Below are 288358 nucleotides of genomic sequence, written 5' to 3' on the forward strand. Positions count from 1 at the left end.
CCACTTATGCTTGAAGAAGGTTTCCTAGGCTGCAGATAGATAGAATGTGTATAATCTGTAGATCCAATAGCTGCCTCCTTTCCCCAATAGGCACTGGATGGATTCAGAGACTCAAAAAGGCAATGGGAAGAAAAAAGTTTTGAGAACCAGTTAGAGTATTAGGGGAGCAATCCTAAGCACATCTACTCAGAAGAATATCCCATTTTATTCAGTGGGGCTTGCTCCCTGGAAAGCATTCTGTGGGTTGCAGCCTAATAGTGCCATCCTAAACAGAGCTACTCAGAATCTTCAGGTTTATTAGGAAATTCTTCTTAGGATGACACATAGCCTTCTAAATCCATTGATTAATGGGCTTAGACTGGAGACATTCTGCATAGGATTGCACTGCAGGTTGTTCTTCTTTCTTAATTCTGTTTTTCAGCCAGCTCATTCATGCAAACTACTATGTGTTTTTATATGTGGAGACAAAGACAAGAGACAATATCTGTTTCAGATCTAAATTCCTTCATGCAGCTGTGTTCCTGGAACCTTTTGGAATGCCCCATGAGAAACTGTTTTCGAGTGTTTGAACAAACCCAGAGACTGTAGTACAATGAAGAAGCAATTATATATGCATTAATTGTACATCGGAAGGAATGATACTGACGTAAGCCATGTTAATGAGCCAGCTGCTATTGAGACAGGAGGTTCCATGGTACAGAGAGCTTTCTGAATCCTATCTAATGCAGAGCCATGTAAAATCCCAACTTCTTCCCTCTCTCCCACAGCAGAAGTTGTTCAAATGAAAGCCTCCTCACTCAAATATGTTAAATACATACATCTCTTATGACTTTCTTGTATGTATGCAATAGCAAAGGCCTGAATTAGTAGCTTCTCCACTCACAGAAGTTGCTGTCAGAATGTATTAATTGCTGTATAAACAATGCTTTGAACAGAAACAAACTTTAATACATATATTAAACCTTTACCAGGAAGATGAGAATATTCCAAAACCGAGATTATTAGAAATGTTATATTTAAATGAGTTGCTAAGGGTGTCACTTTTCCTCCTAATTAAGAATCTTTCCATCAAGTGGGAATGAGTACTCAAATACTGACCTGTATGCATAGTAAATGCGTAGTAAATGCGTAGTAAACGAGTAAGAAGTTGATCCAATGGACATTATTTTTTACAGTCTGAGTAACTATGTCAAAAAATTATAATGGTGTATAATAGCAGCTCTGAGCCCAGCCTTTGGCTGGGGAGGGCAGAGTATAAATTATTTATTTATGTATGTATTTATTTATTAGACTTATAACCAGCCCTCCCCAGCAAGCTGGCTCAGGGCAGGTAACATCATTTTAAAAACACAACAACATGCAATATAAATATACAGTAAAATCCATAATAAAACCCAAATACAATTCTAAAAACCTAGCATGATGGCGCACAAGTCTAAAAAGCTGTAGGGACCGTACAGGTGGCAACCCTTAAATAAAATAAATAAAATAATAAACTGTTGCACCAGCATAATCAAAAATCTGTTGTGTTATGCAAGTTTCTTCCATAGCAGACTAGATCTGCAACTATTCCTTGACTGGAATTTTGGTAGCCAGAAAGCTAACCAACAGTGTTCTGCTTCAGCCTTGAGGACTCTCTCATTAAGTGCTGAATGCTCTCAATGACAAGTGAGGCAGAGCTGGAAAGAACCAGACTGATCAGTTATTTTAGGTTTGTGTTACTGTGGTTTCCTTGTGCAACAAAAAGAGGGATGAACATCCTGTTTTGTTATAGGCTTATACACACACACACACGTGTGTGAGTGAAGTGCTGTTAAGTTGCAGCCGACTTATGACAACACAGTAAGTTTTCAAGGCAAGAGACTAACAGAAGTGGTTTGCCATTGCCTTCCTCTGCATAGTGACCCTGGTATTCCTTGATTGGTCTCCCATCCAACTACTAACCAGGGCCGGCACTGCTTAGTTTCTGAGATCTGTCAAGATCAGGTAATCTGGGCCATCCAGGTCAGGACACATACACACAGGTTCAGGTTCAGTTTACTGCATATGGCCAAAGGCCATTACAAGAGATGTGTGTGTGTGTGTGTGTGTGTGTGTGTGTGTATCTGTACTCTGGACAAGAGGCCACAGTTAGAACAGAATATGGAGAAACGGAATGGTTTCCAATTGGCAAAGGTGTCAGACAAGGATGTATTTTATCTCCCTATCTCTTCAATCTATATGCAGAACATATAATTAGGAAAGCTGGATTCGATTTAGATGAAGGTGGAGTGAAAATTGGAGGGAGGAACATTAATAATTTGAGATATGCTGATGACACTACAGTATTGGCATAAAATAGTGAAGATTTGAAACGACTACTGCTGAAAGTTAAAAGAGAAAGTGCCAAAGCAGGACTACAGCTGAACATCAAGAAAACAAAAGTAATGACTACAGGAGAATTACACAACTTTAAGGTTGACAATGAGGAAATTGAAATTGTTCAAGACTTTCTATTCCTTAGCTCCACCATCAACCAAAAGGGAGACTGCAGCCAAGAAATCAGAAAGAGATTGAGACTGGGAAGGGCAGCCATGAAGGAGCTAGAAAAGATTTTGAAGTGTAAGGATGTGTCACTGGCCACCAAGACTAGATTAATTCATGCCATCGTATTCCCTATTACTATGTATGGGTGTGAAAGCTGGATAGTGAAGAAAGCTGATAGGAAGAAAATAGATTCCTTTGAAATCTGGTGTTGGAGGAGAGTGTTACGGATTCCGTGGACTGCCAAAAGAACAAATCAGTGGGTTATAGATCAAATCAAGCCTGAACTGACCCTTGAAGCTAAAATGACTAAACTGAGGCTATCGTATTTTGGTCACATCATGAGACGACAAGAGTCACTGGAAAAGACAGTCATGCTAGGAAAAGTTGAGGGCAGCAGGAAAAGAGGAAGACCCAACAAGAGATGGATTGACTCAATAAAGGAAGCCACAGCCCTCAAGTTGCAAGATCTGAGCAAGGCTGTCAAAGATAGAACATTTTGGAGGACATTCATTTATAGGGTCGCCATGAGTTGGAAGCGACTTGACGGCACTTCACACACACACACACACACACACACACACACACACACACACAATCAATAAAAGTTAGACTTAGTAACAAATTAAAACTTGTGGGATGCATTACTCTAACCCATTGGAATTTATCTTAAAAGTGAACAAAGAACATTGTTAAAAGTTTGACATTCAGGAGTCTAGAATTTAAAAACATAAAATAAACATCATACCCACTCAGAACCTGGTGGCATAGCTGTGAAATTAAAGAAACCCTAATACTGAAATCTCAAGCCTATTACAATTTGGTCCCAATTTTTAAGCGACTGTCTACATAAAGTTCACATTTGTGGATAGGAGATCCCGCTTCACACCAACCTCTTGTGAACAGAATTAACAGTTCTGTTCTGTTACATTTTAGTACTTTGGGCCAACCTGGCCCAGATTTTCTTTGCAGCTAAAACAAAGAGGGCAACATTATAAGAGGCTACAGGCTCTGTATCTGCGAAGAGAAATAAGACTTTCTCCGTCACAATACATTGGACCAGATTGGCCAGAATTATCTCTAAAAACATTTGCCTTGGTGCAAAGTATAGTGGACAAGCCAACAAATAATGTTGAGTATAGCGTTGAGTATACCATCCTTCAAGCATAGCCATTTGTATGGTTTGAAAATGAATAGATGTGAAGGCTGTTCGTAAATTTAAAAATGTGATCTTAGACAAGTATTGTGACCTAGAATGATCTACTTTAATTAATTTGAACTAAAATGAAAATGTAGAGGCTAGTATGAGTTGCCTATCAAGTTCTGCTTCATGTCTATATATCTGCGCCCTACAGTTGAAGTCAGCCTGGGAAATCTCATGAACAGTATCTGGTAGATTGTATAATTGAAGGATTTTATTATTTTTGGTTGACCACGCAGGGTCTTTTAGTCTTATAGACACACACACATAACCAGAGCAATAAAATCACAGGTTTAAGGAGAGAATCCCTTTATAGAAGAGAATCTAATAAGAACATCTAATAATGCTGGTACCCAGCATGGTCCCTCTGCATGGGAACTCCTTGCTGCAGAATAGCTTTTACTTAGGCACATGCCACACAAAAGTCAGAATGTAATCTATAGGTGATTTTTTTACCCAATCCAAACAGGGAGATCTGTGTAAACAGTTCCTGTGGGTGCACATTATAATTGCCATGTAGGCCATAACGAATTTAAAGGATAGCTCTGATACCACCATCACCACCCCATTCTGGATGATGAAACTAGCAAGGAAGCACAATAAAGGCAGCATCAGGAGTTTACTGTTTACCAAAATATTGTTCTCCAGTGCCATGAAATGTCAACATACCATTCCTAGTCAAGCATCCTGCTTTAATTGCCCTTTCGGATGAGATTGATCACCAGCAGCCTTCATAAAATATGCAAATACCATGTAATTTAAATGCAAAGTGCCATTAAACAAAATGTGAAGATAAGTGCAATCAAGTCACAATTAGATTTTAAGAGAATGTATCACACTTACTCCATACATATGATTAGTTTCTAAACCAGAGTACAGCAAGTATTTTTAAGCCAACATCATAACTTGTGGATTTTCTTTTATTGAATGATCAGTTGGTCCTCTTACTGCCCAGTAATCATTCAAATATATTTTAACATGCTTATGACAAAATGTTGGCTAAATGTAGTCCTCTGAAGTATTCAAAATTATGACAATAATTTTTACTTAGACTTTTTGTTGTAGTAGTACCTAGATCTAAAGGCAGAATTAATCAGAAGCAAAGTCTTAGTAGTAGCAGAGCTAAATCTTGCTTACCCACCATAAGGAGAATTTCTACTACTTCACAATGTGTACATTATTTAATATCAATGACAATGTTACTGGACTTTCTGTTTTGTTTGTCATTACTACATTAGTATAAGTTTATTGGTTATATCTCTTTGCATGGACTTTGTAAAAGGCTTTGTATAGTATATCAGGTATATTTCCATTTTCATAGAGTCATAGAATTACCGTAAGATTCTTGTCTTTGGTATGTAAAATACTGTAACTATCAAGCAATGTTACCTTTGTCCTTGATTTTGTGGAAGAAGTTTAGAAATGTGAATGAAGAACTGTACAGAAAATAGCCTTATAGCACAGAGTGGTAAGCTGCCGTACTGCAGTCAAAGCTCTGCTCATGACCCAAGTTCGATCCTGGTGGAAGTAGGTTTCAGGTAACTGGCTCAAGGTTGACTTAGCCGTCCATCCTTCCAAGGTTGGTAAAATGAGTACCCAGCTTGATGGGGGTAAAGTGTAGATGACTGAGGAAGGCAATGGCAAACCACCCCACAAACATAGTCTGCCTAGTAAACGTCATGATGTGACATCACCTGATAGGTCAGAAATGACCTGGTGTTGTAGTACCATAGGGGACTACCTTTACCTTTAAAGGAAGGGTACACAAAACAGGTACCACATGGAGCTTGATTTAAATCTCTGAATGTGGTGGCTGGCTCATAAATCAAGTTGGTTATGTTTTACATCATATAAACAATTTTCTCCATGCCATCACTAATGACCATGAAAAGGGTCTACAGCTGCACATATCAAATTATCTATCTGTAAGGTGGGCATGTTGTGACAGAACCCAAGTGAAGTGATTTGAAATGGTTTCCATATGTAAGCCATAAATGTGCACACTGTGCCATATTCACTACATCGCTTCCTGTTTTTAGAGAGACCTGATGTAAAATATAAGGCCTCTAAGTGGTAATGTCAGAAAATTAGAGGAAAAAGAAAGGTACTGATTTTCCCCACCCAATGGTTCTCTCCCACCTCAGCCCAGTTCTTTTTTATGCTCCCCATTCCCTCTCCATTCCCTCCAGTGGGATTTGCCACTGGATTAGCTTCCCTTTCCTCACCTCCTTCTTTTCATTGTTGCCAGTTGTTTGAGTGCCATCTTGTGTTGCTCTCCTACTACTGAATTATGACTTTTTCCTACCCCCATATCTATATGTAGGCAGACATCAGTATTGCCCAACATCTTTTTTTAAGTCAGATGTTCTGCAACTCTGGAAGTTTAACAGAGTTAACAGAAGCCTGAATCACAAATGTGGCTAGCCCCATGTTGCATTGGAGCCAAGTCTTGGCTATGAGAATGCTCCTGTGAATGGAATTATTTATACCAACCCTGGACCAGTATTTTGGAGGGGCAATGTGGGCTGAAAATCACAGTCTGGGGCAGATATATTTTAGTCCATTGAATCACCCCAGTGGGTCCAAACAATAGGGAATTGTTGCTTCAGGTATTGAAATGTGTGCAATGAGACGAGGATACTAGGCAATATAAAATTGTATAATATATAATCCAGAGGGTCTTATTTAGTGCATATATTTCACTCTTCCATTTGTCCTATCTAATTTTCCTTCTACGGTTTCTCTGTCCCTCTAAGGGTAACAGATTCTGAAATTTTCCACTTAGCATAGCGGTTACTAATATTTTATGAAGGCAATTCCAGATGGGTAGCTGAGTTAGTCTGCAGGAGCAAAAAAAAAAAGTGTTCAGTGGCACCTTAATAACTAACAAAATTTATTTCAGCCTAAGTTTTCATGAGTCATAGCTCACTTAATCAGACACACTGGAGTGTTCATCCATTAGGCTGAAGTTTTTATATTGACAACAGAAAGGCAGGTGGTGGTGAAGAGAGAGAGGAGTTACAAGGAGAAGCCAATTTAAAACAAAAACCAATGAAGAGAGTAATCAGTTCACTGTGATTGAGTGTAGACCACTCCCAATTGTTGTTGTTACTATAGGAAATTACAGAAGTGTAGCTGAACAAATTGGCATCTGTAAGGGATGGGGCATGCAAGACATTAATACCTATAGTGAGTGAGGAATCTCAGATCCCTGTTAAGGCTAGGAAGGGATAAATACTTTTGAACTTGTTAATGAATTCTAATTTAACGATTCCCTTTGGATTCTCAGAAGTTCTTTTGTAGGACAATAGTGACTTTCAAATCAGCTACAAAATGCCCCGGAAGATTGAAAAGCTCGTTGAGTGGCTTCTGGATATAGATATTTTAAATGTCAGATTTATGTACATTTATTATTTTGTGCATGGGATGGTCTTTTGTCCAATATAGAGAGCAGACTGACATTGATGAAACATGATTGCATATACTATTGCATATACTATATTGGGATGAGTGGGTGAATAAATCTAAGATGCTATTAATTGATGTTATTCAGTCTTGTGAATGTGTTGCTTCAGTCTATATCAGGTTGGCACCTAGATTTTTTGCAGGGTCTACTTCCACCACTTTTGCCCTTGGCCAAACAAGAGCATCAATTGATTTAAACTAAGGAACAATCCAGAAGTAAAATGCCATTCCATTTTAGAAATGCTTACCTGACAATTCCTGACAGCTTCAGGGTACTGGAGATTATTCCAGATAGGAAAAAAAGGCACTTCCAATTCTCACTAATTTTAGGCATGTATGGGAACCTGTGTTTAAAAATATTTGACTTAGGCAAAAAGAACAGTAATTACATTTTACAACTTTAGAAAACTTCCCCTTCCTTCTAGTGATCAAAACGTGTGTGTTCGTGTGTGTGTGTGTGTGTGTGTGTAAGAGAGAGAGGGCAATTATTAATGTCTTTGAATAAATTGGGAATTTGTTCCAATTGAATTTCACCCAATAATTACTATTACAATCCCACGAATTCCACTTGAGTAATCTCATCACCATGAGAGTAGTGGTTAAGAGAGGTGGACTCTAATCTGGAGAGCTGGGTTTGATTCCCCACTTCTCCACCTGAAGCTTGCTGGGTGACCTTGTGCTAGTCACAGTTCTCTCAAAACTCTCTCAGCCCACCCAGAGGCAGACAATGGCAAACCACCTCCGAATGTCTCTTGTCTTGAAAACCCTATGGGGTCACCATAAGCAAGCTGTGCTTTGGCAGCACACTCACACACACACAAACTCATCACCCCTTTACATCATGCTTAGCCCTCTCAGTTAACATCTACACTATTATATGAAGTTTCTGAAATCCATAGGGATTCTTTAACAAGGAAATGCTTATAATGGGGAACCTTAAGGAATTTTTGGATTTTGAAATGTGACATGTCTTCTGCCAGAGCTCTGCCAAGATTATCCATTTAAATTTAGGGATCTATTACAGAGATTAATTACTTTACGGAGGCAGCATGGGTTATAAAATACTCCTTCGTTTCCAGTTTTGAAACTATATATCGTAAAGCTGCTGAGAACCTGGAAAACAGTCTTTCCATAAAACACTGAATCTATGCCCCTCTTTCACCTGTATTTAATTGTTAAAGGAATTATTCCAAGTAGTACTGAATTATTGATCATGCAATTTATTCTGGTAAATTCCACCTTGTGTGACTCTTTGAAGGTGCAGTTCACAATGAAAACATTTTTTTAACTTCATTGAACTCTGGATCAAGCCTCAAGGCCTATGAAATTAAGTGTGCCATGGTCCTAAATTAAAACCAAAAAAATCAAAAGAACTTCCAAGAAACAAACCTAGGAAACACACCAAAAATATGATTTAATTGTAATGAACATAATCCTGCCAAAGTCAGACACATATAAATATTGTTAATTCCAGTGTCAGAGTTAAACATATGCCTTTTATTGAAATCAGTTTGCAGTAAAAGTCATTCTACTTGGCCAGATTATGCCCAAAAATAATACAATGCCCAAATAAACAGTACAATTTCTTCTAGAAAAACATTACTTTCTGATCCATATTCTTACATTTTCATTTAGGCTTGAAAAACCACAGCTCTGAAAACATGCATCGGCGGCATACCACCCTCCGGGAGAAAGGAAGGAGGCAGGCTACCCGAGGCCCAGCGTACATGTTCAATGAAAAGGGTACCAGCTTGACGCCAGAAGAAGAACGTTTTTTAGATTCAGCAGAATATGGCAACATCCCTGTGGTGCGGAAAATGCTGGAGGAATCCAAAACGTTGAACTTTAATTGTGTCGATTACATGGGACAAAATGCCCTGCAACTCGCAGTGGGCAACGAACATCTGGAAGTAACAGAACTTCTTCTGAAGAAGGATAATCTGGCTCGTGTGGGGGATGCACTCTTGTTAGCCATCAGCAAAGGGTATGTGCGCATTGTGGAAGCCATCTTGAGCCATCCAGCCTTTGCACAAGGACAGCGCCTCACTCTCAGTCCTCTTGAGCAAGAGCTCCGAGACGATGATTTCTACGCTTATGATGAAGATGGAACACGCTTCTCCCATGACATTACTCCTATCATACTTGCGGCCCATTGCCAGGAATATGAAATTGTTCACATCTTGCTGCTGAAAGGGGCACGGATAGAAAGGCCCCACGACTACTTCTGTAAGTGCAATGAGTGCATTGAGAAGCAGAGGAAGGATTCCTTCAGTCATTCCCGATCAAGAATGAATGCCTACAAAGGATTAGCAAGTGCCGCTTATTTGTCTCTTTCTAGTGAAGACCCGGTTCTTACCGCTTTAGAGCTAAGCAACGAGCTCGCAAGGTTAGCCAACATTGAGACAGAATTTAAGGTAACACAAAATTATTATCTTTTTTTATTTTTTTCCCTTCTGTTGAACCTGTTAATGGTATGATACCATGTATTTTGTATGGGAAATCTACTAGCATTTTTAGGGTTCAAGGGAAAACTTCAGAAAACCAATAATGAAAGAACATAGCAGCAATTAGTTTGATTTCTGTCCAGTATTATATTATGATGGCTATACATTAGGAGTTAAAGATGAATTATTTTGATGTTCCACAATGGAAAAACAAACAAACATGATTCTCTTTGACTAGATATTACAGTCTAATATAGTTTCACATTGTAACTAAATCCTGAAAAGGTGAGTTTTCATATATCAATTTATTTTATTTGTGAGGCTCATGATGGGCATCAACTCAAGCTTTACTGAAATGTCACTGAGGTTATCAGTGCTTTCTTTAAGAAGGACAGAACACTAGATGGACACACATTTTGTTTGCTCACCTGTTCTAGAAACCATAGTTTGGTGCTTAATCTCCAGCCATTTACTTACTCCACCTCCAAACTTATATTTTTTTAAATGTTGAATTAGTAGCTCTTTGCAAGTTCAGCAACATTTTGGTGCTGTCGATTTCCAAGACTCTGGTCAGTTTGGCCATCAAGGGCCTTCTGGATTCACTGCTAGAACTAGACTTTCAGGATATGGCAATATGTAAGAATGCTTTTCAGCAATGCTCAAGAGGCTCTGTCATTTTTGGTTGGACTCAAACTGTGTGTATGACATGTTTGTTTCCGCATGGTCCCCCTTCACTCTCCAATATCTGTGATATTGTAATGGCTGTTTTGGAGAGTCATGATCACAGAAATTGTAGCAAAATCATATCCTTGGAGTAGCAGTTCCTAATGTGCAATATGTTTACTTGGGAACAGTTAGGAGAAAGCAAACAGCTTGAAGGGCTGTCATATAGAGGATGGTGCTGAGTTGTTTTCTGTTGCTCCAGAAGGTCAGACCCAAATGAACGGGTTGAAATTAAATAAAAAGAGTTTCCGTCTAGTCATTAGGAAGAATTTTCTAACAGAGCGGTTCCTCAGTGGAACAGGCTTCCTCAAGAGGAGGTAAGCTCTCCTTCCCTGGAGGTTTGTAAGAAGAGGCTAGATGGCCATCCGTCAGCAATGCTGATTCTATGACCTTAGGCAGATCATGAGAGGGAGGGCACCTGGCCCATCTTCTGGGCATGAAGTATGGGTCACTGGGGGTGGGGGGGAGGTAGTTTGGAATTTCTTGCATTGTGCAAGGGGTTGGACTAGATGACCCTGGTGCTTCCTTCTGTCATAGCTTTTGTAGAAATTACCAGTATGGCTGTTGCATTTGTATGGATAGCAAACTAATTTTATGGATCAGACTGAGTTTCTTCATAAGTTTATATCAGTAAAGGAAGGTTGCAGGCTCTGCACAGGAATTTAAAGTGCTTGGTCCTATGAATTACTACTGTGTTACATAAAACTGGACCATGCAAAGAACAGCCAAAGAGACCTAACTGGAAATGTTTGAGGATGGCGTATGGATTCCTAGTATCTTTGATATGACAAAAATACTTGAATATTTGGTACTGAATTGAAGGATAATGAATATGAATATTGTAGTGTTTAAAGGAAGAGTTGCATGTCTATTAATGCACATATATCACGGAGTTTTATTTACTTTAAAAAGAAAACAAAGGTAAGGTATAGTGAATGCAAAGAACAGTTTAGTGTAACAAAATTATAACCAAAGGCAAAATGTCTCAGTCCTGTTCACAAGACAATTGTGAGGAATGCTATGGTGTCAGCCAGTTACATCAATTGAAGCGATTTTATTCAAGTGGCATTGAAATAAACAAACCAAAGAAGTGGTCCATGCATGTGACACTGATGTTCACAAATTTAAGAAAGCCACCACCCACCTAATATAATGGGTGATGCCCCCACCCCTGCCTTAGTAAGAGAATCATTCCTTGTAAAACAGCCACAGGTTTCTTTGCCTGTTCCAAAGCAATGCATTAAAGACTAACAGTGCATTCCTAGGGAGAGTTACTCCAGTCTGAGCCCATTGAAATGAATTGTGGATGAATCACATAGTAAGGAGAGTTACTCCAGTCTAAGCCTATTCATTTCTCCTTAGGATTGCACTGTAAATCACAGGGCTATTTTGAGATAGCTATTCTCAGTGATCTCAAATCTCTATAGGTTACAGACCTCTGACTGAAGAGGACAGAAGTTTATTTAGTCCAGATGTCAAGTGTCTCCCACCCTAAAACCACTCACATTTATCTTTTAAGATTTTTATTTAAAATCAGTCAAATTGTCCTTGAAATGAGAAAATATGTTAGAATCATGATACAAAATATACTTGCATATGTGAATGAAATCTGAAACAGCAATACGTATATATCATCCCTTCTCCAATCTATTTTAAGATTAAAAGGTAACATACAATTTCTGAGATTCTCACCAAAGTGCTTTCAGAAAGGGTAGACAGTCTCAAGCAACCTACATCTGAGAGATGAATGGGTATTTTGGATGTGGTTGTCTTATATAGGCTCAGTTATGTGAAAGCCACATGACCATGCCAAAATCTTCCAATTTGTCACTTCGTATGGTATAAGGTGAGCACTTCTCTGAGCTTAGAAGAAATTTCCCACAGAAATATCTGAATCAAAACTGTGAACTATTAGGTCGACTTGTTCAGATATTTTTCCAGGCATCTGCCCATCTATTCAAAGTATCTCTTCCCAAAGATGGGACAGTGAGTATATAGCTGAGAAAGTAAAACTTGTACATGTTTTTGCAAATTTGGAAATGAAAGCAAACTGTCAGGCTTGCATTCGATTAACCAATACCACTAACAGTCAAGGGTCTGCGACACCAGTCTGTAGAACTTTGCAATGCACATCGGTGCACTTCACCAATATCCACAGCTATGACCACCATAAGAATGTGGAGCTTGCAGAGTAAAATCAAAATAATTTGAACAGATGATGCAGATGTTGATTTATATTGTAGCATCTGGATGCATGACATTTTATGTAGTAAGATAAGCAAATACAAGTTCCCTACTGCCAAAGAACATTCAGTCTTAAGTCTGGACAGTGACGGAGACCAGAGAAAGGTGAAGTCAACATCCTTAACTACCATTAAAGCTTGTTTTGTGGTGATACCTACTGGTACCGGCACCTTTTGGGTTGGTTCTTGCAGGTACTGATAGAGGAATTGGTGCCAATCACCATGACCTTATATATAAGTACTGGCACATTTTTTAAAAAAACAAAGTGCCACCTACCAAACTAGAGAACTCTTGAGTTTAAAAATGAGACATGGCTGAAATTTACTGTAGAAGAAGGGTCAAGAGAAGGAACAATTTCATGTTGGACTACACATAAAATATATGAAATGTAGATGAAGTGAGAGGCACTTTTGGATCATAGGATTCCCTCCACTTTGTTTTTGAAAAGAAATAAGAGAAAACCCAACATATCTAAGGCATGATGCAACAGTACTTAAGAATGGTGCTTAAGTGCATGAGATTTAAATGTGTTTATCACTCCTCTGTTTTTATGCATAACAGTGTAGTGCTTTTCAAGTTAGACATGTATTAAATGCCAAGTCCTGACCTGGATGGCCCAAACTAGCCCAATTTCATTGGATCTAGGAAGTTTAAACATGGTCAGCCTTGTTTAGTACTTGCATGGGAGACCACCAAGGAAGTCCAGGGTTGCTATGCAGAGGCAGGCAATGGCAATCCACCTCTGTTGGTCTCTTGCCTTGAAACCCCCAGGGGGATGCCATAAATTGGCTGTGACTTAACAGCATTGCACTGCCATTAAACGCTAAAGTTTATTTCTTGCCTTACATTCTTATGTATAAATCCAAGTTTCAATCTGAATGCTAAATTTGACCCTTTTATTTGCACATATATTTTTTCTACCTGTAGCTTTCAAAGAGCACATGTGACTTCATTTCAACCTAGCTTCATCGCTAGGCTTTTATTTTTTAAAGCTGAGGGTTGTACCTGTGTGCTACTGAGGATAAAACTACACATGACAGCCAAAGGGATATGTTGTAATCCAAAAGATATTTGTTGTTTTGGTTTAGAAAATAACTCTGGGAGGCTGTGATTCGTACAGGAGAGTGGATATTTAAGAACCACTTACTAGCCATGGTGACTAAGCTGTTTGGGGGTTAGTCTTGAATATGGAATCAGCATTAGGGGAAAGGTTTACATGTCTTCTCTGACAATAAAATGTGTTCTCCATAACCAGTGTTTAAAACAAAGGCTGCAGTCTCATCCATTTGTACATAACATGTAATTTGCACATAACTTGTTTGTGTATTTTCTAAGGGTCAGCTATGACAGTACACTCAACAGCAAAATATGTTGTCTAATGACAAAAGCAGTGTAATATGGAAGCCACAAATTCACACAAGATGGCAGCTCCCTACCTTCAGAAGGAAAACTTGTTATAAGAGATTTTTATTTTACTGTAATCTTTCGTGACTTCACATGTCCCAAGATACATTGCTTATACCAGTTATCAGAAATTAGATCCTCATACATTAGACCGCATGATCAGCAGTACCTGCCTCTGCTGTGCTCACCAGGGCGTATGTGATTTTTTTAAAAGCAGGATTTGATCTGGGTTGATAATAATGCTATATTTATTATAAGGAATAAATCAGTGCCTTAGCAAATGTCCCAACTTGTTTTGCAATTTATCTCTGACAGCTTTTTAAACTTGCTCTCACTGAAATCTCCTGAAATTTATTCTCTGCATATTAAATGTTTACCTTTCCAGAACTACTGGGAAATGACTCTGAGAAAAGAACAACTGAGTATTTCATGTTGTCAGCAAAACGAATTGATTTATTTAGGTCTCTGTGACTTCAGTACCCAGAGAAAAAAGTCATGCATCAATATTGGGGGGAAACATCACCAATGTAACTTCAGCTTTCTCTTAAAAACAATTCCAAAAACATACAAAAGAATTAATTGAAATAAAATGCACCACCCTGAAATACATTCATATTTCTTCCTTTCTCCAGAGGTACAAGCACAGTTTTAAAGGGATTGGAAACCATTTAGAAAATAGATGAATTTTGGCAATAAAGATTGGAGTTGCAAGAAGTGTTCATGGGCTATTTATACATGGTGAACATACAAAGTGCTAATGGGTAAAATATCAGTGAAACAAAGTCTGCAATAGAAATCCTTTTCAAATCCACAGCTATTGAATGTCTGGTCACGTTTCCAATTCTGAGAGCAGGTGCTAATCCTGGTCAATATTTAACAGCAGAAATCCAATCTTAAATATCAGTATCTACTGCTAGAAACTGGCAACTGACCCATCATAGGAATGGAGGGCATCAAAGCAGAAAAGAAACTGTAGCATATGGGTGCAATAATATGGGAGCTGAAAGGATATACCTACCCTGTCACAGAAATTGGATGTGATTCATCCATAATTCTTTTCAAGGATCTTACAACTGACATTTGCAAATGTAATCAGGGGAAAAAAACTGCGGCTGCTGTTCTTTATGACTAGGAATGTCTCTTTGGGACTGAGGGACTGTGATGTTGGCAAAAGATTGTATAGAACAGTATAGTTGGATATATTTCTCAAGTTTGAAGCTGAGAGGTTCCAATGGGCAGTTTGTTTGAGGGAGAGTGATATTCCCATTGCCCCAGTACCCAATAAAGACATGAGACCACAGCCTGGGTTTAACTGGTTTATTTAAAACAGCTGATCTAGGTCATCAATTAACTAGGATAATATTTAATTGAGGGCAAGCTGTGCTAGGCCTTTTGTTTTGGCAAATAGACCCTGGCTACAAACTTGGCCTGCAGCTGCCGTCTACCTTGTTTGTCATTGGCAGCACATACTGTGTGAAGGCATCCCCAGCCCCAGCCCCATTCCCTGATGCACCATGAAGCCATTACCAGGTTTGGAAAGATGTTGCTGAGCACCAAAAGTGCTTCTTCACACACTCCATCCTGCCATAAAGCAAGCAATGGTCTGTTCAGAATATGCCCTCCATCATGCCCAATGGCTCAGGGTGCTTATCGCTATTCCCTACCTATCAATAAGCAACTTACTCTATCCCTGCCAAACTAGTTATGGCCTAAACAGTCAATGGCCGAGCCTAGTTAAGCTATTAGTAACTGCCCAACCTGAACATCATGAAGCAGGCAACAACAAAAAAGCCTCTTGCAAAAGCCAGTCAAGGGAGAAACCCAAAAATTCCTGCTTTGCCCCAGTGGTGACCAGAAAGTCCCACGATATTCAAAAGAGGGAGGGAGGATTGGCAACCAAAGCTTCTCCTTCCAGCCTTCCCATTGGATGGCAGCTTTTGACTTGTAGCCAATCCGACCTCATGTTTTATTCAAATTGGTCTAGGGCAAATGTCTCTTTTGAGTAGTTGCAGCTCAATGAACAGTAGCTCAAGGAACAAGGCAAGGCATTTGGTGGCACAAGGAGTACAAGGAGAACTTTGAGGCAGATTTGTTTGGGTGGGTGATCAGTTTTAGAGAGCAGCAGGCAAGCTGAGGAGAGCAGACTGCAAGGGAAAATTAGTCCCAGCTGAGTAGTCATTGTGAAGAAAAAAGTTGGCAAAATCTCACACCCGGCCCTTCAGGACACATGCATGCAATGCTAGTGGCTGTAACTTGTGGTCAATCAGGAAAGCCCAGGGCCTCTGTCTCCCCTTTTCCCCTAAGGAACACAGCTCTCACTGTGCCCTTATTAGGAAAATGTTGGCTGCTTTGTAAAGGTGAAACCAGAAGAGTCAGAGAGAGGCAATGACAAAAGATGCAGGAAAAAAAAAGAAAAAAATCATGTTTTTTTCTTTCATTAGAGGCTGATTGGATGGGGAATTTGTTTCATTTCATATTAGTTATGATAATTATGAAATATCCCATTTTAGTAATTGTGGTCATTATTAACTAAAGAAATGCATGAGTCTAATGTGAGGATTGCAAGTCTTATGTCCATTGTGCAGACTGAGGGCTGAGTCACACTTTGCAAAGTCCATGTAGTGGACACATGGCTCATGCATGCACCTGGAGTTCTGTGCTAGAAACTCAATTCCAGGCACTTGCAGGCTCAGTTCAGATTACGGCTGTAGAGCACAAGATTAAAGGGCTTTAGCCTTCCCCCTGCACTGTTTTTCTGACCTGAAATGGCCCTGGAGAGCTGCTATTTGCTCCACTAGGAACCTTACATGAGGCCATTTGTACATGTAAGTGTATTGTGCACACCTGGGAATTGAGCTGCTGGGAACTGAGGGGGCATGTGGACAAAAGCATAGACCACATCTTTCTGTTTTCTAGGCAAGCATTGCTTCTCAAAACACAGCCTGAGAAAATTCTGGCAAGGGCAAAGGGTCAGGTACAGGTTTTTTCCCCCTTTGAGCCTTCCTTAACAGTTTGGGAGAGTTAACAGGAGATGAAAAGCAACTGGCAGGTAACAAAACAATTAATGTGCAGGATTTGCATAATTAGAAAACAGTTTGCATAATATGCAAATTAGGCTACCTAGAGTTGGGGAACTTGAATATGGCATCCTGTGTGTGTGTGTGTGGTATCCCAGAATGATAAATCAAATTGAACTTTAGATTTCATAATTTGCAACCATGTGTGTGTATTCCAGTGCTCCAAGTACCTTATATACTATGTGTGACTACTAATATCTCAGCTCCTCCCAAGAGAAAACATAGAATTTCTAATATGCAACCAGGATTCTTCAAACTATTGTCTCTAGAGAGTCTTATGTATGCAGTTTAGTGGAGCAGAAAAGCTACATTTCTGCCAGACTTCCTTGTGCTATAATATCAATGATCATAGTCTTTGCCCACTAGTACTTTCAACTACCCCCTAAACCCCAACTTCTATTAAATGTGTGGTAAGAACCTAGATCCTTTGTGATCCTGCATGTGTGTGTGTGTGTGGGGGGGGAAGAATTCTGTTGACCTCTTGTGAATATGAATACTGCTATAGGGATATGCCAGCATGTTATCCCGGTGGCAAAATGTCATTTGTGCTTTAATGTAATGAAATAATTTCGTAATCTTGGAAGGAGTTAATTTCTCTAAAGAGCATTCCCTTCACCTTTGAACTCCCTATCAAGCTCACAGAGAGTCTGTTTTAACATCAAACAAAATAATTGTATAATGATGTGGTGAGATTTCCATCTGCCGGTTCAAAAATGCAAGTAAACACACTCTCAAAGTTGTTAAGGTCACAACTGATAAAGTGCTGTTTCCGCACACATCCCATTCAAATTAATTAAGTTTCGGTTTTAGATAGATTGAACCCCAGATATAAACTCAGAAATGTTTAATTATTTTGACCTGTGTGTCATAACAACATCATTTGCAGTTTACAACAACTGTTAAATAACAAGTTTAAATTCTACAGTGGCTCATTAAATATGCAGAGATTGTACTGTGCAGAAGTTTAACTAAGGTTAAAATGCACCTTGTTCTATTTAAATCAAGAGCAGCAAAATCTCACCCAGAATGAGAAAAGAAAAATTCCATTCTCAGGTTCACCTTTTTTTGTTTTTATATTCATCAAGCAGTATTGCTGAAAATATTTCTTGCATGAATAAGTTGATTACATTTCCTATAATAGCTTGGACTGAAAGCTAGAACTTGATCCCGTGAAAGAGATATAAAATGTCACCTTCACATGAAGGAATATGCAGATTTCTTTTTATGGTTGCCATCTGCACGCAAACAGGTGACTCATTTCTTAGATTAGGAAATGAAATAAGACCCGTAAATATAAAAATGGCTGGAATCACATTGATCTCTTCAAATGATCGTATGTTTACTAAACAATTTGACGACAGTGCCCTTGTGAATAATCTGCCATGCAACACATCAGACTTTAATTCTGCTAAATGAAATCCCTGAAATAAACCACAGTAGGTCCAACATGTTGAATCTTGCACTGTTCTTAACGCTTCAGCTGCTTGTGTGCCTTTTCCTCTGTGTTACTTTCTTCATACTGAATACCAGGCCTTGTGTTCTCTCCAAACCTCATTTACTCCATATTTTTCAAGGTCATGCTGAGTCTTTGTGAAAAAGGGAGCATCATCCAAATCTTCCCCTTTAGTAATCTAAGCAAATCAAATAAAAAAAAACACAAACACACGAAGAGGAACAGGATACAGTTTCACCAGTCAGAAATGTTATTATATAATTTTGAGTCACATTAATATGTGTTATGCCACCACCCACGTCTGTGGACTGCAGTCCACATGGGTTGTAAACACCACCATGAGAATCACCATCAGTTAACCAGGGCCTGTAAATACCTCAGGCACTCCCAAATCCATTATAGGTTTTTGGATTGTACTTTTCTTCTAAGCTGTATTTTGGTTGGACCATGCAAAGTATTAGGAAACTTCACACAGATATCCTTTTAAAATTGTGGAAATGTGACCTCATAAGTACGCTCTCTCTTTCTTAGGCAAAATATGTTGGTCAAAGAAACCAAAGACTTGGCTTTTCTGTTACCCAAAACCAGCAGTCCCATAAGGACATACAAAACATCCTTGCCTATAAGGGTTTTTGCCATACATTGTAGTTAGGGTTGCCAACCTCCAGGTATTAGCTGGAGATCTCCTGCTATTATAACTGATCTCCAGCCGATAGAGATCAGTTCACCTGGAGAAAATGGCTGCTTTGGCAATTGGACTCTATGGCATTGAAGTCCCTCCCCTCCTTAAACCCCGCCCTCCTCAGGCTCCATCCCAAAAACCTCCCACCAATGGCGAAGAGGGACCTGGGAACCCTAACTTTAGTACACGGAACAATCCAGCTCAAGAGGAGGCATGCACATTCATGGCTGTTCCTCCCATTCAAACAAGATCGCTTGCCACAGCATGCTCTGGATTCTGAACAGCGTATCTGACTTTGTCTTTATCATAGTATCTGGCAGAGTCTTCACGGATAACAACATTCATGATGGAATTTATGGAGATTTGGCTTATCAAATTCCTTCTCTCTTCACTTTGCATACGCTTGAGCTTTTACTGTGCATTCTCGCTTTGTTGAGCTTGATACTTGATCTTAAAGATGTGTTCCACTCACAACACAATTTAGTTTATTACACTCAAACTGCTGTGCTTCTTGAGGAGTACTCTGTTCACATACTGGAGAAAAAGCTATCAAACTAAAAGTTAATGCACACTGGAAATTTCAAAACATGTGCATCCAGGGTCTTAAATGCTTCTTTAACTGCGCGGTTGATTGTGCATGAGCTATCTTTTTAATATTATTTGTTTAGATAGCAAATGATCTCACAAGATATAGCAAAGTATGTAAGCAATAACTCATGAAAAAGTTAATATATAACCTATATTATATAGGCTAGGGATAACAATGGTCTCCAGTACAACAGTATGTGGCAGTTCCACTCTGTACTTTATACAGGCCACATACAAAGAGTGTGAAACAAATCTGGGCACAAGCAAATATGGTAGAAAAGCCCAAGAGGTTCCTGGCACTAGATCCTGTAGACTATTTATGTATTTATTTCATTTTTTTCTGACAGAGTATTAGGAAACATTATGCAGCTGAAAAAGGAGATTCTGGGTAGGATTGCCAGGTCCCTCTTCGCCACCGGTGAGAGGTTTTTGGGGCAGAGGAATGACCTGGAAGATGAAAATGTTCTCCCACTGGTTTTTGAATGTTGTGGTTTTTAATGTTGGATTTATGCCCATTTATTCTTTTGCGTATATCTGTCTGATAGAGAGAGTGGAAGGGCACTGCTAACATTTGATGGTATATATAACGTTGGAAGGTGAACAAGTGAATGAACCTGAGATGGTATGGCTGTTGATGTTAGGTCTGGTGATTGTGTTGTCAGAGTGAATATGGGGACAGAGTTGGCATCTTGGTTTGTTTCAGTCCTAGAGTCCATGTCAGGAAGGGCATTGTTGTGGGTGAGAAGTTGTTTAAGGTTAAGGAGGCTGTCCATGGGCAAGAAAAGGTTTGCCTTCCAATGCCTGTGACAGGCCAAAGAAATCTAGATGCATGTTGAGAGGAATACCAGTAGCAGTATGATCAGTAGCAGCTCAGTCAGTAATTGTTGTTCCAGAACATTTTAGTTTACTGTAATAAAAGTAAAAACCAGGCAAATTTTTAAAAAACTGAAATAAATACAGTTTTCCAAGTGCATTTTTTCAGTTCTTCTAGTTTGATTGCTTTAGGGAAACATCCATGCAGCCAAGTTAAACAAGACATTGATCTACACTACTGAATGGTGCCAAGGGAGTTGCTCAGATGGACTTAAACAGTTTTTCATTTATGCTTCTCCGACAGGCAGCTAAGCTAATGCCATCGTGCTAGAGTCCTCATGGATAGCAGAACACAGATGAGCGGGTTTGCGAACCTGTGTGAGCTGTAGAGATTCTAATAGCACTCTCCATAGAAATGTGGAAGAGTCAGGCATTGTGCAAAATTATGTCAGAGCCAATTAATGCATTAGGGATTTAGAAGAACCAGAGGCTTAATTTCTCAGTCTAGCTCTCCTTGAGATGCAAACAAAAGATCTCACTTTTTACTCTAATTAATTTATCAGGAGTGATCTGGAATAACTATTACCACCCTTGATTATATTTATAATCACACTCACTAATGTGGATTAAAATCCTCTCTCCGTGCATAAACATCCATTGAGAGAATAGGTTTATAGCACTCCAGAGAATTGGAATAAAAGTTCAAGTCTACCATAACAAGCTTCGGTGAAGTAATGCAAAGGCAAAGGAGCTTTGTATTCAACAAGAGCCGGTCTGCTAGCAGTTTTCTTTGTGCCAAAACTATATCCAGGTACAGGATGAATCCATACCTGATTTTCCCTATGTCACTAGTTTGCAAGCCACTATGGGTTCCATCCCTAATGGGCTGCCATGAACTATCATAGGTACATATAGATATAATAAAATAAATGAACTGCATGCTGGCTTATATCTGACATGTTGAGTGTGAGTTTCAAAGGTACTGAAATTAAAGAAGAATGCCAATCTTTCAATTGCCCATAATTTTTATATGGATAAATAGGTTTCACATTGCAGCTCTGATTCTTAAAGCTGTCAACTCATCATTTTGTTTGGCCTTCCACTGAAAGATTACTTCAGGGTTCTGTGCCTATTTCTTATTTTCATATAATTTTTTTAAAAAAAATATATGACTTGTGTGACCATTTGAAAGCATTGGCCAGCTGGCATTTTTGCATTTATGAGGATTTATGTTAGGAAATCTTATAAGGCTCAACAATCACCATATTTGATAGCCAAAGCAATATTCATTGTTCAAACTGGTTGCAATTTAAGGAAAACAGGCTTTACTGAAAATAATGACGATATTAGTATTTACATTACAACAAATAATATATCTATTTTCAATGTGGCCCATATGTGTCTACTAAAATCCAGAGACTGGGCCCATGGAGAGATGAGACAGACTGAGCATATGGAGAGACTACACAGATCTTTCTACAAAAACTCTAAAACATTGGGAGGTTAACCCACCCCCAATGATAGAAACAGTGCCTATTGCTTTAAGAAATGAATGCCCTCAGTGACCATTGCTAGGCAACCACAACAGTATTACCAGCATTCAATCCTTAGACCTCTGAGGGAGGACTCACAAGAGCCAGGCCTGGCAGCAACCATGGGAAATTTGCTAGTAGGACTGTGCATATCAATATGCCAAATGAAAAAAAAAAACCCCAAAAAATACATTTTTGGTATTTTTAGTGGCAAAAATGGAGGCCAAAAAAAGCGGACCTGAATTATTCTGCATTATTTGGGCACTTCCGCCCCGCAGCCATTTCCCACCCCCTCATTCCCCCTCCCCCTGAATACTGAGGGTGAGGAGTAATAAAGGTATTTTGGCTGGTGGGTCGGAAGGAGAGAGGAAGCAGGGAAAAGGGAGAGGCTATGGGGCTTTCAGGGAAGGAAAAGCAGAGATTGTTAGGGAGGGGGAAATCAGATGCCCTCCACAAGTTCTTGCAGGTCCCTTTATGGTATTTACATATTTTACATTAATGTAATTGGATCTTATGAACAAGTAACTCTGAGGGCTGTTGGCCATAGACAACACACCTTTCCTATGCATTTGGTTGCTCATCCAGCGTCTGTAGGAATAAGCAGTATTGCATGTACAAAGGAACTCACATGGATTCTCAGATCAACTTCGATCAGCAAAAAGATTTCTTGTGGATTGTCCAGTTGCTTTCTCAAGTCCTGCATTGTATAAACAATAATAGCATTAGGACCAGCAGCCCACAAATGAATATATTCATAATTAACGTAAAAAGGTAAAGGTCCCCTGTGCAAGCACCGGGTCATTCCTGATCCATGGGGTGACGTCACATCCCGACGTTTTCTAGGCAGACTTTGTTTTATGGGGTGGTTTGCCAGTGCCTTCCCCAGTCATCTTCCCTTTACCCCCAGCAAGCTGGGTACTCATTTCACCGACCTCGGAAGGATGGAAGGTTGAATCAACTTTGAGCCGGCTACCTGAAACCAACTTCCTTTGGGATTGAACTCAGGTCGTGAGCAGAGCTTTTGACTGCAGTACTGCAGCTTAACACTCTGCGCCACGGGGCTCCATATTCATAATTAAAATTCTAAAAAGTAGTGCATTCAGTGGTTACTTTTTATATCTAATAAACTATAGCAAAGCCATCCATACTGAACACTCATAATTTTTTTTCTGAAGCAAAACCTTTTCTTCTTTTAACATACCTACCAATTACACAAGCCCCTTCTTTTCAACAATAGTTACTCTGTGTGTAGAACTGGTGGTCCATTGGACATGGATATATGTGCTCCTGATGAATAATCACACAGGTTCCCACTCTTGTCTTCTCTGCCATTTAGTCAGCTGTTAAATAGGCAATTAAGACATGCTACATAATCAGCTATCAGTGGTAGGCCAGAGGAACCAGATGCTTTACTCCACCTTTCATTTCCTTAAATTCCTAACACGCTGCTCAAAGACTGATAGGGTACTAACTATGGGGACCAAGAAATAGTCACATTGTGACAGCAGGTATTAAAATTTGGCTTTTGCATTGTAATTCTGGTAATTATTAAACATATAATCATTTTTATGCATCCTCTTTATGCATCCTCTGCACTAAATAGTTATAAACTGCAAGTAATGTTATGTATAGAGTCCAGTCTTTAACATCTATGCACAAACACATCCTATTGCTCTGTATTTTGGTATCAAAGTCTCCAGATGCATCTGTCTTGGTTCTGAACTAATGTTTTAAGGCTATGGTTGGGCTGAAGAAGCTGAAGTTGAATCTAGATAAGGCACAGATGATGGTAATAGGGAAGGGTGATGCTCTTGAGAGACTAGATCCACTTGTCCATGATGGAGTATATTGACTTTTGAAGAAGAGGTTAAGAGCTTGGGAGTGCTCATGGCCTCAGTTTTGCTGTTTGAAAAGCAGGTTGGCACAGTAGCCAAGAGCACCTATCAGCTGCAATGCCAACTCTTTCCTTTCTTAGACTCAGCCAATCTTTTAGCATCAGTGATGGAACTCCACTCATGGAACAGTTGGTTCTCTCTGACTGATGCAGACAATGGCTTGGCTCCTATACCTTTTCTCTGTGTGTGCTTCTCCCAGGTGCATTGCCAGGCACATTTGTCTTCTGCTAGGCACTTAGCAGCTCATTAAAAGACAATGGTCTAGCAAAGTGGAAGTACCTGTAGCTACGGGAAGCATGCCAGCGTCAGAGGACAGTTTCTACAGTGCCTGGAAAGAAACATGCACAGAAGAAAGATATAGGATCCAAGCCAGCTATTGGTATTGTGAGGACCAGCACTTGTCCGTTCTTGCTAATGAAATCAGTAAGTAAGGAATCCTTTGTCCAGGGTTATTTCCTTAGTAGATGGTATTTTTCGAAACCTTCTAAAAGAGAAAATAACTACATTGTTCTTGAAGAAACCTTGGCCATCTGTAGGCCTGTTTCCCATTTACTCTTTTGTGTAGTTGGTAGCAGAGTAACTAGATGAATTTCTAGATCTGTGTTGGCAAACCTATGGCACGCGTGCCAACTCCGGCACGCGTAGCCCTCTCTGCCGGCACGTGCTGCTCAGCTGGGCGGCGGGGGCTGGAGTGGTTCAAAGCCCCCGCCGCCTTCCCTGCACTCCCCACCGCCCAGCTGGCAGATCTGGAAGTCCGACTCCAGGAAGGGGTGGCGAGGGGAGGGGCGTGCACCGAGCTAGCAAGGAGGCAGCATGGACGGGGGTGGACGGGGGCGCTGCTCTCAGACGCCGGCCGCTGCTTCCTTGGGCCTCTCTGTTTGGCCCTGCTGGTGCGGCCGAAGCCGGTGGCCACCCTCGCCGCCTCTTAAGCCCCTTCCTTGATGGGCCGTCCCCTGCCCAAGCGCCCTGCGGGGCCGGGGCCGGAGCCGGCCGCTCCCTCCCCTGCCTCGTGGCACAGCGCCTCCAGGACAGTGTGGCGCGGGGCTGGGGAGCCAGGAGCGGGAAAGGGCATCGGCCTTGCCTCCTCCTTGGTGGCCAGCGTGGACCAGATCCGGGCGGGTGGCTCTTCCTGGACTCCCTCCTTGGCACGGCAAGCGGGGCCGGGGAGGCTCTGCAAAGTCCAGCTCTCCTTAGGGACTGGGGGGGGGGAGAAGGACTTTCTTCGAGCTGGCCAAGGGAGGAAGAAGAGGAGGAGGAGGGTCGGGGTTACAGAAAAGGGGGCTTGGGGTTCAGGCCTGCCTTCTTTGGACCTCCCAGGGGCTCCGTGGGACGTGCGAGCGGCCCAAGCAGGTTCCAGCGGCCCTGCCCCGCCCCCGCTGGCTCCACCACCGCATGTCTGGGGAGCGGGAAGCAGAGATGGCCACCCCGCCAGCACAGGAGCCTCCCCGAGAGGAAGCGGGGGGGGGGTGCGTGCACGCCGGAATGGAGCGGAGGGGCGGGGGGAGAGATCTTATGCTGGGCTGTGTGTGCGTGTGTGTGTGTGTGTGAGAGAGAGAGAGAGAGAAAGCAGGAAGGCTTTTCTGTCTCTGGCCATTCAAGCATGGGAGGTTTTGCTTTGGATTTGCCACTCTGTAGATGCACATTTTCCCCATCCAAATTCTCAAAACTAATCAGTAAGTCCCCATGCAGAGTTTTGAGAATCCGGATGGGGAAAATGTGCATCTGGAGAGTGGCAAATCCAAGGCAAAACCTCCCATGCATAAATGGCCTCTTTCTTTCTCTGTCTCCCTCTGTCCTTTTCTTTACCTACTTTTCTTTCTCTCCCTCGCTCCATTTCTTTCTCCCTTTCTCTCTCTTTTTCTTTCTTTCTCTCCCTCCCTTCCTTCCCTTACCCCCTCCCTTCCCTTCTTTCCTTCCTGCCTTCCTTCCTTCCTTCTTTCCCTCCAGCGGCTTCTCCGGCGCTCTCTGGGTCTGTGCGGGTGGAGGGGCGTGCAGTTTGGCAATTGCACTTTGGCAATTGGACTCTATGGCACTGAAGTCCTTCCCCAAACCCCGCCCTCCTCAGGCGCCACCCCAAAAACCTTCCACTCATGGCAAAGAGGAACTTGGCAACCCTAGCCTCTCCCTCTGGGCCCCCTCTGGGGGTGGTATTCAGGTTAAATTGTCACATTGGCACTCGGCGATAAATAAGTGGGTTTTCAGTTGCAGTTTGGGCACTCGGTCTCTAAAAGGTTCGCCATCACTGTTCTAGATGAATAATCTTCGCTTGAACTGTTCCACAATATGGCTTCAGACCTGCTTTGCCACTGAGACAAAATGAAATGAAACTACTTCACCACAAGGAAATAAAGCTTCACCATCACAGCTACTGTACAGTCACAAAGTTGTGCAGCAGATGTCAACTTAAATAGTGCTGAGACAATGACATCTGAAGATTAATTTATGATTGACTGCAGCTGTTGAACATGGTACATTCATCTTGCAAAAATGTTCACAGCATCCCTAGTTATCTTTGATATATATATCAACATTCCCCACCTTCAGCTTCCAGAACAAGAATTATCTTACAAACGTGAAAACTGGATTACTGGCCCCATCATCATTTCCCACTGGAAATATAATTTGTCCCACAGAAAACATAGAAACTGGCAGGAACTAATTTCATCCTCCTTTATTAACCGCACAATGGAAATGTAAGAGAGATGAATAATTTGCAGGAAAATGAATCCTGCATATTTATTTATTTTTCACAAGAAAGTGGATTTGATTGAAGCCAAGATACTTCCATGTATTATTCAGCAAATAGGCTATTTGACATGGTGTAAAACATTTTCTGCAGTAATTGATTCCCTGTGTGCTTTTTTTGTGGTATTTATCTCACTGGTCAAATGCTGTCTAGGGGGACAAACATTTTAACTGTCTAATATAATGGTGTATTTTGTTGGCTGATTTAAGTTGGCCGCATCTTCACTGTTGTAATTTAACTACTTGGGGATTTGCTTACAGCTGATCTAGCAATACCTGTTTTTATAAATAGAATATAAGTGTTCACTCCATCACATGGAACAAAGCTCTAACGATTCTCTCCATACACATTTAAAAAGTAGTTTCTAAATCCCAGATCTTTATGCATGGTTAAATGCTTTTTCTGATATAGAAATTTAGGGGTTTGTTAGAAGCAGAATTTGAGATGTTATGAAAATAAGCAACTGCCTTCTACTAAATCAGGCCATTCGTCCATCTAGCCCACACTGCCTCTGCTGGCTGGCAGCAGTTCTCCAAGGTCTCAGGCAGGAATCTCTCCTATCTCTGCTACCTGAAACCCTTTTAACTAGGTTGAATTGGAACTGATCAGCATGCAAGACATGTTCGCTGCACTGAGTAATAGCAGAGGTATGTTGCAGGACTTTTTTTCTTCCACCAAGATTTGGGCCAGGTGAATTATTAAGCCAAGAATGAGATCATAAATCTGGCCTTTTGCAGAGTTAGTTCTGCCTCTGTCTTGACATTTTTCTTCACCAATTCATACTCATCTTCTACTTTCTCCCAGGATGGTTTCTACTGCATTTCCAGTTCAAAAGAAGAATATTCAACCCTACCTTCTATAAATGCTTGTGCTTTTGTGGCAACTATTTTGGTACTTTCATTCCTGGCACTGCAATAGCAATGCAGAATGACTGAAACTTTCTGTTCACAAGAACACTTTGAAAAATGCTGATCAATTGGAAAACTTCAATTGAAGACCCCCCAGAGTGATTGAGAAATGGAACCAAACACTTGATGGAATAGGGGTTGGGGAATCTCCTCGAAGGTACTATATTTCTAATTTTTGAAAGAGTTGCTATTTTGCATGGAACATAGGGACATTCAGGTGTACAATTCATTGTCCCCAGAGGAAGCTGCACCCAGACTCCAGTTCCTTCAATATAAAAAAAGTGATCAAGAGCATAAAGTGGAAATGAAAGAAAACAGGGAGTTGCAAAGGAAGTCCATACTTACCCAACCAAATAACATCAATGTGAGGATGAGGGGCATTTAAGGAAAAAGCAAAAATCAGTACTAGGTTGTTCATCATTTTATATCATGAATCACAGTTTTAAGCATCAGATAAAACTAGCTGTATGATGAAGTAATGGTTCAATGGAAAATGCATTCCACACGTAACCCATGCTTATATGGAGTCAGAACGCCTTCCCGAAGTCAATAAAATGTCAGTAATGGAAATGTCAATTGGGGTTGTTCTGTTTGGCCGGATCGTGAGCAAATCAGATAGTAAGCTACCAGAATAATTGTGAGATCTTAAGGCCTCCAACCAGTCTTGAATGCTGGCAACAATTTTGTTCAGATTTGGACATTACGTAGCATTCAGGCTGATTTTTGATTAATTATTTTCCAACTGCATATTAATAGCACTTTTGCAGGGGAAAATAAAAAGGCAGCGAGGAGAGCTTAACCCTTCCCCTTCTTGCTGATAATCTGTCACAACTATATCCTCTCCATTGCTATCTAAGTTGACAATGAAAATAGATCAACTTAAATTCCATTACAAACCTAGTGAAGAAGTTGTGTCTATGGAATCAGGGGCATTTCAAATGTTCATTTTTCCTGGCAGTGGAATAGCAGCCTTTGGAGACCACTTTAAAATTGACCAGGTCAATTCCTTTAGCTGGGAAGCAGGAGGATGATTTTGGCAGTGGCTTCTTTGTATATGAGGGGTGGAGTGGATCAAGTTTCCAGATGGCCTTTATCTTAAATTCCATCTTTCTAAACTAGGCTATTGGTGTTTCATAGCTGTATAGGGAGTCTACATTGCTCAGGTTAAATAATATGGCACCACCCAGAAATTATTTCAGCCTGCCACACCAAAGTCCTTCTCACCCTCTACAGAGGACAGCAGCTATTTGTAAGTGTAGTTGAAAGCCAGTTGAGTAGTGTTTAGTTTATACATGGACCTACATATAAGCTATTACAACCCCAGAGTATCCCCAAGAAGAAAAATTTCTAACAATTTTTCAGAGAACTATTTCCAGTAGGGCTGCAAACCTCCAGATACTAGCTGGAGATCTCCTGCTATTACAACTGATCTCCAGCCAATAGAGATTAGTTCACCTGGAGAAAATGGCCACTTTGGCAATTGGACTCTATGGTTTTGAAGTCCCTCCTCCCCAAACTCCACATGCACTAAATGTCCCCACGTACAGCCACCTGACAGGTCAAATGCTTCCCCAGCACTGTTTTAGAGCAGGAAAATAAGGGGGGGGGAACCCCTTCTACCACCCCACACTGATGTCCCAACCAGAATTTGGCCCCAGAAGTATCTCTAAACTGTGTTCTCATGGAGAACTCCCAGCTATTGTATGGCTGCAAGTCCCAGTGGCAATCATGAGGCAGACATAACATATACTTTAGCCTTTAGAAGAATATACCTTGGCTTAGGATTGCGCTGTTACCATGTCCCAATGTCCTCACCCAGTTTGTAGAGTCCAGTCAACCCTCCTAGGTCCAGAATACCAGTGTCTAAGAATAAGCTGCCCTTCACCCTGTATTATGACATTGTTGCCAGACGAGGGCTGGTGCAGCTTATAAATTAAACTGATAGAAAGGATTCTATAGTTATCGTATGTCTAAGAAGATCTGTTAACTACCACTATATTCAAAGGTAAGTAGAACAAGGACTCAACCATGTACGGGAAATGCTTATTAAAAAGCAAATGCCATATTTCTGAAATTTATCCCCAAACAAGCTTGAACCACACAAATCAACTTGATATTTGAATAGATTTTTCCAGGTTAAAAAAAGAGCTGTTTGTGTCTAAGCCTAGAAACTGTCTCTCAAAGAAATATGTTACAACAGAAAGGTGTTTCAGAAAAGCAATTGCTCAGTTTTTATAATGGGCATTTCTCTTTTAGTGTAGAAATACTGCCCTTTTTATTTCCTGGAGAGGGACATATTGGGCCAAATAGATTGGCCAGGCATAGCAATTGATTGCTGGCTGCTCTCTGTGCAACTTTTCTGTGTACTTGGATGACTAGTGATTTTCTACCTGCTCTCCAATTTGCTATACTGCTCCCTCCAAGTCGCAACATCCCTTTTTACACTTGTGTTTGAATAAGGCTTTCTCATGTGATTGTATTTTAATGCTGCTGAGGCATAACAGGAGCCAATTTCATTTCACTAGTGAACCTAGCAGCCACAGGCCATTACATCTGCTTCATTGGAAGCCTGGAGATGCTTTGGGATGCTGGGTTATCTAGCAGACAGATGGTTCCATCTAATGCAGGACTGAGGGAGAGAAGATCTCTTTGACTCTGTTCCTACAATTGCTCAGGAAAAAAAAGCAATATTTCATTGAATGAAGTACTCTGTATGAGAAGTTCCTGGAGTTTTTTTGGTTTGTTTATTTGGTGTTTTTTTGCCATCTTCTGTGCATGTAGGAGTCACTGGGGCTGTGTGGGGGGGAGGTCATTGTGAATTTCCTGCATTGTGCAGTGGGTTGGACTAGATGACCCCGGTGGTCCCTTGCAACTCTATGATTCTATGATTCTAAGTTGATCCAGGCAGGGGAAAGTGTGTGCCTGTGTGATGGGGTGTGGGTGGGATGGACTGTATAAAACCGTATATAATTTATGTGGTTTAGGGAAGAGTGTAGAGCTGAGTAACACATGGATGTAACTTGCATGGTTTCGCATCGCTTTGTTCTGCTTGATGATGTCCTTGAAGATGGTACAGAAAGTACAGGTGAGGCAGGTCATCTGGATCAGGTCAACCAGTGCTCTGCACTGCTTACTATTGTCTACTAGATACAAATCATGGTGTTGGCTTTGATCCATAAAGCTCTAAATGGATTGGACTAAATGTAATTCCGTAGCTACCATATCCCTTATGCCATGCTGCAGTCAACCTGGGGCACTGTCTTAACAAATTCAGATTCCAGATTCAGACAGAAAGGATGCACACACTGGCATTCTCGGGCTTCTCTCCATGCCCTTGAAGATCTATTAGAGCCAAAATCCAAGTTTGCTCAAGAAGGGAGGGGGAGATGAATTTCTAATATCCAGCCTATAAAGAAATAATATAATGCAAGTATATAATAGATGTGCCATTGCAAACTAATGGGTTAAGCTATGGCAGAATATTGTAGGCACCGCCATAAGGAATAGTCCTTGATTAATGGGTAGAACTTTAGAAGGATTATCAAGAACACATCAACCTTTAATGGAAACTCATGCAATTCATATATACTCTATCAGAGATGTTCAGATTGTATTGTTTAGACAACTACTTAAATCAGAAATTTAATCATCATTTTAATCAGAATGCAACAAGATGAGCACATACCTCTTTGCTCAGTTCCTCACAACAATGTGCATGTATTCTATTCCCCCTCTTTCCCAGACTGATGTCCTTCTGTCAGTAAGATGTCACTGATTTCCTCCAGAGATCCTTTCTCAACAGAACTGTGCTAGAGGCAGAGCAGACAAACAATATGTTAAGGAAATGCTCCCAGAGCTATCCTGCCCATGCAGGACAGATGGAAGAATACTTCACAAGGGCCTTAGGGAAGAGTGCTCAGCTGCAGCCTTTCTTGAAAATGTAGAGGTGAGCTTCACATGATTCCCTATGTGCTTGCTGCCAGACGCCAGCAAAATGCACAAGGCACAGGGAGGTGGCCCATTTCTTCCACCTGGATGGAGGCACTACCCTCTGCTAAGATGTAGATGACTTCATTGTTAGGTGTACAGCTGATCTACTAACTGGCTCTCAAAGTGAATCGAGGATCCTGGCAGGTGAGCTTCTTTGCAAACAAAAATATGTTTGGGGGACTTTGATGAAGTTGGTCATACAATCTCAATGTGTCATTAAGGTACTTCACTTAAATGATCAATCTCAGTTGAATGTTCTACTGTTAATGTAGACTTAGAAGGGACCCATTGGTCTTAGACTCCATTTTCCACTTCTGAAAGTCATTCCCAACAGATGCTTTTGGTGTTTTCATAAACAAAAACATTAAGAAAAGAGATTAAACTACCACCTTAGGAACTGCATTTCTCGTACAATTGGAAGGATTTCCCAGCATGTAACATATTGCCCATACATCTAGAAGCTCAATGCTGAGCATGAACAATGTGCAAAATGATTTAGTTTTTTGTTCCTTGTCTTCATTTGGTGGCTTGATTCATTTCTCGGATTCATTTCAAGTATTAGCTTCATTTGGTGCCTGATTCAGGCAGTTGCTTCATTTCACTTTTGAGTCATATTTTAATTCTTACCCACTGATTTCAAAAAGCAAATTTCAATTCACTGTACCTTTTTATTTCTTGTCAGAATCAGATGAAAGCCCTCCAGGAGGGACCAGTGTCTGGTACACTTTATCCAAACATGTGGTTGAATTTGATAATTTAAAAGGGTTTCTGCAGGGCCTGCTGTATATTTGCATGACTCTCGCAGGGAACGTAGAGTTGAACCTAAGCAAGATTCCCTGCAAAATTTGAGAAAGACAGGTGGAGTGATTCCCAAGGAAATCACTATTTATTGTGTAATAATACTGTATATTGAGGTTTTAAGACCTGATTTAAAATTAAAGTAACCTAGACACAGAAACAGACAATTTTGAACAACTAAATGTGAAATGATTTATGGATCTATTGAACACACCAACAGCTCCTGCAAACATTTGTTCCAGGGGAGAACTCTCCAGGGCCTAGAAAATAGTTTAAGATCTATATATGTTTTCATACTTCAATACTTCCTTACCATGAATCACTGATTGGAAGAGGAAGCAAAGGAAGAACCAACTAGCAGCCTTCAAACAGCTACTATGAGCCTGATTGGCAACTCACTGCTTTCAATTATATTTTCCCTTGCTTGGTAACTGTTTGGAAACGACATTCCTTATAAGGAAGAAAAGTTTATAGGCAGTTGGACAGGCGATGTAGGCGATGTGTTTATTCATGTCGTAGTCACAGACCTTAACAATCCAGCTACACCCTAAAAAAATGAAAAACTCAATAACATCTACTGCTACACATCAAAATAAAATAACAAGTAGTTTCCCCTGCCATTAAAACCATTTACCGGCATGTTATAAACCATGTCATGCCATAATTAACCTATATCAGGTTTACTGAAAACTTTTCCTTAATTTAAGAGCTGTGATGAAAAAAGAGGCCACTCTCTGTGTGATAGATGAATTTACATCTGCCAATAAGAATCTTACTCGCGCTTCTTCTGAAACCAGCACCTGTGGTATCCACGGAGTTAGTTAAACAGGCAAAGAGAACCAAGTAAAGCAGCCAGCTATTTAGGGTACATCAAAGGGTTTGAGGTGGCTTTACTTCAATGAGAGGCAGAGGCTAATCGGGTGAACTGGATTTGTTTCCTCACTTCTACACATGAAGCCAGCTGGGTCACCTGGTCCAGTCACACTCTCTCAGCCTCACCTACCTCATGGGGTGTCTGTTGTGGGGAGGGGAAGGGAAGGTGATTGTCAGCCAGTTTGATTATTCCTTAAGTGGTAGAGAAAGTTGGCATATAAAAACAAACTCTTCTTCTTCTTCATTAACAGTGCATTCCTAAGGAGATAATTCACAGTGGGTAGCCGTGTTAGTCTGTCTGCAGTAGTAGAAAAGCGCAAGAGTCCAGTAGCACCTTAAAGACTAACAAAAATATTTTCTGGTAGGGTATGAGCTTTCGTCAGCCACAGCTCACATCTTCATATACCTACCAGAAAATATTTTTGTTAGTCTTTAAGGTGCTACTGGACTCTTGCCCTTCTTCCTAAGGAGAGTTATTCCAGTCTAAGTCCATTCATTTCAATGGGCTTAGACTGGAGTAACTCTCCCTAGGAATGCACTATAAGAGTTCAAAAATAAACACACACACTCCTCTGTAGGACCCATGTCATGGACCATTTGGTATTAAGAAAAATAGCCAGCTTCTAGAATGTAATGCAGCACAGAGAAATATACACCCGTGCGGTTTGGAATCCCATTACAATTGCTGCCAAGTGTGTCATTTGTCTCTGTTGCAGCCTCAGGCAGGAATTGGACTTGTTTCAGGATTGAGAAATGTAATTATAGCTATTGTTCACTCCTGAATATTTACTTTTCTATGAGAGGTAGTGATTGTATTCTAGAAATGCAGCTTGTTAGCATGGCATATGAAGGAAGATGTTTACTCCTTTATTTACTTGTTTTTAAAAACATTTATTTATTTAAGGTTATTTTGGAGATCCATTATGGTGCAGTGGTTAGTATTAGATTAGGACAGGGGAGATTCCAGTTAAAATGCTCACTTAGCAAGAAACATATTGGGTGACCTTGGTCCAGTCATTTTATCTCTCAGCCTAACCTAACTCACAGATTGTTCTGAAGATAAAATGGAGGGAAGGAAAACCTTGTACACCTGTCTGAGCTCCTTGGAGCCAGACAGGATACAAATGCACTAAATCAATCAGCTGTGCAGTCCCTTACAGAATCTTCTTGAACTCTGCTCAATGATGCCAAAAAGTGTTACTAGAATTGAACTGTAAATTATCTGTGTTCTGCCCACCATGAGTAACAAAGATGATTTACAATAACTTTAAATCAATAAAATTGCATAATATAATGCTGTTAAAATATGAAAAGAAAGGAATCCTTAAAACAGCAACCTAGTCACATCAGTAAGCACAGTAAACAGCAATTCATTAAAAAGGGGAACAAAATCATAATGTCATTCTAAGGTCTTCACAACATCTTTCATTTGTTCTGGAACACCTAAATATATGGTGTGAGCATCACCTCATGGAGAAAGGAGTTTCATGGCCTAGGAGCAGCTGCTGAAGAGGTGCATTTGTAAGCCTCTGCCAACCTAGGGCACTTTCACACAGCCCAAATAATGCACTTTCGATCTATTTTCAGAGCACCTTAATGATCATTTGCAAGTGGATTTTGCCAGTTCACACAGTAAAATCCACCTTCAACATGCATTCAAAGTGGATTGAAAGTGCATTATTTGGGCTGTGTGAAAGTGCCCCTAATTTCAGATAATGAATTCCTCCAGGATGACCCCATTCATTGATCTTCAGGCTTGATAGGGTTGATGTGGTGGAGGCAGTTCTTCAGGTACTTTGAACACAAGCCATTTAGGAGCAGGACCCTTTCTTTCATTCAACTGAGAAAAAAAATGTCTTAAGGCAACTGATATTTCAAAAGCATGTTGCAACGCAAAATAGAAAGCTGTTGCAAGGGGGAAAAATGTCCCACTAGTGCATACCAAAGATCTTGCTTACAGGGTTGCCAGCCCCCCAGTAAGGTGGGGGATTCCCCCACAATTCCCATTTCCCATTGCCACCGCAAGCAGCGATTAGAGAAATGTATAAAAATGGCTGTTGGGCCAACAGTGTAACATAACTTCTAGGAATAAATGGAAGTCACATAACACCTCTCTAGGATTTGCTGGTGATTCCTAGATAGGACGACATCACTTCTGGGGGAAACTTAAAAGTAATGTCAGTCCTGTCTAGTACTTGCCTGATACTCCATAGTTTTACCATAGAGTTGCAAAGCCAAAACAGAAGGGGGAAGAAAAACATCAACCCAGAAACACCAGTTAACCATGAAGGTTCAAACTCAACTTTCTTACCTTTACCATAGAGTTTCCAGCAATTACTGGAGAGATGTGACATCAATTCCAGGTTTTTCTCTGGAAATGAAATCATGCTGCCACCAGCAGCTACCCCACCCCCAGTCTCCCACTATTTTCCAGGTTGTGACTGGCAACCCTAATTGCACCTAAATAGGGTTTCTTGCTATTGTGACTTGAGTATGCTGCCCTTCTTACTCATGGTTAGAGGCCTATGGGTGCACTATACATAAGTGAGTGGTGAAACAATCATATGCAGGAGTAGGGCTGTCAATTCGGTTCGGCCCGAACTGAAAATCAGCCGAATTTCCCTTGATTCGGCGGTTTTTAGTTCGGGAGGAACCAAACTCAAAACTGGCGGGCAACCGGGGGGGCCGAATTCAGCGAGTTCGGGAGTTCGCGAATAAATTCGGCCAATTCGGGGCCGTCAGTAAGCAGCATAACCTTCAGTAAGCAGCATTCTCCTCCCCCGGCCAATCGGTGGCCAAGCTGGGTCTTCTTCTGGCCAATCAGTCAGGATTGAGTACTGGAGGAATCAGCTGATGTGCGGCCGGCCGGGGAAAGAGAGAGAGAGAGGGAAATCCTCATGTGTGTGTGAGGGGGTGCTTGTGCACATTCGCTCCTTTCCGTGGCTGCAGGGGGCGCATGTTTTGGAGTACAGACCCCAAACTTTCAGGGGATATTCAGACAAGTTTTCTTAAGAGACCACCCAAGTTTTGTAAACATTGGGTCAGAGGGTCCCGAGATATGGGCTCCCACCCTTTTTCTTTCCATGGCTGCAGAGGGCGCATTTTTGGGTGTGCCGACCCCAAACTTTCAGCGGAGCATCATACAAGGCTTCTTAAGATACCCCCCAAGTTTTGTAAACATTGGGTCAGGGGGTCCCGAGATATGGGCTCCACCCCTTTTTCCTCTCCCCCTTTTCCATTTTCGTGGCTGCAGGGGCGTTTTTGGGGGGTGCAGCCCCCAAACTTTTATCATAGCTTCAGACAATTCCTCTTAAGAGACCACCCAAGTTTTGTAAAGATGGGTTCAGTGGGGGCTGAAATATCGGCTCCCCCTCTTTTCTCTTTCCGTGGCTGCAGGGGGCACATTTTTGGGTGTGCCGACCCCAAACTTTCAGCGGAGCTTCAGACAAGGCTTTTTAAGAGACCACCCAAGTTTTGTAAACATTGGGTCAGGGCCCCCCGAGATATGGGCTTTCCCCTTTTCCCTATTGGGATGAATGGATCACCCTCGAGAGATGCATACATATGGATCTTATATTGGATACAAATGGAATCATATTGGATTACCCAGCCTCCCAGCCCCTCCTGCTGGAACAGAAGACAGCCACAGTAAGACCCCTTTGGGGGCTTTAATCTATAATTTTTCTTTTCTGTGTGTGTGTGGGGGGGGAGCAGAGTCTGTGTGTGGGGGGGGAGGGAGCAGTTTCTGTGGGTGGGGGGGGGAAGCCAAAGGGGGCTTTTGCCGGTTCTGCCTGGGGTGTGTGTTCCCCCTCCAGTCTCTCTCTCCCTGGTTTGAGGGGGGGCTTCATTTTTATTCTTCAGGTTTTTCCTCATTCATAAGATCAGTTAGGTTATTTTGATGCTTGCTCAAAACTGGTTATCAAATGGTGACTTAAAGAATGCATCTGCCTGGTCCCAAGTCCAATGCAAAAGGAGAAATTCCACCCCCTCCTGCTCATTATGCATAGCTAGCTGCCTCTGTCCCTTTCCATGGTATGCAAACTCCCAGGTGTCAGGTGTTGCTTTGCACTATTGCAAAGGTGTTGCATTGCGTGCTTGTGTTGCTTTGCAGTTGTATTGTTTTGCAAAATTCTTCACACCTGCCCCGCCCTTTGCATGTTTGCAAAGGCGTTGCTTTTCAGTTGTGTTGCTTTGCAAAGTTCTTAGCACCTGCCCCGCCCTTGCTCTCATCAGCTGTTTGTCGGGGCTGGAAGCTTTGTGCGTGGGCGGCAAGCTCTGCTGAGAGATGCACATTAAGGGTGGGGGGGACCCCTTTCAGGGCCCATATCTCAGCCCCCCCCCCCGACCCAATCTTTACAAAACTTGGGGAGTCTTTCAATATACGTCCTTTGAAGCTCTGCTGAAAGTTTGGGACCTCTAAGCCCAAAAATGCCCCCCCCCCAGAGCTGCGGAAATGCGCGATTGTGTTTTTAATGGCTTTATTCGGCCGATTTTTTTTTCCGAACTTTGAATTCCCGCCGAATTGAACGGATCCGAAGTGGGGGAGTTCGGACTTCGGCACGTACCGAACCCACAAGGGCCAAATTCGGCCAAATCCGAACTGTACCGAATTTTTTTTTTTGACAGCCCTATGCAGGAGATCTGTATGCAAACAGAACATACTAGGAGCTCTAGACTATGGGGTACAGAGTCATTTTACCAGATGTTCACTCAAATTGAATGGAATCCTTGCTGTTTTTATGCATATATTTATCACTATGCATATTACTGCATATTCTTCTGTTTCTTGCAAATGTCTCAAAAAGTCATGAGACTTTCAGAGCAATCTTAAGGAGGGTGGTAGAGGCAAACCTTGGGACAGCACAACCTGGCCACCTCCTGATCAGTTTGCTGTGCGGTGGTGAGCAAGACAATAAGAAAATCCCCCAAGCCCTGTGAAACTGCGCTTTGCATTTTCACGGGGCTACGCCACCATTTGTGCTGGTGTAACTCAACACCGACAAAAGGGGGCGTTCCCAGCGCGAAAGGGCTCAGGGAGCTGACCAAAGTCAGCCCCGCCCCCAGGAATGCCCCCCTTGATGCTGGTGCAAGCCAGAGTTGGACATATGCTTCTGCCAAGACTGCAGCGGCGCCCATGTGTGGCGCTGCTGCACGGCTCCACAGCATTGGCATAAGTGGCCATTTAGCCAGTGTAAAAGCTAGCCTGATCTCGTCAGATCACAGAAGCTAAGCATGGTCAACCCTGGTTAGTATTTGAATGGGAGACCACCAAGGAATACCAGGGTTGCTGTGCAGAGGAAGGCACTGGCAAACCACCTCTGTTAGTCTCTTGCCATGAAAACCCCCAAAAAGGTCGCCATAAGTTGGCTGCGACTTGACAGCACTTTACACACACACACAAGTGGCACTTATGCATCTAAACCCATCCCCCCCCCACACACACACAGGATTGCACTGTTTACTTGCTATTTCTCCCTGGTATTCCTTTTTTTTTTTTAACCTGGGAAGTTTTTGCTCTAAACAGATATAGTAAAGATGCAGATAACTGCATTTTGACTTTAAAAAGTCTTCTGCAATATTCAGGAATATAATTAAAGGTTGAATTATGGAAAGCAAGAAAATAATGGATTTCTTTATCTGTTACTGGTGTTCAACCTGAGATTAGTGATCTATTTCCTACACTAGGCAAAGACATTCTCCTGGGCATTTGGTAATTAGGTAGTTTTGTTACCATTTCTGCTGTTTTAAATGGCTTTCTAAAACATAAACTGCTCTTTTAAATTGTTTTTACTGTTAATTGATGCCAATGTAATTTTGTTGTTTAATTACAATTTTGAGTTTTATGAATTTTTGTAAGCCAGACAGAGTTTAGGGTAAGGGCAAGGTAAAAATAAATTACACAAATAATAAATACCATATAGTGCAATTTTAATAAGGCCTGGGAACTGCCTTTGCCTGCCTTCCTCTTACAAAAGAGGAAGATGCTAGCTGGTAGAAATGGGCATGATGGTAGACTGGGCTGCCATCCAAACCAAGTGCTGTGAGCAAGTATGCTTATGTATGCTTGTTCTGCCCTGAAAGTGGCACTTGCCATTTGGATCAGCCTACCCATCCATCCTGGACACCTCAGGGCAGAACAGCAATTTCTGGGCCCTTTCAAATTGGCTTTGGAAAGGGTTCTTTTTCACATGCTTCACACTGTCATTTGTGTGTGTCTGTGTGATAAAATAGACCTAGTCTAATTTCAGCCCTAGACCGGTAGGCTGAAATTGTATGGGTTTCAATTAGGTTAGGAACATTTGGTCAGCACCTTGAGAAAACTGATGATGGTTGAATGCCAGTGTTAACAAAAATGATCAGTGCTTTCCCAGTGCTGTTGATCTCTTGCAGACTTGGGTGCTTTCCAACCATATGGCAACCTGTAGTCAAAATAAATAAGTGATGGGAAATTTCCAGTACCCAGTAAACTGAATCAGGCATATTTCATCCTAGGGTGTTCAGTAAATATTTAGAAGTACTTGGAATGATGTTTGCTTTTGGAAAACTGGTGATGGGATCAAGGATTTAATTTTATACAAACATTCACTGATTACTTTCTACTTATTTGGTGTTTTCATGAGTTTACTAGTGTTGATATGAAATGTTGCAAAAATTTCAAAATGGGATGAATTTTCAACTTGGGTGTGCAAAAACCTGAGTGCACATGTGTTGTCATATACTGATTTCCTGTGCCTTCCCCCTCCCCCACATCCCTTGCTGCCCTGTTCCCTTCCAGTCTACTATTGTTCACATCTTTTATACATATCATATTTCATATAGAGTGACATATAGATGTCAGGGGTCTCCCTTGTCTCTTAGGGTTCTGCTCAGATGAATGCAAAGCTGTGACAGTGGAGGATACTGGGAGAGGCAAACTTGCAGATTTATAGGCCCCACAAAACAAAGGACTTTATAGGTGATAACAGCACCTTGGCCCTGACCTGGATAGCCCAGGCTACCCAATCTTGCCAGATTTCAGAAGTTAAGCTGGGTCAGCCCTGGTCAGTATTTGGATGAGAGGTCTAGAAATACCAGGGTAGCTACGTAGAGGTAGGCAATGGCAAACCACTTCTAAACATGTTGTGCCTTGAAAAAACCCCACTGGGTTGCCATAGGTCAGTAGCAACTTGATAGCAAAACAATATCAACAACAAAACAGCACCTTGAACTGAACTGGGAAACTTAACAGATACTCCATGGAGTAGCTGCAAAACATAAAGTTGCCAGGTCCCTCTTCACTACGGGTGGGAGGTTCTTGGGGGCAGAGCCTGAGGAGGGTGGAGTTTGGGGAAAGGCGGGACTTCAATGCCATAGAGTCCAACTGCCAAAGCGTGCATTTTCTCCAGGTGAACTGATCTCTATCGGCTAGATAGAGCAGATGTCATAGCAGAAGGTCTCCAGCTAGTACCTGGATGTTGGCAACCCTAGCAAAACCAGAATATTATGCTCACTCTGCATTGGTCCTGATAGTAATTGAGCTGCACCAGCTTCAATGGTAAGTAAACTTCAGGGAATAAAATAGGACTACTTGCTCTCTGAATTTCCTTACAGGACAATAACATGTAGTGTGTATTACAATAATGTGGCTTCAAGTTTATTGTGGCATGGATTGCTGCCACTAGTTAACCCAATGTATCACCAGAAAAAAGCAAACACACCTGAATGTGAAGTACTGCTATGTCTTTGCCGCAATATCACAGAAGAAAGCAGCTGTCAAGAAGAAAGGTGTCAATTTTCATGACCTGTTCCCCATGACAGACTTTCATTGCATTTGCACATTTCATTCTTAAACAGGTATTCTTTCGTTAATTACCCAAGATACCTTGATTGTTCTCATTGAATTTCTTATAAAAATATTAAGTAGGGATGTGACTTCGGTTCCTTCTGAATCAAGAAACAGCGTGTGGCTCGAACAGCTGTAACACCACTACAGGGTTCATTTAGAACATAATCAGCGGGTAATTACAAGGTACTCAACTCAATTGCAATGAATGGCAAGTGCCAGTCGCTTTTTCAAAACAGCAAAATTAGACATTTTTATCTGCTCATGCCAAAGAGGGTCAAAAGGGAGCAGGGAATAATGTGGGGGAAAAGAGACTTATTATGCTTGAGTTTTGTAAATTGTAACTTTCACAAGAAAACAGTATTATGAGTAGGTTGAATTTTTAAGGTTCCACATTGGCAGAAATATTTACCAGAGTGGAATTTATAATGTCAAAAGGTATGGTTTTTCCAAAGCTTTATTTCTGGAATGCGTGCACAAACAAAAAGTTAAAATAATTCCTTTCCAAACTAACCCCACCTTGGCAGGCACAAAGACAAAATATAAAATTTGGGGAGGATTTAGGAATTTTATTGTAGTCCAAGCCAACTAGGCTTCTCTCTACTTTCTCTTTATATCTTGGTAAATTTTTCTTCTTCTGGTTCTGTTCATGTCTCTTTCTTTCTCTGCCATCTTTTTGTCCTCTCCCTTGATTAGGCTTACCAGGCTGTCAAAACGGGGTGGTGGCGATATTTGTTGCCATGTGATGACATCACGTCTAGCACAACCTAGAACAGCGGTGGCGAACCTATGGCACACGTGCCAGAGGGGGCACGCAGAGCCCTCTCTGTGGGCACGCGCCGTCGCCCCAGCACATCTAGAGAGTTGCAAATCCAAGGCAAAACCTCCCTTGCGTTTTGGCTATTTGGTCCCTCCCCTCGCCGGCTGGCCACGCTAAGACCCCGCGGGATCCGCCCTGTCTCCCGACTTCCTTTCCCCCCTGCTTCCCAGAGCCTCCTGATGGGCCTCCGAGCTGCCGAGCGGCTCCAGAGCAGCAGCAGCAGGCAGTGGCGGGGCGGGCATGGAGCAGCGAAGCTGGGGGCTGCTGCTGCTGCTGGCCACCCTGGCCGGTGCACAGTACGAGAATTACAGCTTCTGCGGCTTCCCGGCAGCCGAGCTGCTGCCGCTGCAGCTGGCTTACACCTATGCGCTGGAGCAGTACGAGTGCGAGGGCTGTAAGGAAAGCATCCGCGCCCTGGAGGCCAGCCTGTGCCTCCATCGCCTGCTGTGCGACAGCGAGGCACACTGCCACCAGGAGTGCCGGGAGAGCCCTGGCTCGGGGAGCTGGCCTTTGGAGAGCCGGGGCCCTGCACTGCGCCAGACGAGGGGCTTGCTGAGATGGAGCTCTTTGGGCATGTCCTGTGGCGTGCCTCCTGCCTGCGGTGCTGCAAGCGCAGCCTGTCTGTCTTCCAGCTCCACTACCTGCTGGCCAAGACCCTGCGCGACTTCCAGTGAGGCACCCCTTACCTGTACCTGCACTACGCACTCTTTCCAAACCCCACCCTCCTCAGGCTCCATCCCCAAAATCTCCAGGTAATTCCCAACCCGGAGCTGGCAACCCTACCACCAAGTGATATGTTGCATCAGTATAGCAATGGCTTCCTCCAATAAATGGAGTGCAACAGACAGATATGTGAAGAAAGGGGGCAGAGGGAAGCTTGGAGACTCAGATATTCATTATTATTTTAAGTTTTTAAGCATTACAAGTTCTCCAAGCAGCATGAGGGCCTCTTTTGCAGTCCCACCCTCCAGGGATCATGTGTGCATAACAGTCATGTAGCAAAAGCTAGCTGCCTTTTGGTGGGCTGTTGAATGTATGCGAAACAACCATCCTTGTAGAAGCAAATCTCCCCCTTGCTTATTTGCACGTGCCTTGCTTATCCATGCTACAGTAACCTACACGTTTGATTGTTATAAACTCCTCATAGAGCTGCCCTTGAAAATGTTTTGAAAACTTCAACTGGTGCAGAATGCAGCAGCCCATTTAATATCTGGCCTGGCCATAGGGAATGCATTTAGCCTACTTTGCTTTCTCTTCACTGGTTACACATTTGTTTCCAGATCCAGTTCAAAGTGCTGCTAAGGTTGCCAACCTCCAGCTGGTGGCTGGAGGTCTCCCAAAATTACAACTGGTCTCCAGGTTACAGAGATCAGCTCCCCTGGAGAAAATGGTTGCTTTAGAAGGTGAATTCTATGGCATTATAATCCACTGAGGCCCCTCTTATTGTGCTATCTGATAGGACTGGATTTTCCTTGATGGTTTGGGAATGGTGTTTTATAGTCCACAAGCACTGGACATTCTGTGTAATTGCTTTATGGGGTTAGCCTACCAGGTGACAAGTCTGTCTTTGGCACGGTTTCACAACTAATGGCTAGGTCTTGAGTTTTTATGAGCAGCCTACACTCCCAGTCATGGAGCTCGATGCATGCTTTTACCAGATCTTTTCTCCCAAGGTGTTTTTTCTGCCCAGCCCGCCCTTAATTATAAAGCAGCTTCATGTGTTCAACTCTGCAAGGTTTTTATGCTCACAGTGAATCGGATCCAACCCCATACCTTTCCTTCCACCCACATGGCTTTGTCATTTAAAATGTCCTCATGCAGTAAAGGCTGTGTCATGCAGGAGCAGCTGCCACCATGCTGGAAGTAAATGGAAAAAAGGGTGCTTTCTCTACCCGAAAAACGATTGTAGTAGAATTTCAAAGGATCTGTTGTGTATTATAGAACAGTACCTCCCCATTTCATTGCATTTTTAAATTTTTAAAATTTTATCCATTTTTGTATTCAAGATATGAAGAGAAATGCGATTTGACTCATTGTTGGATGTAGACACATATGTGTAAACGGTCAGTGAGAAGAAGCAAGGAAATGCTGGTATTCCAGAAAGCACCATCCAACAGGGCAATGGTTGGCAGAATCACTGCACACATTCCTCTTTGGTGGCGAGGTCGATGCTTCCCTGTCACTTCCAATTTTTTTGCAGATTCACTCTCTCCCCTACTTCCCCCTGCCCTTTCTCATGCTTTATAGAATAGAAACAGGCACAGGATGGAATTCAGGGGAATAATGACCCTCCCACATTGTAGCCAAATGTGGTTAATTTTCCAATTTTCCAATTCATGTTTGTTAAAATAACTTTATTGAAGAATGAGGCATGTTTAGTTTGGACTATGACATGTTACTTTTTGCATGTGCACCCTTACTGTATGCTAGCTGTAGCTCCATAGAACTACTAAAGTGCAGTTTACTAGTATATTCTAGTATATATATTCTAGTTTACTAGTATATTCTAAAGCTACTTTCAGTGCTATTTTAAGCAGAGTTATACCTTTCTCATTCTCCTCATAGAGGAGAGTGTTACGGATACCGTGGACTGCCCAAAAAACCAAATTGGTGGGTTATAGATCAAATCAAGCCTGAACTGACCCTAGAAGCTAAAATGACTAAACTGAGGCTGTCGTATTTTGGTCACATTATTAGAAGGCAAGAGTCCCTAGAAAAGACGGTCATGCTAGGAAAAGTTGAAGGCAGCAGAAAAAGAGAAAGACCCAATAAGAGATGGATTGACTCAATAAAGGAAGCCACAGTCCTCAGTTTGCAAGATCTGAACAAGGCTGTTAAGGATAGGACGTTTTGGAGGACATAGGGTTGCCATGAGTCGGACGTTACTTGATAGCACTTAACACACACATACCCTTCTCAACCCATTGAAGTCAATGGGCTTAGGAGGGTGTTACTCTACTTAGGAAGGCATTGTTTGTATGTATTCTAGCTGACTGTTCAAAGAATTCTAAGAAGATATTGAAGCCAGAAGACCCCTTTATTCAAGTTATCTAAGAAAATTTTAACACTTGAGGATGTGAACTTGTAAAGAAAACTTAGCATTTGTAAGCCACCATGAGCAGGGAAGAGGTGGCATAAAAATATCCCAGATAAGTAAATAAGGGCACATAGTTTACAGATGGCAACACATTATTTAGAGGCTAGATTTTTTTCCCCTTCAGTATATTTATTATGGAAAGGCTATAATTTGGAAAAATAAATTAAAAAAATTAGCCAAACATTTTAGGACTGTTGAATCACTCTTTTCCTGTAGCATCAAGCACTTCTTATCTTCTAATAAACACGCCAGTGGGAAATATGCAAAAAAAAAAAAAAAGTCAACAGAAGTTGATTAACTAGAAAAAAGCCTTTTAATCCCCAAACCCTGAATGACCGTATTTCTATCAAATTTCATCTCTAAACTGAACTTGTTTGGCATACACAATTTTGTGTGCTTTCTGTCCTGCAGCTTAAACGGCAGCCATTTCATTCCTCAGTTTATAAGAACCCACTGAAACCACGGAAGTTCTAGTCAATCCATGAATGCATTAAATTCTTTGCCAGCCTTTATTCTTCTAACTATATGCAAATCCTATTAAGTAAGTGTATCAAGCATAAGGAAGTTATATAACTCTGTTGCAAAATTCAGCTGTCCAAGCGTTCACTGGAATGGACTGCTAGAAGTTATAATGCCAATTTTTCAGCGTCTTCACTGACTTGTACTTTGTTCGCAGGCCCAATTCAAAGTGCTGACTTTAACCTTCAGAGTCTTGAGCAGTATAGATCTAGAATACATTAACGATTGCCTTTTCCTTTTGTTTATATCATCAAAGTACAACCCATTTTCAGTAATACCATCAATCTAAAAGATAGCCCATGCAGAGAGAGACAGAGAATAAAAACTGAAAATAAAAAGTATAATTTTCTGTATTAAGCCTTATGCTACAACAAGATCACCTTTTCCTATCTGAACCTGTCTGCGTATTCAGATCTTCTTAATGCATGCCTCCCACCATCTGAGTTGCTGTGGGGACAACCCTGGGCCTTCTTAGAGCTGTGTCAGAGTTGCTGACTCCATCACTCTTCCCTTTCATGGTTCACCTTCAGGAGACAGGATGCATTTATTTCCATTTGGAGGGCATTTTATCAATTTTTCTATGTTTTTATCTGAAACTGTGATTTGTATCTGAACATGAGGAGCATTCAAAATCTTGGCTTTCAAAAGGCAGGATATAAATATCTCGTAAATAAACAAACAAGTCTCCTACCTCTGGAAGAAGGAAAGACTGAACAGACTGACTGGAATCAATAGCCTCTGAAAGTGTGCCAGTTGTCGACTCTTTCAGAGACTTGGGAAGACTTCCATAGACATGGGAAAAGTACAAAGTAAAGCAGCTCATCACTTCATCAACAGACAGGTTTAGCTGTCTTAGGTTTTGGTTGATTGCTTAATTATGTGAGCCAGTGAATTTAATTAACTCATCAAAGCTAATTTGAAAAGATCTCTTGAGGCCGAGAGAGCTTATATTGTGACTACCATTTGTATTTGCTAGTTTGGGACCATTTATCGGGGTTTTGTCATTGCAGTCACATTAGGTGCAATCTTATTTGAATGCCATTGTGTTTACTCAGTCTCTGCTATGAGGCTATTCGCTACAATGTGCAGAAGTGATTTGTAAGGGATGAGGCTGCTGAAGGGGGAACCTAAGAACAGGCCCCTGAACTTGCCTCAGGGGCAAGTTCTAGAGGATCTCCCATTGCAGATTCTTCAGGGGCAAGTTCTGGAGCAGATGGGTCGGGGGCATTTGCCCTGGAGGGGTCTTCCAGAGTTTCCTGCTCTCCCCCAGACCATGTCTCTGGCTCCTCTGGAATCCAGAGCTGGATCATGACACACTCAGAGGATTGATAGAACACAACTTGCAGAGCTCAGAAGCCTGGCTTGTGCACCTCACATTCTCTCTGGTACCAACTGCCTCCATCACCATGGACATCTCAAGAGAAGGGGCCAACAGCTAGAGGAGGGGCAGCCTGAGCAGCAGACCCTTGCCCAATGTCTTCCTAGGCAGGCAACAGAATTAATCCAAGGCACAGACAGACCAGAGCAGCAAGAGGCACACCAGCTATCCAAACAATCTCACCCTGAAATGGAGTCAAGTTATATCTAGGCCTGCTTTTTATCATCTTTGTCCATGCTCATTATGATTGGGCAGAGAGTCCTAGTAACTCCATTTGCCTAGGAAAGCTACTTCACTCCCTCTCCATCCTGTTGAATGGGAAAAAAATGTAAAATGGGAGAAAACAGGCCTGGTATGCTTAACATTCCAGCTCCAGATATTCTTAAATATTCCTGAATACTTCTGGAAATATTCAGGACCAAGATACTGGTATTGTTGAGAATCTTGAATTTATTCTGGCTATGGGAATAAACTCAGAAAATACAGATGAGGTATTCTTTGGGTATATATATTTGGCCCAGAAATATCTGAACACACATCTTTACCTTTGTCTGAATGTATTTATCATAGTTCGGGGCAACTAACAAGCATGGATTTGGTTTGCTTTCCATTGTCCTCCCATTCCTTGCCCATTTCATTTCAAATCACCAGAGTATTATGCAATGAAATAGTAGCTCACAGGATCAAGTTCTTAGTTGTCAGGTACACTTTTAATAGGTTCGGTCCCTCTATCTTTAATAGTCTCAAGGTAGCTGTTAATCCATTTTTTTCACCCCTCAAAATGGTGCTGGTTTTCAGGGTCTCTGTGGACATCAGGTTCTACATACGTTTTCTTTATCCTTTGTCTCCAACGATGAATGTTTTTAATGCAGCATGAAGGCAATCTATAATTTCACATAGAGAAGATGACTTTGTCAGAATTTCAGGCTTAATTCGCATGAAATGATAAAATGATAAAAATAGCTGTTGGGTTGTACCATTCCTAGCTGCAGGGAGCACAAGGTTAAATACTTCTGCACATCCTGTCGTTCAACCTGGCCTTTTCCTGCTGTGCTAGTTTTCTAATGATTTTTAAAATATATTTTCCCTTGATTTGCATTTGGTCATGCAGTTCTTTCACCTGAAGTCTTAAGTGCTAAAGGCCAGGAACAGAAAAACTAAACTTGTTCGCTTAAATATCATTTATTTATTTATTCAGTTTTTTTTTCAAAATTGATTTTCATTTATTTATTTAGTTACTTATTCTATACTGCTTTCCTACCCAAATAGGCATCAAAATGTCCTGCCCAAGGCATCAAAATCTTAAAACAATAGAACATTTCAACATTAAAACATCAATTAAAACAGCATTTAAAATATGTCTATATGAAATATTTAAACAATTCAATAAAATATATAAACCACAAAACAACACAACAAAGAAGGAGGGCCCATAATAGTTAGTGGAGGAATGCCAAACATTTTTTTTTTTAAAAGTCTTCACCTGCTGGCAGAAGACAACAATAAAGGGAGACCAAAAACAAAATCTCCCTGGGGAGGAAGTTCCAAAGCTTTGGCACCATGAATGAGAAAGCCTTTTCTCAGGTTGCCACACATCTAGCTTCAGAACTCCTGCATTTTTAGGGTTGCCAGGTCCCCCTTCACTACTGGCGGGAGGTTTGGGGGACGGAGCCTGAGGAGGGTGGGGTTTGGGGAGGGGAGGGATTTCAATGCCATAGAGTCCAATTGCCAGAGCGGCCATTTTCTTCAAGTGAACTGATTTCTATCGGCTGGAGATCAGTTGTAATAGCAGGAGATCTCCAGCTATTACCTGGAGGTTGGCAACCCTATGCATTTTTAATAGCTCTATATCTAGCAGTTCAATATGTGAAGTTTTACATCATATGAACTGGAGATGGAATAATGGGGAAACTTTCGTATAGGAAAAATCTGTTTGTCAAACTGCTGTTAAAGTCCCAGTAGCCCTGCCAGCAGAAACAAAAAAAGGGTTAGCAGAAAGTTCATTCCTATGTTGCCCCTCTCATTCCTGGTCTTTTTAATTGTGTAAATATCAATATGTTTTGACACAGGCCTTCAAATGTTAGATGTGAAACCAAGTCACGTCCCGATACTATGCTCAAACAATATTTGTTTCTCTCTGTTCCATTAGAATGATTACAGGAAGTTATCTATGCAATGCAAGGACTTTGTGGTGGGTGTGCTGGATCTCTGCAGGGACACCGAAGAGGTGGAGGCAATTCTGAATGGAGATGTGAACATTCAAGCATGGCCCGAGCAGCACCGCCCAAGTTTGAGCAGAATCAAGTTGGCCATTAAATATGAGGTCAAAAAGGTAAGGGCATGTCTTGGTCTGTTTTGCCCTATTTTTTCTTTAATGGATGTAAATTGATACCCACAGAAATCAGCCAGTCTTTTTGAAAGCTCTCAGGTCTGCTTTGCTTTGTGTGGTGTGCTTGGCCAGAGCAGGGCCAGAGCTCAGCAGCAGAGCACTAGCTTCGACTGTGACAGCCTTGGGATTCGATTCGTCTCCAGCTGAAAAAGTATCTTAGGTGGCAGAACTGAAAAAAACTGTTCCTTCAAACCCTCGAGCTTTTGCTAGTCACAGTCAGATAGTAGCAGGCCAGAGAGTATAAGGCAGCTTCTTGTGTTCTTCAAGCGATTTTTCTATGGACTGCAATTCAGAGCTTAGAAAGTAAAATTGAAATGGCATCAGCAGTGAATGACATGAAGCTGCCTTATACTGAATCAGGCCCTTGGCCCATCAAGTCAGTATTGTATACTCAAACTGGTAGCGGCTCTCCATGGTCTCAAACACATCACCTACCTGCCTAGTCCCTTCAACTGGAGATTCCGGGGATTGAACCTGGGACCTTCTGGATGCCAAGCAGATGCTCTACCACTGAGCTACAGCCCCTCCCCTAACAAGTTGTCGTAGCAGGGAAGCAGATTGTAGGAGTGCCTCTGAATGCTGCATTATGGACCTGGAAAGGCCAGATCAGAATCAGGTGTTCATAGCATGCCGAGTCTCTTTTTATGGAATCACCGTTATTGTCTTCTTCAGTCCTAACTACACATTATGTTTTCCCATGGTTTGAGCCTGGGCTCCCCACTCTGACTTTCACTCTAACATCAGCTGAGTCAGATCACGACTGTGGCACATGGGCAGAAAATGTCTCAGGGTACTATTTACTTAACGCTGGGTTGCCCTTGATCGACAGGGATGCCAATCTCCACGTACTAGCTGGAGATCTCCTGCTATTACAACTGATCTCCAGCCGATAGAGATCAGTTCACCTGGAGAAAATGGCCACTGGCAGTTGGACTCTATGGCACTGAAGTCCCTCTCCTCCCTAAACCCTGCCCTCCTCTTCCCAAACCCTGCCCTCCTCAGGCTCCGCCCCAAAAATCTCCATGTATTTCCCAACCTGGAGCTGGCAACCCTACTGATGGAGTGGACATAGGTTTCCCCAGTAGGGAAGCATTTATTCACTAAGGGCAAAAACACATGGTTGCTTTATCCTCCTTTAATCTCTGATTCAGCCAGGATCGAACGCATGCGTTTCGCCTAATGTGCGTTCGATCCTGGCTAAAACAGGGATTAAAGGAGGATAAAGCGACCATGCATTTTCGCCTTAAGGCTGGCTGGCTTATGTCAGAAATGGCCAACTGATGATCCATTGCTAGGTCACACACCTGAAACACTTCTGGTCCCTTGGTGGTCCTACCAGATTTTAACTAAGGTACTTAAAAAAGTTACCTAAAACAAGAAAACTGTTAGACTGTAAGGAATTAGAAATATTCTATAACTGCGCATTTCTCCTGGGCTTGGCATGTAACATTTAAATGATACGTAAATCTTCATATTTGCATATAATGCTATGCACAAGTGCCTTCGTTCCTTAAATAGAATCCTTTCTTGCTGGATGTCAGCAGTTTTGCTATAGAGCTTAGCTAGTTGTAACAAGATCCATTTAAGCAACAAAATACCTTTCTGGTCCTTGGAAAATGGAGTGGTCACTAAGCATGCAGCAGTTGCCCATCTCTGCCGTTAGCCAAGACTTTGCAAATAATTATTTGTCTGACAGTGAAGGTTTCTAATGTCAGCCAAGAGAAAAAGAGAGAGGGAAAACTGCAAATAAAAGTGTCTCAGAAAAGGAAAATAATAGACCATTAAGGCAAGGGAAATCGCTTTGCTTTAGTAGCTCATGTTAAGCTGTTCTGTATTGTGGGCATGTGTTATGCAAATGAATCGTGTGTTTTTTTCTGGGTTCAGATTAATGATTTGTACAATGTACTGTGATGGAAATTGGGCTACTGTAAGTGGGCTGTAGGAGCATTCCAAATTTTGTAGCTAACATCTGTTCTGTCCTTTCCCTCCAACTCCCACCACCTGCTTAGTTCTGCCTCTCAACAGCTGTGGTCAGAGACGGTCTCTTCCTGTTATCAAAGCAGTTAGTTCAAACTGTAGTGCCGCATGACCCTCCATCTTAATTCTCTGAGATCCTGACATTATCTACTCTTTCTGTTGCTGGATGGAGGGGCTATTACTTTTCAGTACAGGGAGGGAGAATGGAACGTGGAAACTGGGGGCTCCCACTTTGACGTGCTAACGTCAAAGTGTAAGATTTGCAAAATTAGCAAATGCTCAGATTTCTGCTGGAAATTTCAGCTTCACTAATGCTTCGAAGTTTCCCTGTACGGAGACTCCTTGGTATGTATTGAAACAATTCTCAGCTTTGCTCATGAAACCTAGGTGGGTGTGTTTTTTCCTGGAAGCAATTGCTTCAGTGAGAATATGGGAAATTTTCCCCATGTTTGACTTGGAATATCTGAAAGGAGGGAGTGGGTAGTAGAATTTTGCATTTGTGCATTTTGGGGGTTGTTCTGTGCTTTTTGAAGGTCTGCCAAGCAAAGTACCGTGTCTGGTTCCCCTCACCAAATATTTCAGTCTGACACTTTTAATGGTCCGATCACACACATTGTAAATCCTACCCAGTAAAAGAATGCAGTGAGAGACGGAGAGTGGGCAGTGGGTTGAGAAAGGGGGGGTCTAGACATTCAGTGTTTCTTCTTAGCCTTCGAAATAATAAAGCAAAAATAGTGCTGTCTGATAAGAGCAGGTAAGACAGAAATCCTTAAAAGTTGTTTTGATCCACCCCTTATCAAAACATGTATATGGATAACAAAATACTAGCAGAAAACATTTCTTGACTTTTGATTCCTTTGAGAAACCAACTGAACACTCCAAGATTTAGCTTGGTTTAGGGGTTTTAACTATATGGATATTAGGGGCACCCTGTGTAATTTATATTAGAACCACTTTATAGTCCCACACTGCGTTTCTAACTCTCAAACTGTGTAGGGTTGCCAAGTCTGGCTTGGGAAAATCCTGGAGATTTTGGAGCAGTGCTTGGGGAGGGAGGAGCTTGGATCTGATGTAACATTCTGTGATGTCACAAGCAGGTCAAAGGTTGGCTCCCCAACTCTTATCCTTCCTGTGAGGCCCTTTGCTCCCACTAAAATTCAAATTTTTAATTTAAATTTCCTTCCTCATTCCCTTGACTTTTCCGCTGATGTTACATCACTCATAGGTTTTGGTATTGCATGGCTGGTTGCTCTGCCTAATGAGCAGTGGAGATAGGGTTGCCAACCTCCAGGTACTAGCTGGAGATCTCCCGCTATTACAACAGAGATCAGTTCACCTGGAGAAAATGGCCACTTTGGCAATTCGAGCCTGTGGCATTGAAGTCCTTCCCCTCTCGAACCCTGTCCTCCTCAGGCTCCACCCCCAAAATCTCCAGGTATTTCCCAACCTGGAGCTGGCAACCCTAAGTGGAGATGACAGCTGGCTTTAGACAGCAAAGTTCACAACTCTGAGACAGTCTCTTAACAATGGTGACTGAGAGAAGCAAACAAAGCTGGATTAAATCATTCAGATAAGTAACTTGCACAACAGTACATCAGCCCAAATTAGGGTTGCCAACTGCCAGGTAGTAGCAGGAGATCTCCCGCTAATTCAACTGATTTCCAGCCGATAGAGATCAGATCACCTGGAGAAAAATGGCTGCTTGGCAATTGAACTCTATGGCATTGAAGTCCCTCCCCTCCCTAAACCCTGCCCTCCTCAGGCTCTGCCCCAAAAATAACCCACCGGTGGCGAAGAAGGACCTGGCAAACCTAGCCCAAATGGGTCCTCACTGTGCATAATTACCTGGCACTTTCGTATTGTGCTTCTCCTGGTAGAAAACTTCAAAATTCTCTGCATTACTCAAGAGGATAATCATTGATGGCTTTAAATAAAACAATGATATTGAGGCCCTCTTGCCACCAAAATATTGGTAGGCTGCTTACCAAAAGAAGGCAACTATTTGCATTGCAGAGAGTAGGGCTATATTTGAACAGGCATTCTTCAGGAAAATTTTGATAATGTGGTAAGGATCGTTAATAGGACAGAGAAGTGTGGGATCAGTAGGTAGTTCATACGCTCTTTAATTAGGTTTTGGAAGCATGTTTTGTTGTTTTGTGCTCTCTCACTCAGGGCAATTTCAAGGGTTTTTTTCACCCAAAGCAAAGTACAGTTTCCCACAAACCAACACCCATCAGTTTCTAAAGAGTACAACACAGATTTATGTAAAATAACCTACAATTTCATGAGAAAGATTCAAGTCCAGTAGCACCTTAAAGACCAACCAGATTTCCAGGGTATAAGCTTCTGAAAGTCAAAGCTCGCTTAGTCAAATGCAAAACTGAAACTACAATTTTGCCCTTAGTTTAATTTCTGCAGCACTAAATGTATAATAATTATTATGTATGCGTAGGTTACACATGAGGCCGGAGACAGAGTTCCGACAGTAACCACTTTATTCAGATAACAGGGAAGACAGAACAAGCTTAACTGCAAAATACCCCGACTTATAAACAGTTCCCAACCACCCAAAGCCACCCACCCCCAGTCCGTGGTTGGATGGCCAAAGTCCACCATCCAGTAGGAGAAACAGACAACGGAGCCTGGAGCAGAGCCTCAAGCTCAACAAAGTTCAGCACAGCTGAGTTCAACAGTTCTGGAAAAAGATTAAGCACTGGTACTAAATTAGTCAAGCTGTGGAAAAGAATAGTACTAAGCTCTCACAATTTTTATAAACAACGTATATTAATTATGTGAAAAAGTGAAAGGTGCAAACACACATCAAAATTCACTGGTTACAGACTCACAGTCAAACAACACAAAATGAAACCTATACAAAGTAGCTCCAATACTTAGCTACAAATAACTTTGGTAAGCAATTTTTTAACCGGACCCTCAAATGTCCTTATAAACTTGTGTCCTTATAAACTTCATAGGATGTTACATGGACGTGAGAAGGAATGGACGTGAGAAGAATGGATTGGAATGCCGTCCGGATGTACTTTGCGTTTTCACTGCCGCATGGGCAGCTTCATCAGCCGTCTGCTTTTTAGAGCCAAAGCTCCTGTAAGGGGCTATCAATTACACTCCAAAGGACATGCGGAATTTTTTTCCCGTGCCGCACGTTCTCGGGGCCCTCAGAGAAACAAACGATAGTTGTTAACCTATCTTCTAGGATCTTAACTGTTGCTGAGCTTGGTGTTCTAAATCTAGGCTTAGGTTTTGTACCTACTCCATCTTATTTGTCTTTCCAGATGAAAATAGACTTGTTTAAACTGACTAGGAATATTAAATTACGTGACTACTTCAAAGATCAACCTATTGCTTCCAGATTGGACCATTTCCCCTTTAAGAGGAAATCAACCTCAAATCATTTGATCAAGACCTTTCAGTATTTAGTGAATAGGGACGTTGAGAAGCTTGAAAAACAAAGGTGGAAAATTCCTTTTAACATCTCTTTAGAACAACAAAATATTATTAATGATCTTTCCAACAATAATTCTCTAGTGATTCGGCAGGCGTACAAGGGTGGAGCGATTGCCGTAATGGATGCCATGAAATACAATTCAGAGAATCTCAGACAGCTCTCTGATTCTCAGTTCTATAAAAAGTTACCAGGAAATCCAATAAATAGAATATCCAAGATCATTAGAACAGTTCTTGTAGCAGAAGGTCTTTCCCTTGGTTATATTGATGACAGGAAAGGCGTTTCATTTATTTATTTAAATCTTATTTTCCTTTTGGTTTGAATAATGAGTTAGATTTATCTTGCTTTCTGTAATAACCTGGGAGACGTAGTCACAGCTGTTTCAAATGTCTTCAGTAGAAGCATGATAGTTCAGTAGCAGTAGAGAATAAATTAACTACACCTGGGGCTTTGGCTACACGCAGCTTAGAACGGGGCAGTCTTGCAGGCGCACGGAGAAAATATTTGTTTGGTGAACATAACTTTTTCCCTAAAGGTATGTTTTTTCAATTGCTGTAGAAAAATCAAGAAATTGTATTCTTTGTGAGTAATAATGAGACCTTATAGTAGAAAAATAGCACTTTATTGTTGCTTACAGGAGCTTTGGCTCTGAAAAGCGGACGGCTGATGAAGCTGCCCACGCGGCAGTGAAAACGCGAAGTACATCCGGACGGCATTCCAATCCATTTTTCTCGCGTCCATTCCTTCTCACGTCCATGTGACATCCTATGAAGTTTATAGGGACACAAGTTTATAAGGACATTTGAGGGTCCGGTTAAAAAATTGCTTACCAAAGTTATTTGTAGCTAAGTATTGGAGCTACTTTGTATAGGTTTCATTTTGTGTTGTTTGACTGTGAGTCTGTAACCAGTGAATTTTGATGTGTGTTTGCACCTTTCACTTTTTCACATAATTAATATATGTTGTTTATAAAAATTGTGAGAGCTTAGTACTATTCTTTTCAACAGAGTTCAACAGTTCAGCAGTTCAATAGTTCAATAGTTCAGCATAGCCCTTGCACCAACTAAATACATTTCAATAATTATTAATTTATTGCAAGAAATCATAATTTCAGAATACATTTTATTGTGTGTAACAGTTGCTTTGCCTCCTCAACGACTAACAGATTAGCAGTGCCATCCTAAAAACACTTTTCAGGGAGTAAGCCTCATTAAATAGCATTTTGAGTAGACCTGCATGGGGTTGCTCTCTTATTGTAGCACAGATAATTGCTGAATGAATAATTGCTGAATTAGAATGTGACAATAGATTTAATTGAATTAACTTGGCTTTAGGAGACATCTGTGGCTTCTGTGAACCTTTTGTACTTTTGAGTCTTGCATAAAAATGTCACAAATTATACTTCTTGTATGTCATGGCTTTTTATTCTCCCTGTTCACATTTTTTCCATGTGTATAACAATATAAAGGATTCACTTTATGGCTCAGATGAAATAGGCTGTAGCCATTAAGGTTGTGCTACAATCAATCATTAATTTATAATGTGGTGCAAGACTCCTTTTTGGTTTTGCTACAATAGACAAACTACCTCTCTACGATTTGTCTGTAGAAGAGATGACTTCATCTGTGCCGAAACTAATCAGAGCTAAACCCAAGAGTTTGTTTTCAAACACTTGGACTGAATTCTGGATGAAAACAGGGGGGTGGGAAACCTCAGTATATACAAAACTAATTTTCCCTCACCAATGATAAAATGCAGTCTCTGCACATGGACTAATTTAGGTACAGGTTGCCTCTGGGCACAGATTTAGGCAAGGTTTTTTCAAATAAAAGGGCTGAGCCCACTACTTCCAGTAATTTTCTCTCTTCCCACTGCTGATGACTTTCAGTCACTTAAATAACAAGGATGTGTTTCTAAAAACAACCTTCCAAATTGGTGTAAAAAGATAACATTTTAAATGTCAGTTTTGATGATTTATCAATAGACTGTGTAAAGACGTTTGGAGGGAAAAGCAGTTTGATTGCTCAAAACACTCCTCTCCTCCATTCTCCGTCCCTAGAAGCGCCCGTTGTAGTCCCTGGCTAGCTTTTTCAGTCTGAGTGGATGATACCCAGATCAGTCCCTGTACTGGGTCTGTCATGTCAGAATACCCCTTTGCATGTGTACAGACCGGGCACAAGTACTGGGGGGCAACTGGAACTGTTCCAATCAAATGTATGCATGATACCCAGAACTCATCCAGTGGTTCTGAAATACAAGGGAGGAAACCTACAAGTGACTTTACTACTCTAGCATGTTGAAGATAAAATAATTAAAGTCTAAGAAAAGAGTGAAACAAAATATAATAAAATCATATCCTTCCTGTAGGGTTGCCAACCTCCAGGTGAAGCCTGGAGTTCTCTTAGAATTACAACTGATCTCCAGGTGACAGAGATCAGTTCCTCTGGACAAAATGGCTGCTTTGGAGAGATAACTCTATGGAATTATACTCCATTGAGGTCCCGCCCCTCCCCATACCCCTCCTTCCCCAGGTTTCACCCCCCAAAATCTCCACGTATTTCCCAACCCAGAGTTGGCAACCCTATCTGTCTGTCATGAAGAGGAGGTGTCCAGTATATCTTGGTGTTCTGTAGGAAGTGGAAGACAGTGAGAGAACTATCTACAGAGTGTGCCCTTCTTATGCACATTAATGTATCTGGGTGCCTATGAGGAAAGTGACTATCCAGCACTTTGAATCCTTATTGTAATTAGCAAACTGTATGCTTGCTCTTGATCAGATGCCTGTGTAGTAGGACGCCTGTTGGTGCTAATTTTGGGGAGAGGATGGTGGCTACCCAGGCCTGAATAATATATAAGAAATATATGCTGGGTAGGTGTCACTATTGAAGCAGGGTGACTGATTGTGTCTAAAGGGTGATCAAATTGATTTTCCAGAGTTACAGATGGCATTGGCCTGAGATTGCATACAGGGAATTCCCAATATCCTTGGTTGTTTTCCTAGTCAAACCTTGGTCGTATGTTTTGGGCAAAGTAGTTAGCTCTACATCAGCAGATGTGTTGAGCAATATTTTCCAAGTTGTTTATGGCTGTGCTGCTTGAATGTGTTATCAATGAGGCTTTGATCAATAGACTAGTTTTATGGCTAGAGCAGAGGCCTCTTGTCCCTTGCAGCTGGCAATCAGAGGCCAGAGTTTATAGGTGCTTATCCCTGAACTACAGCTTATTCCTGAACTCCTAACTTCATAAGGCTGAGAGATTAGGGAAAGCCCACCGGTACCTATATGGGCCCTGTATTAGCCCAATGATCATTTATGGGTGGGCAGGCACCCATACTGGTTTTTACTGGGGACTACTGAGCTAGGTAACAGCATTTATTTTGTATTTTAACACTGTAGCTGAAAGGAAGGAAGTCAGCAAATTCATCTAAAAGAATTTATTGAATGCCAGTTTCTTTGCATGCTTCTGTAACTTGTGTGATAAGCAATAATAACTCAAGCAATTTTGCCCCTTTTGCTAACAGCAAAATGGGGGAGGGGATGGTCCAGCTGCTGAGCTATCGGGGACTGATATTTTGTCTGACAGACCTTTTTACCTTTGTACCATAACCAAGGGCCTGACTGCTACCAGCCCCCTTGCACCTCAGCACCGTGCCGCCCAGAGACAACCCCCTTGTGAGGACACCCATGTCCCCCCTCAGGTAGGGTACAACCTGGAAGTGGTAATGGGTAGCTCTAGGAATTGCAAGAAACTCTATGGTAAAACTCTGTATGAGTTGGATGGGTGACTGATGATCCAGAAAGTTGCAGGAGCTAGGCTTGAATGGGTGAGGTGGTAACCCCATGGCAGAGTGGCAGGATATACATCAGTCACTACAGCCAGCCCATACTTCTCCAGTAATGTCATCCTCCCAAATCTTCTCCCTATTGCATCACCACCTGCACAGATGCCACAGCCATAGACAACAATGACAAATAGCATGGTGGGCATATGGCTGCTATAGCCATGCCTGTGGAACAGCAGCAGTTTGTGTTTCTCCCATCAGCATGGAGGGGGGCTCTGTTTGCTGGATACTCCTTCAGGGCACCATCCTACTGACTCTTCCCCTTCCCCTGTGTGGAGCTACAATTCTCCTTGTCTTCCATGAATGCTGTTGCATAGGGCTCCTATCTTGCAAGGTATTAGGTGTGATGGGTGTTTCACTAGACACAGCTGCTATTTACCCCACAGCCTAGCTGTGGTCAGTCCCCTGCCTGGGAGGTAGGGGGCACCTTGGCAAGGAACTATACTGACAGCCTGATATGGGGCCGCCAACCCCCCAACCCCCATCATAGGCAGACTCCCAAGTAGACTTTCCTAGGCATATGCCCCATTCCATGTCATGGGGTGTATGGGTGGGCAGTCTGCCTCAGGTTGCACCCATATGCACACACTGTTAGCCTCAGCTGTGGAAGTACACAATGTTAAGGTAGCACATAGGGTAGGTGTGAAGGGGAATGTAAGCATACGGGCTGCCTAAACTCCCAGACTGGACATGGCAACCCGATATGCAGGCACACGACTACTGTTCCAGCTGCGCGCCCACCGCAAACGCCTACTGGGATGGCCACAGTGCGCTCCGTTGAAACTGACACGGCTGCTCCTGTGCTCTCCGTGCAGCTGGCAGCTAGGAAGCAGAAGCAAGGGCAACCTCCAGTGAACCTGAGAGACTCCATGTTCCTGTGCAGACTCTGTTCCAGCCGCAGCCATGTCGGGGAAAGCAGACAGTTATGTAGTCAGTGCCAACACCCCCCTCTCCCGTTGCAACATCAGCAGCTTAATGGGCAATCAGCAGAGATCCTGATATCAGCGATGAGTCATCCTTCCAGCTATGCAGCAGCGATCCCCAGACGTTAGCAGAGATCGCGCCTTTTGTTTGAGAACGTTAATCACTTCAGCAAAGATCTCCCTGTTCCTCCCGGGTTGCAAAAGCCATTGGAATCAGAATAGATTTCCAAATTCTCACTACCCTACCTCGGCAGCCAAAGATTAATCCTTTTGTCACCTTTTGTCACCTGGGAACCTAGGAGGGGTAATCCCATCACCCCGCCCCCAGAAAAACAGTATATCAGGGGTGCCCACAGCTCATAATGTTACCTTAGGTCAGGGGTCTGCAGCTCTTTGGCCCATTGAGTGCAGCTCTCCGAACTTGGTTCAGAGCCCCTGCTCTCGCGCCCACTCGCACCAGCAGCCGGGCTGCGGAGCCGGCGCGCCTGAGAGAGAGAGAGAGAGAGAGAGAGAGAGAGAGAGAGAGAGCAGGTGAACGGGCGCGCTGTCTCTCCCCCCCCACCATGGAGAATGGCCAGGTCCCCCTTTCCCTTGCCCTCAATGGTTGGGAGGCTAAAGCCTCCCCTCTAGCCGCGCGATTGCTGGGCAGGCTGTTCGGCGGTTCCTGCCCCCCCGCCTATCAGCTGTTGGGAGGGGCGGGCTTCCTTTGGTAGACCGGGCCTCCGGCTGAGTCCCATTGGGAGGCCATGTCTACCCACTGGTTTTCTTGGCGGTAGACCTGGACTCCGAGGAGGGGGGAAAGACCCCCTTCAGAGGCCAGGTCTACCAATTGGCTTCTATGGGCCTCCGGAGGCCAGATCTACTGCCAAGAAAGCCAGTGGGTATACCTGGCCTCCCAATGGGACTCAGCCGGAGGCCAGGTCTACCAATAGGCTTTTATGGCGGTAGACCAGGCCTCCAGACAAGAACTCCAGACAGGGAGGGGGAAATGGCAGGGACTCACAATTTAATTTTTATCAATAAATAAGATCACTATTAAGTAGGGCTTTTGAAATTTTTTTTCGTAAAATTCGGATTCAGAAAAATTCAGCCCATTTTTATTCAGGAAATGCCGAAGTCCAAACTCCCCCGCTTCGGGTCCGTGCAATTGGGCATGAGATCCGGAGTTCGGGGAAAAATTCGGCCAAATAAAGCCATTAAAAACACAATCGCGCCTTTCCGTGGCTCCGGGGGGCATTTTTGGGGGAAGAGGTCCCAAACTTTCAGCGTAGCTTGAGGAGACCCTTCTTGCAAGAATCCCCAAGTTTTGTGAAGATTGGGTCAGGGGGGGCTGAGATATGGGCCCCGAAAGGGGTCCCCCCTCCTTAATGTGCATCTCTGACAATGGGGGTTTGCAATCAGCAGAGCTTGCCGCCTACTCCGGAAGCTCCCAGCCCCAACAAACAGCTGAGCTGGGGGGAGCAAGGGCAGGGCAGGTGCAAAGAAGTTTGCAAACCATGCAAAGCAACACGTTTGCAACCATGCAACCCATGCAACCCATACAAAGCAACACGTTTGCAACCATGCAAAGCAACACGTGACGCCTGGGAGTTTGCAAACCATGGAAAGGGACAGAGGCACGCTAGCTATGCATAAGGAGCAGGAGGGGGTGGAATTTCCCCTTTTGCATCGGACTCGGGACCAGGCAAATGCATTCTTTAAGTCACAATTTGAAAACCAGTTTTGAGCAAGCATCAAAATAGATCTTATGAATGAGGGAAAACCTGAGGACACACAACTGAAGCCCCCCCTCAAATCAGGGAGAGAGAGACTCGAGAAGGCACATACCCCTAGGCAGAATGGGGGAAATCCCCCTTTGGCTTCCTCTCCACCCACAGAAACTGCTCCCTCCACACACACACACAGACTCTGCTTTCCCACACACACACACACACAGGAGAAAAATTATAGAGAAAAGCCCCAAAATGGGTCTTACTGTGGATGTCTTCTGTTCCATCTTCTTCGCACCTGCCCCGCCCTTGCTCCCCACAGCTCAGCTGTTTGTCGGGGCTGGGAGCTTTGGGCGTGGGAGGCAAGCTCTGCTAATTGCAAACCCCCATTGTCAGAGATGCACATTAAGGGTGGGGGACCCCTTCCAAGCCCCATATTTCGCCCCCCCGATCCAATCTTGAAAAAAATTGGGAGTTCTTGCAAGAAGGGTCCTCTGAAGCTATGCTGAAAGTTCGGGGGCTCTACCCCCAAAAATGCACCCCCTGCAGCCACGGAATGGTGCGAATGTGTTCTGTAAATAGAATAAAAATGTATATTAAGGGGGGGGACCCCTTCCGGGGCCCATATTAAGGGGGGGCCTGATCCAATCTTTCCAAACTTGGGGGTTCTTGCAAGAAGGGTCCTCTGAAGCTATGCTGAAAGTTTGGGGGCTCTACCCCAAAAAAATGCACCCCCTGCAGCCACAGAATGGCTCAAATGTGCACACGTACCCCCCCAAGGGGGATCTCTCTCACACACAAACATACTCTTTTTCTCTCCCCGGACCACGCAGCAGCTGGGCTCATGCACTGAATTGCGACTGATTGGCCAGAAGAAGACCCAGCTTGGCCACCGATTGGCCGCAGGAGAATGCTGCTTACTAACTGACGGTTATGCTGCTGCGCCGAACCTCAAATTTGCCGAATTTATTTGCCAAACACCCCAAATTAGCTGAATTCGGCTCCCTGTTTTCCCGCCTTTTTGAGTTCGGTTCCATCCGAACTAAAAACCGCCAAATCAGGGGAAATTCGGCTGTTTTTCAGTTCAGGATGAACTGAATCAACAGCCCTACTATTAAGTATGATATCAAGTTTTATTCAGTGTACCTATAGTTTAATTAAGACTTAAAACTTTAATTAAAGTTTATTAAGTTAATAAACAGTGTACCTATCTATATAGTTTAAGTTTAAGAAATTCGGCTCTCAAAAGAAATCTCAATCGTTGTACTGTTGATATTTGGCTCTTTTGACTAATGAGTTTGCTGACCCCTGCCTTGGGTCTTTCCTGGCATACTTGCCGTTACTCTGTTGGTCTGGTTTTGCGCAGTTTGACCATGCTCCCTCCTGCCTCGCCGGCCGAGTCTACGGGAACCCCTTGCCCCCGCCTTTGCTCTTATTTTCTGCTTTCTTAATCTATTGGAACTTGGACATCTCCTCTTCAAGAATGGTAAATATTGCCCCACCAATGATCCCTGACAAATGGGCATCTGTCTGTATTCTACTACCTTTTGAATTCTTAGTTCTGTGTATGTTTGTGTTGCACCACTGAATGCTTGAATACATAAACACTATTTAATTTGGATTCCTTTTGCCTCTGTCTTGATTTCAAAGGTGACAGATTATTGACTCTGGTATACATAGGTTGATCTTGCTATATAAATATTAAGGTTACCGATCTGCTCAGCTAATTCCCCATTCAAAGAGCATTTTGGGTAACAAATTACTGGTGGAGAATGCAGGCACCCCTGCACGTCTGAATGCACGTGAGTTGACACGCGTGTATTTTAAGTGTAGACGTAGGAGAAAAATTTTCTGTGACCCTTTGACTTCTGGCAAAAACCGTCACCGAATTCAATTGCCACGTAAAAGAACAGTGTGTGTGTGTGTGTGTGTGTGTGTGTGAGTGGTTGGCTCTAGTGAGCACTCTATTTGTGGGTTTGGCTTTTCCCCTTTCATCTCTGCCCACCGCTTGTCTCAGCTACTCGCCGGGCTACCTTCCTGGCAACGCAAGGGAGACGCGTGTGTGTAGTCCTAGGAACCAAATCTCTTCGGAGATTCCCCAATTGAACGGCTATCTGTGTTGGGTTGTTGCAGAGTAGAAATACGCGTAGACATCTGCACGAACTACACCCAGGCATATATAATACCCCCCCCCCCCCGCTTTAAGAACCTCTTCGTAGGGAAACCTCTATTCCCAGCCTCCTTGGAAAATTTTGTGTTACAACGACCTTTTTAATGGGTGGAAGTAAACTCAGAAATTCGGTGAGGCCGACCCTTTTTGGAAAGTTAAGGGAGTGATAATTCAGCAATCCAGTGCGATGCTGGCACCCGTGCTTTAAAGGGAAAATAGTATTGGCGGAGGTAAGCTCGGAAACTTGGTGTGAGGCCGACCCTCTGTAGAAGAGGGGAGCGATAACTCAGTGATCCAGCATGAGTCTGGTGCCTGTACTATCCAGGAAGAGCCTCAAGCTCCTACCGCAAACCACATTCACCCGCTCCTGATGAGGAGTGAGTAATGGGACGAGCACAAGCGCCCAACACAGGGTCTAGGAAATGACCCAAAATACCTAGCATCGAGGAGGAGGCATCCCCTCACTAGGAAAAAGGGACAAAGCCAGCTGCAGAGGAGCTACTTTGTACCTCGGGGTATTGGAAAATACCAGACCCCAGGTAGGAGGCAGTGCCAAGGAGCGCCTCTTTACCACAGTGCATTGAGCCAGCCACAGAGAAGCTACTCAATACACTTTTCTCAGGGGCTGGGAGACACCAGCGCCCACTTATAGACCATAAAAACTTGCCCTCTACTGAATCAGCACCTTTTTCGATCGCTGACACACACACCCACGCAACGAGTATGTTTTCGCTAGATGCAAAATTCAAGAAGTTTGCTGACCTCCCACGCTTGGAGAAGTAGTTAGTGAGAAAGGGTGAATGCCCGTGGGAAGCAGGAGTCTTCCAGGGCTCAGATCCGGTAGCTATCTTAAAGGAGACGCTACAAGCATTGTGCGAAAGAGAAAAACTTTCCTCCTCCAAAAAGGACCGATACATGGCTTGGGGGCTTTTCACAGCTCTCCAAGACTGTACGGCCATGATTCACGAGGCTGCAGGAGCCTATGACGAAGCAGAGCGGCTAACAGCCCAGGTCCAGCAGCTTACTGCTGAGAACCAATGTCTGGAGCTCATGCTCCACACTGAAAGCCAGCAAATGGCGCTGGAAAAACAGAGCCTTACCAAAGCTCTCATTGATGCAGGGCGGGAAAAGGACGAGCTAGCCCTGCAAGTCCACCACCTATCCCAGCAACTAGAGACAGTAAAAGCCCAATCAGCTGAGGCCACTCAAGCCGCGAGCTTTTTAACTTCTCAAACACAACGGCAATATGAGGCCACTTCCCATGAAGCCTGCCAAAAGGAAATCGATACCTTGAGGAAACAATTGGGACTAAAAAGGGCCCTGATTAATACCGTGCAACCTAAGCAAATGGAATCCCTTCCAATACATGCCATTTTTGGGGAGACCGAGGTTTCTTATGCCTCCCAGACACCCTACCACATTGCCCATAGTTTAGATCCCCTCCCCATCAATCCGGTTTCCACCCGGAGGGTGCAGACCACCATTGGGGAGGAGGAACCAGTCAATAAGGAGATCAGGGAAACTAAGCGATGGACAGTGGAAGAACTGAAATCCGTGGCTTTGCACGTGGGTCCCTTCAACCGGGACACAGTTGTTCCCTGGATGGCTACAGTTTCCCTATCTCACCCCACGGTGGATAGCACTGACCTAACCGCCTTAGCCCTCCGGTGCAATCCCCTTTCAGAACAAACCCGGCTTAACTCCTTCATCACCAGGCGCCAATTGCACAGCAAAACGGTGGATAAATGGATGAAAGCTGTACTAGAGTTCATGCGAACGGGAGAATGTGTCTCCACCCTTTTCTGGGGAGAGCGCCAGATCCCCGGGGAAGACCCCGAAAATTACGTGGTTAGAAAGCAATTGCTGGCACGACTAGCGGAGCGAGTAGAAGTCGTTGATGGAGTACCTGATTACAACGATATGAACTTCACAGTTCCCTTGGTGGCACACTTAGACCCTGACACTAAATCCCCACCCAAAAGCTGAGCCTCGGGACTGGGAAGCGCGGGGGGAGGGGGAGGTTAAACTGCTCTGCACTGCCTAGGCAGTCAGCGCAGAGCAGTTTAAATACCCCCCTGCCCGGCTTCCAGGGCGGGCGGGTCTTGAAAGTGCTCTGTGCTGCCTGGGATGGCAGCGCGGAGGAGTTTAAAGACCCCCCCCCCCCCGCTGGGCTTCCAGGGAGTCCCTGGAAGCCGGGCGGGGGGGTGTCTTGAAAGTGCTCTGCACTGCCTGGGATGGCAGTGCGGAGGAGTTTAAAGACCCCCCGCTGGGCTTCCAGGGAGTCCCTAGAAGCCGAGCGGGGGTCTTGAAAGTGCTCTGCACTGCCTGGGATGGCAGAGCTGAGGAGTTTAAAGACCCCCCCAACGGGCTTCCAGGGAGTCCCTAGAAGCCAGGTGGGGGGGGGGGTTGAAAGTGCTCTGCGCTGCCTGGGATGGCAGAGCTGAGGAGTTTAAAGACCCCCCCCCCAACGGGCTTCCAGGGGCAGTACACCATTTGATTCAGAATATATTTTTTCTTGTTTTCCTCCTCTAAAAACTAGGTGCGTCTTATGGTCAGGGGCGTCTTATGGAGCAAAAAATATGGTAACTCACTGGGGGGGGGGCAAGTGGTTAGCACTTCTCTATACAGGATAGGAGAAATAAAGCTACCAGTAATACTGGTCAAGTTTAAAGGCCAAGTTTAATTGCCCAAAATGCTGGTGCCAAATATGCTTCCTCAGTTGCAACCCACTATTAAAAGTGAGAATGGAATTTTGATGATGCAGATCAGCCATTAACAAAAGATCAGCCATTAACATTAGACCATAGGCTGGTGCCTTGTGTCATCATTTGGAGTGTGTGGGTATAAAAGCACACTTTAGTCAGGGTAAGCATTGTACATGAGTTCAAAAATGCATGCAATTTTCAGTCTACACCTTGATTAAAGTAATAGCTGGACAACACTTCCAATCACCACTTCTCAACAGTGTTTTGTATGAGTGCACCTGTAGGAAAACAATCAACTTGGCCATGTGAATTGCCACCATGACTGACCTTTATAACTAAGGACCTCCTGAGTCAGATATATGTTCCTCCATACAGCTACTTCTGTGAGACCATTTGGTCCATTTCATGAAGAGATCTTCCAGCATTTTATTTCATCCGAAGATTCCACTTCCTCAGGCACAAGGTGCATCAGGGGAAAACACCTTGCACCAGAGGAAGGGATTATAACTAGTAGAACTGGGTCCATGGGATTAAAAAAAATTATACAAATAAACTGGGTGATATGCAAGTTCTGTACCTTAACTGGTTTGTCAGAATTTTAAAGGCTCGATTTAAGTAGCCTCAAAACCAATATTTTATTCCATCGTCTAAACCAGGGCTGTCGAACTCATTTGTTACAAGGGCAGGATATGACATAAATGTCACTTGATAGGGCCGGGCCATGCCTCACCAGCTCAGATTGGGACTGGTGAGGTGGCTGCTTCAGCTGGCCCATGGGCTGGATAAGAGCTCTCAAGGGGCCGGATCCAGCCCACTGGCCATATGTTTGACACCCCTGATCTAAACTCTGGCATCTGTAGCACTGTAAACGTTCATATTTGCCTTGGTTTTTCTTCTTCAAGAATTGCCAATTTATTCTATTATGGGCACTACCTTTCATCACCATTTAATGGGTTGCAGGGGCTCATTCAGTAAAGGAAAAGCCTCATTGTCAAAATGCCAAGTGATACGTAAAGTTTATTTGGCTGGGTGAACCATTCTTTTGTGTTGCAAATCTGAATATGCTCACCTACTGTAACCAAGAGCTACCCGAAGATTCTGCTAGCTGTTACAAATCTGTCATTTTCCATTTCCATGGGAACTGATCTATTTAATATTCTAGCCACAATCTGCATTGATTCATATCCTGTGTTGCCTCATTCATGGGATTGATTATTTTTACAACCGTTAAAAGACTGGAAACTGCCAGTCATATCAAGATATGACATAATTCAGAGCCCTGTCCCAAAACCCTGATGCCAATGCCACTAGTCCTGTGTTCATCCAACCAGAGAAGAGAAAAATAAACAAAAAAGGGAGATCATAGCAATTGCACCAGCATCCATAGTAGCCCTGCTAACACCCACCAATCACAGTCCAAGGTGCTGGTATGTCCCCATAACACACAGCTATGGAAGCCACCAACTGCTGTACGGTGATGCAACCATGCCCTCCTGATATCAGCTCACCACTGCCCATGTGCAGAATATTATAAAGAAGGTAGCAAAAAGAACACAACAAGGAAAATGAGTGGGAGGAGCTGAGTAGGGTGAGCACACAACAGGGAACCCCCTCAGATGTGGGGTTTCCATCTTTCCAGGCACTCTCATAGGGAAGGAACACATAGCCTCTCCGGTCTCATCATGCTTGTGTCTCCTTGGTAGAGGCAACATGGAGCAAATGCCCCGAAGCCTCCTGTATGGGAACTTGTGTCTGGGTTGAGGGCTTAGGTGCACAGGTATGAGGGTTAATAAGCACCAGCCTTTTTGTCAGGCAAGGGAAATGTAGATATTAGGTCAGAGAAGGGGAGACATAACTGCACAGTCACAGAATGTACATATGCCAACTCCCCAATAGCTCAGTGCAGGGAAAGACACATATGGCAGTTTGGAGGTATAGGTTCAGATCCTTTGTAGAATGTTGCCTTAGAACTGTGCCTGTACTGTCTGCTGGGGCTGCTCCATGGGGCTATGATCCTACAAGACCATAAGCCCTATATATGTTTGGCCAGTAGTTTGATGTGCGGGCTATGGTGTCTGTCCCAGAACTGAGGTTGAGCTCTTTGTGTTCCCCACTTGCAGGAAAGTTCTACCATCCAATGACAGAATGGTGATAAACAGACAGAATATCTGCAAGGGGGGACCCCCTCTTTCTACACTGTGCATATCTACTGCTGTCAACTGTTGAGGATGTTGTTGGGGCAAGTGCACAGAGTAGATACAAGGAGGAAAATATGCAGTTATAACTGTCACCGCTTGGGGCAAAGAATCTCCTCTTCCTGCTCACCTGTGTGGGATGCTTTGTCCTTCCATCCCCAGTTGAAGGGATGGATCCCTTTGCTATCCATGTCCTCAGATGGAATATTTGTGAGGGTTCTGAGCAGAGCAGTGTTACACATATACAGAAACAGTTTAAAAGGGCAGCTGTGTTGGCCTGCAGTAGAAGAGGTAGATTTGAGTCCAGTAACAGTTTAGAGACCAACGAAATTATCAAGGTATAAGCTTTCATGAGCCAAAGCACCCTTAGTCAGATGATAGGAGCTGACTTTCAAAAACTTATTCCCTGAAAATTTTGTTGGTCTGTAAGGTGCTACTTGATTTGAATTTTGAATCTAGCTGATATGCTAAAACAGTGTTTTTAGGAAGCTGCCCCTCTGCTCAGGATGACACTTCTTTAAAAATCTCCCCAGCTTCACCACAAAAAAGCCAATCATTATGTTAGTGTGAGAGCCACACTTGGCTTCTTCCTTTTATAATTGACAGTTTATGCTGCATGTTTAATGTGCAAGGTGCTTTCCAGTAATTATCATCCTTGAACGTCTACAAAACAAAAATGGGCATCTAATTACACATATCTTACAAAGCAGAAAAGATGCTGAAACATAAGAAGGTGCCTCATTCTGAGCCAGATGGTCCATCTACGCCAGTGTTGTCTCCTCTGCTTGGCAGCAGCTCCAAACAAATTCAGGCTGACAATGGGCTAATCTGTGGGCTGCCAGCAGAAGACGTCAGCAAAGGCCAGTTTTTCTTACTTTCCCCCTCTCCCCAGCAGCTATCTATGAACCTCAAAATTGTGCTGATGAGGTTTAGGGGAATTTTATGGATGGAAAATCACACAACATAAGCAACTGCATTGAAGAGGGGTAAGTGAGCAAAATCATCACTCCTGCCTGTTCCACTAGTGATGACATCTGCTAGTCAAGGAGACAGAAGGAAGCAGTTTTGCTTGCTTTTCCATCCACAGCACAGCTGCTTGTGTTGCATGGCTTTTCTTTCATGTGTATCTCCTAGCCATTGTCATTACCTAAGTTCATAGGTGGCTGCTAGGGGAAGGAGGTTGGGAAAACACCTCCAGTAGTGGTGGTACATTTAATCCAGTCCAAAAGGTTTTCCCAACACCCGCAATCCGAGGTTCAATTGGTGAAGGTGGAAGGGGTTGAACTGGGGACCTTCTGCATATGAAGGACATTGGCTCTCTTTGAGCCACAGCCTCTCTGCGCTGAAAGTCAATAAATTTCCCATCAGTGAATATACATGTAAAGTGAGATTTGTATCTAGGTGCCACAGGTTCATATCCAGTGGGCCACTAACAAGTCCTTCAAGGGAGAAAAGAAAAAGAATTACCGGATGGCAGTATCTCTCCAAGCATTTTCTTCAGGAACTCTGTGATGGCCTTCCGTAACTGGAGTGCACATGAAATATTCCATCCAGTGTGAGTTTCCATACTAAACACTCACCCATTTGAAATTCAAATTTTAATGACTCACATTACATTTCTTTCTACCATTATGCTTTTCATAGGCATAATGAGTTAATGCTTTACTTATTAATAGTCCAAAGACCTGGGCATACGAAATGTCTACCTTGCGGAGGCTGCTTTAAGTTAGAACTGCAAACATTTCCTGTCTTACACAGTCAGTATGACCGTTTTAGTTGCTAGGGCTGAGAGTTATGATAGAAACTAGATATTTTTAGGCTATTTTAAGATTATCAGAACATGATAGGTGCCCTTCTGAATCTGACTAGTGGCCCATCTAGTCGAGCCATCTGTTTCACACAGTGGCCAACCAGAGGCATAGAGGCTAAGGCCCTCCTCTGATATTGCCTTCTAAGCACTGGAACAATTACGATGATTGTGTGTAAAAGAAATGGGGGGGGGATCTTTAAAAATTGCCATTCCTTCTGACATTTCTATTTCTATCTTAAAAGGACACCTCTATTGAAGTTTCAGTGATATTCTCATGTATTTCAATTTAATCTATCACAACTAGAAAACTTGGCTTAAAATAACTCCACCATATAAACAGTCTCCACACTTATTTATTTATTTGTTTACATTATTTATAGTCCACCTTCCTCACAGGGACTCAAGGTGGATTACTAAAGTGAGTCGGTACAATCAACAAAAGGGCACATTCAATAAGCAATGCATTAGGGTTTTAGAAGCCCGGAACCACCAAAAAAGAACTGAAGCATATCATAAGTATTAACATTACTTGTTAAGTGGTATGAAAATTACATAGTAAGATCCTTCTACAATAAGCTATACGCTGCAGTATAGAACACAGTCCCAGTCATCTATCCAGGTAAATTTTATCTGCAAAGTGCTTAACAAAATGATCACAGTGGGCTGCAGAGCAGTCCACCTCCTCCTTTTGGCCTGAACCCAATAGACACCTGACCACCCGGAAGAGTTCTGTGGGTCTACACTGTGCAGATGCAATGGTGGCAGGAAAATATTGCTTCTTTGCCACTGTCACCACCATGGAGTAGACTTTCAAATGATCTCTAGCCTATGCCTTGTCAGATTCGTCCTAATTTGCTCTAGCCATCTCCCCTGTATTTTCATCACTCAGCCCTTCGGTGGCTGCTTAGGCTCTTTGACTTGAGAGAGGGGAACCTAGGTGCAATCATGTCAATTGCCCAGGTCATTTCCTCATTCCAGAGGTCAACCAGGGCACTGACAGAAGTGCTAACTATATCAGCATTATAAGAACTGTTGGGAGAATGCAGAACACCACATCTTAGCAGCATTTGCTAAGAAATGCAACAAAGAATTTTCTTGCAATTGCTTGCAAATACAGGTGCTTGGATACAACAGGAAATTTCCTATGTCTGTATGAGGGTAGGAGGTCAGAAGCCACCTTTCAATTTAGGGAACAAATGAAAACCATAGATTTTCTCATGATTCCTAGAGCAGACTGATGTCACTTTTGGGTTTTCCTCAGAAGTGACGTCACGCCGTTGCTGATGGCAAGTTTCCCCCCATTATTTTTCTAGCTACCAGCTGCAGGAGCAGCGGTGGGAAACAGGAGCCATGGTGGTTGATGCCCGGCCCCTGGCAGGGAACTGGCAGTTCAGGTGCCCTCACAGGGTAGCCCACTTAGCCAGGATCTCTTATGGCCCACCTAACTGTGTCAGTTATGTACAGCTGGTCTAAAGTTTGCTTAGGTCATAATGCCATCTAAACATGTCTTGGGAGTAAGCCCCACTGAATTTAGATGGGCTTTCTTCTCACAAAACAACAGCATAGGATCAGGCTGTCTGGGAAGCTTCCTTCTGTTTAGAAGCTTTATGACTGGATAATTAATATGTTACTTCCTACACAGGGAATCTGCAAAAACTATTAAGGTCTTCCATGTGGCAGGTGCAAGATTTGAAAGGCTGGTTAAAACTTTACTTACCCCACATAGAAGTTGTTGGAAAAAATGTGGACTAGCCATATCATATTGAATGTCTCTAAGCCAATGCCAGCTACAGCTACTGCTAATGGTAAGACCAATACAGGCGTACCATTTGCTGAAGCATATTTGTCAGATTCAAAAGGCAGGGTGGGGATAAGGTATATTTGAATAATCCGGATTAGATGTCTTCCCTCACCAGCAGCTGATAGGGACCCTGGCAGCACTGTTGAGCTCTTGGACATGCCTCCTGTGTTAATGAGAAGATCATGAGACACTTGTGCAGCTTTGTTTGTAATCCTCTGGGCTTCTATGCAACTTGGAGCATTCCAAGAGCTTCCCCTAAAGCTACTGACAGTCAGCACAGCTGCAGTGAACAAAATCAAGCTATGCAGGGAGGGCAGGTCTTCTAAAACCTCAAGAGCATTTCTCAGTAAGATGTCCCAGAATGTTTCTAGGAGATGGTTGAGTTAGTCTGCCTGTATGTAAAGGACTCAGTAAATCATGGCAGGTAGAGAGGTTTTATCAAAATAGTTTTAAAGCAGTTATGATTTTTAAAAAATCTTTTTGCATGGGTATTTCCAAAATAAAAGATGATGTTTCAGTGTCAACACTTCTTCTTAGATATATAGGAGGATGTAGAAAAGAGCAAGAGTTCAGTAGCACCTTAAAAACTAACAAAATTTCTGGCAGGGTATGAGCTTTCGTGAGCCACAGCTCACTTCTTCAGATACAGCTAGATATATTCTAGCTGCATCTGAAGAAGTGAGCTGTGGGTCATGAAAACTCATATCCTGCCAGAAATTCTGTTAGTCTTTAAGGTGCTACTGGACTCTTGCTCTTTTCTACTGCTAGTGACAGACTAACACGGCTACCCATCGTGATCTATCTCCATAGGAGGATGTGTCACGGATATGGCTAGTAATATAGGGAAACAGTTGCTAGACTTGACTAAAAAGATCATGGAAAATGTTTCTGCACTCAAAAAACGGGAAAAGGGGGGAAGAAACCCAACATTAAAAAACCAAAAGCTGGGTACCCAAGGTTGGGTGGAAAAGATAAAATAATAATAGAGAATATATTTTTAAGGTGCTATATAAGGATTAAATACATTAAAAATGATAAAACATGATAAGGTTGATAGACATAAACCACAAGCCAGACACGTATCGGCCAGCAGGCCTTCATCAGTGGTCAAATAAAGCCCATACAATGCATACACAAGTATTTACAAATATCTCAACATATGCAGACCACTATATACCAGCCCAGATTTGCATGTAGGGTGTTAAATAAATTTCAAATTATAAAGCCGTCTAGTTGGAGTGCCTGCAGTTTGTTCTACACTGGGCTGTATTTGTCTCCCATACATAATGTGTATGCAAGTATCAACCTGGTAAAACAGGAAAGCTAGGTATTTTTAGGAAAAGATTTTAAAACTCTATAAATATGGAAAGCTGAATTGATTGGGAGATTCTTCTTAGAAGGGGATCCTTGCTTGTGACCTTTTTATCTTTGAGTAAGATATTTTTATGGGCTCATGTAATTGCTCTCCTTTAATTATCTATGTAACAATGATGAGATATAATTCCTGTTGCATTAGTCAATCTTATGAATACTAAATAGTTATGTTTTAATAAAAGCTTAAAATTGAAGCCGAGATTCTCTAATTGTATCACTTGTGTACTGTACCAGTAATGAACCTAAGTTCAAGGTGTACCTCTAGCCAGGAGTTAAATGATCTAAAATAGGAAAGTTATCTAGGGCTTCTTAACTGAATGCCTATATCTGAAGAAGGCCTAACTAAAGTCATCAAGAACACATGGAAAACATCAATCCATTGTTAAACCAAACCAGTGCATATAGGACACACACAAAAAGTTGTTCCAGAACAGCTCCGGAGCTATTTTGGAAAGATATCTAGCATTAAAATTCTGTTGTAGAATCTTCTTAGCTCAGGATTCTATTTGTGTTCTGGTTTTATTCATTTTGAAAGTCAGAGGGTTATAATTAAAAAAAATACACACAAACATTTATTCCAGGAACACTGGTCATATATTTAAATCAATGAAAATCTTTCTGCTTACTTCAATAATCTTTTTTAAGGTCTCCTATTTGTTTATTTGGTATCTATTCCATGGAGGTTTTTTTGTTCTAAGTTTATTAACATCTCTTTATTATTTCTTTGTCTAGTTCTTCAGAAAGCAGGGAGATTTATTCTGTGAACAAAACATATTTTTAGCTCTTTCTTCACAGAAGTTTTAAGATGACTATTGTTATTTATTTCAAACATTTTATCTGACTCTTCCCAGTGCTTCACACACACACATGAACACACATGAAGCTGCCTTATAATGAATCAAACCCTTAGTCCATCAAAGTCAGTACTGTCTACTCGAACCAGCAGCAGCTCTCCAGTGTCTCAGGCAGAGAAAGGTCTTTCACATCATCTACTTGCCTAGTCCCTTTAACTGGAGATACTGGGACTTGCCACTGAGCCACGGCCTCACTCCATGATAAGGCAGCTTCATGTTTGTTCATGTGTTCACACACAATTCTGTTCAATGTACTAAATATTTTGCAGTTAGCCTATTGCATCTCTGATGTGACTAAATTCGCAAGGAGCTAAATTTATGTCCAAGTTTTCTGTGTTCTCTCCTGGTTCTCTGCGTGATGGATAAGTGCCTACTTTTCCATTCTATTTTGTCTAGAGTTCTGCATAGTTCATATAGTGCCAACACTAATGGCGAGGGGGAATGGGTCTCTGGAGATGGTTTTCATTGGGTGCAGGATAGGCTATAGGCCATTGTCTCCCTTTTTATCTTAAAGCATTAATATAATACAAAGTTGTATATATTATTTTACCAACAAGGGAAGAAAAATAGCATTATACCGATTAGAGAAACATTCTACAAAGGCTTCCTGTCCACTTAGACATAAAACATAGCTTTCCAAGCTAATTCCAGTAAGTGATTAATAAAGTGAGTGAAATATACTAATTTGATAGATATGTTTGTCTCAAATAGAAACTGTTATGGCGTTACAGTTATTTTTCTGGCCAATCAGTCACAGATGAGTGTGTGAGCCTGGCCGCTGCGCGGCCCGGGGAGAGAAAGACAGAGTGTCTGTGTGTGTGAGAGAGAGATCCCCGTGGGGTGGGGGTGCGTGTGCGTGGTCCCTGGTTGCTGTGCAGCCCGGGGGGGAGTGTGTCTGTGTGTGAGAGAGAGATCCCCATGGGGGGTGCGTGTGCATGGCCCCAGGTTGCTGTGCGGCCCGGGGTGGGGGAGAGAGAGAGAGGCCATTTATGCACGGGAGGTTTTGGTTTGGATTTGCCGCTCTCTAGATGCACATTTTCCCCATCCAAATTCTCAAAACTCAACAATAAGCTCCCATGCAGAGTTTTGTGAATCTGGATGGGGAAAATGTGCATGTAGAGAGCGGCAAATCCAAGGCAAAACCTCCCGTGCATAAATAGCCAGAGAGTCTGTGTGTGTGAGTCTGTATTCCTTCCATTGCTGCTGCTCCTGTGCTGCTCCTGTGCTGATCATGAGAGATCCTGAGCTGAGCTGACCTGCTGCTGCTTGCTGGAATCAGATTGGATTACTCCTCCTGACCCCTGCTTCTGCTGGGAGAGAAGACATCCACAGTTTGACCCATTTTGGGGCTTTTCTCTATAACTTTTTTCCTGTGTGTGTGTATGTGGGGGGGGGAGCCAAAGGAGGGGCTGTTCTGCTGGGGGGGTTGATTGCCTCTGCACTAGTGTTTTTTTGCTGTTTTCACTGGTTGCCACCTTCGCCTGGAGGTCAGTGTGGGTCGGTGAGTCTCTCTCTGGCTGCCCCATTGTTCTCCTTCATTTGGAATTTGCATCTTCTTGTCATGGGGGGGCTGTTCTGCTTGGGGGGGTTGATTGTCTCTGTGGGCCATGTCTGTAGAATCCAAGCTTTTGCCTTCTTTTGTGTGATGGGGGGAGGGAATGGCGTGTAATGGGCATGCATGTGTATATGTGCCAGTGGTGTCGTGTGCCATACAATGCAGCATCCTGCTTATTCCCCCCCTCCCCGGCCCCCCACGAGTTTCCCTGCTCAGGATTTCTCCTTTCCCCTGACAGTGACAGCTCAGCCATGTTGTCTCCTCCCTCAACTCCCCCCACCGGTCTTCATTGTTTTTGGGTGCCCCCGGGGCTGAGAAAGCGGTGATAGGAGGAAGCAAAATGTAGAGGAAAGGGCTGGCAGTCCTGATCCTCCGGCCTGCTTACTCTGGAAGTAAGAGCCGTGGTGGGGCTTTGCTCCCAAGGTAAAGCAGAGCTAATTATAAACAACACCGCCTTTTATCAGTCCACAACAATGGGAGGTTTTGCCTTGGATTTGCCGCTCTCTAGATGCACATTTTCCCCATCCAAATTCTCAAATCTCAACAATAAGCCCCCTGCAGAGTTTTGAGAATTTGGCTGGGGGAACTGTGCATCTAGAAAGCAGAAAATCCAAAGCAAAACCTCCCGTGCATAAATAGCTAACGAGAAACAATGGGAGGTTTGGCCTTGGATTTGCCACTCTCTAGATGCACATTTCCCCCATCAAAATTTCCAAATCTCAACAGTAAGCCCCACTGCAGAGTTTTGATAATTCAGATGGGGGAAATGTGCATCTAGAGAGCAGCAAATCCAAAGCAAAACCTCCCATGCATAAATAGCCAACGAGAAACGATGGGAGGTTTTGCCTTGGATTTGCCGCTCTCTAGATGCACATTAAGGATTGCCGGCTCCCATTCATTCCAATGGGCAGATGGGGGGACCCCTTCCAGACCCCATAACTCAGGACCCCCTGACCCAGTCTTCACCAAACTTGGGGGTTCTTGCAAGTAGGGTCCCTCCAAGCTACCCTGAAAGTGTGGGACCTCTACCTCCAAAAATGCCCCCTGGAGCTGCGGAAAGCCGCAAATGTGCTTTAAATGGCTTTTTTCAGCTGAATTTATTCGGGAATGCCGAATTTCATGCCAAATTCCATGAATCCGAATAGGGGGAGTTCGGACTTCGGCATTTCCCGAATAAAAACGGGCCAAATTTTGCCGAATCCGAATTTTACCAAATTGTTTTTTTTCAACAGCCCTATTCCCATCCTGGAGCTGGCAATCCTATCCATGACCAGTAGGTATATAAAGGAAACATTAATTACAGAAAGAATAAAATTTATATACAAATGATCTTCATAAACACAGGATAGTCCTAATAGATGCCAGCTAAAACTACACCTATCTGTCAGCAATTTAACACTTCGACATTCTCCTGAGCAGATACTAGAGATTAAGTCATTTCAGAAACTAAAATCTCTGCCACTTTTCAGGATTAAAGGCCCTTCTCATTTTTTCTGTGATGACAGACCTGAGTGCAAAACCAGGCAACCAATCGTGTTGTTTGGTGGTTCTCATCTGACAGAAGATATTCAAATCTAATTTAGTTACATCTTCCAGGAAACCTTTCTAGCAATGGTCCAATAGTTTCACTTTGAATTTTATTGCGTAAGGTACACTCAAATAATTGGTGCTCGATTGATTCTATTTCTTTTTGTGGGCAGACACATGGTCTCTGTTCATAAGGGATTTTCTTGAATCTTCCCTCCAGTACTGCAGAGGGTAAGGTATTACTTCTGGCTAGTGTAAACACCCTCCTGGCCTTATTAGATTCCAAAAGTATAAATAAGCTGCTATATATCTAACATTTTCAGGTGAGATAAATCCGGGAGCAGCTGTGATGTCCAGTTGTCTCTCTACATCAATCACCCTCTTCTTAATAATCTCCCTTTCCAAAGCTACTTTTAGTCCGCAGATGAGAAAAAATATAGATAGAGAAAAGTACATAGTGGGGAGGGCAAAACACCCCTCTCCTGCACCACCACTGGTTTAAGGAAATTTGGGGCCTCCTCTCTTAGCTGTTTCAAGCAAAATTAAATATTTAATCTGGCCAGCAATCCTTTGCGTATGTGGAAGCACAAATGATTCTTGCATCAGTCATATCTGGAGATGATCTTCCTATTATCAGAGATACTCTGATGTGCCTATGGAATTCCGGCACTCTGCAGTAGCGAGAGAAGCTCTTGGCACAGAATATCTAAACAAAGCTGCCCATCTCTGAAATGAACATGAGGACTGCTGTGTGCTTGAGCATTCCTATGCATGCACAGAAACTTGCATCCAGAGGTGTCTTGTGGCCTCCCAAGAGCCTGATACAGATAGTCAGATCCCGGAACCTCTTCACACCAGGAGTTTTTATCAGTCCCCTTGTGGATCATTGTATATCATCGCAAGTTGGGGTAGGTGGCTTCCCAGACCTGAAGAACTAATTCATATTGAGTACTACTGAATATTGGTTCTTGTAGGTTATTCGGGCTGTGTAACCGTGGTCTTGGTATTTTCTTTCCTGATGTTTCGCCAGCAGCTGTGGCAGGCATCTTCAGAGGAGTAACACTGAAGGACAGTGTCTCTCTTCAGTGTTACTCCTCTGAAGATGCCTGCCACAGCTGCTGGCGAAATGTCAAGAAAGACAATACCAAGACCACGTTTACACAGCCCGAATAACCTACAAGAACCAATGAACTCTGACCGTGAAAGCCTTCGAAAATATTTTACTACTGAATAGTTCTTAAACTATATCCTGGACTAAAAAGTTAGTGATCTTACAAAGAAATTAGTAATATTTAATTTGTGATGAGCCCCATGGTGCAGAGTGGTAAGCTGCAGTCCTGCCATCAAAGCTCTGCTCACGACCTGAGTTCAATCCTGACAGAAGTAGGTTTCAGGTAGCCTGCTCAAGGTTGATTCAGCCTTCCATCCTTCCAAGGTTGGTAAAATGAGTACCTACCTCGCATGGGGTAAAATGTAGACTACCGGGGAAGGCAATGGCAAACCATTCTGTAAACAAAGTCTGCCTAGTAAACATCAGGATGCGAATTCACCCCATGGGTCAGTAATGACCCGGTGCTTGCACAGGGGACTACCCTTACCTTTTTAATATTTAATTTGGGCAAGTAAAACTTAAAAACACTAGACCTCCAAACTATACATTAATATTCTGGTTCTTTGTATTTATGACTGTGATGTTTATTACTTTGTTCATATGTAGCCAAGAGGCTTTGCGGTTTTGTTAAACTGCCAAAAAAGAGAGTTCTTTTCTTAGTACTTTAGTGAACAGAAAACAAAACGAAATATCACAAATCCTGGCCTTTATAAAATACCAGGGGAAAAAATAGCACACACACAAAAAAATAATCTTGCCAATATGAAAGGGATCAGTACCTAGTCTAGCCTTTTCATGCAGCCCTTACTGCAAAAGCTCTGGGAAAAGAAGGTACATCTTATCTGCACAAATGTGATCATATTGTGTAACAAAACCAAAGAAAATAAATATTGTTTCTGTTCCTGGCTAGAAATTGCACAGGAACCACTTTTATACATGAAGAAGTCCTGTAGCATCATTTATTGAAAAGGGAATGACAAAGAGGAGCTTGTCATCACTAAACCACCTAGGCAATATGGATCAGCATGTACATGGCTGGTTTCTCATGTCCCTGGAAGAGATTTTCATATCCAGGATGCTTTCTTATGATATAATGTCCATCCAGGACTACATGAACACATGAAGCTGCCTTCTACTGAATCAGACCCTCGATCCATCAAAGTCAGTATTGTCTACTCAGACCAGCAGCAGCTCTCCAGAGTCTCAAGCAGAGGTCTTTCGTATCACCTACTTGCCTAGTCCCTTTAACTGGAGATGCCGGGGATTGAGCCTGGGACCCTCTGAATGCCAAGCAGATACTCTACTACTGAGCCACAGCAAGTTGCTGCTTGGAAAACCACTAAGGGTCAGCCTAAAGGCTCATGTCTGGTAACTCAGCTTTTCACTGGACTGTTAGAGCAGCTCAAAAGAGAGTAATTTGCAATAGAGAAAGCAATGAGAAAGCACCATGTTACTCTTTCACATTCCGCTTTTCACCTGCAACTGTCTTCTCTAGTATCTTTTCCTGTGTGTAGTAAACACAAATCTGGAATATTGATTGGGGGAAAAGTGGTTGGGAAAGGTAATTTCAAGAGAAAAAACTGTGTGTGGGTAAGGGATAAGTTCCTCTGCCCAGCCATCACCTCTGTTGCAAACTGAATTTTCTTTCCACTGCTTTTTAAATTTTATTTTTATTTTATTTTTTATTTCTATCCTGCCGCTCCCCGGCAACGCCAGGCTCGGGGCAGCACACAGCATAATATAACAATTAAAGCAAGACAGCTGTAGTTCAGTTGTTTGGAGTCACTTCCCAGACATAAGTCTGCCACTGAATGTTTACTTTAGCCCTATGCTGTTGCTCAAAGGGCCAGTATCTTTCTGTACAAATGCTTTACTTATGTTAGGAGAGAGACAGCATGGTGTAGTGGTTAAGAGTGGTGGTTTGGAGGGGTGGACTCTGATCTGGAGAACTGGGATTGATTCCCCACTCCTCCACATGACTGGGTGGATGCTAATCTGGTGAACTGGATTTGTTTCCCCACTCCAACCATGAAGCCAGCTGGGTGACCTTGGGCTAGTCACAGTTCTCTCAGCCCCACCTACCTCACAGGGTGTCTGTTGTGGGGAGGGGAAGGTGATTGTAAGCCGGTTTGATGCTTCCTTAAGTGGTACAGAAAGTTGGCATATAGAAACCAACTCTTCTTCTTCTTCTTAGCCATATTCAGGGCTATCCATAGCCCTTTTCAGTCACCATGTTTATGGGTACCCAACCATATGGAGGGGTGTAAAATCCAGGGTTTCATGAAGCACATAATAAACGGAAAACATGCTCAGTGCCCTAATCAGATGAAGTGGCAACTGTGCACAGTGGGAGGACTGCAGGCAGTGTACACTCCCAGGACAGATGATTTTAAGCCCCTAAATGTAGCCACTGAAATACTTTTTTAAAGAGACATTTTTAAAGTAGTGTGGGTAGCCAACGAAAGGGCTTGTAATATTGGTGCAAGAGATGTTAACATGCACCATCCAATAAGCACAACTCCAATCCCAGCTATATCAACATGCTCTTAACTGTCTGTATCTTGAAAAGATGAAAGGCTTTGGTAATTCCTCAGTAACACAGCAAACCTACAGGATACCTTTGGTACATTAATCAATACAAAATCACAACAGTTTGAAAACAGAGATTAATGGGAACTTTCAATGTCGAAAGGAGCACATTAGTTCCGAAGAGAGCAATGTTTTATCCAAAGGAAGGATTTATGCAGTGTGGTTGCAACTTTAATCCTTTGTTACATTGCAATACAGGGCATAATCAAGCCAAAGGAATGCACGTTGATTTCAAAAGGGGGGAGTTAAGTATATGCTATTCTTTCCAGTCAGAGGAGCATGCCTATTATATTAGGTGCTGTGGAACCCAGGCAGGATGCTGCTGCAGTCATCTTATTCTAGAGGCACCTGGTTGGCCACTGTGTGAACAGACTGCTGGACTTGATGGGCCTGGGTCTGATCCAGCAGGGCTTTTCTTATGTTCTTAAGTAATTCTCACTGGACAGTACCCTACCTGAGGCTTGAGGAAGCTCTTCCAGCCTAAAGAGCCTTCCTTTAATATAAATGGCTCTTCTGCTGGAGGAATAGCCACTGAAGCTAGAGAAAAACTTCAAACGTTGTTTAGTGGCATGGTAGCAAGCATGTCATTTCAATCAATACAACATAAACACGATTAGTTTTGACCTTGGTTTATAGCTGGAAAAGTCTGCAATATGGAGAGTGCAATTTATACCATGCTTTGGAATGAAAGTTGTTTTTGAGTCAATATATTTTGCCTTCCAGTCTGATGCCAGCAGTTCTTGGGAGGTGTCCATTCATCTCCCACATTCCAGATGTCAGGCGTGACTTCTTTTTTTTGTCAATTAATTGCAGCTCTCGAGCGCTTTGCACCAGCTTTCCTGTTGGCAGCACAATCCTTAGCTCTCCCACAAAAGGCAAAGCACCTCTTTGTGCCCTGGGTCTCAGTTTAATTAACAGCAAGACACACAAACTGGGTTTGAGGAGGAAAATTAATAAAATTTGAACAGTTCACCAGATGGTTTCTCACACATTCTATTTGAATATGGAGCTTGTACAGGTGCTCCCCCACCCCTTGTAATAGCATTATTAATAATTAAGCCTGAGAAGGTGTTCCAAACGGAGTGCTGACTGTGCCATTCAATTCATATTTTGGTCACATAGTCAAAAAGGCTGAGAGCACGTGAAATTAACCCATCCCCCTCTGTGATCACCTTTGAGGACCTCCTCATTTATGGAGATGTACTGTTCTCTTAAAAGCATTTCCCCATATGCGTTGCAGACTGAAAGGAAGAAATAGGTCCAAATTCCAAAAGAAAATCCCATAATCAAGAAGAAGCAAGGAATAGCATGATAATACAGCTCATTGTGAAACAGAATAGCAACATCCTACAGAGTACGGAGTGTGAATAAGCTGAAGAAAACAAATGGAGCTGTCTCTAAAAGAGAAGCCATTTGGATGTAGAGTCTAATATCCAGCCATTATCTGTGAGCTCGGGAGGTCGGCTGCACTGCCAGGGTTTCCACATCATCAAGGTCCATTATTGAAATGTAACTCCTTCCTTCATATATCTTCCACAATATAGCAAATATATGACTACTATCACTTCTATGAATCCACAGGACTCCTAATTTTCCATCCAGACCTTACGTCTCTTCAGTTCTTGCTCCAAAACCTCAGTATTTATTTATTTTTATATATAAACCATCATGGAACTCAATAATGCTCACACAGGATTCCCAAGAGATCTCCTATGCCGGTACGAACCAGACCTGCTTACCTTCAGCAGTCCCATGTACCTTCTAATGATATCTTGGGACTTTGGTTAATGCTTGCCCACCTAATACAGTTTCACAGCTCCTGCAGGCCAGTGTCTAAGCTTATTCTTGTATGGACAGGAGGCTGTCCTGTCCCTCAAAGAAAAAACAGCCACCTGGCTGAGCCTATGGAAGTACTGCTCCAGCATCCAATCACCTTTGAGTAGGGGGCTGGAATGTCAGAGGGAAGCATAGCAAGAGGGGAGATCAGCTCTGCCTCTTGGAGAGTGCAGTGATTGTTTGGGGTCTTCCTCAGCCAAAGAGCAGACAGTTTGAAGGGCAGCTCTGCCTAGTAGCATGACAGAGTGGTTTTAACTCTGCCTCTGGGAGAGAATGGAGTACCTGTCTGTTAGGTCTGTCCCTGGTAATGAGCAGAGCTTGTACAATTTAGTCTGACATTTGGGAAAGAGCAAGCTTGTGTGGGTGGAATTGTGTGTGAGAGAGGATCCAGCCTAGTGGCTCGTCAGGAAAAGCCTGTTTGTACCTGAATGCATTAAAGAAAATTCAGACCACACTCTGAAGCCATAACTAGCTTAAATTGATATGCCTCCACCAGGTTTCTCCTTTGACTACCTGGAGACCTGAGCTACTGATCTATTATTTGAAACCAACCTATAAATCAATCAATCCATGTTCTATTTGTTCACAACAAAACTTGCCTCATGGCATTGAACCAAAAGCCTTTACAGTTGCTATCTTAAGAACATCTGGTAACTGAGGGGAAGGTTTACAGTTTAAAACAAACCTGGTTCCACAGAATAATAAGAGTTAGGGATGCCAGCCTCTAGGTGGAACCTGGAGATCCCCCAGAATTACAATCCATCTCCAGACTACAGAGATAGTTCCCGTGGAGAAAATGGCTGCTCTGGAGGGTGAACTCTATGGCCTTGTACCCCACTGAGGTCCCTGTCCTCCCAGGCTCCACCCCCAAATCTCCAGGAGTTTCCCAACCTGGACCTAGCAACCCTACCCCCCATCCCCTGCCGGTGGCCAAAGGGGATCTGGCAACCCTAATAAGAGGTTATATGGGTCCCCTCAGTTGGTAGGAAAGGCCCATCACAGTTCTTTCCCTTAATGCAAACTCTTAGCTTCCTTTGGCCATGATGTACAGGCCTTCTTGTCCTAATCTAGCCTTTTCACTGCTTCATATCAGTGACTCCCAAAATGGTGCCTATGAGTACCATGGGTTTCTTAGCACTTATTTGCTTCTTCCTCAGCCCATCTCTTCCCCAAGGCAATCAGTCAGGCCTGGATTTCCTCAGCCTAATTGGGGCAAGAGGTACTTTAGAAGAACACAGGAGGCATCACTTTTATGTATTCAAGGAGCATCAATTCAGGGAAAGCTTGGCTTGCAAACTCAGAGCCATCAAAGATAATGCCTGGCTTGCAAATTCCTCAGTCCCCATGGCAGCCATTTTGTGGTGATGCCTACTTCCCATTCTCAAGATGCCAATAATGCCCACAGGCACACTGCTTTTTACTGTTTGAAACAACTGAAACTATTCAACAGGCTCTAAATTACACTCGTGTGTGCATAAATGTGTATTCAATATGCTGTTTTGCCCAGAGGTTTGGATAAATCCCAGCTTTGTCCTTACTAGGTAATATATTCACATTTGGTATATTCTGCATATGTGATTAATTTCATTTGATGGCTTAAGCCTATATCTTGACAGCTGCCAGAGTTCAGGTAGCTACATGGGAAGAGCCAAAACAGTTGGAATAAAACTGTGACCCAGACTACAAATAAAAAATCTGATTACTAAAGTTAAAAGGATTAATGAAATCCATTAATAGTTCTTTCAAGGTTTTGTGACCTTGAATGATCCCAATTTAGACTACACATTTTTTCAGGAGCAATAGACCCTTTAATGCATGTTATTTTCATAGTGCAATGCTAAAATGAAGAAAGTACATAAATTGAGGGAATTATATTCCAGTGTTTAGCGTTGGGGGAAAGAGAGTCAGTTAATAGGTAAGTTTTGTTTTAGTATAATATGTTCCCCCCCCCTAAATTAGAATTAAATGCTCTGCTTATCAAGACCCCTTCTCAAGGTCTAGTGTACAAAGTCCACAAGATTCATCGTCTTACATGAGGGCATCTGCAATCATTTCTTCTGTCAGTATTGTAACTCAACAAGGCCTTCTTTCATGTTTCTTACTATGCGATGCATCACAACCATGTGTTTAGTTCTTGAGTTGATCTCCTCCATCTGTGCAAGCTTTATGCATCTTTGGTTCTCTTCAAAGAACTGTATTGGTTTGAGTTCATCTATCCCAAAGTCTTGCATTAGTTGCAGTATCCACTTGAGTTGTCTGCACGCTTCTGATACGGAAACATATTCAGCTTCAGTTGAGGACACAGCTACAATTTCTTGCTTCCTGTTGCTTCAGCTGACTGCTCCTCTGCCATAGAAAATGCATGTCCACTAGTCTGGGATTGTCACTTCTTGGTAACTTTTGTTTTAGATGTGCAGTTTTCCAATTGCTTCTCTGCATTGCTTGGTGTCAGGCAGAAGTTCACTATGTCCTTGCTGATTCAGGTAGTTCATTTCCATAGGAGTGCTTGCTGGTTTTACTCCTTTGATGTCCATGTAGTCCAGTAATTCTAGGATTTACTGCTTCTGGTTGGGAAGATACCTTCTATCTTCCTTTCATTCTGTTTATGTTCCAAGATAGTAGTTAATATTGTCGAAGGCTTTCACGGTCAGAGATCATTGGTTCTTGTAGGTTATCCGGGCTGTGTAACCGTGGTCTTGGTATTTTCTTTCCTGACGTTTCGCCAGCAGCTGTGGCAGGCATCAGAGGAGTAACACTGAAGGACATTGTCTCTCAGTGTCAAGTGTGTAGGAAGAGTAATATATAGTCACACCCTCATTAGCACATTATCTTGATTCTTACAGGACAATGATTTGCACATTACCTTTAATACTTTGCAGGACAATGACTCAGCTCAAACCCAACCCCCTTCTGACTATATATTACTCTTCCTACACACTTGACACTGAGAGACACTGTCCTTCAGTGTTACTCCTCTGAAGATGCCTGCCGCAGATGCTGGTGAAACGTCAGGGAAGAAAATACCAAGACCACGGTTACACAGTCCAGATAACCTACAAGAACCAATAGTAGTTAATGTTCACTTCTGCTTCTTGATTTAGATGTTGAACTATTTCATCACCGTTCTCCTTGTCTTCATAGCATAGAACCAGGTCAGCCTCATAAGTGAGGATGTAAGTCCATTATCTACTTGGGCAGCGGACTTCAGGGCTTAGCTTCAAAACATTCCAATCTTTTACATGCACGTGTGCTCTACCACTACGCTTAGGGATGACAACCTCCAGGTACTAGCTGGAGATCTCCTGCTACTACAACTGACCTCCAGCCAATATAGATCAGTTCACCTGGAGAAAATGGCCACTTTGGCAATTGGACTCTATGGCACTGAAATCCTTAAAACCTCCCCAAACTCTTCCCACCTCAGGCGCCACCCCAAATATCTCCAGGTATTTCCCAACCCGGAGCTGGCAACCATACAACACTACACATTCTGATATACATTTAACATAACCACTTAAAGAGCCTAGGCACATTCGACCTGCGTGTGCCTTAACTCTTAGCTGTGTGTGCACCAAAACCAGACCAGGTATTTTCCCCTTCTTCTACAAAGAACACTATGCAGTCCTTAATTGTAAGTACGCCCACTAAAATTAATGATACTTTGGAGTAATAAGACACTGCATGCTCGTACTTGGAGAAATGAAGCTGAATGGCCCATAGCCTTTAGTTGAAACAAGTTATTTGCCATAAAATGCACGCTGTTGTGGTGATCTTTTCCTACTGCTTTATATGCTGCACTGTAAATGAGTCCATTAACAGTCTCTTTTCCATTTTTTTGTAATGTAAATTTCTAAGAGAACAAATATCTAAATGTAATTCTGTGAGGATCCTAAAGTTAACCTTACTATGTTGATCAATAAGCTGAGTTAAAATTGTTTAGAGCTCAATCCACTTATGTTTTATAGAGAAAACACAATAGAAAAAATATTATTTCTGTTATGGACTGACTCCTGGAAACTGGATGGATAACTTCTATTTCAGCTTTGATATTTTTTTTAATAAGAAAAAAAGACAAGAATTTTCAAGCTGTCTAGTACACTATCAATCTCTGTTTTGTTGTTGTTGTTGAAAATATAAATTATTTAAATAAATTTAGGTTTGGTTGAAATTCCTTCACCATTTCCATTTAACTGTCAGGATGCCCTCTCCCCATTTTCTTTATATATTCCTATGTACTAAATTAAAGTATTTGAGGTCCATTAACAGCATTCTGTGAGTACCTTGCTCTCAGATGCCATCAATTATGTCTCTTGGACAATAATCATTGGATCATAAATATATATTGAGAATAAAATGTACACTGTATTCTCAAATTAAGTTAGCTGTGGTTTATGAGGCCTAAAGTACATTACAACTTTCTTTGTACATTTCATTATGATTCTCTACACTTATTGGTATAACATACCTTGAAAAATAATATTGATGATAATAAGCATCTTTTTTGTTCTTTGACTACATTCCTTTTGTGTCATATTCTATTTGTACAAAGGAAGTGATAGGTGTTCAAATTAAAACATAAAATGCAAATGTTTAATATCAATGACAGTCTCTGATTTTGTGTGCCCATAAGAAAGTAACAAAATCTTTAATTAAATTAATTTAGAGTCCATTCACAGTATGCATGAAGCACCACATTGTAGGTTGCTCCATTGATTTAAGAGAATGAGGCAGCTAAACACATGAATCCTTCTGCGTGTTCAGTGCTGCCCCCTTATTGATATGAATGGCATAGTCATGGTGGGCTAACAAAGTGTGCACTGAAGACCCCAGTTCCACACAAGTTTCTGGAAAAGAGCAAGAATATGGAAAATATTTAATGATTAAAATTTTAATTATCTAAACCCCAAACCCATTAATCCCATTGGGAGTCCTGCATCTATAACATTGCAGTTTTAACTTATCTAAGATGCATTTTCCCCAACTTATTGAAATTACATTTTCTATTATATTGCCTGTCTTTGTTGTATCCTTATGGGGTCGCCATAAATTGGCTGTGACTTGATGGTACTTTACATACACCCACACAAACGTATGAGTTAGATTGGGCTGAAAGTGACCTGCCGAAGGTCAGCTAGTTAACTTTATGGAAGAAAGGGGTCTGAACCCAATTCTTCCCAGTCTTAGTCTGATACTATATCTATTCAAAGTATTGGCTCTCTATATTCTGTATTCCCCCCCCCCAAAAAAAAAGTCTGCAATCATTTTTTCTTGCAAAGTTAACTCCAGCTTAAGAGCTATGAACTAGCAAATCCTGTACATACCAGGAAGACAAGCTATAAGTGGGTTGATCAGTTTCTGAGTCACGGTTTATTATATCTGACCTATAGCGCGGATACAGCTACAGGGAGTACTGGTAATCATGAAGTAAGAGAGGAAGGGCAGGTGAGAAAGGCGTGATCCGTGAATGGAAACCTGTTCCATCTGTGGAAATTAGCGGTAGATCCAGTCCAGAGCGTTCAACATGTCTTCTGCAAAGGAAAGTTCTGCCTCAGTGACATATTTGAGCAGGTTAACAAGCATGTGTATAAGGGCTATCTGGACGACAACACATACTTGGACTTTAAAAAGGCTTTTGAGAAGGCATCTTACCAAAGACTCATGTGGAAGTTTAATAATTATGGAATATGAGGCTGGGTTCTCTTATGGATTAAAGGTTTGTTAGATGTAAAAAAAACAGAGAGCTGGAATAAATGCACAGTTCTTGCAATGGAAGGAAGTGAGCATTGAGGTCCCATAAGGATCAGTATTGGGACCAGTGCTATTTAATTTGTTTATAAATTATTTGTAATTGGGGCTGAGCGGTGTAGTAGCCAAGTTTGCAGATAATAACAAACTATTCAGAATGGCAAAAATCAAGGCAAATTGTGAAAAGCTACAGGAGGATGTCTCTGAATGGGCAACCATGTGGCAAAAAAAAATCCAGGGTGGGTAAGCATAAGGTGATGCATATTGGAACAAAAATTCCTAATTTTAAATATATGCTGATGGGGTCTGAACTGGCTGAGTCTGAGACTGAAAGAGTTCTTGGAGTTGTTGTGGAAAGTTCAATGAAAATGTTGACCCGGTGCACAGCAGTGGTGAAAAAGTCAAACTATGCCCTAAGCATCATTAGGAAAAGAACTGAAAATAAAACCGCCAATTTTGTAATGCTCCTGTATAAAGCTATGATGCAGCCTAATTGGGAATACTGTGTGCATTTCTGGTCACTGAATCTCTCCAAGAACATTACAGAACTGGGGAAAGTATAAAGAATGGCAAACAAAATGATTAGGGACTTGGAGGACCTTTTCTATGAGGAAAGGCTGAAGAGTCTGAAACTGTGCAGTCTAGAAAAAGATGGCTAAGGAAAAACATGATAGACATCATGCATGGGAAGGAGAAAGTGGATACAGGGAGCTTTTTCTGCCTCATAATATTAAAACTCATAGGGGACACAATGAAATTGTCAGGAAATAGGTTCAGAGCAGACAAAAGGAAATACTTCTTCAGTCAACGAATAATTATATTGTGGCATTCCCTTCTAGTAGATGCAGTGATGGCCATGGGGCACAGGTAGTTTAAAAGAGGATTAGACAGATTTATGGAGAAGTCCATCAGCCATGGGGACTGAATGAAGCTTCCATATCCAGTGTTGGGAGGCAGAAACTGGGGAAGACCTCGGCCTCTATTCCCAGTTTGACTTCCAGGACAACTGGTTGGCCATTGGGTGAAACAGATGCTTGACCTAATGTACCACTGGTCTGATCCAGCAGGTTCGTCTAATCTTCTTATATTCCATCTGCCCCTTTCAATTTTATGTATAAATGAGAGCATCCAACATAGCTTGAGGTGTTGAATATTAAATCTCAGGTACAGAGGAAATTAATTTTGCGAGGATGGGATAGTATTGAATTGCTGTTGTGGGCCAACCCAAGATGTGTCATTGATGCAGCATTGTGAGCTCATGCTCCCATGATTACTGGCAGATGTAGCACAGCAACCTTACCCTTGATATATGGAGTGGAGCTATAGCAAGAAAGGATGGGGATTGTAGCAGAATAAGACTGGAGAAGCTCTGCCTACTTACTTAGAGTCCTAAAGGTATTGTGGCCATCTCTAAGCCAAGTGTATATGCCCATTATCATGTATCCATTGTTTCAGTTTGTCTAATGCATGACATTCACAAGCCACATGGAGACTCTGCTGATCCTCATGCTAATCATTGACAGTCCAAGTGGCAGACTAGGGGACAGCAAGGTCAAAATTGGTGGAACTATCCAAAACAGGGAGACTGACATTCAGTGTGTCTGCACTTGGTTCGTTGTCCTTCAGGCACCTCCCGCCATCTCCAGCTTCATGCTAGTGCACTGCATCGGCTCTGGGTAAACCTGCCATCTGGATGTAGCCTTTGTATTCATTGGACAGTCCCAGCTATCCCCTCTATAGCACCAGAGCATGATAATCAACTCTCTGAAATTAACTTTCAAGCCGCCATGGATTTTAATGAAGCTAGATTTTATGCTTGCAAGAGTATACCATTGTTTGAAAACACAAACAATAGCGGCTGCCATTTTATTTTCCCTCCGTGTGTTAGTAATAGGCATGACAGCTGCAGTAGTAAATTCACAAGGTAGAATTGTTGCTGTTTGGGGGTGTCCAATGACTTTTTCCCTCCTACAATATCAGTTATATGGAGATGTGTCATATTGTCCCTTGGGCTCTTGCCTTTGAACACTTATCTTCCATTTTTTTAAAAATATGCCTCTTGAAGAGTCTTAATCTTCTTTCCCTTTCCCACAAATATAATAAAGTCTGATAATAACATTTCCTTTACCTCTTGTTTTCATTATCTTTACCTTTAATCATGTCGAAAGATTATTAACAGTCAGTCACTTTATATGTGATATAGATGAAGTCACTCTGGGGGGAAAAAGATGCGAACTAGAGAAGCTTTATCTCAGGTAATAAATGTCCTTTGTGAAGCTGCTGTGATTTTGTCATTAGAAAAACCACACTTTGATATCAGGCAATTTCATTTGTGTTCAGTAGATTGGAGAATGATCCCAGCTTTGGTAGAAGACTGAAAAGTATAGACTTCCTGAATACCAGCAAATTTATTTCCCCTAGGTTCGGAAATCTCATTTATTGTTATGCATATTGCTGGGCAAATGAGTTGTCATTTATTTTTGAGAGTACTGGTGACAGTTTAATAGCCTGATCTTATGAGGGCAGAGGTAGATATTATCAGAGCAAATGTGTGATCTCATTTGCCAGGGGAAATAGAATGTGGTAGCTGGAGGGAGGGTACTTTCAAGAAAGCCTTGAAATAGCAGAGGGAGTAGCATCCAACCCCACCCACTTTTTCTCCCTTTCTCCCTTATTTTCCTGAGGCTGTTTTCTTCTTTTCTGACCTCACTTCCAGTTCTGACCTCACTTCCAGTTTTGAAGCCCATGGGGAGGGGATAATCACGAAGGAAGGAAATGGTTAAACAGCTCCCTAATGCCTGGTGTTTTTTTGAGATTAGACCTCATCTCAAGTGTTAGTGCAGCAACAGGCAGTGATGATGGAAGTTTGGTCAGTGGTGGGCTCTCATGAAGTATATTAAGGAGACTTTTATTAATAGGCTGCCAGGTCCCTCTTTGCCACCGGTGGGAGGTTTTTGGGATGGAGCCTGAGGAGGATGGGGTTTGGGGAAGGGAGGGACTTCAATGCCATAGAGTCCAATTGCCAAAGAGGCCATTTTCTCCAGGTGAACTGATCTCTATCGGCTGGGGATCAGTTGTAATAGCGGGAGATCTCCAGCTAGTGCCTGGAAGTTGGCAACCCTATTTATTAGTCCTGCAAGTAGGAACTATGCTGCACTATTCCTCTATGTAAAAAGGGATAGATTGCAAGTAAGGCAGAGCTGGATGCCTGTTTACTACTTGCCATTGAGGCTGCTTTTGTTGCCATTATGGAAATACTATAACCCACCTGAATGCCCTGACCTGGATGGCCCAGGTTAGCCTGATCTCGTCAGATCTCAGAAGCTTAAGCAGGGTTCGTCAGAAGCTTAGGCAGGTTTGGCCCTGTCAGTGCTTGGATGAAAGGTCACCCAGTGTTGTTGGGTGGAGGCAGATAATGGCAAAACACCTCTGTTTTCTCTGGCCTTGAGAACCCTACAGGGTCGCCATAATTCAACTGCAGTTTGATGGCACTTTCCACCACCACCTGTATGAGTGCAATTACTAATCAGAAAGTGCCAACAGAACCAGTAGCTTTCTAGAGCCCCATACTGCTGTTAAATACTTTCATTACTCATGGAAGACTACAGGAAGTCCATGAAAACTAATCCATTTTGTCATCCATCCACACAAGGACTATTCTGTTGCATGGCAGGGCTTTTTGTGTTATCTAGGTCACACTCTGTTTCAGTAACATTCACAGTTTCTTTGTGCTCCAGCTGTAGATCTTCACCCTCAGTTGGCTTTTGAAGCTCCAATTAGACAATATTTAATGTTCCCAAATGTGAGATGTCATTCTCCCCCAGGAGATGTTAATGGTGCTTTAACATTAAAACTAAAAAGTAGTCCATTTATTTTGTACAAACATTTTGGTCTCTGACTTTGCCTTTGGCATCAGTTTTATTAAAAGGAGGTTTAAATGAAGATTTTGAGGATTGGCTTTTTACGGCAGAGTTAAGTGAAGAAGAAAAATGATGCACTTGTGCTGGTGTCAATGGCAAAATATTTTTAAGCCCACACTCGGAAAAACTTCATTCTTGAGTTTCAGTGAAATTTAGAGATGTGTGCATGTGCATGTGTGTGTGTGTGTGTGAGAGAGAGAGAGAGAGAGAGAGGCTGGCAAATATGAGTCATCTTTAGGAGCTGAGAACTCAGCTCCTAAAGTGGGGGATACCACTTCCCATTTTAGAATAAGCAGGAGGAAAATGGGATGTAGGACCCCCTTAATAAGTTTGATTTTCTTCACTGTGTTGTTTTATACATCCTGTGAGATGGTGATAAACATGATCCAGTGTAATCATGGGAGCTTCACACTAAGCATGGATCATCATATGTAGAATGACTTCCCTCTTCTCTTCCATGAGTTGGCAAACATTCAGTAATCAAAAGTGACATTCCCTGTTATGTATATGAAAAATTGGACAGCATGGAAGAGAACGGAGCATATCTGCACGCACAGAGCTCCATGTCCATATCAGAACCACTGCTGTTTGGCAGAACAGCACTTCCACAGATGCAGGGGGAATGGGCAATGCAGTTTGTCCTCTGCAATAGGGACCAAAGGGGCAAGCATTTCAAGTAATAAAAACACCTTTCTACTAACTATTATGGGAAGGGTTTAGCTAAGCTTATGAAGAGAAGATTATCTGAAAAAAATAGGTAGATATAGGGGATATAGAGTATATAGGCTATATATAGAGTATATAGATATAGAGAGCCTGTGTTCGTATGAATATGGTATAGGAGTGTGTAGAATATATGAATTACAGTGGCTTTGTAGCTAGTAGGATATGGCAATTTTACTGTCAACTAGTTTTCATGGGCATAGTGAAATCTGATGAGCTATACATTAATGGCATGCTAATGTAGATTCCCAGTTTGGATTCCACACAGGTGAATTTTGAATGAACTGTCCAATGTTATAGCGCGCTTGCTAGATGGCAGTTGACAATCAGGCTTCTTAGAAGTGCACTATGAATTTGAGGGGGGCAGACACTGAATTGTTCTGGCTGTCTGCTCAGTCTCCCTACTTTGAGCCATGTTTTCTAGGAGTCCCACCATCCTGCATTGTGCATTGACTGAGAGGTCTGCAGTGCTGCTTCCTTGCCAGATTTAAATTCCCCCTGCCATCATGCCAGAATCTTTCATATCTCTGCAGAGCTGTTCACAAAAGAAAGTAAAAAAAATCTAGGCATGCTGGTAGATTTCCTAGGAAGGCAGGTCCCTGGAATGTCCATGTCATCAGCAGATTGTGCAGAAACTTCTGTGATGTGTTAGATACATTTTATGAGTTTCTGCAACCATGAAAATAGCAAGGCTTGAAATACATGCATTCCCAGCTCACGAGTTCTACTGCTCCTTTGAGTAGGTCACTCACAAAGGTGGAAATAAAGAGAAGTGACATGAGTATGAATCAGTTCTGAGTTTTAAAGCCACCTTGTGGACTATTCTACATGGGTCACAAACTTGTGAAAAGGTCCAGCATGTACTGTGTTGCTGAGTCACAGTTCAATTTGATAGACAACATACTGCCATATTAGAAGGGAAATTTAGGAAGGTCTCCAGGGTGGAGAGACTTTGTCCCTGTACCACAAGGGAGCTGGAAACCATTGAGCATGGATTTTTTAGATGTCCCCTCTATAAGTCAGTCCGCTCCAATATTATTAACCCTTTGATTAAGGAAATGGGTGCTGGTGATGAGGATGAATGGACCAAAAGGTTTTTGCTGAGAGATAACTCACCAGTTACCACCCAGGTCACAAAATACTGCGCAGTAGCAATGAAGGTACGCCACCTTAATCTACTCCCTTGATCTGTGGAATTGTAAAATTGGGTGATTCCTAATTTTTGTTGGCCTTGGTTGTAAATATATACTTTGTATGGTCAGTTTCTGTTTTACCTGTTTTATCTGGCATACTAGCCGCAAATAAAATTTATTATTATAGACAACATAATTAGAATTCTTTTGCAAGACTACCTTTCACATAGTTTCTGCTGCAGAATGAGTAGGCAGATATTTCATGGCAGGATGAAAGTGAACATAACTTACACACTTATATAGATCACAGAAACTTTACAATGTGGAACAGTTTCTCAGAGAAACAAGGAGACAGGCCCTAAGATTCATGAGCTTTGCTGGTGGAAGGAATAGCTGCTACCTCCTCCTGTCTGCCGTAGCTTCCTTGTACCACCTTAAATGCTGAGGGTCAGAGGAGTCTCAGGTTGACAAACACCATCGGATACAGAGTGGGGAGTGTATTGCAAATGGGAAATGCACAAAATTGCAGACATCTTTTCACAAACCCTTTTGCTTATGCAATGGTATGTTAGAATCCAACCCATTTTTAACGGATATAAAATACAAAGCATCTTGCATTGTGTGACACTTTCTTTGCACCCCATATTTCTTAGCTTCAGAGTTATAGCAATAATCATGGGAATATTTAGTACCTGAGTTTCTTAGAAGACAGATTTTCAAAAGATGCACCAAGCATGAAGTTACAATTCTTAAATTCCTGATGCTAGTACCTCTCCATTGGTTGGCACTCAACATTCTTGGAAATAAGAAACAAATCTGTATGGATAGCAGGTTTGAGCTTTGGAGACAATTCACATTTTCCTTGATAAGAGGCAAAAGAGGAGTATTGAATGTATGGTGCTAACATGTTTCTTCAGAAGTTTAGTCTGAACTTCCTCATAATTGATAAATATTTTTAAAGTGCGCTTCTTCTTTGCATGTTTTTGGCTTGCAAACACAGATCTATTATCCACATGTCTCCATGAGGGGCCGTGTGGTCAGGTGACATACTCCGTGTATTTGGTATACTCTTTCAGGCAATGCTTACATATGTTTTCCTCTTTCAGTTTGTTGCCCATCCCAACTGTCAGCAGCAGTTGCTCACCATGTGGTATGAAAATCTCTCAGGCTTACGTCAGCAGTCGATTGCTGTGAAATTCTTGGCTGTCTTTGGAGTCTCCGTAGGCCTTCCATTCCTCGCTGTAGCATATTGGATAGCTCCCTGCAGCAAGGTACAGATTGGTTAAGGTGCATGTTTGTTTATCATTATTTATATTCCATTGGCACGATACGAAGTCAGCACCAAGCAAGCCAATAAATATTGTTTTATTACATCATGCAAGAGTCAGAAGAAAATCTTGAGTTCATTGACAATAAAATCTTGAGTGTTTCTCATTTAGATGCCAGGAGAGTCGGGGGAGGGGGAACCAAATTCATTCTTGTAAGTGCTAACTTAAAGAAAAAAACTAGAGACAAGTGAGAAAGGCAAAAGTACAAATTGAGAAATGTCAGGTAAAACAAATGCCCAAGCAAATCTTGAGCTATGGAAAAGGAAACTTTGGAGAGTGAAATGGATGCCATTTGGAAAGAGAGAAGGGCCATAGCTCACTGACAGAAAATATACTTTGCATACAATTAAGGTTTAATGCTTGGCATCTCTAGTTAAAGAATCTCAGGCAGCAGGGTAGGAAAGAGTTTGGATAGGTGCTGCCAAAGTTTTTTGCTAGATGAACTCAGCTAATGGCAATTTCATATATTCCTGGAAGCGGAACTGAAAAGATTTCTGAATAACTTTCTCCTCATTTTGAAAAAAGCACCTAAGCTTGTAGAACAGATAAGGCAAGATGTGGAATATTTGTCCTCTTTCATGAAAATGCTCGTAAATAGTTACTTCTGAGAGTAAATAAAGATGTTACTATCCTAAATAAAGAGTCCCTTCCACCCAGTCTTCTTCCAACAACATCTTCCTTCAACATAGAAAGATTTTTCTCCATCAGAGGAAGGTTTTCTCCATCAGACAACTTGAGCTCTGACTCACTAAAACTTATGTTGGAATCCACTTGGTTAATCTTAAAGATGCCACTTGATTTTTGTTTTATTTTGTTATGATGGACTAACCCAGACATCCTCTGGAACTTAATTTTCATTAGAAAAAGCCATTCTCCTTTATCGTTCTCTCTTGAAGGAAAACTTAACAGAAGGGAATCATAGGATCCAACCCGTGTTGTGTTTTGCTTTTTTAAAAAACAAGTTGAATAAATGTTTTGGTCTATTTCACATTCATCAAGCTTTTCTACAAAACCTGCCTTATGAATTTTGGGCTCAGTTCAGACATAATGTGTACCCATGATTTGTTTCAATTTATTTTAATTTGTAAACCCAGAGTTCTGTTCTCAGACAATCTCTCAGATCGCAGCTTGTCTTGACAAAGCAGGTTTCATTGCTTTCACTCTGGCCAGGTGTCTGTCTGTGGAGCATGTGAGTGCATTGCCAGAGAAGAAACTGGGATCAGGTGTGCTTTAATTTGTCACGTGAAACCCTAGTTAAGACTAAATGTGGTTAATGAATGAACTTCTAATGATGGTTTCAGATCCTGGTTTGTTGGACTCTCACTAACCATAGTTAGTGGAGAGGACCCCATTCAGACAATCATGCTAACAATAGTTTAATGAAATAATGGACTGAACTGAGACTAGACAGGAATGATCACATGCCAGTGTTAAAGGAAATAGGAATATAAATTATGAGGTGCAGAACAGAAAACTGACTTGGGACTTGGGGTTCAAGATAGGGAAGGGATCCTCACACCAGCTCAACTGTATAGTTAGATGCTTCCTAGCAACAACACATTTCCACTTGGGCCCATTGTTAGTCTATTGTATAGTACATTTTAGATGTCAGCTGCCTGGGGAAGTTACCAATGATGATGACACTGTAAGAACCAACTTCCTTGTACATTCTCCTGTAGCTCCTCTAGTGTTATCGCTGTCAACTTTCCTGATTGTCAACATCTTAAATGTACCAAACATGTTATTAATTGGATCCCCAGTAGAGATCCAAGGTGGCTTATAACATTGTCTTCTTCTCCATTTTATACTCTCAACAACCCTATGGGGTAGGTTAGGCTGAAAGTATGTGACTGGTCCAAGTTCACCCAGCAACCTTCCATGGCTGAGTGGGGGTTCAAACCTGTGCTTCCCAGATCCTAGGCTGACACTCTAACTACTGTACTACATACACACAAACATATATAAAAGCAGCTTCTTGAAACTAAGGAAGTAGCAACAATATGGTAAAGCCTTATGATCCCCACAGCAGAGGCAGGACACCGACTGAGCAGAAATGTTAAAGAACGGGTCCAACTCTCAAAGTTTGTTTTTTTTAGATGATTCAGAGCTTCTAAAGATCTGCATTATTTATCAAGCCATAAATGATATTTTTATGAAGATTTGAAAGACATCACTCCAAGGAAAATTTCTACAGCTTTCATCAGTGACAGTGAATATAAAATATTGATGTAACACAGATTGAATATGAAATGTCTGACATCAGAGAAGAAGGGAAATGATATTAACAAAAGTTCATTTGCTTTTACACTGGGTCAAGTTCATTTCAGTAACAACGCCTGTGCTATTCTAATTGCACAAGTCCTGGATCTCTATTTGTTTAATGGCCCCCTTCAGAGATGTGCGGCTTCTGAAAATAAATGCTTAAACTAGTATTACAAAGAGGCCTTTCTATCAATGCTGAGAAATGACATGATGATAGCATTGCTAGCCATTGTGGCAGTGATACAGGCAAATCTGCTGGAGCAAATTTTTAGAACTGTGCCAGCATATATTGGCTAGAGAGGCCTCTAAGAACTGGGAGATGGGCAGAACAATCCTGAAGGGGGGGAAATGGCCTTTGGAGCCAACGTGACCCCAGTGCTAGCAATAGTGCCACTTGCGCCAGCTAAGTGGACACAAACACCAGCACAGGGCAACTTACGCTGGCTCCATGAAGCAGTGTGGCAGCACGAGAGTCGGGCACCAGAAACTGCAGCAGCTGACCCATTATTCCTCAGTGACTTGCTGCTGGCCACTAATTAAATAGGCAAGGGGGCACAGTGGGAAAGGGGGGAGGAGTAGACAAAGACCTTGTTTGCTCACCATACCCTACACCATTCGGTGGGCAGGGATGGAGATTATCAAGCTAAAAATGTCCAAGCATCGGTATTTTGACCTTCATGTTGAAATGCCTATTCAAAAAAGTGCTTAACATCATACCAGCATTTTAGCAACTTCACTATGACTGTGGAAGTTGGAATTCGGTTTTCTTTAAAGCTTGTATGTGTTTTCGAAAACTTTAAAGATACCCAGTGACTTGAAAGAAACCCAGGCATATGTGAGTACAGAAGCACTACGAAAAATTGGGATAAAGATTGCAGGTTTTGCTCTTCCATTTGGAGAAAATCATTTCAGGCTTTTGATGTCACCTAGGCTTTTCAATATCTTGGCCAACTTATAAATTTATTTGTAACCTTAAAAATGTAATACTCGTATTCTTTAGGGAACATTTCTGTTATTGCTAGAGATTCTTGGCACAGCTGAAACTTTAGCGTGCTGCTTCATAATGAATAGCTTTTAGGAGGCAGAGAAGTGGGCAGTGGCTTAGCGCCAAACTAAAGGAGACAGCCAGAGATCTAGATGTTTAAACCTGGGTCTGTCCCAATCATATAGAAAGAGAGGAGTGGACATTCAATTTTAACAGCAATACGCACATGTGGGAAAGAAACCTTCTCCCTGGCTGCCATTTCTCTCCCTATAGACTCCTTTCCCAAGCATCTTTTTTCCAGTCAAGCTGTTTTTGAATAATGGAATTTGGAAGAGAAGCATCTGGGGGAAAGACTGCACAGAAACAAGCCACAGGTAGGGGGACAGGTTTAGCAACCTGTCAGCAGTTGTCCCATTAAAATGTAAAATGAACTTTAACTCCAGCCCCAATATTCATTCTATGTGGCCGTGGCTTTAAACACACCATGTCTGATGTTCTTCTTTAGGGTCATTCTTATGGACCTCCTTGTCCTTGTTATATTAATAAGGCATCTATTTCATTGTCCAGTTGCCTACTTGGAAGCCAGATTTGTTACCGTTGTTGTTATAATGCCATCAGTGTTCACATCCAATACCTAGATACATCTCTTCTTAGTAAAACTGAGGCACATCTTATTATTTAGCATTTCTATTGAACCTCTGATATATACTTGAGAGACAATTGCTGGGGGTTATTCTTATTTTTCAGGACCCAAGCAGAAATACCAGTAGTAGAATAATATTGGAAGACCTAACAATCCTATGCAAAGTTACCCTTCCTAGTTCCAGTGTGCCAGCTACAGTCTTCACTTCTTTTCACCTGGGTGAATCCCTTTTAAAGGTAGCCCATCTGGCATTAACTAGGCCCTGTGCTTTCTCTGTGGTTGTTCCCACTTTATGGAATGGGAGCACCATCCTTGTAAACTTTTAGAAGGCACCATAAAGCTATTTTATTCACCAGAACTTTTACTAAAGTGTAGGTCGCAGGCATTTTATTGGGAGGGAGGTGGTTAGATATTGTTATTTCATATTTATTTATTTATCCATCCGTCCTTTATTTATTTATTTATTTATTGGGCTTTTATCCTGTTTTCTTCCCTGGCCCAAGCCAGGTTCATCCCTGGCCCAAGCCAGGCTTTATGTATTGTATGCCACCTTATGCCATGGGGAAAGGCAGGATGTAAATGTTTTCTTTTAAAAATAAAATACTGCACTCGAAACCCTTTGAGATAAATAGACTAGAGTTACTCTGCATAGGATTGCCTTGTTACTTGAAGTAATGAATCGAATTTTGTATGTCTTATTCATAAACAGAAAAAAAACTTGATGATTCTCATGAAATGAAGATTCAGAAGTTATGAAAGTTAGAGAATGAAAATGTTATCGTTTGTGTATGTTTGATTTTTCAGCTGGGACAGACACTCCGGAGCCCTTTCATGAAGTTTGTGGCACATGCCGTTTCTTTTACAATTTTTCTTGGACTGTTAGTAGTGAATGCCTCAGACCGATTTGAAGGTGTAAAGCTTCTTCCCAATGAAACTGCCATGGATCATCCCAAACAAATTTTTAGAGTAAAAACAACACAGTTCTCATGGACCGAAATGCTAATAATGAAATGGGTCCTAGGTAAGTGAAACAGCAAAAAATCTGTAATTTCTCAAGGAAAGACATGAATAAAGAGAATTTCAGAGAATTGACTAATATATATTTGCCACCAAGTCACATCTGACTTATGGCGACCCCTGTTGAGGTTTTCAAAGCAAGAGACATTCAGAGGTGGCTTGCCATTGCCTGCCTCCATGTTATGCCCCTGATATCCCTTAGAGGCCTCCCATCTGAATACTTGCCAGGGTCAGCCCTGCTTAGCTTCTGAGATTTGATGAGATCAGGCTAGTCTGGGCTATCCAGGTCAGGGCTGCAAACATATACAAAGTGGTTAACAGCTGGACCCCATGTTAAGTTTGTTAGAGGATATCTGCTGAGAATACTTTATGTAGTGAATGTTTCCTTCCATGACCATAACATGTAGAAATACTCACTATGAAGATCAGAGCTATCTTGTTCTGTGCATCCTAGATTCGTAGTCCTAGTGACCATTCAAAGGAATGTGAAAACTGTTAATGTAATGAACCTGTTCCATGTGGTGAATATTCCAACGTATTACAATGGGGCCATATCCCACCATATTGCATCATTATTCAGTATCCTGTTTCCCATGTTAACTCTCCTCTGGCTCTGAGACTGTGTAGAAAGACAAAGGAAGAAACTTGGTGACAACCATGACAAGAATGATGGGAAAGGAATGAAGGAACAATTATGTTTATTGCTTAAGTTCCTTCAGTTCTTGTTGGGCCCTGAGAAACAGTTGGGTCTGGTGGTGAGCAGTGCTTTCTTCCAGTTCCATCTAAACGGGTCCTTTTTTTGGACTCAACTGATCTAGCCATGGTGATTCATGTCTTGAGTTAACTAGACTTGAGTTAACTAGACTATGGTAAGTTAACTTACCATACATGGGACTGTCCTGGAAAACTACTTTGAAACTTCATTACTGCAGCATTTGGCAACTGTTTTCTTATCTAGATTAAGCCATTTTACAAGTATTATGCCAGTTTTAAGATCTTTACACCAGTTGCCCATTTGTTTCAGAGTCCAGTTCAAGGTCTTGTTTCTTAGCCCTTCATGATATGAGCATGTCATGAAAGCTTCCACTTTGTTAAGTTAGGGCCAAAATAGTTGTTACATGTGCCATGAGTCAGGTTGCAGAACCTCAGCCTCACTTGTCCTTTTCACAGACAGACATGATATCAAGGAGCCAATGTCCCCAAGCATGTTTGGCCCCAGTGCGGCTCAGAAGCATGACATGGGGGAGGAAGGGCTTCTGCCTTCTATCCCGCATCATTTTCCCCAGCCAAAATGGAGAAAAGCAGAAGAAAAATGTTTTAACGAATTAATTGTCACAAACATCTAAGCCTCTATGACAGTCATGGAAGGAGAGAACAGACAATGAAACAATCACGAGAATCTGCTGGCATGCACCCAACTCATCCCAGTGTTATCTTTTGGTACACCACTGAGTGTCACTTACCGAAATTTGTAGCAGTGAGCCAATAGCCAGATAGGGATGTGTTCTGCATACGGTGACTAAGACTGGCTTGCCACAGTTGACATGGCAGGAAGTTGGCATGGGCTGGCTTTTTCCAGGACTGACAGGCTGAAATCTTTGTGTGAGCAGGAAAGGACCAAGAAATATTACCATGCTGGTATGCTCTGAATTTGGACCTGAGGTTTATTGAGCAAAAGCTGACTATTGCCTTCAGAGTAGACTTTGTCTACTCTGAATCTGCTGATTTATAGTATGAAAAAGGAACTGCATAACTTATTGGAAACCCAAATGAAAAGGTATTAAGGAGAATCTGATGTAGGATATTAGATTTTTAAAAGTGAATAAGCAACTAGTTATAAAAAATTAATGAATGACACCATGAGCAATTTATTTTTAAAAAATCATATTTAAATGCATTCAAAGAGATGAATATTTTGAGCAAGGGTGCCTTTTACAGGCTTCAGGCACACAATAGGTAAAGAAAACATTAATTCAAATCAAATTGTTCCCATTTCCAGCTAGCTAGTTAGGTTCAGTACAGGCTTTAGTTTCATAATTGAATTAAATTTATATAGACTGTTGCAAACTGTGCCTGTTTATAAGTGGCTCACTGCAAATACTTTCTAAGTGGTCGTAGTGCTGTCATTTTTCTACAATACCATTTTACAGCACTACTATTTAGCCTTGGTTGTAACCTCCAGATAGTAGCTAGATAGCTCTTGCTATTACAACTCATCTCCAGCCGACAGAGATCAGTTCACCTGGAGAAAATGGCTGCTTTGGCAATTGGACTCTATGGCATTGAAGTCCCTCCCCTCCCCAATCCCCGCCCTCCTCAGGCTCTGCCCCAAAAACTTCCCACCAGTGGCAAAGAGGGACCTGGCCAACCCTATGAATGGCTCAGCACTTGGGAGGGGATTCTTAACCACTTATAGCCTCTTTGGCACTAATCCTGGGATGGAAGGCATTTCATCACAGCTTCTTCCCCTGAACTTTAAATTGACTTTTCTGATATGCTGCAGTTCTGAAGTCTACCCAATGGATGTTGGGTCCTAATTTTAGGAGAAAGGCAAGCAGAAAGATTAATGCAAGTTTAGTGCTCAGTGTTGATGCACAGAATAACTGATAATTTTTGAACAAGTTTTACAATAATGGTTTCTGTGCTCCCATAGGTATGATATGGTCTGAATGCAAAGAAATCTGGGAAGAAGGTCCCCGTGAATATGTCATGCATCTTTGGAATCTGTTGGATTTTGGGATGCTCTCCATCTTTGCGGCTTCTTTCACTGCCAGATTCATGGCTTTTCTAAAAGCAACTGAAGCACAACACTATGTGGATGAACATGTTCAAGACGATGACCTCAATAACGTCACCCTTCCTCCTCAGTATGCTTACTTTACATATGGTAAGAGTCTTATTACTTAATGTTGTTTGCTCTTTCAGGCTAAGGTTCTTTGTTGGAGAAACAAGCAGAATATTTCTTCTCTCAAAGTTCAGTTTATTCATCTTAGTAACATCTAGTCCAGACAGTTTGACAAACAACTGAGTATAGTGGGGCAGAGATTGTCTCTTGCCTGAAATTTTGCACTTGTATGCAGATTAAATTCCATCCAGTTATTTGATGATTGAACAACATCAACAGTAGGTAAGAAAAATACAAAAGATAGCTACAAATAAAGGAATCTGCCATGTTTTTCCAAAGTATAAAATATCTTGGTACTTTGAGACTGAAATACTATAAAGTAGTTGAAACCAGGATATGGCATATTACTAAAGCTGGATACCTCAGTATTACTGAAAAGTAAGATATTCAGCAAACTCTAACATGAACTGTCACCTATTCAGTGGGACATAAATTCCTAAAAAAGATGAAATGTTTAATGCTTAACTTGGACTGAAAGTTCAAATCCCAATTGAATCCTCTCATTCATTCATTCATTCATACACACACACACACACACACACACATAATCCTTACCTCTTTCCCTGCCTTTGACTTTGCCCTGTACCCCAGCATGAAAATGCCATCAACCAAAATGGTTTGATAGGTTTTTCTTAAATGCAAGTTGAAATGTGCAACTCATTAAGCTATCTCCTAGTTTAGTGTAGGCTACTTAAAACATAGCCCAATGGGGTTTCCAATATTTGGGCAAATCCACCCAGGCTCTCAAGAGCCCTGTGGCACAGAGTGGTACGCTGCAGTACTGCAGTCCAAGCTCTGCTCACGACCTGAGTTCGATCCCGATGGAAGTCGGTTTCAGGCAGCCAGCTCAAGGTTGACTCAGCCTTCTGTCCTTCCAAGGTTGGTAAAATGAGTACCCAGCTTGCTGGGGGTAAAGGGAAGATGACTGGGGAAGGCACTGACAAACCATTCCATAAGAAAAGTCTGCCTAGTAAACATCGGGATGTGACGTCACCCCATGAGTCAGGAATGACCCGGTGCTTGCACTGGGGACCTTTACCTTACCTTTTTACCCAGGCTCTAGAGTTGGAATTCAGGACTCTCACCTTCACTGATTTTGCTGATTCTAGCAGGGCGTATCCACTCCCATGGTATCAGTCCTATTTAAACTTCTGTGCCCAACTAGGGCAATGTGAAATGGGCAAAAAATGTTCTCACAACCAATTTTAGGAGACCCCTCCTTTCCAATGTCCCTGCATGGCTCCAAGGCAAAATGCTAATTCCACGTGCTGTGAAATGTGCATGGCTCTTCAGACAAGGAGATGATTTCCTTTAAATAGCCACCCCCTTCCCCTTGACAGCTCAGTGGGTTGGTTACACAAAGCAGCCTGGCTGCTACACCTCTCAGCATTTTTCTTTCTTAGAAGGATGAGAGGGGCAACATTGTTCTCCATTTTAGGGCAGGAAACACCACTTTCCTCTGTAATCTGTCTTCTTACTCACTTTCCCTCTCTTGATTCAGCAAACATGTATCCATAACCCCAGCTGCAGTCAGGCAACTGCAAGACAGGCTACAGCAGGAAAATAGACAGCAGAGGGAGGTCTGTTGAGGCTTATTTTCAATTACCCACAAAAATACAGATCAGGAAGGATGCAATCATCTGATGGGATTCCATCTGCTTTCTTGAAGCATCCTCTCTATTATTACATCTCAAAGAATCATAGAGTTGGAAGGGCCCAGAGCATTCCTGACAAGTGTGCATCCAGCTGCTGCTTGAAGACTGCCAGAGAGGGGGAGCTCACCATTTCCTTAGTCAGTTGATTTCACTGTTAAACAACTCATACTGTAAATTTCCCCCCAGTCGGTACCTTTCCACCTATAATTTAAACCCATTATTGCGAGTCCTATCCTCTGCTGCCAACAGGAACAGCTCCCTGCCCTCCTCTAAGTGTCAGCCCTTCAAATACTTAAAGAGAGCAATCAGGCCCCCCCAACCTCTTCTCCAGAATGAACATTCCCAAGTCCCTCAGCCTTTCCTAATATGGTCTGCAAGCCCCTAATCACCCTCATTGTTCTCCTCTGCACCCACTACATTCTGTCCACATTCTTTTTGAAGTGAAGCCTCCAGAACTGCACACAGTATTCCAGGTGTGGCCTGAGCAGCAGGGAGTAAAATGCCCTCCTTCCCAAATATGAGGCAGGGATCTAGTAAAAACATCCCTGGGCTGTGCTAATTCCCAGCCTCCCATGTTCTGCTGCAGAAAGAGGCCCAGCACAGCTTTGCACATGCCTGTAGAGATTGCAGAATCCATTCCAGTTTTGTAGTCCACTCCAGACTATTCAGTTTCTCAGAAAGGAACCAAAAGACTCCTTACCTATTCTTAGTTTCTCATTGATATGTTGCTCTTGCATATATGCACTTTTCTTGTCATGTACTGATGTAGTAGTTTATGATATAAATAAATTATGACAAATCTATGTTAATTATTTGGTGTCAGAGCATATAAATAGGATTGCAAACATCAGACACTTTACCAATGCAGGTTTGGAACATGCTGGGACTACAAGGAGCTACAAGGTTTAATCGGGATTATTTTCTCTGTTTAGAAATTGTAACTTCCTATTTTATCCATATTTCAGAGTAAGGAGCTCCATCTTGTGGAGTAATTTTGAAATACAACCTGTTGCCAGTAGAAAAGGCCTTTCCTGTGATTCCAGTCATTGCATTTATTGGTTCTTGTAGGTTATCTGGGCTGTGTAACCGTGGTCTTGGTATTTTCTTTCCTGACGTTTCACCAGCGGCTGGGGCAGGCATCTTCAGAGGAGTAACTCTGAAGGACAGTGTCTCTCAGTGTCAAGTGTGTAGGAAGAGTAATATATAGTCAGAAAGGGGTTGGGTTGAGCTGAATCATTGTATCAAAGGTAATGTGCTAATCATTGTCCTGTAAGCATCAAGATAATGTGCTAATGAGGGTGTGGTATGTTAATATGGAACCATTGTATCCTGAAGTGATCTGTTAATGTGTGAAATCCAAAGCTAATCTGCATGGCTATTGTGGACTGTAGTCTTTGTTAGTCTGGAGGTTTTCAGGACAGGAAGCCAAGCCTTATTCATTCCTAAACTCTCTTTTTTTCTGTTAAAGTTGTGCTGATGTTTATGAATTTCAATGGCTTCTCTGTGCAATCTGACAAAATAGTTGGTAGAATTGTCCAGTCTTTCAGTGTCTTGGAATAAGACCCTGTGTCCTGTTTGTGTCAGTCCATGTTCAGCTAACCACCACGATTATATGGACTACCTAAAATTCATAAGGATTCCATCCCACTCCAACCCATCGTGAGCGCCATTGGTTCCCCAACATATGAATTAGCTAGATATTTAACCACCCTCCTACAGGACCACATTGGAAAAACCACTTCTTACATCAAAGATTCAACTCATTTCATCAACAAAATCAGTCCGTTGAGACTCAATCCACAGGATATATTAGTCAGTTTTGATGTTGTATCCCTCTTTACCAAGGTTCCAGTAAAAGACAGCTTTGGATTTCACACACAGGACAATGATTAGCACATTACCTTTGATACAATGATTCAGCTCAACCCAACCCCTTTCTGACTATATATTACTCTTCCTACACACTTGACACTGAGAGACACTGTCCTTCAGTGTCTCTCCTCTGAAGATGCCTGCCACAGCTGCTGGCGAAACGTCAGGAAAGAAAATACCAAGACCACGGTTACACAGCCCGGATAACCTACAAGAACCAATGAACTCTAACCGTGAAAGCCTTCGACAATATTGCATTTATTCTCTGTTGAAAGATAGTCATTTTAAAATGTCACAACAGCACTTTCCACAACAATAGAAAACTAGCCATTGGCTAGAGCTATGTGTTTTTATGACCTGTCCCTGCACTCTTACCATTTTTATTGCAAGCTAGAATGATGTAGTGGTTAGTGCAGGACAGAGCCCCCAGTATTGTTGGGGCGCTTTACAGGTACTGAACACCACCACAAAAGTGTATGGGGGTCATGGCCAATCATAAAATATTGAGAGGTTCCAAGCCAAACATCCTTCTGTGACAGAGACATTTATTTCCATTTTGCAAGGTCCTTTGGGTCCCCATTGGGACGACAACTGGGGCATAAATAACTAAAAATAAATAATCTCTGACCCCTCCATCCCCTTCTATCTTAATGACTGATCTGCTATGATGTCACAATAACCATGGAGGTGCAGAGTTATCCCATCCCTCTGCCTGTCATTGGCTTATCTTCTCTGATGTCATAAACATGTATGTTTAGGAGATCTTCTGAGTCCTTTGAAAGTTTCTGAGTCCTTAGAAAATCTGCAAGCAACATACATGAAACTTAACTACTTTGTTTTTGTCACTATAGATTCCATAGAAAAGGACTCCTGGTGGAGCTCAATTTACAGTGCATTCCTAAAGAGAGTTACTCCAGTCTAAGCCCATTCATTTCAATAGGCTTAGACTAGAGTAATTCTTATTAGGAATGCACTGTTTGTGATTTCAGAACTTTTGAGTGAAAGCAGATGGATAGCACTCTGTACCTCACAGGATAGCCCAATCTTGTTAGATCTCTCAAGCTAAGCATGGTCGGCCTTGGTCAGTATTTGGATGGGAGACCAAGGAATACATGGAGGCAAACAATGGCAAACCACCTCCCAACGTCTCTTGCTTTGAAAACCCCACAGGGTCGCCATAAATCAGCTGTGACTTGACAGCAAAAAAAAATGGGGAGGCTATAACTAATTTTCCAGCCAGGATCCCCTATTTAAATCCTGACTGAAGAAGTAAGCTGTGGCTCACGAAAGCTCATACCCTGCCAGAAATTTTGTTAGTCTTTAAGGTACTACTGAACTCTTGCTCTTTTCTACTGTTAGTGACAAGCTAACATGGCTACACATTGTGATTTAAATCCTGACTGTGTTACTTGGTAATCTATAACAGGTGATCTTGAGATTGCTTAATGCCAGGTCTGTGAAAGTAAGTGCACTTCTCCATTATATGATGCTGGAAAAGTATATAGACTTTGCATCTGAGATAGGGTTGCCAGGTCCTTCTTCGCCACTAGTGGGGGGTTTTGTGGGCTGAGCCTGAGGGTTTGGAGACGGGCAGGACTTCAATGCCAGTTGCCAAAGCGGCCATTGTCTCCAGGTGAACTGATCGCTATTGACTGGTGATTAGTTGTAATAGCAGGAGATCTTCCACTAGAACCTGGAGGTCAGTAACCCTAATCTGTCACTAAAATCTGGCTGGATTAATCTAGTATTCCATAACTTTCTCAGTTGACACCAGTTGGGTGTACAGTCCTTCATCAACCTCAAACTGAAGATGGGGAGTAGAGCTGCTTGGATTCTCCAGGAGGGTTTCTCATTCTACAATTTCCCAGTGTGTTGTTCTCTTTACTGGTGTCTCATTTAGAGTTAATAGTATAATTTCCCAGCCTATTGGGCTCTGGTACTGATTTCTGGCAGTCCCTTTTTTAAGACACAGGAGCACTACTGGTTCCTGATGAGCCCTTTGTTGACTCATGTAGAGCAGCCAATCAGAAAGGCGTTGGAGAAGCTGTTGTGTTCTGCCCTGCTATCTGCAGCAGGCTTTTGCTGTGAGTTGGCCAGCTCACCCTCCCTGTGAATAAAGTGGGATTAGCTGGTCAGCTTTTGAAAGGCAAATGGGATTGGTTGGGGCTTCATTCAAGCTGGAGAATTCAAATGAAAAGGGGGTCCCTTTTTTGCCAGCTCCACAGTGTTCTGGGGAGTGGTAGTATTCTGTAATTGGCCTGGTCTTTTTAATGTTTAGGCCATGACTACTTTTGGCAGGGATAGTGCGAGTTTTAACTTTTTTTTCATCTTTTTTTGCTGTCAAGTCACATCTGATTTACAGCGACCCCTGGTGAGGTTTTCAGGGCCAGAGACATTCAGAGGTGGTTTGCCATTGCCTGCCTCTGCGTCACAACCCTGGTATTCCTTGGAGGTCTCCCATCCGAATACTTGCCAGGATCAACCCTGCTTAAGCTTCTGAGATCTGACGAGATCAGGCTAGCCTGGGCTATCCAGGTCAAGGATACAGTATAGGCAGGGATAATTGGCAAGTGCCCTGAGCCATATAAGGACAGGTGGGGGGCTGTTCCCAAGCTAGCCCATAATTGGCTTGAGCACCCTGGTGGGCTGGGGAGGGAATGCCCTTGATGGTTGAGCAACATAAACCGAGCCTTTAGTTGGTCAAGTGTCACATGGTGGATGAGGATTAATATCTTTCAGCATGCAGGTAAGGATAAACAAAGCTGACAGTAATGTTGGCTAAGTTTGGAGCTGTGGCTTAGCCCTGAACTCTGGTAGCCTTGATAGTCTACTTGTTAGCACCAATTCTCACTAGGATATTTATTGATGTAGATCAGCCAATAATAAACTAGTTAATTTCATACCAGTGTCTCATGTATTTATTTGGGGATACTGATACAATAGTTCCCTCTCTTCAAATAGCATTTTTACCAGGCTTCAAGCCAGCTACCACTTTTCAGCTGGCCCAAGCCTTATACCAGTCTATAGCGACAACAATCTAGACTCAACAAATCTTAATGAAACAGGGCACTATTCCCACACCCATTGAAGATAGTATCCCATCTTGATTGTGTGTAACTTGTGTTTTGTGGCCTTTTGCTGCTGTTCTACTTGCATAGCTCCTCTACAAATATATTGACGGAGCCAGTAGAGATGGTTTTGGATTTGGCTTATAGTTTGGGGCGACCTCAGTATCTACAGTGTTTTCCTTGGGTTATGCCCAGGACTTCATGGCTGCCATAACAACCAAGGGTTTAGAGATCCAGTTGCTTTCCAGAATGTTCTAAGTGGATTTGGGAGCCTAGATCAGTGGTTCCCAAACTTTTCGGGCCACCGCCCCCTTGGTTCCACAAACTCAACCCCAGCGCCCCCTATCCTATCCAACAACACAGTTGAAGGGGCCCATCTCTAGCACCCCCTGCTGCTCCCTTGCCTCTTAGTACCCCCTAGGTAATCCCAACCCCCCCAGGGTGTGGTACTGCCCACTTTGGGAACCACTGGAGATGGAAACTCTGTGGAAGCCCTGATAGAGGTGTGGAATATAGCCATTCTACTGGATTTTTTTTTTAAAAAAAAACTGCTCCACAGGTAGAGATGCTCACCTCTTGCTAGAATAGTCTGTGTTATGTGGTGGATTACACCCACAACTTCCGTCTATCAGTCAGGCTGAGTCAAATAACTTAGCTCAAACAGCAGAAGCCACATCAAAGCCCTGTGTCACACAGCAAAATCTGTGAAAACAAGCTTCAGAGAGACCCCAAACTGCAGCCATTCCAGGCAAAACTCCCAGGCTAGCATACCATGTGTCATGCTCTGATCTCATGCTGTCAAAAAGAACGCTGCTTCTTTTATCAACCTTCAAAACTGAATTCATTTATATTTATAACAATAATTCCAAATGAATGTTTTTATTTACAGAAGTCTTTGCTTCTTTGGGGTATTTTTGGTTGGTTGGTTTTGTGTGGGGGTTTTTTGCCTGTGGAGTCATAAATCTATAATTATTCAGAAGATAAAAGTCTTGTCTAGTCATATATCTGTTTTCTTCTAGGGAAAAATAAATATCAGGTAATTTATTTATTTTTCTATATAGCTGTTATTTTCAACTATATTTATAGGTCTGCTAAGAGAAGAACAGACAAACCCAATTAGAATTTGTTTTTATTATATTCCATGGATTGGAATTCTGGGTTGTGTTACGTTTTTTTCCAATTGACCACTATCCAGCTAAAAATGTCTGCATTTGTTGCCCAGTACTGAGCGGAAGGTCTGTTTCCACCAGACTTTCATGGGTGTTGCCATACTGTGCCATATTCCCCAACCCATGTCTTTCAAATGTTGGCTCTGGGAATTTCTGATGTGCTCACCAAGCCCTTTCTTTGCTTCATCCAGTAGAAAGTATTTGTTCCACTGACCTGTCTAGACCAAGTGAAGGAGCTCTTCTTTTGGCAAATAAGTTCGGGACAGACAAAAGGAGGCTCTTGTTTACTCAATGAGTTATTAAACTGTGACATTCACTGTCAGTAGAGGAGTATGGTAAAACAAGAATTGATTTAAAAGGGGGATTAGACACATTCATGGAGGAAAGGTCCATCCGTGGCTATTAGCCATAGTGACTGAAGGGAGCCTTCACATACAGAGGGAGCAAACCTCTGAATACCAGTGCTGGGAAGCAGCAGCAGTGTGAAACACTGTGTTGAACTAGCGGGACCAGGGGTCTGATCCAGCAGCCTCTACTTATGTTCTTATGAGCTGCAATCAGGAGAAACCATTGAAATGGAAAGGAGGCGTGGTTGCTCCCAAACCTATGCTCCCAACTTCCGCCTCTTTCCCTTATATCACACCAGTCAAAGGAATGTATTTGCTTTCTTTGTCTTATGTGGAAAAAGAGATGGGGGTATCAATCAGAAAACCATGAACAGGCGACACTCCTTCCGCTATCCAGTAGCATCTAAGAAATCCCTCAGTGATAGTAAACGTTTCCTCAGTCCTTTTTCCAATATAATACTCTTTCCTCAGGTAACACTTTTCTTGTCACCTTCAATAATAGATATTGTGTCATTTGTTTCATTTTAGCCAGGAGCAAATGGCTTCCCTCAGATCCCCAGATCATATCAGAAGGACTATATGCAATAGCTGTGGTACTCAGCTTTTCCCGCATTGCATACATTCTTCCAGCAAACGAAAGTTTTGGTCCTCTCCAGATCTCTTTGGGAAGGACTGTGAAAGACATCTTCAAATTCATGGTCATTTTCATCATGGTGTTTCTTGCCTTCATGATTGGAATGTTCAACCTTTATTCTTACTACCTTGGTGCAAAATATAACCCAGCATTTACAACGTGAGTATTTTCAGTACGATTCTTGACTGAACTATCTTTCTTCTAAGGCTACCACTATACACATTCTGTACAATTACATATTGTATATCTGTTTGATTCGTATGTTGTACTGTACTGATTAATCACTGCAAATGTCTAATATGTGCATATATCCCATTTAAGACTCAAGGGAGCAGCTTTGGCTTAAACCTAGGGAAGTCATTTGGGACCAAAAGAGTTATTCCCCAGAAGGTGGCAATTCTAACTAAGAGAAGAGGATCTGAAAAGCTGGGGCACTATTCATAAAGCCCCTTTGAAAGTATGCACCCCATAGTGAACCCTGTCCTTCTGTAAACATGCAACCACTGATTTTCTACATTTCTCCCCCTTTCTCTTTCAAGCTATTTCTATTCATTCTCCTGTGAATCAAAACCATCCTATATCTCCATTTTCTCAAAATCATATTTCATTACTGTGAGGCTAATGGGAAAAGTGTGTTGTGGTGATCATGGTACTGGACTATGACTGGGAGATCTGGATTCAAATGCCCACTCGGCCATGAAGCTTATTGAAATGACCTTCAGCCAGTCACTCTCAGCCTAGCCTACCTCACAAAGCTTTCCTTGTGAGAATAAAATGGAGGCAGGGAGAACCATGTAAGTTGTTCTGAGCAACTTGGGAGAGACTGGCTTTTCCCAAGGGCTATGAGTATGTAGATTAGAACATTCCTGATTCACCCTTAGCTAATCCTAAGAAATGGGAACTTGGGTCTGATTGATTGTTTGAAGTTCACCTTAAAATCAGTTAATTAACCTCCTTGGCTAGGAAATGGACTACCTACGGAACATAGTTTAAAGATCAACGTGGAAATGAACAATTAATCATATAGCCTTTAAAAAGGGCACAGTAATACAGTGCAGTGCCAATTTCGCCTCCTTTAGTTAAGTACCCTCTTCACAAATCAGTACTATCCAAATAGTTTGTCCCCCCTTCCAAAAAGAAGCACTAGAGCCTATGTTTTACATCTTCTAATGCATGAGAAATGCCTTGAAGACACATAGTAAACTTCTGTAGAACTGTACCATTAACATCATTTATACCTTACTTCAGTGTATATTATTTTAACATTGTTGCCTTTAAATCCATGTTGGCCACTCTAGAAACAATCTGAAATAGACTGGTGTAGAATCATGATATAATTGTCACATGGTACTATTTTAGGGTTGCCAACCTCCATGTGGTGGCTAGAGATCTCCCGCTATTACAACTGCTCTCCAGACAACAGAGATCAGTTCCCCTGGAGAAAATGGCCACTTTGGCAATTGGACTCTATGGCATTAAAGTCCCTCCCCTCTCCAAACCCCGCCCTCCTCAGGCTCCACCCCCAACATCTCCAGGTATTTCCTAAACCAGAGCTGACAACCCTATACTATTTGTTTCTGAGAATCAGGATCTACTGGGGTAATGTAACTTGGCACAGTAGTATCAAGGGTGGCATTAACATTTCAGACTGCATCTTTTAGAGTTGTCACATTGTATTATGGTAAACTTAAAATATTTTCAGTGATAACTTATTACCGAGATCTTGAAATATGTACCTACCAAAATTCAAATGTAGAAGGCAAAGAATTCCCTTTGTACATCGATATCTGCTTGAAATTATGACCATAGTATGGCTATCAGCACATTTAGAAAGTCAAACATTTTATCTCTCTTAAAGTTGCATATCCTGGAAAGGAAAAGAAGAAATGCCATCAGCTTAAAGTGGAAAGCTTCCTCCTATCTCGTATAGAAGTTGTAAAGCTGTATAAGTAGTAAACTGAAATAGTATCATATAGTGCTTTACTACTAGAGAAGTAGTAAAGTTTGATGTAAAGGCAGAAGTATAGAAGATAATTTAAAAACGTGTATGGCCCATTAAAGATCTGTACAGAGGCTACCATCTTTATTACTTGGGAGAAGGGATGGGGGTTTCACATTTACCTTAGATGGGGGGAAAGTGAAATCAATGGTTAGCATTTGCTTTTTTCTTGTAATTTGGAGCATCAGAGTTTGGCAGGATTACAGAAATTAAATTATGGTGACAACACATCCTGACGTTTACTAGGCAGACTTTGTTCATGGGGTGGTTTGCCAGTACCTTCCCCAGTCATCTTCCCTGTACCCCCAGCAAGCTGGGTACTCATTTTACCAACCTCGGAAAGATGGAAGGCTGAGTCAACCTTGAGCTGGCTACCTGAAACAGACTTCCGTCAGGATCCAACTCAGGTCATGAGCAGAGCTTGGACTGCAGTACTACAGCTTACCACTCTGCGCCACGGGGCTCTTAACGCACCTTAAAGACAAACAAAATTTCTGGCAAAAGTGGGTATTGTCTAAGGAAGCCAGATCTCCTCCTGGCCTATCCTATCTTGTTGCCTACTAGTGCTTTGAGCACTGGCAGGATGAAATGGGGGAAGAACTGGCATGCATACATCACTTCCGGTAAAAACCAGAAGTGATATGGTGGACCCTCTAGCACTGTACAAAAAAAACTCTATGGTTTTACCATAGAGTTTTTGCAAAAAGCTACACTGTCCGCCATGTTACTTCCCCTTTTACCAGAAGTGATGTAAATGTATAGTATCACAAACGAGGAACACACTTTCTAAAGTGTACATTTTCTAATCAAGGACATTATAATTGCCAATGATTTACCTTTGGTGTATCTTTTAAATGAAGAGTTGTTGCTGCTACTGCTGGATACAATTAGCTTTACTTTCATTCCCATGATAAGGTAAAAGTAACATTGTGTCTGAGTAAAGTGGGTTGTTCATCATTTGAATAGGAAAAAGTAGCCTTCAGAAAACAACTATTATCTGCAGCCTATTGAATCACCTGTCTGGATTACATGGTTTAGCATAGCAATCAGCTATGCTAATTCTGAGATGTGTGTGAGCTGGCAATCCTCAGCATATTTCTCTTGCATAGCCTTCCCATTTTTCGCTGAGTGAAAACAGGATGCTGGACTAGAAGGGCCACTAGACTGATTCATCAGAGCTCTTCTTATTTTCCAAAATAGAATGTTTTAACATGGAGCTTGAAGCAGGGGGATCAGTAATTACACCGTTCATATTTCAAAAGTGCTCATGAATTTCAAACAAGGGATGGATTCTTATAACGACTGGAAAAGAATCTTGTTTTTGGACCTTCTTTGCTTGTTTTTGACTAAATTCTTAAGGCAGATTTTGAAAAGTAACATCATTGTATACATTCAGATTACCTCAACAGCAGCAGGACGCATTTACTCTGCACTCATTTCTCTTGCTGAATCAGCAGTCATGTAGTAGTGTGCCCCTAAAAGAGATACAGGTTGAGTATCTGTTATCTGGACATCCAATATCCAGACTGATCCAAAAACTGGATGTTTTGAACCAGCATGCAGGCATTACTCACAAGCCCTCAGCAGCGCCACTGATGGATCAATGTACACAAAATTATTAAAAATATTGTATAAAATTACCTTCAGGATATGTGGATAAAGTATATACAAACATATATAAAACATAAAATGAATGTTGTGTTTAGACTTGGGTCCCATCCCCAAGATATCTCATTATGTATATGTAGGGTTGCCAGGTCCCTCTTCACCACTGGTGGGAGGTTTTTGGGCGGAGCCTGAGGAGGGCGGGGTTTGGGGAGGGGAGGGACTTCAATGCCATAGAGTCCAATTGCCAAAGTGGTCATTTTCTCCAGGGGAACTGATCTCTATCGGCTGGAGACCAGTTGTAATAGCAGGAGATCTTCAGCTAGTACTTGGAGGTTGACAACCCTGTATATATGAAAATATTCCAAAATATGGAAAGATCAAAAATACAGCCCACTTCTGGTCCTAAGCAGTCTGGATGAGGGATACTCAACCTGTACATATCTATTTCATTCATTGGCCTGTAAGCTACCACTTTGCTCAACAAAACCTGAAGCCTCCCTCCAGCCTAAGTACATTTTCTCCAACTTGTGGCTCTTCCTACAGCAAAAAACAAGCAATTTTTTTTTAAAAAAGTGAATGGCAAATCAGCCGTTAATAAAACATCATTTAACCTATATGCATGTGTCTTATATCTGCATAAGGGGTGGGTGCAGTGTTTCAGAATGCAGGTGGGGAAAGTTTGGATGTTTCTGTAGATTTTAAAAAATCCATGAACAGAGAAATATAGCTTTCAGGAAGAAGGGTAGACTCAAGAGAAAGGGAGTTTTTGACACAAGGAAGCATTCAATCCCATGACTCTTCCCTAGACACACACGCACGCACACATACACACACACAGTGAACGATAAATGCCCAAAGTCTTATACCATTACTTTTTCCTAAATGAAGGTATAAGGCACAATACTATTGCCTTCTGGAGACAAAAGTGATAGATCCGAAATTTGCCATAAGCTTTCATAATCAGGGAGGAACTACACAGCCCACATTTATATGACTGATCTGTCCTGCTGCACTGTAGCATGCTTACTGTAGCAAGACAAATCAACATGAAGCCTGGTTGCCTGTCACATATTACTAGGCGACTTTAAGTCTTTGTTTGATGAAAGAGCATAAAGCCCTCTGCTGAGCTTGTGATGTGTAGCAAGGAAGAGAAATCTCATCTCTCTACGGAGGCAGATGCATTCAGATTTATTACGGTAAGAGAGGCAGTGTACATTACAGAGGATAGAAATAGCCAGCAGGCTCCAGACTTAGCTGCTGACTTGAATTCACTGGATAAATCTGAATCATTCACATCACTTCCCCCCCATTCTGCCATTTACTCTTCCATAAAGTGGATAAATGCATGCTTAATCCCCAGCAAGGAAGTGGTTGTCGCAAACCAATCACTACTAAAACACAGAGAAATTCACATCATTGCTACATTCTAATACAACTGGCAAAAAAAATCCAATCAATTTTCTTTTATGTGAGACTCCTGTATTGTCATTTTCAGACTCAGAGGGCTGAATCCTCATAACTCTGTTCCACTAATGCTGTAGTCTTCACAAGTGCAAGGAGCCATCTGCCATATGAACATGTCTTTTCTTCCAGATGGAAGGTTCCACCATGGGCAGAATAGAGTCACAGGATGCAAACTGGAGGAAAATTGCTTAAATCTGTATATTTGTAAGAAAGTATTATACTGTGGTTCTTGAATTTCAGGTTTTGTGTTAACTCTATTATCCAAGTTCAAAAGTGAAGTGTTCTATATATTTAAAAGGTTTATTTTTAACTTTTCCATAAGACTCAAGGCAGCTACCTTAAAATGACCTTTAAAAGAATGATAAAAGAACAAATCTACAATAGTATGCTGTCAGCTAACTATTATTAAGAGTATTAGTGCTACAACAAAATTAACTAGAGAGAGACCCAAATCAAAGAGTAAACAACCAGCCCTACGGTTGCCAGCTCCAAGATGGGAAATACCCGGAGATCTGGGGGTTGGAGGCTGAGGAGGGCAGGGTTTGGGGAGGGGGGGACTTCAATGGGTATCATGCCTTAGAGTCCACCTTCCAAAGTGGCCATTTTCTCCAGGTGAACTGATCTCTTGTCGCCTGGAGATCAGCTGTAACAGCAGGAGATCTCCAGCTACCACCTGGAGGTTGGCAACTCTCCCAGCAGTGAAGCCCAGCAGCCCTGTTCCAACAGAAAGCCCTGCAGAAAAGTATGGCCTTACAAACCATCCTATAGGCTGGCAGCGATTAGCAGCTGGATGTGGAAGAATAAGATGAAATGGTGACTTTCAGAATTTCCTGTCCTGCTCTTAGAGTTGCCAGCTTCCAGGTGGGGCCTGGAAATCTCCCAAAATTACAGTTGATATCCAGACAACAGAGATTTAGTCACCTGGAGAAAATCATTTCTTTGGAGAGTAGACTCTATGACATCTTGCTGAGGCCCCTCCCTGCCGCAACCCCTCCCTCCACAGGCTCCATCCCCAAATTTCCAGGATTTTCCCAACTGAGAGTTGGCAACCCTATAGGCTATTCTTTTAACATCGTAGTTCCATTAAAAAAAACCACATTAATTTCAGCTATCAGAAAAGAAGGACAGTGTCTCTCACAGAGAATTTCTGAAACTGAGCAAGAGATTAAAGCAATTAAGTAAGTGCCGAACATGCACAATAGTGACTACTGGTTCAGCCGCTTGAATACCAACTGCACAGCAGAACATTTGCTCAAAATCCATCTCCATATTAATTACAAATGAAGCAAGAGTTGACAGTAATGTCACCAAAGAGAAATGAGTATTACAAGCATTATATATTCCTGACGAGCATGTTATTTGCTATTTATTAATCAGCATCTCTACTTGGAACCAATCTATGGAAAATGGAATTTTGAATCCTGTAACTACAGAAGTATCTTTCTATACTTTTCCTTGTCTTTTTCCATTATCCTGCAACAAATAAATTTTTCTTTATGTTCAGATTTTTATTGATCCTGATGTTCCAATGACTAAACTTATTTCAGCAATCTATGAATATGCCTATATATTCCTTCCCACAGTTAAATGCACTGTTGTGTAATATTTTTATTGATGAGAAATTATTTTGAGGCATTTCAAATGCACAGAAAGCTAAGAGAGTGCCTATTTGTGGTGGCGGCATTCATTACGAGATGACCTCAGGCTCAGGATAACATTCTGATAAATATCAAATTTGTATTTTGCTAATTTCCCACTAAATAATTCAGGGATCTTTATTTAAAACCTTCCTATTAATGAATATTTGTAAATTAATGAATGAATGTTGTAGATATTTGTTTTGAAAATCCTGCCTATGGTATCAGCACAACATGCCTGCAATACCAGTATAATATTGTAGGCTGATACTGGTTATGATGCTGATCTATCATACTGACCTGGAAGTCTCAATCAAAATGCAAAAAGCCACTTTTTCATAACTTTGCAAAATAACCTCTCGTTCTATGTGATGTGGTAGAATACTCAAAAGAAAGCATGGCAGTTTCCCCCAAAGAGGCTAATGTTGAAGTTATAGGGGGGAAAGAGCAGATTTGACACGACATATTAAAATTGCTGGGAGGTTAAAAAAATGGAACCTTTCTAAGCTAAGAGAAAAGATCACTATATGGAGGCTAGTGAGATCAATGTTGAAGTCAACCATTTATTAGTTGGCTAAAGTGATGTACATGACAATCTCTAAAGAAAGAATTTTATATTTATAAAGGATACATTACCAGAAAATCTAATGTTTAATGGAATACACAGCACTAACAGGTCCCTTGATGAAGGTTTTGCTCACATGTGTGACAGCGATAACAATATTGTAATTTAACAATAAAAGAAGAAAAATGTAGAGAAATCTTTGCCAATTCTAAAAGCTGGTTTTCAAAGCTTCATTTATTCAAAACTAGAAGAAATAGGGTCACAGTGTTGTTTTATATTTTAACTACAGTGTTGTTTCCAATAATGCAATATCAGATGATAGTGAGGCTGTTAGCCACACAACGGTCACTTATGCATGGTAGGTTTAGCCTCCTTCATTCCCTGTTTCAGCCAGGATCAAGTTTTTGAAAATGCACGTTGCCTCATTCCTTTTCGGCTCAACCCCGTTTCAACCTTAAATGAACTTGGCTTTTCCCATTCCTCTTCTTGCCGGAGTCAAACGGTCTTTCCTAGCTGAAACCAGATCCAAAGAGCGTGCATACGCTTGCCTCGCATTGAGCTTTCCCCGCCCCCTTTCCAAACCCCTCTTCTGTTCTGTTTGCTGATAGCCATACAGGGGAAGCAGCGAAGTTTGGCATCTCTCACAGCCAATCACGAAGAGGCAGGGATTCAATTGCTTCCTGGGAGCTCTTTCTGAGAGAAAGAAAGGCTTTTTTAAAATAAGGCTTGGATTTCGCCCCCCCCCTTTCAAATGGCTCCATTTTTTGTTTTTTGTTCTTAAAATGCTTTTTTATGCGGCAGTTGGGTCTAGGGGGAAGGAAATGTTCTCTCACAAGGTGAGCCAATCACAGATCAGCAATTAAAGGGGTGGGACTTGATTTGAACGGGAGACTGCTTTCCTGTATTCATGCCCCCGATTTGCACACAGTTTATTCCCTAATCATTTCAGCCAATGCATACAGTTTTCCCCAACCCTGGTTGCTTTGATCCTGGCTGAAATGGGGAATAAAGAAGGGTAAAATGAGCATGCATAATCAGCCAACGTTTCCATGTAATTTATGTCCACATGTGAAATATGTTCTTTTGATCACAGTTGGATTCTGGTATGAGCAGAAGGAGCAAAAACATACATTGACTGTGTCAATAACTATAATTGCCTTTCATTAATTGGGTTTGAAATTAGGGGGAAAGAATATGTTGTCTTCTTGTTACGTTTGGTGGACATGGTGTGGTTCTTCTGTACAGATTGACAATCACTGCTGTATTATATTTGTTTCATATTTATGTTGTTTAGTTTTGCCTGTTTCAATTATAGGTATGTCTGTCTTTTGGATTTATAAAAATAAGGGAGAAAAGCACATTATCAAATGTGCCAACAGGTCTACTACTTAAGTGGACATAACAAATAATCAAAACTTTTAAAGCAAGCCACATCAAGAGGTGCAACCAAATTTCAGTAAAAATTGAGGATTTTGCTAGGCAGCAACCGCCAATAAGTTTTGAGAGAAGCAAAAAAAAAAAAAATGAATTAAATGTTAATAAGACGAGTACATTTTATCAGGGGAGGTGAGTTCCATACCTCCTTAAATTGTCACCAAGTTTCATCTGAAGGAAGTTTTCAATGAGAATTTTAAGACTCAGGTGAAACCTGTATGAGATTTTAGAAGACCAAAAAGAGTTAATATAAACAGAAAATGTTTACTGGGGTGGGGGGGTAGAGTAATCAATTCCTATAACACAATATCTAGTCACTGGAACAGAATATTAAAAACAACTAGGCTTCCCCCCCCCAAAAAAAAAGCAAAATCAAGTCTTTAAAAGAAAATATCACATTTTAACTTATTTCTAGCAAAGATATTTTCATCCAGGAGCATCTTTAAAATGGAAATATATAAATAATTAAAATCACAGTTCTAAGATAGAAGCATTTACAAAATAATTATAAGGCTACCAAGCTGATGGTCCGATTCTCAGATCTGAAAACCTGTGAACTTTGCTGTGTTTGTGGAAGAGACATTTATCTTCCCCTCATCTGCTGCGGTCTCGGCAAAAATCGTGCAAGGTCATCCATACTACAGAAGAATGTAATTGTTTACTTGTTGTTCAGGTTGGCAAGCTTCCATACTGTGCCTTTTATATGGCTAGCAGATCAAGGGTTGGCTTAACAAGAATCTCCATTTTGTCTTTAGGGTAGAAGAAAGTTTTAAAACGTTGTTCTGGTCCATATTTGGCTTGTCTGAGGTGATATCAGTGGTGCTGAAATATGATCACAAGTTTATTGAGAACATTGGATATGTGCTCTATGGGGTTTATAATGTCACCATGGTGGTGGTTCTCCTCAACATGTTGATAGCCATGATCAATAATTCCTATCAGGAAATTGAGGTAAGATATGCTAATATAATTAGAGACCAAATGTGTTTCTTTAATATATGTTTGTATTTTACAAAAAACAAAGATCTTCTGTGTTCCCCCCCTAGTTTTAGCACTACTGTTGTAGGACTTTGCAAGGAACAAAATGCAAATCCACTCGATGCATTATATCTATTTAGATTGTAGATGATTTCTAGATACTTTGGACAACATGAACTGTGTGTTGTAGCAACACCTGAAGACACAAGACCAATATCTGGGTTAAACTAGTCTTTGTTGACCTACATCCCCTAACCTAACTTTTACATGCAGGCTGCTACCTAACAAGCAAGCTACATGGCTATCAATATTTGGGCAAAACCCACCCTGGCTCCAGACTTGACCAGCATTCCTGATGGCTCCATTTTTCATAGCCTGAAAATGAAATAGTGGTCAGAGGTGTCTTGTCTCCCTCCTCCTACCAGCTGAATCAGTAACAAAGGGCTTGGTTGATGCTGCTGAGTACCTAGGGTGTACTGCCTGCATACCATCTGACAGCTTCAGTCAATGGTACACTAATCCTTGGATGTCAGTTGCCCTACCTGAAAAATCCTTCCTTCCTAGTTATTGCCTAAATAGTCCTTGACAAGGCTGAATTATCATTACCGTTGCAGTGTTAAATGTGGGGAAATGTCTCCTATATGTGCATGAATATCACAAATGTTGTATGTCAAATAGGCTGCTCTGAGACCAAGGTTATTTTCCCCTTGTATTACATAATCTTTATAGCTGAACTCTTGTGAAACATAGTATTGCACCACATAAGTTTTTTTGTTGTTGTTTTTAAGCAAATCACTCTGTGTTTTCTCACAGTAAGAATGGGTGGTCAACATATACTGTTTTCTATTACTGGGACCAGTAAGAGAACTAAATTATAAAAATTCAGGCATATTATAAAGTCATCTCTATATTCTTTATAATATTAAGTTACTAAAATGGATGTGTCCAACCCTGCTACTGGGGGATTTGTGGTGGATCAAACAGAAAGTTATCTAGGAATTAGATATACTTGCAGTAAATTTGATTCATGGCTTATTGCAAAGAATGATTAGATCGCTCATGGCTTATCCTGAGAATTTACATTTCACGTGCACTACATATTCATGCATCAGAAGCTATTTATGTCTATCCCACTTAGTATATCCAGCCAGCGCTCTAGGAAACAGCAACATAAATTTCTAATTCATGTTACATCTCCAAAGCTTTGGGAAGTGAAAGACAGTAAGACCAAATACTACACCACACTACAATACCTTGCTTTATCTTTCTTATCATTCAGACAGAATTGTTTAATTCATTTATACCCTGCCTTTCTCCCCAGTGAAAACCCAAAGTGGCTTACATCATTTTCCTCTCCTCTATTTTTATCCTCACAACAGCCCTGTGAAGTTGGTTAGACTGAGAGACTGTGATTGGCCCAAGATCACCCAACAAGCTTCCGTTGAATGAGGGGATTTGAACTTGGGCCTTCCAGATACTAGTCTGACACTCTTAACCACTACACCACACTGGCTCTCTAGTTCTCTTCTCAGTCCCAGTATGATGTGAAAGAAGTCTGCTTCTCAGTTTGCTTGAAACCTCTTGGGCTAGATTTTAGCTTACCTTTCTGGAGTGGCCTTACTAGACATTCCAAACAAATCTTCTTTTGGCTGAGGCTGAAGTGATGCTGTGCAAGTATGGCAAAAACCTATAACTCTTGTGTGCTCAGGTGCAAGGGATCTAAGCAACTCTGACAGTGCTTTGGTTCCAGTACAAAGACCTCTCAGGAGCTACACCTCAGTCAAGCATTTTACACATTTAACCTAGGGTTGCCAGGTCCCTCTTCGCCACCTGCGGGAGGTTTTTGGGGCAGAACCTGAGGAGGGTGGGGTTTGGGGAGGGGAGGGACTTCAATTGTCAAAGTGGCCATGTTCTCCAGGTGAACTGATCTCTATCAGCTGGAGATCAGTTGTAATAGCGAGAGACCTCCTGCTAGTACCTGAAGGTTGGCAAGTGCAACCCTAATTTAACTGCATAATTGAGAAAGGAAGCTGTATTGGCATTTCATCCCCAATGCTGATATAAAGTGTTGCTGATTGTGTCAACTCTGGAACTCTCCTGCCCAGTCCTTTGAGCCCCATTATTTCACAGCAGCCACCTTTCAGTGCATTAGCATTCCTCCATGCAACCGGCAGAATTTGTATTTGGGATTTGTACTGGAGTTGTTTCCTTTTCATGCCTGACATAGGCTTCCCTCTGCATTTTTTATACTTCAGCATCATGATTAGGGATGCCGATCTCCAAATGGGGGCTGGAGATCTCCCACTAGTACGACTGATCTTCAGGCAACAGAGATCAGTTCACCCAGAGAAAATGGCTGTTTTGGAAGGTGAACTCTATGGCATTATACCCCATTGAAGTCCCTCTTCTCCCCAAAACCCACCCTCCTCAGGCTCCACCCCCAAAATCTCCAGGTAGTTCCCAACTCAGAGCTGGCAACCCTAATTATCATATTTTATTATAACCATCCTTGAGATATGTACTGAGGTGTACTGCTTGGTTTGCCCAAGCAGAATTCATGTTCAGACCAAATGGCCAGTTATTAGACTCTGAATTTCACATTCTGGGATGTGCACTCAAATTATTTAGTAGTCCAGCAGTCCAGAAAAATCAGCTAAAATTTATTAGGTGATCTGGCCCAAAGCTTCCAAAACAGCAAGTTATCAAATATGATTAGAATCCAGAGAATCTCATTGGCCCATTTAAGGTTCAAGATTACTCACCAATGCTTAAAATATGCAAATATATTCTACCAAATACTGTGTATACGCACATTTGTTTACTTGAGCGTGTCTGGAATGAATCTAGCTACTCACTACACACATATTTATGTCATTTTTATGTGACTGGAGTTCTCTTGGTTATGAATAGTGATGAAATATAAGCAAGCACAGCGGAAAAGAAACCAGAAAGCTTAAAAACACCACAAAATGTTAACTATCCACAATGGGATGCTGGGCAGCCAAATTTCATTACTCAGAATTGCTATCTGTGGTTTGGAGGACAACTTCATACACATGTATATGTTACCAAGGGTTGAATAGTTCACGCAGTTGTACGTCTGAGTTGGGTGCCAGCTGAAGAGAGGCAATGCACACAGCCAGGCAATGGAAACGAACCTGGGCCTGGAATTAGGACAGGGATCACTCTGAAAAGTCAAATGACTGACATATACTATGTACAATGGCAGAAAATAAGGAGGAATGATGCACCCTTTCAGTCTGGCCTTCCAACTAGGTAACCAGCTCATATCAGGTAACACTTCAATAAATATTCCATAAATAGCTACCTAAGGCAGGCATCTGGAGAAGTGGCATGTACATTTCCTAAAGAAACAAACATCAAGGGTAGCTTGATGTTAAGCACCATATCTGGTCTTTCCATGATGTGCTATAGCAAAAGCATTAGGTGAAATAATAACCAGCAGTGACTTTAGTCAGAACATTCTATTCATTGTGAAAATCAATCTACCAGTGCCTTTTAAAGTCTGTATGAGTGACAGTGAGTTAAGAGGGACATATCTCTTCCCAAAAACTAATTGTGCCCTTTTAAAACATGTGTGTGTGGGTGGGTGGGTGCATGGGTGTAAAGGGCCATCAAATCACTTCTGAGTTATGGTGACCCTATGAATTAATGTCCTCCAAAATGTCCTATTGTTAACAGTCTTGCTCAAGTCTTGCAAACTGAGTACCCTGGCTTCCTTTATTGAGCCAATCCATCTCATGCTAGGGTTTCCTTTTTTCCTGCTGCCTTCAACTTTTCCTAGCATTTATTGTGTTTTCCAGTGACTCTTCCAGTCTTCTCTTAATGTGACCAAAGTACGATATCCTCAGTTTAGACATTTTAGCTTCTAGGGAGAAGTCCAGCTTGATTGGATCTAGAACCCTCTACTTTGTCTTTTTCACAGTCCACAGTATCCATAAAACTCTCCTCCAACACCACATTTCAAAGGAATCTACGTTCTTCCTTTCAGCTTTCTTCATTGTCTAACTTTCACACCCATACATAGTAATAGGGAATACCACGGCATGAATTAACTTGATTTTGGTCGCTGGGAACACATCCTTACACTTAAGAATCTTTTTTACCTCCTTCACGGCTGCCTTTCCCAGTCTAAATCTCCTTCAGATTTCTTGGTTTCAATCTCCCTTTTGGTTGATGTTGGAGCCAAGGAACAGAAAATCTTGAACTATTCCAATTTCTTCATCATCAACCTTAAACTTGTGTAATTCCCATCATTACTTCCATCTTCTTGACGTTCAGCTGTAATCCAGCTTTGGCACTTTCTGCTTTAACCTTCACCAGTAGTTGTTTCAAGTATTTGCTATTTTCTTCCAGTAATGTGGTGTTATCTGCATATCTCAAACTGTTAATGTTCCTTCCACCAATTTTCACTCATCCATCTAAATCTAATCCAGTTTTCCTTATGTTTTTAAACCATAGTTGTTTCTCTGCTTTTATAGGAGGATGCTGATGTGGAGTGGAAGTTTGCACGGGCAAAGCTCTGGCTTTCATATTTTGATGAGGGAAGGACTCTACCTGCCCCTTTCAATCTAGTGCCAAGTCCTAAGTCGTTTTATTATCTCATAATGAGAATTAAAATGTGCCTCATAAAACTCTGCAAATCCAAGGCCAAAAACTGTGAAAATGATCTCGAGATGGGCATGCTGAATTCCAAGCCACGGGTATGTCTACTGATTGCTCTTTTGCTATTTGTGGGTTGAAAGTAATCCCTTGGAACAAACTCATGTTGAACTGAATCTGTAATATGTTTTCTCAAGGAAGCCTACTTCTCATGGTGGCCAGCCTTTTTGACAAGTGTGCTACAAGTCATCTTCTAAGTATAAGAGAATACCATAGCACATGCCAAAGTTGCTGTGCTTTGGTGTTGCCTTCCAATATCTTAAGAGTTTCAGCCTCTTGCCTGAAACAAATAATGTAATGCAAATGACATCCTTATACTAGAGCCAATCCCTACCTCAGTTCTGGCACTACACATAAGGCACATTAGGTAGCACAGATGCTTCCTAATCACCCAAATTTCATAGCAACCTGGTACTAGCTCAAGTGAGAGGTTTGTTACAGGTTTGTCACAGCCTAATTGGTTAGTCAGTTGACAGGTTGTAATGAACAAATGGAGTACTGGTTGATCTTGCAATCCAGTCTCCAAATAATGATGGAAGAATCACTCAAGGAATCTCCTGTTTGCTTAGCCAGTCATTATTTGAGACATGTGATTACCATCTGACCTCTGTAATGTCATTATAAACAACAAGACCTAGAGGCTGCTCTGTAAAGTGTTTTCGTTCTTCATTTTAAAGCTATTATAAGCCATTCTTCAGGGCCAAAAAGCATGTTATGTGTGATATGAGCCAGTTCATGCAAGAATTAACCTTTAAAAAACTCTCCATCATTTAATGTGGTCAAAACGCTGTGAGGGGGAAAGAGGATCTTTGGGCTTCCCTTCACTGTTTTTACCAGTGAAAATGGCTGTGGGTAGGGTTGCCAGGTCCCTTTTTGCCACCGGTGGGAGGTTTTGGGGGTGGAGCCTAGGAGGGTGGGATTTGGGGAGGGGACTTCAATGCCATAAGTCCCAATTGCCAAAGTGGCCATTTTCTCCAGGTGAACATCTCTATTGGCTGGAGAGCAGCTGTAATAGCAGGAGATCTCCAGCTAGTGCCTGGAGGTTGTCAACCCTAAGCTTAGTGGTAGAGCACATGTGCATGTAGAAGATTGGAATGTTTTGAAGCTAAACCCTGAAGTCCGCTGAAGTCATAGTGCCTGGAGGTTGGCAAACCTAGGTGTCAGGAAGCTGCTCCAGGCCCATAGCAGATTCCCTATCGCAGAGCCAGGCCACTGGGCCCGGCCTCAGTGGTGGCAGAGTCTGGAAGCTACTCCAGGCCTGGAGATAGGGTTGCAACTTCCCCCTTCGCTACCAGCGGGAGGTTTTTGGGGTGGAGCCTGAGGTGGGCAGGTTTGGGGAGGGAAGGGATATCAATGATATAGAGTCCAATTGGCAAAGCAGCCATTTTCTCCAGGTGAACTGATCTCTATCGGCTGGAGATCAGTTGTAATAGCAGGAGATCTCTAGCTAGTACCTGGAGGTTGACAACCCTGATACTGGGGCTTTTTCACTGCACAATCACACTGTGCTGCTTATCAAAAATGTTGTCTGCTGATATTTTCTTAGTGCTTGGTTCCTAAAGTTTTCATTAAAAAGTTCATTATGATGAAACTTGCTACATTTGTGTATTTCAGAAAGTTCGTTTCGAGTCAAGTACTCAGAATTCAGACTTTACCATGAAGAATGCCTACAACAAGCCCACAAGATACCAGGTAAAGGAATTATAAAAATACAGGGCGGAAAAAATTGTATTGAGGGGCTTTTTGCATGCTTTAAGATTTAGATTTTGAACCTAAACTCATCTACTTGGGTGCCTTAATTAAATGGGACTTGCCTCTTAGTAAAAATTCCTAGGATTGTAGTCTTGGTGATTATACATGACTTCAATAAAAGGCACAAAAGTCAGCTCAAAAGGCGATTCAAAAGAATCTAGTCCTCATGATACCATACAGGTCTGCCAACTTTTAAATTGATCCCTCTAGCTGTCCCTTTAATATCTTTTTAATATCAATTTTTCAGGTGATATTATTTAGCTCTATGCCATGAAAAGCTTTGTCTCCTATTTCAATATGCTAAACCTCTATTAAAGAGGACCTTTTTTCTGGCCAGTTGCCATCCTTAATTCTATGGAGTACAAGAAGTGTTATGGCTGGCACAATGTATGGCACATTCTGAATGATCCAAATCAATGGATCATATATCAGTGCATATCTGAATAGTTAGTAGTTACCCATTTTATGCCAAAGCACACTATTCTCCATATTTAACTGCCATAATACAACAAATTATGAAACATCTCATTCAAAATTTATCCCAAACCTTATATCAGAATAATAAAAAAGAATAAGAAAGAACCAGGATGTTTTTTTAACATTTATTTTGACTAGGCTAGACAATTATCATCTTACTACCACTATTCACATGAGAAATGCTCACATCCCCAAACTCTCATTGAAGTGATTTGTTTAGGGCTGAACTCAAGTGGCACCAAAACAATCCTTTGAGCATAATGGCGGGGGATGACTATGGAGTGTACCATCTGACTCCAAATAGTCCAAGCATACCTTAACAGCTTTTGCTAGAGCTGTTCACAAACTTGGTTAGACACACAAGAAGCAAGACAACCATTCGAGAAGTTCTGCACATGAGCCTACAAAGTAGACTGGTTTGCAGTTTCTGCAGCTTTATAGCAATCAGTGAGTGTCTCAGTGAGAACAAGGGGTCAGACATTAAAACATCTTTGCACAGGAAGTGCTTCTTATCTTCCCACCCTTCTTTAACACAAAGCCCCTTTTCCGCTGAAACTCTAATCCAGGGGTGTCAAACATGCGGCCCACGGGCTGGATCCAACCCCCAGAGGGCTTTTATCTGGCCCGCGGAGCCAAGGCACCTAGTCCCCCTTTTTCCCCTTCCCCGGCCTTTTCTGGGCTTCCCGAGGCCCGTGCGTGGCCGGGGAGGGAGTAGGAAAGGCTTTTGCCACGAGGCCACTGGCGCAGCTGAGGGGGGGAGGCCGTTTCCCAGTCTTTCTTTCTTTCTTTCTTTCTTTCTTTCTTTCTTTCTTTCTTTCTTTCTTTCTTTCTTTCTTTCTTTCTTTCTTTCTTTCTCTGTCTTACACATGTATGTATATGTATGTAAGCATGCATGTATGTGTTTGGGCTCAGGATGGCTGCCAACTATTCTATTCTATTCTCCCTCTGGCTCTCACACACACACATACACACTCATTCATTCATTCATTCATTCCTGGTCATCAAAAGCCAGCATAAATGAAAACATATTATGTCATTTCTGGAAGCCTTAAAGGCTCCTTCCATACTAGCCATTTTCATTGGATTTACCATTGTTCATTCTGTCATTCATTCCAGTGAATCCAGAAGACATTGTTGCTGTCCTGTGCATTCCAGTGTTTTTCAGAGCAGTTTTTTACATTAAAAATATTCAATTGGAATGCTAGCCTGTCCCATGTAGACTGATAAAGTACCTGGCTAAACTGAAGCAGCTGGTACTATAGAAGCTGCAATTTCCCTTTACTCCCTCTCTTGGTTTTTTCTAGATATTAAAAACACATATATCCCTTTATGGGGAAAATGCTTCCATCTGTTGTTCTTGGAGCACAACAGTGGTAGAAAAGTCTAGGAAATAAGTAGTGATTTTGTGATCTTTTATTGTATTTATAATTATTGTATGGATCATTGTTGTGAGTCACCCTGTGCCTGGCCTGGCTGGGGAGTAGGTTGCCAAATGCCAGGTAGCAGCAGGAGATCTCCTGCTAATACAACTGATCTCCAGCAGATAGAGATCAGATCACCTGGAGAAAAATGGCCGCTTTGGCCATTGAACTCTATGGCATTGAAGTCCCTCCCATCCCCAAACTCCACCCTCCTCAGGCTCCACCCCAAAAATATCCCACCGGTGGTGAAGAGGGACCTGGCAACCCTACTGGGGAGAGGGCAGGATATAAAACCCAGTAAAAATAAGTATGCATGTGGGAAAAGGGACAGCAGGACTGTTGCCTGACTCTGCCTGTTTCCTCAGCCTGCCAACAGGACAGTCTCAATTGAGTTACTCTGTTTATTGGTATCAGCACCATGCATTGGTATCCTTTACTTTCCAAAACCAGTCTGGGGTATGGTTGTAATATTTCTAGGTTCATGATAAAGACTACCAGAATAAAGGCTAATATACACACAAGTGCTTCCAAAGAGAAAGGTGATCCATGGGGAACATTGTCAGTTTCCCTGCCAAACATATCTAATCCAAACCATCAAAAATGCCTAAAACAATAAAGATGCCCTGAACTAAGAAAGCCATGTCATCTTCTGCATGAATCATGTTTAACCTTGAAGTAATTATGCAGAATAAATTATCCTTTTCAAAAGGGTGTAATTATAGTACCTGGTAGGTTGGGACCTACCTTGCAGTACTAAGCCCAGAGGCTGGAAAGAGACAGCTGAAATAACTACTTTTTTTCCCTTTGTCTTTTATAATGTTCTTACTAAACTCAATCCCCAAAGATATATTATTAAAAATGTCAGATTCTGCCAAGAACATGAATAACAATGTCACAATGTAATAGGAAGTAAAATGTTATGGACAAGCATAGCTAGCCAAAGGGATAAGAGACAGTAAAGATAAATCCTTTTGCCTGGACAGTAATTATTTTCAATTATTTTCCTGTTGCCTGGACAATAACTATTTTTCAACTACAAAGAACAAAGCAATAACTAATTGTCATAGTTTGGATCTGTCTGATGGTTAACTATTAAAAATGATGGCTAGTTAATGAAGTTACTGAAATGAAGGCATTGTGACAGCAAAGAGAACGATAAGAGGTCAGCAGAATGTTGCTATACTCTAATGATCGCCTAGTGATATAGTCCATATTATGATATACTTGTGCATCACAGAGGGAAAGAAAGATGACTGTGCAATTTCCTAGTGCCATATTTCAATTGATTGAATATGAAATATTTCACCTTTCTTTTTCCCCCATGGATGTGTTTCGGTATGAAATATGGGGGAAAAATACTATAGCATGACACATTTCATTTGTTCTCTCTTTCTTCACACAGACCTTTAGGGAGATGGTATTAACCTGAAGGAACATTCTTTATTCTTCCTGGGAACAGTAATCCTTTTTTTTTTTTTTTTTTGGTAACAGAACGGCAGAACTCATGTCATATTGCAGAACCTTAAGCAAAAGGCAATTTTAGTTACTGTTTTCTTTCCCTAGCTTTAGCCATTTCTTTTTCTTTTGATAACTCTATACTTTTCATATACCAAACAGTCTTAGTTTATCCTTCCTAACACTACAGAGTAGATTCCCTACTGGAGTAGAAAGCACAATTGTCTGGATATTTTCTCCTGGAAAATCCTTTTTTTTTTTTTCAAAAAAAGGGGGAAAAACAGCTACACAAGAACGCTAAAACTCCTTCTTACCCTCTACATCATGATCTCTTTACATCCTGATCTCTCAGAGTAGGAGCTACCAAGACAAAATCCAATATAATTAAAGCAGAAAACAGTTAAAACTATAAAATTGCATTAATAATAACTAAAAGCCCAACAATGACAAACAAGCAGTTAAATGATAAAGGTAATAGCATTAAGAAGACCAATAGCAGTAAAATATTCAAACCAGTGCCAAAGAAGATGAAATAACAAGTCAAGGGTATGTGTGTGGGGAAATTCAACGAAGACTCTCAGCAAAATGTTACGAAATAAAATAAATGTTACTTGGCGCCAAAGCTTGGGACCAGTTAACTCACTGTGGGGAAGGCGCCAAGCTGTCGCAACAGAAAAAGACCCCATCTGCAATCAAATCAAAAAAGTAAAAAAGATGCCAGGTGACAGCTTTATTGTCATGTAAAGCCCCTACGTGTTTTACTGCTTCATCTGCTTCACCAGAGGAAGGGGGATCAGAGATCCTTTGTGCTGACCCTTTCCACAGGAATGAAACATATAAGGGCTTTACATGACAATAAAGCTGTCACCTGTTGCCTGGCATCTTTTTGACTTTTTTGGTTTGCTGGTACGTTGCTAGGTGTAGCCCTCTTTTTCTTTTCCCATCTGTAATCACAACTCTCTTATTCTGAATAGGCAGCAGCATACAAAGTAAAGCCTCTGTAGATGACTTCAGCTAATAGGTAGATACATACTGGACCTTTAGAAATTACCCTACTCCCAGGCCATTTATGACCTAAAATGAAATTGTCAGCACTTTGAATTGTCCCCAGAAGAAAATGGCAGTCATTGTCGCTCTTCTAAAACTGCTGTGATATGTTCCTTATAACCAACAGTCCCTGCTGCATTTTGCCCCAGTTGAACCTTCCAAATAATCTTCAAAGGCAGCCTCACAGACAGCGTATTGCAGAAACATAAAACTGGATGTGATCGCAGCCTGAATAACTGCAGCTAGTACTTATCAAGGAAAGATCAGGGGGTTGGTTCTGGACCAATATTTCTGCAGGCACAACGGTTTTGGCCCTTGGAATGTGGTTTTCTTGGCTCCCCCCTCCCCTCCTGCAACCCAAACTGCTCCTTGATATTATGTTCCTGGAGGAGACAGACCCCCGCCCCAAGAACAGAACATGGGGAGCATTTCAGGCTGCAGGGAGAGGGAGAGGCAGGACAATCAAATTCTGTGGACAGAAATCCTCGTGCCCATTGAAATGCCTAGTTTGGATCCAAGCCAAGAGGGGCTACACCAACCGAAGTTGGCTAAAGACAGAATATGCCTTAGATGAGACTAGAAATAACAGCTGTATACCCAAATCTAATAGCATCAATAAAGTACAAAAGCCCTCTTTTGGGGGATATAATCTCACCCAAATAGAGTTTGACGGGTCAAAAAAAAATCCCTGACTTGCTGTATCCCTGGCCACCTCAGTCTTACCTAGATTAAGCTTCATTGAGTACCTATTAATAATTCTACTGGGCACCTTCTAATAATTATGCAGATACATATAAGTATACCTAATTAAACGTAAAAGCTATACTTTCTGTTTTTATTTTTGCTTAGAGACACAAAATTAAGATACAGAAGCAAAGTTTTGAAAAAGTATGCCGTTAACTCATTATTGCAATTTCTGTGGTGAACGGTATGTTAGACTTCGGTGATCAATGAAGAGATGGTGGCATTTTTGCATCCTGATTTGTTATTTCCCTTCCCCCTTTCCTTTTTTTTAAAAAAAGACTCTCCTGATAACTGTTTCTTTTGGGATTCAGTTATTTCCCCACTTTCCCAAAAAAACATTCCTCAATTTATGTTTTTTCAGGTGGCAACACTACTTCCCAATGGATTCTACCACCATGGTCATCTCCAGCATATAGTATGTGCATTGTACCTCATGTATTCTTCTGGAAGTAACCCTGTCTTTCTTCACCATGCAAATATGCCATTAACTTCTGCATTTATAATATATACCGTATATACTCGGGTATAAGCCGACCCGAGTATAAGCCGACCCCCCAAATTTGAGGCCAGAAAAGGGAATTTCTTATTGACCCGCGTATAAGCCGAGGGTCAATAAGAAATTCCCTTTACCGGCAATGCTGCGCTCTAAAATGGCGGCCGCCATTTTAGAGCGCAGGGCCCTGCCCCAGGTCGCCCTCCCGCCGGCCTCCCAGGCCCTCCCGCCCCACCCCACCCCACCCCCAGTGCCATTCAAGGGGGGAGGGGGAAGAGCCCCTTACCTGGAAAGGCGGCGAAGCGGTGGCGGCGGCGGCGCGGCCTTCCTGGGCTGGCAGGAGGCCCCCAGGTAAGTTCCCCCCTCCCTCCTCCCTCTTCCCTCCTCCCCCCTCCCCTCCCCCCTCTCCTACCGTATTGACCCGCGTATAAGCCTAGTTCGGCTTTTTCAGCCCTTTTTTTGGGCTGAAAAACTCGGCTTATACGCGAGTATATACGGTACATGTTTCACTCTTTTAACTATCTAACTAGTTGTCGATACTTATTTCTACATCGTTTGTCCTTGTTATGTTTCTTAGAACCAGTTGTCCAGTATTTGTTTTCGTCTAAAGAAGAATGCACGTTTAAAATGTTGAATCCTTTTGGCTGCAATCCTATGCAATCCTATGCACAGTTCCTTGAGTATAAGCCCTACTAAATTCAGTGGGGCCTATTTCAAAGCAAAATGCATAGGATTGGGCTGCATAGCTACTGTATAATTAACTTTATCATAGGAGAATTAGGATCCCATGTTGCAGTCAATGATCACAAACTAAAAAGTATCATTTATACCACTGTAGATAATCTACCTCAGATCTTTGGGTTTGTAGGAGAGACCTTTGTTTTTGGAATAAAAATTGAGCTGCTGCAGAGTTTCTACACATTGAGGGCACAACCCAGACAAAGTGAAGCACTTTCATGTCCCACTAGTTTTAGTGGAAGAAATTTAAGGATGTGCCTACTTGTCCCATAGAAATCAATGTGACCTAAAAGTACTTATCTTAGGCTGGATCATACGCCAGTTCTCTTTGTTTAATGTTCAATGAAGTGACTTGTACCTGTTGCTCCAAAATAGTGTAAGTGGCTGCAGGAAACCACCTGAGATTTGTGGCCACCTCATTCTATCCAACAGATAAGAACATTTTTACCTCCAAAAGGGGATTGCTGTAGTCAGAAAAATTATTTACATATTTAAGGAATGTGAACCTCAGCTTTCCTTTAAAATGATGTACAAGGCAGTTTACATTAATTAAAAAAACACAGAAACAATAAAACCAAACCAACAGTAAAACTTTAAATGCTGGGAAAGTTCATATGAGAATAAACAGTTCTTAAGATGCTGTGGCCCATAGAACCAAACTGAAGCCACTGAATGGAGTGTCCGTGACTCAGGTGCAGATCATGTGCTTGGCATGCAGGAGGTCCCAGGTTCCACCTCTGGCATTTCTAGTTAAAGAATCTCAGATAGCACTGATGAGAAAGGTTTCCCTCTCTTCAGGAGAACTGTTGCCTGTCAAGAGAAGACAATACTGTGCTAAAGGGAGCAATGGTCTGATACTATAAAGCACCTCCAAAAGTTAAACCTCTTTCAGGATTAGTAAATATGTTCCCACTGGAACCCCACATAGAGTACATTTCAATAATCAACCCTGGATATAACCAGAGCATGAATAGCAGTGGCAAGATCATTTCTATAAAAGTCAAATGGTTACCTGCTGGAGCTGAGATCTGTGCAGAGTGCCCTACTTGGGAGGGTTTTCTCTTACACTCGAGAGGAAGTACAGAATTGTAGGTATCATAGGAGGCAATTTAGTTGTACAGGTAGAAGGAATTAAATAGGAAGGAGCTAGGTAAATGATCAAAAAATCCCACTGCGCCCTGTGCCATAGAAATTCTGAGCACCCTCTAGGTCAGGGGTGTCCAATCTTTTGGCTTCCCTGGGCCACATTGGAAGAAGAAGAATTGTCTTGGGCTGCACATAAAATACACTAACACTATCGATAGCTGATTCATAATGTTTTAAGTAAGTTTACGATTTTGTGTTGGGCTGCATTCATAGCTGTCTGAGGGCCGCAGTTTGGAAAAGCCTTCTCTAGGTTTTCTTCTCAAGTATGAACACTGGAATCAAATTTAATTGGCATTTGCAATGAAAGTTGTACACAAAACCTGATTTCTAATACTGTAGGCATTAATTAAACTTTACTTTTTCATTGAAGGGTCCAATTTTAATGTGAGAGCATCAGGGCAAAGTGTAATACATAGGACTGAGAGTTAACCTTTTAAACTGGTTTGAATCTAATGCATTAATGGGGGGAAAGATAAAATATTCAAGATGGTCTTTCTGTGTAACAATGAATTACTTACTACATTAATATTCATTTATATTGAAGTTTTGGTAGTAGGCACATTTATTATTTAATTATTTAATTTGATTTGGTGTAAAGTATTCCTTTAGAAGAGGGTCAACTTTGTTGGTGTTTCTAATCATTAACTCTGGAAAGGTTTTGGCCTTACAACTAAAAGGCATATTAAAGACTTCAAGTATAGTTTGATTTGGAATTGGTTTCTCTATAGTTTTTTTTAAGATAACTTTCTTTACTGTTGTAATTTCAATATCACATTTCAATATCATATATTTCTTTTGCTGACTGCAGTCATTTGTACATAAGACTCTTATTTCTTCTGTCCAACAAGCTTTCATTTTAATTTTATTCTAATAGTCAGTTGGAGTTACTTTGTTTTTATAATGCCTTGTCAAAGTGGAAAGGATATTTTTTTAAAAATTAATATTAAAGAATACATCAATATGTATTCTTTACATACATCAATGTCCATCAGCTTTTCTTTTCTAAAACCATTGTCGCTGCTGTTGGATATTCTTTTCACAATTTGCTGTTACTTCCTGTTTTCTGTTCAGTGGCTGTGAATTCACTGAGTTTCATCATAAAGACATTAGGCTTGATTCAGCAATTCATCTGTAGAAGAACAGTCAAAGATCTCCCCCACTTTCTGGTCTCCTCATTTCCAATTTCCAACCCTGAGGAATTTGATTCCCAGGGTTTCAGGATCAAGTGGAGCTACAGATATGGCTAGTCTGCCATAAAGAGGGAGAAGGGGCAAAACCTCCTTTCCTGATTTTTCCATCAGTAGATGTCTGGAGCAGCTGTCACTACCTCCATAGATGCTGTTCCACCACTCCTAGTAATGCATAAACCATTCCATACTTGTGGTTAGGGCAGAGCAGCTAGCAAATATGCCCCCAAAATGAACGGGTGTTACTAACGGTGCACACAACCAAACAATCACCCTGAATCGTGTGTGCAAAAGATATAGACATTGCTAGAGACTGCAAGAGAATGACCAAAGACCAAGTGGCAGCTGCTCCAGGTAAAGTACAAAAGGAATCTCAGTGGTGTAGTGATCTTTGTCTTTTACATATTATAATTTCATATCAAATAGATATACAATCCTCATATCAAATAAATATACAACTGAAGAGTTTTAAGTCTCTAAGTCATTTAGACCACAATCCAATATAGTTGTGTGTGTCCAATATAGTTCATCAGTGCTATCAATGGCCTTAAACATGAATAACTGCGCTGGATTGTGGCCCTAAAATTAAACTGACATGGTCAGACAACATCATTCCATTTAACTGTTTTAACTAAATTTTCAGAAAATAATGAAGAGACTTATTAAACGATATGTTCTGAAGGCCCAGGTGGATCGAGAGAATGATGAAGTCAATGAAGGCAAGTCCTTTTAAATTTAATGGTATTATATAGTGAGCAAAGTTAAAGTCATAGCATTTTATTAAAGGTTTTTATGACAATTCAGTTGTCAATCAAATAGATGAAGCGACAGGAATATTTTTCTGAAAGCATAGCTAACCAAGCAAAAAAGGAGATGATCAAAATGTTAGCCTTAGGGATTTTAGACAATCTCTGTCATGAGTATAGCATCACTTCCATGGTGGTTTTTTGTTGGAAGCTTCAAAAGAATGTTGCCTAAGCATACCAGCCACCCTCAAAGTTTTGCTAGAGCACAATGTGCAGAACTCTGATAAGTGGAAACCGTCACTAAGAAATGTCCAGATGAACCAAAACAGAAATCATCTCAATGTGATTCACTCAGGGGATTGTTTTTCTCTCAGAGTTCAGCAGTGTAGCACTCTGGGAAAGCCAATGAGTAAGTAACCATATATACTGGAGAAAGCAATAACCTTTCAATGGAGTTTGGAAGCAGCCTTCATAGGGCAATGTAGAAACTCTGAATAACATCTGCATGAGGACATTATATAGAAAAGCAAAAGAGGGGAATCCTTACCTATTTGTATGTTCCACTGAATATAAGATAAACTCCAGTGCTTCTTGACTGCTAAGTAAAGACCTGTTCTCTGATGAACTGATTACTTTATCTGAGGAAGACTCTTCACTTAGCAGAAGAGAGTAATTCAATCCAACCTTTAACCTTTCCAGTTGTTTCCCTCATAGCAGTGCTTAGTGATAATAAATTATATATATGCATGTACTGCATGTACAAAGTATAGTACAAATATCATTAATGTATCAATAAGAAGGGTGATAGCAGTTATCACAAATTTCAAGAAATTAGCACAAAAGAAGAGTAAACTTACTCTCAGCGTATTTTTTTCCCAAGTATTAGGATGATTTAGGCCCAATATTAGAGATTATAACTATGCCCTGTTTTTTATATTTTTATTTTCATATATTGTATTGTGAAACATTCCTCCCATGGTCACTGGTTTTCCCAGTAAACAAATCTGAAACACCACTTTATACCATATGCCACTTACACAATTAACACAAAAACAGGCATCAATTTTTATGATAATATGTTGGTCAAATTTAATTCATATGGTTGAGGAACAAAGACAACTGCAGTTTTCATTCCAAACAGGAAGAATAAATGTAAGAAACTAGGGTTTTTTAATTAAAACAATGTGGCTATGACATCCCTACCCATAACATTACAAAAGAAAGAACCATTGATTGGTGGTGAAGAGAAAAACATGCATGTAAACCAAGGTTGAAAATTCTACACCCAAATTATCATTTCCTAAGTGTCTCTATAGGAGCCCCGTGGCACAGAGTGGTAAGCTGCAGTACTGTAGTCCAAGCTCTGCTCACGACCTGAGTTTGAGCCCAACAGAAGTTGGTTTCAGGTAGCTGGTTCAAGGTTGACTCAGCCTTCCATCCTTCCGAGGTCGATAAAATGAGTACCCAGCTTGCTGGGGGTAAAGGGAAGATAACTGGGGAAGGCACTGGCAAGCCACCCTATAAACAAAGTCTGCCTAGTAAACACTGGGATGTGACATCACCCCATGGGTCAGGAATGACCCGGTGCTTTAACAGGGGACTACCTTTACCCACCTTTTTTAAGTGTCTCTATGCAAAAAACAAACAAACAAACAAAAAACAGATATCTGTGCATGCAGATAAAAACATTTTGGAATTATGACTGTATCTTATTGATTTTATTGTTGTCACAATTAGTTTCTTATTGAAGTCACCATTCAATACAAGTTATTTACCATTAATTCCTGTTGAAACCACTGAATTGGGACTTACTAACTCACAACTAGCGTTTGCTGGATTGTACCTCTTATCTTAGTTCTGTTTGGGGTCTTAATGTGAATAGATGTCCCACTTTTGTGCAGATTTGTTTCCTATTCCAAAATTAATACACACTTAAGCAGTCATCTTTAGGATTTGATGAAGCTATAGTGCCGTTCTATTGAGAGTCCATGCAGAGAGTCCATTCTGAACCTATTGACTTTGATGGACTTAGGAAGCCTATAACTCTGCTTAGGATAGAAGACACTGCTAGTCCCTTAAGCAAGCCATAACATAACTGCAGCTCTTCCACAAAGGTCATTGCTCAAAGTTCTTTGTTCATGAGAGAGCTGATCATGAGGCAAAGTGGGTAGGGCTGGAAACTCCCACAGGAGGTGATGTTGTTACTTATTCTGTCCTATTAATGAGAGTGTTTCTTTTAATTTTAGGAGAACTTAAGGAGATTAAGCAAGATATTTCAAGTCTGCGCTATGAGCTTCTAGAAGAAAAGTCACAAGCAACTGGCGAGTTGGCAAACCTAATACAGCAACTCAGTGACAAGTTTGGAAAGAACTTAAATAAGGACATTTGATGGTGGACAAATAAGAAACACTTTATTATTTCAACCAGCATTCTAAAGGAGCAAAAGCTGTGCAAGATGAGAGCATTGGAAGCTCTGTTTTTGTTGAGTTCCAATTGTTTTAGAGGCACTGTGCATTAGCTTGGTTTATTGGGTGAAGCCAATGATCAAGTATTTCCTTTATGATATAAAGGTGACTTTTTTTGTATCGAAGCAGTCCTTTTGACATCAGAATTACATGTATAACCTTCAGAAGACAAGTTTGGTTGTTCTAGAAACCCAAAGCAACTTTTGAAAATTGGGAAAAAAGCCAGATCTTCAAAGCGATAAATCGGCAGACAGTAACCAAGGATCAAAAGCATAAATGGTAAGGAAATGTGAAAAGAAGGAGAAGAGGTACATAAATGTGTCCCAGAAACATTCATTCAAAACTTGCAATCCACGTATTTTCATTTGTGCAGCCACTATGAATCCTACAAAACTAACATCTACCTATTATGGTGTAGCAGCTAAGAGTGTGAGCTGGGAAGTCCCCTGGTTCAAATCTCACCTTTAGTTGGAACTGACTGTTATGTTAGAAATCACATGTTCCTAAGCTTGCACTTGCCAACACAAACTGAGCGCAAGGGACACTTGCAGGGGAGAAAATGTGACCAAGGTGGTCGGGGGTACAACCTCCTGTGCCCACCAGTTGTTCCCAGCCATTTTCCTCCAGCTGGCATTATGTGCAGCTTCAGGGCCTACCTTTGGAAAAAACAACTAAAAATAACCTGGGGGATTTGAAAGGAAGATGCTACAGATAGAAGAAGTGTCAAGCACCCCTTCCCAATTGTCCCCTCAAATGTTCCCTGCCCTCATATTTGACTTAAAATGGGAATTCAATTCAATGGGCAGGCTATGGTAAGCCAATATTTATCAGATTTACAGTGCAATAGTAAGCAGAGTTACACCCTCTAAGCCCATTAACCAATGGACTTGGTTGTAACTCTTCTTAATACGGCACTATTAGCCTTCTCCTCCAACCCTATCTGTCATAACTGACAGAATTGTAAGGATTACTGAGACAATTTATGTGAGTGTGTGCTTTGAACCCTCTACAATGCAAAGAAGTTAATATCCTCTTGTTTGAAATCTTAGCAATTTTAGCTGGTCTAAATATCAAAACATTCTGTGTTCACAGGATGTTTCCTGTATTACACGAGCAGGTGAACATGACAGAGTTTTACAGAGCACTACTTGCTTGCAGATCATTAAACCCCATGGCCTGAAATGAGTTCATAGAATCATTTACATGCAAAATGCCTGAGACTGAGTGACTCATTCAGGAAAAACATATGGTCCATTGTGAAAGAACAACCACTCGATGGTAAGCATTAAACCTGGATTTTTTGTTTTAGGAAGACTGTAGTGGAACTTCTATCCCTGTGATAAAGAATCATGAAACGTTCTGGACAGATATTTGAGGAGAGCATTAGAAATGAAAGGTTAATATCTAAGTTAATAGCTCTTGCAGAGACTAGATGGTTGGAGATCAAGAAAGGAGGTCCTTTCCTCCACATCATTCATCTAACCTAGTCTTAACCCATTCTATCAACATTGTTTAGCTAGAGAAAGAACTGAAAGACTTCCCTCCACTCAGTGAGGAACATCAAGGAAACTGGAAGAGATGTAGCCTGAATTTAGCAGAAGTTCATGACCATGTTGTGAATTCTGGATTAACTAGACAAACATTCATAGCAAGTTCAAAGTTCATTTGGAACCTTGACCCTTCTATAGCATCCTCAGTGCATGTTACTTGACCTGGCTTTCAGTGGTCATCATGAAGTTTAGTCTAAGGGTGAGGTTCCCTGATTTCATATATACTCCAAAGCTTGTACTATGGTTGCCAGTCTCCAGGTGGGGCCTGAAGATCTCCCAGAATTACCCCTGCTCTCCAGAGATCAGTTCCCCTGAAGAAAATGGCTGCTGTAGAGGGTGGATTCTATGGTATTATACACCACTGAGGTCCCCCACCTCTCAAACCTCACTGTCCCCAGGCTCCAGGAATTTCTCATCCCAGAGCTGGCAACCCTAACTTGTACAGATGGAGAAACACTTCATGTATGTGCTCTAGTGTTCCTGTGGTCAATCTCAGGACTGAGGCTATGGGAATATGGCAGAAGATGTCACATTGGAATGATTAGTACATAGTACATTCCTTTCCTTAGAAAGACTGTGATCTGTAAGATTCTGAGGCTGTATTTCAGCAGCTGGATTCTGTCAGAGCAGCCAGTTTTCCCCATTATTGGCTGTAGAATTTGTACTGGGGAATTGTATAGTAATCATACCAACACATTTTTGAGACACGAGAAATTTCAGGAATTTTCATGTTATTTTTAAATTATAACACAAGAAGTGTCCCTCAAGATAATGCAGACACGTTCCTATAATCTCTATTCACACTAAAAAGTAATTCTGTTTTGCTCAGGAATGTGTATGTTCTAGAAAAAAAAATATTTTGGGGGTTTTAAATGATCCATAGCATATGCCACAGAGTTCACCTGGATTTACACCCAAGTCAATATACGTTGAATTGCAGTCTCTGTCAATGAAGGTGGATTTGTGACCAAGCTGCAAAAGGCCCACCCAGCCTGGACTGAATAGAAAGCCATAGAGTAAATGTGAGTTTATAAAACATGTTGTCAAAGAATCTGGAATCAGCAACACCTTGGGTGGATCTTGATCCATTCAATAACATTCCAACAAAATGTGAAATTTCTTAGAAAAAGTGTTTGCTGCAATTTGTTTAGTTGAGGGAATTCCCCCCCCCAAAAATTAAGCACTTAGAGGCTGCAGGACTGGTGTCTTCACACTGCACTCTCCCAAACAGAAGCAAGTCTTAACAGTGCAATCCCATGTAGAGTTATTCTAGTCTAAGCCCATTGATTTCAGTGAACTTAGATGGGAGTAACTCTGCATAAGATCACATTGTTAACTTGCATTACTACACCTGAAAACTCAGTTTCATACTTCTTTAATGGCAGAAAAAGGATTTCCAGCTGTTTAAAGCACACTTTGCTACTACGGACTCATACAACTGTACTGTTTGTTTACAAGATACAATGACAGTAGATATCCGCTATTAATAATGATTCATAATAAGCAGAACCAGAGGGTGACCTGTGACCTGTTCTTAAGTGCCAGATGAGAACACAGATAGCCTAATAGAGTAATAGTTATATTTGTTTAAAAAAAACTAAAAATAAAAATAAAAAATGTGTACTGTAGGTATAACTGTTTAGAGAGAGAAAATCAAATAATGTATTTTTACCTTTAATAATTCTATCTTGTATACTGTAATATTTTTATCTAAAACAATGACAACAAAAATAAAATTACCTCAGAATATTTTGTTGTACCTTGAACATTTACCTGATCTTTTAAATGATTAATATTTGCTTTATCTTCTTAAAATCCAACACACTGTAAAATAAATATGCTGAAGTTATGTATGTCATTGACTACTGAAGGTGGCGAATTCAGAATTGGGGGGAATCAGTAAAGTGGTGTCTCTTTAAAAGGCACTAGAGCCTGCTGAATTCGGACTTGGCACATAATGCCCCCAGTTGGCCTGCTTCCACTATTAGCCTGTGTTTTACATCAAAGGCAAAAATAATACAACTCCTTCCCTTGAGAGGTTGAGTTGTGGTAACTGGCAGAGGTTATGGTTCACTGGAAAGACAGAAGAGACTACTGGCAGGCTTTGTACTTAACTCGAAATGATGAAGCATCACATCATTTTTCTGTCACTTTCTAGCTTTTTCTCTCATTTTCCATTTTTGAGTCTTTTTTTTCTTTTTAAACATATGGGTTTCTAACCTTGATTTGTCAAGAATAATGCCACGTACATACACATGCATGCAAATGAGCCTGTTGTAGTTGAACACATTCCTTTCTCTCATACACATTCACAGAGAGAGAGAACAAACTAAAACTTACGTTGCAGTTTGAAGCAGAGTTGAAGCCTTCTAAGTCCATTGAAGTCCACAGACTTAGAAGAATGCAACTCTGATTAGGACCATGCTGTGTTAAGGTTTGTTTAGTATTTAGGTTCTTGGCACTGTTCCTTATTTTTTAAAACTACTCCTCTTCCAACATACACACACACATCTTACCTTTCACATAAAGGCATGACTCCTCAGACCTCAGACCATGTGGCTCCTCACCGCTGAGACTGTACATCAGATTAATAGTGCAATCCTAAACAGAATTTCACCCATATAAGTCCATTGAAGTCAGTGTTTTATAATTGCACTGCCACATAACGCACAGCGTTTTATGATTGCACTGCCCCACAATGAAGACTTTCTGGCTGACTTATTAAATGGTTTATTGACCAGCATGGATCCGGCTGAAACTGAAAGAAAAAGAAAATATTAATAATGTTGTTCAGGGCCATTGTTTTGTAATTTTACAGCAGAGGAAAACAGTGGAACAGAACTACAGTTCATTTTGCAATCTCAGAAACGCACATTAGCTGCCTAGATGTCCTGGTAGATCTCCGTACAAACAAAACATATTTTAGAATCAATTGGAAACTCTCTATGGCTGCTTCTGTCGATCTGTCTAGTACTGCTCATACAGCTATAGCCTTGAGCAGAAAATAAAGGAATAAAAAATGCCTTACTTAGTGTTATTCTTTTGGTATTTAATTATTACCCCTATACCTTTTGCCACAGACACAGAATCATTTGTATCTGATAGCCATGTCACTTGTGCCCTCGTACTGCCAGATGCCTCAATGGACATTTCCACATTTTTAAATAAAGGAGTAATTAAACTGGCCCTCAGCTCATTAAAAATATACACTCCATAATCATATGTTTGTTAGTTTCAACTTTGTCATGTGAGCATCTACATGTTCTGTTTGAGTATGGCACTTTTTTATATCTGCCCTCCAAAACCGCTGAAGAAAGGGCATTCATTCTTCTATGGCTGCTTCATAGTTCTTATATTTCCATTGGTGAGGGAGCTGCTCCATCAAGTCTGCCCTCATAAGAACATAAGAAAGGCCCTACTGGATCAGACCAAGGCCCATCAAGTCCAGCAGTCTGTTCTCACAATGGCCAACAAGGTGCCTCTAGGAAGCCACAAACAAGATGACTGCAGCAGCACCATCCTGCCTGTGTTCCACAGCACCTAAGATAATAGGCATGCTCCTTTGATACTAGAGAGAATAGGCATGCAGCATGACTAGTATCCATTTTAACTAATAGCCATGAATACCCCTTTCCTCCATGAATATGTCCACTCCCCTCTTAAAACCTTCCAAGTTGGCAGCCATCACTACATCCCAGGGCAGGGAGTTCCATAATTTAACTATGCATTGTGTCAAAAAATACTTCCTTTTATCTGTTTTGAATCTCTCACCCTCCAGCTTCAGCAGATGACCCCGCGTTCTAGTATTATGGGAGAGGGAGAAAAACTTCTCCCTGTCCACTCTCTCCAAACCATGCATAATTTTATAGACCTCTATCATGTCACCCCTCAGCCACCTTCTTTCCAAGCTAAACAGCCCTAAGCATCTTAACCGCTCCCCATAGGACAGTTGCTCTAGTCCCCTAATCATTTTGGTTGCTCTTTTTTGCACCTTCTCAAGCTCTGTAATATCCTTTTTAGGTGCAGTGACCAGAACTGTACACAGTATTCCAAGTGTGGTCTCACCATAAATTTGTACAAGGGCATTTTAACCAGAACTCTGGTTGTACCATTATCAAAGCCAATTGTATATTCTTAAACCCAACATTCTGGTTTTCCAGTTACTCTAAATGGGTTTCTCTTTGAGCACAGGAACTGGAACACAACCTTTAATTATACCCTCTTTTCTGCAGGAGTTCCGCTTTGTTCAGTGCTCTGCATAGACAATGCAACAACCAAGGTGGCAGCCAGAAATCAAAACATAGCAGGAGTGCATTTTGGCAGCCTGAATACAAACCTAGCACCTGCACACCCTATAATATTACATCAAGAATTGTATAAATCATGAAAGGCTTGATTGAAAAGCCATTCATGTGAATGGAAGCTATTCCATTTTGATGATCACATTAGAAATGAAAATGAGTCAATGAAACTTCTTACAATCTCCTTGTAATCATGACTGTATGCTTCCTATGGTTAGACATAGCTTGAGTACCTTCTGACACTCAAATACAGAAGGTTTCATTCAACTGCTACCTTTTTATATGCAGATGAAATGCTGTAATATTCTTTCAACATCAGGTAGTTGTTAACATGTTGCCTAAAAGTGGCCATTCCTGTGATCCTGTTTGCTGGTACCCTTGCTATTCAAGAGCAGAGGTAAAGTTTTTAATTTTCATCTTGCATGTACTTTCATATTCAGGTTCTATCGTCTTTCAGAAAATTCAGTTTTTTGTCTTCTGAAATGGTCAATGGATCACAGAAGGACCACGTCACATGTGAACTCTGGTTTCACAAAGCCACGGCTTTACTGAAAGAACTGCAGTAGATAGTGCTGCTATACCAAGCCTGGCAATCAGTGAGAGGGTTGGAGGCGGGAACTTGGGGGAAGGGGTGACATCACCAACATCACATAACCCCTTTCTCTGCTTCCAACCCTCCTGCTGGTTGCCAGGCTCAGTCTACCCTAGCAGTAGATACTTTGATACATTACAGACTTTTGTGGAAAAGTGGGTGGCGAGATTGCCTCCTTCAGGCTGTCACAACAAGCAATCCTAAAATTGTTAAAATATAGCTGCCTGACCAGTGGGGAACAAATGCAGTTTCTCTGGTTTGTAGATCCCAATGACAGACTGCTATGTCTGGAGAAAGGTGTGACTGGCAAGGTATGAACTAGAGCAGGGGTGACAAATATAATGCCCATGGGCCAGATCCGGCCCCTTGAGAGCTCTCATCCGGCCCACGAGCCAGCCAAGGCAGCCGCCACCACCACCCCCAAGTCCCGATCTGGGCTGGCAAGGCATGGCCCAACCCAACCAAGTGTCATTTAAGTCATATCTGGCCCTTGTACCAAATGAGTTCAACACCCCTAAACTAGTGTCATGTTCAGTGTTCCTTAAGTTTCCAGGTGCCTGGAACAATCTGCTTGAGCCATATTGGCTCTGCAGAGCAAGCCCTGTCCTACCCCTGGTGTTATATAATATGCCATAAACCTGATTTGGGTATTGTTATCAGCCTCCTCTCAGCTCTTTCTGCCATCTAACTGTTGTGACAGCCATTCAAAATGTGCAGCCATATAGCGACAAAAAAAGAGTGCTCAAACTGCAATACTCCATTCTATCCTCTAGTACAATATTACAACTTTCTTAGCAAATTAATGCAGTTATAGTGTAAATCGTGGTCTTCAGCTTTTTCAGAGCTGGAACACACCTTTAGCCTTCAGGTGACGACATGAGTCACAATGAGCTTCAAGCATCACATTGAACATCCCAGCCACATTACAGAAAGAGGAGGGGGCAGTGCTATGTTCATTAGTGGAGGAGGGGCTTTAAACTGCGTGTGCACACAGAGCATTGGAGAACCAACTTGTGGGGTGAGTAGGTCAGGCTGTGCTAGGTGGAGAGAAGAGAAAAGAGAGGAGAGTGGTCTCCGAACTTGCATGACCTAAGGGGATAATCTCTGCCACTCACTGACCTCATCTTCTCATCCATTTATTCCTCTCAATGTACATGTAAAGACATGCTGAAGGCGCAGGTCCTGTGTTCTCTACATATGCACAATAGTAACAGGTCCTTCCCAAAACAGCAAAAACTGGTGGCTTTAAGGGGGTCAGGACCCAGGAGGTGGAGCTCTGCCACCCATCGAAGGATCACAACCCAAGGGTTGAAGATTACTGTGTTTAAATAACAAATCCCAACATTACAGAGAAGCAAGGTGGAGACAGTTTGGATGCGCAAAGGATCGGCTAGGGCTGCATTCCTTCACTACAACTATGGCAGAAATGAGAAGGGGCAGCCTGGGGCAGACATCTGAAGAACTCAATTCTTCTTCTAGGATTTACCTCAAGGCTGCATGAGGACTTAGAATATCCTGCAAAGTAAAGCTTCCTACAGGGAGAAAGATGTCTTTCTGAAAGCTCCATGCTTGGACCCTCTTCCTCCCTGATTTAGTTGAAGAAAGGGTCAGTAAATGAGAAAGCATGTGTTTCTTTATTGTCAGGGTGGGGCAGCACCTTTCAGCCTGTACTGTAGGAGCCTTTCTTCAGAAGACCAAATTTGTTTGATTGGGTGGCAATTTGTACTCAGGGTTGCTTTTGTCACTCTCTGTTGTTCAGCTAATATATTCTATCCAGTTCTTCCTACCTACCATTTTTCGTCCAGCAAAAAAGAAGAAGAAGAAGAGTCTGTCCTGACTTCAGAGGTGGAGGGCTCTCTGACTAGGTTTGCAGAAAAGGTTTCAACAGGTGTGTTTTTCTACTCTGTACTGTTGCTTGCTAATTAATCAGGAACTGGGTTGGTAGACTTCAGTTAATATGCATATTGAAGATCATCATCAAAGACCCAAACCTGCTATTCCATCCTTTTGAAGTTAATTCTTGCTAATCCAGTCTCCTGCTCATGCAAGCTAGGCAGCCAGTGGAACTACTGGGGAGGCTAAAGATGGCAACCATATGTGTGCATGTGAGCCCTGATATTCACATTGACTCTAGACCAAAATTATGTCTGGAGTTTTGAACCTTTGGCTCCCTTCTACTCTTTCCTGTGTCTTCTGTTGAGACTCAACCTGCTGACAGTCTTTGTTGCAAGATCCATCTGTTACCCTAAGTATGCAGTCTCCACTTTGGTCCAGGGAATTAGCTGGAGATGGTGTGTGTGTGTGTGGGGGGGGGGTAACTGGGATCTATAACCTATGTATACAAGGATAGTCCTGGGCAGAAACTCTCAAATGAGCAGGTGGCTGTAGAATTAAAATTGGTTTTATTAAAGAGAAAATATAGCAAAACAAGAAATATATTTTAAGCAATGAATATACACAAACAAAGCATACAAGAGCTGACTAAGAGAAAAGGGAAGAAGATGGATAGGATTTCAGGGATGGGTGACAGTTACCAGTCTTGAAGGTACGTCCAGGGAAAGTAGCACTGAAGAGGAACATGACCAGTGGTTCCAGGAGCAAAGGAGAGTGCCCACACACAAGTGGGGTTGCGCTCACGGATCCAGAACACCCTCACCATGAATGGCCAAAGGACCAATATTTATACCCCAAAATGAATCCTGAGGCAATATGTGGTAAGCTGGCAGGAAAACCAGAAACAAAGAACTGATTGTTTTTCTGGAGTTCCAAAAATAAGATAGGAGAGGCTTGATGAGTCGTCAGGACCCATGAGAATGCCTGGGCTATTCTCTTGAATACTGATTGATTGTTAGGATGGGTGCAGATAAGGTAAGTAATGGTCTGCTCCAAGCACTGATTAAATCATCTTAGTAGGTTCAGGCCCGAACTGGTTCGGCCCGAACTGAAAATCAGCCGAATTTCCCTTGATTCGGCGGTTTTTAGTTCGGGAGGAACCGAACTCAAAACTGGCGGGCAACCGGGGGGGCCGAATTCAGCGAGTTCGGGAGTTCGCGAATAAATTCGGCCAATTCGGGGCCGTCAGTAAGCAGCATAACCTTCAGTAAGCAGCATTCTCCTCCCCCGGCCAATCGGTGGCCAAGCTGGTCTTCTTCTGGCCAATCAGTCAGGATTGAGTACTGGAGGAATCAGCTGATGTGCAGCCGGCCGGGGAAAGAGAGAGAGCGAGGGAAATCCTCATGTGTGTGTGAGGGGGTGCTTGTGCACATTCGCTCCTTTCCGTGGCTGCAGGGGGCACATTTTTTGGGGTACAGACCCCAAACTTTCAGGGGATATTCAGACAGGTTTTCTTAAGAGACCACCCAAGTTTTGTAAACATTGGGTCAGGGGGTCCCGAGATATGGGCTCCCCCCCTTTTCTCTTTCCGTGGCTGCAGGGGGCGCATTTTTGGGTGTGCCGACCCCAAACTTTCAGCGGAGCTTCAGACAAGGCTTTTTAAGAGACCACCCAAGTTTTGTAAACATTGGGTCAGGGCCCCCCGAGATATGGGCTTTCCCCTTTTCCCTATTGGGATGAATGGATCACCCTCGAGAGATGCATACATATGGATCTTATATTGGATACAAATGGAATCATATTGGATTACCCAGCCTCCCAGCCCCTCCTGCTGGAACAGAAGACAGCCACAGTAAGACCCCTTTGGGGGCTTTAATCTATAATTTTTCTTTTCTGTGTGTGTGTGGGGGGAAAAGCAGAGTCTGTGTGTGTGTGTGGGGAGGGAGCAGTTTCTGTGGGTGGGGGTGGGGAAGCCAAAGGGGGCTTTTGCCGGTTCTGCCTGGGGTGTGTGTTCCCCCTCCAGTCTCTCTCTCCCTGGTTTGAGGGGGGGCTTCATTTTTATTCTTCAGGTTTTTCCTCATGCATAAGATCAGTTAGGTTATTTTGATGCTTGCTCAAAACTGGTTTTCAAATGGTGACTTAAAGAATGCATCTGCCTGGTCCCAAGTCCAATGCAAAAGGAGAAATTCCACCCCCTCCTGCTCATTATGCATAGCTAGCTGCCTCTGTCCCTTTCCATGGTATGCAAACTCCCAGGTGTCAGGTGTTGCTTTGCACTGTTGCAAAGGTGTTGCATTGCGTGCTTGTGTTGCTTTGCAGTTGTATTGTTTTGCAAAATTCTTCACACCTGCCCCGCCCTTTGCATGTTTGCAAAGGTGTTGCTTTTCAGTTGTGTTGCTTTGCAAAGTTCTTAGCACCTGCCCCGCCCTTGCTCTCATCAGCTGTTTGTCGGGGCTGGGAGCTTTGTGCGTGGGCGGCAAGCTCTGCTGAGAGATGCACATTAAGGGTGGGGGGGACCCCTTTCAGGGCCCATATCTCAGCCCCCCCTGACCCAATCTTTACAAAACTTGGGGAGTCTTTCAATATACGTCCTTTGAAGCTCTGCTGAAAGTTTGGGACCTCTAAGCCCAAAAATGCCCCCCCAGAGCCGCAGAAAGGCGCGATTATGTTTTTAATGGCTTTATTCGGCCGAATTTTTTTTCCGAACTTTGAATTCCCGCCGAATTGAACGGATCCGAAGTGGGGGAGTTCGGACTTCGGCACGTACCGAACCCACAAGGGCCAAATTCGGCCAAATCCGAACTGTACCGAATTTTTTTTTTTTTGACAGCCCTACATCTTAGGGTGACACAATGGAGATTAGCTAGCCCCATTATCCAACCAGGCATACCTTAGGGCCAGGGGGGAAATTCAGCATCCAACCATCTTCTTGCCCAAGTTTGACACACAAGATGGATCCCAAAACTCTCTGAGAGGCATCCATTTTGTGGGGAGCAGTGTCTTGCTCTTATGATAATCTTTGGCCCCCATGCCTCCATTGTACCCCTTAATGGGAGGAGGGGGTCTGACGTTTTTCACCACTATTAATTATATGCTACATTCTCAAAGAACCAGCCTATGCCTGCCTTCAAGTGGGAAATAAAATTACCGTATATCCTACAGTGGAGAAAAAAGTGTTTTCATGTGGAGTACTTGTGTTAGATACTAGGTAATTCTTTCTGTCTGGCTGCATATCCGTTGCCTTCTAAAGTTTTGCCCTCTTTCCTCTTTCTGAACTGCCTTTGTTTGCACTCTGTTTAATAAGAACCTGCTCGAGCCAACCAAACCTAACCTACAAGCATTCTATTTGACAAAAAGTCTGGATATAAATATCGTCAGAGGAAAGGAACTGAAGGCTTGTCAGGCTGTAGAGTGGATAATTGAATTGCATGCTATGTCTCCTATATTCCAGTTAAAAGAAAGATGTTGGCTGGATATGGCAAGATTCTTCTTATTAAACTCAGGGACATTTTTTGAATGACTTGGTGGGTAGTAGAGAGAGATGTTTTTGTTAGCTCAGATTGAAAATGGCATGGTAAAGCAGCTGCCACACTCTATGATTTTTCAGATCCAAATGTAGTATGCAATTATAGATCAGTTTAAAAGCACATTTTAGTTAATGTGCTAACAGTGCAATCCCAACAGAGTTACACTTCAAAAGACTTAAAAGGGTGTAACTCTGCTTAGGGTTGCATTGCAAACCCGGTTTCTAACCAGATGCTTAGGGTCTAACTATGTATTACATTTTCCCTGGGGATGTCTCTGGGTCAAAATGAGAGACATGTTCTGAACATCTGTGCTTCCTAGGCCCAATTCAGATCAGGGCCATGGAGGATTGAGGGCATTTCTCATTCCATATATGGTAACAGTCTTTGTTGTAAGATTTTGAGCATCACTTTACTTGCATGAGAAATTACTGTGATAGTCCGATAGTCGCTGCAGTCTTTGATATCTCCTTTTTTAGAACTGTAATGTAAATTGACCATTTCCAGTGTGTGGGCCATTATTTTGTTTTCCACATTTGTTGGTATACTCTTGTAAAGATTTTGATAGACTCCATTTCTGTGGCTTGGAATGGCTCTATTGATATCACATCTGCTCCTGGTGATTTGTTTCTCCCAGTTGGTCTCAGTGCAGCTTTCACTTCACTTTCTAAAACAGTAGGTTCATCAAAAGATTCTTCTTGGAAGGAATATGTCATCCTTTCATTTCTTCTGTATAGTTTTTCTGTGTATTGTTCCCATCTTTTTTTTGTCCTGTCCAGTTAATGTATTTCCATGTTGATCTTTCAGCATACCTTGTGGAACAGATCTCTTGTTCTTCCCTTTTTTTGTCCCCTTCTATTTCTTTACACTGGTTATTATAATTGTTCTCTTTGTCACTACGTGCAAGTTGCTAGACTGCTGCCTTTAGACTTTATATTCTGTTTCTGTCACCTTTTACTTTTGCTTCTCTTCTACCTTTAGCAATTTTAAAAGTTTCCTCAGTCATTCATCGAGGCTTTTCATCACATTTGGCTACAGGAATAGTCTTTGCTCATTCTTCCTTGATAATATCTCTGGTTTCAACCCATAATTCTTCTGGTTCACTATCTGCTATCTCAGCTTCTACAATTGGCAAGCCAGCACAAAGTCTCTAGATTAAACAGGGCTAGTATAAACATTGTGTTTCTGCCTTTGGCATATTAACAGAGTAGTGCCTTCTGACAATCATGTTGCAGTTTAAGCCATTGACCTGTAGGAAAGTGCATTCATTTCCAAACTCATAACAAAAAAGAGTCATGACAGATCAAGAGATATGAAACTAACATAGACATTTTCCAATTTTCAAAGACAAAGAGATTTTGCAACAAAAGAGAATTGAGCGGATAGGGTCCGTCCCCCCTTTCTTTACCATATATATGGTTGGGTGGGGTAGTGTGGCTGCTTTCATAATTATATGGGATAATGTGTCCATGCAGCTGTCTGTTATGGTTGCTAACTATCTGAAAAAATGTCCTGCCCCTTTAACAGAAAGATAATGGGATATTATTTACCAGGTGATGTTATTGTCATGTTATGCCTTGAAAACCTTCAGCTGTCCATTTCCACACATTAAGCCTTTATTATAGGAACAGGACATTTTTCTCCAGGCCTGTTGCCATACCTGTCTGACTCCTATAACTTGAAAGGATTCTAAAGTTGGAAAAATACTTTAATTACTAAAACTCTATATTTATGTAAGCAAATATTGACCTTGACCATCCTGGGACATTTGCTTTTTAAGAAATGTTGAAATGCTTTATTATCTCTGGTGCAGGTATCATGTGCTTCTTATTTCCAAACCATAAACCTATGTGTGTGTTTTTTAAAAACACTATATTACTGTGCTTGTCAGTTTTAATCCTCTGAACCTACCTATGCTTAACAGCTCTATTTCCGCTACCTGTTATTAATAAAATAGACATTTAAGGCTTTCACAAAAACTGGAGTGTTGCCAAATGCCCAGATCAGTGAGGGAAGGGATAACAAGCATGTTTGTAGGTTTTTGAAATTATATTGGGGCTGGGTAATGGTGGATGGCAAGGAAGGTTGTGAAAACCTCCTGCTTAGCCCTCACATTTACTCATACTTCCACGTTTTCGGCTGTAACTTAAGGTATCCTTTTTATTTTAAAGGCCAACTTAATTCAATTTTGTTTTTCAGTCACTGGTTCAGTCTTAGCAATGCTTCCTTAGATGCAATGATATGTGTAAATAAAAGTAACATTGACATCACTGGTTGCCTAAAGGAAATGCATGGTGCCTTATTAAAGCTTAATAGCCCACAGATTTGCAAGAGTGACGCTATGTTTTACATTTATGTACTTGATGGATGTCCATTCTATATGCAAGCGGGCTGTCCTAATTAAAAGAAGTGAGGAAGATTTAAGATTATTGGGCTCTGCTATAGCCAGTATAAATCACCATTATTAACATGCTCCAAAGGAGGCGAAGGCAGTCAGCCTGTGAAGGATTTAAAGCAAACCGATAGGGACGTGGCAAATAGGGATAAGAGTAGCTGCTGAATTTGTAGGAAAGGTTTATCCTGTGGGCAATAAACAATACTATGTCATGTGCAGGAAAGCCCCAATACCCCCATTAAAATCAGTGAGCTGGTGAGACTGGGCCCTTGAGCTGAACTCTTTGTGAGCAGGTGGTAAGCCAGGGGTCCTCTGGTGCTGTAGCGCCCTCCAGTGCTCAACTCCCCTGGGAAAGGCAGCCTCAGTGTGGACACAGGAAGCTTGAGGGAAGAGTTTCAGTCCCTCCCATTTACCCTTTTTTTGGCTCTGCTCCTGGCTGGTGTCTCTTAGCTGTCAGAGATTATCAACCCATGCACCCACCCACCTACCTCCCCTTGGCAGTCTGAGGTCCCTTTTTAAGGGCTTAACCTAGGGTTGCCAACCCCCAGGTAATGGCTGAAGATCTCCTGCTATTACAACTGATCTCCAGCTAGGGTTGCCAACATCCAGGTATTAGCTGATGATCTCTTGCTATTACAACTGATCTGCAGCCAACAGAGATCAGTTCACCTGGAGAAAATGGCTGATTTGGCAACTGGACTCTATGGCATTGAAGTCCCTCCCCTCCCCAAACCCTGCTCTCCTCAGGCTCCACCCCAAAAACCTCCTGCCAGTGGCAAAGAGGGACCTGGCACCCTAGCTTCACCCTGTAATTGTGTAGGCCCAGAGCCAGCCATCTCATCATAGCAAGCACCATCGCCTAAGAAATTATCTGGGGTGGACAGCCCTATCCTTGCTAATGGGGAAAGCGCCACCCCTCTCCCAGGCCAATGAGACACAGCTGGCCTTGTCAGAGATGACCGTGGAAGCAGCCTCTTGGGGATGAAGGCAGGTCTAGTTGTCTCTGATGACTCCATGCCTGTCCCACAAGTCCACACTCCCTTGAGGAGCCCCTAATAGTCAAGGGTCCTATTCAATCCAACGACAGGTTTTTCCACAGACAGTCCATCAGAGGTGCAGGGCTGGTGGCAAAATTGGGGATGATCCAGCTGTAGTAGACTTTAGGGCCTAGGAAGTGCAGTAACTGTTTTTGGTTTGGGGTTGGGGATCATGCTCTAGGGAGGTGGCTTTCTCTAGCACCAGTTGCAATAATCCCTAGAATCATAGAGTTGGAAGGTACCACCAAGGTCATCTAGTCCAACCCCCTGCACAATGCAGGAAATTCACAACTACCTCCACACACATCCCCAGTGACCCCTACTCCATGTCCAGAAGATGGTCAAGATACCCTCCCTCTCATTATCTGCCTAAGGTCATTGAATCAGCACTGCTGACAGATGGCCATCTAACCTCTTCTTAAAAACCTCCAGGGAAGGAGCGCTTACCACCTCCCAAGGAAGCCTGTTCCACTGAGGAACCACTCTAACTCACACCATAAAGCCAAGATAGTTGAGTTAATGGAACCCAATGTCATTAGCCCACATCTGGCCCCTGACTCATCTCAGCAAGTGTCATCACCTGGGAAACTCCCTGGGAGGAAGAACCCTGCCCTTGCTAGTGGAGGAATCCCAACCCCTCTCCCAGGGAAATGAAACTGGCATCAGTAGTGATCATGCCTCCCTTTTAACTCCCCTCACCAGCTGAATAGAGTGGTCTCTTGAGACGCAAGCAGGGCCAGGTTCTCTGCCAACCCAATGCTCATCCCACAAGTCCACATTCCTTTAAGGAGCCCATAATATGGAGTGGATCCTTGTTGTCCCACCACCTGGGTTGAAGCAAGCCCCAACTCTTCTTGGGTAAGTTCGGGAGAGTGGAGGTGGACTCCACATATCCTTGCAACAGAACAGATGTTTCATGAACCTGTATACCAGTTATGCTGGAATTCTGTGAACTAAAGAGAGTTGTGGGTGAGACATCTTACTGGCTTCTTCTAAGCTTTCAGGTAGCAACCTGAAACCATAGATTTCTATAGTATGTTTGGATTAATATGGGGAATTAGCATGTGTGTTTGCACAAGAAGGGAAAACCCAGTAGGAAAAGGAAAATAGAGACCAAATTAAAGGTTTGAAATAAAATGTGGCATTTATTGAGGGATATGGTACAGTATTGGGGGGGGGATTTATCCTGAGCAAATACAAAATCAACTCACAGACAAACATCACCAACAACTAGAAATAAATCAAAACTATTTCAGTTTGGATCAAGAGTAATGTTTGAGCTAGAAATGTAAATGTGGGGGGAAATCTGGAAAAGGGAGACCGGCTAGCAGCTAGACAAGCCGGTGGTGCTTTGGGGAATAAAAGGTGAGGAAAAAATATACAAGGCGAGGAAAAAATATATGATCCTGAACAGAAAAGATGGGTCCAGTCCAGGAGTGGGTGATGAAAAGCAGGTCTTGAGATGAAAGCCCCGGGTTCAAAGGAAGGGAAATCTGCAGTCAAAAGCTCTGCTCACGACCTGAGTTCGATCCCGACGGAAGTCGGTTTCAGGTAGCCGGCTCAAGATTGACTCAACCTTCCATCCTTCTGAGATCGGTCAAATGAGTACCCAGCTTACTGGGGGTAAAGGGAAGATGACTGGGGAAGGCACTGGCAAACCACCCCGCAAACAAAGTCTGCCCAGAAAACATCGGGATGTGACGTCTCCCCATGGGTCAGGAATGACCCAGTGCTTGCACAGGGGACCTTTACCTTTACCTTTTTTAAGGAAGGAGACCAACCATGAACTTGGGGTAACAGATAAGATCCAGAAACCAGCTACAAAGGTTTGGAGGCTGAGAGGTGGTTTTTATGCACCTTTAGTTGCATTGAGAAGGAGGCAGTGTCTCTGCTTCAATAGGATTGGGTTCAGGATAGAAACTTTGAATCTTATTGGAAAGTTTGAGTTTTAGTGGAGTGGAAGGTGGAAAGAAGTCTAAATACAGGCATGATTTAAAAGTATGGGGGAAGTATGGGAAATGTCATCCTGAGGTGACACAGTGAGAAGTATATTGTTCTGATATGTAAGTCATGAATCATTGATAGTATCTATTGTGTTTATTGTTCTGTTATCTCAAATAAGATGGCGTTAACTCAAACTGAATCATTGCAAATCATTGCAATTTTTGAAATTTTGTTCAAACTCAATAATTAGAAATCAAATTATATAATTATTTACTCAATTATAATTATTTACTCTACCTGAGAAACCATCTACACACAGGGATGAATATAGTGTGATTTGTATCATTCAATTATTTATCATATATTGCCTATTCTTGTACCTACTACTGATTTTTTAAAATATTTTTCCAAGTAAAGAAATGTTTTCTATTATATGTTTATTATGTTATCTCTAAAGGAGACCTTGGCATGAGTCCTTCTATATAAATTGTAGTAATCCCAGTTCTTTTTGTAATTTGTTTTAAGTTTTGTTTTTATTAATATCATTTAAAAGAAAATATGGTTCCTAGCTCACAGCTGCTTTTGGAGTTACATCCATTTTTCTGGCCATTTCTTCTCCCAGTGTGGTGAGAGCCAGCATAGCGCAATGGTTAAGAGCAGTAGTTTGGAGCAGTGTACTTTAATCTGGAGAACCAGGTTTGATTCCCCACTCCTCCATATGAGCGGCAGAGGCTAATCTGGTGAACTGGATTTGTTTCCCCACTCCTCCACATGAAGCCAGCTGAGTGACCTTGGGCTAGTCACACTTTCTCAGCCCCACCTACCTCACAGGGTGTCTGTTGTGGGGAGGGGGAGGTGATTGTAAGTTGGTTTGGTTCTCCCTTAAGTGGTAGAGAAAGTCAGCATATAAAACCAACTCTTCTTCTATTGTGGGTAGGCAAATGGCAAGCCTACAGCTGGGCCCTCCTTCACTTCTGTTGTCCTCAACTTCCACAGCTGAGGTGAGAGCTGCCTATGATCACCTACCACCATTACATCATTAATTTTACTTAAAATAAATTGTATTTATATAGATTTTAAAGCCTCTGAAAAATGTTGCCTTATTGACTTCACTGCTGAGAATGTCAGACCTACCTTATCAGTAAAACAAATTCAAGAAAAATAAGCTTGTTATTTCAGTGAAATCTCTTGAACTGTCAGTTTTACCTCCTGCCCACAAATAATGCAAAAGAAACTTATCAAGAAGCAGCCATTAGGATTCCCTTTTAAAAAGTTCAATTTTTTATTTGCAAAAACCAAAATTTTGCTAAAATCAACCCCATGTAGATGCTGTGATTTTGGTCATTTGTGCATTTGTAGAAATATGTGCATTTGTAGAAATATTTCATTTGCCTTTTCCCCCCAATCAGATCACAAGAAAGACAGAAAACGTTTAGGAAAGAAGCTATGGATAAAACTGCACTGATCTCCAGTAGCATTTTTCAGATCACTGACTGAACCTCTACTTTTACAGCTTCTACTTGACATGCATTTTGAGCACATCCTGGAGAATTGCCATAGGCATATGTCACCACTCCAATATCAATAAAGATATATCCCAGATCTATGACATTACTTAGACTGAGAGCCAATTTTGTTTGTGCAGAGTTAACATGGGCAGCATAACTCTTCTATGTAAGAGACATGATAGCAATACATGACACTTGAAATCTCATTTTTAACATCAGGAGGGCAACAATGATGAAATGTGTGATGCTTCCTTAAGAACACAAGCAAGAAGGAGTTTTACGGACTAACAGGTTTTTGCAGTTCACAAACCTTTAATCTGAAGAAGCAGTGAATTACTTCTCTGGCTTCCGAGAATCTCTAGTCAGATAGTACAGTTAAGATTAAGTGTATGGACTAGGATCCAAAGAACTTTATAATGAGTTGTGTCTCCAAGGCAGATTTGGGCAGATCTCCATGCCACTGAGCAGGCTGTTTTGAAATTTTGAGTGGTTTTTTTTTTTTTTTTTAAGAGTGTACTATGGCAAGAGGGAAGGGGGAAAAAACCCCTGGAATACCCAAAGCTTTGGGTGTGCATGAAATAGTGCTGGGGTTCCTGGGTGTAGCTTCAGTGCTTAATATTGGCCATCTTGTCCAAATAGAGTTTTCCAGGTTTATAAATAGGACAATATAGCAGGGCAATTTCTCAATGGCATTTTAAACTGAATTAACTGCAACAGAACTGGCCAACCATTTTGCCAAGAGTGCCACATACAAGATAATATCAACCTAGTGCACATGCTATACAGTTCATATTCAGCCTCTGCTCTTTTGCATCTAGTATATTAAGCTGGGGAACAAGGAGCAGTGCAGCATGACAGCCTGGGCCAGGCAGGACTTTTGCTCTGCCTCTATGTCTTATCTAAGCCTCCATGTCCCATTCACACCCCAAAATCCCGCTACTTATGCCATCCCACTGATTGACCACCAGTGTTGTTTTAAGGAGTTTAGCAATTGATTCCCACATCCCAGAATAAAACATTATGAAGCCTTCTAAATATCTGTCTTCCATTGAGCCTGTAAACAGCTATAACATGAGTCACATGTGTGTGTGTAAAGTGTTGTCAAGTGGTAGCCGACTTATAGCGACCTCATAGGGTTTTCAAGGCAAGAGACTAGGAGAGGTGCATCACCATTGCCTTCCTGTGCACAGCGACCCTGGAATTCCTTGGTGATCTCCCATCCAAGAATTAACCAGGGCCGACCCTGCTTAGCTTCTGAGATCGGATGAGATCAGGCTCACCTGGGCCATCCAGGTCAGGGCAAGTCACTATAGGAGAGTGGTAAAGGAAACCGGGGGGGAAATGGTTTAGGGGCCAATGTTATTATGGCATTTGTTTGTTTGATGTAATTATGTGCCGCTGTTTGACTTGCATATTCTTGTACATAACTGTTTACAAATGCTGACACAGTAGCATAAGATTACCCCTCTCTCTTAATATTGTGGGATATTTTCACTTACCAACAGGGGACTGGTCCATGAGGATTGAGAAATCACAAGCCCTTCAATGCATGACTTTCTTTTCATTCTGTTCTATCTCACCGCCTGCAGGCTGTGCTCACAAATCAATAATCTAGCTCTAAGCAGTTATTGTATCTGTAAGCCTTAGACAGTTCTGTGGAAAGCGAGCAAAAGTAGTAACGAAGCATTCTTCATTCTGCACGACACTCCAAGAGTGGCATTCCTCAGAGGCTAATTAAACAACAAATAAAAAATTAATAATGAAGCTATAATAATCTGTCTGTGAACTAGTAGCACTTGAAATGGCCACAGAACAGTTCAAGTCAGCTAACATTCAAGTCAGTGCTGCTCTTTTTTGAAACATCTGTTCTGTCCCTGCCAGTTCCTCGCTGTCCATTGCTTATGGTAAATGGGAAATTTTAAACAGCAACATTGGATTTCTCGAGGTGGGTGAAATTATATGTTTGGATCTTGCCTAAAGCTTCTGCAAATGTAAGGGATTTTGATCAGCAGACTCTGACGTATCTGTATGCGCCCCCCCTGCTTCAGCCCAAAATGCCCTTGAAATGCTGCTCCTGGGGAGGTGTCCCCAGGAATACCTTCGTTGGGAGGCTGAATTTTATGGTGAAGCAGATAATTCTCGTTTTACCCATGGACGTTTTAGGTGCGGAAGCTTCTGCCTCCACAACAAGTAGGCCAGCCAGGGAATGACCTGGAGGCAATCAGCACTATCGATTGTTTAAAAAGCTAAGCAGATACCTTGTTGCCTGAATGGGAGATTGTAAAAGAAGAAGAAGAGTTGGTGGTAGTAGTAGTAGTAAAAGTAGTAGTAGGTTGTGCTTTCTTGACCTACAGGAAATGACTGATTAGCAACCTAGGACAAACTCGAGATATTTAGGTGGTCTTACATCAGAACAATGAAATATGAGAAGAAGAAGAGTTGGTTTTTATATGCTGACTTTCTCTACCGCTTAAGGGAGAATCAAACTTGCTTACAATCGCCTTCCCCTCTCCACAACAGACACTCTGTGAGGTAGGTGAGGCTGAGAGAACTGCGACTAGCCCAAGGTCACCCAACTGGCTTCATGTGTAGGAGTGGGGAAACCAACCCGGTTCACTAGATGAGTGTCTGCTGCTCTTGTGGAGGAGTGGGGAATCGAACCCGGTGCTCCAGATCAGAGTCCAAACCACCGCTCTTGACCACTACACCACGCTGGAGACCTTCCAACCACTAAAAGTGGTGGAGCTGGAGGAACAAAGGTCACGTGTAGCAGTGTATCAAAATATGAGATTGGAGTAGTAATTGGGGTGCGGAGCTTTGGAGGATGAAGGGCTTTAAAGGAGGGTTAGGATCTAGGAGTGTACAGGAAACCAAAGTAGCACTTTAAATAAAGGGATCACATGGGCTGAACAATGAGAGAGGCTGATTCAATTTGGGGGGTAATGTGCGAGATAGAGGCAAGGCAACACTCATTATTTATTTTGTTTTACTGTTATTTATACCCCATTTTTCTCCCCAATGGGGACCCAAAGCCACCTATCACATTGTTCCCCTTTCCTCCACTTTATCCTCCCAACAACAACCCTGTCAGGTAGGATAGGCTGAGAGAGAGTACTGTGCCCAAGATGACCAGCAAGTTTCCATGGCAGATCAGGGATTCAAATCCAGTTCTCCCTGGTCCTAGCCTGACACACTAACTACTATTAGGGGAGAGGCTGTGGCTCAGTGGAAGTGTCTTCTTTGCATGCAGAAGGTCCCAGGTTCAATCCCCGGCATCTCCAGTTAAAAGGACCAAGCGGTACCTGATGTGAAAGACCCCTGCCTGAGACCCCGGAGAGCAGCTGCCAGTCTGAGTAGACAATACTGACTTTGATGGACCAAGGGTCTGATTCAGTATAAGGCAGCTTCATGTGTTCATGTGTATCCGACACTGGTGATTATAACTTATTATTTATGAACAAGTATACACAAGCCACTATGCAGGTGAAGAGAAGCAAATGCTAAAAGGATGCCACACAGAGTTCTGTTCTTAGGGGATGGTTTCAAAATTATTCTTTTGCTATCTCAGAGAAACTTCAGAAATGTCCCTTTTTTACACACCTTCTGTACAATAGTTGAAGCACAGAGGCAAAAAGAATGGACAAGAACAAACACTTCTATGTGTGGCTGATCAGTACTGGGGGAAATCTAACAAGCAAACTTAGAAAAATGTGTGGGTGTTCTGAACAGCTGTTACACAGCAATCAGAGATTTTAAAAAATTAAAAATCAGTAAATCTCTCCCCCCCCCCCACCCCGCCGCCAGTTGTGATGGTTTGGAAGTGATCCAGCTTTGAATTCCTTTGCAGCATTTCATCAGCTCAATGCACATATACTGCTTCATCTACGCTATCATTTGGGGAGGTGCTGTTATTAGTCATAGGCAGAAGCATCCAGGGAGCAATTGGCAACACGGATATCTTGAATCTTCCAGTGCACCAACAGAGGAGACAAGATGAAAAGGCTAAGCCTGACTGCTTCCCCTTTGCTGTAAGATTAAAAAGGAAGCAGGCTGGTAAAGTCCTGCTGCAAGTGGCTCAGCTCTTTCCCTTTCCGTCTGCATTTTTATAGGAGCTGCTATTCGAACAACAATCCTGTTATTGGTATATACGTTATTAGCATATATAATCCTGTTATTGGTATGTATGTTTTGTCTTTTTATTATGGAAGGAATGGTGAGATAAGGCCATCACCTTTGATAGAAAACTGGGTATTTGACATTAAAAAAAAAAACAATATATGTTTCCAGGACACAGTGCAAAGAATTTTTTTCTGCTGGGATGAACACAAAAACTGAGCTTGTTAGAAAGAAGATGAAACAATTGACATAAATAGGGTTACCAACCTCCAGGTACTAGCTGGAGATCTCCTGCTATTACAACTCATCTCCAGCTGATAGAGATCGGTTCACCTGGAGAAAAGGGCTGCTTTGGCAATTGGACTCTATGGCATTGAAGTCCCTCCCCAAACGCCACCCTCCTCAGGCTCCACCCCAAGAACCTCCCGCCGGTGGCAAAGAGGGACCTGGCAACCCTAGACATAAAATATGGGGCTGCAAACTTTCCTCTGTTTAACCAATGGAAGTTGCAGGGCATGAGATTCCAGGAAGTTTTTCTCCAGGGGAACAAATGCATAGCAGTGCTCTGGCACAGCTTCTGTATATTCCATTGCAGTCTTTGCAGGCAAACTTCCTTGAGAACTGTGTCTTAGGCTGGTTAATAAGTGGAGCCAATTTTAAGCAGTATGGGGGAAATTCGAATCAGTGGTGCTGAGAATGAAGGTGCACTCATTTCCTATTTCCTTTCCTTTCCTTTATCCCTTAGAAGCTCCTTGATCCATTGATCTTGAGCAGCGTAAATCTAGTGTTTGAGGGATATAAGGACTGAAATAAATCTTGCCACTGACAATGTAGCCTTGGGATCCCTGTCACTTAATAAAAAAGGCATTAAGTCAGACACAGAGGCATTAGATTTATATATTAAAAGGGGAGAGATATAACGTGATCAGAGTTCCTCATAAAAGTGGCATTCCAAGAGGGCATGAGCTAATGAATCAATAGAGCCAGAAGAGCAAGGACAGGTCCTGTCTGGGTATGGTATGTTCAGAATTCTGCCTTGCATAACCATAGAGGGGTTAGCATTCAGTCTAGCTAAACAGAAGGCTCTAGAGAGACAAGGAGTTGTCAAATAATAAGCATAAGTGGGCAAAACTCGTGGTGGTGGTATTCCGAAAAACTGAGCTGAACAAACGCGGCGAGCACGAAAAGTAGTGCTGTTATCATCAAGCTCTTTAATGAGCTTTTTAATTTTGGTGAAAGCTTCAGTTTTCCCAAGATCTAATAACACATCCTGCAAGAAACCCAACAACGACAATTGCTCATCTAAGATTTTTTGCCACGAGGATTTAAAAGGGTCGTGCTTCAGAGAAGCTAGGAACCCCTCAGTGCTAAAGCGCAGCTTAAGTTGTAACTTAAAGGCAGCCAACCATGCCCTCATTTCCTATTTGAGGCTATTTCAGTTCTCAGGCATCACTGTAAGAGGGAATCAGAAAGCAAATCGTAATCATGTGCAGTAGCTTTGGCTGGTTCATTTGTAGGTTACCTCTCACTCTTTTATATACCCTCAGAAAGTGCCACGTCGAGAGATGGATTGAACTTTTAACGGAATCAATGGATTAGTACATTAATTGATTAAAAACAGATGCTTAATCAGCTAGCAATTCTTTAGGTGATCAAGTAAAATACTGGAATAGCAGAGCCACAAAAATCACAATGGCAGCAGTAAATTGCAGGAAGGGTCATTGCCCCAGTTACCCTCACTGGTTGTACCTTATGCTTCTCATTTATTTCCTCTCAGGGTTTAAAAAAAACCTCAAATTGGTGACAATGTTTCTTTATATAATGTTCACACCGTGGTGGGGGAGGAGGAAGATAGGTATTTCAATCAAGTAATCATTCGCTCTCCTCTGCCTGGGTGTTAGATTTGAACTTGGCTGCCACTGTTCTAATCTCCAAGGACAGCTGCTGTACATCATATAAAGATACTTGCAGCCTAAAATTCTTTCTAATAGCAAAGTGTCACAAAGTTGCAGCCAACTTATGGCGACCCCAGCAAGGGGCCTTCAGGGCAAGCCATTAAGCAGAGGTGGTTTGCCATTGCCTTTCTCTGCAGAGTCTTCCTTGGCGGTTTCCCTTCCAAGTACTGACTCTGCTTAGCTTCCGAGATCTGACGAGATCAGGCTCTACCATGCTGCCTTCCCTCCCTAATCATTTCTAATAGATATTGCTTAAAAAGCGGTATAAAAAGTTTCTCAGCAACTGTGAAAAACAAATGCCTGTATCTATGAGCTGACCAAGAGATGTCTAAAGGATTGCAGGTATAACCCTTGAGACCTATAAAGCATCTAATGCCCTTAATATGTAAAACTTCACTTACCGCAGTTACTTGAAAGGACGATGTCCCAGAATGTAAGATGACCCTCCCCAAAAATGTTATACAAACAAAAAAAAATTAGTATTGGACATAACTGTAACTTGCATGCGAATTTAAGATGGCCCTCTCTTTTTTGTTGATGGCATACCTGGAAAAAACCTAGTCTCGCATTTGAGTGAATACTATAATTCCTCACTAGATAAGAAGAAGAAGAGTTGGTTTTTATATGCTGACTTTCTCTACCACTTAAGGAAGAATCAAACCGGCTTACAATCACCTTTCCTTCTCCTCCCACCCTGTGAGGTAGGTGGGACTGAGAGAGCTCTAAGAGCTGTGACTAGCCCAAGGTCACCCAGCTGGCTTTATGTGGAGGAGTGGGGGAAAATATCCAGTTCACCAGATTAGTGTCTGCCGCTCATGGAGGAGTGGGGAATCAAACCCAGATCAGAGTCCACCACTCCAAACCACCACTCTTAACCACTATACCATGCTGAGAACCTACATCAATTTGATAGATTATCAGGCAGTTACTGCCTGGACAATGGAACCTCTTTAAAATTAGATTTCATTGTGCAGGCAGCTTGACTGGTGTTCCATAAACTGACTCAGGGCTATGTCTCATAACCAGTTCCCATATGATAACTGTCATGTGCATGCTGGCCCCACATGTCCTGGCAGTCCCATGGCTGCTGTTGGCACACACCAAACATTGGGCTTTTGCTTGCTGCAACCACTTCAGCTCATGATACAGGTGTGCACATAGCCACCTCAAGCAGGTGTCTGAAGAGGTGGCATATAAATTCTCTACGTAATAATATAGACATATGACTTAGGCCTGTTTTACTGTACTATGTGTTTTCTTGTGCATATTACACTGCCACAGGCAACTTGCCTGTTCTCCTGAAATCTGTCATAAATTGGCTTTAGGGCATTTTGAAAAATCGGAGTTCGCAGTGAGTTGTGGTCATGGCAGATCTTCAACTGCCGTGGTTTTGACTAAAGAAAGAGCACGAGACACTGTGTGAGACACTGTGGTAAAATCACATTTCTGGGAAGCCCCCAAAACATTGAAGGGACTGAGTATGTGTCTTCAACAGAAAAGAAGATTAGCAGGTGGCTTGCTGACAGATTGCTATGACTCAAAAAAAATGTCAGAAGTTGAGAGAGAACAATTACCCACTGTAGATGCACAGAAGGGATCCTGAAATAATTTCCTACCTAGATATGCCTTTAGAATTTCAGTCAGGGCCAGCCCTACCATTAGCTTTATCAAAGTAATGTGCTGCAGGCAACAGATTTTAAGGCATTGAAGGCAAACAAATTGTAAAGCATTAAAGGGCATCATTTAAGTGATCTGCCTGTGACCATAAAGTGCCATTGGCTATTTCGGATGCTAATACAAAGGACCCTGAGTTATGTGGTGAATGCTTTAGATTGACTCCTGTGTGTGAAGTGTGTGCCACGTTCCATCTGGACTGTGTGAATGCCACAGCGTTCACCACATGACACTTGCTTTATACAAATGGTTTGTCATAACTTAGGCGCCCCTGTGTGAGTACACATAAGCAATGGGCGCATAGTACTCCAGGTTCAAGTGGGGATGAATGGCAGGTTTGCGTGTTACAGCAAAAGAGTGACCGGTGATACACACATATTTTGAGCTTCCTATGTAATATGCAGAAATTGAACTCATTTGTGCCCTATGGCAAGTTTCAGGTATATGCTTATGCATTTCATCATGGGGCAAACACCTATGTTTTTGCGCTCATATTGCACAGAAAGCATGAAAAGGTAATATGCAGATCACTCATACTTCTGTTGCCACTGTGAAAAAGAGGACTCTTGAGGGATTTGAGTCTTTACAGATAAAGTCACATGGGTAGGCTTGCCAGCTCCGGGTTGGGAAATAGCTGGAGATTTTTGGGGGCGGAGCCAGAGGAGGGTGTGGTTTTGGAAAGGACTACAATGCCATAGAGTCCAACTGCCAAAGCGGCCATTTTCTCCAGGGGAACTCATCTCTATCAGCTAGATAGCGGGAGATCTCCACCTACTACCTGGAGGTTGGCAACCCTACACATGGTCTATGAGTGGCCCGCTTCTTTCAGCCCTTCCTAGAATAAAAACACTGGTTTGGGACAGTGATCATTTATGCAGGGCTGTTTCCCTTGGGTCACCAGGCCGACTGCTTCAGGTCTTCCTTTTGATTATGCATGGCTTTCCCGACTGTCAGAGGTCGCCTTGAGCTCTCCATGCGTTTCCAAGCGTTTTACCCTCGTTTTCCAATTTCTGGCTATAACAGCATCTGGAAAACACAGGCAAAATGTGTGGAAATGCACGGGGAGAGCAAGGTGACCTCTGACGGTCGGGAAAAGCATGCATAATCAAAAGGAAGCCCTGAAGCAGTCAGTGGGATGGCCATGAGGGAAACAGCCCTGCATAAATGGACAATGATGAATGATGGGAATTTTCAGTTGAGAATGAGGATTGAACAGGACGTCCTGGTGCACCAGAGACGGGGTCCGTAGTTCAACTGCTGCACTGGGAGAAAGACTAATTAGCTGGACCTCAGGTTACCAGTGTTGGTTTTGTTTCATTACTGATAGAAGTCTAGTATTTTTAAATACTAGCTTCATTACATTTTCTGTACTGTTTCAACGTATCTGTTTGCCTCTTTTCTACTAAATGTACTTAAAGCGGTATACAAAAAGCCACATAAATCATAATAAAACAATGGTGGGTGGCTGCTAGGATTACCAGGTCCCTGTTCACCACTGGTGGGAGGTTTTGGGGGTGGAGCCTGAGGAAGGCAGTGTTTGGGGATGGGAGGGACTTCAGTACCAATTGCCAAAGCAGCAATTTTCTCCAGGTGAACTGATCTCTATCAGCTGGAGATCAGTTGCAATAGCAGAAGATCTCCAGCTAGTACCTGGAGGTTAGTACAGATTCGGCTAATCAATTTTAAGTCAATCACAATCACAATTCAGTCCAAGGTTCTCAAAATTTATCACAATCTAGTGCAAATGTGCAGTTGTGCAGTGAAAGACATACAACATGCAACATACAATTCTATTTACAATCCTATGCTCACAATCCTACACGGTAACAATCTCCACAGTCCTATCTTGAGTAGTCTTCTCAAATGTAGGCTAGAAGTCAAGATTCCAATGTCCCATAAGGGTAAGATCCAATTGTTCACAGAAGAGTGATGAGGGGGATGATCGTTTCAGTTCTTCCTCAGCCCCTTTTCCTATAAAATCCCATTTAAATATATAAAATACATCTTGCATAGGTATAAAATTCATTTCATTAACAAAGTGTTATTCTACTTACAGTTTGGTTCTAATTGCATTCATTCAAAAAGTCATTTCCATTTCTCCCGGTCGGGATGCAGACGCAACCACGTATAATTTATTTTCAAAAATCCCTCCAAGGGTATATAATTCTGAATACGTAGTCGCACAGATGCTACTAACCATTCCCATAGGGATACAAAGTGCTACTGCCAAATCGAGACATTGCTAAAGTTAAATGGCCGCAGCTGGTATGCACGGGTGCTTCTTTCTTAAAGAGACATGTTCTAAATAAAATAGAATTGTATGTTGTATGTTATATGTCTTTCACTGCACAACTGCACAACTGCACTAGATTGTGATAAATTTTGAGAACCTTGGACTGAATTGTGATTGTGATTGACTTAAAATTGATTAGCCGAATCTGTACTCATTTCCTGACTGTGAGTAGTAGTATGGTGGTGTATATTTTGATTGCTTAAGTACCTGGAGGTTGGCAACCCTAGTGGCTGCAAAAAGACAAAGCCTCATCCTAAACCCTGCTGGAGTACCCCCTTTTTTCTAGGATTTCAAATTATGCTCTCAGTATCTGGTCATCATTGTCTTCTTCTGTTGCTGGAACTCAGCTAGCATTCTGGGATAGATTTTAGAAACAGATGGGAATAAGGCAGGAAACAAGAAAAGAAGAGGGCAAGGCCCTTGACAGCCATAATACCTCACCCTAAGTTCCATTGGATTTGTCCTGTCAGAACATAAGAACATAAGATCATAAGAAAAGCCCTGCTGGATCAGACCAAGGCCCATCAAATCCAGCAGTCTGTTCACACAGTGGCCAACCAGGTGCCTCTAGGAAGCCACCAAACAAGGAGGGGCCTATGAGTGGGCCTATGGCAGAGTCTTATTAGGATTGTTTGCCTGGGATAAGGTGTTGCTTTTACTGTCTTGGCACAGCCATGTGCACCGGAGCTAAAGTGGTATTGTAAGATATAACAGGTTCTCTACCTAAGTAGAAAAAGAGAATCTATTAATTTCCCAAACATGAAAAAATGACCTCAGCAAAAGCTGTGTGAAGTGGAAAGTCAATCTGACACCCATCCACCCCCTCCCCAGGTACCGGAAGTGCAAAATTTTAATTGTTCTGTGAGCAGATGTGTAACTGTATCTGTGAGAGAAATTGAAAATAAAGCCATTATCCTCCAAGATATTGTGTACATGTGCTCTTAGAGAATCACAAAAATGTAAGGTTTAGATGACTATTAAGGATTTTTTTTTAATGGTTGGTGAAGGGAACCATCTTCGAATGTAACCTTAGGCTATCAATTTTCTTGTCAGATCTCAAGTTTGGACCCTGAGAGTTAACATTTCATGACATTTGAGAAAAATCTCAGGATTCAGGCCCGGGGTAAAGAATGAGTCTAACACAGCTACTTGGCATAGTTGACTACCATTGCTAATTGCCCTAGTTTACCCTACTTGTATGCAGTGGTATGGTATTTTACCTGCATTGTAGTGATGTTCTGCCAGCAGATCTTCAAGAGAAGCTCCCTTTCTTGTCCACTGTTCTCTATTTGGGAAACACTGCTAGCAACTCTTGAGGGAGGGAAGGCTGCTGATACCCATGGTATATATGTTGCCAGGGGTCAGAGATTTTCAGCAGTCCAAACATGAGGGCAAGTGATTGCCTTTCCTTGCTTACCCACGTGAGTGTCATTGTCCTTGAGTCCCCAGATTGGAGGGTCTAGGTTGGTACTTTTGCCTTGAACGGGAGTACTTGTAAATGTCCTGAGCAAAGCAGTAATAGAAATATGCAGCAACAATGTTCGTTCTCAGTCTTGGCTGTTTGTGCATCGTGCCCTTTGTCTAGACCTCCCATCACCACCCCCTGTGTGTTCTGAGGGTGCATAACATTAAGCCAAAAAGACTTGGCACTGGGTGCATCCTATCATTGGAGGTATGGATGAATTGGCTTGGGAGGGGTTATGTAGTGCTTTGAAGAGCTGTGATTGGCTGTAGCCTTAGACAGTTTCCTATGGAGCACAGACATGGCATAGAAGCAGACAGGAAATTTCATTTTTCACTCCCTCTGAGGTCAGTTTGTACTTTTTGTTTGTATTGTTTGCTGGCAAGAATGATGTGGGTAGAGGAAGCTCAAGATATTAAGCCGTGCTACATGCCAGGCTCTCCCTTCTACCAGGTTCTCTCTTAGCCATAATTTTTTCTCAAGTAAAAATCCCAAATATTTTATCTTTTCCTTGTAGGGAAGCTGCTTCAATTCTTTGATCATTTCTTCAATTCCTTGATCACTTCAATTCCTTGATCTTTTTCTGCACTTCTTTCAGTTCCATGATATCCTTTTTCAGGTAGAGTATAGTACTTTGAACTGTATTCGCAATCTGTTCTGGCCTTCATATCAATAGAATGAAATTGCTTTGTTTTTTTTCTGCAACTACAACTGCATCTTCAACAAAAATGTGTAGGATTCAATAATATTACTTAGCAAGCTTAATGACAGAATATTTCCTCAGGATTTTTATTTCAGTGGACTTGACAGTTTCTAGAGGGCCAGAAGCTAATGCTGAAAGTTGCTGAAAGATAAAAAGTTGTGATCCGGCAAGTCAAAAATCCCTTGGTGTAAAACACTATGAAGCAATACCTGTTCACTTGATTGTTACATAAAAGTTACATCTTACAGCATGGTTTTAAAATGCTAAACTTTTGAAAATTGTAGGAAGTTGCTGTTGCTAATAGAGACAGGTGCTCAGTTTCCATGGCAGCAGCTTAGTTTCCTGGGTAACTGTTGTCAATGTGGAGGCTTTTTCACAAGTAGTTTTGTAAGCTGCCAAACTGAACTTCCTCAAATTGTGATACACTGAGCCTTTGGAGTGTGAGACTGGCAGTGAAATCCTAATCAGAGTTAGGTCAATGGGCTGAGAATGGTAGACCCCCTACTTACAACGGCACTGTAAATGCACTTGCTTGAATGTGGGTCTCACTAAAACCAGTGTCATTTGCTTTCAAACGAGTGGCTTTAGCATTGAGTTAAAACACTGAGATTATCTCTGCATTTACAAGAAGAGAGAGGGGTGGTGTGGAGATTCATTATGAAGCTATGCATCAACATAACCAAACCTTTTTTTCCCCCACATAATTTTATTTATTTAAAACATTACTCTTATGCCGTATTTCCACTCAATTTAGGGCTCCCAAGACAGCAAACAAACAAAAACATTGAAACCAATTAAAAATGCACTACATAGATACACACATTATCCATGAAGAATCCATTCAGCACTTTCACAATTCTATATAGCGCTGAATATCACTCTATATGTCAGCTAGAGGGACTGCAGTCCTTATAAAATGTGCCTCATGCCTACCCTTCTGTTAGTAGTGCCTGAGGCATCTATAAAAGAGCACAATAAAAGTGGAATAATCAATACCCAGTGACAAAGCTGTTCAAAACAGCCATGACAACATCCAAGAGTACGTAAAAATAAATTATTTACTGTCTATCGCAGCCTTCCCACCAGGTAATATATTCTTTATGAAAATCCCATAGTCTTCTTCAGGTTGCTCTTGACAGCCACCAATAATTTCAATGCCTAATCCGTTTTGGTATTCCAGAAATGCAATACGGTGACTAGCTCGACTGACTCCATGAGGGTTCATAACAGCCATTTCAGGGGCATGCGTGTCTATGGATGTCATCTACTTGGACAAATGTTGTCATTAAAGAAGCTGAATTCCAGCTTGCTCACAACCAAGTTTGATCAGTTCCCCCCGAGGCTGCCATAGCCAAGGCGATTCCCTCAAGGAGGCGACTGTAGTGCCGCTGCTGATTCAACCAAACCTCTTCTAAAATAGGGTTGGATCCAATCAGTTTCTCCACAATTAAAAATGGAGGTAATTGTCCCCTTTGACCGCCAAAAAGGCAACACAGGTGATCATGGTACCTGCATGGGCCAAAGGCATATGCAACGGGGGTCATAGGGGGGGAATTAGTTGAAATTGATTGGGAAAGATGTTTGGATCCAACCCATAGTCTTGTATTCTCCATCTAGCCAGCCAGCTTCTGGATTCTTTGAAGCAAATTTAGGGCAGTGCAGAGGTAGTCTGGTTATGCCATCTGACATACATAAAGAGTTCCTTTTCCTTAGGGCTGTTGATTCGGTTCGGCCCGAACTGAAAATCAGCCGAATTTCCCTTGATTCGGTGGTTTTAAGTTCGGGACGAACCGAACTCAAAAATGGCGGGCAACCGGGGGGGCCGAATTCAGCGAGTTCGGGAGTTCACGAATAAATCCGGCAAATTCGGCCGTCAGTAAGCAGCATAACCTTCAGTAAGCAGCATTCTCCTCCCCCAGCCAATCGGTGGCCAAGCTGGGTCTTCTTCTAGCCAATCAGTCAGGATTGAGTACTGGAGGAATCAGCTGATGTGCGGCCCGGCCGGTGAGAGAGAGAGGGAAATCTTCGTGTGTGTGTGCGGGGGTGCTTGTGCACATTCGCTCCTTTCCGTGGCTGCAGGGGGTGCATTTTTTGGGGTACAAACCCCAAACTTTCAGGGGATATTCAGATAAGCCTTCTTAAGAGACCACCCAAGTTTTGTAAACATTGGGTCAGGGGGTCCCGAGATATGGGCCCCGCATTTTTCTTTCCATGGCTGCAGGGGGTGCATTTTTGGGTGTGCCGACCCCAAACTTTCAGCGGAGCATCAGACAAGGCTTCTTAAGAGATCCCCCAAGTTTTGTAAACATTGGGTCAGGGGGTCCCGAGATATGGGCTCCACCCCTTTTTCCTCTCCCCCTTTTCCATTTTCGTGGCTGCAGAGGGCGCTTTTTTGGGGGTGCAGCCCCCAAACTTTTATCATAGCTTCAGACAATCCTTCTTAAGAGACCACCCAAGTTTTGTAAAGATGGGTTCAGTGGGGGCAGAAATATCGGCTCCCCCCCTTTTCTCTTTCCGTGGCTGCAGGGGGCGCATTTTTGGGTGTGCCGATCCCAAACTTTCAGCGGAGCTTCAGACAAGGTTTCATAAGAGACCACCCAAGTTTTGTAAACATTGGGTCAGGGGCCCCCGAGATATGGGCTTTCCCCTTTTCCCTATTGGGATGAATGGATCACCCTCGAGAGATGCATACATATGGATCTCATATTGGATACAAATGGAATCATATTGGATTACCCAGCCTCCCAGCCGCTCCTGATGGAACAGAAGACAGCCACAGTAAGACCCCTTTGGGGGCTTTAATCTGTAATTTTTCTTTTCTCTCTCTGTGTGTGTGGGGGGGAAAGCAGAGTCTGTGTGTGTGTGGGGAGGGAGCAGTTTCTGTGGGTGGGGGGGAAGCCAAAGGGGGCTTTTGCCGGTTCTGCCTGGGGTGTGTGTTCCCCCTCCAGTGTCTCTCTCCCTGGTTTGAGGGGGGGGCTTCATTTTTATGTCTTCAGGTTTTCCCTCATTCATAAGATCAGTTAGGTTATTTTGATGCTTGCTCAAAACTGGTTTTCAAATGGTGACTTAAAGAGTGCATCTGCCTGGTCCCAAGTCCAATGCAAAAGGAGAAATTCCACCCCCTCCTGCTCATTATGCATAGCTAGCTGCCTCTGTCCCTTTCCATGGTTTGCAAACTCCCAGGTGTCAGGTGTTGCTTTGCACTGTTGCAAAGGTGCTTGTGTTGCTTTGCACTGTTGCATTGCGTGCTTGTGTTTAGGGCTGTCAAAAAAAAATTCGGTACAGTTCGGATTCGGCCGAATTTGGCCCTTGTGGGTTCGGTACGTGCCGAAGTCCGAACTCCCTCACTTCGGATCCGTTCAATTCGGCGGGAATTCAAAGTTCGGAAAAAAATTCGGCCGAATAAAGCCATTAAAAACACAATCGCGCCTTTCCGCGGCTCTGGGGGGGCATTTTTGGGGTTAGAAGTCCCAACCCTTTGGCAGAGCTTCAAAGGACGTTAATTGAAAGACTCCCCAAGTTTGGTAAAGATTGGGTCAGGGGGGGCTGAGATATGGGCCCTGAAAGGGGTCCCCCCCACCCTTAATGTGCATCTCTCAGCAGAGCTTACCGCCCACGCACAAAGCTCCCAGCCCCGACAACAGCTGAGAAATTAGCAAAACAACTGCAAACACAACCTTGTTAAACAACACCTTTGCAACACACAACTGAAACCTGCCCCCTCAAACCAGGGAGCGAGAGACTCAAGGGGGAACACACACCCCAGGCTGAACCGACGAAAGCCCCCTTTGGCTTCCCCCCCACCCACAGAAACTGCTCCCTCCCCACACACACACAGACTCTGCTTTCCCCCACACACACACACATACACAGGAGAAAAATTATAGATTAAAGCCCCCAAAGGGGTCTTACTGTGGCTGTCTTCTGTTCCATCAAGAGGGGCTGAAGAGAGGACTTGTAATCCAAGATGATTCCAATTAGGCACGGAACGTTTTGCTCTGGAGAAGATGCACAGGATCTGATCCATTCATCCCAATAGGGAAAAGGGGAAAGCCCATATCTCGGGACCCCCTGACCCAATGTTCACAAAACTTGGGGGGTATCTTAAGAACACTGGTCTGAAACTCCGCTCAAAGTTTGGGATCTGCACCCCAAAAAATGCGCCCCCTGCAGCCATGGAAAGAGAAAAGGGGGGAGGCGATATTTCTGCCCCCACTGAACCCATCTTTACAAAACTTGGGTAGTATCTTAAGAATAGTTCACTGAAGCTATGCTAAAAGTTTGGGGGCTATATCCCCAAAAAAGCGCCCCCTGCAGCCACATAAATTGAAAAAGGGGGGAGGGAAAAGGGGGAGAGCCCATATCTCGAGACCCCCTGACCCAATGTTTACAAAACATGGGGGGTATCTTAAGAACACTGGTCTGAAACTCCGCTCAAAGTTTGGGATCTGTACCCCCAAAAATGCACCCCCTGCAGCCATGGAATGAAAAAGGGGGGAGCCCATATCTCGGGACCCCCTGACCCAATGTTCACAAAACTTGGGGGGTATCTTAAGAACACTGGTCTGAAACTCCGCTCAAAGTTTGGGATCTGCACCCCCAAAAATGCGCCCCCGCAGCCACGGAAAGAGAAAAGGGGGGAGGCAATATTTCTGCCCCCACTGAACCCATCTTTACAAAACTTGGGTAGTATCTTAAGAATAATTGACTGAAGCTATGCTAAAAGTTTGGGGGCTATATCCCCAAAAAACGCCCCCTGCAGCCACATAAATGGAAAAAGGGGGGAGGGAAAAGGGGGAGAGCCCATATCTCGAGACCCCCTGACCCAATGTTTACAAAACTTGGGGGGTATCTTAAGAACACTGGTCTGAAACTCCACTCAAAGTTTGGGATCTGTACCCCCAAAAATGCACCCCCTGCAGCCATGGAAAGAAAAAGGGGGGAGCCCATATCTCGGGACCCCCTGACCCAATGTTTACAAAACTTGGGGGGTACCTTAAGAAGCTTCATCTGAAGCTCCAGTGAAAGTTTTGTGTCTGTACCCCAAAAAATACGCCCCCTGCCGCCACAGAAAGGAGCGAATGTGCACAAGCACCCCCCCCACACACACGAGGATTTCGCTCTCTCTCTCTCTCTCTCCCTGGCCGGGCCGCACATCAGCTGATTCCTCCAGTACTCAATCCTGACTGATTGGCCAGAAGAAGACCCAGCTTGCCCACCGATTGGCCGGGGGAGGAGAATGCTGCTTACTGACGGTTATGCTGCTTACTGACGGCCGAATTGGCCGAATTTATTCGCGAACTCCCGAACTCGCTGAATTCGCCCCCCCCCCCCCGGTTGCCCGTCAGTTTTGAGTTCGGTTCCTCCCGAACTAAAAACCACCGAATCAGGGGAAATTCAGCTGATTTTCAGTTCGGGCCGAACCGAATTGACAGTCCTACTTGTGTTGCTTTGCAGTTGTATTGTGTTGCAAAATTCTTCACACCTGTCCCGCCCTTTGCATGTTTGCAAAGGTGTTGCCTTGCAGTTGTATTGCTTTGCAAAGTTCTTAGCACCTGCCCCGCCCTTGCTCTCATCAGCTGTTTTTCGGGGCTGGGAGCTTTGTGCGTGGGCGGCAAGCTCTGCTGAGAGATGCACATTAAGGGTGGGGGGACCCCTTTTGGGGCCCATATCTCAGCCCCCCCTGACCCAATCTTTACAAAACTTGGGGGAGTCTGGCACGAAGGGTCCTTTGAAGCTCGTCTGAAAGTTTGGGACCTCTACCCCCAAAAATGCCCCCCCAGAGCCACGGAAAGGCGCGGTTGTGTTTTTAATGGCTTTATTCGGCCGAATTTTTTTCCCGAACTTTGAATTCCCGCCGAATTGCACGGACCAAAAGCGGGGGAGTTCGGACTTCGGCATATCCCGAATCTAAACGGGCCGAATTCAGCCGAAACTGAACTATACCGAATTTTTTTTAATTCAACAGCCCTACCTTTCCTGCTACTTTCTTGAATCTTGCATTTTAGCTTTTTATAGTATACTCCAAAACTGGGGGAGAGGTTTCTTTCACCTATATTTAGAGCTCTCCACTCCGTTTGCCCTTGAGCTGAACGGGGAAGGAAGGGGTAATTTTGTGGTGACACTGATTCTTCTGTGATGGTTGAGGAGAATGTTTTTCTTTTTGTGTGCCTCATCAAGCAGGTATTGTGCCCATTTCTATTAGTTGCTTTCTTTAGAAGGCAAGCATGTTTCTGCAATGCCATTCTGTTATGTTTCCTCTTCAAAAAAGGAACTCTGTGACTTGACTGGGATTATTTTTTCTTATCAGATAAGCCTTTGTTAAACCTTTTTTGGGTTTCTTCTGTGTGTAACCTTGTTTATTGCCCTTCACTCACACAATATACAAGTCTATGTGGGTCCATGTTCTTTATATTATTTAGTTCAATTTCCACCAGGAAATAAAAAGCCTACACTCTACTGTCATTTCTATAGGTCAAATGGGCCCGCATATCAGTCAAGAGGAGGGGTGGCAGAATTCTTATATCTCTTGCACAGCTCTATGAGGAAATAATCTACCAGAAGACATTGAATTTTGTGGGTTTCAGCTGTTTTAGGCTTATCATAGTTCTTTGTTGGGAATAAACTACAATTTTAACACAGAAGAAGAAGAAGAGTGGGTTTTTATATGCCGACTTTCTCTACCACTTAAGGAAGAATCAAACCGGCTTACAATTGCCTTGCCTTCCCCTCCCAACACTTTGTGAATTAGGTGGGGCTGAGAGAATTCGGAGAGAACTGTGACTAGCCCAAGGTCACCCAGCTGTCTTCATGTGTAGTAGTGGGGAAACCAACCCAGTTCACCAGATTAGTGTCTGCCGCTCATGTGGAGGAGTGGGGAACCCAACTCGGTTCTCCAGATTAGAGCCCACCACCCTTAACCACTACACCACGCTGGCTCTCAGAGATAATTTATGAATGGAGCAAACAGGCTTTCATTCTCCCTGTGTGCATATTGTGCATCCATGAACAAAGTGCATACAATGTAAATGCACCTCCACGTGGGAAGTTTATTGTGTGAATGGATCACCACAGATTTTTAGTGATTTCACTATATCTCTAAGTGTGGTGGTTATGGAGGTTTTATGGCTTACAATCACATATTTGAAATGACTGAATCTTCAAGAGGTAGCTCTTAGGAGAAAGGCTGACACTCAGTGGTAGAGTATCTGCTTTGCATGAAGAAGGTCCCAAGTTCAGAGATCCCAGTGCCTCCAGATAAAAGTACTAAGTAGTAGGTGATGTGTAGGATCTCTGCCTGAGCTCTGGAGAGCCACTGCAAGTCCGAGTAGACAGTTCTGATTCTGATAGAACAGGAACCTGATTCAGTATAAGACAGTTTCATGTGTGTGTTTCATGTGGGATGTTTCACATAAATTGAATGCCACATGACCCCTTTAACATACCCAGCCATGTGGGAAATATTTCCCCTGTGTCACTATCTCACACAGCTGTGGCATGCATCAATAATATAACCATGTGGGATCATGAGGGTCATGGCCATCTGATAAGCAATCGAGCTTGACTGAGAAGGCTAGCTGGGTAGCAAAGACCCCTACAACTGATGCCATTCATGCAGGTTGCATCCATGTATCACTCCTCTTCTGACACTTTTATCAAGTTCCAGACCTCATAAAACCTGGAACCCCACAGTGGAGAAAGTTATGCCTCCTCCCCTCCCCTTCCAACCTTCTCTCCACTGCCAGTTCTTACCTTCCAAGGATGCTTTGCAGCACTGAAGCAAATTGCCAGTATTAATTGGCTTCCTAGCATAGGGAATTATTTCAGGTTGTCAAAATAATTATTCTTTACATTCTCCAATGTCCTATCCTGCACTGTTTCTGTCTTTTACACACACACACACACACACAGCACAAGAGCAGGGGAAAGCAATCTTTCTTTTAAACACATTTATCTTTCTTTTTGGAAGGCATCCTAAAAGCAAGTAGTGAATGCTTCTTTCAATTAGTAAGAGTTCACTGACCTACCATTAAAATTATTGTGACAGAGCGTGATTAGCCAAATAATTTGCTCAGTCAACAAGAAGTTCTGCTTTCTTCATCAGCTCCAGAGAAACTAAGTTGCAATATCAGTGAGAGAGAACTTTTAAAAGGAACAAGGGTATTCAGTTGCAATTAAGTTCCATTGAAATTAATGGACTAAGTTAGTCACAACTAACTTAAAATCCCATTGGTTTCAAAAATTTCATTGGGAGTTAGTCATAGCTAGATTTAACTGTATTAGGGCCTCTTCCTCATAGTGGCTATATTCCTCCTTCTCTGCCTTCTCTTAGAAAATACAGAGGGGTCATGTGCTACCTTTTTGCCATAAATACATCAATGCCTGTCTTGTAGCAAATTAAATGAACAAATGTTTTTCAGTATAAGTTTTCATCAGCCAGATCTCGCTTTGTCAGGTGTCTGGTGAATTTCATTCAATGGGCAGAAGTATACATACACATTGGTATAGAAAGAGGGAGGGGAAAGGGGTGTTAGCACAAAGGGAGACCAGTAGGGTTGCCAGACTCCAGGTGGTGGCTGGAGATCTCCTGCTATTACAACTGATTTCGAAGGGACAGATATCAGTTCCCCTGGAAAAAATGGCCACTTTGGCAATTGGACTCTATGGCATTGAATTCCCCCCCTCTCCAAACCCTGCCCTTTTCAGGCTCCAGGTATTTCCCAACCCAGAGCTGGCACCCCTAGAGAACAGAAGGCCTAGCAATCCAAGACATTCAGACAGAAGATCTCCAGGATAGATGGGGTTTGACCATTCCAATTTTGGATTGGGTCAAGATAAAATGTTTAAATCTCACTGGCTAGTTTGAATTTAACTGCTGTCAAACTTCAGCAGGAAAAATTGGGTGAAATACCTTGATTAAGCTATTGTGGGCAAAATCTGCATGGGCACAAAGAGCCTGGGTGAGGCAACATGATTAACATACTTTAATCAGGTTGAAGTGAGTCAGATCTGCATGGACATAAAAGTTTGGGGGAGGCAAGATAACTCCTGGAACAGGATGGAGGGCAAATCAATGACTTGAGTGTCCTTCTTGATAAGTAAAAAAAAAAAAAGGAAAACGACGAACCGGGAGTTTGTTAATAAAATAGCAACATCCTTGTGCTGGGCAGACACCTCTGGGGTATGTTAGGATACTGGGTGATGTCTCCAGGGATGAAAAGTCTTTTGTTACCGAGAACGAGCTGGGGGAGATTCTGCTTCCCTTGCAGAAGCACCCTCTTCATTCCTGGGAATTTCCAATGCCATGGCTGAACCCTGGTGGCTTATGACACTCCTCAAGTTTCATATCCCTGGCACTTAGGCTGCAAAAGGGGGTGCTTATTAAAAAAAACTAAGTCCAAAATAAGGGGGGAATCTAAGAGGTCTTGGCTGGAGAAGGGAGTGGGGGCCTCACACCAAAAATCCCATAGGTTTGCTTTCCTAAGAACTGAAGAATAAGGAACTGCATCCTCCAAAGAACTGTTCCAGAAGCTCATGGGATGCTCAGGAGCAGTGTATGGAGGGTAGGGCTGCCAGCTCCAGGTTGGGGAATATCTGGAGATTTTTGGGGCAGAGCCTGAGGAGGGCGGGGTTTGGAGAGGGGAGGGACTTAAATGCCATAGAGTCCAATTGCCAAAGCAGCCATTTTCTCCAGGTGAATTAATCTCTATCAGCTGGAGATCATGTGTAATAGCGAGAGATCTCCAGCTAGTACCTGGAGGTTAGCAACCATAATGGAGGGGAATATGCTGCAGCTTCAGAGGAACCTTCCAGAAATCACTACCTTCCCCTCTTCTGTGACTTTTCCCACAAAAGCAAGAGTAGACAATTTCTCCAAGTCTCCCCTGTACTGCATCCCACACTCTCTTCTCGAGGGTCCCTGACTCTCTGGGACCAGCTTTTAGGAGGGAGATTGCGAAAGGCTACCTGCGGCTGCAGAGGGAAAGGGGGTAGCCATTTTGCACAAATTTGTTATTCTCTCAGTTTATTTGGCCCTTTCCTATCACCTCCTTTTCTTCTATGTTCAGTGTCATCTGAGACCCATAAGAAACTGTACCATGAATGACTGCTGGTCCTGAGCCACAGAATAATGATTTTTGATACCTGTATCCCTATATCCCTGGCGATGAAACACTTCAGGGTATGTTAGATTCCTGTCAGCCAAAACAAACATCAAATACTCTTTGCAATTTGGAAAATACATTCTAGCAATAAAGCCTCACGCATTTGGAAGATATGGATACATAAATTAATGGCAGAAAGGGAAATAACTAGTATAGTATGTAAAGATAGTACAATGTACATTTATCAAATATAAAAACATCACATTTATCAAATATAAAAACATCACAATATGTAATTATTAAAAACTAACAAATTGCCATAGAATTATTGCAAAGGAATACCTAGTCAGTGTGTTATAAATCAGTTTGTGCAATTCCTCTTATGCATTTGAAAACTATCCCCAAAAGCTCTGAATCCAGTACGCTTTAATGTGACAGAATAAATAGTGGGATTTATGAGGGATATACTTGTAAATCTTTCCACTCTTCAAGAACCAGTTGAGGCTCTGTGTAACATTTGTAGCCAGGCATCTTCAAACTACAGTCATTACATTTAACACTATGCTCAGTAAAGGTCACACACTTAATAAGAAACCTGACACAAATTAGAGACATGAAGAGAATGTGAATGACAGCCAGTCTAGGAAGCAGCACATATTGCACTGGGCACCCTGCAGAATTTGGCACATACAGCCTCTCATGAAGATTACCTCAGGGCCTCCAATTCAGCAAGAGCAGTAGTACATCCTCAATTAAAAGAACCCAAGTTCCAGTTATAATTGTTAATAAATGGCTGAATATGTGTATATTGATCTTGTAAGAGACAATATTAACTCTGACAATAGGTCTCATATATTGCCCCCATGGGCAAAAGCTGAATCAATGTGGAACATATAAATTCAATTGCTTAACTGAAATGAATTAAATAACTTAATGAAGCGCAGTGATACAAGAAGCCATAAAAAGAAAGAATAAAAGAATTATTGGCCGTTTCAAGGCAATCCAGACACAGTGGAGAGATGAACTAGATGCACCACAAACAAAACAATTAGATACATTCTTAAAATAGCAGCAGAAAAATAGTAGCAAATGGTTCTGCAGTTGAGCCTACAACTGTACAACCCTCCTACTCATCCTGTTTAAAACTATGCTCCCTGAACTATTGTAAGTGTGAAATAGTTTCCATAGTTATCTATGCTAGCCAAGCCAAGACTCAAGGTCCCCTCCTTCAGTCCAAATCCCCTACTTATTCTAGTGAACCTCACCCAGTCCTGTGCCTTTATACATTTCTGTTGATCATGGGTGGAGGTAGAAATATCAACACTTGGTCGTCCAGTTTCTTTCTGAAGGGGATGAAATGCATCCTGATAACAGAGTTTCTGTCTCCAAAGCAAGTATCATCTGCATCAGCCCACTGATTCTGTGAACTCACTCTGTCTTGTTCCCTTGTCCCAGGGTTGTTGACTAACTTGCTCTTCTGCTCCCCACGTTTCCTGTGTCAGTTTGACATCTGGCCCTCATCTTGCTTTTGTCTTATTCAATAGACATTCATGAATCCTGGAGGTTCCCAGTACCTGCACCTGTTTCCATACAAGAGCTTCAGGATACCCCTTCTAACCCTGTGATTGTGTTGTGTGGTTCATTGTGGGTATGAGGCTATTCATCTTCAAACACTGATAGTTCTTAGGCCATTCTCTGGCCTCTTCTGCCAGTTTAGCCTCCTTCTGCAATTTGTCTTCCTATGTGTTTTAACTTACATGGCACAGTATGTTCTTGAATATACTGTTACACACATTCCACTCCAGAATCCTCTGCTATATGCTGAGATATATTGAGATTACTAGACAGATATTAATGTGGAAAATGTATCCTGAAGACTGAAAGTATGATCTTTCTTTGGGTATCAGGTTTCAAGATTTCAGTGCTAAAAAACTTCAGATGTCAAATATTGAAATGAAATATCTCTGGGTGCCAAATGTAGGTCTCAAATATTGGGACAACATTGAGCAATGAGCAGACAGCTGGAGAATATTTGTTGTCTCATTTTTGTATTTGATGTTTTTGCTATCATGCCAATAAATAAGGTTATGAATGGATGGATGGAATATTTGCCTTCAGAATTTCAAAGGAGAATTTTGAGGAGCAAAATCATTCCAGTTCTAACCCTGATCTCCGTAAAGTTAGTTGCTGCATTGATATTCTTTTTTTTTAATCTAGCTCTTTACTTTTAGTTTATATTTGAGGATATTCTCAGTTCATAGGATTCTAAATTATAAAAACCAGCTAGCAGTAAAAAAAAAACGTGCAAAACCGAAAGCATAGAGTCAAATAATTAATTATATGGAGCGTATTCTATGTGAATAGATTTGCATAATTTATTCTGAATATGACTTCAAAGTAATCCTAATGTAAAAGGTCAATGACTATTTCACTGCAATAAAAAAGAATTATATCTGTGCATTTAGCCCCTCTATACTTTAACAATAGTTATACCTTAAAGTACTGTCTACTTTAACTAACTTAAAGCTTCTCTGTATCATTCCAATTTTAGTATATGTGCTGCCGAAGCTGAACTCCCATGATTTGAATATATTTTTGGTACAATTGTTGTAGAAGAACTGAACAAGGTGCACAATTACATTAACAATGGCTTCCCCCTTAATTTTCATAATGGAATGTATGCTCTAATAATATTTCTGGTGCAAGATGTGGCTTTTCTGGGAACATGATTTAGTCATTTGGGGTACAGATGCTACCATCTCCATTTATAGAACAAAATCACTAACAGCGTTTTGGCATCACCTTTGGAAAATCTCTTAACCAGCCACTGCTAAACAAATATTAGCAGTGTTTCTAAGGTGTGGAAGAAATAAGGCTCCTAAAGTCCTGGGGCTTCTAAAGTTGCAAAAAAAAAAAAAAACTGCACACTGTGATCCATGTATTCTGGCATCATGAGTATATATGAACATGTCATTCAAACTCCAGATTTATCCAGGTACTGGTTCCTGTTTTTTTTTTTTTTTTAACTGAATGCATGGAAGTTCTTTCTCTCTACTAGATACACATATGTATATACAGGTTGTATGTGTGTTCACTGTAACAGGATGTGGCTGCTCTAAACAGAGTAATGTATACAAAGCCCTCTACACGGGACCCCTCCATGCATTGACTGAATACATAAGTGTTCTGGCCCTGCCTCTGCCGCTATGGCCTTGTATGCAGGGACATTTCCCCATGGACACCCCTGCCGACTGCTTCAGGGCTTCCTTTTGATTATGCATGCCTTTAGAGGTTGCCTCGCTCTCCCCGCACATTTTGCCCATTTTTTCCAGATGCTGTTTCAGCCAAAATCTGGAAAATGTGGGCAAAATGCTCAGGGAGAGCGAGGCAACCTCTGATAGGCAGAAAAGGCATGTATAATCAAAAGGAAGCCCTGAAGCAGTCAGCAGGGGTGAACGTAGGGAAACGACCCTGCATAAAAGGCCTTTGTGACTGCCAGCTCATTTGCACGTTGTGAACATATGGATAAGGTATCCGCATGTTCGCTCCCTCTCCATGATTGGGGATATTGCCTTCTGAACCTTGCCAGTCACAGGGACAGAGCAAATGCACAAATACTTCCTCTGCATGTAGGCACAGTGTTCATGAGCTAGTGATTGTTTGGAGGCAGAGCCAGCTTGCTCATGCCCACTGTCCCTCCCCACATATTCAGTCACTGCACAGATGAGTCATGTGTAGAGGACTGAAGCTTCCACAGCCATAGGACTTTCTTGCATTGTGGACTTCTTTCAAACCCAGGGCTTCTGATATGCATTCGGAGCTTTTTTTTATCTGTAAAATATTCCCTATCCATGTCAATAGAGAGAGTATTGCCTTTTGTGCACATTGAAGAGGATAGGCCCCCACCATACAAATGAATAAAAAAGTATGTTTCTGCAAAAGTTCTGATTTGCCAGTTAGATAAATCCATGGAAGATGGGTCTATTAGTGACTGCTAGCCAAGATAGCTAAAATAATATCATCACGTACAAGGGGAACATTACTAGATGTTGGGAATGAATTCTATGATATGGCCATCCAACTCCACTGTGTCCTAATGCGAATAGGGTGTTGCAAAACATTTTTAGTAAATTTTGGGTACGGCTTTATTGGGCCTGATTTTTTTTCCCGGTAAACCCGGAATAAGCTGAATACCCACACTGGTAAATATGGGTATTCGGCTTATTTCCAGGTTTACTGAAAAAAATTGGGTTCATTATAGTCTATGAGGATTTTTTTTTTGAAGCTCCGGTGGGGGCATTTTTGGAGGTAGAGTCATCAAATTTGCAGTATGGCTGCAAGGGACTCTACTTAGACGGTCACTGAAGTTTGGTGAATGTTGGGGTGGGGTCCAATTTTATGGGCCTGCAAAGGAGTGAACCGCATCCTCCAGGCATTTGCGAGCCGAGCTGTCCATCAGTTTTCAGGTTCTGAAGTTCAGTATTGCCGAGGACTGGTGGAAAGAGCTGATTGGCAGGCTGGTGCCTCAAAGTCTAGGGGCTTCCTTCATATCTGGGGTGCAGAGCATGATGTCCATGTTCAGTTTATTGTTACGGTCATAGACCAGCACATATATAAAACACAAGTGATGTCCATGTAAATTAGATTCCAAATTGAGGGAAAAGGCTTAAATGCAAGAAAAATAAGGAACGGAAAACATTTCATTTGGTGGCAAATGACATCCTGTGAACAGTCCTTTATTATAGTCATCAAAAATCTGATTTCAAGAGATGGATACGGTGTGGGGAAACGAAGTCTCTACTCGGGCAGACCTTCAGTTTGAGAGCAGGTTTTCAGGGGGGCGCAGCCAAAGTCTCAACCACGGGGGCTGTTCTGAAGCAGACTGGTCATCTGTGTGGGTGGGGAAGTCTCCTTCGAGCAGCAGTTAAAGCCAGTTCTCTTTTTTGGGAGGGTATATCCCTCTGGACGGGACTGGGTGAGCCCTGTCTTTTAAATAACCCTTATGCTTGATCCAGATTTATTCACTGAAAGGTGATGGTTGGTCAGACCAAGTTGGCTCCAATTACATAACCCCAACCTCAAAAGGGCCCCAACTATGGGACCCTAATAAAACCAGTAAAAAAAAAGATAGAAAATGGGAGAAAGCACAGAGCCATGCATCTGAGCAAAGGTGAATAGCCTATTCGGCTTTGGGCAGATTCCCAGGTTTTGGTATTTAGTCGACCCAAAACCTGAATATTGCTGAAACAGCTAATTTCGGGTTTATTTTCAGTTTGGGTATATTGATATGCACAACCCTAATTGTGAACTTCCAGAAAAGGAGCAGACCTTGCATTCCCATGTTTTCAGCCCCTGCTGCTTCCTCCTTGTTGCAGTTCTACATTCCCTCTTTCCCTTCCACTGGCTCTCCCCCACTTGGTTCTCCCACTGACTCCACCACTGTACTCCCTTCTCCCCAGCTGTGCTTTGTATCCCTCCCTTTCTATGGCTCCTTTCCCCTGGCTTCCCTTCCCTTCCCTCCATTTCCCCTTCATCCTTGTTGTGGTGGTCGTGGTTGCTGCAGTCATGTCAGGAGCCATTCATATGTCATTCAAACCCCTTTCTTTTGCAAAATCTACAAATGCGCAGATCTCACTGCGATCTTGTGCATGTAGGGGGAGAGTAGCCCATTTTTGTAACAACCCCAAAGGAATCCTGAACTTGTACTGAGGGATGTCATATCTTGCCCAGTTTTTTTTAATCGACATGGTTGCCAGTCCTTAGCTATTAGTTATAAGAATACTTTGATCAAATCCCACCAAGACAATGCCTATAAATTATGAAGTCCTGTGTATGTACTTAAAACACATGATGAGGTTTAGCATAGAGTATGTATGTGTATGTATATACTAACAATCAGTTAAGTTTAGGGTTGAGTCTGTTAGGAACTTGTTCATAAAACAACAAAGCCTTTTTGATATCAATGTTATTGTTGTGTTTGCTGAAGATCTTCCTTTCTCACATAAAGAGAAAGCAAAATGGAGATGACATCTCTTTACCAGTCATTTTTTTTAGTAGTTTAGTACTTTTAGTAGTTTAGCACTTTTTGATCACCACATGATTTTTTCTTCTTCTTTTTTTAGTTTGACAATGAATAGAACATTCGGTGCTTCGTTATTCGAATGTTATGTATTTATTTTATTAAAAAATATTTTACCCTATTTATTGAAATGCATGAAGTCGTTTAGAAAATTCCATACAATCAAATTAATTAAAACAATGCACAATCGCTATAAAATGCTACCCCCAGTCCGACCACAGCTGTGATATTTTAATTCCCAGCCAACCATCCCACAACCAGCTGTTAAAAGCCAAATGCTCATTGGATTAAAATAGATTTTCAAAGCTTTCTAAACCTTGTCAGGAAAGGTGCCCTGCATATCTCCTGGGAAAGACTATGGGACTGAGGGAAGGGCTATGGCTTAATGACAAAGCATCCACTTTGTATACAGAAAGTTCCAGCTTCAATCCTTGGCATCTACAGTTAAAAGGAGTAGTTAGTAGGTGATGCGAAAAACCTCTACCTGAGGCTCTGGGTAGGTGTTGTCAGTTGGAATAGTCAATACTGCCTTGATAGATCAATAGTCTGACTTGGTATAAGGCAGCATCATAGTTTCAATTATAGTAAAGTAGGTCTTATCATGACCAAATGAATTTTTCATAAGAAAAGGCTGACCTCAGCAGGCATCAGGGAATACATTGGGAGAGATAAAGGTAAAGGTAGACCCTTGTGCAAGCACCAGGTCATTACTGACCCATGGGGTATCATCACATTACAATGTTTACTAGGCAGACCGTGTTTACGGGGTGGTTTGCCATTGTTAGGGTTGCCAGTTCTGGGCTGGGAAATACCTTCAGATTTTGGGGGTGGAGCCTGAAGAGGATGGGGTTTGGGGAGGGAAGGGCTTTCAATGGTGTATAATGCCATAGAGTCTACACTCCAAAGTGGCCATTTTCTCCAGGTGAACTGATCTCTGTCACCTGGAGATCAGTTGTAATAGCAGGAGATTTCCAGCTACCACCTAGAGGCGTCTTACTTTGCCGTCCATGCATACAAGGAAGGCATACTCCTTCCCAGCGTGTATGCGTTGAAGGACTTATAAAGCTTGCTACACGTCCGGTCTCCGCTGCCTAATTTATTGCATTTGCACTTTATGTTTGAACTCTCAAGTACTGAGCAATTTGCCTGCCATTAATTAATTTATTTCTTTCTTAACGCCTTGCGTTTCTGTACTGGGGTCATTACTGGACCATTTGTAAACTACTACTGAGTTGTTTGCTCAATTTGTTTGTATCAATTAGAACCACAGTTGAATGAATATATATTTTTTAAAAGCAATTGCGTTATTGTTACCTATGTGTGTAATTTTGCTGGTGCTTTTATTTTGAATTGCCAAAACTTTCCAGTAGCACTAATAGCCTGCTTTTGACTACTACCACCTAGAGGCTGGCAACCCTAGCCATTGCCTTCCCCAGTCATCTATATTTTACCCCCAACAAGCTGAGTACTCATTTTACCAACCTCAACAGGATGGAAGGCTGAATCAACCTTGAGCAGGCTACCTAAAACCAACTTCCATTATCAGTGAACTCAGGTTGTGAGCAGAGCTTTGACTGCAGTACTGCAGTTTACCACTCTGTGCCACGGGACAATTATTGGGAGAGATAGTCCTTCATAAATCATAAAACAAATAACTGCCAGTTATACCAGATTTAAAATAGAACATTGCTTTCTCATACCAACAGACTTCTTCACACACTGTGTAACTAACCAGTGGAACTCACAGCTACAAGATATAATGGTGGCTACCAACATAAAAAAAAGTAAAGGTCCCTTGTGCAAGCACCGGGTCATTCCTGACCTATGGGGTGACGTCACATCCTGATGTTTACTAGGCAGACTTTGTTTTACGGGGTGGTTTGCCAGTGCCTTCCCCAGTCATCTTCCCTTTACCCCCAGCAAGCTGGGTACTCATTTTACCAACCTCAGAAGGATGGAGGGCTGAGTCAACCTTGAGCTGGCTACCTGAAACCAACTTCCATTGGGATTGAACTCAGGTCATGAGCAGAGCTTGGACTGCAGTACAGCAGCTTACCACTCTGCGCCAACATAGATGGCATTAAAAGGGTATTTGAAAAAGTCATGGTCTGTCAGTGGTTATTAAACATGATGGCTAAATGAAACTTGATACCAGTTGCTACTTACAACATCAGGGAGAGGCTTTGGCTTTTGTGCCCCAGTTTGTGGGCCAGAACATCTGGCTCACCTCTGTGGAAAACAGGATGCAGAACTGGGTGGATCATTGATCTGATCCAGCAGGACTGTTTGTGTGTTCTTATACATTAATGCACCACCGTCACTGCTTAAATATTCATCGTATCAATGCTTTAAAGTTTAGGGCACTAATGAACCAGAATGTGTTTAGAGCAAAAGCTCAAGCATACAGTATATTTAGAAGTACATTCATCAGCATTCTTTCTTTAATAGACAAGATTGGGTAAGAAGGTTTATCAGCATAAAACATATTTTGAAATTCTTGGGCCTTAATAAATAGCCTGGCAAAGAAAGGTTCCATTTAAGTAGGATGAATTAACCCCAGTAGACAGCATTTTTCAACAAAATAGTCTTAAGTAATCTGTCAGGTTGTGAGGCGGGAGATCTGACTTTTCTGAAGTTCAATATAATGAAAACTGAGAAAGATTATATTCAAATGACTGGGAAATGCATAAGAACAGATAAAAGTATTTGCAGCTAATCACAGTTTTCAAAGTAATTGAATAAAGCCAATTAACTTAAGTCTTGTAAACAGTGTGAGTGAAATTTCTATGATAATAACTGGAGGACAAACTTCTATAGTATTTAGGCATTTGAATCTAAATCAGTGATTAATGAAAGTCTAACATTTGAAGTCTCTTTAAAATCCCTTCTCAATCTGGCTTCCGTCTTGAACGTGGCACTGAAATTGCTTTGTTTCTCCTGATTGATGATGCTCGTCTATGAGTGGTGTTGCCTCCCTGCTAGTTCTTCTGCACATTTCAGTGGCTTTTGATATAACTGACCATGACAGCAGTTTTCCTTCTACAGCAAACCAAGAACCCCCATTTTGATTTTAAAAACTGTGGACCCTTAAGCCCTCTCCTTCTACCACTTCAATTTTAAAGCAGAAATAAATGACTATGATGACTACATTAGGATACCTCCTCAATGCTGCTCAATCCATTAGAGTTCTTAGGCCTGAGTTATTGACTCCCTGAACAAATTAGCATGTTTTCTGGCTGGTGCTCAAAATGAATCTTGAATCTCTATGAACTCCCACTCTTCCAAAGAGGATGAAGACGTTCAATGAGGAGTGGAAACCCTGCCCCATTCCTTGAAGATGGAGAGGGTCCTGTTTTCATATTAGCCAGATGGCGTGACAAAGGCTCGCCTTCTGTTCTTACAAACAACATCAGGAGTACTTTTGCAGGCCCTGGGGGTTACCAGATCTCAACTTGAGAAACTCTGGACCACAGTATCATTCTGGGTTGCCTGACAGGAATGGGCCTCGAAGGTGCAGTTAGCTTTACTTCTTCCCGAGGGTAAATCTCTGGGCCAGACTAACCGGCACTTGAAAAGACATGGGAGAGGAACACTAGCACCTGATCCTACCATGTTGCAGGTACAATCAGGCTCAGGCCCTTGCAGCATTTTTAAAGGGCAATTCAGCTCTAAAGTGGCAGTTGCCATCCATGGGTTCAAGCCATGGATGTCATAACTTCTAGTTTGACCCTCAGAAAGTAATGCTGGAGGATTTGTGGTTCTCCCCCTTGGCAACTAGATTATGAGTTTCTGCAGGATTTCATCTTGCCTTCCATATTGTATAACACTACATGAAACCAGCAGGGGACATCATCTGGACATTCCAAGTATGTTATCATCACCAATATGTAGATGATACACAGCACTCTTTCACTTATTTCTAGCTAATTCAAAGGACACAATGATTATGCTAAATCAATGTCTGGAGGAAGTAAACTACTGATGAAATGAAACAAGCTGAAATTTAATCCAGATGGAAGTATTTGTGGATGTATATAAAGCTGATACAGACATAGTTGTCCAGCCTGTCCTAGTTGAGCTTGTACTCCCCCTGAAAGAGCAAGTTGTATCCTGGGAATAAACTCTATTATGATCCTGGATAACCCTGAGGGGGCTGTGCTGTGAGAATTATTTGGTACTCCAGCTGTGGCCATTCCTGGAGAAAGCTGACTTGACCATGATGCCACATGCCTTGGTAATTCCAGATTGAACTACTGTAACATGCTAGATATGGGGCTACCTTTGACTTCAGCTTCAGATGGTCCAGAATATGGCAGCCAGAATTCTGACAGGTCCTTGCAACAATGACAGCCGGCATTATAGGCCACAAGAGTGTCAAACTAGGATCCAGGAATCCCAGGTTTAAATCTCTACTCTACCATGGAAGCTCTCTGGGTGACCTTGGGACAATCTCTCTCTCTCTCTGTCTCTCTCTGTCTCTCTCTCAATCTAACCTACTTCACATAGGAGCTGTTGAGAAGATAAAATGGAAGAGGGGACAATAACCTTGCCAGCTGCTCTGGGTCCCCATTGCTGAGCCCCAAATATCTCAATAAGTAAACAAACACATTGTACCTATTTTGCACCAATTTCATATGCCTTCTAGTCTGTTTCCAAGCTCAGTACAAAGTGCTGTGTGTGTGTAAAGTGCCTTCAAGTCGCAGCCGACTTATGGCGACCCCTTTTGGGGTTTTCATGGCAAGAGACTAACAGAGGTGGTTTGCCAGTGCCTTCCTCTGCACAGCAACCCTGGTATTCCTTGGTGGTCTCCCAGCCAAATACTAACCAGGGCTGACCCTGCTTAGCTTCTGAGATCTGACAAGATCAGGCTAGTGCTAGTGTTACCTTTAAAGCCACAAATGACCAGAGTCTAAAGTGCAAAGTGAAGGGCCACCTCCACCTGCATTTTCCTTCCTATGCTCTGAGCTTAACTGAAGGGGAGTTTGTTCACAGGCTCATCTATCCATACAAAGACCTTCTCAGCAGACACTCCTAAGCTATGCATCTCCCTTGCTTCAAGAACTTCATTGTTCATCTCCTGACAGGCCTCCAGTAGCCTTTTAAGACTTAGGTATTCTAGAAGGCACAGGTTTCTTGTACCTCTGGTTTTATTATCTTTTCGTTTCTGTGCTGTTGATTGGTACTTTTATGTAATATTGCATTTCCTGGTTTTTTGTAAGTCACCTTCCTTAAGTGCATCTTATACATAGAAAAGCAGAATATAAATGATCTAAATAAAAATAAGATGTGATCTTATGTCAGCACAATCAAATGTAAAATGGAGCAGGTCTATGGAGGATATTTATTTACAGCATTAAAATGATGTACTTCTTAGTTATACTAGTTGAAGTAGTGATTAAACATGCACCTGATTAAGTAGCCTGTGGCTTATCAAAATTTATAGTACATTAAAATAGTTGGGGTGATGTCATGTTCATTGTCTGGTCAGTATAAAGGGGTTTAGGTAAAGGGGTTACCTAGATATCTCATTTGGCATTTCCATGTCACTAAAACAAAATACAGTTTATAATACTTATTAAAAGGGTTTGCCATACCATTATGGTATGGTGTTCAGCTCATCAACAAGAGTTACGGTAAAACTACAAGATTACCTTATCATCCAACCAAATATATATAAATCCACGAAGCTCTCCTTCTGTCCATGCAAGTTGTTCAGAGTGCCATGCCTGTGTTATGGTGTGATTAGAGATTTTTCAACAAGAAGAAGAAGAGTTGGTGTTTATACCCCACTTTTTTCAATCAAAAGGCGTCTCAAAGTGGCTTATAATCACCTTCCCTTCCCCCTTACACACAGGCATCTTGTGAGGTAGGTGGAGCTGAGACAGTTCTGAGAGAACTGTGACTAGCCCATGGTCACCAAGCAGGCTGCATGTGGGGGAGTGGGAAACCAACCCGGTTCACCAGATTAGTCCACTGCTCGTGTGGAAAAGTGGGGGGGGGATCAAACCCAGTTCTCCAGATTAGAGTCTACTGCTTTTAACCACTACACCATGCTGGCTCTTCTTGTAGATATGGATTCAGATTCCCACTATGCCATGAAATTAATTGGATGAACTGAAATTAGACACTTTTTCTCAGGCTAACCTCTCCCCCAGGTTTTTTTTAATTACAATGTGAAAGAGGGACGAATTAGGTATGCCTCCCAAAGCTCCATTGAGGGCAGAATAAACTACAATAGAATCTCAGAAAACTTAGCCTTTTGTATCTATTAGAGCCATTATATGGGGGAGAAAACTATACACCCATCCACGTCAGGTTGGGCAGGAAGTCAATGATACATACATAATGAGACAATTATGGACAACCTTCTGTCTCCCTTGCCACAATGGAGGACAAAATGTCATACAAACTAAGATCAACTGAGCTTCCAGTTGACGTTTCCTGCCAATCTCAGCAGCACCTTGATCCTATTCTCACACTGCCTCATGCTGCTTTTATTCTCCCACCTCTCCCCAATGACCTATTCAGCCGGTAGTTTATGCTCCTCCTTTAGCTCTCCTCTTCCAGGAAAAGCCAGAGAAGCGTCTACTTCTAAAAATGTGTTTTTGCAAACAGAATTGAATACGCTTAACCCCTTGCATTGTATAATTTCAAAATTTATAAATGCAATTTAAAAGTGTGGTGCTTGGAGGCAAAATACCAGCACCAGTATATTAAATTCTCTTTCTAATAATACAAAAGTAGTAAAAAAAAAGAGAGAGAGAGAGAGAGAGAGAGAGAGAGAGCACACATTCAGAGAGAGACTTGTATAAATTGTAGAAAAGTTTTGTTCTATACTTGTTTTCTTTGATCAGAAAGAGTGCTTGTGGAAGGCCTTTGGACCGAAATTCCTTTTCCTGACCTTGTCATCTTATACGAGTGTTTGTGAGGGTGATGCTTTCCCCCTTCACATTGCAAGGGATATATAGCAGCTAGATTTCATCGCAAGGAATGCTTCCCTTTCTTAATCATTCTCAGCAGCTGATGCTCCCTGCCATTTTTGATATACAAAGGCAGGTCAGATGAGTTTTCTAATACAGAGAGTAGAGAAATGGATGCCCATTTATAGACTAACAGTACCTCATCTTCATGGTTGACAATTCCTTTTATATTCTGTAATGTTCATGCAAACATAATGCCTGGCTCGCTGGTTCCCAACTTGCTATTTTATATTTTAAGCAGACCTGTCGAATGGCTTTTTGTTTAATAGAATCTTCAAGTGCCACCTACTGGTTTATCTGGAGTAATCCAATTTACATTTTATCCCTCACCTACTGTGTTGTGTTACATCTAAGCTACCACCACTACACACTTTATTTTGTCGGCTTTTGTTTTGTTAAATAACCTTTCTGATATACCAAGCTACAAGAGGCCTAATTATGTCAGGGATGAACTACCAAACAGTATTAGTTTAATATGGAAGTCCCAACAAATGTATCATCTGCTTTCATAGGCTAAAATGTTCTAATTGGACTTGGACATGCATGTTGAAATGAGGCACCCTGCATGCTGAACCAATTGTATGCACACTAGACCACTCTTTTAGAGTTAATTTCATCTGCAGTGTTCATCTTATTCTCCACATCTGAATAAATCATTATTGAGTTTAGTAGCTCACTGCCAAATTCTTCCTCCATTCCCTTCTGAATCAATCTCTCAGCCTTCATCAAAACTAGAGAATACATGCAAAAATATAGACACCACAAGTGGGGGCCCATGAAACTCATGGGTGGAAGGCCATCTCCCCCTCTCAGGGATAGGGTTCCCAGGTCCCTCTTTGCAACTGGCGGGAGATTTTGGGGGTGGAGCCTGAAGAGGGCGGGGTTTGGGGAGGGGATAGAGTTCAATGCCATAGAGTTCAATTGCCAAAGCGGCCATTTTTCTCCAGGTGAACTGATCTCTATCGGCTGGAGATCAGTTGAATTAGCAGGAGATCTCCTGCTACTACCTGGCAGTTGGCAACCCTACTCGGGGGGAGGAATACCATCCCCCTCGGGGGGGGGATCCCCCGACTGGGCTCAGTTCTCTGCAGTGGGGATGGCTGCCACCACAGAGAGCTGGACCCAGATGTCCTCAGAGCAGCCCAAGGCATCCAGGAGCCGCTCCCGGTGTCTGTTGCAACCAGGCACACTTCAGAATTATATAGATTTCAATTTGCATTGTGTCTCTACAACTGCAGAAGACTAAAAACCATCAAGTCAGTTGATCTATCTACAATACACCTCCATACGTATTTGCATTCATGTCTTTCAAAGGCTTGCAGCCTGTCCCTTGTCTTGGCCTTTAGCACCCATCCCTATGGAGCTCACCATCCATCTGCTATGCCATCCCATTTTTAGTATTCAGCATTCACAATAAACAGCAAAAGTTACAAGGCTGCTTGTTTAGCTAATGTTTCAATTAATCATCTTCTCTTCCCATCTGTCTCCATTCAATCAGTATTCAGAATTTACAGTTTATGAAATGCAACATTATTGGTGAAACTCAATAAAAAGTTTTGCTCCCCCATAAAAACTCTCTTTATCTTAATCCAGACATAGTAGACAATGGACATCCTCAGAATGCTAGTGGATTGTGAGCTATTCCTTTGGACCCCTTGGTACAAGTACATACAGCCATCAGCCACAAGCTACCATATTTCTAAACACACTCAACATTTGTCATCTCTGTCAGATGTTGATGAGTCTGTAAGGTCCCAAAGCCTGTGGATTCTTCTTTCTTTGCTTTTTATTTGTCCATCCCATATTCATAATGTTGATCTGTACATTTTTCTCCCAACACTGAATGCAAAATTATTGCTTTATTTTTTTAAAAAAATGCACAATCTAAAGCACCATGAATGCAGGATAAGAGCAAATGTCCAGTACTGTGTGCCAACAGAGACCCCTCCACCTACTGTTCTCTTGCATCAATTAGGAACGTCAGACACTAGTCTGGTTCATTCTTGCCTAGGTGACATATTTGCTGAAGTAATGTTGCCTTACATGCCACATTAATGCATGCATGACATACACATGAACACATGAAGCTGCCTTATACTAGCACTGTTCATAAGTTACAGTGAATGCATGTACAGTGTACACTTAATTTTTAAATATGTGTATTGAGTAATTCTCATGTTACACTCAATGCATGTACAGCTAAACATATGATACAAATCCCACATTTATCCAGAGATTGGTACCTGGTTTCAGTTGCAAAGCAAGCAAAGGTTGGCTTTTTCTTACAGATGTTCACATGTACATACAGGATGTACTTTTGATCACCGTAAGATCAACAAAGCTACTGAGTCAGACCATTGGTCTATCAAGGTCAGTATTGACTACTAAGACCTGCAATGGTTCTCTAAGATCTCAAGTAAAGTTCTTTAATGTTCCCTCCTATCTGATCTTTTTAACTAAAGATGCCAGGGATTGAAACTTGGATGTCTTACCATAGATGCTAGGGTTGCCAGGTCCCTCTTTGCCACCAGCAGGAAATTTTGGGGGGCAGATCCTGAGAAGGCAGGGTTTGGGGATGGGAGGGTCTTCAATGCCATAGAGTCCAGTTGCCAAAGCGACCATTTTCTCCAGGTGAACTGATCTCTATCGGCTGGAGATTAGTTGTAATAGCAGGAGATCTCCAGTTAGTACCTGGAGGTTGGCAACCCTAAGCCATGCCCTGATGTATGACTATTCTATATTACATAGGATTTCCCAGTGAGATTCACAGTGAATCTAGGCCTTCCTGGGTCCAGTGAAACACTCTAACTACTACACAACACTGCCTCTCATGATCATTGTAGTATAGGAGCCAGTCAGAGGATCTGCATTGGCAGCAGTTCCGGCTTTCTCTGTTCTACTTCCTCTGTTTTCTTTATGTCCTTAAAACTTTAAATGCACCACAGAGCTTCTGAATAAAGAGCCCAATTATTCACGCACAGCTAAGTCTGGTGTGCTTTACTAAAGATAATTAATGGGACTACAACTTGGTTCTTTAGAAAAGCAAACACAGCTCAGTATTGGTTTAATATAAATTTCTCTTGTTTATTGACCTAGTTGGTTCCCGAGAGATGGTTTATCTTCAGCTGTGTTTAAATTCTTCCACAAAACTGCGAGATGGAATGGGGTAGGAAGTTAAGTGGGAAAGTATTAATTCAAGAAGCACAGGTTGAATGTTTTAATTTTCTCCATATTTTTTTGTCCAGAGTACACATTTATACATTGGAATTATACCATAAATGTTAATTTCCAGAATCCATATTTATACATTGGATTTTCTATATGTAATACCACTGCCTGAAATGTGATTTATATTCTACTTACGAGTCAAAATGATTTTCTTCTTCTTCTACACTAATACAAGCTAATAGAGTAGGGATGTCCCACTCTCCAGCCTACCCCCACCTGAGGAGAAGAGAGCTATGAAGCCCTGACAACAGGTTTACCTGGGCCCCAGCAGCACCACTCTCTCCACAACTCAGACTTTTCTAGGCCCTGCTATCACCACAGTATGAAATAGGGTTGCCAGCTCCAGTTTGGGAAATACCTGGAGATTTGGGGGGTGGAGCCTGAGGAGGGTGGGGTTTGGGGAGGGGAGGGACTTCAGTGGGGGTATACTGCCATATCTCTGTCTCCTGAAGATCAATTGTAATAGCAGGAGAATTACAGCCACCACCTGGAGGTTGACAACTCTAGTGTAAGATCTTAAGGTCCAGCTGCTGGAACAAATGGCTAGCCTGACACTGGTGGAGAAGAATTTTAAATAAACAATAAACAAATAAGGTGGGAGCAGGATAAAGTTACCACCCTCCAGATACGGAGTTGCCAGGCTGCTGGAACTGGCGGGCAATTGCCTGCAGTAGTTAATCTAGCAGGTTGCTCGGAGTGGCGGCTGCATACGCAGCTGTGCATTACGTGCTTACATCACTGCCAGGTTTTCTCCTGGAAGTGTCACATCACAATGGGGCACTTTACCAACCACGCCCTCAAAAACCTTCTGCTGGTGGAGAGGGAGGACCTGGCAACCCTATCCAGAAAGGACCTGGAGACCCTCCAGAATTATAATTTAACTCCAGACTAAGGAGATCAGCATTCCGGAGAAAATGGCTGTGTCAGAGGGTGGAATCTATGGCACTGAGTAGCCTACTGAGTTCCCTCCCCAAACCCTTCCCTCCCCAGGCTACACCCCCAAATCTGCGGGAATTTCCCAGCCAAGATTTGGCAACCCTAGGGCAGGATCAGGGAAAGGCCACATCAGCAACTTGTGTTCTCCCCTTCCCATCAGATCAGATATTCTCATGAAAGTCAGGAGAAGAGCATGGGGCATGTGCAACCTGCCATGCAGGCCTCATAAAGGGTAGTTAGCAGGAGATCTTCAGCTAGTACTTGGAGGTTGGCAACCCTAGGTCTGGAGGGGCAGGGATCAGGAACCCAGGATGCCCACAGAGCACTGGGCTACTTTTAGGAAGACCTAGGTTCAGATCCCCAATTATCATGAAAACTCACTGTGGCTGCCCATGACTCACAGGCTTATTGAGTGGATAAATTGGAATTTTGAGCATCAACTTACACTGCCTTGCAGTGCCCTCCTAAGAGCACTTTCCTGGGAGTAGTAAGCCTCGCAGAATGGACTTGAATAGGATTCTGTATAGATCTGTTTCAGCTTCTTGGAGGACCCTAATCCTAAACACATTTACCCACATTCTGTATATCAGATACCTCAAGGAATGTCTTCTGAATGCAATTTCCAAAATTTCCCACTTTTAGATATGGTGAACCATTTATCAGCTTCCACGTTTAAACTGTAATATTTTTATGTCTAATTTTTTACTATCTGAAAAACTGCAATTCCTATGCACAGCACAACTGTGAATGTAATGGCCAAGTATGGGAGGATTCGGGGGCCTCTGCACCCGATGGATTGCAGCCTCATTGCTGCCCCCCACCCCTCAGTGGAATCTGTCAGCTATCATATTCATTTCATCCCATGGGTAACTAAACAGGACACTGTATCAGAAGAAATGTTTGTCAGAGAAGGTGTGAATTCCCATGTGTATGTCATCAGACCTTCAGGGAAAAGGAAAAGAAACAAGGAAAATTAAAGCAAGGTTTTCCAGTATATTATTCTCTAGAATATGAAGCAAAAGTGACAAGGAGCTATAGCCCACTGGTGTTACTTCCAGCAAGAAGTAAGAGTAAGGCTTGTTTTACAGAAACCGAATTTGCGAGCCAGGAGGCATCTACTCTGTACTTTCCTCCTCACCTACACTTCCCTAAAAGAGAAGTGCAGGGCAAGAAATACAACATAAAGCTCTTCTGCGTTCAGGTACTTTGAAAAGTCCAGCTCTAGCCATAAATTCTAAGGGGATAGTAATATGGGGACCTGAGCTAGATCTGATGAGCATTTGTCCCTCCTCTTTTCAGGTGTTTACGAAAGCCCAGAGCTTGCCAGAGATGTGAGTCTTTAATACAAACCCAAGAGCCAAGAGGCTCTTAGCCTGTGTCCTTCATTGAGCTGCCCCAGCAGGAACCAAAGCACCTTCCTCAGTGGGACATTGCCACCAAGACACATGGCTGCCATGATCACCAGACCACTGATGAGGTAGGTGGGTAGGGTGTAGTTTGGGGCATCTGGTCCAAGCTATCATTGTTCACTTCCAATGAGCTCAGTTCTGAGCCAGACTGAAGATTGTCCAGCATCCACAAGGGAGGCTGGTGAGTGCTGAAATCTTGTTCTCCCCTCATTATGTTTTTATAAGAATTGTATTTTTGGTTTATGGTTGTATTGTTTTAACCCATGTTGTTATCTGCCCTTGGTGTGGAAGAAAGGTGGAATGTAAAGATATTAAATAAATAAATAAATAAATAAATAAATAAATAAATAAAATTGTCATTATTATTTAGATATCGTACATTGAAGGAGCTAGCCTTTCGATTTCATCTAGCAATGTGAAATAATGTCTAAACAATACAGCTAATTTCATTTAAGAAATCTAGGAAATCTATCTAATGCGAGAGGAACCAAGGTTGAGTGGAAATTTCCCCTTCTATGGGGACTTTAACAAGCCCAAGTAAGCCAGCAGTTAAAGCTTATCCAAAACAACATAAATGGAGTCAATTTTCTCGCCTGCTAGATCCTGGGCTGGTTGAGGATTGCTCCTCCGAATAACAAGCCAACATGAATATATTGAATAGAATCATAGCTTGCCACCAAATCTTACATTTGTCTGAATCTGAGGTCAAAATATATGGTACACAGCAGCATGTCATCACTCAGCTACATAGCAGCAGGTGAATCTGTGAACTGCCTCTTCTGAAAAAACCTTGTGTTTAAAATTATACCAGGTGCTTTACACTGCTTGATCTTCTGAAGGTTGCCTCACACATGCCAGATAAAACTTTATCTTGAAGTACTGGATGAATTACAGTTATTCTGTGGTGGTGTCTTGGTTGTGTAATGCGCATACTAAAATGGTTCTCCAGGAAGCTAACTTTTAAAGTTTTAGGCCTCAGATGAAAACATTTTTATTTGCACAAGCATTCTGTTTGCAGTGTCGAGTTTGTTTTGTGTGTGTGGGTCCTCATTTTCGGTGCAACTCATTTTATTGACCATACTTGCTCAGCTGTTTTACTCTGTATTTATACACAGCTTTAATTTGGTGCCTTGACTGACTGTGTGTAGAATTTGTTTATATTGACTGTGGGTCACTGTTAATAGTTTTTAATAATGTGTGTCATGCTTTCTTTATACATTATTGAAACCTTCAGACAGAGAACTAATTATTGTGGATAAATTAATAAAATAATGAACAGATAGTGCTATGACACATTTTACATTGGGTTTTTTCCCCTATTTATATCTAATTAGATAAAAGTAAACAGAAGGCCAAGTGGGGAAAAGTGTATAAATTGAACTAACAGTGTCATCCCAAGCAGAGATGTACCCATCAAAGTACATTGAAGGAAATGGGCTTAGAGGAGTATAACTCTCCTTAGGATGATACTGTCAGATGCTGTATAAGCGAGTAAGTATAAACTTTAAGCATCCAAACAACTTTTCTGCCTATATCTTGTATTAAACAAGAAATACAAAATACTTCATTAAAAACATGATCAACTCAATAGTTTATTTCCAATCCACATAGTACCAATATTTCTGTATTGAACTTCTACCTATATAGATAACCAAGCTGTATAGTAAATTTCTTCTTTAAACATTCAGACACCTCTCAAAAATAAACGTTCAAAGTACGTTATTCTTCTTTAAAAAGACTCCTTCGGAATATATTTTTGAAAAAAAACACATAATAATCTTCTTTAGCTTAAAATAAATAGGTGTGGGCACAGAACAAAGTGAAATTAAAAATAAGCCAGACACAATAGCTCCAACATCCATCTCTAGCAACAATATTCATAAAATGCTCTTCTCATTTGCATAACCAATTTCTTTACCTCCTTGTTCTTCTCCGATAACAATAATCATCCCAACATTAACTCTCCTGGAGTTTTATTATTGGGGGGAAAATTCCAAATGAGAGAAGACAATGAACATGGAAGTTAAAACTACTTGTCCATCGACATTCCCAAGTTTCCATCCAATTTTTCTGTTTGTCTCAGTGTTATTGATAGTAACCTGTCACAGCCTAATTGCATTACTGATTGTCCAATGAAATCTCCCTTCACCGATGAACTCTTAAATTCTTCATTTGGTGAAACTTTAGCACCCAGATGTATGTACCACTTCCTAACACCTTCTTATTTCTACAAAATACTTTTAGATGTTTAGTTTGGTAATAACAGTTTCTTTCACAAGATAGTTAAGATGCACATCCAAGGAAGGAAAACAGTTTCTTTCACAAGGTAGTTAAGATGCACATCCAAGGAAGGAAAACAGTTTCTTTCACAAGATAGTTAAGATGCACATCCAAGGAAGGAAAATGTTCCATGCTAAAAGAATGAAGAAGGGTGTGGAGGTTATGATGGAGGAATAAAGGGCCTGGGGCCTGTGTTGGAAATCCCGGTGGTTGGGAATGTCCTTCAGATGTGTTCAGTATAAAGTGAGAACACCAGAGAAGGATGTTTTTCTTAGCTTTAATTTGCATTACATCTTGGCTTCTACTGATTTAATTGAGCTGCGCTGGCAGATACGTTGTCTATTTGGGTGCTGCTGGATGCCATCTGTGATTCCATCAGGAAGCAGTACATCTGAAAATGTGGTGGACTGTGAGACTCATTCATAGTCTAAAATTATCCAAATTCTGCTCCATGGAAAGCCAGAAATCAGAGTAGCCTGATCACAGCCCCTATGTAGCTTCACGATCTCTTATGCAATGAAAGGCAATATCCAAAAGCAGCTCTGTTTGGACCAGGCAACACTTAAAAGACTGATGGCTGAGCAGGGCCCAGTGACAGAATCTTTATGTATCCAGGAGCAAATTTTGGCTGGTCAAAGAAAAAAAACTGGCACAAAATGTCTGTTCATCTAATGTATACAGATATTCTGTGTGAGTACAAGATGCCTGCTACTAAGCGACGCATCCATTCATTATATCAGGCCAACAAGGGTTAATCGTCCGTCTCCAGAATGAAGACACAGTGATTGGCTTGAACAAAGTGCCACAATGTTGTTATTAATTCAATTTTGGAACTGGATCGTATTTTGCTATTTAGCAACCTTCCCCTTCCTCACTGTGAGTATCCTTGAAAATACATCTCCAGACTCCAGCTACCTTGTTTTGTTCAGGCAACTCCATTCCAACTCCAAGCCTTACATCAATAATGTCACCATTCTTTGTCCATCACCAGCCACCATCTTAAAGGAATGCAAAGTGCCCTCAGCACCCTGCCAGTAGGGCCCCCTACCCCAGGTCCCCTCAAGCTGGTAAGGCCCCAGTGATTGATCGAAACAAGCAAGTCTTCACCACATTGATGTCTTAGGGTGCTCACCAACTGTTACCTGTCAACCCTTTCCTTTCTGATTCTACTGAACTAGTCACTAGAGAAGGAGCTAACTTAGCTAGGAAGCCTTCACCCCAGCTACTGACAAAGAAATGTACAGGTCCTGTTGCAGACCAATCAAGAGAGATTTCCACCCAAAAACGAAAGCTGTGTCCTATTATCCCTACATAAGACCCACTGGAAGACATAAGAACATAAGAAGAGCCATGCTGAGTCAGAGGTTGGCAACCCTACTAGGGCTGTTGAAAAAAAAATTCGGTATAGTTCGGATTCGGCAGAATTCGGCCCGTCTCGATTTGGGATATGCTGAAGTCCGAACTCCCCTGATTCGGATCCGTGGAATTCGGCGCCTAGTTCGAGTTCGGGGGGAAATTTGGCCAAATAAAGTCATTAAAAATGCACCCGCGCCTTTCTGTGGCTCCGGGGGGGCATTTTGGGGGTAGAGGTCTCAAACTTTCAGGGTAGCTTGAGGGGACGCTTCTTGCAAGAACCCCCAAGTTTTATAAAGAGGGGGTCCCGAGATATGGGGCCCGGAAGAGGTTGCCCCCCCCAAAGAAATCGCCCACAGTGACAGGAATAAAGCCACTTAAAGAACATTGGCGCTTTTCCACGGCTCCGGGGGGGCATTTTGGGGGATAGAGGTCTCAAACCTTCAGCGTAGCTTCAGATGAGGCTTCTTGCAATAACCCCCAAGTTTTGTAAAGATGGGATCACGGGGTCCAGAGATATGGGTTCCCCCTTTTCCCTATTGGGATGAATGGGATCAGCCGATCCTATGCATCTAGAGAGCGGCAAATCCAAGGCAAAACCTCCCGTGCTAACCATTGCAATGCAAAGCAACACGCTAGTGACCATGGAAAGGAACATAGGTGCACTAGGCTAGCTATAGCAAAAAGGAAAAAAGGAGCAGGTGACTTGGACCGTGAAAATATATTGTGAAAGTCAGATTTTGCAAAAACATTTTTGAGTGAGCAGCAAAACAGACCATGCAAAAAAACAACAACAACCAGAGTTTGTATTTTCTTCTCATTCTTCTCATGGTGGAGGGACGCTCCCCCCTTATGCAAACGACCCCACCAAACTCAAGCAAGTCTCACCAGCACCACCCCCCACCTCTCCAACCAATACGGAGCCATGGTGCACCCCCCAAACGGGGAAAAAATCCAAGACGCAGGGGATCTCATGCAAGCCGCCCCGTTGCACTCAACCCCAGGCTAGAGGCAAAAACAGTGAAAAACACCAAGGAGGAGGCTCGACACCAAGGGTGCCAAGCGGAGAGAGACTTGCTAGCTGCCACACAGACTCAACTTTAAACTTAACTTTAAAAGCAGTACACACACTCCCACAGAGGTGAGTGGTCACACACCCCTCGGCAGAATGGGACAAAGCCTCCTTTGGCTCCCCCCACACAGAAACTGCCCCCCCACAGACTCTGCTTCCCCCCCACATACACATGGGAAAAAATTATAGATTAAAGCCCCAAAAGGGGTCTTACTGTGGATGTCTTCTGTTCCATCAGGAGGGACTGGGTAATCCAATACAATTCCATTTAAGCACGGGAGGTTTTGCCTTGGATTTGCCGCTCTCTAGATGCATAGGATCGGCTGATCCCATTCATCCCAATAGGGAAAAGGGGGGACCCATATCTCTGGACCCCCTGATCCCATCTTTACAAAACTTGGGGGTTCTTGCAAGAAGCCTCATCTGAAGCTACGCTGAAAGTTTGGGGGCTGCACCCCAAAAAATGCACCCCCTGCAGCCACGGAAAGGAGCGAATGTGCACACACACACACACACCCACGGGGATTTCTCTCTCACACAAACAGATACTCTCTTTCTCTCCCCGGGCCACGCAGCAGCTGGGCTCACGTTCTCAATCGCGACTGATTGGCCAGAAGAAGACCCTGCTTGGCCACCGATTGGCCGCGGGAGAATGCTGCTTATTAACTGATGGTTATGCTGCTGTGCCGAACCCCGAATTTGCTGAATTTATTCGCCGAACACCCCAAACCCGGTTTCCAGCCTTTTTTGAGTTCGGTTCCATCTTAACTAAGAACCGCCGAATCAGGGGAAATTCGGCTGTTTTTCGGTTCGGGCCAAACCGACTCGACAGCCCTAAACCCTACTTTCAAATGATGGTGGCACCCCTGGGTTGGACCCTGGGATGTCATCCTATCTAGTTTGGCCCTCGCTTTCAAGCAAAGATGAGTAGAGATATTCAGTGCCAAAAGTTCTGCAATCCAGCATGTTTCTGCAAGCGTCTGATGATCTGCCTTTCACTATTATGGAACTGATGTCAGTTCTAAAGGGCCAGGTACCCGCATCAAACTTATGAGAATCCACTGGATTTCAGCGGTCGGTGCTGGTAGCTCTGGAAGCTTTGGTGATACAATATCATTGAGGAACTGAAGACTCTTGGGCACACATGGCATAATTTCAGGATTGGCATAGGAACGGCACGTGTTTTTTTTGCTAAATTTCCAAAGCCTTCCAGACCTGCAGTAAAACAGATCAGATGCCAGTAATCCTGGCCCTAAATTTAATTCCGCAGCAGCCCTAGCTTATAGATATAGAGATACTTTCTTTTGGAATAATACAGTCTGTGGATACGATCAATAACTTTCTTTTCTGCAAAAATCAATATTCATTCCATCACGCACACGCACACACAGATATACACTCACACAGAGAATAGATTGAATATTGCTCCCATCACATGGCATTTAAAGTAGAATTATACTTGTGTTCTTGTCCAAATCGCTGCTCTAAAATTACACAAGATAAGTGCCACCTTTCAATATGAATAAACTTAAATATATGCTAAAAATAATGCAGCGTTAACTTGTGCAGTTTCAAGCTTCTGCAGTGAGTAAAAGGGTACAGTTTTCAATTACATGCTTTGCAAAATCAGATGTCAAAGAATTCAATAGAACAGAACTCGGTAGAAAATGTTGGTGTGCAGCATCTGGAAACACTAGCATTTAAACGTTTTTGAAGTATATGCTTACCTTCAAGTGCAATTCACGGAGACCACGTAGGCTTAAGATCTGAAGACGAAACATACCTCCCTGGTTATTCATGTCTCCTAGCATGTTTTAAGCATGTGAGTTCTTACTCGGGAAAAATCATAGCAAAAACAAGAGGGTGCTAAATCTATTGCTCAGACCCTAATACATATTGTTAAAATACAGAAAAATAAAACAGGCGTCAGGTGCTGCTTTAAGGACTTACATTTTTTCCAATAGAAGCTTTTGAGAGTCAGAGCTCACTTCATCCGTGAAGTGTTCAACCATTGGTTTAAATATTTTTATTCAAAATACATTAAGAAAAATAAACATTAAAATACAGCAATTTGTGTAAGTCCCATGTACTGAAGACCCACCGCTGTATATGGGTTAAACTATGTTGATACCCGTGTAAAAAAATTACACAATATATTAAAAGAATATTAACACTTGCTTGAACGTAGCTTTAAAAATCTAAAATTGATGACCAGATGACCAGAATTATGAATTACTATGGGAATTGGTTCTTGTAGGTTATCCAGGCTGTGTAACCGTGGTCTTGGTATTTTCTTTCCTGACGTTTCGCCAGCAGCTGTGGCAGGCATCTTCAGAGGAGTAACACTGAAGGACAGTGTCTCTCAGTGTCAAGTGTGTAGGAAGAGTAATATATACTCAGAAGGGGGTTGGATTTGAGCTGAGTCATTGTCCTGCAAAGTATTAAATGTAATGTGCAAATCATTGTCCTGTAAGAATCAAGATAATGTGCTAATGCGGGTGTGGTATGTTAATGTGGAACCATTGTATCCTGAAGTGATCTGTTAACATGTGGAATCCAAGGCTAATCTGCATGGCTATTGTGGACTGTAGTCTTTGTTAGTCTGGAGGTTATCAGGACAGGAAGCCAAGCCTTATTCATTCTTAAATTCTAGCACATTATCTTGATTCTTACAGGACAATGATTTGCACATTACCTTTAATACTTTGCAGGACAATGACTCAGCTCAAACCCAACCCAACCCCCTTCTGACTATATATTACTCTTCCTACACATTTGACACTGAGAGACACTGTCCTTGAGTGTTACTCCTCTGAAGATGCCTGCCACAGCTGCTGGTGAAACGTCAGGAAAGAAAATACCAAGACCACAGTTAAACAGCCTGGATAACCTACAAGAACCAATGAACTCTGACCGTGAAAGCCTTCGACAATACTATGGGAATGTTATATTCATATAGAACCACTATGAAATATTAAAGTAAAATGAATATGCATTACCCTGAAGAAATCCAAACAATGGCACTTTCCATACAGTAAACAAAGCCAGCCTTCATGATTGTAGAGTGCAGCTATTCTGCAGTCTCATAGCCACAGAAAGAATGAGAAGATCTACCTCTAAAGGAAGAATGTGGGTTTCTGTTCCTAGCGATTATATTTCAAATTAGGATGCCTAAGAACAGGTTATCAATACAGTTTATAAACATTAGCCTCATTTCCCTCCGCCATTTGGAATGATCAAGCCAAGTGTCTGGCTGAGTCCCCCACAGAATCAACATGCAGATGTTAGCTGTTTTCTGCCCTCATGCATCTGGTGTAGTCTTATCCAAATGAAACTAATGACAAAGAATCCTCATCTTGGCCTCCAAAACCTGTCTATGGGCTTTATCCTCATCAGCCCAAGGGCTAGTCACACACATAAATAATGTGGAAATTATCTTTTTGTGCTATGATGGAGTGGTGCTATCACCAATACACATATGAATGGATATACTTTTATTTGTGTAATGGCCATAATTTCCATACTCCTTTTGTTAAGAAGAAGCATCAAGGAAATTGGCTTATCACATGAAAGACAGGCTGTAGGGTGGACGTCTGAATAGCACATCACTTATAATGTGCAGAGGGGACATAGGTCTGTGCCTTTCCATTAACAAAGGGTATGGTCCACTCTAGGTGATTATTAAAATGGAGCCAATGAATCTCAGCTATTTCTGTAATTGCTCAAGAGTTACTGATCAGAGGAGCTCTGGAAAGGGAAGGGATGGGATGGGTAGGGAAGAGAAAGGAATGGAATGAACAGGAAAGGTAGGAAAGGGAAAGGGGAAAAAGGGAAGGCGATTCCAGATAAAGTGAGCCATAATAAGATGCTATAATTATGTAAAGGTCTGTTCTAAAATTACAAACTGTGAAATAGAGAGTTTTTAAAACCTTGGAAGCCAAGCTGCACTTTATCAGACATCCTATAATTATGGCACTGCCAGCTATCATGCATTTTATTTCCAATTATTAATCTCATTTTCGTTACACACACACAAAAATTAATTGGGTCAGTTAAAGACAACAAAGCAACCTGGAATGAACTTAGAGTTTGACTGTAGGGTAGACTTAGCTAACATAAAGAATTCCTATGTTTTACATTTGTTTCAATCTTAAACTACTTTACTATTCTTCTGAGCCTATGAAAGGGCAGTATGGAAAACAACATTGTGCATCGATGCAAGTATTTATCTTTCTCAGTCCTGGGATCTATTTTTATTCTACATGGAAGCCTGATACTTCAGTTGCTAGGGAGTGCATAATACGAATGTGTCCACAAGGTATTGTTTGTTGGCTTATGTTGCCAATAGCCAAAAATGGCGGAAAGACTACTCCTGAATTCAACATTTGGAGGCAGTTTCAGCACTCTGGACGGTCTCCCCAGGTTCACCTTCCCATTGGGAACTTAAGAAAAGGGTGAGACCTGATGTTTCAAACCAAAGATCCACCTAATTCTAGGGATGTTCAAACACCAGGCATTTTAGATTTCATCCTGATTGCCAGTTGTGACTGGGCAGCTGATTTTTTGATGATTGGTTTGATTGCCCTTTGTGGCTATGGAAGCGTTGCTGTACTCCTTTTCAATATGGCTTGATCAGCTTTCACACATGTACGTTATCACCCACCCTGATGGAGACCCCACACACACACACTTAGAAGGAGCTGCATACTACTCTCTACAGCCAAAACTCAATCATCAAGCATATAAACTGCTGGCAAATCAACACTGTGGGTTTTTAAAACTCCTACAGTTCACTGTTCCTGTGTGTAACAATGCAAAGCCCTACATGGTTATTTACAGGGTATCTAAAAGATCACCTTGTGGACAGACCTGTAATCTGTGGTCCTCCTTAGCAGGTCTTCATTAGATGCACCTACTGTTATGGAATTCTCTCCCTAAACATATTTATCTTATTTTCTTTGCTCTGATTTTTCAGAAACCATACCAACATAATTATTTCCTGATTGCATGGATCTTTCCCATGTGGCCTCTTTATAGGAGGATTCCAATTCCATGGGAAGATTCATGGGGTTGAGTACCACCCATATAATTGGGTCTTTTAAACATGCTCCCAGCCACACAGGAGCTACTCGAAGATAGGTGGCTTCCATACAACTTGGAAAATGATCCCAGAGATAGGAAAATACCAGTGTGGAGCATTTGCCATCAAAAGGCAATCATTATACCCCACAGAGTGTCTGTGTGCTAAAATCTTCAGAAGGAAATAAGAAAAACTAGCGCTAGTGAAGCATTGATTGAAAACTGAACAAAGAGATTATGGTCTCTAATTCCAAAAGAAAGTACCAGCAGCTTTTTCTGTATGCAGCACTGATTTCTGCAACTCCTTCCTAGGGAAGACAACACAGAAGAGAATAATAGTCACCCTCACATGTGCACATATTTTTTAAAAGGAGAATACAAAATGAATTGTGTGCTCTGAACAAAGCTGGAGACAATGCATAAGAAAGACCCTGCAAACCTGGACTCTTTATAAGACAATGCAAAATTGAACCATTAAGTGGAAACATTCAAATGCCACATTAAAGGTCTCAGGGAGTAATTAAAGTAACCCTTTAGATGGTTTTGCAAAAACTATTAAATCACATGTGTGGAGTATGCTTGCAGCACCAGTAAAAAAAAGTCCAGAAACTGATTAATAAATAGGAGTAGGGAAAATATATGATACTTTTTGCTAGAGCCCTGAAGTTTTGTATATGTGAAGTGCAATACAGCCTCATTACTAGAAAATCTGGGAAATGGAGGATCAAAATCAGGAGACTTATATTGTACCCTGAAATTGTTGACATACAGGTTGCCAGTGAGGTGAAGTACATACAGAGCCAGCATGGTATAGTGGTTAAGAGTGGTGGTTTGGAGTGGTGGACTCTAATCTGGTGAACCAGGTTGATTTCCCCACTCCTACACATGAAAGCTGGGTGACCTTGGGCTAGTCACAGCTCTCTTGGAGCTCTCTGAGCCTCACCTACCTCTCAGGGTGTCTATTATGGGGAGGGGAAGGGAAGCTGATTGTAAGCACCATAGAAATCACAGAATCATAGAAACATAGAAGGGACCTCCAGGGTCATCTAGTCCAATCCCTGCACAATGCTTGTAAGCATCACCAAAACTCTGTTTCCTCACTGATGGCCTTGTTACATCCCCTGTACCATGGAATGCAGAGCTCATGATGACACAGCTGAACAAACAGTAAAAGAAATAGGAAAGTGAACCACAACAGCAATATGTTCAAAAGCATATCAGTGATTCTGTGTACCGTACTATCAGCTGCTTGAGATATCTTAGACATGTTACTCCGGAGAGCAGAGCCAACTACACCATTAGAAACAATGAGTGGCCTATTTCTTGTGGCATAAAGGTCAGAAAATTATCAGTTACTGAGTTTGTTATTTCATGTTTGCGACCACGGGAGGGCATTTTCTGTTAGGCCATCTGCGCTAGAGTAAATATTTTTTGGAAAGGAGCCATTCTCTTTTGTCACAGACGATGCCTGTTGCATAACTTACTTAATGCACATTCTTAAGAAGACCAGCTGCATTACATTGCTCCAAAGAAAAGAGAGCAAATGTGTTCATGCAGAAGATAGGTTTAATCTATTTAATGCCATCCATACAGAAGAGTGAGTGGCAAAGATGTTGGCAGCAGAGAGGGTTTCAGTAATGAACTGTGAATGCCTTGAGTAATTGAGAAACACAGAAGACAGTGCCAAATAAAAATAAAAATAGAGAAATATAAAAGAGGCAAGCTCTGAATCTCTAGATTCCCCATTTAGTTTGACTTAAATTAGTTTTTTAAGTTTTTAAAAAGAAATATTTTCCAACATTAAAAAAAAGACTTATCAGATGATAAAGCTTCAGAATGTGATGCTCTTGATATTTGGCACTCCCAAGTATAATGAAATGAATAAATCTATAATAGAAGGAGTGCCATATCACAAAGCAGAGGGGTCGAACATTACGGGGGGGCGGGGGCTGTGGCTCAGTGTTAGAGCATCTGCTTGGCATGCAGAAGGTCCCAGGTGCAATCCCCGGCATCTCCAGTTAAAGGGACTAGGCAAGTAAGTGATGTGAAAGACCTTTAACTGAGACCCTGGAGAGCCGCTGCTGGTCTGAGTAGACAGTACTGACTTTGATGGACCAAGGGTCTGATTCAGTATAAAGCAGTGTCATGTGTTCAATTGGTCACATATGAGGAAAGTGTTTGAAAGAGTAGGAAAGGCCTCAAGAACATGGGAAGAAGTCAGCAATAGCATTTATTAAACCAGGGATTTGTGTTGCTATGGCTATTATTTGACATGTAAGATGGTATTCACAAGAGTGTAGAAAGTGAGCTTCACCTAGGACCCCCTGCCGTAAAAAAAAATGGCTTACAGCTCATTCCTGAGCCTTGCAGCAGCCGAGGATGATGTAGCTGAGGTGCTGCTGTGGTGCCTCCAAAGAGGTTCCCCAGCTGCTGCAAGGCTTAATAAAAAGGCCTTTTTTACAGGAAAAAAAAGAAAATGGGCCTTTTTCCCCATAGAAAACAGTGAAAATGGGGGAAATTGCCCCATTGAAAACAATAATGCTGTGCCAAGAAAAACCTGGCGCAGCAACGCTGTTGCTGGAGGGGGCGTTCCTGGGCTGGAGAGGCTTTGGAAGCTGACTACCATCAGCTCTGCCCCCTGGAATGCCCCAGGAATGCCCCCCATGCCTGCGCCGCATATCTCTTCTGGGATTTAGGTCTCGGACTCGGAGAGACTGCGGCATTGGAGGAGCAGCGTGCAGCTCTGTGGCACCCTGGTGCCAATGGAACTGCCCCCGCCGCCAGCATAAGTGAGTCTTATTCTGTGATAAGAGGCCACTTATGCTGGCAGAGGGGTCACGCCACCTCCAGACCACTTTCAGCCCCCCACCTCAGGGAGCTGTTAGGGTTTTTTGAGAGAGTTGAGCACAGCCAAGTCTGTTGAGATAATTCATCAATGGAAGCTATTACAGACTAGTCCTGTTCGTTTCAGAGCCCATTTCTCCAGTTTCACAGGCAAAACGCTGCTGAAACACCTACCGTCCCAAGCAGAAGAAAGGATTGAGAACTGGGTCAGAGCTCAGTAAGAAAGGCAGCTTGTGAAATTAGACTAAGATGTGTCGCTTCTGCAGTGTTTTGCTTTGCACCATTTTGTTTACTAGAATGTATTCCAAATTTCAGGAGATTAAGATAATTCACACATAACAATTGGCAGTATTTTCGAAATGGCTTTCTTCCATTTCCAAATAATGATGGCAATTGCACGGACTGTGAGCAACGCTGTTCAGTGCATTAGTTGAGAATTTAAAAGGATTGCAGTTTAGAGTTCAACTTTGCGCCTCCTGTTTTTTCTTCAACAGGGTAGAGTGGGGAACAATGGCAGATTTTCAGCAGAAACACTTCCAGAGACAAAAGGAGGAAGGAAATCCTCCTCTCAGTGTTTGCCTTCCACTTTCTGCAATATACAAAATATCTTTTGGTAAGGCCACATGATACAGCAACACATACTGTTTGGTCCTGTCATACATATCTATCAGGTTCTTCCTGATAAATAGTAGTATTTGCTACAAAATGAAAAGGCTGCAGTTTGGAATAATGTGCTGAAAATGTCTTCTTTTTTAAAAAAAGAGTGCATTTCTACACAGATATATAAAGGTATTTATCTTGAATTTGTCTTGTTCAATACAGAATACTGGAGATTGGGAAGAGAGAAGATCCCAAAACATCTTACAAATGCTCAGATAGTACAGACACTACAATTTCTTTCCTGCCAAAGCACTCAAGGGGGGAAAAGAAGCCTGAGGCGTATGATATATATTTGTATTTTGATGTTGTTGAGCATACTGATTAAGGAAACAGAACTGCTGTGGGAAGTAGATTAATAAAGTAGTGGAGCGTGACAACCGAAATTCAGAGAGTAAAGTCATTTAGTTCAGATAAATTGATGGTATGGCTATACATGTCATTATTTGTCCTTCAGAATAGGAGTCATTTTCTTCCACGTGATCTTTAATTGTTTACTTCATTTATATCCTGCATTTCTCCCCAAACTGGTTTATATCATTCTCCCCTCCACCATTTAAACTTCCCAACAAGCCCTGTGAGGTAAGTTAGGCTGAGATTTCATGACTGGCCCAGGTCACGCAGCAAGCTTCCAAGGCAGAGTGGGGATTTGAACCTGGGACTCCGAGATGCTAGTCCAACACTATAATCTCTACACCACCACCTGCTCTCTTCTTCTGGATCCTCTGGGTGTATCAAGCTTCTTTGAGCTGATCGGCAAGATAGAGAATAACTCATTAACTGTGGATTTCTGACTGAGTGTCACAATGCACAGATCTGTGAAAAGCTCGTTGATAATTATTCACTAACAACCAGTGACTTGCAAACCTGTCTGTAAAAATAAGTCTGCCAGCAAAGATTACTAGACAATGCTAGGTTTGTCTTTTTTGAGGGGGGAAACAGCTGGAAAAAACTGAATGCCGTAATGATTCTGTAGGCAGTTTGTATGTTTTTCCAGGATTTTCCTATATTTGGTCATATCTAGCCAACTCTAATTTTGGTATAGCTTCTTTTACCAAAGGCCAAATATACAGACATAATTATCGTTGTGGATGGTGGGAATTTATTTGCCTCCTCCTTCAGGAGTACCAGTTTTTCATGCCAACTCAGTGGTTCAGCACTGGTGCTCAGTGACTTGCAGTATAATTCTCAGCTTCATGTGTTGTCTTCAGTAGACTTAGAAGGGTATAACTCTGTTTAGGATTGCATTGCTGTTGTTATAAACAATTAAATGAGCATCTGAACCAGGTATGTATGTCAAAGGTACAAACCTCATAACTAAAAGGAGAGATAGCTTGGTCTGAGAGTCAGCATAGCACGGTGTTTAAGAGCAGCAGACTCTAATCTGGAGAACCAGGTTTGTTTCCCCACTCCTACACAAGAAGCCAGCTGGGTGACTGTGGGGTAGTCACAGTTCTCTTAGAGGTCTCTCAGCTTCACCTACCTCACAAGGTGTCTGTTGTGGGGAGAGGAAGGGAAGGTGATTGTAAGCCGCTTTGAGACTCCTTAAAAGGTAGAGAAAGGTGGGGTATAAAAACCAACACTACTTCTTCTACTGATAACATAATTATCATAATTATAATGAAATATTAAAAAGTAGTCCAACACTTTTTTTGCAATGTAATCTTTATAGGCCTTCTTATTAGGTAAACAGCTTTTTAATCCTTACTGACAAAGATTGCAGGTCCATAGAAACTGGTCAATAGAAATGTTCATTGTAACCAACTCAAATATCACAAAACAATGAGCAAATGTTTGAAATCCCCAGAACTATTTATCAGGCAGGGGACGGAAGGTGGTATGGCATAGCCCAATCTCATCAGATCTCAAAGGCTAAGCAGGGTCAATACTTCCATGGTAGTATTCCTTTCCATCCTTGGGAATCTTTTGTTATTTTCATCTTTTGTTATTTTTCATCTTTCCATCTTCCATCTTTTGTTATTTTCTTCACCCCAACAAGCACAAACAAACTGCTGTCCAGGGTCCTGAAAAAAACAACAAGCATTCTGTTGTTGGTGGCAGTAAAAAATATTCTCCCAACAGTTGTTGGGGGTTTCCAGCACCCTTTTGTGCCTACCTCTTGACCAAGGGACATTAGTTCACCATCCCATGTGAAATGAGATAATCTGCACAAATCCACAAGGAGAAGAGTATTGTCTCAAGGGGGAAGTATCTCCTGAGTGGGAGAGCATGAAGGGGTCAAGCATGAAAAGTAATTTTTGAGTGCTTTGGAAGTCAAGGACTCTACTGCTTTACCCCAAGCCAAATGGGTACCATCTGCCATTTATTCCTTATGATGCCACAAAAACCATTCACTGTGGCAAACTTCATTCTTTGTTTTAAAAATGCTCCTTTGTGTACTGTTGGCAGGAACCCAGCAGGCACCCCAGGAATTGCATATTAATGCAACTAAAACAATCCAACACGGATTCCTATTAGAAAGAAAAGCTGCAATAATGTTTGTGAGCAAGAGGAAAGCTGAGTTATTGAAAATATGCTTCAGAATCTAATTGACAGAAATAAATGGCAATGCCATGTAGGCAATTATTGCCACAATAAAGCAAGTCAAGCTTAGAGGCAAATAGGAACTGAAGATAGAATGGTGAAGGGAAAGGGATTTGCATGTGAAAATGACTGCTTGTTAGCACCAGACATCAACAGCCTTTGAAAATGTGTCCACACAAAATGTGCCCACATGCACAGTCCACATCCAACCAGCTATTGCCAGGTCAGCCCTACCACTGATAGCAATAAATAGTATCCCAGAAGAAACAACACTGTGCCATACATTTCCCATTCAGAGTAGCTCTAAATTTAATGGCCTTCCTAGCAGACTTAAGGCCAGAGCTTATCGCAAATCAGCAATTAGATGACCAAAACTGAAATGTCCATTTCACTAACATAGTGCTGGACCCGGCCAGCTTTTTCAACCTTACCCAACCCCCTTTCCCACTACAGCTCTCATCCCACATGGATTTTGTAGATCCAGGTCCCCTGATCCCCAACATAGCATTTTGGGGGGGCAGGAGCAGAAAAGCTGGCTGGATCCAAATCATAGGATCCACAATGGAGTTGCAAATGCTGATTTATATCAAAATAAAGGTCAGAAATTAAGCCAAACTGGGGACAATTTTCTTCCAAACTTTTCTGATGCTTGAGAGGCAAAGACAGTGCATAACTTTCACACATCTAATATTTGACTGAGAAGAGCCCCATGGCACAGAGTGGTAAGCTGCAGTAATGCAGTCCAAGCTCTGCTCACGACCTGAGTTCGATCCCGACGGAAGTCGGTTTCAGGTAGCCAGCTCAAGGTTGACTCAGTCTTCCATCCTTCTGAGGTCGGTAAAATGAGTACCCAGCTTGCTGGGAGTAAAGGGAAGATGACTGGGGAAGGCACTGGCAAACCACCCCGTAAACAAAGTCTGCCTAGTAAACGTCGGGATGTGTCGTCACCCCATGGGTCAGGAATGACCCGGTGCTTGCACAGAGGACATTTATCTACCTTTTTAATATTTGATAGTAAGGTGCTACAGTCGGTTTACAATTGTGGAGTATGGCGATGTAGTTCAGTCCTTCCCTTCTTATTTGAAAATGCAGACACTTTCTTCCTGTATTCATAATCTTCTTTCACAAAATGAGAAAATCCTTTCTGGTCCAACATGAAGTGACAATAGCACAATACTTCAACAACTGACAATGGGCAGATGATAAGGCCCATTAAAATGGCTGGTCCTGTACTTTTCCCAGTCTGTGTTATTCTGTATGCTGTGGAAGCTCAGAATCAACCATTACCTGATCTACTGTTTCCTATGCCAAGTCTGGCTGATGAGAGTAGAGGCTTTATACTGCTTGCTAACTGAAAGGCTCAATATTAATCATTTCTGTTTTCTGTTTTTCTTGAAAAGGGCTTTAAGGTCTCATGCTCCTTGGTTCAGATCTCAGCCCATGAGGTTCCTGCTTTAAGTACCTAACATCTCTCCCCTTGGCCTAGTTTCTTTTTCCAGACCATAAGGACACTGTCAGGCTCTGCCTCCTGCAGGTCAGATTCAGGGACTGGTGCACCTTCCAGCACCCTTTGGGGATGACCCAGTCTGTGGAGAGGAGGGGGGTTCTGTTTCACCCAGGGCTTTCTCTCTCCAACCATGCACCTTTCCTTGGACTGCTTTGGAGTCTTGGCTCTTACTCCTCAACCCTCCCAGGGCCGGCCTATTAAATGGTGATCTGTTGCTTTGGAGTTTGTTAGCCCATATTTTACTCCCTCCGGAATGAGATCAAGCAGCAGACATGTAACTTATCTAGGAGTTAGGCTAGGGAAAAATCACGTGGACCTCTACAACAACAACTTTTAAGAGATATTTGCTGCAATAACGAGTAGTTTTAATATTTGGAAATCATATAAGCTCTCCTTGCTTGGACACATGAGTGCGCTGAAAATGAAAATAATGCCTACAATCCATTACTTATTATTTACTATTCCTATTATGATTTCCAATACAATTGTAAAAGCTTGGCAGAGTAAAATAAATAGATTTGGGACTCTTAAAAACCAAGAATCAGAGTGAAGGTTGCTCAGTTGCAAGCAAACCAGGGAGGCATAGTGTTCATTAAGTTATATCATGAGGCAGTTAAGGATGGTGTGGTTGGAAAAATGGATCAAGGATCAGTCCGTTGATCTTGAGATTGCCATTGAGCAATCTTTTGTGAGAATGCCACCGAAAATCTTCCTCTAGACTAGTATACCCAACAGAAACCAGGTATATAAAAAGGACAACTTTATCATCAATAATTTGATCTCTGTTTGGGGCTCGAATAAAAAGAAACGGACTCCCAGTACTTCTCCAGTGTCCTCTGTGGTGAGAGACTTAGATAAAATCCCAACCTTTCAACTCCAGTCATTAAAAAAATGAGAATGCTGCAACACTATACTTATGAAGATTTAATCAGAAATAATGCAATAATCAATTTTGAGACAGTTGCCTATCAAAGTAATTGTAAGATTAATCTATCTGAATATCTTCAAGTAAAAAAATTTCTTGGAGAAAAAGGTTGTGTGAGGGTTTAAATTTAGAAAATGTTCAGAATTAGAAAAAAATTTTAATGAGAGACCATTGTCATCTATTGGCAAAAATATTATCCTTGGCAATGTGGAAGTGGCTAATAAGCAACATTTTCTAATAAAATAGGAAAAGGACTTGGGTCGGACTATTCTTAGAGAAGCTGGTGGTCCATATTGACATTTGGCTCTAATTTCACAGTATCTTCTCAGTTGAAGGAGAAGTGTTACATCAGTGGTACCTAACACCACATAAACTAGCTACAACCTATGCTAATTTACTGGGAAAGTGTTGGTATTGGAAATCACTGAGAGCAGGCTTTCATCACATGTGGCGGACTTGTCCGCAAGCAAAAAATTATTGGCAAGCTTGCTCAGATATAATAAAAGCTGGTTTTAGATTAAGTGCTTCTCTGTCAGTGGAGGCCTTGTCGCTCAATTATGATCCAAAGGTTCTAAAATATCTGCATCCTATTGTGTTACATCTTATTAAAGCAGCCAGAATTGTGTTTGCAAGGCATTGGAAGAGAGATACTGCCTCGTTAATTCAAGAATGGACACAAAAATGTTTAGAGATTTATCAACTGATAAAATTTACCAATTTAAGGAATGTCACTTGCTTCCAGGGAAGCAGCCCAAAAGGAAAATATAGAGTGCACTGTAGCAAAAGCGGAAGGGTTTTACTTAACATCTACTTTGGCTTAGTTGGGGTTTTTTTCCACTTTGCTTAAAGTTTATGTTGGAAGGGAAAGACTGTAAAATGTCTCTTTGTATCAAGCACACCAGTACTCCAGAGGGGACACTAGAGCTAGTAAAGTGGATAGGCTTCTGCTGTATTCTTCCTATTGTCTGTTCTACTGCTGATTTTTTTGTTTACCCAGATTGCTACTCTCAGGGACTTCCTTCTGGTTGCGTCTTTCTCTCCCTGCTTCTTTGCCCAACCTCCATGAGAGGAACATGTGCTGTCAGCATTTCTCTGTATCCTAGTTTGGATACACAGCTGAAATGCCTGTTCTTCCTTTCCTACCATAGTATGGCACTCCTTAACAATAAACAACATCCATGTCTTCTCTAGAGTAGCAAGCATTGTGTGGACCTTATTCCTAAAGCACCCACATTGGTTGTTCTTGATGAACTAGCTAAATGATAAATACTTGCCAATGGTTGCAAGGTCCGCATATTTATAGTATGCATTGATTAATTGGATATTTAGCATTGGAGAAACTAAAAATAGTGTGTTGAAACTATTTAGTGTGTTGAAGTGAGTGTTGAAACTGCTTACCATTGAAACAGTTTCATTGCTATGATTAAAGAGTACTTTTGCTTTGGCTTCTCCATTTATATATTTCTGGAGCTTGGTCACTCAGCCTTCTAAATTGAGTTGCGATGATGCACTCACAGCAGGTGTTCAGGTATCAGTCTCCAATGGGACCACTTGTTAAACATACCACTTCATCATCATCATTACCTTTATTAGGCATTTACATCAGTACACCATAAACAGAATTACAAAATCGGTTAAAACAGATTACATTAAAAGGACATTACTTAGAAGTACGTATAAACTGCTCGCAAATCCTTTGTGCAGACAGGAGAAAACTAGCTACTTGTTAGGTAATGGAAGGGTTTCTATCAGATAAAAGGTACATCACCGACTGCTGGTCTGAAAGACTTTGTTCACTAGGCAGTAGGGGTTTAATATAAGTATTCCTCAGCCTCATATAAAGCTGGCAGTACAACAGCACGTGAGTTAAGTGTTCAGGATCCCCAGTTTTACATGGACAATACCTATCAATAAAAGGGATTCCTTTGTATCTTCCTTGTAGGATAGCTGAGGGAAGAATGTTAAGTCTGGCGAGCATGAAAGCTCTGCGAATGTCCGGTGACTCCAAATAAGACCAGTAGGAAGCTGTCTCAGAAGCTAAGCAGGGTCAGCCCTGGTTAGTATTTGGATGGGAGACCACCAAGGAATACCAGGGTTGCTGTGCAGAGGAAGGCACTGGCAAACCACCTCTGTTAGTCTCTTGCCATGAAAACCCCAAAAGGGGTCGCCATAAGTCGGCTGCGACTTGAAGGCACTTCACACACACACACAGGAAGCTGCAGCTCCATAAGCCGGAGTAATACCATGAAACATGGGGGAACAGTGTCTATTAGCTAGGGAGGTTAGGGTCTGCATTTCTATATCTAGTAGGCATTGACGTATCAATCTAAATGCTTGCTCTTTCCCAAGCATCAAAAGAGAATCAAATGGGATACCGACAGACTTGATTTTCCTGATAATTGTCGAAGGCTTTCACGGTCAGAGTTCATTGGTTCTTGTAGGTTATCCGGGCTGTGTAACCGTGGTCTTGGAATTTTCTTTCCTGACGTTTCGCCAGCAACTGTGGCAGGCATCTTCAGAGTAGTAACACTGAAGGACAGTGTCTCTCAGTGTCAAGGGTGTAGGAAGAGTAATATATAGTCAGAAAGGGGTTGGGTTTGAGCTGAGTATTGTCCTGCAAAAGTATTGTCCTGTAAGTATCAAGATAATGTGCTAATGAGGGTATGGTATGTTAATATGGAACCATTGTATCCTGAAGTGATCTGTTAATGTGTGTAATCCAAAGCTAATCTGTATGGCTATTGTTGAATTACACACATTGTTGGATTACACACATTAACAGATCACTTCAGGATACAATGGTTCCATATTAACATACCATACCCTCATTAGCACATTATCTTGATACTTACAGGACAATACTTTTGCAGGACAATACTCAGCTCAAACCCAACCCCTTTCTGACTATATATTACTCTTCCTACACCCTTGACACTGAGTGACACTGTCCTTCAGTGTTACTACTCTAAAGATGCCTGCCACAGTTGCTGGCGAAACGTCAGGAAAGAAAATTCCAAGACCACGGTTACACAGCCCGGATAACCTACAAGAACCAATTCCTGATAATTAATTTCGACCACTGGCTTATGTAAGAATCTCCCAGCAATGCAGGAATATAGCCAGGATATTCAGTTAGAAAGGGCAGACGTAACCAGAACTTAATGGTCTGGATCCAAGCTCTGGTCTCCAAAAAACCCTGACCTGTCTCAAGGCACAGAGCTGCATACCCTACGCAATTGGGGACACCAAGAATGCGGTGTAAGAAGGTGGACTGAATCCTCTCAATGTCCTGATTAAAGGCACTTACCCAAATAGGAACTCCATATAGGATTTGGGAGATGGATTTAGCCTTAAACACTCGTAAGGCAGCAGGAACTAATTGGCCACCATAAACATAAAAGAAACGAATTGTGGCCTTGTTATTACGTTTAGCTGAGGACACAGCATAGTTCCTGTGAGTTGTCCAATTGCTGTTGTATTGGAGATTCAAACATACCACTTAGTTTGGGCCAGAGACTAAAAGAAGAAGAAGAGTTGGTTTTTATATGCTGACTTTCTCTACCACTTAAGGGAAACTCAGACCGACTTACAATCACCTTCCCTTCCCCTCCCCACAACAGACACCCTGTGAGGTAGGTGGGGCTGAGAGAGCTCTAACAGAGCTGTGACTAGCCCAAGGTCACCCAGCTGGCTTTGTGTGTAGGAGTGGGGAAACAAATCCAGTTCACCAGATTAGCCTCTGCAGCTCATGTGGAGGAGTGGGGAATCAAACCCGGTTCTCCAGATCAGAGTCCACCACGCCAAACCACTGCTCTTAACCACTACACCACGCTGGTGTAAAAAACTGGATGGGTATTGATTTGATGTAATTATAACCAGATCAAAATTGACAGGTTAGTGGAAAGTGTTGTTTTGAGGAACAACAGCTTATTCCTGAGCCTTGCAGCGGCTGGGGAGAGCATGGCTGAGGCACCACCGTGGCACCTCCAAAGAGGTTTCCCAGCTGCTGCAAGGCTAAAAAACCCTTTTTAAAAAGTAAAAAATGGGGAAATAGCCCCGCTGAAAACAGCGATGCTGCGCCAAGAAAAACCTGGCCAGCAACGCTGTTGCTGAGGGGCCATTCCCAGGATGGAGGGCTTAGGAAACTGACTACAGTCAGCTCTGCCCCTGGGAAGGCCCCTGGGAATGCCCCCCCCCCATGCCAGGACCACATTTCTCTTCCAGGATTTAGGTCCCACAGAGGCTGTGGCGTTAGAGGAGCACTGTGCAGCTCTGCGCGCTCAGGTGCTGATGGAACTGCCCTTGCCGCCAGCATAAGTGCCTCTTATTCCGTGATAAGAGGGCACTCACACTGGCAGCGGGGTGATGCCGCCTCCATTCCACATTCAGCCCAATCCTCAGGAATGGGCTGTGAGAGCAGTAAGCCTAGAAATTAGCTCCCTGAGCAGAACTCCACTTAGCCTCTGCCTTCCCTTTTTTTTTGCAATTATGAGGACAACTTTGGCTGTTACTGCACTAGGTATTCCCAGCGATGTATTAAGAGTTTGAAAATGTTATAAAAAATACTGTTCGCACTTGCTATGTATTCCCACCGATGTATCATTAGCACATTATCTTGATATTTACAGGACAATGATAAGCACATTACCTTTGATACTTTTTGCAGGACAATGATTCAGCTCAAACCCAACCCCTTTCTGACTATACTCTACTCTTCCTACACACTTGTCACTGAGAGACACTGTCCTTCAGCGTTACTTCTCTGAAGATGCCGGCCACAGCTGCTGGCGAAACGTCAGGAAAGAAAATACCAAGACCACGGTCACACAGCCCGGATAACCTACAAGAACCAATGTATTAAGAGTTTGAAACAGTTATAAAAAATACTGTTTGCACTTTGTTTGGCCCCTTTAGCTGTGAAGACGTCTTCCAACCATTTTTTAGCCATGGCATCCAAAAACCCTTTTAAAGCGATGTTTTTTATAACATTTCCAAACTCTTGATACATTGCTGGCATTACCTAGTGCGGTAACAGCCATTGGCTTGCCTCATATGTTTGTTGTAACTATTACTGCTGGAGTACAAAATGTGCAGCATGAAGTGTTCCTTTGGAGTTTAGAAAGTATCTTTTCTAGTATGAGGCAGGGTCCCACTTTTGAAAAGGGGCCTTGGAAGTCTTTGGAACTGTAGCTGAGCAAATTTGCTGTTTTTGACAAAAATCCCATGTTAATTACTAGGCTATTCAATTAAAAATGCCATCACCTGGCACAGGTAATGTGTATTAATAAATAGTAGATCACTTTATTTCGCTCAAAGGGAGGAGTAAATGAAAACACAATGGCAACCTTTTCTCTTAGAAGAACTATTTACAAGATAACCACAGCTCAGTAATTTTCTTGTTCATCAGAGTTAAAGGCCCTGTGGTGGCAATTCTCAGAAATACTGGTACATTCTTTAATAATGTACTATATGAAATTTTAATACTACAGTACTCAATTTGCCCCAGAAGAACAGACTCCAGCTGTTTTGTGATAACAGGGAGCATCATTTCTTTTCTGAAAAAAAAAATCATGTTACCACAAGATATTTTTCTGGCAAGCAATAGTAAGTAACTTCCAACATAACCCCTACCATACTATATATGTGAAGTACTATAGCCTGTATCCAACCAGACTAAAGGGGACTTCAGTTTTCTTAAGAGGAGCAGCAATTTCTTCTGATTCACCCTCCTTTTATAGATCCCACTACTTTGACTAAGACCTCAAAGGAACACAGTTTTGGGTGGGGGGTGTCAGTGGACTGCATTGGAAGGGGGAATCTGGAGGGATCACCCCTCCCCTTAAGAAAATATAAGTGCCATTAAGTCTATGGAACTGCATGGTTTGGTACAAGCCTGCATGCTTCTGCCTGTCCCGAGGTATTCTCTCCAGTTGCTGTAGAAAGAGTTATTTCTTAGCACACAGGAATTCATGAAAGTTTTTTGGAGCTTTACAACTACTATTTAAAAACTGGTTTATGGAGGTGTCCCTAGAAGGAGTCTTTTTTAACTTAGAGAAAGCTTTTGTGGTTTTAAATACTTTAGAAAGTATAGCTGTACGGCCACTGAAGAAGGTAACAGACCTGTATTATCTGGACAATCTGGAACTCTAGATTACCAGACAAGGAATGAGAGACTATACACTAATGGAGACTGTACACTTGTTGCATGACACTCTACTTTTTAATTTAAAAAATGATCGATATTTTCAACACTCCAGAACTGGAATATCAGAAGTGCAATATATCAGAACAATCCATGCTTCAGATAGGGTTGCCAACCTCCAGGTCAGTGGCAGATTTACATATAAGCTAAACAAGCTATAGCTTAGGGCCCCACTCTCTTGGGGGCCCCCCAAAAAATTAAAGGAAATAATAATTATTTCACTATTAATATACTTCTTCGTAATTGTATTTCAGTTCAACAATTACTTTGATAAAATACATATTTTGATATGTGCAAATGGCTTTAGATACCTATTAGGTCCATAAATTACCATATAGCATATATTCAGCACAAAAAAACAGTGACAATTTGTTGTTGACAAAAGACAGCTGGACATATAAAGGGCCCCATTACCTTCAATAGCTTAGGGCCTCATCAGACCTAAATCCGGCCCTGCTCCAGGTGGTATAAAAATTGACACTTCTGTGTACAAACTAGTTAAACCCAAAAACTCACACTTTGGGGGTTTAACCTCCAGGTGGTGGCTGGAGACCTCCTGCTATTACAATTGGTCTCCAGGCGACAGAGATCAGTCCCCCTGGAGCAAATGGTTGCTTTGAAAGGTGGACTCTATGGCATTATACCCCATTGAAGTCCCTCCCCAAACCCCACCCTCCCTAGGCCCCACCTCCAAATCTCCAGGTATTTCCCAGCCAGAAGCTGGCAACCCTAGCTTCCGATACAGTTGTAAATGATAAACATGGATATCCACTTTTGCCTGCACAGAAATCTCACGCTCTGTTTTTCTGCCTCTGATAGAACAGACTTGTGTTTAAAGCACTGCCAAACACATGTGGTATATATAATGTGCGTTGATGCCAAAAGGTATTTTCTAGGTATTTTTTCCAGGAGGCTGTGGTCATATGCCAAAGATGGACTGCCATTCCCACCATTCAATGTATTACTCCTGTCAGCAAGGGGATGAGAAGGCCCTGAAGTGGCAGAGAGATGGAGAGGAGCCTGCAGATTAACATTCATGCTTGCCCTGAAAATGGATTTTACTCCTGTTGGCAACATTAATAAATAGCACCCTGTGGGGAACAGAGCTCCTTTTTTTTTAACTGGCTCAAATGGAAAGCTGTTAATGCAATTTGTTATTTTTTTTTTTTTTTTGTAATCCATTGCGTATTTCACCAAAGGAAAAAAGAAAAAAAGCTAACTGGCTGAGGCCTAACACAAACATGGTTTTTCCCCTGAAGCGGAAAAATGGTTTTAAAAATAACAGAACGACACACGCAATCAGTGAGCCGGGCAACAAAGTGGACCCTTATTTGGTATCGCCCAAGGGCCAATTCGCATGAACAAGTAGTAAAGCTGCTGTTTGACCACATGCTCAAATTCGGGCACACTCGGCCACTGCAAAGCCGTTGAAAGCAGGCGGGGCTCTGATAAGGGGGCTCCTGATCTGGTGATGTGCCAACGCCCTTTGGGTACAGTTTTCAAACTTTTGTAACAGGGAATGTGCCTCCAGGGGACTTCTGAGGACCATAGTTCATACTGCTCAGTCCCACTGGCCCCTCAAATGCCCCTGCCCATCCACACTGTAGTTGCCAGCAGTTGTGGGACTAGACAGTGCATAAAAAACAAAAGGAGATATAACTAGAGTTGCCAGCTGCCAGTTGGGAAATACTTGGAGATTTGGGGGGGTGGAGCCTGAGGAGGGCGGAGTTTAGGGAGGGGAGGGAGTTAAATGGAGTATAATGCCATCGAGTCCACCTTCCAAAGTAGCCATTTTCTCCAGGTGAACTGATCCATGTTGCCTGGAGATCAGTTATAAAAGCGAGAGAGCTCCAGCTGCCACCCTAGACATCACAAGGCAACCCTAGACATCACAAGGCCAAACCTTGCACTGTCTTTTATACTGCATGTCACACATCGAGACAGAGTGAAGTTGTGGCAGTTTCTGTCACAGAAGAATGACTAGTTGAAGCATGATAGCACATGCATGCCAAAAATGAATGTTCTTGCCTTCTTCTTAGTCTGGCTTAATTTTTGTTTGCTCCACTCCATTCTGGCCTCTCTGTGGTCCCCATATCCTGACTCTTTTCTGTGCCTCTTTAAATCATGACCTGGTTCAAAATTAACGAATAGCTCCTAAAAAGCATCTCATGAGGAGCTGATATAGTAACTGTCTCACGGAATTGGGGGCACGCATTGATGAGGGCCTAAAAGAGTAGGGTTGCCAGATCCCTCTTTGACATCGGCAGGAGGTTTTGGGGACAGAGCCTGAGGAAGGCGGGGTTTGGCGAAGGAAGGGACTTCAATGTCATAGAGTCCAATTGCCAAAGCTGCCATTTTCTCCAAGTAAACTCATTTCTATTGGCTGGAGATCAGTTTTCATAGCAGGAGATCTTCTGCTATTACCTGGAGGTTGGAAACCCTATAAATGAGTAACGTGATGTTAATTGAACATAAGGTGGCAGATCTATTAGATTATTCCATTGGATTTAATAAAATTTACTTCTGAACATGTATCGCATCAGGCAACATGGGCAGTTTAATATGTTCCTTTACAGTGTACATAGGGTATTTAATTTGCACATGCATTTAAAATGTATGCTGGGAGTGCAATGATGTGTATGAAAGAGGAGGGGGAGTTTTGTTCTACAGTGCCAAACCAGGACAAAGGGGGGGTAGCATTTTTTTCTTAAGCATGACATACTTTGTAGAAAGAGATAATGTGTGATGGTGACAGAGATGATTTTGATAGCCACGAGCACTTCCATACGTGGTGGAAAGGCAAACCGTATTTTGGGAAATGGCTTCCTATCCCAGCTTTGTCAAAAGCAGCCATTTTGTATAAAAATGTAAGTAGTGGTCATAGGCTGAGTCAGACCACTTAAGCAGAGTCTGTGTGAGGGCGATGGGTACTCTTTACAGAGCCCTCCCCAGGCTGTAAGCCAGTTCCCTTGTCCCAGGCTATGATAACATCTCTGAACATTCGTCTACTGTGGTCTTTCCCATCCCTATACCTAGGGTTGCCAACTCCAGGTTGGGAAATACTTAGAGATTTTGGGGGTGGAGCCTGAGGAGGGCAGGGTTTGGGGAGGTGAAGGCCTTCAGTGGGGTATAATGCCATAGAGTCTACACTCCAAAGTGGCCATTTTCTCCAGGTCAACTGATCTCTGTCGCCTGGAGATCAGTTGTACTAGCAAGAGATTTCCAGCCACAACTTGGAGGTTGGCAACCCTAGCCATTGCCTTCCCCAGTCATCTACGCTTCACCCCCAATGAGCTGGGTACTCATTTTACTGACCTAGGCAGGATGGAAGGCTGAGTCAATCTCCATCGCCTGCAGATCAGTTGTAATAGCAGGAGATCTCCAGCCACCCCCTGGAGATTAGCAACCCTACCTTCACCCAAGATCTTTGATTGGTAGGTGCCAGAGGTTATGCCCTAGGACTTACACCTATGAAACACCAGGATAGCCACAGAGTTATAGCTCCTTTTCTATCTCCACTTGCTTTCTTATAAGGCCCCTGCTTAAAATGACATTTCTGGGCCTGTGGTTCAGTTAAGTCTCTCATCGACGGTTATCCCTTCACGAGTAACCATGACGAGAAGTCCCTCTCACCGCTAAGTCAAGTTAGTTCCCCCAGGCTTGCCTTGTGCATGATACTGTCTCTGTGTTCTCAAAGCATGGGGTATGCACTTATAAGTCAGACCACAGCTGATAAATGTGGTGCCCAATGTGGCCTTTCATAGCAAATTCACATGGGAATATAAAAGCAGGCTTGGATAAACAGCTATTTGAAATATAGAGCCAGCAACAGGCGCTTTGGTCTCTTGGGGCCTTTGCATGATCGTATTCAATTACTGCTTGTATGCATTCCTTGTTCAGCTCAGTTCCCCACTCAGTTTCAATCTGCACTGATACTTTCAAACAGTGCATTTTCCCCACTGCAAAACCACATACTGGATGGTAATTGAGTGCCTTCATTCATTCCAGTGTGGTAGCTTTCCTAGCATTTTTATGAATTGGCAGCACAGTAGTAGCTTCTTCTCACCCAGCCGTGGATCATCGTATGCATTCCCCAAGTGAACTGACAGATCTTGCCAGCACTTAAGAAATTAAAAGGAGTGCACATTTTGACAAGCCAATTTATATATATATATTGTGCTGTGCTGTTCATTCCCCTGAGCTGTAGGAAGCTCTAAGGCAGCTCTGTCAGGTTAATTTCCTTATGAGGAAAGAGTTCTGGAGACCTAGGGAAATCCTGTCAGATTGTTCAGTAACAAATATACAAGTAAGGTCATGGACACCTAAAAGCAAAACCTCATATGTGCATCTCCTTAACCTCATCGCTAGCCAGAACCCTCTGATCAAATTTTATAGCACTCATCAAAGTCGGATTTCTAAGGCCATGTACAAACTTGCCTCTTGCCCCCTCTTTTTTTGCAGATGTATTGCTGGTTTCAGATCCCGTTCTGGCACTCTGACTGCTATCTGGCCCTCCCTTAGGCACCCACTCTGGAAACCTCTTGCCATGTCCCTCGTTGGACTCAGCAGGGAGCTTTCAAGGGTGGTATCAGAATGCCAAGAGTGCAGATATGTGACATAACCTTGTGTGTGTGTGTGGGGGGGGGTAGTTCTAAAATACTACCTCTCAGTGGTGTTCTGACCCTCCACCCACCCACCTACTTACAGGCACCCCCCAGGGATTGAATGTACAAATGCCTGGGATGAACTGAGGAAATCTTCCAGAGGCACTTGCAATTGCAAGTAGGGCTGCCAGCCTCCAGGTACTAGCTGGAGAGCTCCTGCTATTACAGCTGATCTCCAGCCGATAGAGATCTGTTCACCTGGAGAAAAGGGCCGCTTTGGCAATTGAACTCTATGGCATTGAAGTCCCTCCCCTCCCCAAACCCTGCTGTCCTCAGGCTCCACCCCAAAACCTCCCACCAGTGGTGAAGAGGGACCTGGCAACCCTAACTGCAAGACATTTTTCCATTGGATTCCAGGGCCTGCAAATGCAAGGCCATGAGATGGAAGGAATCAGTTTCCCATGTGGGAGGGGGTGTCAGAAAATCACCTTTTCTGTCTCTCCTCTGGGCTGATAACAGTGCTGCTGGTCTGGTCACGGAGCAGCTCCACCCACTTAGCTTGTTGTGGCCCCTTTAGCTGTTTGAGCTATGCCCCCCCCACTCTACTCTACGAAAACATGGGCTAGAATGAAACGGTTGTTCATATATAATGTTCCACAAGACTCCTATATATTTTGTTGCTGCAAAAAAACTAACTTGGCTATCTGTCTGGCAATTCGGTGTGTGTCTTAAATAGCAAACAGACGTTGTAGAAAATGATAGCTTATTGTGGCGATTTCCCCCTAGATAATATACATTCTTGCCTTCACAAACACACATTGAAAGACCCGCAAGGGGAAAACAGTGGGGAGGAAAGGGTTCACAAACACGTACTTATGGCTTCTCACCCCCAAACTGATGCCTTCCAAAGCAGTTTTCAGGAGCTAGTTTGATTGTCAGAGTGTAGCTACATGGTACATTGTTTATGGCACTGCCCTGTGTCCTGTCTACAGAAAGTCCTTGGCCTCTATGCCCTGTTGTTGGCCCTCCGTAGTAGCTGATTGGCTACTGTGTGAGACAGGATGCTGGATTAGATGGACCAGTGGTTTGATCTTGCAGGGCTCTTCTAAAGTTCTTATGTGTGTTCAGAACTTACGCCCCAGATGTGTAAGGACCCAAGTTGGATGGGGACCACATTGCACAGGGAGAGCATGCTAAAGCCTCTCCTTTATGGTATTTCCACCACCTGGAACCCCCCTGAGGAGCCACAATTTGCCCCTTTGGGGAAACTTACATTTACTAAAGATGTCATCAACAGGTCAAATAGCAGCAGTTCCCTGGGGCCATGTCAAGTTGGAGAACAGCACAGGGGAGAAGCCACATAATGCAGTCATGATCCATACTGGAGCCTTGTTGTCCTGGGAAATGAGTTCCAAGCATGGAACTTCCAGCAAATAACTGGTACAAAGAATCTGTAAAAATGAATTATGTAGATAAGCCTAGATGGGGAAAGACCCAGTTTAAAAACCACATTCAGCCACAATGTCCAGTGGATGACCTTAATCTGGTCCTCCTCTCTCAGTCTAACCTACCTCACAGGGTTGTTGGAAGAGAGCCACACGTTGACTGAGCGGGCAAGTGGGAAGGATGCACACACACCCCCGCACGCATGAGTCTTATGGGGCCCCACTTGTAAAATATAATGCCAATACTGATTGGATTGTTCTGGTATTCAACAATACTGGGGGGACATCTCTGCAATTAATCTTATGATGGGATATGATCATCACTTTGACCAAATGAATCCTATTTTTCAATCTGCTTGGTAACGTCATTCAATCCACATATTTTCTCATGATTTAGAACCTTCTCACTGCAGCAAAAATACTTCTTTCCAAAACTTGGCATCAGCCCACCATTTCTTATCATTTCCAAGTGGCTGAGTGACCCTTGGAACTTAGCTGAAATGGCTACATTCACAGGCTTAGCAATGACGGAGATACTGTAGAATGCTTTCCTTTCCACAGGTTTGGTACCCATTCGTTAGTTTTATTGATACCCTTTTTGTTTCATCTTGAAATACAGTTTCTTGTTTATATTAGTTGAATTGTATTCTGTATGATATTTTCCTATGGATGAAATAAACATTATTTCAGAATGTAATAAATAAATAGCTTTTAAAATAGCACTGGGGCTGTGTTTCATTTGCTGTAAAGAACTATGGTTTAAAAAAATGATTCTAAAGGATGTGTCACAACAAAATGTAAAACAAGAATCCTGGCAATCCTGTAGAGGTGTCTTATTTATGAGAAGGTGGTCATGAACACCTCGGGATATATGACAGTTTTAAAAAGCATCCTCTCTATCCATTTCCTTACTCCTTCTTAACAAAGCTTCATTTATTTGAAGGTGAAGTGTGCATTTTTACAGTGCCCAGGCCCTGGTGATGCTCCAATCCACACATTGGCCTTCTCACATGTTCACAAAGAAACTCATTAAGGTAGTAACATTAAACAAAATAGCAAGGTATTGTCAAAGACTTTCACGGTCAGAGTTCATTGGTTCTTGTAGGTTATCCGGGCTGTGTGACCGTGGTCTTGGTATTTTCTTTCCTGACGTTTCGCCAGCAGCTGTGGCAGGCATCTTCAGAGGAGTAACACTGAAGGAGAGAGAGACACTGTCCTTCAGTGTTACTCCTCTGAAGATGCCTGCCACAGCTGCTGGCGAAACGTCAGGAAAGAAAATACCAAGACCATGGTCACACAGCCCGGATAACCTACAAGAACCAAAACAGCAAGGAATTTCCCCTTCACCCACGCCCTTAAACATAGATCTTTTAAAAGATGGATTCTTTTTTCTTTAAGATACTGTTTGCGGTCAATTACGCTTTTTTAAATTAAATCTGGATTTATTGGCTTGAGACCAAAATATGTCTGGCATACTTAAAGCTCATAGATCATAAGCAGCTGAATGCTATGAGTGTGTCAGAAAGCGATTGATGTGCTCGTATATTTCCTGTGCATAGGTTAGTTGTAAATTATCACTTTGAGGCTGGGTTTTTTTATATATATATTCCAGAAACATTTCAGGCAGCTGCACCATGTCAATAAAAACACTGACCTAGACTGAATATATCAAATTTGTACAATTATTAGGCAAAAGAAACACTGGGGAGCTTGTAATAAAAGCCTGTGCTAATGAGGAGGAGAATAACTAACTTGTTATATGTGCAACAGAATTCCTGCTGGCATGATTGTAGGAGATTTGTTCCTAATAGCATTTTCGTATTACATAGTGTTATGGATTTGGGGAGAGGGATGACTTGCTAATTGGTGCCTCTAACAGTGCACTCCTCTGCAGAGTTATACCCTTCTAAGCCCAATGGACTTGTGTGTGTGTGTAAAGTGCTGTCAAGTCGCAGCCGACTTATGGCGACCCCTTTTGGGGTTTTCATGGCAGGAGACTAACAGAAGTGGCTTGCCAGTGCCTTCCTCTGCACAGCAACCCTGGTATTCCTTGGTGGTCTCCCATCCAAATACTAACCAGGGCTGACCCTGCTTAGCTTCTGAGATCTGATGAGATCAGGCTAGCCTGGGCCATCCAGGTCAGGGCCCAATGGACTTAGAGGGGGTATAACTTTGCTGAAGATTGCACTGTCAGAGACAATTCTTTATCTTCTGTTTCCAACTGGTGAGAAAGCAAGTCCAGCAATCAACTGGGCAGCCAAATCCAGTTCTTAAGGCATCTCTCTTCATGCTTAGCGAAAGAACGCGCAAACCTTTTAGAATGAAGGAGAGTTGTGAAAGTTTACATCCACTCCCAACTTATCCAGCTGTCAGCCGCCTATGCTCTGGAGCATCTAGCACATGACTAGGAGGAAAGGAGGCATCCTGAGGCAAACCATACACAGGACCAACCTGATGCTCACTGAATGGGATCAGCAGTTTTGCTTCCTGCTCTCCTTTTACTGGGTGATGGAGAGTTAAGGGCAGACTTTACCAGGCAAGTTCTTGTTAGAGGAGACAGTAGCAGAGTTTCATGGTGCCTCTACAGTAATAGACAAGGGGAGTCCCAGTGGCACCTTTGAAACAACATTTATTCCAGCATCAGATTTTGTGAGACAGCACTCACTTCATCAGATTCATGAACATAAGAAAGGCCAAGCTGGATCAGACCAAGGTCCGTCAAGTCCAGCAGTCTGTTTACAGAGTGGCCAGGCACATGCCTCTAGGAAGCCCACAAACAAGACAACTGCAGCAGCATTATCCTACCTGTGTTCCACAGAACCTAATATAATAGGCACGCTCCTCTGATCCTGGAGAGAATAGGTATGCATCATGACGAGCATCCATTGTTGTACTAGTAGCCATGAATACCCCTCTCCTCCATGAACATGTCCACTCCCCTCTTAAGGCCTTCCATGTTGGCAGCTATCACTATATCCTGGGGCAGGGAGTTCCACCATTTAACTACGCGTTGTGTGAAGAAATACTTCCTTTTATCTGTTTTGAATCTCTCACCCTTCAGCAGATGACCCCGTGTTCTAGTATTATGACAGAGGGAGAAAAGCTTCTTCCTGTCCACTCTCTCCAGACCATATGAAGAATGTAGGTATGAAGAAGTGTATGCTTCACACATTTGATGAAAGGAGCTCTGATTCATGAAAGCTTATACTGGAATAAATGTTGTTCGTCTTTAAAGTGCCACTGGACTCCTGTTTGATTTTGCTACCACAGGCCTAACACAGCTACCCCACTCTCTATAATAATGCACAATATAATAACAATAATAATATCATATAAGGGAAAAGGCACCGTTGACCCTCCCTTGAAAATCCCCATTATTGATGGCACTGACTCCACAACTGTTAAATTGCAGAGGGGGACGGGGAAGAACCGTGCCCAAATCAATTCCAAAGCTTGTGGACCAACTCCCAAGAAAATCAGGAGTAAGTTGAGTATGAGGAGCCCCGTGGCGCAGAGTGGTAAGCTGCAGTACTGCAGTCCAAGCTCTGCTCACGACCTGAGTTCAATCCTGACAGAAGTTGGTTTCAGGTAGCCGGCTCAAGGTTGACTCAGCCTTCCATCCTTCCGAGGTCGGTAAAATGAGGACCCAGCTTGCTGGGGGTAAAGGGAAAATGACTGGGGAAGGCACTGGCAAACCACCCTGTAAACATACTCTGCCTAGTAAATGTTGGGATGTGACATCACCCCATGGGTCAGGAATGACCCGATGCTTGCACAGGGGACCTTTACCTTTTTAAGTTGAGTATACGGGAAAGCCTGAGCAGGGATGCAGGAACAAATATACAATGAGCATCCAATTCACAGCAATACCCGTTCAGTTGTACAAAACTGAGCCTGCAGCTCGGGGGGGGGGGGTGAATCTGCCAGCCAAGCGGAAAAGGCCAAGCCAAGTAAATTTTACTTTGGTTTGTGGATGTGCACTGAGGTGCATTCCAAACTGGCTTTAGCAGAGAAGCAGCCAAATTAATCAAGCTCCTCTGCAAGTGCCAGACAATGCAAAATATGAAAAAGGTCAACTTCTAATTGTGAACAAGAACATAAATTGCATGGTCCACTTATGTTCCACGACAATCATGCATGCTGGCGAGGGACCAGCAAGATCCAAAGCATCCCACACGTCTGAGCCTTATGAACCGGAAGCAACAAAGCGCTATTTTCAATCTCCCCAATGAAAGCTGCCTGGAGAGGCTCCCAATCCAATTAAGCAGAGACCCAGTAGCACCTTAAAGACAAAATGCAGAAGCTTTCGTGTGAGTCAGAGCTCGCGTCATCAGATGCAAGGAGCATTCATCCAAAGCGACTACCTTTATACTTAAGAGTTCAGGCAACAGAAATGGGGTGGGGGAGTGGGGAGAAGTTCCAAGAAGAGGTGGGTGATCCACTTTGAGTTCCACTGAGAAAGGTGAAAATGGGGCACATTTTAAAAAGGAAAATAGTGGAAAACAAGACTCAATCCAAAAGCAACCAGCACCACTCACAATTGTTGATACATAGGCAAGATATGATTGAACAATTATCTAATTAAGGAAAATACAACATGAGAGGTGAAAACGTTCAGCAAGGCAGTATAGAGACAGTACAATGCATTAAGATCTGTAAAAAGGAGGATCTCCCCCCAGCCTTGAATTTCCTTGGTTTCCTCACTCACTCAGCTGCTAAACTCTCAGCATGACACACACATACCCCCACCGTCTCTTGTACCAAGCGAAACCATGATGCTCAGTCCTTGTGGTCCAGTAGATTGTCAGCTGGAATTAGACCTGTGCGAGAGCTGAGTTCATCTCTGCTATGCTTTGTGCTGCATTGGCAAGTTTCTTTTTCAGTGCTGCAAACAATACTGGCTTAGTGAAGTGTGATGATGTTGTAGGTGAAGACAGTGGCCTGGATCCACCAGGACATTTCCCTAGATGGATGTCTGCCTGCACAGTGTGACTTTTTATCACCTCCCCCCGGCAGCCTAAAATGCCCCCTGAAATGCTTTGGAGGGAGGGGAGCAAGTGACAATATTCCGGTGGCTACAAGATACACCACTGCTTGCTTAGAGCCATGGGTTCAGGGCAGAGATGAGACTCAAGTCAAAGACTTCTTGATACGTTGCAGCTCAGACTGGCCACTTACTCACCGCTCTGTCTCACCTACATTTATGGTAATTGGCCCCTCATACCGCTTTCTAAACCAGGTGGAAATCTCAGTCCAGCCATGGACTTGGCGGCACCATCTTGGCCTTGGCTCTGCAGACGATCGCGTTGGCCTACCTTGCAGGAGCGTTGCGAGAGTTACTGAGATGATCTGTGTGAAGTGCTTTGAGTAGTTAGAACAATTTCACCACTACCTTTCCCCCACCCACCCCCAGTGACCCCTACGCCATGCCCAGAAGATGGCCCGGGTGCCCTCCCTTTCATGATCTGCCTACGGTCACAGAATCGGCATTGCTGACAGACGGCCATCCAGCCTCTTCTTAAAAACCTCCAGGGAAGGAGGGCTCACCCCCTCCCGAGGAAGTTGTGGGGAAGTGGACTATGAACGCCACGCATCCCTGATCATTCCAGATTTGACAGAAGGGAGGGGAAACTTTCAGGGCTTTTTTAGTTGGCTAAGTCAGGCTTCTTCCTCCACTGTTTTTTTCTTTCTTTCGAAGGACAGGAGGGTTTCCTGGCGTCCCTTCGAACGCTTCTCCCTCCCCCAGTTGTAGGGGAGGGACGATACCCACTCATCGACGTTTGCTGGCACGCCGAGGAGGGGGGGGGACACGTGTCTCTCCGCTTCGCCTCGTCGAGCTAACAAATGCCCCCCCCCCCGCTTCCCCACGCCGCCCATTCCCGATTGGTCAATCGCCCGACGCGTCCGAATGAAACGCTTAGCCCGGTTTCTCGGATGGGTGGGAGGGGGCGGCTGGCGAGCGGCCAGGGGCTAATCGCAGGGCAAAAGGCCCTTCGGTGAAACGCAATTAACGCCCTCATTGTCAGGCTGCAGAGGGTGCTGGGAGTCCAAAGGGGGGGAGATAGGAGACATTCTCTGTATCCCCCGGAGAGATCCGTCGGAACAAGAAAAGTCTACGGAAGGGAGGAGATCTCGGATGCAATTGGCTCGAGCTTTGCCCGGAGGGTTGTTTCGTCTGGAGGTTGGGGGTTTGCTTTTGAAACTTTCCTGGTTTCTCGCTTGCCCTGCCCTGGGTGGCCCAGGCGAGCCTGATCCCGTCAGATCTCGGAAGCGAAGCAGGGTCAGCCCTGGTTAGTACTTGGATGGGAGACCACCAAGGAAGACCAGGGGTGCTGCGCAGAGGAAGGCGCTGGCAAAGCACCTCTGTTCGCCTCTTGCCTTGAAAACCCCATAAGGGGCCGCCATAAGTCGGCTGCGACTTGAAGGCACTACACACACACACACACACACACACACACACACACAATTTCTCCTTTGGAAGCCGCAGCCGCCGACGGTCCGAAGGGTTGCTCAGAAGGATCGCTTGCCCCCTTTCCCCCCCCCCCAACCACAAGTCCCCGCCAGATATCGCCGACCCCGGACGCCTTTGGCGCCGCCGGTGTCGCTCGGGGGAGAGTCGCCTTCGGGATCGCCGGCGCTGCGGGGCTCCTCGCCCCCAGGAAGGAAGATCGGAGGGGCGGCGAGCAAGGGCGAGGCTGCCGGTGCCTGCTGGAAGAGAAGGCTCGCCGCTGTAGACGCCCTGGGAGTTTCCCGTCCTCCAAAAGAGAGGGACGGGACGGTCCCTGCCCCGTTTTTCCAGCTGCTTGGCAGAAGGACCCGAGCAGATCGCAAGCCAACCCGTGCGAGGCGGGAGCAGGGTCTTCACGGGGAGGAAGAGTGGCCCCAGGAGAGGAGATCCCGCTCCGTGCCAAGGAAGACCCTCTTGCTTTTGGTGGACGTGGATTTTGGTCGGAATCGGGTTCCATCACCCTTTGGGGAAACGATTGTGGCTTCTCTCCTAAACGAGTGAGTTGAAGATTACAGCCCCTCTGTTGGGATGGTGGTGGGGGTATAACCCGGCAGTTTGTCAAAGAGGGGATTGTCAGGTCCTGCTTGCCACTGCGTGTTGGGCTGTCCTCCTGCTCCAGTGCCCAACTCCATGACCCTTGGGCTTTCCCAAGGGTCTGCAGGTGGCGTGTTGGAAAACCAAGACGCAATTCAAAGACGACCAGCCCAAAGGCTAAGGCAATCGACTGATGACTTCTTTGCTGATCCAGGCTCATGGGTGGCTGCCGCCGAGGTTCTCCTGAGATGCTGGGAAGAAACATCTCGAGCTGTTTCCTGAGAGGGAATGTGGTTCTCTTTTGCTCAGGCGCATAGGAGGACTGATCCTCACCCCACCAAGAGACTGATTTGTGTACACATATGAGCACCAAGGAAGAAATTCTAAAGAGGAAAATGTACGGGGAATTATTAAATTCAACCAATGCAACAGATCCTCACCTAAGCATTCAGACCAACTCTCCTTACATAGGGAGCACCCAGAGACCCGTCAGCTCTTCCACTTTTTACATGTCCACAGCCAGGGTATTAAAAGAAGGTGAGATAAATAAGCCAGATCTGGTGACTTACATTGTTCTGTTCTTCTTCCTGTTCTTGGGTGTGACAATAATTGTACTTTTTATTAACTGCCAGCTGAAAAATTCTTTTTTTGCCACACTACCTTATGACAGATCACTTCGAGAAGCGAGAAGCCCCTGGAAGACACAGGCTGTTTAATCCTCAGAGCTAGAAAGAAAATGCCTGGTATAAGCTTTGGTATGATGTATAAGGGTGTTACGAACACTCATACTTGTATAAAAATAATGCTATTTCTCTTTGTGACTGGTTGGATTCAACCATGTATAAATAACAGGCTCTCTCCTAAATATCAACACAGCATTCTCTGAAGTACTAGGAAGACGCTACTTGTCAAGTTATGTTTGAGGCATGGCTACCAATAAAAAGATTTCATATGGATTTGCGTGAATAAAACATTATCACAATTCACTGATGTATGTCTAGGCAGGGGAGGATTGACATATTATCTAACAATCGCTCCTTAAAAGTATGGGCACAAATTTTGCAAGACAGCATTCCATTGCTATATAATGTTTGTGTTGACAAAGGTATGTACTCACCTCTGGTGGCACTACTACCTGTGCTTGTGAAATCATCATTTAAAAAAAAATTGTCTTGAGTCTCTTGACATCTCCATGCCAAGAAAACTGGGAATTTTTTTACACTGGAAAAACCTCTGGTTTTCATACTAAATATATATATATGGCAATAAGTTTGAAAGAAATTTATAAAAGCGAACATTCTGAAACCTCAGGTCTCGTTTGGTATTTGCTGTGTTCATATCAACTGGCAATACTGAAATCTTGTTCTACAATTATCAATTTTGGGGGATTATCATTTAGTTATTGTAATTTTTATTACTAATTGGGTCTGCGGTCCTGCAAGCTGTTGAATACAGCAGCTTCATCCCCAAAATATTGAAGCATTAAGCTAGAAGATCCCTCCAAATTTTTTAAAAAATCAGCTTCATCCCCAAAATATTGAACCATTGAGCTAGAAGAGACCTCCAAATTAAAAAAAAAATCAAAATCTGCCTTTTCAGCCATTGCTATTCTGTGCTTTAACTCCAAACAAAGAGATCCCATAACTTTTTTTTCTCATTTGATATTTTATGCAGTCACCATTCAGATGGCTGATTTGTTTTTTTTTTAAAGTTAAACCTGCTGCTAGTGTCATTTTTAAAAATCAATTAAAGAATTCATGGGTTTCCATTAATCACATTTAAATATTGCCATTGAAAGGGGATATGCAGCAATCCATAGTACTGAAAAATGTAAGAAATTAATGGGGGAATAAAAAATTAAAATATTGTCAACAAATGAGTAAAAGAAAATGCTCTATTACTATGCTATTAAAGCTCCGTGAATTATGATGCATCTTTATATCCATTCGTTGAAAAGATATCCTATGTGTCCAATCCAAATGACTGTAGGCTTTCAGGATGGCTGAAGTATAATCTTACATATTTAAAGGAAACCCGTGCTTTGATGAACTACTTTCACTAGCTAGGAGTGAAGACCCTTTCCAAGTCATAGGTATGAACAGACAACACACAGGCATAGAATTCACCTTCACATTGATGTAAAATGGGTCACTCCAGTGTAAAAACCAGTGTCGGAGATTTTTTTAAATCTCCTGATAAGAATGTTGGTGTCTCTTTCTACCTATCCCTAAAAATTATAGCATGAATGTGAGTGTGTACTTAAATTCAATCTAAATAATGGACAATCAGTCCAGTATGTAGGACTGTTAAGAGATCCCCGTGTCTCACAATTTCTTTGACTGTGTCCCTTGTTTCAGAATATAAGGGAGAAATATGGTAGGTACCTTTTCTCTATATATGTTGCAATGGAGGGAAGGAATTTTCTACTCAAGAACTGAAGTAACAGGAGTCATGTTTGGTACTGATTCTGCAAACCCTAAAAAGAAAGGATGTAGTCTTATTGCAAAGTACCAGTTTGTTGCAAGTATGAAGTTGTTGGATTCTCTCTAGGCATTGCCAGACAAAGACTATCAACTTACAGTACTGGAAAGGCCATGATCAGAAATGTTTGGAGAGAGAGCAGCTACTTGTAAATGTTAAGGGCACCTTAAAGAAAAATAACTTTGTATTCTAGGGTAAGCTTTTTGGGGACTAGGCTAAGAAATTTGTTAAGTTTTTAAGGAAGGGCAGGCATCAGCATATCACCTGTGCCACCTGTGTTTCTGGTGGAACGTGCTGCCCAATGCCACAAGGGAAGAGCATGCAAGTAGTACACAGTGATGGCAATGCTTCTGGTAGCCACGAAGGCAGCACCCTCCTGCTGCACTCCCTGCCCTATGCTGACAGGGGAAAGGCTGCAGTTGGTGCAAGTGGCAGGGAGCACATGTGCTGTGAGGGCGTAAGAGCAAGTGGGGGACCACGGGGGGCATGCAGGTGGGCTGGAAGGGAAGCACAAGGAGAGGACTGGAGGGGAGGGTTCCCCTGGGCACCTTCTGCCTGGGGGCCCCCAAAACCTGGAACCGGCCCTGCTTTAAGGTGCCACAAGATTCCTGTTTGTGTGTGCTGGTTCAGACTAACATTAATTGTACTGGAAGCATTGTCTATACAACAAGGCAAAGTGACGTAACAAAAAAAATTGTTACACATTAAAATGTATTTGGCATATAGATTATCTGCTGTTCCACGTTAGGGTTTAAAAGAAACCTCCCAGATCTACTGGGCTTGCAGGCTTACCCTTTTATTTACAGAACTGTCAGAAACAGCCCACACTTGCATCATAAAAATCTCTGTTCTCACTTATCAATTTAATATTGGTGTAACTCCCAAGGTTACTCTGAATGCAAAGTCAATTAAATAATTAATCAAGAATTCAGTCTAAACATGAAGTCAATTTCAGTCTGTTTTCATATACGAGACTCATATTAATGATTCTCAGATCAAACACATGGATGAATAAATCAGTCTAAAAGTGTTCACACTGGTGCAAATTCATCTTTATACCATCATTGCGATTTCAAATGTGAGGATAACCAAAGGGGCTATCAGTCCTCTGAATTCAACCAATGGCCATGTTCATCATAATGTAAAAAAAAAACTAAGTGCAACTGATGTGACAGTTCCAGTGTGTAACATATCCCAGGGTGAAATGTGGTGCTAAACAAATTGCTCTGGCCCAAATTCAAGACATAGTTGTCAATAAAAGCATATCTGGATGGCAGACTTCTACTCCGGATTGCATCCTGTAGTAAGCAAATGAGAACCATGGTTCTAACTGAATTCTACGTACAAGGGGATTCCAGTTGATATACAGGGATTGGAAAGACATATTGAAATCCTTATTGTTTTCACAGGATAAGTCTTTTGCAGGAAAGAATATACATTCCCCCCATATCAAGTTACAAAACTCATTTTGCATGCATAGTTTGCACACCGTCATACTGCATAAAAGCTTCCAAGACTGGTAACTGAAGTGAGAAATTGCTAGTATCAGAGGAAGTAAGGAAATCCAGAATCTAAGAAGCAGATAGAATTCCTGCAGAAGGAATTCCTCTGGGGCTTTCTGTAAATCCCCACAAGGTCTGCATGATGATTTCTCTACCATAATCTGGGCCATTTCTTATACCTATGGGAAAGGAACATAAAACCTGGCATTCCAATAGTAACCAAGATATTTAGACAGGTTTTTATTGCATGTAGCTGTTTTTTTTATGTCAGCTATGGCTTATGAAACATTGGCTGTTGGTGTCTAGTTTACACTAGAAATGTAATCTCAGTTCACTATAAATGAACAAGGTTGGAATTTGGTTACCTAAATATTTTTTCTCAATACTTTGCTACATGCAAAAGGTATGTTATGATACAAGCAGCCACCCACAGTGCATGAGGAATATGACTCAGTATAAACAAACGGATTCCATATCTTTATGATTCATATCTTGCTTTCTGTATGAGGAAACAGCTTTTGAACACGTTAAAACTTTGGAGTGTCAATGGACATAGTTTAACCGAGTTAGAGATCATTTTCTCTATCCAGTAACTCTTGGTTTTTGAAGCACATCATCCATCAGTCCACTTGAATTTGGTTTTACAAAGTGCTCATTTTCTATAGAAAGTAGTCCCCAAAAGCATTCTCCCCACCATCATATATCTAATGCTGAACCTGGATGGAGGATCAAAATACCCACATGCTGGGTCCAGGTACAGACTGGGAGGATGTTTATAAAAACCCTTGTCAGCACCCAGGTTTGCACAAAAATCCCCCGCAAAAAGATTTTTAAAGAGAAATTAATGTACAAGGGAAAAAATATATCTTGTGATACTATGTTGCAAGATCTTGGCTGCCATCTTGAGGGCTGAAAACCAGTTCAAGTGGCTAAAAGCTGCTGCTGGCCAGTAGGAGGAAAACGGGGGGAAGGAGGAGGAGGAAGATCTGCCATCTCCCACCATTGCTGCCATGTGAACCAGGCAGATGGAGGTGGCAGGGCTGCAGGCAGGTGGGCTGGCTGGCAGGCAGCCTGAATAGTGGGAGGCCTGGCAAGGAAAGCAAGTAGCCAGGGTGCCAAGGTGGTCAGGAGGGTGGAAAGGTGATAGGCAGGCTGGCCAGCAGGTGGGTGGGGAGGACAACAGAGGTGACTTAACTGGGTGAAACCAGAGGGAGGAGGCAGAGGTGGCAGAAAGTCTGGGGGCAGGAGAAGCAAAAGGTAATTGGGGGACAAAAAAAGGAAGGAAAATGCACACAGAAGGGGAGGGGCAGGAAAAGTGAAAGAAGGCATTGGTGGCATGGAAGAATCTAAAAGAATTAAGTTTTCTTGTCTGCTACTTGGAAGTATCTAAAAGAATTCAGTTTTCTTGTCAAGTGAAGATGATCATACCTAACCATCCTAACCACTAATGTTTATGACAATATTATTTCCTGTGGTATTCTCTATTTAGACTTGAAGCTACTTACTTCATAGTACCACCATTGCAAATGAACCAAGTATAATTAACAGAAAGCTACTAGAGCAGTCGAAAGAACAAAGAGTCCTGTGGCTTCTTTGAGGGCGCTTTCACATATCCTGAATAATGCACTTGCAATCCACTTTCAATGCAATTTACAGCTGGATTTTACTGTGTGAAACGACAAAATCCACTTGCAAACAATTGTTAAAGTGCATTGAAAGTGGCTTGAAAGTGCATTATTCAGGATGCGTGAAAATGCCCTAAGTAGTGTTAATCAGCTTTCATGAACCAGATCTTATTTTGTCAAATACTGAAGAAGTATAACGTTGGGATACAGATTGATTGTATGCTAATGCACGGTTGACCTGTGCCTTGGATGCTGGGTATACCGAGTAAAACCTCTACATTGGATATACTCAAACCTTCCAATCTGTCCTGGGAATAAAGCCATGGCCAGTGCCTAAATTGTGTTGCTATTCATTAAGTGTCAATAGAAGTACTGACATTGAGTTGTCCTGCAATGTACTATTCCTGGTCTGATAGGTATAGCATGTATCTCTCCTTATGATTCTTCCACCGACAGTGCTGAAGTTGCAGCTCTGATTTCTGCAATCACAGCTAATATATTTGAATTCTATATATTATATTCTAATATAAGAGGATGGCTATAATTTTTTAGATTCAGTGTGCTATTTTAGCATTTGCAGCTTTCAGTGCAGTATGATGGAGTTGATTAAATGAGGTGGGGGGAATTGCAAAATGATAGCTGCAAATCCATAAGATGTGTCAGACTGTCAACTTTTCCAAGGCAGATTTTGCACAACTACAAAACTGCATTTGGAGTTAGGGTTGGCAGGTCCCTCTTCGCCACTGGTGGGAGATTTTGGGGGTGGAGCCTGAGGAGGGTGGGGTTTAGGGAGGGGAGGGACTTCGATGCCATAGAGTCCAATGGCCAAAGCGGCCATTTTCCCTATTGGCTGGAGATCAGTTGTAATAGCAGAAGATCTCCAGCTAGTACCTGGAGGTCGGCAACCCTATTTGGAGTCTGCTCCCTAACATTTCCAATTAAAGGATCGTAATGTTTGGAAAAACTACTCCCTGGGAGAGCTGGCGACAAAGCCCTTCATGGCCTAGGACCCACATGTCTAAAGGCCTGCACATGCCCATACACCAACTACAGTCCAAGCACTGCCACTGGCTGTTTCCTGTCTTAAGGCAGCTTACTAGGCATCAGCCAGAGGCCATTTTCTTTTCTACTTTATCTCTCACTCTGTGGGGAAAGCTCGGAAGGGATGATGGGGGCACCATCACTAGAAATCCTTGGGCAATGCTGCAAGTCCCTTTTATTTGCCAAGGCTTTTAATGGTGTATAGACTGTAGGTGTTTTGAGGGGGTGGGGTTATTGGGTTTTTTATTTTGTATGTTTTAAATTGTAATTGTATGTCACCTTGAGCTATGAGGAAAGACTGGGTATAAATATTTGAACGAATGAGTCAGATTGTAGCAGTCAGTACTGGGGTAGACAGACCATTCGTGGATTCTGTAAATGGTAGCTTCTTTCACCATACATTGTAATAATAAGCAGCTGGTGATCATGGGGACCTTTCCACAGTACCTTACTTATCAGGAAAACCCATTTCAAAATGTGCCTTTGAGATGTAAAAATTTCCCACTTTATTTAGCTTCCATTACAGAAAGAAGTTCGGTAAACAGTTCAGTAAATGTTAAAAATAGGGGAAAAAATAGTCAATCAAATCATTTAAGGGGTGGTTCTAGCCATCCAGAGTTTACAAAGCCAGATTTCAATGACTAGCAGCTGGAAAGATGGAGCAAGACGAAAAGTTCCGATTTCCCGTGGAGATATATTGTGCAGTGGGACACAGTATTTATACAGGAGTGGGCGGCTCTATTGAAAAGTAGGAGGATGTTAGCTCTTCTCCATCACAACACACAGCAGTTCTCCGTTGGATGCTGTTGTGATGAAGGACCTCTTTTTTAACGATCCTTTAAAAAAGTGGATCTATTTCGATACCTAGTTATTTGTGCTTTGAAACCTCAAAGACGTCAGACTTGTAATGGAAAAAACAAAGCAAAACATTGGTGGTTGCGTTGAAAAGGTCTATTCTTACATACCAATGATGTAAAAGACAAAAAGGTTCATAGATTTCCAAGTGCTAACACCAGTAACCTTGTTTTTTCCACATGTGTTAATTACCATGGGGAAAAACTATACATAATATTTGGAAGCTGTGTGAAGCACACACAAGAACTGCTGTGAAGTGGACTTCTGTGTATTCAATTTCTGGATGTAATCATTCCCATGTTGTTTCCTAGTCCTGTTTCTGAACAGAACTCCTTAAATTGATGGGTTTCAAACTTTCTGTCTTCAGTGAACCCTTTCGGTTTGTTGTCTGCTAAGAAATCACTGTGCTTCTGACACAGAAACCATGCATATTGCAGAGAACTCTGCAGAGCATTCAGGCAGCAGACACAGTTCCTATAGGACCCCAGCCAGGCCTCTTTGGTCTCACACTTGTCCCACATGAACTGAGATTGCTCCCTAGAACACATCTAGGGTCGCCAGTTCCAGATTGAGAAATACCTGGAGATTTTTGGGGTGGAGCCTGAGGAAAGCAGGGTTTGGGGAGGGGCTTCAATGCCACAGAGTCCAATTGCCAAAGCAGCCATTTTCTCCAGGGGAACTGATTTCTATCGGTTGAAACAGCAGGAGATCTCCAGCTAGTACCTGGAGGTTGGCAACACTAAACACATCTGACATTCCTCATGGCTGCACATTGCAGAGAATAGTAAGAATGAACATGTTTGTTTTTCAGGGAAGTTAATCTTTAAAGTTAAACTTTGCCAAGTTTCTAAATTCACTAGAATGCTGTTTGAAAACTACCTCCACAAATAAGCCTGGCACTTCCTCGCTATGGAATCTTCCCTTTGTGGTGCTGTCATTTTTATGCAACCTTAAGTGTATGACAAACTAAATGTTGTACTCCTTTAACATAACAGGATACTCAAAGCTTAGTGTGTCATTGTATGGACCTGATGACCACTAAACTTACATGTCTATAGGCTGGCTACATTTTTTTTTTTCAGAGCTGAAGATGTTGTGATTCCAGCTCATGGAATACATACTCATTTTATTGTCCTACTCTCTCCTCTGAAAGCAGCCACAAAAAAGAGTGACACTACCAGATGCAGAAGCCCCAAGTATAGTGGGTGGGCAGAATCAGGGGGGTGGGATTTAGCCATTAGGGCTATTCAAAATGCCAGCATGCTATGGCTTTTATTATTTTATTACAGCACTATTTTGTGACTCTTATTACTATATATAAGGAGCCCCATGGCGCAGAGTGGTAAGCTGCAGTACCGCAGTCCAACCTCTTCTCACGACCTGAGTTTGATCCCAATGGAAGTTGGTTTCAGGTAGCCGGCTCAAGGTTGACTCAGCCTTCTATCCTTCCGAGGTTGGTAAAATGAGTACCCAGCTTGCTGGGGGTAAAGGGAAGATGACTGGGGAAGGCACTGGCAAACCACCCCGTAAAACAAAGTCTGCCTAGTAAACGTCGAGATGTGACGTCACCCCATGGGTCAGAAATGACCTGGTGTTTGCACAGGGGACTTTTACCTTTATTACTATATATACCAGAAAAACACAGTTAGGCATGTTTGCATTGGCTTCGGAGATTCCCAACCATTAGCACTCCAAAACATGTGAAATTTGACCAGCAATTATACCACCACACACACAGGATTTGATCCTCTGACTCTCTTGCTAAGCCTTTCTTCATGACCGGAAGATTTCTTCCAATACAGAACTACACTTTCTGATGGTGAAAGTCTTCCTCTGACAGAGAAAAATCTCTCTTTGCTGAAGGATGATTTAGTGGAAGGAAGCCATAGGATCCAACCCACAGTATGTAGATTATGGGACTAATTCTACCTTCGTAATCCCCAGTCCTGAAGTCAAGAGATAGGTTACACTTTCATGATCTCTTCAAGTTAAGAGATTTCTTAAAGAAGCCTCCTTCCTCAAGCCCCCAAGGGTACACAGATTCCCAACATGGACTTCTCACTGGTCCTCCAAGCCCTAACAAGTCCTTGGAACTCACCAAAAACCTATCCCAAAAACTCTGAATGCACTTTTTCTGGAGCCCTATTCACATGACAGTGAATGAATGTATACCCTGCATATGTTACAACTGGAAGTAAAATGAATACACAGAATATAGAAAATGTCCATTTATGAGCCTTAGTCCAAATTATCTCCCTTTCCTCCAAGATTGGTCCATCCTTTTCTAGTTAGATGGTTTAAAGTTTTGAAAGTTTATCTTTGGAATGTTTCTCTGCAGTTTGAAGTCCTAAAACTAGGGAATGCTCCCCTCAGCCAGGGGCTTAAGAAAATGGGCCTGGCCTCTAGATAAGGTTGTGAGAAGCCAGGATGGGCTCTATCCAGTAAGAAGAATGAACACTCACGGGCCTTTTATGTATGGCTGTTTCCCTTGTGGTCACCCATTCAATGACTTCGGGTCTTTATTTTGATTATGCATGCCATCTCCGACCGTCAGAGGTCGCCTCGCTCTTCCTGCTCATTTCTGCTCATTCTGCCCACATTTTCAGGGATCTGTTTTATCACAAATCTGAAAACGTGGGCAAAACACGCGGAAATGCAGGGGGAGAGCGAGGTGACCTCTGACGGTCTGAAACGGCGTGCATAATCAAAACAAAGACCGTCACCCAAAGTCGTCCGAAGGGTGACCACGAGGGGGACAGCCATGCATAAAAGGCCACAGTAAGCGCCAAAGTTCCTTTTAAGTATCAGCCCACAAATTGAGGGTTCAGTGCAAGATGAGGGAGGCTTAGCCCTCTCTGTGTCATTTTCTTGATTTCAGTTCCCTACCCCCAGAGACTATGTGCCCTGCAGTGTTTCCATACATTTTCCCTTCAAGATAAATAGTAGCTTAAAGAGAAAGAGGGGAGAGAAAGAAGGAAGAGTACGTGTGAATGTGCATTTTGCACTGGAATAAACTCCACCCCCCAGTCCAAATGATGGCTTCCCACAGAGGCTAGAAATGATAGCAAAAACTCCACACATCAGATCCTCAGAAGAGAATCCCTTGTTTGTGAAGATCATACCTATTTTAATTTCACTATACTCCCTCACCGTTTTAAAATTACTGCACTCCAAGGCTATCTGAAGTCATCCTCCCACTTTACAGCTTTCTTCACAGGTTTTCTTCCCCCACAGAGCTTGCTTCTGGGAGTTATCAGGAAAGGAAAATATACCAGAATAATTCTGGAATAAACTGACAATTGAAAACAATAACTATTCTTGCCAGGAACTATGAATAGAAAGTCATCATTCCTTAGATGAAAAATTCTGGTGTAGACAGCCTTTGCATCAGGATTTAAAATAAGACCTGTATCAAAAATGTACGGCCGCTTTGTCCTGTGCTTCTCCCGCAAATGTAGCGGATCACTGCAGGTGGAAAGCATGGTCACCCCCTGCCTGCAAGATCAACCCACCTCCCTCCGAAACTTCCCCGGGTTTTCTAGGTTCTGGGTTGTCCTGAATCTAAGGCAAGACTCGCATCAGTTGTGAGTTCTTGCCGGAGCCAGAGCGTTTGCATCCGCAGCCCCCGCCCCCCTGGCTTGGAAGTGCTCCTCCAAAGAGCGGAGAGCCTGCCAAGGGGACAAAGAGAAAGGTAAGCTTATAGGAGTGTTGTAGCCACCGCTGCACTCCTCCACCTGCCACCCACCCCCCAACTAGGAAGGGCTCCTCCGACGGGCGGAGAGCCTGAGAGGGGGTGAAGAGAAAGGTGCGCTGGGAGACTACCTGCCATGGCCGCCTCCACCCACCTCCACCCATCAGAGGAACCCTTCCTAGCGGGGTGGGGGGATGGGGAGGAAGAGTGTGGGGTGGCTCCTACCTGCACGCCTTCAGTCCATGTATTCAATTTTTTGAATGTGGAATTGAAAGGCGCGCAGTGGACCAGCAACAAACCCCAGCTACTGCCATGCGTTAATGGCCCTGGTTTCTGATTCAGTTTTATATTCAACCTAAGGCATGGCTTGAAGTGTGTGATTTTTCCCTAGCACATTAGTAGCATGATGCTGCCCTCTCTGAGTAAGGCCCGATCCTCCTCAGTCAGACAAGGGCTGCCATGTAATTTGATCTCTAAGTGAATTCCCCTTGAGTAGCAGTGTTCACCGGTGGATCTACCTGCTTCAGGCAGCTCCAGGAAACTTTCAGATCCTAATTTCCCCCTAACACAACATTATTTCCTAGATCAAAATGTCACACTTCACAAACTGGTATTAGGTCCTATTCCCCCTCCCCTCCCCATTGGAGTTCACAGAGTTGTTGTGAGGATAAAATGGGAAGGGATGATGATGTGTACTGCCCTGAGCTTGGAGGAAGGGCAAGATAAAATGCAATTAATAAATAAAACTTCAGGAAATCTGATCATGGATCTCCCACATTAGATCCATTTTAGCCTTTGGAGCACTGGTTCCCAACTGGGGGTCCATGGACCCCCAGGGGTCCATGAGAACTAAATTAAGGTCCGCGAAACAAAGTTATAAACCCATAATAAATTAATATTTTCAATTAAAGGTTCTCTATTATAAAAATATATATTCAAATATTATTCTAAGTTTAATGTTTAACTAACAATTATGATTAAAGTTTATTTTCAAATTCTTGGAATTTTTATTTTGAACCTTGGGGTCCCTGCACCAAACAAAAAAGTCCTAGTGGACCCTGGTCAAAAAAAGGTTGGGAACCACTGCTTTGGAGTCTCTGGCTGCACACAGACATCATGAAGAAACAGATGCTGTGATACTTTGAGTTCAAACGGAGACTTCCCAGATTCAGCAATCTTTTACTGAACACCAATATACCATAAAGTACAAAGAACTGGACAAATTAGAGTTTGGGTCAAACGCCTAGTTTTTTTTTCCAAGCATACCTTGAAAATGGGGTTACGGCACATTGTTTTCTCCAGTTGGTTCCTCTCCCTTCCTGTAACATCCTGAAATATCAGTCAGCAGTTTTTAGCCAGGGCAGGACTTTGACCCATGAGCAGATGGCCGTATCAGCACAAAAGACAGCAAAGAATGTACTCAAGGGGTTACTTTCAAAAGATCTAAATTTCTTTCCATCCTGTGCTGATGGACATAGATTCTTTAGGACTTTTATTTAGTAATATTTCCTTTGGACAACAGCCAATGGAATCAGATTAATGTATCTTAATAAAACTAAGTTATTTGGTGCAGTACCATTTCTTGTTCTCTTCAAACTTTTAACACAAATTAGTTGTATAAATTCTGAAGCTGCAACCTCTTGTCTTTCTAGAGCAAGACAAGCCCCTTTAGTATGAATGTAATTATCTTAAAGGATGATTAGATCATAGTGTGGAACCATAACAAATCACTTAAATTATTTCATTTGGCTGTCTCATTGCTATGCATCACTGGTCCTTTTTAACAAAAACCATTTTAATTAAACTAAAAGAAACCCTCATGGGTTCCCCCTCCACACACACACACCATGAGCTGGTAGTTTTAAGCAATTCAGACTAGAAAATACTTTGCTTCTCCCATATGATTTTAAAACTATTTTTAACCTCCAGAGTCAAGGTGATGTCAGCTGCAAGCAATTGTAAATTTACTTACTTGGAGTAGTCCTACTGAAATCAGTGGGATTTACCTTTGAACAATAAGGTTGATAAAATTATTTTATATAGTAATTTCAGGGTTTTTGTTTTTTTAAAAAACTTATTTCTTCTTACAACAGTCCTTTATCACCATTTAACACCACTGTATTCCAAAAAGGTACCTAGATATGATTTTGAAACTCTCAGATAATCTGGACTAAAATGACTGATCCACACTCCATTCCATACCTATGTCCCCTAGCAATACATTTCTGTACTCTTATAATCACCCAGTCAGAATTTGAAGTAATGTCTCAGAAGTTCATGACAGACCATGTGGGACAATGGTCAGAGTTCTTGGACTAGTATCTGGGAGATACTTGGGTTCAATTCTCCACAATTCCATGAAGCTCAAGAAGTAGAGTTGCCAGGACCCTCTTCACCACCGGCAGGAGGTTTTTGGGGTGGAGCCTGAGGAGGGCGGGGTTTGGAGGGGGAGGGACTTCAATGCCATAGAGTCCAATTGCCAAAGCGGCCATTTTCTCCAGGTGAACTGATCTCTGTCAGCTGGAGATCCTTTTTAATAGCAGGAGATCTCCAGCTAGTACCTGGAGGTTGGCAACCCTATCAGAGTAGGTGACCTTGGGCTCTTTCTCAGCCTAATTTACTTCACAGGTTTGTTCTGAGGATACAACAGGGAAGGCAGAACAATGTAGGCCACTCTGAGCTCCTTCAAGGAGTAGTGAAGATTCAACTGCAGAACTGATCCCATTCTTTGTGCCTTCTAGTTCTCTCTATAATTTTTACCTTGTATCTTCAGTCCTTATATCAGTGCCATGGTTTTGCAAACTAACACTTCTCCCTGCTTTTGTTTATATGCTTCCACATCAAAAATCTAGTCTCATCAAATCAGAGAGATTACCTTAAAATTTCCTCGTCTCAGGTCTCGTTCACACATGATGTTAGTTACCAATGAACGACATGCAAGTGAGGACTTGTATGTGTGAACAGGCCATTCACAAAAACAATATGAAGACTGGGGGAAGGGCTCAGTTGTAGAGTACACGCTTTGCACGTAGGATGATACTAGTAGAAGTAAAGTACAGGCATCTCCAGTTAAAAGGATCTCAGGTGGCATCATGTATAATTTAGCATCTAAAATTGTACTATTGGGCATATTTATGGAATATATATATATTTAAACACCAAAAAAATTGAAAATGTTATATATATCTACAGTATGAGGGTATATTTTTTCAGTGCTCCCCAATATATCTGTATTCAGACGTTTCCATGCCGTACATTTAAAATGCGTGAAATGCTTTGTAAGACAAAGCATTTTTCACTCAAAAAGAAAACATTTCTTAGGAGGTTTTTTCAGTGTTCCACCTGTGGAGTCCACCAAATTTTCCATCAGAAAAACTAAAAGAAAGAAAGAAAGAAAGAAAGAAAGAAAGAAAGAAAGAAAGAAAGAAAGAAAGAAAGAAAGAAAGAAAGAAAGAAAGAAAGAAAGAAAGAAAGAAAGAAAGAAAGAAAGAAAGAAAGAAAGAAACTGGGAAAAACATGTTTGTTCCTAAATATTTCTGGGCCTGCACTATGGTTGCCAGGTCCCTCTTCGCCACCGGTGGGAAATTTTTGAGGGAGGAGCCTGAGGAGGGCGGGGTTTGGGGAGGGGAGGGACTTCAATGCCATAGGGTCCAATGGCCAAAGTGGCCATTATCTCCAGGTGAACTGACCTCGATCGGCTGGAGATCAGTTTTAATAGCAGGAGATCTCCTGCCACCACCTGGAGTTTGGCAACCCTAGCCTGCACGTCTACTAACTATGCAAAAGTCAACTTTCAGTGAGCACTTAAGGCAAACCAACAATATCCATAAGAGCAGACCTGTACTTTATGGGTTTTGTATAGGTTCTCTAGTGCTACTATACACTTTTATGTTCTGCATATTAGAACACATGACCATATTTTTGTGCATTTCATTATAAGTAATGACATTCAGCGCATTTCTACAACATCTGCTAAACAGTTTACATGCATAAATCCCACTTTTCTAAAATAGGCTGTTCAATCCAGTATATCAGTTATTAGAAATACTGTTAAATCTTTTTTCACTGATAACTAGAATTATATTTTAATCCTTTAGCAGGTGTGGAAAATATTTGGATATGATAAATACTGAACAGTTCTATTATTTCCAGCACCCAGAAAAATCTATAGTATTGCCATACACAAATGTCTAACACACACAGCATTCAAAGCTATATGTATATATAACCAAGTGGGAGTTCTGCTTAAACAGCATGAGGAATTTTTAGGATTCTATTTTTGCTGATCAACACAGAAAAAAACCTTATAAAGCATCTCGACATTAGGAGAGGAACATGATTTTTCATTCCCTAGTTAAATTATAGCACAAAGCTATAAGTAGAGTAGTATTTGAGCATTACTCATGCCAACACAATCTGAAGAACACATGCCAAGACATTTCTTCTGCAGATAAACATGCTATTTTTGAAACAAAACACTTCAGATTTTGCAAGCAGACTAGCCTCAGGAATCTTCCCAAGGATCACAATCAAAGCTGTCCTAAAAACATTACTTGAAATGAAAGGATGATACTATCATAGCAGTCAGTGACTGACCACCACCACCAAACAATGCATGTTTGAATGGGCTATCTCCAGTGGAGGACCTACAGTTTTGGGACCCTGAAGCTTGAACTGTTATGGGGCCCCCTTTGCAATCAGCAACAATAGGGCAACATCCAACAGGGTCCAAAGGGCCTTCCTTGCTGCCCTTGCAAGGACCTCAAGGCTCAAATGGCGGAGAACAGGGTGGTGGGGTGGAGTCCTTGAAGATGGGCCATACAGCGAGCCGCTTCCCACCAGCAATGAGGTCTGGGTAAGCACTGTTATCTTCTTCAATGGGGTTGTTCTATGGCAGATGTATTGGTTCATTCTCTAAAAGAGAGGTAGAAGGTTATCAGAGGGGGCTCATTAGGATAAAGAGGTGAAAATCTGATTTTTTGGCATTAAAATGCACAAGTGAGACAAGTATAGCCTGAATTGAGAATTCAGATGTCTTTTTATGGTTCTGATTGGCTCTAGCCTAAGGGCTGAGCTATAGAACTATTAAGCCGTGCACCAATGAAGGATTCAAGGATCCAGCTGCCAAAATGTAGGCTGTGAATAGATTCTTGTGAGCTCAGTGAACCCATACAGCTGGGGATGAAGGCACTGCAAGCCCCTGAGAAAATTTTGAAATTTGACCAATTACACAGACATTTTGAGGCCACATGAAATGGGTATTAGAGCATATTCTGCAGTCAATATTAAGTACTTCAACCCATTGGCTTCTGATTCTATCACTAAAATAGCCATCGATTTTGTTGAAAAATTCACTCACTAAAAAAAAAGTTACTTCAAGGATTAGGGGTCCTGAAGCTTTAGCTTCATTAGTTTCATAGTAGATCCGCCACTGGCTGTCACAAAAAAAGATATCTAACTACTCACCTAGGTTCAAACGCAATGCATTGTTTCACAGCTGCAGGCCATCAGAGAGCTAAAATGTCTTGAATATGTTTGAAGTTGAATGATTCAAGAACCCAATTAAACTGATTAGCTTACTAGGCCATTGACAGGCATGTAATGCTTTACATGCAGGCTGTGGATTGAGATGAAGGAGCAGCACTGTAAATATTTTGTCAATTCAGTCTATTGATGGTAGTTCGTTAAAATACAAAGTTCAGTATTTCCCATACACACCTCTCTTCCTGCAGAAACAGTTCAAAATTGCTGGACTAAATCAAACTGCACAGAGTACCTTAATGGAGCTGAAAATTTTCGGATAGCCAAAAAAGCCAAACTGGTATGGGTATTCAGCTTTTTTAGGCTTCTCCCCCCCCCCCCAAAAAAAATTGGGTCCAATAAACCTGAATCTGAAAAACACCAAAATATAATAATGGTACACACCCCTATGGTGTAGTCAATTGGGTCAGTTGTTTTTACCTAATGTAAATGTGCTGTCAGACATATTTAAATTCAGCCCAAACTACCCATCACTCTTTAAACTCTTGGATGCATCTGAGAGAACAGAGAAAACTGGGGAGAGGGCACAGCATGGCATGAATCAGATAGCAAACCCAATAAATGCTGCTTAACTTTTGCTTATAGACTGTTTTCATAGCCACAGTCTGCATGCACTTACAGGTAGCAAAACGGTCCTGATTGCCAGCTACGCTAAAGGCAGGCTTCTCTGTCCTTACTTTGGTGGCATTACCAACTAGAGTAACACCATGATATGCAACTTGCTGCCAATCCCCCTCCAACAACAAAATACTGCTTCTCTCTCTTTTATATATATATATAAAAGTTTTTTTATATATAAAATATATATAAAAGTTTTATATATATATAAACTGTCAGAGACTAGAACAGAAACTAGTGGGGTATAAACTGCCTCCCTGATATGACAATTTAATTGCAACAAGATTTTTTCATGGGTGGCAGGGTGGGAATTCAAAAGTGGCATCCTATCTGCACCCTGAAGTGGTATTGCTCATTCTACCCCCGCCCCCCGTGTGCTACAAGTGTAGATCAGAGGGGAGGTAATAAACCCTGTTCATCAAACTACACACGGTCACTAAAAGGCCAAACAAGTCTCCCTTGGGCAGAAGCTGACAGGCCCAACTTTGTTCAGACATCTATCCTCCTTTGCACAGAGTGAGACTCCGTTGCTGGTGCTAGCTGTCAGCGTGCCCTGAAAATCAGGGGCCTTCTGGAGCACCTCTTTCTGTCATATGATGGCTGCCACCCCATGTGCTAAACATCAGGCCTCTCTACATGCAAGCCTTTCCCCTCCATGTATATTCCCCATTGTTCAATTAGGAATCACATGTGCTTTACTACCAACCAAGAATCAATTCAAGTCTATACAATGAATAGGTTGTTTCCATATCATTAGTCACTTCAGTCCAAACTAATTGCACATAGGCCTGTTTCCAGAGGCAATAATATAATTGCAACCTTGTATTCATCTTTCTTTTTAGCAAGCAATTTTAGAATTTACCTTGCAGAGTTATTGATAATTAAATGTATTCTGTTGCAAATACTTTATATGATGGTCCAGAAACTCTAGTTTTCAACTGAGCCGTACAGCCATCAAAAGCTGTTTTTATGAACCTATCCTTCCCACACAAAGTTTCATTAAAACCAGCTGCTAAGACTGAAAATTCAGGAGGAAATTAAGGAGAGAAATTACAAAAAGAGCACAACAATTTTTGTGGCCGCCTTGCTGTTCAGACTATTCCTTCATTACAGTTGCAGAGCCCGGCAGACACAACACTCCTCATTCCATCTCTCACTTATACCCCCACCCTTAATGTATTGAAATAGTAACAAGTACTTCCCCTACTGGAATTGCACAGAGAGCATTCAAAGGAAAAATAATTTATATAAATGTTACCAAAAAATGTAAGAGAGGGGACAGAAGGGGAGGGGCTGTGGCTCAGTGGTAGAGCATCTGCTTGGCATGCAGAAGGCCCCAGGTTCAATCCTCAGCCTCTCCAGTTAAAAGAGGCAGGTAGGAGGTGATGTGAAAGACCTCCCTGAGAACCTGGACAGCTGCTGCCAGTCTGAGTAGACAATACTGACTTGGATGGACCAGGGGTCTGATTCAGTATAAGGCAGTTTGTATGTGTTTATATGTAAGTGAGGTCTTACTCATAAGTTTCCAACAGACTGGATATTGCTCTTTGTGTCCTGGGAAGTGTGCGATCCAGCTTTAAGTGTCCTCTCTTAGGCACTGATTCTGGAAAACAACTAAGAAACCATGCTCTCTCCTCTGGCAGAGACCCAAAAACCCTTAGGAAGTAAACCTTAAACATAAAATAAGGATTCTGAAAGGCGCATTAGAAGAACACCACTGGAAAAAGCGTGAAGGATCTAAATATATAATTAAAAAAATATATTGTGAAACAGACCTGAACTCTTACAAAATTACCCAAGGTGAAGGAACAGTTGCTATTTCTTTTTAGAGGAAAGGGGAAGATCAATATAAAAGAGGTTTCAATATAAAAGAGGTTTTTGATTTTGACAAAATCTATTCCCAATAAGAGTACTTCCTCAGGAAATAATGCCTCCTCATCCATTCAATACTACTGAAAATGTCCTGCCATTCACAAGAGTAATTCTTTTGTTGTCCTTTTGTTCAAGGTATTTGCTTTTGTTTGCTCTAATATCGGTCCAATGATTGAAAGACTTCAGTCTCATTTGAGTTTTCTGGAAACACGAAGGACTGGGAAAACATATTTGGTTTTATTTCCCCTCAAACCTCAATATGATTATCTGAGCTAGCTTTCATCAGCATATACAAATAGATACACAAACACAGGCTTTCCAACCAGAAGGGCTCACATGGTGCTCTCCTCTTCAGCAAACTGCAGGCATATCTTCAGGTGCCTTAACTGCTATGCAACCAGCTCCCAGCTTCTTTTTTTGTAAACGGTTGGAGTAGTCACAGCAGGTCCAACAGAGGAGAAAAGCCCCACAGGACCACAGCTCTTTGTCCACAAGTCACTGTAGCTTTGCCAGTGGTTGCAGCGTTGACGGGTGATACAGGATGAAAGGACATCAGGACAGCACTCCACAGCGCAGCCAAAAGAAGTCACATTATAGACTCACAGGACCTGAGAAGACCCATAATGAATAGCCTGAAGACAAAATGGTTTCAGAGGATTGTGTGTGAAAAAACAAATAAAACCACAGCACAGTAGGAACGTCTGCTTCTTCCATGATGCATTTAATACCCCTACAAGTTGTCACACTGACAAGGTCAAGGGCAGGCTTCTAACATTCTAGCATTTATGAAGCCTAAATTGCATTACCATTTTGTATGGCAACATTAGCAGTTGATCTCTCTGCCAAGGGAAACTAAAATAATAATTTGTCATTAGGGACCCTGCTGCCTTTGGTCTGGAGCTTTAAAAGGCTAAGGACACTAAAGCCTTTATTTTTATTTTTTTTAAGGGTATTTTAAAGGGTACAGAAAAATCTCATGAATGGTAGCTAGAGGCTGACTTTTAACAGCAGGCACTGCTATTACCTATATATCTGCTCTTCACTGACCAAAGTAACTGTTTCATTCTCACTCTGGATAGGAGGGCATCTTCAATACGGGTTATTTCACTCTCATGATCAGGGAGGAAGGAACAAAAAAGGTTTAAGACTTCCTGTCTCTCGAGGGAAATGACCCCTCCTTCCTCTTCATCTCCAGATCGTTTCCTGCCTCTGATAGAGTAGGATTTTTTGCAGCTCTGCTGCCATTAGATTAGAGAATTTAGTAACTTGGTTTAGATAGAGAACTTACCTTTTTTCGTTCTTTGTCTACTGTCTTCGTAGACAGTAGCCAAAGAACGAAAAAAGGTTTCTCTATCTAAACCTATCAATTCTCTATCAATTGTGCTAAAAATCAATTGGGATAACGTTTGAGCAGAAGCAGCTTTGCCCTTATTGGTATCAAAACGATAAACAAAAAGATGCATTGTCGAAGGCTTTCATGGTCAGAGTTCATAAGTTCTTGTTGGTTATCTGGGCTGTGTGACAGTGGTCTTGGTATTTTCTTTCCTGGCGTTTCGCCAGCAGCTGTGGCAGGCATCTTCAGAGGAGTAACACTGAAGGACAGTGTCTCTCAGTGTCAAAGTGTGTTGGAAGAGTAATATATATAGTCAGAAGGGGGTTGGGTTTGAGCCGAGTCATTGTCCTGCAACAGAATCAAAGGTAATGTGCTAACATGCCACACCCTAATTAGCACATTACCTTGTTACTTACAGGACAATGATTAGCACATTACCTTTGATTACCTACAATATGAAAGGCAAAATTTTATTTTGAAAAACTGAATGACCACAATTGAAAAAGAGATTTCCTGTAGCTCGGATGAATGGAAATTGAAAATATGTTTCTTGTAGGTCAAGAACAGCAAATGATGGTATTTCGCACAACTGAACAGCACCAGATAAAGCATTTAACTTCAAAGCATTTCAAGTGACTTACAAGGACATAACTCTGATCACATAAATCTAGAAGAGGCTGTTTCCACCATCCTTTTTTTGCTAACAAAGAAATACCTAGAATAAAACTTCAACCAAAGTCATGGTGGGGAACCAATTGCACAGCTCTTTAAGGATGCCATGTAAACCCTGATCTAAGCAGGAGAACTAACAACAGGGGCAGTAAGAATTTTACACAGGAAAAAGCATTTGGAACTCTAAATAACTATATTGGATGACTGATAAAAACCCAACTATCAAAAGTGGTAGATTGCCAATGTGAAAGATAGGGAGGTAACCTATCTAGAAAAAGAACAGGCACCTGTGGCTAAGAGGATAGTCAGAATAATGACTTCTGGCCCTGTTGGGGCTTTTTCAAACACTGAGGTTGATGTTTGGGCCTGGATTTAGGCCCCCTCTTCCTATTCTGAGACTGAGGTTGGGCAAAAGGTCTGGGAGGGTTTTTTGGTTTTTTTGGCCATCAAGTCACAGCTGAACTATGGCAATTCTGTAGGGATTTCAAGGCAAGAGACATTCAGAGATGGTTTGACATTGCCTGTCTCCATGTCAAAACCTTGGTATTCCTTGGAGATCTCCTATCCAAATACTAGCCAGGGCCAACCCTGCTTAGCTTCCAAGATCTGATGAGATCAGGTTAGCCTGAGCTATCCAGGTCAGGGCAGGAAGGATACTGAGGTGTTGGGCCCTGAAGAAGTAACACCAAGAGATTTTGAGGGTGTTTTTATTCATTTGAGCAATGGTGTCATCATTTTTTGCACAAATTAAGAGAGTACTCTCAAAGGGTACTCAACTTTGCTTTTATTCTCATTGGACAAAATTGTAGATCTGAGCCAAGAGTGACATCTGATAATGATACAAGAGGCCACTGAAGGAGCAGGAAAGGCTGCCACATGTCCGCCAGCACTCACTTGCTGCTTTGGGAGCCAAATGGCCCAAGTTTACAAAACTTTGGCCAATAGAGCTTATTCCAGAGCGCAAGAGACTAAGTAGAATTTTTTTTCCTAGAGGAAAGTTGGTAGTCAGCCATAATAGCACAATTGGTGATACAAAAGCTTAGTGCTGATGTCCAGGGGAATTTAATTTGTGGCCCTCCCTGTCCACTGGGGAGGAATGTAGCCCCTATGTTCAGTTAACATCTCATCAGCCACCAAAGATGATGGGGGTATGAATATGAAACTATCCAGCCTCATGGAATTCCATGTTTTCTGTGAAATAGCAGGGATGGAAGCAGGTTTCTTTCAAACGGAACCAGAAATATCCACTATCCCTTTCCAACACAGGAAAGGCTACTGAGCCAGGAGAATCAGAATATAAAGCTCCATGGATAACAGGAAATTATGTGTATTTCTAAAGATTTAGCCATTAGTAACATCTGTTCCAAATATAGTCTTAGCTCTTCATTTGGGGATATAGGAGTGGGATTCCCGTGACTTATCAGGTGATGGCATTGAGGGAAACTTGGAAGTATGTTTGGAACATTGGGCATCATCACCCTCTTTGATGTATGAAGTATCTTGAGAATGCAGGGGAATATAGAATGGAACTGGGGCTGGAATCAGTAAATGGCCCTGAGCCACAGAGGTGGATGTTGGTGGAACTAACTGCACCATAGGGTAACAGTAATCTCCCCAATCAGTTCAATATGCTGGATAGGGAAAATATGAGTAAGGGATCAGTGGAAAGGGTGCAAGTCAAGGAGCCCCGTACCTGGGTGGTTCCCAAAAACAGGAGAACGCTTCTTAGCTGTCACTGGATGCAAAGCAATTTCGTCCTGCTCACCTTTACTCTCAGACAAAGAATCTTCCTGTACATGTACAGAAGGCATCTTTTGGTTAGGAGTCTGATGCACTCCTGCAAAGGCAGATCCAAGGCTAGAATTGATGGAACTGAAGCAACAGACTTGGCCCAAGTAGTACCCTCCATTGCAGATGACTTCACAACCGGGGAGACAGAGCCAGACAACGCACCTTCCCACAACACTGGAGGCTCTATCGTGATGAGTTTTAAGGGTGAATCGAGGCACCAAGCAGAAACGTCGTGGAAAAAAGACAGTGTTAATCCCATCTGAGTCTTTTTTGTAGTGCACCGGGTACATTTTTTAAAAAACAACTTCTCCAGCATTTTTAAAAACATTTTTTAACAATATCCTGACCTTTCTCAAGAGCTGTGAAGAAAAACCAGAACAAGATGCTAGAAAGGGGATCTTCTTTTGATGGTGGCAAAGAGAGGAGAGAAGTGCCCCTCTCTCACCGCATGTGATTGTTTGGGTGGGGAAACACTACTGGGCTTGTTGTCAGGGAGGAGGTGCCCCTCTAGTTTTATTGAGCTAGATAATTATTTTCCATAGCTGGCCTCGGCATATTTCAAATGTGGGACTGCGCAGAATGCCAAAGATGAACAATGTAAGTTGTTTTGGGCACCCGCCAGGGAGAAATTAAGTAAATAAATAACCAAATCAATGGAATGGATCACAGATATTCCCTTTTCTTAAAAAAAATGCTGTAAAATATATAAACCAAGAGAAGTTTTTGTGGTCATTTAAAAGAAGTTTCAAAATGTGTATCTCCCTACCACCGCAGGAAACCAACAGTCTATAAATATAAAGTCCAACATTTAGAATCAGAAATTAAAATGTAATACAGTGCAACATTAAAGGAAAGGGAATCTGTTCTTCATTACTGAAAAAATACAGTTACCTGGATGAAATGTACTTGGTTGAAACATACATTTATTAAACCTACACGCCTACACTTGAGGCAGTTCTGGGATTTCTATTTATACTGAACTACAAAATTCACTCTGGGAAAGATTTTTATTTAGATTGCAAAAGTATACAAAAATTACTTCAATACATTAAGACAGCTAAAAACTTATACAGTACAGAAGCTTAAAATGTGTCGCTACAGCCACATCTCTTGCTGTATAAAAAGATCAAAGGTTATGACAACCAAGTGCACTCAAACACCACTTGTTGACTAGTACACAATAAATGCACTTAGGGTATAAGCCACTGGTTCATTTGTGGAAGTGAATTTAACTGAACTTTTCCAAAGAGATATACAACTCTAAATGTAGTCTTGGTATGTCTATTTACGCAACACTGTAAAAAAATTATTTTAAGACAATACTGCTACTGAGCAACAGTTTGGCCAACAAAAACATTAACTTTATTATTTTTCAAGGTCAAGGAAGAAAGAGCTTAACCCTTTTAAGATGTTTTCCAGCCTACCCATATAAACATAATACTGTATCATAAATCCATGTGTTTTTTAAATAAAAAATCAAAATCACAAGACAAAACTGTTATTGTTATTTTTTACCAATCAGTATTTTTACCAATCAGTATTTTACATATTTAATTATCTGAACAGACAAAAAGTATAATGCTGTGGGAGAGAACTTTTGGATGTGGGAAGGTTCAAAGTCCAAATTTCACACTATCTGCCTAATTGGATCTCATTGGGTTCTTGTGAAAATGACACAGCATTATAAAGTTGTTTTTTTAAAACAATGTTAAGATAAATCCTATGAGAGACTTTGGTCCTTCAACTGATTTCCAATCCAGTCTGATGTAACATCTTGCACAATTTGGGCAATTCACATTTGTAACAGATTTAATTAACAACTTGGAATCTAGACAGAAAGTTAATTTGTCTAGTACCTTTGAATGCCTGGAGGAATTGCAATGAACAAAATAAAGCCACTCAGCACATGCACATCTTGCTTAGATTCTCAACAAATATCCCTCCCTCATCTAACTGAAACTAGTGATCAGCATGGAAGTTGTGCAGTGCAACAATGTGCAAGATTATCTACTAATTTTATACAGGCTAATATCTATGACAATGGGAATACCATGACTGATCAAACCGTCTACTTTCATTTTTACATAAAATGTCGTGTAAACTTGTTAGCTTATTGTTTTTCTGCAAAGGAGAACCACTCTTGCATTGCTGTGAAACTGAACCAAGTAATACTAAGCACAGCTTAACTAACCTTCTGATGCACAGATGTCTTTACAGCAATGAAAGCAACTTTAAAAGAACTGGAAACATGAATATGCATGTACAAAAAAAAATTAAAGAGGGGGAAATCATAGGGTTGGTTCCCATGGAAGAAGCTGGCGAAGCAGGTCTGTCCTCACCTTTCTTTTCCCCCAGCAGCCTGCTGGTTTCCCCAAAAAATCCTCTCTGAGGGTGGTGGAACCCTTGTGAACAAAATGCACCAAAGTATGATGAGCTGTAGTGAGGAAGGGGCAGTCAAGCAAAATCATCCCCTCCTCTCTCAAGTGCTGAAGACTGAGGAAATGATGATTTCACCCAATTCCTCTATCCACTGCAGCCAGTGATACAATGCTACATTTTGATCACAGGTCTCTCTCAACTCTCAGGACCTTTACATCAAGCAGCAGAATGCTGTGGGAAAGGAGGGAAAGAGCTATTCCAACATCTTCCGTGAGTTCTTAACAACATTACGTATTTCTTAACTGTAGACATACTGCAACATGATCAAGACTGCACACTCACCTGTCCTGCCCACAAAACAGCACACACCAAGATGTTTGGTTAGTACGGTTACCTGCAAATGCTTTTAAGCCTATTATGTCATAATTGTCAGTTATAAAGGCTTTTGATGAGGGAGGACAGGTAGACTAAATTCAAATGAGCTGAAGCACATTAAAGACAATTATACCTTGGTGTTACACATAGGTAAAATAAAAGTGAATGTAAGCCCAGGACATCTAGGACCAAGAACAAAAGGCAGAGCCAACTGGATGCTCTTGGGGAAGCTTCCATTCATTTCACTGGTAATGCACAGGAGAGTTCCCAGTGATTCTGCCCTTAGCTTGTTGCATATTTAGCAATCTTTGGCTGTAGTTCTAAAGTAGCAGAAGGTGTCTAAGAAATGAGATGACAAAACAACACCGTCTTATATTCCTCCCATGTTTTTGTTTTGTTTTTCCTTTAAATAAAGGCTGGAGAAAGTATTTGTTCCTCAGATCAAGTAAAAATTAGTAAAAGAGTATTAGTAAAACAGCATTTGTGGAAGTTAATACAATCTTTTTTTCCCTTTAAGGCAATTCTAGAACAAATGCACTTATCATATGTAAACAATTTTACTCCTTGAAAACTCTTTACCATGTGCTGACAGCACTATCACGTAAACACATACAGTAATCTTTGCAGCCAACCCCCCTAATTTTTGTCTGTATTTGCCAACTACAAAAATATCCTTTTTGCGGTGTTTTAGAACTTTCAAACATTGGTGAAGCATGTTGCATAAGGTGAATAAATAAGGACATTAAATGGCCACATGTGCTGGCCATTTCAAATGACCAGCATCACGGCTTTAGTCAATTCCATATATACCATTACTTCTAAGCAGCTGTAGGACTATTTCTAACACTCACTTCCTTCGCTGTTTAGCCAGAGGCTGCCAATAGCATAGAGATAGTTAGAAATGCTATATCCTGCAAGGTTTTTAAATGGCTGAAACCTTAAATTACAGATGGGTGAGTTCAATATTAAGTTGTCTAGTTTTTTTCTCTTAGCATCCCTGTGACACATCAATGAGTTTTACATTTCTACAGCAAAAATGCATACTCGGGGACGCTTAGCATAGATTAGTTATGCTTTAACTGCTAAAGAGAGTCTGAGTACCCTTTTTTAAAAAAAGGGGGTTGGGGTTGTATCCAATGATTTTCATGTGGGCTGGAACTTCCCCTGCCCCCTACAGCAATGCCCCGCAATAGTACCCCAGGGGAACAGTGGGCATCCCTCCCAGGAACTGTAGTGGGCACAATGTGGGACGGGGGGGCATGCTGGATGAAGGGGGATCAACACAGTTGCTTGCTAAAAGCGGACAAGTGCTGGATACAACCTAATGTGTTGCTGGATCAGAACAAGGCCGATATCTTCCAAAACCATCTGCCAAGATTACAGCACTGGTACTCCATGATCTGGCCTTCTTAAAACTCTTCCGCCCTGCTTTTGATATGGACTTGTATGAATTAAGATTTTTATAAAGACTCTCGCCATCAGCTACAGCCATACTTTAACCAAATATCATATCATGCAAGAGCTCCCCCATCATATGCTAATTTACAGTTAAATCCATTTTTAAAGCAATTTAAACAAGATGGTAATAGCACACAAGTCGTCTGGGTAAAAGGGGGGGAACCTGCTCCACAGTAGCCACACTGACCAATGAGGAAGATTAGATGGTTTAAGGCTAGAAGCAGGTAAGGCTATTGTTTGCCTACAGCAGCTGAATGACATGCACAATGCATTTAAGGTAATTACATTTTTGATTAATTGCATTAGTAAATGCTTGAGACCCAGGCACACATTCATCTCTCCTGCAAAGAGGCCAGAAATATTTCTCAATTGGCACCAACGATATCTTTGTCTTAACATAGGGCAACGTATCATTTTCCTCTTCTGTTAATCGTCAGTGGGCCCATGCACTCTGAACTGCATAACGAGGCTGTTTACTCTAGTAGTAGATTACACCACAGAGTATATGTGTATGGGGGATTAAGATCCATTACTTGCATCACCTAGGTAGCAATCACCAGATAGCGACTATCTTTTTGTTACTTTTATCTAGTGACTGATCTGCCCTGGTAATCTAGAAGAAAATCATTCTGTACCCTTTATTAACCCACCCACTCTTTCAGAAGCTTCCACAAACACTGAAATGAAGTGAAATTCCCAATATTTCTGTTAGTGAAATACATAAAAAATCACAATACTGCAAGATAGTAGCAGTGAAGTTAGGAAGCCTTCAAGGTAACCAGCGACAGAGAGGCAAAACACAATAGACACCACAGTGAATCTCTGTGCAAAGTTATATACAGAAGACATTTTGTTCTACATACGGATTGCTTTACCATGCTACACCTTGAAACTCCCACACATAGCATGAGTGGTAAATCAAAGGAAAATAACAGTTAGTCTAAAAAAGAAAAAGCTAGGCAGATCAGTAACTCTTTAAAATAATGGCTAACAGTAATGTTAAATTGAAAGGGTAACACTGCTGCTATTACAGCCTTCCAATAATGCAAATATTCTGACAGACAACCTGTAACAAATGATTTTTTCAACATGAGTATATTACTGTCATGTTATTATTCAAACAAAAGGCAGTCTCAGGTGTATCAAAGCTGTTTTTGTTCAGAACTATCACGCACAAAATTATGCTACATTAAAATATGACTTGTTAGTTGCAGCTGCACATATAGTGTTTACTCCCTAATGTCAGTTTCCCAAAACTTGCTTCTAGAGGGCATTTCCAGTGAAGGCAAAGATTTTTTTAAATATGCATAGCAAAAAAAAGTTTGGATTTAAAGTTATTGTCCTGCAAACTTGAATGTTTCCTTACTCTCACAAACGAACAGTGATCATCAGTATGGAATTGGCCACAGATGGGAGAAGCTAACACAGGACATCCATTTTCACACTATCCATGCTGGAAGAGTCTGTAGAATTAGAAAATGGTCTCTATGGTTATGGGTGAAGAGTACTATGAAACGGAAGAGATTGGATTTAGAGGAGAACCCATCTGTGTAAGTACTTTATCCAGCCACTGTAGAGGCCCATGAAGATGAATTTCTATCCAGCATGGGGTGCTGGTAACATCTTGCCGGTGATATTCTGCTCCCCATCCCTACAAAGAGATACATATTTATTAGCTTCAAAATTAAAAAATAAAACCAACAAACTGATGCCGTATCACTAGTACAATTCCTAAATATTTTTTAAAAAATCACTAACATCTCCCTTTTGAAATGTCTAGTAGATCACAGCCAAGGGGGTGTATCAGAGTGCAGGAAGGGATGGCAGAACAATGCATGGTCCTCATGCCACATGACTCAGGTCCTATGGCACTATCACTCAAGCCTCTGTGTGTTCGGATTCATGAGATACCTGAATTACTACATATTTGGAGGTAGGGAAAGAAAGAGAAAATTATAGCTCAATTGCGCCACTCAAGGGCATGTAACTAATCCTCATCCTGACTGGAAAGGGCCATAAACACAACACAGAGAAGTCTTTCTTTCTAACCAGCACCTAGAATCATAGATTTGGAAGGGATCACCAGGGTCATCTAGTCCAACCCTCTGCACAATGTAGGAAATTCCAAATAGATTTGGAAGGGATCACCAGGGTCATCTAGTCCAACCCTCTGCACAATGTAGGAAATTCCAAACCATCTCCCCCCCACACCCCCAGTGACCCATATTCCATGCCCAGAAGATGCCCAAGATGCCCTCCATCTCATGATCTGCCAAAGGTAATAGAATCAGCATTGATGACCGATGGCCATCTAGCCACTTCTTAAAAACCTCCAGGGAAGGAGAGCTTACCACCAGTTTCAAAGTAGTCGACACTGAAAAGACAGAATACGTTGCAAAGAAGAATATATCTAAGCATGCAGATTCTCCAAGAGATGGTGAAGGACATGACTAGGTTTGCTACACTAACATACAGGAAAAAATGAAGATATGGGAATACTAAATTCAAAAATTGTTACAGAGGTTTGGCTATATATTAAAGTCAGTATCAGATAAAATGTACATCAAAAAACATTTTAATCAAAGGAATATACTACTCAGGCGACTCAATTTTGCTCAAGTCATGACCAGAGATACACTAAAATGATGACGATAAGTAAAGTTCACTTACTTTTACAAAACTCATTCGAATTGTGCACATTTTGGTAAGTTCATACACAGCCTCAAATCCATGATTCACCGACTGAGCTAACAGCTGAGCAAATTCCTGATTGTTAAAAATTTTTAGGCTACAGCCACTAGGAATCTTGCACACAGTTGTAGGGTGAAATCCATGATGGTAGTTGCAGTTCCTGCTCTGTACAAATATACTGCTGTCACTTAGGCACTCAGCATAGACTTCCCCACCAACATAGTAGAGATGGACACCTGAAACACCAAAAAAAAAAAAAAAAAATTTAACACTCCTTCGATTTCAGGCTCATTTTTATTTAAAAGCCAAAGAACTCTTGGCCCATAGCTAACCTACAGCTTGCAAAATGTAGCACTAAATGACCAGGCCAGGATGTTGTTTAATTTTTTTACCCTTAAATCGTACTCTGTTCACTGGAGCTGTATTGGTATTTTCTATGAGCCACTTCAGATCCCCAAGGTCTTAAATGCCTTAAATCAGTTTAGTCTCACTTCAAATATCCAATATTTTACCAGCCACTAGATGTCCTCTTCCCACAAACTACAGAAAGGGATTTTTAAACAAATAAACACAAAACAGTATTGAAATGTTACCCATTCTGTTAAAAGTTAGTATTCTGTTACCAGTATCCAGTCATGAGGAATATGACGAAGTGGATTAAATTACCTGTTCTTATGGTAATTTGGTAAATTTAAATGAAAAGATTTAATTAAATGTATTATGCCAAAGCATACTATATCTTTTTTTAAATCTGCATTGCTTCAACTTTGGACTATTAAAATACATTCCCGACACTCATCTACCAAGTCCCTCCCTTTTCCTTTAACAGTCCTACTTCCAGCCAAGAGCCAGGATCCCCCCCACTGCATCCCCCCCCCCACGCTTATACTTGGAAGCCTGCCCTTCAATGTTTTATTTTGTTGTTAAGACAACTAGCTATGCAAGCATCAGGAAGCCACATATGCACAAAAACACTAAAATCTGTGCATCAGAAATCAAGTTTTGAAAATCACTTCAGTACACGAACCCAAGACAGGAAAGCTGACAACAACTGAAAGCCTTATGGTACAATCAATTGCTATGTATATATTTGCTATGTATTTTCTAGCTGAATCATGGGAATTTACAAATAATACAGTGCATTAATGTAATTGCATCCATTGCTTAATTTATGACCTAGTCTATGGAGGCAGACAGCTTATGATCCTGCAAAGCACATTCTATTACCTTTTCCAATATGTCTCCGGGTGTTCTCAATTGTTGAGTTGCGATTAACATTAGAAAGTAAACCTAAGCAGAATCTATTTTTGTTGTTGGAAGGATCTGTAAATCCATCTACTAAGATACTAGTGGAAGAGGCATGAAAAGCCTCCCCAACTCGATTGTTCAATTCATAATACACAATTGAACACCAGTGCTTGGGTTCTTCATAGGCAACTGCGTGAACATCTATGAAATGAACAAAATAAATGGATATTTAGTATCTCAAAGAAGTACACAGTAACATAATACCTAACATTAATACATCTCCTTACAGTCTGTGGGCCACACCAGATGTCAGTATCTGATAAGGTGGCAAAACTTCTTTAGGTTTCTCTCATTGGTAACAGGCAGCCCAATTCTAACGGGGGGGGGGGCGGCAAAAGGGGATAGGAGCTGGCGTCACCCCAGCACCGGCGTTAGTGCCACTTGCACCAGCTAAGCTGGCACAGGGCCACTTATGTCAGTTCTGGGGACCCAGCGCAGCCTCGCCAGCAGCATTTTCCTGGCACAAGGGCTTGTGCCGGTATCAAAGGGGACGTTCCCAGGGGCTGAGCCGACTTTAGTCAGCTCCCTAAGCCCTTTCAGCCCAGGAATGCCTCTTTTTGCAGGTGCTGAGTTATGCCTGCAAATAGGCAGGTATAGACCTGTGGAACTCCATGGAGAGTTTCACGGGGTTTCTCTAATCTCACTTTCCAGCTTGCTGCACCTGGCACTGTCCCCAGCCATGGCAGAATCTCCCCTTAGGATTATGCAACTAAGCTTTTTATGATGTCATCAAGATGGCCGAAGCCAATTTTTCCTACCTTTTCTAATTCAAACATAACTTATGAACTAAGTGACCAATTTCAAATTTTGAAGCACTGTTGGAAAGCTAATAAATTATCCTACAAATAAAAAATACCAATAATGCCGCTATTATTTTTTTGTGATATAAGGAATAATTAGCCTCAACAGCTGGGTGGTTGACTGATTAGTGAGCACCATTTTAAATGTAAATTCTTATTTTAATATATTATTTTTTGTCTTATGTTTTACTATTATTGCATTGATATTGTCTTTATCCTGTTGTAATCCACCCTGAGCCCTGCTTTGGCTGGGGAAGGGTGCCATATAAAATGATATTATCGTTATTATTATTCACATTAAAAAAGGTAGGGGAAAATGGCTTTGGACATCTTCATTACATCATAAGAAGCTTAAGCTACCAATCAGAATGGGTTATCACATCCAACTATAAAACAATCATACACCTTTCAGAAAAACATAAAGAGGATTTGCCACCTTACCTGATACCAATATGTCAATATTCGGTTCTTGGCTCATAGACTAGTAGTAATTTTTGTAAAGTTTCATCAGTTTTTTATTATAGATGGGGAGTTAGGCCTCAGAGAGTGGTGTGCCTAAAAAGCTAGTGAATTTCCAATTCAGGTGACATATGAAATCAGAAATTTCCAGCTCATCTCTCATGTTTGTAACCACTAAACTATCCAACTCAAATCTCTGTGAGAGCGTTTACTTTTAACCACGCCCAATAGCTTTTTCAGGTCACATTAAAAAATACAACCACATATCCAATGTAAGGCTGGAGAAATTGAAAAGGCACTTAAATTGGACGAAGGCTCCAAACTTTGCTCTGAGAAGAGTAGGACACATACTTTTGAAGGAACTTTCAAGATAGCATATACTCAAAATATTTACATATACTCAAAATACTTACATTTAACAATGACAATTTTTATGTTCAAAATAAAAAGTTATTAGTCTGCCTAGCTAGCAAGTTCACTGAACAATTGTTAAAATACAAGTATTAAGTACCCTGGAATGCTGCAACACTATATAACCTCAAAGAGGGCCTTTTCCCTTTCAAAATCATTTCAAAAAGTAGTCATTGGCAATAGACAAAGTATAAAATACATGTTTTATATTTATTATACACTCTTCCAAATTCCTGTTGGCTGCTCTCCTTGGAAAACCTTGAATTTTCTCTCCTTTCAGCTCCCCAGTGGTAAGAATATTACAGCCACAGGGAAAAAGTTTGTTCCAGTATTTTAAATTCACCTTAAAGCCATTTAAATCTCCAAATTTGTCTCTAATAGTCATCCAGATAGACACCCTGCCCTGTCCTATATGCTCAAGGTAACATTTAAAAAATAGCTTTCTGTCTGTGTACAATTGGTACCCACCGTTATAACACACCAAAGTGCAATTTTAAAAAGGGGAATCTTAAAGGAAGAAACTTTATTTCAATTTCTGCTTTTTGTTCACAAGCCTTACCCCATGGTATCTCCCACTCTGTAATAGCACTGCGCAACTGATCAGATAGGTTGCTATCATCAAGATTCAATGTTGTCAGTCCTTCTTTTTCCCTCCATGTTGGCATGGAAATCTGCCAGCCATGAGGCCCCAAAAGCATATTTCAGACCATTTCTAAAACAAAGCTGAAAGCCAGTATAGAAGGCAGGATCAGACCTACATTCATCTTGTTTGCATTATACTTATAAGGAAAGATCCAGAGAAAAACTGCCTAGCTCCAGACCACTGATCAGGACCTCCGTTTAATGAATTTAATGAATGTGTGCTTAGGCACAATTGTGCCAAATATATATGTATGTATGTTTATTGGGCCCTATTTTTTCAGAATAAGCTGAATACCCATACCAGTAAATATCGGTATTCAGCTTATTACCGAGATTACCGAAAAATTCAGGCCCATTATAGTCTATGGGGATTTTTTTCGAAGTTCCTGGGGGGGGGGCATTTTTGGGAGTTAAGTCCCCAAATTTGCAGTGTGGCTGCAAGGAACTCTCCTTGGATGGCCACCAAAGTTTGGTGAACTTTGGGACAGGGGGTCCAATTTTATGGGCCTGCATCATTCTGGCATTTGCAAGCCAAGTTGTCCATCGGTTTTCAGGTTCAGAAGTTCAGCGATGCCGAAGACTGGCAGAAAAAGCTGATTGCCAGGCTGGTGCCTCAAAGTCTGGGGGCTCCCTTCGTATCTGGGGTGAATAGCATGATGTCCATGCAAATTGGCTTCCAAACTGAGGGAAAAGGCTTAAATGCAAGAAAAAACAAGGCACGGAAAACATTTATTTTGGTGGCAAATTACATCCTATGAACAGTCCTTTACTATGGTAATAAAAAATTTGATTTCAAGAGATGGTCACGGTGCGGGGAAACGAAGCCTCTACTTGGAGTGACCTACTTGGAGTGACCAAGCCTCTACTTGGAGCAGGTTTTCGGGGGGGGGGGGATATCGAAGCCAGCCAAAGTCTCAATCACGGGGCTATCTGAAGGAGATTGCTCATCCACGCTGGTTGGGGGAGTTTCCTTTGGAAGCCTGGTGGTGTGAGCAACTGTTGAAGCTGGTTCTTTTAAGTTGGAGGGTATATCCCTCTGGACGGGACTTGGAGAGCCCCATCTTTTAAAAAACACTTATGCTTGATTAAGATCAACCCACTGAAAGGTTGGTCAGACCAAGTTGGCTCCGATTACATGGTCCTGACCTCAAAAGGGTCCCAACTATGGGGCCCTAAAAAACCCAGTCAAAAAAAAAGAAAGAAAGAAAGGGGGGAGAAAGCACAGAGCTGTACCTCTGAGCAAAGGTAAATAGCCGAACTCAGCTTCGGGCAGACCTCCCCTTACAGCAGGCATAACTGCTAAACCCGCAATTCCTTTTAATATAAGGAATGAGAGGAAGCAGAAAGGAGAGCCAGCATGGTGTAGTGGTTAAGAGCGGTGGACTTTAATCTGGAGAGCTGGGTTGGTTTCCCCACTCCTCATGATCCAGCTGGGCGACCTTAGCCTAGTCACAGTTCTCTCTGAACTCTTTCAGCCCCACCTACTTCACAAGGTGTCTGTTGTGGGGAGAGGAAGGCAAGGCAATTGTAATACAGTTTGCTTCTCCTTAAAATGTAGAGAAAGTAGGCATATAAAAACCAACTCTTCTTCTTTTCCTTAACAGGCTTCTCCAGAATGAACCTGGATCTCACTAAAAAGTGGACATCATTTTCATGGACACATGTTTAAGACTGGTGTGCCTTCCCAACAGGGCTGCCAGGTCTTCAACCATAGCATGAGATATCCCAATGGCAGCCCCCGATCTCCTGGTACTCAGGGCATCAAGAGAAAAAATAAAGGAAAACTAAAGAAAAATCAGTTTCACACTGATGCCATTATGTCACTTGCAGTGTGAACCCAAAAGTGACGACACTGCAACAGGACAGCGCTCCAGGATTCCACTGAAGCTTTATGGTAAAACCAATGGCAATTACATTTTCCATGCACCTCAAATTCTCCTGCCAGTTGCCAGTGCTCAGCTGGCAACCCTGCTTCCTTATCACATGTGGAAACAGCTTGAAAACATGATATGTTGCCCAACAGCAGCTGCTAATACTGAGAAGTTTCAAGGGGATGAAAGGAATAAAGCCAGCTTTCAGCAGAAATTAGTAGATTCGATAGCAGGAATTTACAACAGCAAGTAGGAACATTCTCCCTTGGTGTCAAATTATTAACAGGTCTACCGAAAATGTTTAGTTTACCTCTGCTGGAAATATTTGGCATTATCTGAGGAATCATACTACTGCTTGTGTCCATAGACTGTGAATTATCTTGTCCCATCTGATCTTCAGGGGGCATATATGCAGGTGGTGGTGTGTCTGCTAATAAAAACAAATTTGAATAAAATGAGTACACTTTATACAGCCTAGTCAGAGTTACTGTTCAAGTATCACTATCCCATTTACTCCAGTTCCTTCTTCCTATCTCCATTTTTTAGCTAATAGTGTTCTATTTAACATAATTTACGCCACTTTTCAGCAACTAAAACTGGCTTATGAAAACAACATTTTGACTGTTAAATCAATCAGATCACTACAGCTTGAATGAAGCTTTTTTTTCAGTTGCAGTCCCAGCTGCCAGGAACAGCCTCTTAAAGTTGGTTAAGAGGGCTCCTACAATGACCAGTTTCAGAGGCATTGTAAAGACTTTATTTAAACGAGAGGGCTGAGTGTTTTGAAAACTGTACAGTGGATGAGTTGTAACTATTTTGTACAGAGATTGGATAGCACTGCTTTGTAAGTTGCAATGGATTACAAGAAAGGTGGGATATAAATATTTAAATGAAACAAACCAAGTTTTTACATTAGAGTAAGATGCTGAAGGAAATACCTAAATCATTCAACTGTTACCAAGACAGTTGCAACAGAACACCACCTTATCAATCCACTGGCTTCCTATTATCTTGTTAATCAAACTTTTCTGTTAATTTTCATTACCTCTCCAGCAATTTGAACTAAGTTCATCTTAATCACATGCTGTCACTCCCTAGGGCCTTCAGAAATCTTTAGTCAGCAGCAGTAAACCAAATTATGAACTCTTCGTGTTCACAAACTGTATTCAAACTGAACTGACTGTATTCAAAAGAGTGTGGGCACTGACTAGCCTCTGAGCAAGGCTGATTATGCTGCGCTATTCTTATTGCCCAATGTCTAGCAGCAAAGCCTGGAAGGCCAAAGATCTTCTAGAAATCCAAATCTGGGTGGCAGAAATAATAGATTTAGCTCTTAAGGAGTGAACTGTTTACAAAAGATGACAGGTTTCACAAACATTTCCAAAAAACCTACATCTATTTTTAGAATGTTTTAAGTACATATCTGGCTGCTAGTGAAACCTTTTCCTCTTCTTTCTGGCTCCTTTATTTTCTACTGTGTCCCACTACTTTTGTTTAAAAAGCCTATCTAACGCCAAATTCACTGTTGTAAAAATAAGAGAGCTGAGAATGAAGGTCCTGGAATACAGATCTCTTAATACAGGGGTGTCAAACATAAGCCTGGGGACCAGATTCGGCCCCTTGAGAGCTCTTATCAGGCCCTCAAGAGAGCCATCACAGCCACCACCACCCCAGACTCTTGATCTGGGCTGGCAAGCCTGCTGTGGACTTGCCGGCCAAGGCAGCCACTTCCCCCAGTCCCAATCTAGGCTTGCAAGCCCAATACGGGTTTGCCAGCCGAGGCAGCCACCCCCCACCCTAGTCCTTATCTGGGCTGGGGAGCCCGCTGCGGGCTCACTAGCCGAGGCAGCCACTCCCCCACTCTCAATTTTGACTGGCAAGCCCGCTGCGGGGTTGCCAGCTGAGGCACCCATCCCCCCCCAGCCCCAATCTTGGCTGGGTAGTCCGCTGCAGTCTTGCCAGCTGACCCACCCTGGATCTGGGCTGGCGAGCCCACTGTTGGCTCGCCAGCCAAGGCAACCACCACCACCCCACTCTTAATCAGGGCTGGTGAGGCACGGCACGGCCAAGTGACATTTATGTCACATTCGGCTTTCGTAACAAATGAGTTTGACATCCCTGTCTTAATAGACTGCATTAATGTATCTATTTGCTATTTACATAATGGAGAGAGGTGAAGCATATTGCTGATTATATCATTCCTACTGATTTTTATACATTTCTTGATGTTACTATAGCAAAATTCAATTAATTAACAGAATGACATACTTTCAGAATCTTCAGCTTTTCCATACCACAACTTTACTTTTATTAAAAGTAAGATTAACATTTACCTGAGCCCAGAATCATTTGTCTCCTGCCGTCACACACTACAGTTATAGTATTAATAATGTGCTTTTCAATGTTCCTGATTTTGGTCTTGAGCAACCCTGAGTTACGTTAAGCATACCATTATAAGTCAACCATGTGAATTTCATGGAGAGATAGGCAAACAGTTCACTGCATGGTAGTGGCTTCATTAGGTTACAAAAATTTCCACTTTCAGCTATGTGTACCTAAATGAAGTCTCTCCCCAGCGATCATGCTCCAACTGCTTTCTCAACTCCATTCCTTCTGATTCCTACTCACCATGCATCTTGTAATGTTTGGTATTTTCTTCTAACCTTCCCTTAACCCTGCCATTTTTCTCAGAATATAAATACTGAGGAATATTTGCAGACAGCTTCAAAATATTCACTGTCTACAGATGGACTCTTGCTACAATTATCAGTTGTATCCACACATTGTTTATTCTCCTCTTATAGGAGCATAAGACAACAGCTGTACATTAAAAGATGTGAACTGCTGTCTCCAGACTAATCCTAAAGCTTCAGGTAGCATTTGTTATGCTTGTTACAGATACGCATAGTATGAGAGAGACATAATACTCCATCTGACTTTATTATAGAAATTCTGCCTTTCAACAAACATCACACACCGGTAGTCCTTACCTGGTAGCTGAAATGGGCTAGATGGCCCAGAACTAGCTGGAGAATTTGGATAAGTACTACTGGCTGGAGAAGGCGGATAAGGACTGTTTGGAGAAATGGGGAAAGGAGTGTTGTTGGGCTGCTGGAACGAATCTGGAAATGTGGCATTCTGCGGCATGTGTGGTTCATTGTGGCTTAGATTTCTGAACTGAACCAGAAGGCTATGCTGTGGGTTGAATTCACTATGTCTTGGCACTAAAACCGGAGGTAGAACTGAAAAACAAGAAAATATAACCAAAATACTTTCACCATTGGCCCACATATGTTACTAGCTTTATAAGCAGAGAAGACACAGAGAAACAAGCACATGCTAAAAGCAGACTTGTCATAGCACTACACTGTGTTTCATGGTCTTGAAAATCCAGTTATATGCAAAACAGAAGTCTGGCAGGGGAAGAAGGTGCATCCAGACAGATGTATGGGGCTTAGGAAGAATGTCGGTCTAATCGCTTAAGGGTGAATTAAAACAAACTACGCAGAAGGCTGCAGAATATTACATTGAAATATGTTGAACACATCCCACCTACTATATTATAAGCATCTATGCAGAAGCAATGAGAAAGACCAAAAGGGAGGTTTAGAATTTTAAAGAATAAAACTAATTAACAAGTCCATGGGATGTTTACTACAACCCTCTGTTAGTAACTAACATCGGGGATCCCGTTTCAAACAGCACAAAACTTAACAGATAAAAGCAATGCAAAGTAAACACACAGCACCAGTGTTTAAGACACACCAGAGTTCAAAAACATTGCAAACAATTGAGAACCAATTCCCAGCTTTCAACTTTCACTAAGTTATCATCTCTGCAAGTCACAAAACCAGATTGCTACAAGTGCGATAACTACAAGGACTTATGGGAGGTATCTCATTTTCCCCTGCCCGCTATTATCCCAATAGCCTTTCTCTTTCCTGCTTCCTTCTCTTCTTCCCACCCACCAGCCAACTTATCTTTACCTTTCAGCCCTCCAATGTTTTTTTATTGACTTTGGGGTTTTTTTGCAAACTTGGGGCATTTTTCAAGTTTGCAGAAAGATCTGTCTTGTCTATTCACAGCTCCAATCACACATCCACAGATTTGGCCACACTGAGAATTAAATATATTGATGTGACACTTTGGAGAAGGTGGGTGGGTGAAGGTAACAGCATAATCCCATTCAAACATACCTGGGCTCTCCACCCTTTTATAATGATAAGGATTGATACAGACTTCCTTCTGCTTGGATCCAAAAGGGAATTCACAAATGTCCAGTGGCTTCAGCTCATGATGACTCTGCAGATCAGGCCAACGCCACACACGGCAATAAATAACATGGGGGAGACCTTTGCGATGGGAAACTTGAAGTCGTCCATCTAATGAGCGAGGTATAGTAACACATTTACTGGGTTGTCCGGGACTGCTCAGTGCTTTCTCTAGCTCTTCCATTGCTCCTTTTTTCTTTTTCAGTTTTTTAACCAAGGCATCAACTGCTTTTTCTGCCCATTTTTCTTCTTCATCTCCTTGCTTCCAGCCCAACAGACGCTTTACAGCTGGGCTAGTAAAAGAGAACAGGCTGGCCATTGACGTCATTTGACAAGTCTTCAAGCAATTCTTAGAAACAAATTGCAGAGTGGCAGGAAAAAAACTTTTCTTTAAATCCAAGGTAAATATTCTTCTAAGTTTGACCTGTTAAAAATAATTACAATCCATTAGTTACCGCCATATCATTTTGAAAGGGATAGGTGCAGGATAAGCAGATATTTTAAAATCCATTACAGGCTTCAATAACTCTGAATCAAGTTTTTAAAGTTTAATCATTTTCATAGCACGCATGCTTGCATTCTGTTTCCGCTTGCTCTGTATTCTGTTGTAGAGGCCCTCCTCCACTGCAGAGCGTGTTCCCCTGACACTAGGCATTTTGGGATCTTGCACTGGCAGAAACACTTAGAACTGAAGAAATACCTCCCGAAATGGAAAAGAGGAGAAGTAAGCCTTAGAATCCAAGCCAGAAAAGGAAATGACACCATCATGGAATCTAGCATATTGGTGGAACTGACAACGCAGTCCTTCCAGAATAAGTTCTTGCATCTTTCATTAATGAAGTCAGTGATATCACTGGATTTCATAGCACACTAAGAACAGAATTTTAAATTGTATATAATTTAAGTTCTCTTTAAATTATAGTCCATTGTCAGTCATCCCACTCTCATTTCTGTCCAGCCACTGCATTCTTTCAACAGTATCATGAACCACAATAGATCACTTACAGCCCTCACCCATACACACACTTTGCTTTGCCACATTCCCTGACTTTGTTCTCTCTGAAAGGGAATTAAAAACTCCAAAAAACTACCTATGATGATGGTGAGGTCATTACTTACCTTCTTCTAGGACAGTGGTTCACAAAGTGGGAAGTACAACCCCCTGGAGGGAATTACCTAGGGGGGCACTAAGAGGCAAGGGAGCAGCATTTGATTTTGAATAGATGTGAAATTAATTGTTACTGTTTTGACATTTTATTGTTATTCTCTTCTTTAGTGAGTCATGCAAACCCCTATTTTGAATAATGCTTTTTATAGGATGGGGGTGCTGGGGTTGAGTTTGTGGAACCAAGGGGGCGGTGGCCCGAAAAGTTTCGGAACCACTGTTCTAGGATATTAAGGGCGGACTTTTTTTGTGTGTGAAAAGTATGGCAGTGGGTTTGTGAACTGTTTTTAACTCTAACAATATTTTGTATGGAGTAAGTGGCGCAGAGTGGTAAGATGCAGTACTGCAGTCCAAGTTCTGCTCACAACCCAAGTTTGATCCTGACAGAAGTCGGTTTCAGGTAGCCGGCTCAAGGTTGACTCGGCCTTCCATCCTTCCGAGGTTGGTAAAATGAGTACTCAGCTTGCTGAGGGTAAAGGGAAGATGACTGGGGAAGGCAATGGCAAACCACCCAGTAAACAAAGTCTGCTTAGTAAATGTCGGGATGTGATGTCACCCCATGGGTCAGGAATGACCCGGTGCTTGCACAGGGGACCTTTACCTTTAATTTATATTGTATGTATTGGTAAAGAGAATAAAAATATGATTAAGAGATCTTCTGCCCCAGTACCTTTAAGTTATTCCTTTAGAAAAGGTTGAACTTGCAATTCTGCATCACTAGTCTGGTGGTGAACACACACAGAGAAGGCCAAAGGCAGCGAAGGAGAGTGTGCCAAAGCACAAAAGGCAGAGACTGGGAAGGGGGGTGCTGCTGCTTGAAAAAGCTGGGATTTTTGAATTTGGACTTCACAATGAAACTAAACAACACTAACCACAGCAAACAAGCCAAGAATAAACTATGGTTTAGACTCCCAGTTTAACACCAACCAAGAAGCCACAGTTGGTTTGGCAGCTTTGTAGTCAGATACCACACTTGAAGTTTAATCACATCATAGTATCAACTGTGATTTACTGTGATGTCTCAAAATGTTTCTCAGACCTTGTAAAATGGATTACTCCAACGATTGATAAAGATACATCAGAACAAATGCAACAAAACAGTACAATGGTCTCTCTGTGTTCTGTAGCAATACTGCACTTTTTATACTTAGTAGATGATCAAATCTTTTTTTTAAAAAAAAGGAGTAATGATGACAAGAGGAACTGGTGTGCAGTGGAAACATGTTGATAAGACCTCATAAAAATCCCTGAAGAATACTCAACAAATACAGACAGACCATAGGCAGCTGGCACAAAGCAAGCACTAAACAAAGAAAGAGGATGTCAATAACAAAGTCACTTCCGCTCCTGGTGAAAGATATTGTCTTTTTAAGTTTAAGATAAATTCTGGAAAGTCATAATGGCTCCTGAGACAGGAACACAGTTTCAGTCCATCAAGCTTGTGTAACTAAATAACAACAACAAAAAATTAAGGTGCTTTTTGGTTGCTTCTGGGGGGGGGGGAAGACACCTGCTGCCTCCAGGTGACCCAGCGTTGAGTATGAGCATGCCCAGATACAGCAGCCATGTGTTTTCCTATCTGAGACAAAACAGTCAAATACCTGCAGTATTTGCACCCACTTCATCATCAAGCAAAGGCAATTTGTGTAGCGAGACCTTTTCAGGAACGCCATCAGAGTGCTGCATTGTGGATGTTACTTTGCCAGAACATAGGGTGGGAGTCCCCAGGCTGGTGCCCATGTGTGACACCTTTCCTGGTGCCCACCAGGTGTTTCTAGAAAGTGAGTAGAGCCAGGTGGGGCTTTTGCCCAGCAAGGCTTCTGATTGGCCATTGCAGATTTGATTAGCTGTGCAGATTTTTAAAGACATTGGTTTGGAAGCAGTTGCTAGCACGGTATAACCCTACCTGCCCAAGTGACAGTTAAACTCTTTCTACCCACTCCCACTTCGCTCTCTCTCCAAGGGTACCAAGGGCCATGATTGGCTGTTTCTGTCTCAACACACCAATTGGGTAAAAGGAGGACTGGCAGAGCAGGAAAAAGGGCAAAGACTTGGCCCATCACAGTTGTGTTTTAAAAACAAAAACTACCCTTTGGTATTCATGTACGTTGGGGGTCACCAGCATGTACCTCATGAGCTACCCCCTAACTCACAAGCTGCTACAGAGCAGCTTGTGCATCCTCTAGAAGAGCTAGGGGAAACAGCAAAAAAGTTTTGCTCCATATTTTATTTTACAAAAAAAGTTTTATTTCATAGAATTTTTCTCTGTGGTGCTTGGCTCATAGCTTCATTTATGGTACTCTTCCAGGTCCACGTTCTGTTTCCAGGACATACTGGGGAGAGAGTAGCTCAGAATATTTTTCATTACTCAGAAATAATTCTCAATAAAGAAAAGGCTGGTGACCTCTGGTTTACAGATATGACTGCCCGGGGGAGACCCCAAAATCAGGAAAAAATAGTACTTCTCCCTCATGGCCTTCTTTTCAATCTTTCTGATAGGAAACTGAGAAAATTTGGGGAGCACTGGAGAAAAAATCCTGTCAACTATTTTCTCATTTGGGATAAGGGAAATACTTAAGACAAGGTATCTCACTCCAAATATGTAATAAGGAAAGGTCACTGTTCAATATAGAAATCGGTAATTTGGAGATTACTAAAAGAAACTATGATAGCCCCCCTTTACAAACAAGTGAAATGTTTCATTTTTTGCACAAAGGCAATTTATTACTCTAAGTGTAGAATGAAAATTTTTATATAAGAACATCTACAGCATAAGCTAATGATAATTCCTATTTATTTATTTACTTAGTTTATATCACACCTTTCTCCCCAATGGGGACCCAAAGCATCTTACAGTGTTCCCCCCTTTCATTTTATACTCCCTTGTGAGGTAGGTCACACTGATGGCTTGGGCCAAGGTCATCCAAGCTTCCATACTGCAAAAACATATGCATTAAGAATATTTATTGAGTAAATATGAATAATTTTTGTAAAAATATGCTATAATGTGTTCATTGATAACACAATATTAAAAGTTTAGTATGTTCAAAAGTTATACATTAGATGACATCCAAATTTGCTGGTAGTACTGTGAGATGTAAAATTTCTAGAAGTTTTGAAGATGGGGGAAATTTATCCTGTTTTGAAAAATTGAAACTGCTGATTCCTATGCTACTAGAGCATAAGCATGATTAATTTTTGCTATTAGAGAGGCAGGAAAATATATGAGATAAAGGCAGAATACAATATTGTAGTAAACGGTAGTGTATTATTTGGACAGAAACTCTGAGTTTCTCTCATAGGTAAGACTGCTGGCATATTTAGATATTACACTGAACTCTGTAAAAATGAAAACAATGAACTCTTTTATAATGTATTATAATTAAATGCATTATAGCTTTTTGTTACCCAAATTATTTACATATAGCCCCCCCAACATTCTTGAAAGTGTTGTATATGTTTACAGCATAATGTTTTCGCCCCATTGCTCCCCCAAATGTCTCAGTTTTTCCACTAGAAAAACTGACAAAAGTCCTCAGAATTTCATGCTGTATGTTTGGAATGAGCAAAATGCTTTATTGGACAAGGATTTTCCTCACTGAAAAAATACAGAAAATATTTCACAGGAGTATTTTTCAGCGCTCCTAAAATTTCCCAATTTTTCCACTGGGAAAATTGAAAAAGTTGTCAGGCTTTTTCACGCCAGACATTTTGCATGCAGAAAATCTTTGTCTTAAGCAATTTACTCATTCTAAAAGAGACAATATTTCATAGGAGGTTTTTTTTTATAGTGCTCCCTCAAATGTTCTAATTTTCTGTCAGAAAAGTTTTTAAAAGTCCTCGGGGGGGGGGGAATTCCAATCTTCTGGGTTTTCACACCTCTAGTGAATACAATCCCCTTCCCTCTCCATTCCAAGACCCTGCAAGTCCCACTATAGGGGAAACAGAGGTCAGACCCTGGGAAGATTCTCCCTCTCACCAGAGGCAGGTGGGACACAGACAGCACCTTATACATTTTTCTAATGTCAGGGTAAACACAGTTATTTCAGTACACCCTTGGGCTCACATAAGACATACATTTTCAGTTGGCTTAATGGCCCCTTTTTCCAAAATACAATTTTTCCCCACCTAAATTGTAACTGATCTGTTATTTAAATTGGAGGTTATCGATGTGGTATCATAGCCAGGAACACTTCTGAAAATACATATGGCACACAAATTTGGCAGACAGAGTGAAGAGTCAAGAGAGCACTTGCAGGGCATCTCATATGCCACACTGGAACATAAGAAAAGGGATAGTTTCATGAGTATACAAGCCCAACAACTAAAATATTTTATAAATTTACACTAAGGGTCAGCGGAAGGGTTCATCTGATCACTTCAAAAACGTTAGGCCATCACTGGTTGATAGGGCACTCTGTGTCAACCTGGATGCCATGCTCATGACTGCGGCTCTTTTCAAAACAGGTGTGTGTGTGGGGGGGGGTAGGGTTGTACCTACCACCATAGAAATCAAATCTGTAAGGACAGCAACCCATGTAGAAGTGCCGATTCACTGAACCAGAGCTTCCATACCAATAAAGCTTGGCTATGAGCCCAGCTCATATGCTTTGGAGGCAAGCAGTGAATCAACTCTACAATGTCAACCTGGAATACAAAATCACGGATTCTGTTATTCTGCCATTGCTTCACCTACTCAGATCCCTAGCTCTTCTCTCACCACCACCTCTAATCGGCGCAAGCAGAGATGTTTACGTTCTATTACAAATTTAACATTCTATTGTCACCTCTCTTCTATACTAAAAATCAATAGTCTGGTCAAGTACCTGAACAAAATCTCTATTATTTTTCTTCCCCTGACCCAAACACACACACCTATGCAATGAGTCAAGTTATCTAGAAAGATAACCCAACTTACATTTCTTATTCAACAGTATCAGAACAGCTACCTGTATCCCAAGTAAAATCCCTTCTCGGCCAGCAATGAAATATCCCTTAATTTTTTAAAAGCCTTTTTAATAAGCTGAGTAGTATACCATTTAAAGCAGGAAGGAATTTTGGGTACGCTCTGAAAATGTTTCTTCCTCAGAAGTTTCAGTTCACAAAGAGCTCTCCTGCCCAGTCACAGAATTCACTTAAGAGCTTTATTAAGCCTCCGAGATAAATTAACCAGCAGCTTCCATTTTGACAGAGTGGCTGATGCCTAGAAGTGAGGGATGATTCACTGTGGGCAGCACTGGTTTAAGCATCTCTTCTGTCTGAGAGAATGGACAGAAAACTTTACAGCCATCCCCACCTCAAATGGACAAAGTAGTATCTTCCCCAACGGCAGCTGAGGTGTTATTACAGTGCCCAGTGAATGGAGAAAACAGTGATGCTGAACTCTGCACCATGTTCTACTTGTTGGGGAAGGCACTAGCACCTTCCTCAGCCAATCCTCCTCTCTTCTGTCCGCAGCTCCATCCTTCCTGGGGGTGAGGTATTAATTGAATACACCCACCCCATGCCTCTGTTACTCTACTTCAACATTCCCAGCTCACAAACAAAATACGCCAGGCCACACAAACAGCCTAAAATAAACACAGGACAGCCTAAAATTATATTCATAAACTACCCCTCAGGCAAGAAGCAGAACATAAAACAGCTACAAAAGAAAAAGATGGAACCCCTCAGTTAAAAGCCTGGGTGAAAAGAAGTATTTGGGCCTGGTGCCTAAAGAAGAAGGCACGCCACCAGGGGAGCCTCAAGTGGGATGACACTCTAAAGCCTAGACACCACCACCAAATTAGCAAGGAGAATTTTGTGCTCGCCGCCAATGCCCGTCTAGAAAACACCCACACACAACTGCATCTGACTCCACTATACAAGCCTGTTGATGCTGAGAGGAATGCACAACCCTACCCAGGATCACTAGCTGTGATGCATAACTAGAATTTTATCAGGGCCTTTATCCACTTATGTCAGGGAAACAATCTGAGCAACACGTTGTGGAATCTTCATAAAACGTACTTCAGATTTTGCTATGTAAGAGTTACTTTCAAAAGAGTGCTCAAGAATAGCAGTCCACAGTAGTCTACAGTGAAGTGCAAGTGCTTCTCAGCCCAAAATGTGAGGCAATTCACATCAAGTACACGCAAACCCTGCACATAAAAAAGATATCACTTGTTTAATTATTGAACTTGTTTGCTTGTGCAAACAAAAGGGAAAATCCTTCTTCTCAACATGCAGTTATGGCCAACGGAACGGCACATTTTTCAGAGCTGGAGCAGTTGCCACAGCAAAATAGTTTCAACAATAAATACATTTCTATTGAAGATTGGAGCCAGTGTGGAACAGTGGTTAAGGTATCAGTCTAGGACTGCCATGGAAGCTTGCTGGGTGTCCTTGGGCCAGTCACACAATCTCAGCCACGACCTTGTCAAGCATTTGAATGGGAGACCTCCAAGGAATACGAGGGTCATGATGGGGATGCAGGCAATGGCAAACCATCTCCTGAACATCTCTTGCTTTGAAAACCCTACAGGGTCGCCATAAGTCAGCTGTGACTTGATGGAGAAAGAAAGAAAGAAAGAAAGAAAGAAAGAAAGAAAGAAAGAAAGAAAGAAAGAAAGAAAGAAAGAAAGAAAGAAAGAAAGAAAGAAAGAAAGAAAGAAAGAAAGAAAGAAAGAAAGAAAGAAAGAAAGAAAGAAAGAAAGAAAGAAAGAAAGAAAGAAAGAAAGAAAGAAAGAAAGAAATTTTGTGCTCACCGCCAATGCCAGTCTAGAAAACACACACCCACAACTGCATCTGACTTCACTATACAAGCCTGTAAGACAGACAAATGGAGCCAAGCAGTGAGCTCAAACAACCGTGAGTTACCCTTTAAACTATGAGTACTTGTCAGCATGACATAGGAGAAAGCTCAAGATTCACTGAAGGTTGAGAACCAATTCCATAACTGCACCATTACCTGTTCATCCCCTCACAGCCTTTTATGTACCTTGAAGCTGGCTAAAGAAGCAAAATAGGGTATGTGAAGAGCAAGGGAAAGGAATGTGAAAGGAAAGTGCTGAAACTAAGGGAATGTGAACAGGAAAAAGGAGGACAAAGAGAAGAATAGAACCTGAAAAGGGATAAGGAAGGAGTGTGGCTTTCCAGGAAGCAGGACAACAAGCAGATGCTGGGAGCACATCAGCAGGGACCGCAATGAGGATCACATCCTGCTGGAAAATGGCAACTAGTCTTCCTTTAGATGTTCTCTTCTCCATCTACTCAATGCACCTCAAGAGGCAGCATGATCACAATGCCAAAAACACTCCTTTCATCTGTGTGCACGACGGGCAACTTTTGATTTTAAAAAATCCTAGCACTAGTGCCTCTCAAAGTATGCAGTCACTTCCAAAGGAACAAAGTTAAACACATTAAGAACAAACTATCCCTAAACTTGAACAAACCTTTGCTTTGTGAAGAGAATGTTCCCTTGTCAGTCTGACCGTTCACACAATGGAATTTGTGCCTTGCCTTCAGTCTGGCTTCCAAGGGTGGCAGCAGCAGTTTTCACAGAACTCTGAGATGCCAGAGTAGCCACCCAGTGAGTCCATCAACTGAAGGGAGATGTGGGGTCTACTTCACACCGGCTGAGTTACTGCAAAATGATGGCTAAGACCCAAAACATATTTGCAGCCTCACCAAATGCACCCTGCAAAATGGTGCCAGCCATCTTTACTTAGTCACAAAGAAGGGTGGCTCTCCATTCAGTCTACCACTTACACTACTCTACAAATCCAGCTACTATCCTCATCAGTCTACTATTGCAGACATGTGCACTTGCTTTAACCACAGAGACAGCGCTGCTAGAATTCTATTTAGATCTGCTGCCTCCAATTATGGAAATGGCAAAGAGTGGAGAGTTCTGTCCAGGCCTGTTAAATTCTGGCTGGCTGGGATGAATACTTATGTGCAGGGAAGGATGAAGGGGAGTGATTACTTAGCTTTCACTTCACTCCAACAGAGCAGGATGAGAATCAGCCCCCTACCTTCTTTCCCACACAGAAAGGGGATAAGGGGTGGGCAATTTTCAGTCATCCCTTTCTGGTTGCAGTAGAATGAGATAACCAGTAGTACAGACCTAACCAAGAAAAAATACATGGCTGACTACACAACGTAAGAATTCTGATCACAAACATGTCAGAATCACTCATGTTAAATGATATAAAAGCACATGAATGTTTTCTTGATATTTTCCTGTAGAGGCTATTACTATCCTCAAAATGGACATGAACTAATATGAGTATATGAAAGATGTTTCAATGGACTCACTCTTTTTAAGTGTTTGCACAGAGTTCTGAAGAACACAAAAACATTCAAACAGTTTAAATGTTTAAAAAGGAGAAAATATTGGCACCTCAGAGAAGACCAACCAACACTAGGCATGCTCACGTGGAAGCCACAATTTATGACTAGAAAAATGGTCTAAATTTGACCCAGAGCACAGAGACGTTGCCTCTTATCTAGAATACCATTGTCCGCTTGTCTGACAAAATCCTGTGTTAAGGGTTATAGTCCCTGGCAGGCTCAAGCTTGCTTGTCAGTCAGGAGGGATACAGATTTGGCAAACGAAGTCCTGAACCTTGCCAATATTCACTGGCCAAATAGTGAAACTGCTAACAGAATTTACCCACATTATCACAAGGCCACCACTAAAAAAAAACCTGCTATAAAACAACAGAATGAATATTTCTGGGGGCATTATAACTGCAACAGTACACGTTGCATACTAATATGAAGATGCAAACGCTATTTCTCAGTAGTGAAGACAGGAAACACAAGCTAAAAAAATCTAAGGCTTTGATCCGGCGGAGGATTTCCACCTGTGGAGCATGACTTCCTCACCTCACTTCTCCATGCAGTCCCCAAAATGCGGTTCCTGGAGGAACGGGGACTCCCTGGAATGACATTTCAGGAGGCATGTTGGACTGCAACAAGAGGGAGAAGGTGGGAATGTCATAACTGCAGTTAGAAAACTTTCTGCCAGCAAACATGCTACATTGGAGCCAAGCCCAAGAGTGGAGCGCAAGTTACGTTCTGTGCTTCAAATAAGTATAAGATTTCCCAAAGAGAAAAGAAGTGTAAGAATTTACTGTAAAAATCCCCTTTCATTATTTATTGCCTTTGTTCCCACAGCAATAATTTTTCTTTAGTGACAAAAATATTGTTTAACAAATACTGCCTAAATCACATGTGAATGAAAATCAGTTGCACAGAATGGAAGTTTTGTTTCAAGCAAAATATCAGTGTTACTGTCCAATGCTTGCCCTTTAAAGAGAAAATTGCCGCTCCACAGAAATTGTGCACTTTGCAGGCACAATTTTCAAATGCTTTTTACAGGCCAAAGTTCTACAAGCGCCCTTAATGTATCATCATAATGAAGCAAACGTTCAAGCGCACTAATAATTTAATGTGTTCAAGTACCGTAAGTGATCTCTGAACACTTCACAAGCTGTGAATTACATCTCTAGGAGACATTTCCCTATAATTAGTGTGGAGGGGAGAGAAATAAAAAGGTTAAACCCCAAAGTCACACTTCTTCTGCTATGCTTTTTAGCTAAGCCAATGCTTCTCAAACTACGGGCTGGGACCCAAAAGTGGATCATGGCTCACTCACAGGTGGTCACTAGGATGAGAAGGAACACAGTGAGGCAAGAAGAGGCTCTGGGAGGCTTATGGCAAATTTGGGTTTGCTGCTGCATAATGTGTGAAATGGCCACAAAATTTAGCCTTTCCCTTACTAACACAATATATTAACATGAAATTAACTGGTTCAGTACGCACTGATGCAAGACAGGGTTTTATGTTGGGAGAGGGGAAAATTAGTGTGATGTTTACTTTGGAAGTAGATCTCCAAAGGTTCAGTAAGTTTAGAAGTGAGCCTCATTTCAAAAAGTCTGACACCCCGCTGATCTCACAGTGCAATCCTAAGGACAGTTATGCCTTCCTAAGTCCAGTGAAATCAAGGTACTTTGGTAACTGTGCTTACGACTGCATGGTAAGCCATGAAATACAGGAACTGCCATATAGTT

General features: G+C 42.1%; 3 protein-coding genes across 4 annotated transcripts; 2 read left to right on the forward strand and 1 right to left on the reverse strand.

Annotated features, from left to right (window-relative positions):
- Positions 1 to 8872: 8872 nt before the first annotated feature.
- On the forward strand, positions 8873 to 140498 carry TRPC7 (transient receptor potential cation channel subfamily C member 7). The gene is made up of 10 exons (XM_056858011.1): positions 8873 to 9603; positions 49145 to 49327; positions 95455 to 95619; positions 100371 to 100587; positions 103237 to 103470; positions 112128 to 112392; positions 121696 to 121891; positions 126421 to 126642; positions 128216 to 128293; positions 140054 to 140498. Exons 1-10 carry the CDS (start codon positions 8917 to 8919, stop codon positions 140105 to 140107), a joined length of 2301 nt encoding a protein of 766 aa, XP_056713989.1. The 5' UTR covers positions 8873 to 8916; the 3' UTR covers positions 140108 to 140498.
- A 97238-nt stretch (positions 140499 to 237736) lies between these two features.
- Positions 237737 to 238312, forward strand: SMIM32 (small integral membrane protein 32). The gene is given in 2 exon segments (XM_056866146.1): positions 237737 to 237788; positions 237791 to 238312. Coding segments are annotated over 2 exon segments (426 nt in total). The 3' UTR covers positions 238165 to 238312.
- Positions 238313 to 266079: 27767 nt separating this feature from the next.
- Positions 266080 to 277510, reverse strand: SMAD5 (SMAD family member 5). 2 transcript variants are annotated; one of them, XM_056853137.1, is made up of 6 exons: positions 277061 to 277510; positions 275855 to 276106; positions 273175 to 273291; positions 268601 to 268822; positions 267353 to 267609; positions 266080 to 266333 (listed from the first exon to the last, which is right to left on the reverse strand). In XM_056853137.1, the coding sequence occupies exons 1-6, from the start codon at positions 277461 to 277463 to the stop codon at positions 266190 to 266192; spliced, it is 1395 nt and encodes a 464-aa protein (XP_056709115.1). In that variant the 5' UTR covers positions 277464 to 277510; the 3' UTR covers positions 266080 to 266189. The 2 variants fall into 2 exon arrangements, with proteins under 2 accessions (XP_056709115.1, XP_056709106.1); XM_056853128.1 differs by having other exon boundaries at positions 273175 to 273294.
- Positions 277511 to 288358: the final 10848 nt, after the last annotated feature.

Source organism: Euleptes europaea, chromosome 1, assembly GCF_029931775.1.
Source record: "Euleptes europaea isolate rEulEur1 chromosome 1, rEulEur1.hap1, whole genome shotgun sequence".
Classification (NCBI taxonomy): Eukaryota; Metazoa; Chordata; class Lepidosauria; order Squamata; family Sphaerodactylidae; genus Euleptes; species Euleptes europaea.

Bases quoted from the DNA above. Each gene is read 5' to 3' on its own strand.
- TRPC7 (XM_056858011.1), top strand. From the start codon at position 8,917: ATGTTCAATGAAAAGGGTACCAGCTTGACGCCAGAAGAAGAACGTTTT. The intron at 9,604-49,144 runs GTAACACAAAAT...CTGTTCCATTAG, and splicing joins ACATTGAGACAGAATTTAAG to AATGATTACAGGAAGTTATC. The intron at 100,588-103,236 runs GTAAGTGAAACA...GTGCTCCCATAG, and splicing joins AATAATGAAATGGGTCCTAG to GTATGATATGGTCTGAATGC.
- SMAD5 (XM_056853128.1), bottom strand. From the start codon at position 277,463: ATGACGTCAATGGCCAGCCTGTTCTCTTTTACTAGCCCAGCTGTAAAG. The intron at 268,823-273,174 runs GTAAACTAAACA...TTCATTTCATAG, and splicing joins GCCAAATATTTCCAGCAGAG to ATGTTCACGCAGTTGCCTAT. The intron at 266,334-267,352 runs GTAAGTGAACTT...ATCTCTTTGTAG, and splicing joins TTCGAATGAGTTTTGTAAAA to GGATGGGGAGCAGAATATCA.